At 39.5% G+C, this 265773-nt stretch overlaps 10 protein-coding genes and 2 long non-coding RNA genes across 17 annotated transcripts; 8 read left to right on the top strand and 4 right to left on the bottom strand.

The window, feature by feature from the left end:
- Window positions 1-6170: 6170 nt before the first annotated feature.
- Window positions 6171-22748, bottom strand: plcxd3 (phosphatidylinositol-specific phospholipase C, X domain containing 3). Its single transcript, XM_077522713.1, has 6 exons — window positions 22521-22748; window positions 12220-12476; window positions 10462-10635; window positions 8974-9149; window positions 8641-8742; window positions 6171-6855 (listed from the first exon to the last, which is right to left on the bottom strand). Exons 1-6 carry the CDS (start codon window positions 22624-22626, stop codon window positions 6696-6698), a joined length of 975 nt encoding a protein of 324 aa, XP_077378839.1. The 5' UTR covers window positions 22627-22748; the 3' UTR covers window positions 6171-6695.
- Window positions 22749-25806: 3058 nt separating this feature from the next.
- On the bottom strand, window positions 25807-62145 carry oxct1a (3-oxoacid CoA transferase 1a). The gene is made up of 17 exons (XM_077522681.1): window positions 61892-62145; window positions 60908-61016; window positions 59582-59672; window positions 58328-58463; window positions 58005-58154; window positions 57552-57658; window positions 56683-56743; window positions 47808-47915; window positions 47486-47600; window positions 46944-47038; window positions 46389-46437; window positions 46149-46221; window positions 45258-45333; window positions 36815-36904; window positions 36022-36102; window positions 26796-26897; window positions 25807-26709 (listed from the first exon to the last, which is right to left on the bottom strand). The coding sequence occupies exons 1-17, from the start codon at window positions 61985-61987 to the stop codon at window positions 26674-26676; spliced, it is 1575 nt and encodes a 524-aa protein (XP_077378807.1). The 5' UTR covers window positions 61988-62145; the 3' UTR covers window positions 25807-26673.
- Window positions 62146-63766: 1621 nt separating this feature from the next.
- Window positions 63767-67717, top strand: rimoc1 (rab7a interacting mon1-ccz1 complex subunit 1). Its single transcript, XM_077522723.1, has 6 exons — window positions 63767-63933; window positions 64955-65064; window positions 65505-65651; window positions 65816-65947; window positions 66118-66232; window positions 66679-67717. The coding sequence occupies exons 1-6, from the start codon at window positions 63840-63842 to the stop codon at window positions 66912-66914; spliced, it is 834 nt and encodes a 277-aa protein (XP_077378849.1). The 5' UTR covers window positions 63767-63839; the 3' UTR covers window positions 66915-67717.
- A 16-nt stretch (window positions 67718-67733) lies between these two features.
- On the top strand, window positions 67734-75201 carry fbxo4 (F-box protein 4). 2 transcript variants are annotated; one of them, XM_077522722.1, is made up of 8 exons: window positions 67734-68019; window positions 69365-69624; window positions 69691-69911; window positions 70459-70543; window positions 70629-70801; window positions 70969-71162; window positions 71303-71406; window positions 75029-75201. In XM_077522722.1, exons 1-7 carry the CDS (start codon window positions 67879-67881, stop codon window positions 71393-71395), a joined length of 1167 nt encoding a protein of 388 aa, XP_077378848.1. In that variant the 5' UTR covers window positions 67734-67878; the 3' UTR covers window positions 71396-71406; window positions 75029-75201. The 2 variants fall into 2 exon arrangements, with proteins under 2 accessions (XP_077378848.1, XP_077378847.1); XM_077522721.1 differs by lacking the exon at window positions 75029-75201 and having other exon boundaries at window positions 71303-71648.
- A 2239-nt stretch (window positions 75202-77440) lies between these two features.
- On the top strand, window positions 77441-108153 carry ghra (growth hormone receptor a). The gene is made up of 10 exons (XM_077522482.1): window positions 77441-77738; window positions 88137-88261; window positions 98632-98767; window positions 98866-99038; window positions 100071-100249; window positions 101364-101523; window positions 101610-101700; window positions 101771-101840; window positions 103472-103701; window positions 105265-108153. Exons 2-10 carry the CDS (start codon window positions 88141-88143, stop codon window positions 105941-105943), a joined length of 1839 nt encoding a protein of 612 aa, XP_077378608.1. The 5' UTR covers window positions 77441-77738; window positions 88137-88140; the 3' UTR covers window positions 105944-108153.
- Window positions 108154-113571: 5418 nt separating this feature from the next.
- On the bottom strand, window positions 113572-119060 carry selenop (selenoprotein P). Of its 2 annotated transcripts, none has more exons than XM_077522400.1 (5): window positions 118914-119060; window positions 117751-117980; window positions 117410-117622; window positions 116820-116937; window positions 113572-115554 (listed from the first exon to the last, which is right to left on the bottom strand). In XM_077522400.1, the coding sequence occupies exons 2-5, from the start codon at window positions 117954-117956 to the stop codon at window positions 115264-115266; spliced, it is 828 nt and encodes a 275-aa protein (XP_077378526.1). In that variant the 5' UTR covers window positions 117957-117980; window positions 118914-119060; the 3' UTR covers window positions 113572-115263. The 2 variants fall into 2 exon arrangements, with proteins under 2 accessions (XP_077378526.1, XP_077378527.1); XM_077522401.1 differs by having other exon boundaries at window positions 117751-117977; window positions 118914-118996.
- A 2309-nt stretch (window positions 119061-121369) lies between these two features.
- Window positions 121370-128061, top strand: znf131 (zinc finger protein 131). Of its 2 annotated transcripts, none has more exons than XM_077522642.1 (9): window positions 121370-121501; window positions 123319-123454; window positions 123968-124069; window positions 124247-124391; window positions 124570-124678; window positions 124779-124964; window positions 125213-125588; window positions 125679-125809; window positions 127081-128061. In XM_077522642.1, the coding sequence occupies exons 2-9, from the start codon at window positions 123337-123339 to the stop codon at window positions 127606-127608; spliced, it is 1695 nt and encodes a 564-aa protein (XP_077378768.1). In that variant the 5' UTR covers window positions 121370-121501; window positions 123319-123336; the 3' UTR covers window positions 127609-128061. The 2 variants fall into 2 exon arrangements, with proteins under 2 accessions (XP_077378768.1, XP_077378769.1); XM_077522643.1 differs by lacking the exon at window positions 121370-121501 and adding an exon at window positions 121528-121723.
- Window positions 128062-128838: 777 nt separating this feature from the next.
- nim1ka (NIM1 serine/threonine protein kinase a) lies at window positions 128839-138661 on the top strand. 3 transcript variants are annotated; one of them, XM_077522021.1, is made up of 9 exons: window positions 128839-128921; window positions 129005-129093; window positions 130454-130573; window positions 133527-133755; window positions 135183-135523; window positions 135609-135721; window positions 136931-137052; window positions 137151-137297; window positions 137402-138661. In XM_077522021.1, the coding sequence occupies exons 5-9, from the start codon at window positions 135243-135245 to the stop codon at window positions 138155-138157; spliced, it is 1419 nt and encodes a 472-aa protein (XP_077378147.1). In that variant the 5' UTR covers window positions 128839-128921; window positions 129005-129093; window positions 130454-130573; window positions 133527-133755; window positions 135183-135242; the 3' UTR covers window positions 138158-138661. The 3 variants fall into 3 exon arrangements, with proteins under 3 accessions (XP_077378147.1, XP_077378146.1, XP_077378148.1); XM_077522022.1 differs by having other exon boundaries at window positions 128857-128921; window positions 129008-129093; XM_077522020.1 differs by lacking the exon at window positions 129005-129093 and having other exon boundaries at window positions 128839-128950.
- A 750-nt stretch (window positions 138662-139411) lies between these two features.
- creb3l3l (cAMP responsive element binding protein 3-like 3 like) lies at window positions 139412-147010 on the top strand. Its single transcript, XM_077522125.1, has 10 exons — window positions 139412-139557; window positions 140238-140381; window positions 141222-141591; window positions 141795-141916; window positions 141999-142091; window positions 142742-142848; window positions 143205-143273; window positions 143349-143433; window positions 143506-143599; window positions 145114-147010. The coding sequence occupies exons 2-10, from the start codon at window positions 140238-140240 to the stop codon at window positions 145527-145529; spliced, it is 1500 nt and encodes a 499-aa protein (XP_077378251.1). The 5' UTR covers window positions 139412-139557; the 3' UTR covers window positions 145530-147010.
- Window positions 147011-148976: 1966 nt separating this feature from the next.
- Window positions 148977-150745, top strand: gadd45ga (growth arrest and DNA-damage-inducible, gamma a). Its single transcript, XM_077522126.1, has 4 exons — window positions 148977-149150; window positions 149243-149344; window positions 149447-149657; window positions 149896-150745. Exons 1-4 carry the CDS (start codon window positions 149098-149100, stop codon window positions 150007-150009), a joined length of 480 nt encoding a protein of 159 aa, XP_077378252.1. The 5' UTR covers window positions 148977-149097; the 3' UTR covers window positions 150010-150745.
- A 53934-nt stretch (window positions 150746-204679) lies between these two features.
- On the bottom strand, window positions 204680-218099 carry LOC144018694 (uncharacterized). Its single transcript, XR_013283497.1, has 3 exons — window positions 217852-218099; window positions 205115-205181; window positions 204680-204824 (listed from the first exon to the last, which is right to left on the bottom strand). It is a non-coding gene; the product is annotated as an uncharacterized LOC144018694 (long non-coding RNA).
- Window positions 218100-240980: 22881 nt separating this feature from the next.
- LOC144018447 (uncharacterized) lies at window positions 240981-252903 on the top strand. The gene is made up of 3 exons (XR_013283435.1): window positions 240981-241072; window positions 245397-245493; window positions 252799-252903. It is a non-coding gene; the product is annotated as an uncharacterized LOC144018447 (long non-coding RNA).
- Window positions 252904-265773: the final 12870 nt, after the last annotated feature.

Raw genomic sequence — 265773 nt, 5'->3', positions numbered from 1 at the left:
TCATGAAATGATTATGTTTACTGTCATGACTAGGGTCATGCAAGGGTCATGCTTGGGTCATGCAAGGGTTATGTTTGGGTTATGACCGTGAGGTCAAGTGTCTGTTTTGAACTGATGTAACAAGCATCTAGTTTCAACTGGTAAGACGCTATCTGATGTCAGAAGCTATGTGATGTCAGGAATCTCTGCATCTGGTCAACAGCCAATCAAATAATTCCATGTCAGTCCTGTTACCCACATGTCGAGCCACAACAAATCAGATCGATTTGCTGTCTATATAAGCCTGTCTGAGAAGGGTGTGTTTTGGTCGGATTATACCTCTGTTCCTCTGTGCACCACCACAGCCCAAGTTAGCTTAGCATCTCGTGGTTCGCGATACATTCTCGTTGTTTCTCGTCTAGTTAAGTGTTTGTTCTACGCCTCTCGAAGTTATGCGAATAAAGAGTTAAAATCTTATTTGTGTCTGCGTTTTTGGGATCCAACTCCAGAACATAACAGCATTAGTAGTTTTAATATTACAGGATAGGCATAATACACCAACATCATAACATAATGACTCCATGACCCCACCCAAAAGCCAGTCACCTATAACCTAGTGACTCAACCTAAAACACAATCATAACACTTTTGACACAGATCTTGGATTGAATTTCACATAGCGGTGCCGAAGACGTACTGCACCTAAACGTTTGGCCACTATATGTGGAACATTCGAGTCAGGTAAATAGAGAGTGGGTCAAATTCAGTATCTGTAAAATCACCAGTCATGTCTCAGCGCCTCCACTATTGTACTGCGCCTCAGGCTACAATAACAGTGGGCTGAGACAATAGGCCAGCAGACCGTGGCCTCCATTAGTGCCGCCACACACTGGTCACATGTCCCCTTTCGACCGCCATCTGTTCACGAAGCTCCTCTTCTCCTCTCTCCCCGAAAGGAAACCATTTCCGCTTTTGTGGAGTCCGTGAAAGTGATGAGTCAGCTTGTGAAGCTGCGTCAAAAGGTCGAGAGCTCGCCACTTCCGTCTTTTGTTGTATCACATGGCAAATGACAATAGTGCATTGTGAGAGTGCAGTCGTTCAAGGTTAATGTTGTAAGATAAGTTTATAAAGATACGAAACAGATTTGCGATAATAGGCAATTAAAGCCAATGTTAGGGTGTGATTCAATTACTAGTATTCTTGCTATTTATGTCAGGACTCACAGAATAAGTGAAATTGTTTTCCAATGAGAACAAATGAACGTGACACCATTATGATGGCCCAATTTGAGCATATGCTCTTATCATGCCCGAGTGAACGTACGGATCCTAACAATTCCTCTCATGTCTCCCGTGTGTGTAGTAATGACTTCATCTTGCTCCATTTAGTCATTAAATATCTACCCAGAGTGCTTTTGTAGGCACCTGTACAAGTTTTACGGCTCCTCCCCTCTAGGAAAAGTGCACCTCAGTGTACTGTTAGCTGTTGCTGGTCCTTATAATGAGAGGAACAAGCGGCTCTCTACCCTTCTTCATCCTCACACTACAAACGTAACCATAACAAAGAGGCACATATAACAACCAATGTGTAACCGATATATGAAGCAATCAATTTTACAAAATATATATATATTATTACAAGAAAATGAAGTTGCAATATTAAGTTGTAGTTTCAGAATAGCCAGTCATAATTTCACTAGGAACTAGACAGAGAAAATTGTCACAATGTGATATTATCAGAACATATGCTCACACTCATAATATGAAATTAGAACTTTTTGTAATTCTCAAACTTTTTTTTTTTTTTTTTTAATTCTGTGTATTTATGGCTGCAATAGTCTCATATTATGTCATAGTAAAACTATTTCCAAATATTGTTACTCTTTTCTCCGGAATTTGCACATTTTTTTCTAATATGACTTTACTTTTGAAAATACAATTTTTAATATTGTGAATTTATTTCTAAAATTACAACTTTTTAGACGACAATGTTTGTATTAGCTTTTGTTGTTTCTATGTTTTGTCAAATGAACATTTTTTTTCACATAAAATTATGATTCTCATAATATTGCCACTACAGTCTAAATAAAATATTACCTATTTTTCTTTCTAATATGTTTGGACATGTGTATTGTTTTCCACACATGTGGAAAACGAACAAGTGTTCCAGGTCTGTTCTCAGCTCACACGTGAACGACATTGTGAATTACATGAATTATACAACACAGTCTGCGCAAGGTCACCGCATGTGCCACCGCTCGCCCACTTCCCATCTCATCACCGTGGTAACTAGGATGATTTTTGTTTCATATTTATAAAAAAAAAATTTTAGGACGCTCCTGGACTCCCAAAAAGCTTGAAGTCCAATTTATGCCAGGTGCATTGTCACATGATGGAATGGATGGAATTGACTTGGGAAAAAAAAATGCTCAAACAGCTTTCGGCGGTACTCGAGGCTTTTATTTGTCTGACACTCTTGGAACGAAGGTTTCAGTTTTACAACAGCAAAGGACGCTTTTATTGTATTCTTCACTTTTTTTTTATACACCAGAACATAAAAGCAATGACAACAGCTTTGACCAGGGAAGACAATAATGACCTCACAACACAATTTGTACGCCCTTATCAAGTCTCAAGTCATCTGTGCACTTCCAGCATTTCGACTGCAATCAGGAAGAAAAAAAAAAACATGTCTTATTGTCATGCAACTCTAAGAATATAAATAATAAAATGGATGCACGGAATTGAGGCATCCACATGGTGCTTCCATAAACTTTTTCCGCTCATGCACATCACTGCCAAATGTGTATTCAAAAAAGAAGAATGATAGTAAAGTGGTAAAGTCCGTCACTGCTTTACAATTTCTTGTCAATATACTCTTGCAATTACAGTATGTACAAACACAATATAAAACATAAAAAGCACACTAATTCGAAGACACAGAAGCGTACAAACGGGACTTTTCATCGCAAGCACACGGCACAGTTGACTTTTAAGACGCATTCACTGACCTCTAATAGTTTTGTGGAACTGGTGGATGGCAGGGAATGAGACAACAATCTGACGGGATACATTCTCCGCATAAAGTGATGCTTTTTCTTTTGTCGAGAATGTGATAACACTTCCTTTTGAGGTGCTGTATAAGCCTAAAAATAATGTTTGCCTATTGCATACTGTATAGGCCAAAAGTTAGGACACAAACAGACCCCATTCAATGTGTTTGCTGTATTCTCATGACTGTACTGAACTCATCAAAACTATGAATGAACACATCTGGAGTTATGTCCTTGTAAAAAAAAAAAAAAATAAAAATAAAAAAAAAAATAAAAAAAATAAAAAGTGAAAATATGATTCTAGCTTCTTCAAATTAACGACCCTTTGCTCTGATTTCTGCTTTGCACACTCTTGGCATTCTCATCTCTGGGAACTCCTTCAATACTCTCAGAAAACTATTTCAGGTGACTATTCTTGAAGCTCATTGAGGGAATGCCAAGAGTGTGCAAAAAATAAATAAAAAATCATCAGAGCAAAGAGTAATTATTTTGAAAAAACTAGAACATAAAAGTTGTTTTCAATTATTTTACCTTTTTTTAAGTACACAACTCCACGTGATTATTCATAGTTTTGATACTTTCAGTGAGAATCTACAATGTAAATAGTCATAAAAACAAAGAAAATGCATTGCATGAGGTATGTCCAAACGTTTGGCCTGTACTGTATACAAAAATTCTCGCACTCAAGAATACATTAAAAAAAATTACATAGACAAAAAAATGTGCATTTAACATTTATCTAAAAATAGCCCCACTCACATAAAAAAAAAAAAAAAAAAAACTCACTTGCGGATTTTTTATTTTTTTTAACCACAAAATACTGTATGCCACAGACACACCTAAAAACTGTCATTGACACAATATGTCTCACTCACCAAAAATCAAACTTCTTTTAAATTGTGGTTCAACATATTTATTTATTTACTTATTTAATTTAATTTATTTATGTTAATGACCTTTGAATGAGTTTTCTGAAACTTGGCAGCACATTTCCCTCTAGAACACATTGATTGTGTTAACATTTCATCCCTATTCAAGACAACTATTTTGTCAGATGGAGTAAAGCAGCCCCAGACCAAAATAGAGCCTACTCCATATGTCACAGTTGGGACAGTATTCTTTTTTTTTTTTTTTGGTATGTTTCATTTTGCTGATGTGCCTTGTCAAACAGTTCCCGTTTTGTTTTGTCTTTGCCAACATAAAGTGAGGCAAATTTCAGTCTCCCTTTTTTTTAATGATTTATTTTCAACTGTGGTTTCCTCTTTGGTGGGTTTGGATTCGACGGATGGTGCGACGTGATAATGTACCTTGACCTTGGAGTTAACCTTTCATTTCTGTTCCCATTCATATTAGTCATCTCTCTTCAATTGTTCTCCTACAGTCACATCCGGGAAGGTTGACGATAGTCTTGTGTATCTTACATTTTTGAGTAATGTGTTCAACTGTAGTCAGAGGAAAATAGAGAAAATATAAATAGGTCAGATGGCTGGTTACAAGTTTGAAGACACGTGTGGTGCTAAATTAGAGAGTACACTTCTTTTCTAGGGGAACCATCATTTTTGTCCAGGTCTGTTTCACGAGTTTATTTATTTATTTATTTATTTATTTATTTATTTTTTAAATAATTTTGTTGAACCACAATTCCAAAACACTGTTAAATTTTCATAGGTAAATGTCCAACATTTTTTTCATTTATTTTTTTTTCATTCTTTTAATACAGCACCTCATACTTCTGTCAACGCATCTGTCCTTAATTTGCTTCTCTATCTCGCAAGGTCGTTAATGAACAGATAATGGAACAACAATGCCGGATATTGTGAAATTCAGAGCTCTGGAGACATTCAAAGACACCCGATAAAGACACCAACCGCTATCTAAACAGTGCTGCAAATAAAATAACAAAAAAAAACAAAAAAAAAGCTGACTTGAAATAAAGTTCACCTCTAAAATTGCGTGTCAGCAGAAAGACTAGAAAACCATGACGGTGACTCATAGACGCTGCACCACAGCAGTCGATACAGACGTACAAGGAGGAGATTGAAAGCATAAACAGACGCTGGATAGACTCTTGTGAGCAATATTTTTATACATCACGACTCAGCACCCACCACCAATTCATTTGAAGCCAGCGAAACCTTTACAATCCTTTACAGCAACACCTTCAATAGCAGTCAAATCTTATTTGCTTTCCCCACCCACACAAACTGTCAATGGTTTAAGATTTAGGACAAATAGATTGTTTTAAATGTGTGAGGGATGTGAAATGTTTTTTTAGATTCTGGAGATTATTTGGTACAAGATAGGTTCAAATGATAAATAGATCATGAATAATCTACAGTATAAGAATTTTGTGGCAAGCTGTGTAATCTTTTTTTGTTTTGTTTTTAAACAGATGCTCCCAATGGTATTATCAATAAATATATATTTTAAAGAAAATGATTTAAAAAATATATAAATTTATACATTAAGAAATAAGTAAAACATTTGTAAAAAAAAAAAAAAATTGAAAACTCGCTTTATTTGCTAATTTGGTGATTTTCCCATATTCTATCAATGAGATGGGTTTCAAGTAATTAATAACGAAATTAAGAAAAAAAAACAACATTAAAAATGTATAACAAATGTTATACAAGCTGTGCAATCTTATTTTTTTGGTGCCTCTCGCCACCCACACCTCTCACTTTCTCTCAGTGGCATGATGCTAATAAATACACCCACAATTTTTTTTTATAAATAAATAAATAAATAATCAAATTAACAAAGAAATGTAAACATTAAAAAAAAAAAAGTGATTTTTAAATTAAGTCCAATTTTGTTTTATTTGCTATTTGTTTTTTCCCCCCTGTGGACATTTTAAAAAGTGAATGCTTGCTGTTTAATTGACTATTGAGATTTTGCCACATACTGTTTATTCAATGGGAAGTGATGGGTTAAAATTAATAAATACCACGTCCACAACTAAATAAAAATATTGAAAATGATAAACAGTCTGGGTATTTAATTGTTTTTCCCACATACTCCAAATGGTACGCCATTGGAGCTATGTGTGAAAAACACAATTAAGTTAAGTTCAGCCCCTCACCCCCATCCAAATACAAATAAATAACAAATGCTACAAAAAGAGAAAAGAAAAAAAATGTTAAAATAAATAAATACATTTAAAAAAATATTGAAATTACTATTAGTAAAGTGAATTGACCGATTAAGGCGTGCAAAGATCAGTTGGATTGGCTGCTATTTGTCACTGTCTTACATTTAAACTATTTCACATTTGACCTTTGTGATCATAATCACAGAAGAGTGCGTTGAGCAGAAATGCCTTATGAGGAACATATATCAAAACGCTTTACAATTGTATATTGAAAGTGGGCCATTTTTACAGGTTTGGGTGGTAGGCCTACATCTCACCAAAAAGAGAACACGTTTTTGTCCTTAGCAGGCTGACACTGACATCGCACACCAATCTAACTCACCATCGCAACGGTTCTTCTCTCAGCCTCGTCTCCGTGTCATTCACCATTTCACTATAGCCCTAAATAAAGTGAAAGGAGCAGCACATCTCCTCTGAAACAAACGCCAAGGAGAAAAGAGGCAGAGCACAGACCAAGAACCCCCCCGGGCAGCAGGGGGCGACCGTGCTCACTGGCGACCCCGCCGACGGCTCTCAGGTGGCGTCGTCGTCGTCTTCGTCGTCCATGTGGTAGTTGAGGGTGATGACGGCGCTGATGAACTCGCCCAGCTCAACAAAGTCGGCGGTGATGATGTTGATGCCGCTCTCGCCGGGCCTCTGAGACCGGATCCACTGCATCATTCCCGGCAAAGCCCTGCGGGGCACATTGTTTGCAATTCGCATTATAGCTCATTATAATATCATTGTGATTTTTTTTTTATTCTGTTTAATTACTTTTTAGAAAGTATTAAAAACACACAAGGAATGTGGCATCTCAGTCACAACCTGTCCACGAAACACGAAAACGACAATGACCAGCAGGAGGACACAGAAAGGGAAGCCCGTTTTTTTTTGTGTGTGTGTGTTATTATTTATTTATTTATTTATTTATTTATTATGATTTGGGGGGGGGCAAACTAGTTTGTTAGTTTTTCTTTTTTCAAAAATGCTTTGAATTTGTTTTGTATCAGTTTTAGTTTTTTTAAATATATAAAAAGTAACTAAATATTGTGTAATAAAATACAGTAGACTGCAATTCTTAACTCAACAACTGACCTTCCTTCTTCTGTAGTTACAAATACAGAAAATACTGAAATAAATACTTTTAATATGAACCCAAAAGTTCATATATGATATTAATTGACGACGACGAAACATTTACCATAATTGTAGTTAATCTTGATTAGTGTTACAATCATAAGATTTCGTTCAATTAGTTTTCTTTTTTTTTCTTAAGCATTTTTGTTTTTATTTCATGGACAAAAATATTTTCAATTTTAGTGTTTGTTATTTCACTCATTTTTGTTAACCAAATAAGAATTCTGAAAGTTCAACTACGGAGAGTAAATTTACTCAACAGGAGACTCTAGGGACCAAAATGATGGCGTGCTGCAGACAAGTAGAGACTGTGGAGTATGAAGGCCTTTTCACACTACACTCAGTCTTCTTCGTGTTTATCTTGGGCAATCTGCACTTTTACTTGTGTTTTTACTAGGGATGTAAAAATTAGTGCGTTAATATCAAGTTCACTTAAAGTTCCTTTAATACAACTAATATTTTTTTAATGCTCAATCAACGCCTGCCCCTTGCACTGTGCTGTCATCAATGTCCAACATTAAACGCTCATGCCATCTACTGGCAGAAAAATTACATCAACACAAATTAATATCTCACGTTATTTTTTTACAGCACAGTACATCATTCTTGAAATTAATTTATGAATTACTGTACTATAAAATTACTGTATTAATGTACTAAAAGACAACCATATTTGTATTGGGTTAAAATATTGTTTCCACTTTATGTTAGCAAGAGGGGATTATTGAACATTTTATTTTATTTTATTGTACATTTAGACCAGATATATAAAATGTGTGATTAATCATGAGTTAATTACTGAAGTCAAGCAATTCATTAAGATTAAAAAATGTAATCGAATGACAGCTCTCGTTTTACCAAATTTCACGGGTTTTTCCTAGGCCCTTTACCCATAACCATTTACTGGTACACAATTTAGTGCAAATAATGTGGAACTGATTTGAAAAAAACTAAACAATGTTTACTTCACTGCTCACTCAGCTGAAAGCAGAACCTCCACCAAGGCTGAGCCATCTTAATTGATATTTTGGACACCTTCAAGATGCACTTGAGAGGTTCATGCATTATAGAATGAGAAAGAAACCAAAGTTAAAAAAAAAAAAATCCAGACTTTTATCTGTTCCACATCAATATTGTATGTGTCCTCCACAAGGGCGATGTTGATCTTTTATTATTCTGTTTCAATAAAATACTCTGTACAATCCAAGGAGAAGTCTGCCAAACTGCTGGCAGATATTGTGAAGCTAAATGTCATCAACAACCACTTTAGTAAACTAAACCGATTTACTTTGCATTACTTTTCATACACAGTTTTACAAATTTCTCTACAGAACATGATTACCTTTCTGTGATTGTCTCTCTGAGTCCACTGGCCACGCCTTTCATCACTGTGCTGGCCTTCGGTGTGAGGACCACCTGAGAAACAAAGAAGGTCCCCTTCCTCCTGCAGGAGACAATTTTTATAATAAAATAATAATGTGCATAAATACTACATGATAGAGAAATGAATGTGAACCACAGCAAGAATAATCAACACAGCGTCGTAGTAGCACAATAACTTTACAATATTTTGATTTTTAGGAATTTTAGAATGGCGGTCAGCTTGACCCACAACATAAGAAGCACATTGAGGTAAATCTTCCAGAAAATGACAGTGACGCTATTAATTGCGCACCTGCGGTCAGTGACAGAGGCTTGGAGGAACTGAACCAGCTTCTCCGGGTCGGTGGTGTTGGCCCAGGGGGAGGGCATCATCTGGCCGGGCCACAGGAAGGGCACATCCAGGGCCATGGGGTGGTGGTAGAAGACCAGCACCTGGTACTCCTTCTCCCACAGATACTGCAGACTCACCTGAGGACACGGGGACGGACGAATGAATGTAAAAATACTGCAGAACATCGATGCTTTTACCATAGATGCTAGCTCAACTGTTTTGTAAACATTTGAAATACTTCAAACAACATGTTCTTAAAAAAAATAGATAGTAGTAGACTACGGAAGCGTATTGCATTCACTTGGAAAAAAAAATCCTGTTTTTCTGACTAATTTTTTTGGGGAGCTTTGTTTTTTTTGAGTAATATAATATTTTTTTCTGTTTTTCTGAATATTTTTTTTCTGTTTTACTGAATATTTCTTTCTGTCATAAAAAAACAAAAATTCCAAAAAACAGAAAAAAAACACAGGGGGGAAAAATTATTAAAAAAAAACAAAAAAAACCATAAAAAAATATTCCAAAAAACAGAGCACCAACTTCTGTTTTTCAGAGTAATTTTTTTTTTGGACCTCTGAACTCCAAATGACTTGGTGCAGACCTGTTTAACTCATTGACTGCCATTGACGGAAAAATACGTCAAATAATGCATTTTTGCTGGGCTGGCAGTGAATGTGTTAAACACAATGTGCCAATATATTTTGTGATTATATTGCAGCATCATTTTTTCCTTTTTTCTTTTTTTAAGGCAAATTTTGCTTAAAAATCCGTCAATTTTGGTTACATCTCATCTTAACTCATTGACTGCCATTGACGGAAAAAGACGTCAAATAATGCATTTTTGCTGGGCTGGCAGTGAATGTGTTATATGACTGGATAACCGGTAGCCCATACACACCAGTGCAAGCCGTTGAAGTCACAGGGCGGCCATCTTGTTACGCCCACGTCACAAGCAGACTGCTGTATAAACTATACGGTATACGTACAGATGAGACATATGCAGCTCGAGGCGGGGTGGGGTGTTTCTGCCGGCGTGGTCACTAAGATGGCCGCCCCGTGACTTCAAATGCTTGCACTGGCGTGTATGGGCTTTCGGCTATCCAATCATAAATACAGGTCAGTGGTCTGAAACAAGTCACTTGGAGTTCAGAGGTCCAAAAAACAAATTACTTATTTATTTTTTTTCTGTTTTTTGGAATAATGTTTTTTCCCGTTTTTCGGAGTAATTTTTCCCCCCCCTGTTTTTCGGAGTAATATTTTTTTTCCGTTTTTTTTAATTATATTCAGAAAAAAAAAAAAAAAAACTCAATAAAACAAAGCTCCCAAAAACATTAGTCAGAAAAACAGGAGATTTTTTTTTTTTTTTTCAAGTGAATGCAATACGCTTCCGTAGTAGACAGATACACTTTTAGTTTTTAAAGGGTTCATCAAGCGAGGCGTTCACAGGCTTACCTCCTGCGCAAAGACGACCGGGCAGAGCTTGTCCCCAAAAACATCCTTCAACATGGTCACCAGCTTCTCGTGGTGCAAGTTCTGCACGCCATAGAAGTGGTTGAAGTCCAGGAACACGACTTCTCTGGCGTGTGCCGACAGGAAGCTGCTGATCTGCTCCAGACCTTCTCTCACCTACAGAAAACGCACGTAGGAGGGATTCTTTTAGAACTAGAGCAAACCGCTAATCATAATTTGAATCAGCAGCAAATTACACACCTTCGGAGCAATCCGCCTCCTGCAGGTGCTTGAATTTTGATATTAAGAATCATGCATTATTCATGGAGAAAATCAGGAAAATGTGCCCTTCTCTCAATTGTAACATTTAATGGGCATTCATTGAAATATTCAGAAATGCAATAAATACTGGTGTAGATTACACTGCTAATGTTTTGTTTTGGAGAAGAAAAAAAAATACAATATGCACAAAGTAATGGGTTATAAAATATTTCCATCCCTCCATCCACCCATCCGTCCATCCGTCCATCCATCCATCCATCCATCTTGCTAGCTAGCTTGCTACCTATCCACCTTATGATACATTTTTCAAAATGTCACATAATTCAAGCCTGACATTAATTGACACCTCTGCCAAGGAGTTTGTGGCTAAGTGAGAAGGATTACGCAAAATCTACCGCAACAACAACCTTGACATTTTATCTTATTTCGCAGTAATGAAAGCTTGACTCCTAATGAAGACGTTCAATTTGCTGCTGATTCCAATTAAGACAAATGGTCGCCCGTGCTCTGCTGTTTGTGCCGTTCGAGTTAAATGAGCAGTTGGTATTCTTCCACAGGAAATGTTACTTCATTTTCAGTGAGTAAAGCAGAAACCTTAATGGGGAAATGTGGACACTTGTGCAATTTGGTGCTGATCCAACTTTAGATTCTTAAGCTTTGACAGATGTATGCGCACTACTGAGTGTCATTAGTTTGTGTGTTTATGAGCAGGATGATCCTACTAATTTCTCTGAAAATTAATAGACACTGGGCCAAGGAAGTGCATGTTACATTTTACAAGCTGTAAGATCAGGTCCTAATTTTTCACCCTGAAAATGACAAAATGGAGCCCACACTCAGATCACATTTAAATGTAAAATTATTTTTTATAAAAAGAAAATACATTGTAGGCTACTAATAATATACACAGATTTAATTACAGTAACTTGATTATTATTATATTTCATTCAATTATCAGTTATTTTTTATTATATACGGAAATATTTAATATATAAGTGATCATTAAATGATGTCTTGTTTTCCTGTGTCCCATGTTCATGTGTTTGCCTAACTTTGATTTTGTCTACCTTGTCACCTGTCTACCAATCAGCCTCGTTGTCTCATCACTTTGTTTGTATTAAATTCCTGCGACTCTTTCAGCCTGTGTTGGTTCATTGTTGTCACGCGTCCTTGTCACATTATGTCATTTTTGTCTTTTGGAGTGAGTCATTCCTTGTGTTTTGTTGTTACTTTGTATCTTGCTTTTTGGATTGATAATTAGTTTTTTTTGTTGTTTTTTTTGTTTTTTTTTTAAATCTGTTGCAGTATTTTTTTTTCACTTATTGGACTTTTTTTTTTTTTTTTTATGTTTTTCCTCTGCCTAGCCAATCCTTCTGCATTTGAGTCAACTACTCTACCACTACAATGAAAACCTTCATCCTTACATTGACAGAAAGACAGAGACAGACATCTAGACGGATGTTGCGAAAGTGTACTGACCGTGGCACTGAAGAGACCATGGGCAAAGAAGAGCTCGTTTTCTGGGTCTCGGGGTTTGGTGGAGATGCGCAGGTCAAAGAAGCGGACGCCGGCCTCCAGCTGGCTGTTGAAGTTCATGGTCTGCGTGGCTAACCACTTCCTCATCAGCTTCTTGGCCACTGTGCCGAAAACCGACACAAAGTTCTGCACCGTCTCGGGCTGCTCGGGGCCCACGGGGGACGCCTCGTCGATGTAGAAGCTGAAAGAGTCATGGGAACCTGGAGGTGACGCACACAAACAAAGACAGCCTTCAGGAATCGTCGTACTGTATCCGTGTGGCCTGCAAGGGATGAAAGCGCGGGGTTAGAATTAGCCCGGCGCCATGGCAACAACTTGTCTGAATAACAACATCAGGGTTGTTAAGTCATGAACCTAAACAACTTGAAAGCATTTCCAGCACACCATCATCCACAACAGAAGATAAAAACAACTCAGCATTGCTATCAATGATGAGTTGTTGTTTTTTTTCCTTACTTTGATTTCTTACATCTTTTATAATAGTTCTCTAGTACAGAAGGAGAATATAGAAATTTTCAATATGTTTGTAAACAAGCCGCAGATACAATGAAAACAACAGAATTGAGTCCCAGAATTTAACCCTATGGAACACCATTTGTTCCGTTATACACTTGAATTCATATTGTGCATATTCTTGCTTTCTTTTGCTCGACATATACTCAACAAAAATATAAACGCAGCACTTTTGTTTATTCTTATGAGATTAACGCCAAGATCACATACACTTATCATAATTTCTCTCAAATATTGTTCACAAACCAGTCTAAATCTGATAGTGAGCACTTCTCCTTTGCCTAGATAATGCACTCCACCTCACAGGTGTGCCATATCAAGATTGGGGGGGGGTTACCCCAGAAAACAGTCAGTACTGACTAGTTTTCTGAGTCCCCAGACCACCCCACGATAAAAAAAATAAAATAAAATAAACTGCACCTTTCTGATTGGTCTTTTATTGTGGGCAGTCTAAGGCACACCTGTGCACTAATCATGGTGTCGAATCAGCATCTTGATATGGCACACCTGTGAGGTGGGATGGATTACCTCGGCAACACAGATTTAGACTGGTTTGTGAACAATATTTAAGAGAAATGGTGATTTTGTGTATGTGGAAGAAGTTTTAGATCTTTGAGTTCATCACATAAAAATGGGAGCAAAAACAAACGTGTGGTATTTATACTTTTAAGTGTAGTATAAAGGGATTACAATAATAAATAAATCACAAGACGTACCATCACAACAGCCACACATCGACTACTGAGCGCACCAAAAAATGCAGCGTGCTGCCCAAACGGGGCGTATCATCACAAATTATTCGAGTCGGGTGCATTATGAGCTCTGCCAAACTCCTGAGACTGACTCGCCCAACCCCTGCGCGTTCAATCGAACCCGGGTTAAGAACCACTGCTCTCGCGATAGGTGAAGCTATATGATCCCCAATGGGAAAGATGCCGGCTGAATTCCTGATCATGAAAATCATCCCTCTTGTGTTATGGTCTGAAGGTTTCGTGTCCTGATACGACCTACTGCAGTGTGTGTGTATGTCACGTTACACAAACCAGACAAATTGTTTGATCATTCGCCTGCTTGTTCTCATTTCTGCAATCGATTCCCCATCCTCTGTTTTTATTTTTTTCTCATCACAGGCCTGTTCAGTCTCACACAGTAACAACACGTACGCACACACTTAAAACAAACAGACAGATACACAGAGACAGAACGAAGCCTCCAGTCCAACGTCGGTTCCGTGGCAAGCTTTTTGGAGACGTTTCGGGACAAATGAGAATTGACAGCTGGGGCGGGTGGGCACCGCAGCCAGGGTCACGTCGGGAAGCGGAGCATGACCCCAACGAGCTCGAACAGCTGGAGCTAAAGTTACCGCCGGGAAAGATTTATCTTCACTATTTAAGGGTTGGCCAACTGAACAGACAAACAAACAAGCAGCAAATCAACATTTTCACTGTCGTCTAAAACGACCTATCAAATGTCTGGATATTTGAACTGCATGCATAAGTGAAAGGTTGTTAATCAATTGTCTAGTTTTTTCCAAAATATTCATTCACTACAAATCTGTTCTATATCTTTTTGTAACATTTTTATTCAATGGTGTGCCGTGAGATTGTTGATTCGGCAGTCTTACCAATTCAACATCTAATCATCATTGATCTCTCTCTTTTTGTTAAAATATATTTTGTGCATACGTGTGCGTGCGTGCGTGTGCATGCGTGCGTGTGCGCGTATGTTCGTGCGTGTAAATTTATACTCATTAATTCACCTAAAATCTAATAAAAATCCCATTACCCTTCACCTTAACCGGATACTTCAGAGTCTCGCCAGAGTCGTGAAGTTCAGAAGGTCAGGAGACCAGAGGAAAGGTCAAAGAAAAGAAAGATAAATCAAAGTGAAATCCAGCACCGACTAAATACCTCCTGCCATCCACATGGTTACAAAATCAAAGTCTTACACCAACCCCAGAAGCCTCTAAATTCCAACAAATTAAGGAGATCTCAAGAGACCAGAGGAAAAAACTAAGATTGGTTTTTTTTCTAATGAAAAGTATGTGCATTGGCACAGTAAAGATTGGCACAAAAAAATGTTCTACCTGTCACTGTACGTCACTAGCATAGATAGATGAACAAAGATACTTTATATTTATTTGTATTTGGACAAGTTTACTAAATTTGGATATGTATATTCAGTAACAACACACTTACAACACATCATGCTTATCAAAACAGATTGTAATGGATTCAAAAGTCCCCAAGGCAAGGAAATAAAGCTGCATTACAAATTAAGAATGCTCTTAAAAGTGTATGTCATGAAGCTTGTGCATTATGTTGCCATGCAGGAAAACACACACACACACACACCATCACAGTGGAACATTTTTAAGCCCTGAGGGTTTGACTATCCTGCCAAACTGTCCACAAGAGCCGAGAGAGACGCAAGCTGTAGTCGAGTAAATGCTTGTGAGGATGAACAGAAATGAGGGGAGAAGATGAGATGAGGAGATAAAGAGGATGTGAGAGGAGGAAACGTGGGGAGGATTTAAGGAGATGATGACATAAAATAAGGAAGTGGGATTTAAGAAGATGGAGAGAATATGGGGGAGCTAATAAGGAGATGAGAAACAGATGGCTAATGTGTGACAGGAAATAAGTGTAGTGGTAAAAGATGAGGAGATTAGAGGAAATCGGAAATGACGAGAGAATTTTAAGAAATATGTAAAAGAAAATAAGGGGATGACTGTAGGTTTGGAGAGGGCAAACAAGATAAAAAATAAGTGCAAGGAAAAGGATAATAAAAGTATTTGAGCAGATGAGAGGAGTGAAATGAGAGTAAAAAGATCAAATATGAGGAGATAATTTGGTGAGGATTCAGTTTGAGGAGATGAGGATGCAAGATGAGAGATGAAGAGAGTGAATGACAATTTCAAGTATTTAAGAAAAAGAGAGAAGATGCGGGAGGAAATGAAATGATCATTTAAGGTGAGGAGATAAGCGGAGAAATAAGGAGAGGACTGAAGATAAATGAAATTGGTGATGAGGCATTGCGGAGGTGGAGAAGAAAATACATGACAGATCATATGAGATCAGAAGAGGGACTTTATTATGAGATGAAGTAAGGAAATTAAGACAAATGTGGAACTGAGATAAGATGAGAAAAGAAATGAGCGAGGTTTGAAGAGATGTGGAAGAGCAACCAGAATTGATGATCAAGCGACGAAATTGGAGCAGATGAGAAGATGAGGATAGAATTCAGTGAGGCGAGATGAGAAAATGAGGATATTTCGAGAAATGATTTGAGGAGATGGGAAATAGCAAATGAAGAGGGGATGAGAGGAAATGAGGGAAGAAATAAAGAGACAACTTGAGAAGATGAGGAAGGAGGAGAATGAGTTGATGATTGATGGAAATAAAATAGAAGAATGAAGATGCAAGGACAATAAGAGATAATGAGGAGAGATGAGAAAAAAGATGTGGAAAGGGATTTTTATGACGACATGAGGAATGAAATGAAGAGACAATGTGAGGAAATGAGGAGAATGAGTTGAAGATAAGGAAATCCGACAAGATGATGGGAGGAAACAAGGGAAGGAAATGAGAAGATAATGAGGAAAGGAATGAAATTGGGGAATTGAGATGAAGAGAGAAAAAATGACGGTAGGAAATTAGGAGACGAAATGAGAAGATGAGGACATGAAATAACACAAAAAGATAATGGGAGCAAATGAGGACAGGAAGAGATGAGGATTCAAAAAAAAAAAAAAATCAGGAGAGAATGACCAGAATGAGATGAGGAGACATAAAGAAAATACAAAGTTACCAGTTCTCATACAAATAGAAAACAAGTGACACGCATTTGAACAGAGTGAGTCTCATTGTCAAACATTGCTTCCTCGTCCCTGAAGCACACCCATGGAGCAGCATTGAAATCCAGCATGTGGACATCCATTCCCTTCAATCCCCCGTACACTTTTATCCCGCTCCCAGTCTAAAAATAGCTTTGGATGTGCACACGGCTACCTGGCTCAACTGCCTTTTATCGGTTTTTCCTCCCAAAACCACACACACACAAACACATGCTGCCCGTGTACCTACTGGACTTTTAGAATGAAGACAAATGCCCTCCTGTGGGGAAACTCAATTAGCCGGCAGCACCGCGACCGAGGCCGCCTGTGTAGAAAATCCATACGAAATCATTTTCTGACGGCTTGTAAGACATCTGGATACAGGATTTCAGCAGGAATGTTTGCAGGATTGCCAAAAAAAAAAACCCCACCAAGAATCTATTTTCAGTCTCCCCAAACATTTGAGTGCACTGGCAACTGATAGGCATCATCGGCATCATCCTCCTTGTTTGGGGATTAGGAGGCAAGCGCGCCATCCAGTCAAGGGATTAAAGTCTCCTCTTTCACAGGAAGCCGGAAAGACACAAAATACTTCTTCTGCTTCTGCCTCTTCTTCTTTTATTGCCTCTGTTTGTCGATATGTACCCCACAATTGACACTTTCCCAAGTCAGATGGGATAGACTCCAGCTCACCCCTGACCTCAGCAAGGACAAGAAACTGTTGCCTGTACTGTTTATTTCTTCTATCTTAAGCATGTTAGCTCACTGGATTTGGTCTCAATACTAATAACAATGTCATGTCCGGGAAAATAGCCCTTGGTTTAAAAATGACTAATTTAAATGCAAATGTGGGCCTAATAGAAAATTGCCAATCCAAATGGAGCGAACATCGCTTTCTGCTCGTTCCACAGTCACGTCCAAAACAAATGCAGTCCAGTGTAATGACGCCAGATTGGTTTCATGGTGAGTGGTGGCATAACCAAATGTGAATTCACACAGTATCTGGCAGCATACTGTACCTCTGTTGGCCACCACACTGCGAAACAAGCTGCAGTCATCTTCTAGTAACTGCAGAAAATAGCCCACTGGGATGTGGGGGGTGGGGTCATATGGGGACTGGAACAAGAAATTGCTCTAATATAGGCGAGGGGAAAACAGTTACTGTAGCAATTGACTTGTATTTAAAATGTTCATCTGCAATATGTTTTCACATGACTTTAGTAGAAAACTACAAAAAAAAAGAACAAAAAATATGAAACATAATTAGACAGGGTGGGGGAAAATCAATTGTTGAATTATGATGCTGCGATTGGCTGGCAACCAGTCCAGGGTGTCCCCCGCCTACTGCCCAGAGCCAGCTGAGATAGGCTCCAGCACCCCCCGCGACCCTTGTGAGGAATAAACGGTCAAGAAAATGGATGGATGGATGGATGGATGGATGGATGGATGGATGGATGGATGGATGGATGGATGGATGGATGGATGGATGGATTATGATGAGCACTCAACTTGAATTTCTTATCTCCAATTGCAAAAATGAATAAAACTAATTTAGTCAAAATATAGTATAGACTATAGTTAGATTTTTAAGTTTCTTTTTGCTTTTTCTTTCAGTTGTCCAGTTGTATTTATTTATTTATTTATTTATTTATTTTAATAATACTTTTGTTTTGTTTTTTAAATTAATTGCAGGCTAACAGTTTTCTCGCTCGGCGTTCCTCAGGGTTATGTGTTGGGGACCCCTTTTTTTCTTAAAAAAAGAAAGAAAAAAAAAGAAAAAAGAAAAGAAAAAAAAGTTCTTATTCACAAAACACATTCCAACGCCCCATTACTGGAAATCAGATTTATCACCCTACAATAAAATACAGTACGATACAAAACAACGTCCAATGTCTTGTTGAGCACAACTATTGTAGATCAGATTCGATAACCCTCTCACACTACTCTGAAATTGACATTGTACCTCAACAACAACAACAACAACAACAACAACAGGTGCTTTCTCTGCTCCAAATTTAGCAACTTGCAGACTGTCACACATAATGGTAGCAAGGCAATTGCAACCCTGAAGGTCACGTTAACGTGAAAGACAATAAACAATATTCATATTTATTTATGTACCTTCCCTAGAAATTAACTCGTCTGAATTTACTTCATTTTACCACAACAAGTGCATTGTATTTATCTCCTATTCAACGCGAACATTAAGCTTGTAGCTTTTCGATATATGACAAAGAATTATCATCCAAGGGAAATCAGGGGACAATAAAGCAACAAATCCATAATGATCCTTACTAATTTCCTGTCATACAGAAGGACGACAAGCGCAGCTGTGCTACCCTGGCAGCATGCAAACCAGGGACTGTTTGGCAACAGAGTCGCGTCATCGCACTCCTCGCTCGGCTCACGCTGTCGAGTACTCCAAATTGATAAAACACTCGAGTCGGGATTAGTCAGTCTGTGTCGTCTGGGGACATTTCCCCGCCTCGCAAAAATAAATAAATAACACGAGCCAGGCATCTGTTATCGGATGCCGAGGGACATCTATTGAGAAATCTGTCAAACTTTTTACACCGGGTCCCACCTCATTTTTTTTTTTTCATTTTCCAAGTACCACCACCATGACAACTTTAAAATACAGGAGGTGTCTTCATCAAAAACGAGTTTTTAGCCCTAATAAGCACATATATTATTGTTAGTCATTGTAACATTACTATTTTGAAATAATAATAAAATAAAAATGTATATTAAAATAAATACTTGACGGTTATACTGCACATAAAAGTTAAATGAAAATTGGACCCGGCACTGTAAATGAGGCGTTTCCTTCAAAGATATATCTCTCCAATAAACGACAATTCGATACGTATTTCAACTTTTTCATTTGGTTCGTTTTGATGCATTCACATCTTCCGATTTTCCAATTCAAATCGTTTACACCCCTACCACTAGAGAGAGCTCACATACCACTGTGGTACCACACTGCACCAACTTCATAAACATAACATCCTTCCATCAAAAATCAGGAATAATGGAGCTTTCTGAGGCAAAACAGCCTTGTTCAGTTGTTTCTTTGTTTTCGTCCCAGTTTGGGTCTCGCCTGAATAGAAGCTGGACACAATAAGTTTTCCCTGTGAGAAGAATTAGACATCAACTATCCAATAGCAACAAGGCGGTGGCCGCTAAAATAGAACTCTCCTCGGATTTGGAAATCTTGACAAACAAACTCTGCCAAACATGCAAACACAAAAAGCAAGAAGAGTAATCATCACGATGTGTTTATACAGAACATGGATCCAAACGGAGGAGCTGGGTAGGAGGAGAGCATCTGAGCTGCACCCCACCTCCCACCGCCGACACCCCCAGACACCCCAGTGGCAATGAGCAAGTAATGATAGCTAATTAAATGGGACAGAGCATGCTCCCATGCTGCTCGCTGTGTCGCAACTGGGCCACAATGAGGCGTGTGATTCAGCAAATTACAGCATGACTTATGACATGTCAATGCTGGTGTGTGGCTTCTGTCTTATAAGCAGTGGCGGGTCGTGCATTTGGTACCTGGGCCTTCAATGGGGGACTTAATTACCCAACTTAATCCACCTTGTAACACCACCACTATCACATTGCTCTGATAGAAGCCATCAGTACTATACAAAAAATGCCATAAACAACACATAGTGCTACGTATTAGGGCCCGACCGGCTGATTATTGGCCTTCAAACATCAGCCAAAACAATCGGCCAATTGGGCCAAACGGCCGATTATATTCCCCTTACAACGTTATCGAAGAAAACCAAATTTTTCGACGCTGTGAGAGCACCCTGAATGCACCATTTTGCTTGCATAGCATTAGCTACCGGCAAATGTATAGCGTATGTTATTCTGGTTATTCTGTTGTCCCCCAAGCATTCTCTAAGCTGTTTAATTACACCGCAGTTGGAGTTAACTGGGACACTAAACACACAATGTTAAGTATTACATCCCCTGTATATTTAAATACAAAACATGCTTTGTTTTTAAAACATCGCTAGCCTGGCGCTAATGCTAAAAGCGAAGATTGAATCCCATTCAAATCCTAACAGGAAGTTAGCATCGACGTCGGGAGTATTTAAGGTTGATGCTTTACAGCAGTTGATGTTTTACAGCATTTGTAAACAAGTAGGAATGGTTTTAATATTGATACATAAATCTATACAAATAACCTTCGATACTTCATAAAAAGTTTTGATAAGTTTATACTATGGACTTGTCATTCAAAGCAGAGAATCTTAATAGCGGAAATTTGTGCGCAAGTGAAAAGGAATTGGTGATGAGCGGTAATTTTATGCATTACATATATTTTTAAATAACTGGCAGATTAATCGGTAATCTGTTTATTTTCTGCCAAAAATCATATTGGCATAAGTTAGTGATTGTGTATACTGTTTTAAAACAAGCATCACTGGTCACTGTAAAATCAGATGTATTTTTGGACATGCAGGTAAAACAGCCATTTTAATACAATGACATTGTAGGAATTGGGACGTCAAGGACAAATGTTGATAAAAGCAAGGAATGGATGACTGTAAGGCTTTGATGGTTTACCATTAAAAAAAAAAAAATGCCCCCTAGTGGTTTGGAGCTGGATGGTGAAACCCTAACCCCACCCAAGCAATTAGGATTGCAATATTGTGGGAATTTATGGAAATTTGCAAGGATTCATAGAGGAATAGATTTATAGGTAGTTGCATACACCAACCACGCGTAGGCCTGCAGTATTAAAACAATTTGAGGGATAGGGATTAGGTGCAGCCACACATAGCAAAAATCCACAAATGACTCACAACCCCTAAAATTGACAATAGCTGCCTGAAGATGGTAGCAAAGCATGTTTTCTATCAAACAAAACTAATTCAAGCTTTTCCACTCCCGTAATAATAGTTCCTTGGTCACAAGATGCCACAAGATGGCGCCAAAGCAATAGTTTTATTTTGGCTTTGGCCCGATCACAAAAACAGCAAATAGGTGCATTTTCCTACAAATAACAGAGGGTATATGTTCACAAACAAACAAAACAACTACTTAACAAGCTTTTTTGAGAATGTGGGAGAAAGTCAGAGCTCCCAGATAGGCAAGCAAGCACAGGGATTCAAACTAGGATCTGCTGACTGAGTCCTACATGCCAAACAATACACAACTCTGCTGCCCTCACTCGAGAATAATAATAATAATTAAAAAAAAATCAATGGTGTGCAGCAGCATGAACGACAAATGATTGATAAGTCACCATTGCCATTATGGCTTCAGATTATTAATTGACTTGTAATAAGGTGTTGCATAAGGGGGGGTTGGGGTGGGGGGGGGGGGGGGTGTAAGGAGACCTGCCACCGATTGGTTGGCAACATCTAACACCTATTTCAATCGGTTTAATTATTTTATTCAAATGTGTGTGGCTACCACGCCTGTACAAAGTCTATTATGTGAATCTTTATATTTACACACTTTTTTTTACACCAATATTATTCGGATGCAGAGTACAGCTTATATCTATCTATGCCATGGAGTGTAAAATAATCAGTTAGTCACGTTGCGCAACAGGTCTTGTACATCCAAAAAGAGACTTCAATTGCGGTCTCGTTTTACAATGTTAGCGTCATACGACATTTCGAGGTTACGAACGGTGTTCGAGGAAGAATACACGTGCTACAAGTAGGCTACTGTTGTCATTTGATTGTTTTATATTCACGGACAAGTGCTTTTACATTCCAATATGTAATGTTTGACCTCACTACCGCGTTAGCGTAGGTTAGTGATTCAGACCTACGTACAGATTCATCGTAAAAGACCGCCTGTTAGAATGTGTCGGGATTTTCAAGCCACACAAACGGCAGCCGATGAAGCACATGGATTCACTTACCGGGGATGGCCAAGTTGGTGAGAGGGATGTTGTGCATGCTCTGCGGGAGACTCGACATCCAGTCGGCGAAGCGCAGGTCACTACTTCTCCCGTGAGACGAAGCCATGCCGCCGCCGCTGAAGCCGCCACCGCCGTTTCTCCAGGACCAAGCTTGCTTCGATGCCCACCTTTCTGCTTGCCTGGATGGAAGGATGGATGGAAGGATGGATGGAAGGATGGATGCCTATAGTGCGCGCTCCTCCTCCACCACCTCCTCCTCCTCCGCCCTTTCTGGACGCACACGCGCTCCACGCGCAAGTTAAGCGACAGTCCACATTGCACACACCCCTGGGCGGTGCACGTCTGCGGGGAGCACAATTATGATGATGAGATCGCCGCTTCTTCCTAACTGTATGTGCAGGCATTATCACAGTTACAGGCACATGGAGTAATACGTAAAAAGTACAATATTTTGTATTAAATGTTAATTCAAATGCTTCAATTTGAGTTTTTTTTTTTTTTTTTATCGCATTTGAATTTCCTATACGTATTAAAAAACACAACGAAAATTTGAAAATATGTTTAAGTTTGTTTGGGAAACAAATACTCCCGTGTTTCTGATTATTTTGGGGGGGATTTTTAGTGTTTGTATTATGTTTTATGAAATTTTTAGAATATTTTTTTCGCTGTTTTTGGAATATTTTCTGTCATAAAGAATACATTTCGAAAAATAAAAAATATTTGGAAAAACAATAAATAAAACAAACAAAAATTGATTCCAAAAATTCTAAAACAAATCCCCCACCATGTTAAACATGGCCACTAAATTACTAAACAAAAAACAAACAAACAAAAATCACTACAGACATAACATTGGTCTGTTATTTATTTAACAAATTATTGACCAATCTTCAGTGTTGAAAATGGCTTTATGTTCTATGGGAATCCCAGATTTCCTCAGCCCTGAGTGTCACTGGCGCATGTATTCTAGATTATACATTTCATATAGTCAGTATGTAAAATTTCCCCTTGAGCGACGAAAAGGAGTGAAGTGACTGAAGTCACATTCAAGTGATTCATGGAGATGTACAATTAAAGGTCACATTTAAACCCCATTAAATAAGAAGACAAACATGATCCCGACAAAGTTCAACGGCAGCATTGACAAGAATAAAAAATGATGTGCCCCATAAAACTTGAAACATTCAGAACCCGAGTTGTGACATATACTGCAATAATGTGTTGAGTGCCGCTTCAGGCGGGTCTATTGCAGGGTGACTCCAAAATGTGTTCTGGCAGCGCATGGTAGACTCAACACCTGGGGAAGACACCTATTCATCAGGGGACAGGTGTGGGGCATTCATTTGCATGGCAAATGTGGCTCAAATTGGAGGTATTAATTTGATAAGGACAGTGTCTTCATGTCTATTGTAATATCCATCCATCCATATCATATAGAGCTTGGTTTTCTCCATGGAATAAGGACAGCACAAGTGCAACATGACATTTGAAGTGATGGTGTTGGAAGTGCTACTGGAAGAAGCAAAAATAATAATTACTACTGAGTTACATGAAAGAAATCTATCGCTTCAATAAACTTTGGGGAAGACAGCAACCGCATTAAGCTTTATGGACGTATCTGCCCCTTATGTGCAACACTGTTTTTAAAATTTGAGACAGTTCGCCAAAAAAGATCCTCACTGCTTTGAAGTCACAAGAATATGCTCCATGTTTGTTTGATTTTTCCTGTCACTTTAGAAGCCATAAGTTGTCCACTCACTTTAGTCATTTCATACTCAACATCCACGACACAGATGTACATACGTACCATTGTTGTACATCACAAAGTTCTATTTCTGGTTCTATAGTCATCATCACCTTTTTTTCCACTTTGTCAGCACTGGTTCCACTAAAGACGCTGTGCTGAATTTTCAAAAAATTTGCTGGAGTCTCAAAAGATATGGCAAGACTCCTGCGACCTATTTTTCCCTTTGTTATCACTGGTTTCATTTTGTGGTGGCAGAACAAGAAAAAAAAAGAAAGGAGTTGAATCTTTAAATGCTCGTTGTAGAGAAGTATCGGACTTTTGTTGGCCAAAAGATAGAAATTCCGCTGTAAATGCTGACAAAGGGTAATGAAATGTTTTTGGATGAGACATGCGTAGTAATTATTTACAAAGTGATGATATTGGCCTGGAATGCATATTACACCGTTGAGTTCTTTGTGCAGGTCAATGTGTATACAGAGCAAGGTTATTTTAGTGAATTAAAACTAAAAACTTAAAAAAACAACAACAACAAAAAACTAAAATTAAAAAAATAATTTTGTTAAAGAAATAAAATGAAAACAAAAATGCTTTTTAAACAACAAAAACTAACAAACTACAAAACTAATTAAAACTAACTAGAATTATAGCAAAAATGTCAGTTTTCGTCTTTGGTATATTTAATGCATGAGCCTTTGGGGATGATTTTAAATGTTATTTTAAGTAGATTTATATGAATATTAACCGGAATGAGGGTGTTTGAAAGTGTGTCACACAGAAGTGATGTCATCTAGCAGCAGCCAATAGAAAAGCACCTTCAGATGACGTCACTCGCATGGTGTTTTTTGACTATTGCGCACAAGTAATACACATTAAAAAAAACTAAACTAAACTAAAACTAATACTCAAATTAACTAAAACTAAGCATTTATTAAATAACTACAACTAATATTCAAATTCAAATTAACTAAATTAAAATAAAAACGAAAAAAAAAAAGAACTAAAATGAAAAATTCCAAAACTATAATAACCCTGATTACTAAGCAGCCAAAAAAAGACATCTAAATCAGGTGAACATGCTCGCCACGATGACCTACATGCTTATGAAAACTCATTAACAACACAACGCTTTCCAGGTCGTTTTCGTTTAACCCTTCAAATGTGTCACTGTTTTCCAGCACCATTGCGCTAACTCGGTTCCAATATGCAGGCTTAGAGGACTGATTTATGAAGGGGCGTGCTGTATTAACATCAACAGCCGGCCGCCACAGGCCCTGTCACTTTTCCTCTGGATTTTCTGCTTGATGGACGAACCCAGCTGATCTCCCTTAACCCAAAAAACGCCCGTGGGGCAGAATTCTTACATAACGGCCCTCAGGTAATGCTACCGCCACCTTATTCGAGTGAGGGAATCGCATGGAGAACGTCGACCCGAGCCCACCGTTCCATTTATAGAAGAAAACGACCTGCAGCTCTTTGCTTTCCAATTAGAATCAATTAGAAACACCTTGAAATCAGATCATTCAAATAAAGAAGCGACACTTTTGTTCCACAAAACGTTGCATTTTATTGCTTGTACAAAAGCAAGGGAAGAGCAGATTCATGTGTGAAAAAAAAGTCTAGTGTTTTCTCTTGTCAAAAAAGTAACAAAAAGCTGTTTTATGTCGACATGGTCCAGTTTGAGTTTAGATCAATGTTTCATTGTATCCTGGCTGAGGATCTGACATAATTTGCTTTAAAACTCCTTTTCTCAGTAACAAGTTGATTTTACAGTTAAACAGGACTCCAAAAATTTAAGTTATTGCACTGTAAGCACGATATGAGTTGCTTTTGACGAAAGAGAACATAAAAAGCATATTGTACTTCTAAATGGTGGCCGTGGGGGTTTATTCACAATGTCAACAATCCACTACATTGACGTCGAGTAAAACCGGAGTTTAAATTAAAATCAAAATAGCTGTTTATTAGGCAGAAAGGCAGAGAAATGGCAAAAAAATAAACTGTCTGCAACATGGATGTACAATACCTTGCGGAGCCATCACATGTTTGTCTATTGTGCAAGAAATCCACAACGCTGCTGTTTAAGTTAGCAACAGAATTCTACCAGTTAACTTTTCAACGTTCGTGTATGAATAATAAAGGAACTGAGATAATCTTTCTCCTGAGAAGCTTATTGGAGGGACGTGTGTTTTTTGTTGTTTTTTTGTTTTTAGAATGACGCAACAGTATCTACTATGGAGGGACGGCCACTACTGGGGTAATTATGATTTGAAGCCACTCTTAAATTAATAACTTACAGCAACGGGCTTCTTCTTTGATGAGTACTTGATTGCTCAAATGAGCTTACCAAGAATCACTTAAACGTCACTTTGGCCTGTTTTAAGGATATTAGAAGGCAGAAATTCATTTCTAGACTTGCTGCATGGGCCTCAAGTTCGGCGACACCTAGAAGTCAAATTTAAAAAAAAAAGAAAAAAAAAAGTTGGTCAAATTGTACATATTACTATTTAATCATGTTTCCAAGGACTGACCTCAAAGTCTGTACCGGTGCATCGCTTGATATCGTCTGGAGTGATCCCCTCCCACACTTCTATGAGAGTCAGCCCTTTGGCCTTATCCACATCAAACACAGCCTAAGTGAAGAGAAGACGGCGTTATGAAGAAAAGAAAATAACATGGCAGGGGGGAATGACAAATGGGAGTGTTTTATTTCATCAATGTGCTTGAAGATGCAGTGGGGTCAAAGAACAGGAAACTGGGGACTGCAATTACCCAGGTGACCTTCAAGCTCTTGAAAAAGAATTTAACCACGAGACGATGCAGACGAGCCCTTCAACGTCAACCATGCGGAGAAACCCTGACTTGTGTGTGTTTGTGTGTAACACTGTGTGACGCAGTAGGTAAGCAATTAACTGCTGACAACATAAAACATTAACTTAAATGGACGCATTTTTAATTAAGAGAAAGCGACAAGTTGCTTACAATCATCACCAAAGCCGCTGGCTCACACACACACACAAATCTCTCATTGCCATCAAGTCCACTAAAAATAGCGTGAGGCAGCAAAATCCATCCTGTCATGTGTCACGTTTACAGATCAGCACAAAGGTTTCCCAACCCTCAACCTTTTCCCCTGCACAAACATCCAACAAACTCATTTCTGTGCACCTCAGACTTTGTCTTCACTATCGTAAATTAACAAAAAAACATTTTGCTTTTAACTCTGACTGCCAAAAATGTTTAAAAACGATTAGTAAAATCACGATGTATGCTGTCATAAACGTGAAATGACGTCATCTAGGTGTGTTTTGTTTTTTTTGTGTTTTTTCTTTTCTTAAATGGACGGAGCAACGACTAAGTGCAGCGCTGCCTGGTCAGTGGGTTGTGGAATCAAAAACACCACCTAACCATGGCCAGCAGATGGCAGCATTGTGTCTCTTTTCAATAAGCTGTTGGTGTATGGAATTACAATGAAATGTGACAGAATCTGATGAATGCTCGTAATCAGCGAAATGGCACTGTGGGTTTTTTTTTTGTGTTTGTTTGTTTGTTTTTTTTCCTAACGTGTGGCAGTAAAAGAGTTAACATAGCCTACTGTAAAGGGAAACTTGACTCATTGAACCATATAAAGCAGTAAAAAGTGAATGTTTGTCCAGAATTCATTTGTTAACTTCATTATTTTTCATGTACAATTAATACTAATAAATACTAATATTTCCAGTTGCCACAGTTTTCTGACCAAGCCCAGAAAACAGGTGAGCCGTGATTGGTCGTTACGTACTACCTCAACACAGGCGATGTCATCTTCAGTTGACAGCAAGTGCAAAATAAATGTTTTTAAAGGTATTAATATTAATCATCAAACATCAAATGCATCAAATATAATGAAGTTATCATATTCATTCTGGACAAAATAACTTTTTACAACTGAAAATGGCTCAATGAGTCAAGTATCCCTTTAAAGCCTTTTCACACTGCACTTGGGCCGCACAAAAGTGGCCCAGTGCAAGCTTGCCCATATTTGGAAGTGTTTATGTTGCAATCTACCAGGAATTAAACAGGGAGGTTGCTCAGGCCTCAGGTAACGACCAGTCACGGCTCACCTATTTTCTGGAGCTGAGCCATGATTGGTTGTTACCCGAGCAACTGCGATGTCATCTTTAGTCGACAGCACACGGCAAAATGGCCTCCCCAAGACAGCTAGAAACGGGTGGATTTTACTGCTGAACTCATATTCCACAAAGACGATATTAATCAGAATGCAATGTTTAGACTAGCGGGGGCACGTAGAGAAAATTTTGGGGGTCAACCCAAAAATGCTCTTTCTTTACAAGACAGTTATGAACAGGATATATTCATTGCAATACAGCTCAATAAGAATATAAAAAACAACAACATTGCAGTAGCTCTCACGGAGTGAAATATTGCTTTTTTTTTTTTTTTTTTTTTTTTTTTTTTAAGTAGTTTAAAGCTAACGTAAACTCAAAATTTACCAGCTCAAGAAAGTAGAATTGTCCATAAAGCATGAAAATCATTTTTAATATACAATTATGTAGGAATTTGCGTTCTGTAAAAGTATTTTACTTTGCATAACATTCACTTTTTGAATTGAGTGACTGAAAATAATGAACTTTTCTACCATGTTCTAATGCAAGACTGCTGAATGACAGTAAGAGGCTCCATCTCAAACACATTCAACACAGAGGATGTATTGCAGGGCTGCATGAGAGGAGCACAGAAGACAAAGTGACCTGAGTCCTGTTGCTTCTCCCAGCGGGGAGTGACAGGCCGAGGCCTCTTCCACACAAAGCCTGTCACGGATCAGCTCATTAGATCCACGCACACACGCGCGTGGCAGGAGGCTGACATCTCACTCCAAAATAGCAAGACAGATGGAACGGCATAGGGAGTAGGAGGATACGCAGACACAAGCGCCGACACGAGTCTCTTCATGTGACGCAAGCGTTCTCACTCGTTATGGAACATTAAATATCGGTCGTCGAAAAAGGAGCTTTCACACGTGACGGGCATCAAAAATGCATTAATCATGAATTAAGTTCAACATTTTACTCAATCTTACAAAGTTTGGATTAAGATCCCAAACATCGGGCGCAAAAACACTTCATTAAAGTAAAAGTTATTGAAAAATGCTGTTGGCAGTTATAGCTAATAATATTACAAGAATGTAAAAACTTTTCAAGCTGTATTGTTTAAGAGTAATTTACTGTCGAACACAAGTAGAATTTCAATTTGGTTGCTGGAGTGATAATTGCTGTCACTGCTGAAAAGGCCAGGGGTAATACTTTTGTGTGAATAATTCATTGGCAAATGAATTACTATTTGTTCTTTATTTATTTATTTTACTTCTTTTCAAAAGAGAACCAAATAACCGAGAGGTCAGCACACAGAGATTTAGTGCGTCATTCAAGCAGCACACAATGACCAAATCAGGTGATTATGATGATGGTTATTTCATGCCAGATTCTTTCAACTGAAGTTGGATGAGCACTGCAAGTCCAAGGACGCAATAACGATTTAATGCCAACGTATATCCGATTTTCCCTCCATTCCCATGTGCATTTCAAGTGCCACATATTATCTGGAATGGCTGCACTGTTTTACCCAGATGGAACACATGAAACAAGCACACATATTGCATGGAAGAGAATCCACAAGAAATATCAGCCAGCAGCTAAATGAACAAAAATACATTAATAATGTTAATATCAAACATTACAGATGCATGGACTGACTTGAATCCAGCCTAAATCAACTCCAAAAACAAATACAGTAGCAAACCGTAAACACAAACGATAATAGGTTGTGTTGGGTTTCATTTTAGGACAGCATCTCTATATACATTACATTAAAGTGTGACAAAGTGCAAGGGAGGACAACGTTAATTACGTTTAGAAGGAGTTATCTCTCCTGTGCTACGCTGGAGCGGAGATGGACCCAAGCAAAACTACAGACAGACAATAAAAGCAGGCCAAGCATTATGATGCTCATTAAAGACATCATTTTCGATGTTTATAGCCTTTCATTTCCTACACCTGATAGGGGTCAGGCCGTTTCCTCTGGTAATTATCTCCAAAACTGTAACTCTGTTATTTGACTTTTTTTTTTTTCTCAGATTACTTCTCTGTATCAAACCAAGAACCCTATTGAGTTCGAAATGATGTCCTCCGCAAGCTAACAATGGCAAAAGGTCAACTCCTGCAAGCACACCGTCCTCGTCAGCACTGTCACAGCAAGAACTCGACTTAATTTGATTGAGAGACACAGGTCGGCTGAGGTAGTTGAGGTCAAAAGCCAAAACCATTACAATCTTTTCATTGTCTGCCCTGAGCCAAGCATGATTTAAACCATTCAACTTCCACGATTTTGGAGATATGAAATTACAGTTGGAAGATGAGAGACTTTTGGTCAATTTTCAACCCAACTTCATAACGATTCTGCAAAACTCGCCCGATGATGTTGTATTTCGTCCCCTTGCGCTACATGGGGCCCCCCATGAATGAGGGGGGGGGGGGGCTATGCACAGTGCGTGTTCTCTGTTTAGAGAGAGGCGGCCCTGGTTGGGACTGAACTGGATCTATTCATGTCCTCTTAACATTGCTGCCAATAAAGAAGTACTATCAGCATTCAAGAGCCAAACAAGCTGACAACCATGTGTCAGTAATTGTGACTCTTACTCTCTTGCTTTTGCTTTTCCTCCAGATAAAAATGGCGAAATGCACCTAAGATTGGACAGTCTGGAATTCAACCAAAAATTCCTGGGGGGAAAAAAAACAACAACGCATTTATAGTCACAATTGATTGACGTCATTTGAGCACACTCCATAAATATGCATTATCACCAGCTTTATCGAGTATTTTTTATTTTTTTAAATCATTCATTTGGCCTGTATTGTATGATGAAACCACGAGGACAAGTAAACTGAACTTATTGTGCTATGGAAGAGCTGTCACAACAGTAACATGCTCCCAAAGACGTATTTATACGTTTTCTAAGCGCTTTGTGACAGCTCAGGCTGTTTGAAAGCGCTATATAAATAAACTTGAGTTGAGTTTTTTTTTGTTTTTTTTTTGTTTTTTAAATGCTAGAGCATACAGAAGGCTTTGATGTCGCCTCTGAACTGAAGAGAATGCTTGAAACAAAGGTAGTTATTACAAATGGCTAGCAGGTGGCAGCAGAGTATAAGAGATCAACAAGTGCCATGTTGCAACAACCTCGTTTCCCCACTGTTTTAAACAGATTTGTGAATAATGATGAAGCTCAGCTATATTCTAATGCTAATTTCTGCAAAACTGATAGAAATATACCTTTTTTTCTGATGAAAGAAGAGACTCTAATCTTTCTTTTGGTAGGTTCCATGTTTTTATAGGAATAGAACACAATATTCTGTGGGCCTTGCAAAATCAGTCAAAATTAAGTAAAACAGCCGGTAGCGAAGGGGGTTGCTTCAGTGAAAATGGCTTGGAGTGAATGAGGTAATAGTGTGTGAGGTTATTATTATTATTATTATTATTATTATTATTATTATTATTATTATTATTAACAGTGGCTAACTTTTTTTTTTTTACTCTTGCATGGCTGTTAATTGTGAAAGATGAATAATTATGTAAATTTCCATGATATCAAATAGGCGAAACAGATTAAATTAAAGTGGAATTGATAATGTTTGACCTTGGAGAGTCATTCCACTGTGGTAAAAGACACACTTAAGAGAATTTCTGACAGGTGGTTCGACAGCTCGAGAAAAAGCAGCAGGAGATGAAATAAGGAAGTTACGGCAGGGAGGAGGCGGCACCATGCTGGCAGGGGCAGTAGAAAGAGATTTAACCTTTATGGACAGAAAACGTCTTGCTGGGAAATCTTGTGCAATTATAGATCTCATCAGTCGAGCAGAAAGAACGAAAGGGATGGAACGCTGTAGCACTTTGCCCAGTGTCTGGACAGTTTATCAATGTATAACTTCCAAAGGGGCAAAAAAAAAAAAAAAAAACGCCACAGTAACACGATTTGGGAAAGAGAACAGAAAGATTCAAAAATTGCAGCAGCAGCGGCTTTGAGCTCACTCGGCTTTCTCTATTTCTCTTCTCGTTGCTCTATTAAAAAATTAAGCTTTTTACATAGTTGCATTTTCTGCTGCTGATTCTCCAACATTGCTTACTGAAGTTTCACCCTCCGACGACTGGATTCTGCAGAATCAGGCTTCTTCTGTAATTGGGAGAAGATGGTATGGAGTCGACTTGCCTCTCGAATGAGAGTGGATGATGAAAAATATGCATGCACTTCCATAACTTCACTCTGTTGGGGGACCTTTGGCTCTCTTTAACGAATGTCAGAGATTGATCTTGCCTGGATTGTAAGATCTACAGAGTCCAATTATGGATGTTATATTTTCGTTGTGAAATCAGTTTCACTGCTCTGTTCAGCAAATTGACTTGAATTGGTCGCCGACTCTCATAAAGAAGATGATAAATAGCATTTTTCCTCAAGTAGCGGCCTTCCCTCAAGAAGAAAAGATTTTCAGTTGCTGGCTAAGCTCAAATCGACACTTGGCGCCATTAGTTGACTGTAATTACATTTACTATATAGTACACATTATACAACAAATAATTCCGTTGGGTTTAGTAGATACCACTGTGCCATGAGGGATCAGGTGTGCCTCAAGAAATTACCCAAAAATGTAATTTCAATAATATTTCTTTTTTCATCCATCGATGTCAGGCAGAAGAACTAAATGCTCTTACATTAGATTGCAGAAGGTACGATTAATCTGTCTCCACCTGTTGTCATTAACTCATTTACTCCCAATAACGTATAAATATGTTTTTTTAATGTTGTAAGTGTCCCAAAGACGTATTTATACGTTTTTGTTTATTTTTTATGCTAGCTAGAGCATACAGAAGGCTTTGATGCAGCCTCTCAACTGCAGAGAACGGTTGCAGAAATGGTAGTTATTACACAAACGGCCAGCAGGTGGCAGCAGAGCAAAGGAGATCAACCAGGGCCATCTAGAAAAAAAGCTCAATTACTTACAATTTTAAATACATTTGTGAAAACTGATTAAACTTAGGTCTCTTCTAATGCTAATTGCTGCAAAAACGGAAACAGATAGAAAACATACTTTTTTTTTCCTGATGAAAGAAGAGACTTTAATCTTTCTTTTGATAGGTTCAATGCTTTTATAGCAATTGAACACAATATATTGGGGGCCTTGCAAAATCAGTCAAAATCCAGTAAAACCGCCGGGAGCGAACGGGATTGCTTCTGTGAAAATGGCTGGGAGTGAATGAGTTAATAAAACAGAATAATAGCTTTCTGTACATCTACACACACCTGTGAGTAAATTAAGACATTATTTAATTACACTACTTTGTGTGACTTATTTGTTTGTCTGTGTGCTGTGAGGTTTTTCTAATTTCAAAGATGTGCCTTGGCTCAATACAGGTTGAGAAACATTGCACTTCACCCTGATTTGGTGTGGAGGAGGCACAGCGACTGCTGAGCTCTGCAGAAAGTGTGACTTCATAACAGCAGGAAAGCATCTGGCTCTCGAGTAAATTCAACAAACAAAAATACTGACACTTTTAGTTTCCAGCATGGGCAGTGCAGCAAGCGCAAACTTGAACAGACGTGATTGGGCCGGAACACTATCACTTATGTCCCTTAAATGATGCAGGAAACAATAGGTTGTCTCCAACTGCACTATTTTTAGGTTAAAAAATGCCCTTGACAACAATTTAAGGAAATTCTGTTCTAATTCTAATTAAAGACACTATAGGGAAAAAATGATTTCAGGATGTTGGGGGTTTGAAAATTTCTCAGACCTTCACATCACATTTGGGTTTAAAGCCTGTGTGTCTGACATGTTCAGCTCAGTGACACTAAATACGACTATAATATGCAAGCATCTGACTTTTAACTCAGTCATATTCTAGCAGGAGCAACGACATGCCAGGCGTGGATCTCAAGGCAGGAATAAGAACTTCAATAAATGACATCATGAGACAAGCCATGCCCCAGTGTGAAAATGAAAACACTAAAACAAAATCAATAACCAGCCTCCAAAGAGACTAATTGGCACTAATTGAATCAAAGTCATATCCGTCCACCCCTAGTGCATCACAGCAATCATTGAACTTGGTTTTATATGAGTGTGTGTTTGTGTGCGTGCATAATCATATGTGTCCTAAATCGCTTATTACCAATGGGAAATGATGTTATGATGTTATACACCAGAGAATTCTCTAATCTATAAGTGTTAACGGCTTTGTTGCATGGTTAATACATTTACAGATACAAATTTGTATGATAGAGTTCAAAACATTTCAGAAAAAAGTCTGCACTAAAATGTCTAGCATGCAGAGGTCATACTACGGCTTATTACCTTCACAAATCTAGTAAGATTTCAGCTCATTCAGCATCCAAAGGATACATTTCACTATGCCTCTCTCACATGAAACAATAAGTCATTTTATTTTATTTAGGCGTGTCAAAATCAGTGCATTTATTTTGAGTTATTCTAAAGTTCCTTTCGCGCCACTTTTTTAACACGCCACTTTTTAATGATCGCCACTTACTCGGAAAGCTTGTCGGGGAATTCCAGTCACAGTGCACCAATAATGCAACTAGGGGTGTGAATTGCCTAGTACCTGACGATTCGATTCGTATCACGATTCACAGGTCACGATTCGATTCGATACCGATTAATCCCGATACGAATTTATAAGTCGATTGTTGCGATTTTTTTTCATTCATATTTAGAAAATACTAATCAGTAAGCTTGTAGAGTGTAAGATTTATATGAAAATGTATTATTTATTTATCTGAAATTTCAGTCTTATAGAGGTTGTAATCTGTTTCATGTTTGAACAGCATTAAAATAAAAATATTAAGGCTTAATGTGCCGTTCATATAATATTCTTCCATGCTCAAGGTGTGAATCCTAAAAAAAAAAAAAAAAAAAAAAAAAAAAAAAAAAAAAAAAAAAATCGATTCTGCCGATTATTGAATCGATTCGAGAATCGCGCGATGTAGTATCGCGATATATCGCCGAATCGATTTTTTTTTAACACCCCTAAATGCAACAGTAATACATGTAATAATAATGCATATATTTATGGAGACTGGGTTCAAGTTGTATTTTACAAGTTTAAAAATGTGCAGAATTTCTCAAGTTACTTCATGCTAAAGATTAGAAAGCTCTCAATATGAAAAGAAAAATGCACTGAGCTGTCAACGTCGTACAAATGCAATTATGCTATCTAGTGGCATAAAATGACCTCAACACAAATCAATATCACACTCGTTTACAGACGTCAGCAATAGATGCTTAATTTTAACTCAATTTTATGAATCATGAAAATACTGTATGAATGACTAAAAGATGCAGCCATATTTCTATTAGTTTAACATTTTTCCACTTTTATGTTAATTAGAGCATGAAAACTTGTTAAATGTATTGTACATTTTATTGTACATTTAGAACAAACATTTTTTATTGCCATGCGATTAATAATAATTTAAAAAATGTAATCACCTGACACCCCTACTTTTATGACAAACCCGGTAGTAAGCTGGAGCCTAGCCCAGCTAGCATTTATTTATTTATTTTTTTAACCAGGAATAACTTTTGATCAAAAGTTTTGCCAAATATTACTAAGTCCAAAAACAATTTTGGATCTTAATTATAGCGCTCAACTTCTTTTGTCAGCAGTGTGCATATTAACTAAACAGATTCAAACCTTCTCGGTGATGATCCGGTCCACACACTGCTTCCCTGTCAGAGGCAGAAGGCACTTGTCCAATATCTTGTGTTTACCTCCCTAAAAGAAAGAAGCTCACATAAGTAATCGAGCCTCAGCCTAAGGTTAGGACTCTAAGTCAACCATTAAGACCGCTCAGTCCATTCAACGATTAATCACTTCATAGATGAAGTATCGACTGCAATATTTCAAGGTTTGGAGCCAGACACGCTTTAATCCCCAGATACAGGTACTTACGACACATTTGAATGTCAAGCTCAGTCTACCCACCATTAAATCTTTAAGTGTGAGCAGGTCACATGTCAGTTCACAACACACACAGACGCATGCTCCATCATGAATGACAACACCCTTCAGGGCAGCGAGTTGGTGTTCACCTGCTGCACCATCTGGACCGTAGCTGGGCGCCAGACAGGCTCTGATTATCCCGGCTCAGCGTGTTTGTGCAGCATGTTTGCGCTGCCATTGTTTTACATTTGACATGAATTCAAAGTCGAAAGTGTGCTCGGAGTCGCCCGTCGCGGCGGTACCACTCTGACTAATCAGCTCTTGACTCCAATTCTACGCTAGTATTTGAATTAGCTAAAGACAAATGAGCAGCGAGTTGGTATGCATGCTGACCCTTTTTCTGCTTAAGAGCCATTAAGCAAACCATTAGGTGAATTACCATTAATCAGTCAGAATGCTCACAGTCATTAGTGCAGGAAGTAGACATAGGGCACAAAGATAAATGAGGGACTGCACACATACAGTACACTCAAATGATACCAACCTTTGCTGAGTGCTCCATGGTGACCACCACCTTGGTTCCGGCACTGGCCACCAAATCCATGGCGCCACCCATTCCCTTCACCATCTTACCCTGACATCACAAGATAAATATTGATGATATACATACCAAACAATTGTAAAAAATAAGAACTTGGGATATTTTGTAGAACATTGGCATAAAAACACGGGTAGAGCAATTTGTTTACTTGTCATTGTCAGTGAAACCGTTAAAACACACCCTAACGCACTAAATAACGACAACCTCACATCTGGAGCTGCTTGTAGGAAGAATTCATTATTACATTTTGCGGAGCTGCTATTTTCACATTTTACAGTTTTACTACATGGCCTGAAAGTCCGTCGAGTTCCTTTTAAACTCTACATTGAGCACTAAGACCGTGACATGCAACAAACTTCATAATTTCAGTTGAGATTTGGAAAAGTACCATATCATTTTCCATAGTGATGACACTTAAAACCATCATTTTAAATCAGAATCTTTGGTGCTGATATACTGAGCACAATCAAATGTTCACTTTGAGCGATACTGAGTGCCTTAGGTAATTTGTCATACTTTTGCCAGTATTTGATTAAAACAGTTTTTTTTCTAATGAAAATGTTTATGACAATATTTTACAATGCAAAACAGTTCAAGAAACATGCAGCAAAAAAATGGGAAACAAATTTCTTCTTCAGAAGTGAAGTGTCAATTATGATAAAGCACTATGTTCCAAAACTCAATATAACTTTAAATATGAGGACTTGCCAGTAACAAAACAGTTGTTGTGTTCCTTACACATTATCTTAAGTGGCGAGACGGCAGCTGAAAAGACATTTACTGTTAGTAATGACATTTCTCTCCAATGTGAAATTACATTTTTGTATTTAGGCACAAATATCTGCTAAAGCCATGTCACCGCCTGACAAAATGAGAACAAAGGTATCTGAGAGGGACAGCAGTGAATGGTAGAGGGGAAAAATGGACGAAAAGTACCAGTTATATAGTGGCTGTAGAAAGATAAAACACCATATCTTTGGTGTTCTGACCTGACAATACTTCCCCAAGCACTCCAAATGCTTCTACTGGAAACCTGAAGCTGAAGTGTGCTATCACCATTTCAGCATGGCAATGTCAATCAGCACACATCCAAACCAACAAACAAATGATCGGAACATTTGGGTAATAACGTTTGCAAAGGCACAGCCAGAGCACAGAACTAAATCCAGTTAAAAATCTGTGAGGTGAGGGCTGTGCACAGGAGACATCCCGGCAATCTGATACATTTGGAGAGCTTTTGCCAGGAAGAGTGGGCAAGTATTGCCAAGTCAAGATGAGCCATGCTGATAAGACTCCTACACAAACTTGAAGGCTGTCATTAAATCAAAAGGTGCTTCAGAAGTATTAGTTTGAGGGTGTGCACCCTTATGCAACCAACTCAGTGTGTAACTTTTTATCTTCCCAGATGTACTGTATTTCCTTTACCGTATTTTCCGCACTATAAGGCGCACCTTCAATGAATGACATATTTTAAAACTTTTTCCATATATAAGGTGCACTGCATTATAAGGCGCACCTTCAATGAATGACATATTTTAAAACTTTTTCCATATATAAGGCGCTACAGTAGAGGCTGGGGTTATGTTATTCATCCATTAGATGGTGCTGCGCTAAAGGGAATGTCAACAAAACAGTCAGATAGGACAATCAAACTTTATTAAGAGATTACAAACCAGCTTTCTGACAACTCCATTCACTCCCAAAATTAATAAACAGCTGTCTTATTATTTTCTCTCAGGTAAAGTATTAGTATTAGCTAGCGATCCAAGATGGCGGGATCTTCTGCGCATGCGCGTCGTGCAGGGTCAACGATAGCGTCTTGACAGCGAGACCTGTTGCAGCTCAATATTGATCCATATATAAGCCGCACTGGATTATAAGGCGCATGGTCAGCTTTTGAAAAAATTGAAGGCTTTTAGGTGCACCTTTTAGTGCGGAAAATACGGTACCAATTAATTCCAAATTATTGTTTTGTGGTCTCATTCTTTTAAATCAGAAGTGTGTTTACAAAAGGGGCACATTTACTTTGTATATCTCATGTTGCAAAGCAAACTGATGGAAGGATAAAAGTTTTGGAGGAGGGCGTGAAAGCATTTGAAGCAGGATTTGAAGGCATCATAAGCCACTTAGGCAGCTTCAATGCACTTCCCTCCAGTCAATAAGGAGGTCCCAATGTTTCTCAAGTATCAGATCAACAAATGAAAATCACAGTAAGTCAGAGCAGAGAACGTGACTTTCAAAACGGAATAAATCTAAAACGTTCTTTTTTTTTTACTCACTTTTTTTTTTTTTACTCGAAGTGCTTCAGTGTCCCCAGTGAAAGAAAGCTTCAAAAAAATAAAATAAAAAAAGAGGAGACTGACATGCAGATCTTGCCACAGGGTGACTGAATTAAAATCCCATTTGCTCATCAATCATGTGAAGAGGCTGCTTTGCTTTGCTCTCTCCTCGATAACCAGGGGATATATATATGCCAAGTGCTGTGCATCATCATAAGGATCCAGACTGCCTCCAGGGAGGCCAGCTGGGTAGGAAAGATATCAACCCAAAGCAGTGCGAGGGCGGCGAGAGGAAAGCAGGGGTAAGTTTGAGTTAATTGAATATACTGTCACGCATAATTTTAGGAAGCACCCTTGTAACAAGCTGTCATGAGCCCCAAAATTAGTTCATTTAAAAAAAAAAAAACAGAGAGAGATCCTCACCCTCTAACACAGCAATAAAGGTCTCCACCTTTAGTCAAGTTCACATCTCTGCTTTTTATTTAATGTGCAGCATCTTTTAATAGATCAGCAGGAAACTGTGTCCTTTTTCATGCGATCGATGCTAATGCACTTTCTGACATTCAAAGAGCTCGCTAGTGTGTACACAGGCCCTCGGGGACGACCGCGTTCGACCTGACACAAGCGAGACTGACTTGTGTGATGATGAGTGTGAGCCAGACACCTGTGAGCACACCCTCCTTTCCTTCACAGTGACCTGAGCTGCTGTTTAACTGCATGTATGAACAAACGTCTGTTTAAATGTGCCTGATACTGTCGTCATCCACATGTTGCTGGGACAACTGACATTTGGCTGCCTCTGATCTGGAGCTTTGCATCTGCTTATCTGCAGACAGAGTCCAATTTTATCTTGATCCGTATGCATTCTTGTGCGTCATCAAAGGCCCGATTATTGGATGTCTTTGAAAGATTATCCTGAAAGGCTATTCTGTAGTGCGGCATGTGTTAAGAAAATGTTGCTTCCTAATCTGCTTGGAAACGAGCAATGAAGTCCTAAACCTTTCAATATTTACAATCACAAATCATTATGCATGTGAATTTGGCTGAACCACGGACTCCATAATTTTGAGGTTGATTTTATGGTTCAGCTGTTTCAAGACATAACGTGTATGTATTGCGTACAAATTAAAATGACGAGGTTTCAGAGTTTCCAAAAGTAATGTAGCAGCTACCAGCTCAGTGTTCTAGCGGTAGAGTGTCTGCCCTGAGACTGGGAGATTCCTGACCGGGTCATACCAAAGAACTACAAAAATGGGAGCCATTGCCTCCCTTCTTGTCACTCAACATTAAGGGTTGGAATTGGATCACCAAATGATTCTTGAGCGTGGCATCCTGCTGCTCACCGCTCCCCTCAGGGGTTGGGTCAAATGCGAAGAACAAATTTCATCTCACTTAGGTGGGTGTGGCGACCATGGTACTTTAATATTAGCCAACAGTTAGCCTCAGATATTAAATGGTTGCCTTGGATGTTTGTACAGTATCAAAACAAGAACATATAAGTGGACAACTATGAGTATTCGATAGCTTATGGAAATTGCCGAGATGTACAAGCCTCTGCCTCAAACCTCGTTTACACTCTACTGTGTACATTTCACCGGCGGAGAAGGTACTTAACGGGACGCTGCATTTCATATTTACAACTTCTTGGAGAAAAGTAGCATCTAAGAATGCTACTTTGCTATCATTATGTGATTACAAAAGTAGCTTAACCAATGAAAAAATATTTGATGATGGAACTAGCGACACTATAGAAATACGGTTAAACCAGTACTATTGCTACCTCCCAACACTGCTCTTGTTGGTGGTTGTAGATGTAGACATAACGTTAAGGTAAGAGGTGATAACTGTACGGCCTCACACAATCAATATAGCCTCGCAAAAGCCAGTCCACAATTTTACAAAACGATCTTATGAACGGATTCCTGGTGGATTTCCTATCTACTGAGGAATCAGCTACTGATGCCGTCATACAACTCATCTTTATAAACGGATATCAAGTCTATTTGGTTTATCATTCCAAACACTACTGACAAAACCACGTTTGCAAGTTATTTATCCAACTTGTTCAAATGTGCAAATAATGATTTTCTCTTACATATTTTTCATATATTAATAGGCTAGCATACTTGCCTGCTCTTACAATTAATCCTTGCTAAAGGCAGCTACGCTTGTGCTAGTTAAATAGGCGTTAAGGGAAAAGGTTAGCAGCTTAATGGATTTTTTGAGAAAATGTGTGTGCGTGTGTGTGTGTGTGTGTGTGTGCGTGTGTGTGTGTGTGTGCGTGTGTGTGTGTGTGTTGGGGGGTAGGCCGGATCTGTGGCGTCCAACCCAGATTACAAGAGACATCTTATGTTGAAGCACTGCTGGGATGGCGCCGATCGGGACAAGTAAGAGAGAGGAGATGACATCGATGTCAGACGCCGCTCACTCGACAAGGATTTTTCTTTTTAAAAAGCCACTGCTAATGCTTTTTCCTTTTAATCTGTTTTAAAGACAAGTCAAAAGAACAGATAATAGCATCGGCTGTGAGATGCTTTCACTTTGCGATTTAAACACAGTTTGTTTGTAAAGAGAATATGGGTCAAGGAGGCTTGGCACAAAAATAAATAAATAAAATCATAATAACAATAATAATAATAATAATAATAATACATGAATCTGTTTATCAATGATCCCCTTCATATTCCAGACCCATCACGATAAGTAAAACCTAGAGAGCATTTTAAAAATAGTCATTCATTTTTTTCTTTTTAAAGACAATAAGGACACCCCTTCAACACAAATTTAACATTTAAACATAATAAAACAAACGTAATGTAAATCCTTTTGAACAGACACAACACATGTATATAAAATATGTAATCATAATGGGATAAACATTTGTTTTAGTCTAAGCCTTAAAAACACTCCACACACTTTTTGTTTTCCCATAGTTTGGCCAGTTATGCGACTTGTACTCAGGTGTGACTTTTATTAATTAAAATTAGAGCTCGGACTAGCAACAAAAATCCTTGTTCCCTAGGGTGCGTTTGGAAATATGCTCAGAGCACACTGCTTTACTCCGACCGTTCGAAACGCAGAGCGTTTAGTTATTGAGAGAGTCCAAAAAAGCGGAGTACTTGAGCCCATTACGTCAGGCAGTACAAGGAAAGGAAACAGTTCATGCACGGAACGCTTTATAACATTAACTGCATTCAAAAATTATACGAGCAGTGCATGCTTTGCCTTTCCGAACACACACACTTGAGAACGAAGCATCACCAACTGTTAAACTGATTTTTTTTTTTCTAAACATGGAGCATTTAATATTTGCATTGCCATGACAACTTGTTTGTACACTGTGGCAGAAACACCACGCAAAAATGGCCCCCTTTCTGATCCAATAGCTGCCACTTGCCCAGCCGCTACCTTTCTCTTCCGTTCAACGTGTCTGGCAATCTCCGGCGTCTGACACAAAAGACTCCATTTAATCACATAGCGACAGACTGCAGCCCGCCTTGGTTACGAGCGATGGATGAAAAGAGAGGAATTAGAATTATAAGCAATTTGTTACAAACCGAAGACAATCCCGACTAACAATGCATACAAGTACTCAACTGTCTCAACTACTCAACAAGAACTCAACAAGCTTTGCGTTTTGTTTGGTTTCTTATCTAATGTGAGTGCGTTTGTTCGTTACCAGATACCACTTCCAATGATTCCTGCCTTCAAATGAGTTATGCAATAGCTTTTGATTAGGAGCCAATCAGAGCTGTGTCAGTGTAAATAAACAATTTTGCTTCAAGATGGGCCATTGTTAATTCTGCTGCCATTCTCATGGAACACAGCACACACGATTAAGAAAACCATTTAAAATGCACCTAAACTGACAGGTAATCTTTTAAGCAGCTCCATCACTAAAGCTGACATTTTTTAATTCTTTTTCCACTCATATTTTAACAATAACAATAACTAATGTGACATACTACTAACCAACATGACAAAGCTCTCTTCTCTTATGGATCAGTGGTAGGTGCAAAAATGTAAATAGGAAGATTGTTTGCTGTGCAAAGTAGTGAGACAGCACAAATAAATTTATATTTTACAAATCAATACTGTAATTCATAATATACTTGCCAAATCTAGCCACCAGGTCAGTTGTACAGAGGTCACCAACCACGTTTCATTTAAATGACTATTGTCAACTAAAATGTCAACATTTGCCACAGATTTCAAGAAATATTTGATATTCAAAAACACAGCGTGTGAAAGTCCAGTGTGGGGGAGGGCATGACACAAAATCTTTATTTTGTGTGAACAGCTGGGTGCATGTCTGCCACATTTAGGAAAGTTTGGCCCGCCCGCAAAAGCTCAATAATGATGAAACAGTGTCGAAAATCCTTTACTGTTTTCTACTCTAGTGCTCTGATTCAATCCATTGTTGATCCAGATGTTTCAGCCCGAGTGGAGATGTAAAAGCATTTCAAAGCCCTCAACTGGAAAATGTTTATCTGCATTTGCATATTGAAAGCGTTCAAAATCAAAATCGCGCAGAGTGCGCCACATCCCCGACTCCTACGTTAAAACATTTCCAATTTCACGCTATGCACCCATCTTTAGATGGTGAATAATTTTCATTATCAGAGACGGAGGGGATTGTAATTCTCTTCATCCATTCAAAAGGGGGGGAAATGAGGATTAAGGTGTAGGTGAGGATGTGTGATTGTGCAGTCCATAACCGGTATGGCCAAAGATAAGTGCAATGTAAATCCTTCACTGAAAATCCAGCATTTTCAAGTACCATGCTAATTAACCATGGCTATAAACAAACAACAGAAGCAGAGAGGTTCATAGAAAATAAATTAACCCACTGAAAATCCTGTCCACATCTTGGCCAATTAGGACAGCGGTATCTTGAAATTAATGCAGTGCATGACGCAACATGTCCACTTCAGTCAAGCGAAAAACTGCAATGTGCCGCGGGCATTTGTTTTTCTGTACAGGCTTTTAAAGGTTCTTGACCTTCATAATCACTGAGGAGGGCTGTGACCGATCTGATCAAACATCTTGCTAGAATCCCATCCCCAACCATTACACTGTAAGCACCTGCGAGCTCACCTCCACAGAAGAACAATCGGATGCACTTTTGTGAAATTGATTGTCCATAAAATAGACACAATGGTAAAGAATAATCAAATCTACAGTATGTATACTCTGGTACAACAACAACAACAACAACAACAACAAAAAACTTATCAGATTTGAGATACCAAAGAAATGTTTTCTTTTAAGTCTTTGCAGCAGCGAGGCCCTGCCAGGAACATGTAATTCTTCTTCAAATAGATCTGTCATTTTGGAAGTGAACCACTTGATTCGGTAACGTCAGACTGCTGACGCTCGCCTTCGGCTGAATGCATATGACACATAGAAGGGATGTGAGATTTGTCTCTTGAAACATTCAAATTCTTGCTTGAAATTGGACATTTCAGAATGACTATAAGTGAACACATGACGCCAAAGAAAATAAATAAATAAATTAAAAGACTTGGTGTGGCCAAAAACTCACCATTGTCATCATTAGATTTCCATATACAACGACATTATGTGTGAGTAGAGTGCAAACTTCCACTAAGGATAAACTGGGCAGAGGGAGTAATTCATCAAGTCCCAGGAATTTGTTAGGACTGGGGGCTACTTCCTGGTTCATGGAGTCCAATCAACAGACTGGCAGCACCATTATGATTCTGAGGAGTAGACGTTAAATTGATGCCACAGCGTCTTGGAAAAAAATTCTATTCGTGTGCAGATTCTCATCCAAATTAAATGTCTTCCTCCCTGGTCAATTTTGTTTTGTGGAATGGGTGTTATATTTTCAGGGGGTAATTATGCCGAAAAAAAAAAAAATACATTGTGGTAAAGATACAGTTAATCTTTACCACAATGTATTTTTTTTTTTTACCCAAGGCAGTCATAAAAATGTGAGCTCTTCTCTAACGTCTATACTGCATTGGTGTCATTCTATCGAATGAAATCCAATAAGGTTGCCAGAGAAGTGCCATAGCTCAAACTGACTGACGGCATTTGAACCTCTGCCAACTGAGTAAGATGGAAGATGAACACAAACTTACTGGGATCATCCAGTTGGCTAGGTCTCCATACTTTGACACTTGCATGGCTCCAAGCATTGTCAGGTTGATGTGGCCCCTGAAAAGAAAAGTCACGTTCAACAGAAGACAGTTGTCAACGTTTGAGTCAGGGCTCTTGAGTAAGATGATTATTTTTACATCTGTTACTGTCATCCATGGTGAAAGTTTAAAATTTCGTAGAAATGTGGACAAATCCAAGTGGGCTTTGAATGTAATGGTGTTTTAAGAAATGCAGGTTCTTGCCAGAATCTTTATAATGAACCGTTACAGTACAATCTTACTGTACATACTCTGTTAAACATTTGCCATTGTTTTGAGTACGCATTTAATTCTTGAATGTGTCACAATTTTTATTTTGGAGTCTGGTTAAATCTGTGTTGGACCGTGTGTGAGTAATACTGACTACACTACAACACTTCGGCAGTTGGGCAATAAAAAAAAATAGCTTAGTTACTCCTTCTAAGCATCTATAAATCTTGCACAAAGGCCAAGACCAAGGTTTAATGTGTGGCTGTTGCCTGTGTGACTGGAAAGTGCTATTTATGGGCATTATTGGATTTCCACGGGGTGTACACGTGCGCGCACAATTGCACACGCACTGATCCGAGTGCAGGTGGGCATTACCAGACAGCTGACAAATCAATACAAACCAAGGTGTTTGGGAATATGGGCTATTGTGTAGTTGCATTTGCTACAGATGCTGTTTGTAAATACGCTGGCTGGATTTGCAATTGAGTTTGAAGCTTGCCTTGGTTTATATTAAATGGGCTCTGGTTCAAAGAGAAAAATACTGAAATTATTTGCAAATATAACTAAGCAGTAAAGTTCCCATATGCCATGCATATCAGATTCTCAGAACTTTTTGAGTGTTACCCTCGGATCATGGCAAATGAGTCATCGCTGGAGAAATAGGCAGCTCCAGGAAGCACTGTGACAGTCTCCTTTCCTGCAGAACATTGAAACAACTCCTCAAATCAAGTACAATAGTTAACCAAATGAATATCTGTTGAATGATAATATGCAGAAAAAAAATCAATGAAGTCAATTTATATTCATGTTATTTGGCTTGTGTAAGGCTTCAATTTAGCATGGGCACATATCGATTGGCCTCACCTGCATTAATCAGGTCTGCATCTACTTCAGCATCAGTGGGATATGGGCCCTGCAAAAATTAAAAAAACAAACAAACTGGGATTTGATTAACGTGCGCACACACACAAACACACACTGACTCAGTCAGACTGGTTGGACACAATCACATTTCTCTGACTCGACAGGACTTTTGATTTTTGAGGGGGAGAGAGTAGTGCATCACTTGTTCAAAACTGGCACTCATAATTAAGACATTTTGACAAATCAGGCATTGCCATGGACGCCTACACACTCCTGTCAAAAAGTGATTGGAGAGTCATTCCATCTTAGAGGCAGCATTCTTTTCTCTGGACTCAGACAGCCAATTTTCAAAATGAAAATGAAAAAAAAAAAATTGTCTAGCCACCACATTGTGTTCCATAACAAATTGAAAACATTTTTATTGAGGACCCCAATTAAGATAGGCCGCTTTTGACTGTTATTCCTGATATGCACAGCGCAGTAAAGAGAGAAAAACAAATTTCAAAAAAAAGAAAAAAGAAAAAAAAAATGGGAAAAAAAAAGAGAAAAACTTACCAGTCCTAAAATTCCATTTTCGCTTTGCAGATGCACTTTGATGTCTGGATTAATGAAATTGCTGGCCAACATTGGGATGCCAATACCAAGGTTAGCTGGTCAACATTTTGTTAAGGCTCACACTGATGAGATATGAGATTGCTATTAAGAAATATGGAGGTTAGATTCAATTTTCGCTCTATATTCCCCAACATGAACTGGCATGGGATTTAACCATTTCAAAAATAAAAATAAAAAAATACACCCAAGATAATAAACTACACACTCCATACATTATATAGGCAAAGCTATGCATACTGCATATGTAGTCAAATTGTTTCCAGGGAATAAGAAGCATAATTGCGACTCTTGATTGATTAGTCAATCAGCTGGTTTCTAAACAGTACAGTTGGGCGACAGCTAAATAATTCATCACATAAGTGGGAAAGGGATGGAAACTGCGTACAGCTTCCCATGGCTTCCATTTGAATGTGATGGAGTAACACCAACAACAATGGATTGTAAAACTAGTTGAATACCTGTCATGTCAGAAAAAAGGATACCATACATCCCATCTTCAAACTCCAAAGCTGCACGACGAATGATCCTTTCCCGGACAATATCGGAATCCTTCTTTGGCTTGGGCTTCTCTTCTTGAGGTTTCTTTACTGTACGTTTCTGGAAAGAGTTAAAGGTTGACTAACTAATGTGTCTGGATATGAAATGACATTTAACCCTTGAACTTCAAGCACCTGTAATGGTGTGTTGGAAAATGTTCCATCTCACACACACAATTGATATCGTCCAAATGTACTTCTTACACGAGTTACGCCATTTTTGTTGTATTCTGGTTAACCAGAGTTTCTTCAAATTCATACTTTTTACCTCAATCCTTTTTTCGTAGGTGCCTCCCTGGACAACTCTGTGGACATAGATGCTGGGGATGTGGATGTCTTCTGCGGCAAAAGTGCCGACATCTACCACCTCTTCTACCTACAAACAAGCAAAGAGGGACACTGCCATATCATTCACATATTTTGGAACCCTTTCTAAGTATTTTAATAATATAAAGGATATTGTCTTTTTATATTTTTTTTAATCCCATTCCATCGCTCAGGCAACAACCAATCACGGCTCACCTGTTTTCTGAAGCTGAGCCGTGATTGGTCATTTCCTAACTTTGAGCAACTACACTGTAGTTGCTCAAAGTTAGTTACAGTGTCATTTTCGGTCGACAGCAATTGAAAAAGCGGCCAACCTCCTGAGATGGATTAAAAAAAAATAAAAAATTAAAAATAAAAAAAAATTAAAAAAAACACAAACAACACGTAGCTTCAGATAATCAGAAAACAGCACCAGATTTAGACTAGTAGCGCTGAATAGAACATAAACGTAAAGACTATGAAGGGACACTTTAAGAACACCAGGTATTGAGTTCTCCAGCAGAGGTGCTGCATCAAAGGCTTTTCTCTGTTCATAAATATGTTGTTCATGCAAACAGAAAACATCCGTGAAAACAAGGTTTGAACTACGGAAGCTGACAAAAAATATTATTTAAAATGAATAAAAGTAAGAAATCATCCAGAGCAAAAATATTCCCATCTGTAATAGAAACCTGGAAATGTGGTGTAATGTGCCCAACTGAACTGAAATGGGTCTTGGGATATGATACCAGATCAGATGAAAAATATAGCATTATAGAGTTGATTATGTCAGCAAAAAAAGTTTAGGTAAATATAAGCAACTATAAGTAGAATTTGCTCATGATTTTGGGGAGAAGGAATTCAGATTGCTTTTTTTTTTTTTAACAAAGTCCACTGTGCCCAGAAAGGGGCCTGTGTATCTCAAGCAAGTTTGTCCACGACCAACTTTACAACTGCATCACTCCACATTGTTATCATCTTGATACATGGACCGCAAGTGGCAGAAGTGAGTTGTTCAAGGTGACAGCAAAGGGAGGGCTGTACATTAAAGGTCTTTTCTATACAACGAACAAGACCCAGCAAGGAGACAATGATTTGAAGCGAGGTGGGTCAACACGATAGGGGTCCAGGCACGAATGCACCTGCTCCTTTCTCCTCAGATAACAAACAATGTCCAAAAAGGAGTCTCCACAAATACACTAGCAAGGGTGGGGGGCTTCTTGCTGTTGGCATTTAATCTGCTCCAGCATCAAAAAAGTTGTGTTGACATTCACAGCAGGCCATGTGTTCAACATGGCTTTTGGCTTTTAAGTCAATATGCAAAGAGGGAGAAACGCCGCAGGTAGCTATTTTTCTTCTCCCCCTCCACCTTTTTGGAGAGAGCAGATTTTCCGTTAACAAATACATTGAAAGTCCACCGAGAACAAGAACGATTTTCTCCTTCCTGACGATTAGTTAGTGAGCACACTTCTAGCAGCGGATAGCAACTGATCACAAAAGAGCAAATGGGGTCTTGCGCATGACAACGTAATTTTCTTAACCCCCCCAAGACCAGGACAATATACTTGCCTGTGTTACGCGGGTGTAACCTACTTATTCCATTTACATGAGGGGCAAGCAGCCGTTAGAGCAAATTGAATTTAATCGCTTCTTATCTCCACTTCCTCCCCCAGCACTCAGCGCTGACTGAGAGGAGTCAGTGGTTAAGAGTGGATCTTGGCGTTGTCATGGATACGCAGACTTTAGTCGGCGGTGAGGAAGCCGCCGCTCAGGACCGTCAATTCTTTTTCCTTTCTCTTATGATGGGGATATGGTAAATGTGACGCTCCACCGTGAAAACCGGGTCGGGCAAGATGAGATTGGTAGTGGTAGAGAACCGATAACACGGTCCCACACGTCCTCCTACGTCTTTCCGACGAGCTCAATCCTTTTGTGAGACTGATGATTTGCATAGAAGCCTTCATCAAGCAAGAGTGAGATCATCACTTAATCAACTTTGACATGTTTAATGACTATTTAGTCAGCGCTGCGAAAACAACTCGACTACGGTGTTTTTTTCCTTCACTTGCACAAACCCAACATTTTCCTGGGCTCCATTTTCAATTAATCAACTAAGGCTAGGACACACACAATACAAAGCTTATCCAATTTAAATAAGAATGTACATAAAAACAAAAAAACCTTTCATCTGTGTGATGTGTCTCAGCTTGAATACTGTGCTCAGATGTGGTTCAGACAGCAGCCTTAAAACACATGGAATGGTAATAAAAAATGGAATGATAAACACACAAGATGCACAACAACATAGACACACAAAAAGAAAAAAAAAACACAAAGGCAAATGAGCAGGTGTGGAGGGAGCCAAACCAAGGCACACAACACATTAATATTCTTGTATGTGTATGTCGATTTTCACATCAATGAGAGCAGAACAAGGCGAGCTAGCAGGGACACTGTGGGAATCAAAGCATACTCCTGAGACGCTTTTCTAGAGTGTCTGTGTGTGTTTTTTGTTTGGGTTTTTTTGTTTGTTTGTTTTGGGGGTGGGGGACGTATAATGTTGCTAGGCTACTTGCACATACGTAAAAAACATGCTAATGTGGAATACTATGTATGCCCTTGGAAAGAGTTGTTGGCTTTTACAGGATGACTACAAAACTACAATACAAGTGTTTAACTATAAGTTAAGAGTTCTATGAGAGGTGTTCCAATTTGCGAGCGTTTGGTGTTTCTAACTTATTATTTCGTATACAGTGTTGAAAAACAGTTTCAAATCTGAGGTCGGGCTGCGCCCCAGAACGAATAGCGCTTTTAAATTTTAACCATCAGTTTGGATAGTTGTCATTTAGGGTACAAAAAACTATATGCACGATGAACAATCATGAATAAGGAGAGTTCTTGATGAAGGTAATAATGTGATGCTTCTAATTCTTTATAGATTATTCTAAGTTTTGTGAGCAAACTTTTCCTAACATGAATAATGATTCAGTTCTATTACTTGGCACATTCCAATGATAAAATCTGAGTCTAACAAATAAATAAATAAATAAATAAAGATTATCTCACTAAGTATACTGTGTCTTTATACAAAACTGTCAAGAAAAATGTCTTCACTGCACAAATTGCCTAAAAATATTGCGGGGGGGTTACATACATAGATGGCTAATTCAAGGATGTGCATTTAAATGTAATGCATACAAATGACTATAAGCTTTTCCACACACGGTGATAAAATGGTAAACTTGCAGAGTGATGACATGACAAGAGTCGTGTTCCAACTTCACTCAAGTGAGAAGAGAACACCACAGACAGACAAACGTGTTCCATCTTGACATCCAGGCCGTGATGCTGACACCCCTTCACGTGTGATCTCATTACATGCACACCGCACTTCCCAAAAAAAAAAAAAAAGTCTCGTATTTACTTTTGAGCCATGTAAGAATCACATATTGTACTGCTCTAATTTTACCCTAAGTTTAATGTACATTAATTGCAGTTTCTCTGTTGGTATGAATCGATAGATTTATGGCCAGCCTTACTGAGATGCAACATGTAGAGAGGTGGCAAAGAGACGGTGTGGCCAGAGGCGACAAGCGGATGAGGGGGACTGTGACACCACACTCTCATTATCCCCATGTATTTATAGACCTTCTATCTTCCTTCCGTATGTGTGTCTATGTGCGGGCAATTGGCCACGGCTTTGCTGTCACTTTTAGGGGGGCTCGCCTCCAACAATCTCTCGCAGCCCAGAACGCTGACAAAATCGGTTAACAATCAACGGATGGTTTACGATACTCAAATGAATTTGAGAAAATAATGCAGAAAGTAAAGCTATTGTTCACCCTTCTAATCACACTCACTGCTAATTAAAAAGCTAATAATAAAATAAATACAGTGCAACTTACAGGGTCAAACACAACCCACTAGGACATGCTGGTCAACCTCTGATTTGGTAAGACTTCAAAATAAAATTTCCCCATTATAAAATTGCTATCAAGTGTATGACCACATTTTACAATCGGAACTATGAAACAAGTCTACGATGTCACAAATCATTTCACTAGAACTGTACTCTCTACTCTACCTTTGACAGCAGTTAGCCAATCATTGGCTAGCTAGTTAGCAATTACGGTAACTCTTGCAATTAGAGTTGGAAGGTGAACCCATCATTGCCTAGACTTCTTCAACCTCACAATCTTCACCGCCGCAGTCAACTCAACATTGCTTTATCCCTGGTTTGTATGGCACTGAAATATTCAGTAATGCTAGCATGCCCTTAGGCTTTAAATGCGATTCAGCTTATTTAGTTTTATTTATTTAACTTTCAGGGCATATTCTTCTTCGCACTCTTAGTTGAAGCTGGTGTAGCTTTAGGAATATGTGTTGTGCTTAAAAAAAAAAAAAAAAAAAAAAAAAAAAAAAAAAAAAAATCATACGCACATAAGCAAAATTTGGATGAATTCCAATTCCTACCAACTTTTGGTGACATGTAAATTCTGCGCTATCACCACTTTAGAGTACGCTATTTCCATGTTGACACCCGTGCCGGTATACCATTTGCTTCACTTCCAGATGATAGGACGCAATGGACCTTTGAATAGTCACAATGTGTGATGTGCAAATATGCCACTTCAAACTATCAGTTGGTGCATACTGTATGTTAAGAAAAAAAAAAAAAGTGTCTTTTGGGGGGGGCTCCTGTCATCTCGCTATTCTCATTGAACTTTTTCATCATTTAAAACCACAGGTAATTTCTGCAACAATCCACAGGGGGGAAAAAACAACAAGATTAGCCCAGGAGAAGTACTCCACCGGACCACTTTGCTCATGCTTAACTAAACACAAACAGGGTAAGAATTTGCATAACGTACCAACGGCATTCATTCCACATCTTGATCACACAAAGGCTCATTCAGAAACCTCTTTAGGTGGGAAATGATGTGGAAAACGAGCATATTTTCTAGCAATGCGAGACCACTTAACAATAGTGAGTGCTGTACAATTTGCTGAAAATGCTCCTTATGATGAATAGCTAGTTGAAATTCCACTAAATTATTTTAGCGATAATGAGAATGTGTTTCTGAATGTCTGAATGTCTTTTAAGATGTTCATGTAATATTGTGTAGAATGGTGCAGCCCCAGTAGTTAGTTACCAAAGCAGAGGTCTGCATGGATGTAGTTCAACTTCCTATAGCTGACATCCTGTTATACCTCTTTAGACAGTGAACTAGTGAAGATAATAAACTAGTTAAGACACAATTAATAAACATCCATCCACCCACCCATTTTCTACAGTGCTTGTCCTCATTAGGTTTGCAAATTAGCTAACCTTGGGCAGGAGGTGGTTTCCACCGGGACTGGTTGACTGCCAATCATAGGGCACATTTCAACAACACATTTCACATCCAAGAAACGAAACACTGAACAGTGGAACTGTCACACAAAAATGCTTATCACAATACTGCAAAACGGACAGAAACTATTCATCCAAATTGTACAAATGTAATCTCAGAATTGATGTTCGGCAAAGGTAGCAAACATTGTCAAATGGGTGTCCTTTACAGCTGAGTTAGAACTGAGCATTTTACTCACTGCAAATAGATTTTGTAAACACAACTGTTACATTGGATTTCATTAGAATGTACATGCTTAGCTGATGTATCATCAATTCAGAAACACAAAACAACATCTTGTTGAACTAAAGCTTTTGTTAAAAGGTAAAGCATGCATACCTACGGTATATAGTCACATAATGAATGGTTGCTGTTCGGTTGTGAACACAAATACCTCGCTTTGCCATGACAGATGTGTGTGCAACAGCGAAGAGCCCTGTTTTGATGCGGTTTCTGGTATACAATGTCCAACCAAGCACCAGGGCCTTTCAGTGTACCTGTGATAAGGAAATAACTGGACCAGCTGGATACCGTGGAACATTCAACAATTGAATGGCAGCCTTTGGTTGCCAAGCAACATAGAGAGAGCTGGTTGGAATTTGGTAATTTTCAAATTGCTTTGTTTTATCTTCTTAAGTGATCCTTTTCATTGAATTGTCATTTATTATGTAGTTATGTCGTTTGGACATGGACGAAAAACATGGTGGTAAAAATGAATTAATGACTGCAAAACTCCTGCAGCGTTGACAAGAAATTTGCATCTAGTGATAAACAACATTTACAGTAGGTCATCTATGGACGACGTGCATACAGAATGATAGCAGAAAACACATGCTCAATCCACAAAAACAACACTAGCTATTGTTGGCTTCCGCGCCTTCAACTAGCATGATGGTGTCAATACAGACAGCCAATTTATGGCTACATTTATTTTCAGCCAGGTGGTAATTGCCCCACTATCTGACAGGTGCTTCTTATAATGTATTGCAAAACAGGATTATCACTTTATTGTCACCAATTAGCTGGTCAGACATAGATAATGTTCATATCTTAACGACACATAACAAGATAAGAGTAAACCTTGTGCACAGTGACTGAAAGACAGTTGATTGCACAAAATCCTTAGCATTTCTCAGCTTCTACATTACGCGCAGGGAACGTAAAATGGGAAATGTGTATATTGTGTAGATTCTACTTGTAGCATTAGCCTCTCTAAAAAGTAATGTTACACATTTCTTGTATTCATTCCTGCTTTGAGTCAGTCCTTGTAAATATCAGTGTGGCAGGTGCATCCTGGCTGTGGGATTTAAATCTCACCCACAAGATGTCACATCCTTCTCCTCAGTGTTTTTTATTTTTTATTGGAGGTGCCTCATCAGCATTGAATATGTCCTCATTATGACAGCACCATTTCCAAGCTACTGTTGATCAGTCTTTTCTCTTCATAAAATGCTTCCCACCACTCTTTTTCAAATCTGCGGTTCCATTTGTGCAGTCGGCACTCATTACTCCTCTTGGGTTTCTCCTGGAGCCCAGATGTTTATTCCTGTGTGTCGTTGAAATGTGGAAGGAAGCCGGAGTACCACATAAGCATGGGGAGAACATGCAACAGCCACAAGGGAGGCAAGAGCAGACATTCAAATGCTGACTCTCAGAAATGTGAGGCACACGTGTCGTGCATCCACCAACATTGTGGCCTGGCCATCAGTGTATTAAAGTTAAATGTCGTAAATTATTTTGTGGTTTTGGTGCATTTTACTCATAATAATTCAGACAGCAATAATACAGTCAATCAATTTAAAGCCAACAATTCTCTTTCTGCCTCTCTCGCTTTGTCTTTCTCACTGAGAGATGCATTGTCATTCATGTCACTAGCATCGCCATCACAACTTCAGCAGACATTAACACATTTGCTGGCCCATTGCTTATGCCCTCTTGTTATTTCACCGTGGAAAAACAGCACTGGGCTGTTTCTTTTTGGCAAGTGTAGCACCGACTTCCCAAATTCCACTCATACTCACCCTTGGCTGACATCAAGGTCACAGAGTTCTGTGATGCCGCTGTCTTACAACTAATTAGCGACAACATTATTTCATACTGCGGCCTTATCGACAGCTGTGTAGTGTTGAAACAAACATATTAGTTGCATTGAAACTTCAAATCAGCATCAAAGGAAGGAAATTTATTTTGTCTATACTGTATTCACAAAAGCCATTGATTCATTGTCAGCTTGGGATTTAGATTTTTCACACACACAAGAGACTCAACGGGTGCCTACAGTATATGGGAGGTGTGAAGCTGAGAAAGCACATAAAAAAGACACAGAAATAGAACTTGGCTTTCTCGTTTCTTCACTGTCAAATGGCAGATAAGTAGATAACCAGACGCAGAGATTGAACGGAATGTGACAAGGAGCCGAGCGACCTGACACCTTAAATGAGCCGAGGCGGCAGGTCACTTGAGATATTAAAACTTCCAATGTTTCTGCAATATCTGAGAGTTACACAACTACAGAAAAAGAAAGAAAGGACCCTTTGTCCTCTGTAGGTGGTTAAATGTGATGACTGTGCTGTACAGGTCTGCCACTTTGTGTTGCTTCACTTTCCATCTCAGAGGATATAGGAAGGCATTTTCAACTCTAATTTTTAAGAGAAGGTGCTCTTAATAGTGTTGTCTGCATATACAAAACTATCAGTGTATATGAATGCGGTCTGAGTGAACAACATACATAAATGCATTGATGTGTAAATTTAGATCCCCGATGTGATTTGACTGTCTACTTGTATTTTCAAACAAAACTGGCCTGGGATCGAACACACACTCTCAGGGTCGGGAGATGACCATTCTACCACTGTTCCACACTGCTACAACCACAGCAACAACAACAACAGCATGTATCACGATTGAAATGCCGGCAGCACGCTGGAAATTTGTAGTTTGTCCTTCATTGGAAATGAGGGTGTGCTCAATTTAACACTCAAGGTAGGGCTGATTAGGTTACACTTAGCTTTCGCTCCAACACTTTGACAGAGTAATTTTTTATCCTCCTAACAGTGTCAGAATAACAGTGTTTACACCAGATTTCATCGAATACTGGAAATACAGATTTGCTGTGTAGAGTGTCATATTGTACTTAATTGCTTCAAATTCTGTCAGATTGTGTTGTATTTTATGAGGGGTTTGCATGTGTTGCGTATCATCTCATATCACTGGCAGTGCATCACGTGCATGGCATTGGTATCAATTATGGGGACGTAGGCTCCAAGTGGAGTCAATATATAATACCATAATATGAGCAACTATACTGTAAATCTACACAGTGCATTACGAGTCAAATAAGTTTAATACAGCTGTGGGATTTTAAAAAGGGAACGTTAGAAGATGGGCCACTGCAAGCTCTGTGAGGATATTTGAACGTGACATATGCAATAAAACACAACCTACCTCAACTATTGTGGTTTTGGCTGCCTTGCACATGGGCTGGTTGAAGTTTCTAGCAGTTTTCCTATGGCAAATAAAATGCAAAATAGAATTATTTCATACTAGAATAGAATCCACAAAAGAAACCGTTTTTCATATAGTATGCTGCTAAACATTGCGCTCTTGTGGTTGAAAATGGCACCACAGACCTTTGTTATAACAGTGTTGTGTGGTCAAACAAGTCATTTGCAATCAGATGGAGCAGAAGGATCTCAGTAAGGCTGTACAAAGCAATCAAATGGTATAGAAGTAAAGGCTATGGTGTAATTGGTGATTCTGAATGCAGCTTTGCTGCAATTTCACTTTAAAAGTTGCTTAATTGAAAGGCTAAATCATTCCCCAACCTTATCTTTGCTGCGTAAATGGTTCAGCATGTCAACCATGATTACATATTATAGCTATTGCAGACCTAAATTATACTGATTCAATTCAGCCACAGAAGCCGCTCTAGTCAAGGTCTAAATAAACTTAGTTTGCAAGGACATAAATAAATAAATGCACTCAAAGAACACAGACCTGCATTCACCTATGAAAACGATGAGGGGATTACTAAACAATTGCTGGGTCTGAAAGAATAAATGGAAGAGCTGCCTGTTTCGTAAACAGTGATGTCTTGACATACAAGTTTAATCTGTTCTGTGACCAAGCTCATAACTCAATGTACTCATACATAAAGAAAATGCTCCCTATTTGCGTTTTAAAAATAAATAAAAATGACAAGCAATTGCTAGTTACTTGAAAATTTTGAGAAAGTCGGGACACCAGTTAAGTCAAGATGCCAACGTACACTGTAACACAATCTTCTGTTTTCTTTGTTCCATGGTAATGGTTACCTGAACACAACGTTTCCAGCCCTGTCAGCTTTCCATGCCTTGACCAGAGCAAAGTCACCAGTGATGGCCTTTTCCATGATGTAGTGTCTGCCATTAAACTCCTGCACCTGTATGAAAATAGACACAGTTGAAGATGAACATGTTGTATGTGCCTGAGCTAAGTATTAACAACTAAATTGGAGTTCCAAATATTGCACAATGACTGAGACAAATACATTAGTAGTTGTTTGCTTGCTTTCATTTTTTTAAAGACAACCAGCTTGCAACAATAAAGAGAGTAAAAAGGAAACCACGACACGTATAACTAAACTAAACTACGGCTCAGAGCCATTCAGGCTTTTCTTGTATTATTGTTTTGGGACTTCCCATCAGCAAAACAAATCCAAAAGTCATTATTTGTATACCACAATTCTCCCACACAAAACTTCAAATGAGTGAAATCAACAATTTTACCTCTCTTTTTTCACTAGCAATGGCAATACTGCCATCCTTGTTGTACTTTATAGGAGAGCCTCCCTGCTGGATCAGCGTGCCGTAGCCAGTAGCGGTGAAAAAGGCGGGAATTCCTGCCCCGCCGGCTCGGATTCTCTCCGCTAAGGTGCCCTGTGGTGGAAATATAACAAAATAGAAGTGCTGCATTAAACATATTTCCAGAGAACAAAACTGAGATTTCTGGTGTCATAACATTAGCAGTAGCTGTTCAGAGAATTGCTGGCAACCGACAAAGTTCTCAGAATGATCAAAACATCAACTAAAAGTATGCTTTCCTGACCAACCTGTGGAGTGAGTTCCACTTCCAACTCCCCAGACAAATATTGTCGTTCAAACTCTGCATTCTCCCCGACGTAGGAGGAGATCATCCTTTTGATCTGCTTGGTCTGAAGAAGCAGGCCGAGTCCAAAGTTATCCACACTGAGGGGGGAAAATAGATTCAACTTTTACATTGGATTCTACTCTAAACACTTGGAGTCACATTATGGTACACTAAAGAAAATTAAAGTAGCAGAATGATGATCTGAGATTATTACTCAATAAATCTAGATGATCTAGTAAGTACAACTGAAATGTAAATAAGTGCAAGAGTCAATGCTTCTGAAAAATAGAATTCATGCTGGATTAACGCCTTAAAGAATTGAATCAGGTTCAATTCTACATAATACTAGATACAGGCATTTTTCTCAGGCTTCTTATAGCATATCTGTATATTTGTATGTAACTATTTGTTGATGTATCCTGTTTGTCCAGGCCTGGACCACAGTCTGTTAATAAAACTGATTAAATTCTGGTAATATGCTGCCATCTACTGGTTTGGAATGTAATGCACCAGCAACTATTCACATTGTGAATGTGTTGTGTTTAAGATGATTGTTGTACACTTGAGTAGGAGATGGTGGTTTTGGCTCAACATTTCATCATGACGTGAAGTGAATTTATATTTAACCAAAGCAGAAGCCTTTTCTATGATACGTGGTATGTGACATTCAGTACTTCAGCATACAGATATGAGATGCAGTGGATGGATGATATTACAAAAATCCAGTATTGGTCATAACTGTGGACATAAACATCAGCTCGCTGATCCAGTTTTGCTATACAAAACAAAAAAAATCCTTGAGACACACACAACAATAGAATAAATGAATGCTATTTATTTAGATATATTAGTCGTGAATTCTTTAAAACACAATTTTCGATACATGGTATGATTCAATCCCAGGGCTCTTTTCGCCAGGTGGGAGTGGGAGAGTTTCATTCTTTAACTTTTCCTTTAATGGACCACACCATCATGCATCATGCACAATAATGAGGGCATTTGTATGTAGAAAACAGCAGCTCAGCTGACTGGCCGCAAACCAGCTGACCTTGTGGAAAAACCACTGTACTGCTCTCATTATAGGTAACCCCCCCCCCACCCCACCCCCACCCCCACCCCACCCCCACCCCCCCCTACACATTCATCGCAACCAGTTGATTCATACTGAAAAAGCTTACCAATACGCACATGTGTGTTAATGTTCAGTATTACCTACCCTGCATTGTTACTAACTGCAGTAAGACCTTTCACGCCAGTCTTCAGTAAACTGTTGATGAGATTCTCCGGGATGCCACATAAACCAAAGCCTGTGTTGAAGCAAAAACACAAACATACAGGTATATAGTCATGCGCCTTCAAGGTCAAATTCCAGCACTTTTCCTTACCCTGAACACACACAAAAAAAAATATTACAATGATAATGGGCAGTACAATTGTAGATATTCGCAGATAAACAATAAGATGATTTATCCTTTTTCCCCAGTTATTTATCTTCCAAATACTAAACTGTATAATACTGATTTTTCTCTGTGTGGTCATCCTTGAATGCAGGTGAGGACAATGGAAATGTTTTAGAGTTGTCTCAGCTGACTTGCTATAAATACAAGCTGTGGAATGTGCGTGCGTCTGTTGAGCAAACACCATTCAAGTGCAGAACGAATTAACTAAGTCAACAAAATGACGCATAATAGTAGATGTTTGCTGATGTTACACTACCATGTAAAAGGGAATTTCAGATCAGCTTAAAAATACTCATGAGTCTGTCACTAGCTGTTTGTCAATCATGGGAGAGAAAGTGGTCGGATTTATTTTGACTGTGACCTTGTCAGAGATTAAACCAAGTGTAGCAAGTTATACATGTACTTCAAGGGGAATAATAGCCACAAATATGAAAGTCCACTTGAGAAATTTATAACTTGGCAGCAAGGGAATGAAAGTGAGAACGCCGTAGCCTGTATTTAAGTAATGTCAACCTAGATGCAAGGACTTTTTTTATACAAGGATGGACAGAAGACTCTGTAAGTTAAACATAAACAAACAGAGCACACCATGTGTCTCTTGTATGGTTTTACAGTGGGCCCTGTGTTGTGATACAAACCTTACCAAACCCTTGAAGTGGTATTTTTGCGCTGCACGTATTACACTTCAAGTTCTGAGGACTGCTATACAGAACTTGTATGATTTGTGGATGGTTGCTCATCTGTTAGTTGATAGCTAATAGACTTTTTCACTTGTATCTTTGTTGCGATTTTATTGCACAATACACAATACTTATATATTACACAAAACCTAAATTAAAACTAAGCATTAAAAAAAACTAATAAAAACTAAAAACCCTGCTCTTAAAACTAAATTTGAAAACCAAAGTTCAAAAATAAAAACTGAAGATAATAACCATGTCACAGTCGCATCTAAATGACAACCTAGTCTTCAATAAACCTAGCATGTGTGTTTTTGTATTGTGGAAGAAAGCCAGAGTGTCAGGAGATAATTCACACAAGCATAGGGATAAGATGTAAACTCCAAAATTATTAGCATTTACCTCCGACCAGTACGGTTGCCCCATCTGGGATGTCCTTTACTGCCTCTGTAGGATCAGAGTAGAACTTTGAACTTCTCTGGCTGGAGGTCGAAAAGTAGCAGCTACATGTCTGTAAACACCAGAGAAAGAAGCGAGATTTGAACCAATTTAAAATACAACTTCAGATATAAGTGTGTATCTTGGGGGGAGAAAAAAACTTTTTAGAATATACTGTAGGATGAGAAGTGGACATAACCAGTCATGGTGGTGAAAACTAATTATGCTTGTCCATTACAAAGAGCTGTTTGCATAACGGCACAAGTGGAAGATAAGCAAAGCTACTGAACAAATCCTGCAATAAAGCGAACCTAGCTTTACTGGTGACAAGAGTCACAAGTTACCAAAATTCTCAAACTTTTATCATGTCTCTTGTAAGAAATAACGTATTAGTAAGTAGAGAATATGTGATAATACTGTACTGCAATTGTGAATGAAGATATACCACACACATATTTCACATTGAACATTATTGTTTATTTGTTTAAATTAAATAACAGCGATTGATCTATTTTTTTCTTCTTTTTTTTTTTTTTAAGTTAGTACTAAGCGCGGTCCTGAAGTTTGTTATATCAGACATGACACTAGTTGATATAAATAGCATTCAAACGTCGCACATGGAAAGATGATGGAAAACATTGCTTAAAAGTTAATTTGTGTCAGATGCGATTATGCAAGCACTTGTAACCTACAATAGCCCATATTTTTGTGGTGTGTCACTACATTGTACTGATGTTATTGCTTATTCTTTTGCAGAAAAAAAATATCAACATAAGCATAGTGTAGCTAACTAGAAGCCAAAGTTAGTCTGCACGTTTTTTAGTGGATTATTAAAAACAAAACGACAAACACCAAAAAAAAAAATACAAATGTTTGTTGTGACCTTCTCCACGTAGTCCTAACCACATTGTGCAGTAAATTCAAAAGACAGACAAATAGGCTACCAACCTTGCTCAATGGACGCTTTACGAAGTTTAACGTGGTTCTGCATGGACCATTGAGGTATTTAAAAGTGTCCGCTCGATACAAGGCTTTGAATGTCATGTTAAAACACAGGCACCCGGACGGCAGGGGACAGGAGGAGAGGCGTACACACAATAGACTCTAGCTGTTAGCATGCAGCTACTGGCTAATAGCTTTAGCTCAATAAAGTCAACGCTGCAGTCACATTGGCTGGCGTCTCGATCTCGATGCGCTGGTAATATGGTGCATTCGCGGTCATCGTAATGTTGCCATGTGTCATGTTCAACCAGTATCGTTTGATTTGAATTTGATTGGTGGTACGTATATTGTAATATTCAAATTTGACAACTATGCTTTTGTAGAATAATTTCATAAAATGTACAGGTGTTAATTTTTTTATGTAGGCTAATGGGTGACTAAAAGATATTGACAAACCCACAACATTCTTCACTTTCAGGTAACCTATAAACAAAGAAAGCACACAAATTCTATTAACTTGTCAAGCACTGCACAACACTGTTTGATGCTGCAGAATGAAAATATTTGTTTCTTACCGTATACTCGGCTACAGTCACATATTACTCAATAAAAATCTGAACAAAGTAGTAGTTTTTATTACCATTAAATGGAGACAAATACAAATTTGTAGACAAAAATTACTGTAAGAACTATTTTCAATTAGTATTATTATTATTATTATTATTATTATTATTATTATTATTATTTGTAACAGTTTTTTACACTGAGATGAAAATGTTCACACAATTAACGGATAAAGATTGTGAGGGTGTGATGCAATAGGTTTCTTGTTGTTCCATAAATAAGAAATGTGGCATTGCCGTCATCTCGGTCTATCTGATTCTTGATATATTTGAAAGTGGTACGACTCTGTTCTTTTTTTTTTTTTTTTTTTTTTTTGAAGAGCTCAGAATTGTTCATTCGGTAGTCTTACCGATTCAACGTCTTGTCATCATTGCTCTTTTCTTTTTTTTTTTTTTAAAAAAAAAAAGGTACGACTCTGTTCGATTACAAATCAACTTCTATTAGACCGATGCACACCCCTAATAATGATGACTGGATAACTTGAGGAATTGAGAGTTTGTGTAATGCAAAACCAAATGACAACAGTCACAACACTAATCAATTTAAAAATCTAATCAAATACAATTAACAGCGCTTTTTTTTTTAATTGAAACTTTGCATTTAATAGCATAGCATAGCATTGCAACAAACAGGTCAAAGTTCCCATCTTGTTTACATCCACAGTATTGAAAACAAATCAATCAACAATTCTACATTTAAAAAAACAACAAAAATAAACTAAACAACGAAGATAAAGAAAATAACATAAGGCACAAATAAATTCAATTAAGGGCAACAAAAGACACTTGACCAACAATTTTCAGTGTATACGTACACCAGAAATATATGAAACTTAGGAAGGGATTTGGAAATTATTGTTTTATGCAAATAAAATTTGCCAAATGGGAGCATAAGATTGATCCCAAAGGCTAGATATTTGTTATCATTCATGAAATTTGTAATTACAGCTTTTGAATCAACTGTAGTGATGTGTCCAATTTTCTCACATTAATACTTTTCAAAAATCTCTCCAACATTTTGAATTAACAGCACTGTGTAACAAAGGAAGGTCCCTCTGACAGTAAACAGTAAACACACACATGCACCTCACACGTAGCGTGATGTCACACGACATAATCGTGTGAGGCTCAATTTATCGATCGTGCTTGTATTCTTCTTTCGAGCTCTATAATTTTCTACCAATGCATTTTTTATGTGTGTCTTATTTCCCGATTGGAAATAATATTATATTATAGTTCTAAAAAAAAAGTAATATAAAAAATAAAACGTGTTTCCCATATTGGCGTTGCTTGGACACGTGACTACCTTCACGTGACTAGTAGTTTTAGTCATGGCCGACGACTACAGGCGACAAGGCCTCGACTTGGAGAGAAGGATATTCGAGTTTGACGCCAAGTGTTCCGCTCTCAAAGCCGAGAAACAAGGTAACCTTTCAAAATATATGTCTGTTATCCGATTCGTGTTGTCTGTCGGCGTCGCCTGGTTGTCGTGCTTCGTTTTTAGCCGGCTAACGAGTTAGCTGTTGTTAGCGTCATCGTGCGATGCAACCACAGCAGCTGCACCGATGTAACGTTTTTAACTTCTGATAAGCCTTCTAACAGATAGCGCCATATCTATGCATACCGGGATATAATATCAAACTACGCTTTTTGGTTATGTTTGCTTCGTTGATGGTTTCTCAATTTCAACATTCAGAAGCAAACATTTGGCTAGCGTCCTACTTACCCTAAAGTGTTAAAATGTGACAATTTACGTTTGTAATTTTATGACTGCGATGCCTCCATGTTCCCAGTAAAGTTTTCCACTGCTGATCTGTTTGCTTCTGTTTGTAGTCATTTTCGATAGTTTTCTTTTTTTCCCCCCCTTACTACGGAAACCTTGACCAAGTGGTGCGCCTCGCGATTCTTGGATTCCGAGTCCGAATCTTGTCTCAGATCACCATTTTTCTCCAAAATTCCAACAAACATGTCAGTTGACAGGTTGCAAAAACCATGTTACGTTTATTGAGACTAAATTAGCTGTAGGAGTGAATTTATTTGTGCCTGGTTGTCAGCATGTTTTGGTCGACTTTTTTAATGACAATATGATTTACTATTGTATGTTATTCCATAGTTAAAGAAAAATATACATACATGAACTTTAGTCATAAATCTGCTTCAAAGTTGAGAGGTCAAAAGTTACAATGTTGTCTCGGGTCCTCGACCCTTCCCTGATTCATAAAACATGCACGTTAGGTTATTTGAAGACTCAAATTGTCCACAAATTTGAATAATGCCTTTATGTGCCCTGCAAATTAGCTGGTAAGCAGTGTAGGTAACACTCCAGTCCACCCCTCACCGAAGATCAGCTGAGATCACCATCCCACCCTCAACCCTTATTATGATGACTGGATGTTTTTTCACTACTGGAGTGAAGCATCCGCAATAATTCCGTGTTCTTTCACAGATGATGACTATTTACAAAATGCGGCTGTCATACTGGACAAGTTGAAAAGCTATTACAGACAAGGAGGGGAGAGCAGCAGCCTTTCCAAGTTGCTTCAGGATTACACACAGGTACTTTATTGTGTCAAACGTTCATGTTGTACAGAGAGTCATCTGGTTACAGTCTGATTGAAGGGCTCTCTTCAGCTGTAATTTAAAGGGCTTTAGCATTTTGTAATTGTCAGTTTTGTGCCGTTACTTCATTGCTTCACTTGTCGAGACGGGACACAAGCCTCATTGTTAGTCCATTCATATATAAATCTATGATCTTGACACACGTCTTCTATCATAGCCAATTAGTCGACTTCAATTTCTAACGGTCATTGCTGTTTGGTAAATTTGACACATCGACTTGTCCGTTTAGCCTATAATCGGCACGGCAGTAACCTTCTTGTTCAAACTACTTCATTGTGTCATGTTCATATCTTCAAACCGCGGACCCCCTGCATGGTGAAGTACAGTAGTAGTAACAAATACAAGTGTAAACATTACATTTTGTTTGTGTATGGCAGGTGATCCTAGATATCACATTTTACGAAGAGAACAAACTGGTGGATCAAGCGTTTCCGGAGGACTGTTCACCGTTTAAAATCCAGCAGCTCCTGCAAGATCTGACTGAGCCGGAAGTTCTGGTGGGGAGACTAGCGCCATCTCAAGAGGTGTGGTTGGTTCCTCTGTGTGAAATCCATCTTTATTTTTTTCATTCTCGTGAGTTTTAATCAGACAGTGACAAAGTCAAACAATGATATCAGTTTTGAATAGCGTGATACAAGTGAATTGTATGACCTTGACAGTGACAATGTGAAATTATTTGGATTATTAGGTGCAGGCTGTTTTGGGCTTGGAGCTGTTAGAATGCCTCTATTGGAGACGTGGTGCGCTGCTCTACATGTACTGCCACACCCTTCATCAACGGAAGCAATGGATCAAGGAAAACAAGGAGACATTCATGAAGGTACCGTATGGTCAAAATGATAGAAAAGTACAGAAATATTTAAACATTTTCTCAAAGGGTGGCATTAATTTGCTCATAGTAATCAATGTTTCAGTTTGGGGTTTTGTTTTTGGCCTTTTATGGCATTCTCTTGATTGGTTTTGTTGGTGCTATTGATCATGTTCATGCAGTGCATTCAAGAAGGGGTGCGCTACCTAATGCGGATGCTGCAGGTGAGGAACTCGGTGAAGCTCAATGATGGGGTGGTGCTCCATGACACTGCAACAGCAGGCTTCCTATCTGAAGGTACTTGTTTTTTTTTGGGGGGGGGGGGGGGGGTTCCCCATCCATATTTTGAAGAGGTGGAAAACGTACTTGTAGAAGTATAAATGCTTCTGCAAAAATACTCTTGTGAAAGTAGAAGTACTGATTCGAATCATTAAAGCCTGTATCCCACTGAGGGGTGAATGTTTGCAAAGTTTATCGTCAAGATTTATTCAAGGTTGTAAATGTTTGCCAGGCATTGGCGAACAGTTTGAATATATTTTTCTTGTTGCAATGAAATTTTGAACAAGGGCTTATGAGGAAAAACTCCTAAGTTGTGGCACCACTACAGGTACCTGAATTATGTACTATAGTGCAGTTACCACTCGTACTGTTACTTGTTGCATGTACTCAGTTGCTTCAAACCACTGGATTTTGTATGGCACAAATATTTGATCGTGACTTAGCCCTTGACGTGTTCTCCCAAGGTATTTTCTCAGACACACACCTGCTGACCATGATGTACATTGGAGAAATGTGCTTCTGGGCGGTGAAGTACGAAGACTACAGCGGTGACACAGTGGATTGTAAAGAAGACCACCTCCAGTTTAGGGACATTGGCACACAAATCCTCAACAAGTACGTGCTCGCTTGTGAGGGCCCGCTGCAGGGCCAGGGCTGGAACACGGAGAATGCCAAGGAGATCCTCAGTGTTTTACAGTGAAGCTCAGCCGCCTCCACGCGCGGGTCGTCCTCGGACACAGATCTGACGTCAGTATTCAGTGTTTTTTTTTTTTGTTTTATTTTATTTTTTTTCCCTCCCAATCCCTGAATTAAAAAAAAAAAACACACCAGGTTGGGTACATTGTACGGAAGGCTAAAAGGAAGTGAGGGGAGCAAATGTATTTGGGCAAAGGCCAAAGGTCAGCTGGACCTCACTCCACACCACATGGTCCAGGTCAGTGGCATTATAAGACAGGTGGTGTAAAACTGACATGAGATTTTTTTTATTTTTATTTTTTTAACTCATTCTGCTGGAGAAAGAAAAAGCAGTTCTCTTCATTCTAGACTGTTGTCTAGAGCACTTGTTTTGCTCTAAGAATGTGTTATAATAACATTAATATTAATATAAAAGATTCTTAGTAAAAAATGTTTACTTTTTTTTTCTTTTTTTTTTTTAAGAATTGTTTATTGACAACAGCCTAAAATGAAACATTGCACAGTAACATTTTTATTTATTCTTAAGTTGCCATTTTGGTATGCTTTTAATATTTGACATCTGTTTATACTCTATACACAAGTTTGTAAATGTGTATAAAATACACACAAAGCAAAGGAGTTTTTCCAGAAAGTGTGAAAGTGTATGTCTAGATTTATTCATAATCCACTTGTAATCCCCCTTTTATTGCAAAAAAATTCAACATTAAATTAATTTTATTTGTTTAGCATTTAATAGAGAACGTGCTGTTTTGGATTAAATTTTCTGTTTTTTATGTCCCTGGTGACAATAAAGCCCGTGTTGTTTTACCAAGTGTGTGTTGTGAATGTCGCCGTATGATTGAGGGACTACAATACCCACAATGCACTCCTGCTGTCAATGAGGAAGTGAGTCAGAAGGGGCACGTCATATTAAACGGCGTGATTGCAACAACACCATGTAAACTCACTAAGTTGCGTGTCAATACGGCATGGCAGGAAATACTAATAGTCATAGCGAATCAGTTGTTATTCGAAGCCTTAGGCGCTTGAAAGAGTTTTATTGGCCTTCCGGCGTGAGAAACGTCGTTTTGGATCATGGAGAGGAACCGGGCTTCTTGGACTGTTTACCTGTGAGTTTTGATTGGTTGACCAAGCGGTTTCTAAGTGTTTTCGTTTACAATTTTCATAGTCCATTAAAAAGAAACCCGTAATTTGGGGGGAAAACTTTGTTAGTGCTGTATTGACAATTCTGAACATCCAGGTTTGCATATTCTGATTTCCGCAATGCAAATGCTTCCTGTACATGGCGTAAACAAACTATATTGTTTTGCTTTTGCCTGTGACTAGCATACAAACCAGGCAGATTGTTATAGTAGTCAACCGACATTTAATTAAATTTTGAAATCATGATAATCCTCACAAATCAAATTACAACGATCCAAAGTCCAATGCCCTTTCAACGTTATTTCACCGAGTAAGTCACCTATTGTGACGTAAACTCGGAATTGTCAAATTGGGGGAAAAAGACGTCACAGTTGGGCAAACTCCCTTACACTCTTAAAAAGATAATTTTTCAATCAATTTAAGATTACAAATTGACCAATTAAAAAATGCTTCAATTGGTACACGACTGAATAAAATTAATGCAAAGTGAATCTATTAATCCAAAGGGAATATATTAAGGTTAACTGATAATTAAACTTAATATATTCATTTTGGATTAACTTAATTCAGTCGGCTGTAACAATTGAAGTGATATTTTTTTAAGTCAATTACATTTTTAATCTTAAATCAGTTCAACAATTCTCTTTTTAGAGTCCAAGTTTGGTCAATTTCAAGATAGTCATTAAACAAATTGATGCGAAAATGGCAAAGTAAATGGGCTAATGAGAGATTGTTCTACAAAAGAGGAAATTTGAGGCAAATGAGATGGACAGAAAGAGACAGAAACAACTGTCATCCCTATGCTTTGGCTTCACATTCCCTACGCATCTGCCCGAATGAAACCTGGAAGAAAAAAAAAAAGTGTGCCAGTAAAAACTGGTGGCCTGGAGTACAAAACAAAAAAATATGATAAATCCAAAAATTCAAAAGCGAATATCCGAGCAAACTAAACACAACAGCAAATCAAAAGACACAAAATATATGAAGCAACAAAAAATTAAACACAACAGCAGCTAAAAAAAAAAAAAAAACTACCTTAATTAAACAACTAAAAACTAAACGCAACAGAAAATTAAAAAAACAACAAAAAACTAAATGTAAAAATACAAATAATTAAACGGAATAACCCCACGACCCTTTTAAAGAATAAGTGGTTACAAAAATGGATGGATAAACAGAATAACAAAGAGTAAACAGCCAATCAAAAAACATACAAATGACAAACCAAACAAAACTAAACAACTGCAAATGATAAAACGCAATATCAAAGATGATGATGGTGAAGATACTTACAGTAGTTCCATTCTAAAGGTGGACGTGCAGTTCCAAATCATGACCTTGCTGTCCTCTGTGGACATCTGTCGCCTGGGAGCTACCAGCCGTTACTGGAGGGCCTTGGTCCGAGATCCATTGCTGTGGAAATTCTTCCTTCTCAGGGACATGCCTGACTGGCCCTCCATCGATCACTTAACGATGCCGCAACTCGAGGCGCCAGAAGCACCGGTCATCAATGACGATGCAGAACAGGATGATTACGAAAGGACAGAATCCAAAATCGACTACATGGCAGAGTGTGTGACTTTTAAATAGACTTACCTTCATTTTAAGAGAATTCAATGACTATTGTGTTCCTGCAGGTATCTGAAAGGATGTCCGTCATGCAGACAGAAATGGCTTCCTTTGTGGCCACCGTACCGAGTATTGACGTCCTTCCTCCAGTCTTTGGTGCCCTCAGCTGAACCGCGCTACGCCATGTTCGGGCCCGGCATGGAGCAACTGGATGTCTCTCTAGTCACCAAGCTCATGCACGCCTCGGATATTCTACCCATGTCAGTCATTCCGAACAGTCACACCAACGGTAAGGCGCTAGAATTATTTCTTTAAATAGTTTGTGGCAGTATGAACTCTCAAATATTCATGATTTGACTTTCACAAATTCGACTCTTCAGGTCAAAACTAAATATTGGTTTTGGTTCCATCTAGTGGCCAATGAATGTGAAATGAGAGGCGCTTCATTTAGTTTGTTCGGAGCCTGGTCTAATAGAAAAAGTACTACAAAAAATGTTATGGGTGGATGTCAACAGGCCCTTTGCATAGTATTCAGTGTTGCAGAAATACCGCTCAAACTTTGCTGTTTTGAAATCGTGTTTTATTCAGACCTTGCCCAAACTTTTCATCACAGATGTATATTATCTTTATAAGTCCTACTCCAAAGAACCGAGCAGCAAATTACAGAAATATGCCTCTGTTTACCTTTCCAAGGATATGAAAATACAAAACAGTGTTCTTAGTCACGTTGTGGTTGTGCACTGTGCTTTGTCCACCAATAGGTGGCAGTCTTGGCTTTTTTAAGTGTCATCTCACTTTGTCCAACTTAAAGCTAACCCATTTTTTTAATCCTTCAGGACCTTCAGTGATCGGCTCTGGCATCAGTTACATGTTCAACAACCAGCACAAGTTCAACATCTTTACACTTTATTCGACTAACAAGTAAGTGTTGTTAAACCATGAAAACTATGTATAGTATGATCGATTGTTTGTCTGGAGGTTGTGTCATTGCGCTGTTTGTGCGCAGGGCAGAGAGGGACCGCGCCAAACTGCAGAAGCAGTATATGAGTGGTAAACTCTTCACTTTAGTCGGAAGCAATGACTCGGGTCAGCCAGTCTACAGGCCGGCCCCTCAGGTGCAGCAGGTGTGCCAGGTCGTGGAAGGGGTCATCTATGTGGCGAATGCTGAACTGGGGAGAGGTGAGAGACCAATAACTGGATTTAGGGAAATTAGTCCATATCATCATTTATTCACCACAAATAAAAATAAAATAAAATTTCCGTTCAGCATTGGCATGCAAATTTTTCCTGAAATCACTAATTTGACTTCCTTTTATGCAAAGTGACAATTTAAATGTATTAAACAGGTGAAGGAGAATCTGAGGGGGCTCAGATCAGGGCTGTGCTGTGCTCCACAACCATCCCCCTGCTGGTGCTCTCGTGCATCTCCAGACAGGAAAGTGAAGCGGTCGGGACCACCCGAATGAAAACCAGGCGTCGAACACCCTGTGTTGACATAGCAAAGAGGCTCGGACTGCCTCAGCTCCCTAATCCTTGGATGGTAATTATCATTTCATAAATGAGTAAATGGTGGGGCAATAATAGCTCATCTGAAAGAACAAGTGGATGAAATATTAAGTCTGCTTCTTGGTTACTTTTGATGTGCCCTTGAGCAACCCGTCCTTCTCTGTTTTGAACCAGGTGCAGGATACAGTTGCAGAATCTCTGTCCGGTCTTCTGGATGGTATTTCTTGGCTGCTGAGGTCCTCGGGTGTTAAAGTGTATGATAGCTAGCATAACCCAATGTAAGGAAAAATATTCTATTTTTATTATATAAAGAGATTTTCCAGTTGAAAAGTCAGTGTAGTTATTTTCATTGCCATTTCTTTCCTAAACTCCATTTGCCGGTAATTGGTAATCTTGTCTGAATAATATTGATTTTCCTGTAGAATATAACTGTTATGAAGTGTTCCCTAAAATAAGAACAGAATGAGTAGAGGGTATTTTATTTTGTTTTCAATTCAGAATAAACACAACACGTCATGCATGTTTTTAATGTGCACTGTTTGTGAGCTGATGCTTCATAAGTGAGCCATTGCAGTGTTTACAGTTCACAATCATTTTGCCAGTCCTGACAAGATAATGTGCCTCCTTGATGCTCTTTTGTTCTGGTTACCTAGGTGACAGCAAATAATCTGTTACAAGTACCAACCTACCTATCAAAATGTTCCCTAGCCTCCATAATCATTTTTATAGACACACAGGTTTGGTCATAGTGCACCGATTGATGCAATTTAGGGACGTTAAGGCACACGGACTTGTGCTTTGTTTTTCCCCTGATGAATTTTAAAGGGATGTGGTGAGGCAACCCATTTGTGCCTGCGTGCAGTGGCGCTACCTTTACCAAATAAACCTGTGGCAAAGCTGCAGTGGAACCTCTGAAGTTGAACGGAAGTTACAGTTTGGAGTTAAGCTACAACATTTCTGACAAAAGAAAATGTGCTATCCAAGCTTGTTTAAACCGTAATTAAGCATTAGACACCGGCTCAGTGTGAATCTGAATAATTAGCTCCTCAAATGTGATTTGCTTTTTTTTTTTTTTTTTTTTGCAGATTTTTTTTTTCTTTTTTGGTAATCCTGCAGTAGTGAGCATCGAGGAAAAATTTAACAATAATTGGCAAATGGAAATTACTACAACGCAGGAAACCAAAGTCTAAGATGAGCAATACAATTAAGTGAATATAATTTACATTTTATTAAACAGATGATATAGTAAACAGCCTTCAACAGAAGCATAATAGTGACTTGCATTGATTTGTATAAGAGGCCTACCAACAAAAAAAAAGTTTTTGTTTTTTTTTTCTCCTTAAAGGGATACTTTACTTATTTAGTTATTTTTGGCAGTCAAACATTAATATTTTGCCTATAATAAATTTTATATTTTCATTACTTTTCATGCGCAATTAGTACCTTTAAAAGCACATTTTGCAAATTGCTGTCGACTGACAATGACATCACAAGGGCTCAGGTAACTAATCACAGCTCACCTGTTTTCTTAGTTTGTTTATGTGACATTTACAAGCTGAGCTATGATTGGTTTACCTGAGCCCTTGTGATGTCATTGTCAGTGTAATCTGCCTGTATTTTCAACCAGTATAGTTAACCATGCAACTTTTACTGCACTTACTATTCTGAGGGTAACTTACATTGCAGTATTGTCTGTAATCATGTTGGATGGTCGAACGAACAACAGACCTGCAGCTGTCTCTTTTCTTCTCCAAACAAAACGGAGGCCTCTGGGGTATGATGTCATGACAATGGAACCACAGTTTAACTCGGCCTAGGCCGCTTTACAGACGCATACCACGCATGGTCGATGCATTTAGAGACTCCCTCTTGGAAATAATTGTGTTGAGAATGTTAGGTGGAATCCTGCAGCGCTTTTTTTTGTTTTGTTTTTTACCTTCATGGCACCGAGAAGTGGGCGCACATGAGCGAAGAGGTTTTGCAGGCCTGTTTGTTTAAATCTCTGCAGTATTCGTTGTGAAACTTGAGGCCATAACTGTCACAAAGTAGGAAAAATTTGGAAAATGTTGCACAGCCGGTTGGCTCGCATAACATGTGTAACCTGTTGTATAAAAATAGAGAGCCAAAGCTGCCCATACAAAAACAAAGAGGCACATAAGTCGTTTAATATCTAGTTCTCTACTGCGTCATTTCTTCCTCCAGTCACCTGCTATATCACATCATCACTCGTGGCTTTTCATCCACTTTAAGTCCCTGTTTTGTATTCTGTGATGGCAACTGACATTAAGGTGGTCACTGGCAGGGGAAAAAGAGGAAAAAAAAAAACATCATTTGCATAATGCTTCCACTGATTATGATTAAGCCTCCCACTTAATTGTGTTGTTTTGCACATGGCGAGGCTCTCATGCTGATACTCTGCGCTTCTTACTCGCCTGGCGCCATCTCGCCAATTGGCATCAATTTCCTCGCTACTTGCCCTCGCTGCCCTCCTGCTGTCACCTTTATGCAGGCCAATGTTTTGTAATAGTGGGTTAATGGTTCAAGTGGCATATTCTTAAAACATGCTGTGAACCATCCATCCATCCATTTTCTTGACCGCTTATTCCTCACAAGGGTCGCGGGGGTGCTGGAGCCTATCCCAGCTGGCTTTGGGCAGTAGGCAGGGTACACCCTGAACTGTTTGCCAGCCAATCGCAGGGCACGTGGAGACGAACAAGCACTCACACTCACAAGCATACTTAGGGACAATTCGGAGTGCCCAATTAACCTGCCATGCATGTCTTTGTGTGGAGGAGACCGGAGTACCCGGAGAAGACCCACGCAGGCACGGGGAGAACATGCAAACTCCACCCAGGAAGGTCGGAGCCTGGACTCGAACTCGAGTCCTCAGTACTGGGAGGCGGACGTGCTAACTCAAATCACTGTGCCGCCCATGCTGTGAACCATCAATTTTAATTTAAGTCGGCTACATTAGACAGTTTGAATTTTAAATTTTGCATGAAGCCAGATCTTATAGTCGGACACTTATTCGAAGTAGCCACTGCATTACATGTTTCTGATCCATACTTTTCCTAATTAGGATCTAAACCAGCACTGTCCAAGCTCAGACCCTGGGGCCGTTTGTGGCCATTTTCTAACGGCCCTCCACATATCGCTGCCATTGGGCCAAAACCTTGTACCTCCAAAATCCTCACTTTTCAGGAAACTCCAATAATAGTATGTTAGTTTAACTATTAACATTGCATCATCAAGAGAGCAAGACCATTTGAACACTTTAGATTGGTCACTAATTCGTAGTTTTAGGATTAGGAGGAGGGTTGCGATACTGGCATCTCCATGGATGAGACACACCTGAGAACTACTAATAGTAATAAATTTGATTCTAGAGCTTTTCTAGACATGCAAATAAAGTATTTGGACTAAAATAGTAAAACATTGCTCTTTATATTGCCTCATGAATGAAGGTATTTCAATTTCGGAAGCAAAACTGTTCCTCTACTTTCTGCTGTCTGTGTCAAAGTCTGATTCTCAAGTAAACACTGCTTTAAAAATTGTCATCATATTATGCATTATTCTTGCTTTGGTTCTGAATGTGAGAAATTGCTTTGGCTAGGGGCGGATCTATTCTAGTGGGACAGAGCACATATAGACCATTCAATTCACACTTACAATCATACCTATGGAAAATTTTACAGTTTTCAACCTAACATGCATGTTTTTGAAATGGAGGCGGAAGCGGGAGTACCAGAAGAAAAACAACTGCGATTGCAGAGCACTGGCTGTTTACCAGCCATGGTCATAACTGGGGTAAAGGGGCCAGAGAATGTTTTATAACAATGAATGTTCACAAATAGACGAAAGAACATGCATTTGTGCACTTGTGTGTTTCCCCCCCTGCAGGCATCCTCTTCACCTGGCTCTAATCCAATAGGCAGTACAGCCGCCGACATCGCTGGGAAGTGTCACCCTTGTGATGTGAAACCACCCTAAATACATTACAGGGGACTTGAAGGGGGGTGACACAAAGGCCACTCACCCATTATGCTGGGAACACAAACACACAAAGGAGCAAGCATTGTTCCTGTTTTTTTTTTTTTGGGGGGGGGGTACAATTTGCTGGAATATGGCCCAAAGAAACATACTGTATAGCATCTACATGTATTTTTGTTTGCTAGTTTTAGATAGCATATGATGGAATTTTTGAAATAAACAAAATGGCTTTAAATTGCTCTTCACGTTAATTTCTATATTTTGGCATGAAATCTTAAAACTGTAGTTCCGATTACTTGCATGCTTTCTATGAAGTAGTCTCCAGACAAATAACTAATGTGAAATTCAAGGGTTTTTATATAGATTTACTTGCTCTCGTTGCCATTTTTGAAATTGTTGTGTTGTATCCACAAGTATGTACAAGTCCACTGGGCCAGATGCATTGTTCCCCCTGTTGTATTTAATACAACATGAGACCACATGATCACTTGAAAAACACAATCACAGGAATGACGGTAGGAATGAGGTATGTTCTATAACAAAGGAACTAATTGATCACATGCCCCGCCTACCATTGTACTAAAAGATGTAAAATTGACACCGAAAATGTTTTGGCACGAAAAAATGTTGTTTTTTTCTACATATAAGTTTCTTTGTTAGACAGGCAAAGATGCATGAAGGGGGTGTGGGGGGTGATGTGCAATTCAGTACAAACAGCGACTGGGCTGCCTACTTTCCCTCTCATCTCTCCAGACATGCCTTTCCAGTGTTTCCACTCCAAATGATGGCTTTTGCCCTGCTATTGGCTGGCAACCAGTCCAGGGTGTACCCTCCCTGCCTCCTGCCCAGAGCCAGTTGAGATAGGCTCCAGCACCCCCCACGACCCTTGTGAGGAATAAGCGGTCAAGACAATGGATGGATGGATGATGGCTTTTGGGTCGACGGGGAGAGGTGGGCTGGATTTGGGGGGGACTTGTTCTTCCTTTGACAGCCTCAGAGGCCGTCATTGGAGTTGTGGAAATTCCACGTGAGCCACAAAAGTGGCCAAATGTCTTATTATATTTCATTAAGCTAGTAAGACAGCTACAGTATTTTGTCCAAATTAATATGTCCATATAATAATGTATACGTTGGAATACTATCTGCTTGAAATAAATATCTACGTTGTCATATCAGATGTGAAAATGGTTTAATACTATCAAAATTCAGATTCATTAAGCTAGCAAAATATCTACTTACTAGCATTGATTATTGATATTTTCAATATCTGCCATGGCAATAATTCTACCATATCATATATACTTTTTATATATTATATTTGATCTGAATTTATGCCCTAGCCTCTAAACAAGAAAAATCTGTTCTATCTAGCTAACAAGACACCTTTTTAGCATTAGTACCAATTTTTTTTTTTTTTTTTTTTTTTTTTTTTTTAAGAGCTCAGAATTGTTCATTCGGTAGTCTTACCGATTCAACGTCTTGTCATCATTGCTCTTTTTTTTTTTTTTTTTTGTGTATGTTGTAAAAAAAAAAATAAAAAAAAAAAAAAAGCATTAGCACCAATTTATTTACCATAGTTGTAATTGGTGGTCTCTCAAAGCACCGTAGTGCATGTGCTTCAAAATGCACACGCTTCAAAATTAGTTCAGTGCATTCTATTAGTTCACCACTTGATGGCAAAATTTCTACACACTGTCGCTTTAAATATTACATGAAAGAACAAGCACGTAGTAAAAAAACAAAACAATATACAGTAGGATATTACAATAATCCATCCATCCATCCATTTTCTTGACAGCTTATTCCTCACAAGGGTCGCGGGGGGTTATTACAATAATAGACATTTAAAATATATAGGCCTACTGTATCTATACTGGCTGTTTCTGCTGTTTGAGCCTTGGCCTCTCAGGGGCAGTGTGGTGCCATGTGTGGCATACACACTTATATTACGATAAATAGAGTAGAAGAAGAAAGTTGTACTTGCGCTTTAATATAACTCGTTTTATTTATTTATTTTTATTTATTTATTTTACAGCTTAGGGAGAATATAGACCTTGCGTATTAATATATTACCTGAAGTCCAAATAGAAATAATAATCTATAATCTTATATTTTTGGTTCATATTTTTATATTCAACTGCAGAGGATTCAGTGCCTCACCTGTCATAAACCTTACTGCATGTCACTCGCAAAGAAGCTAACAGACGGTGCGTATTTATGTGTGCGGCTCTTTAAGAGGCGGATATATTTTGGCGAGGGTGGCCTCCGGCTCCAGTTAGCTGCTAGTCTTGTGAAGGAGGTTGGGATTTTTTTTTCTTTTTTTTTCTTTTTTTTTTTCCAGGCGAATGGGGGCGCCTCACCGCCATGTGAGGCTTTACCGATCATCGTGGACGTGTAACGTGTGTCTGTGTGTGCGTGCACTTTCCAGATAAGAATTGAAGAAGCAAAAGTAGCCTCCTGCAAGGAAACACGAGAGTTGAAGTCAAAGAAACTCCTGCTTGAATCAAGTGACGAAGACTTGAAGTGAATTGCGTGTGTGTAGATGAGTAAGTTGTGCTGTCGTGGAAAAAAAAAAGTCCATCTGCTCCTTGCAGGAATCCAGCGTGACGCTTCGTGCAAAGTAAGCACTTTGTTGTTTTGTGTTTGTTTTGTCACTGTGGTTGTCAAGTTCTTTTCGTATAGTTGCTACGTGGGAAACTTTGCCGAACCTAAAAAAAAAAAAAAAAAAAAAAGAGCAGGCTGCAACACTCAATCACTCGCACATTCACCAGTTAGAACTTGAATTTTACACGATTGGCTGACAAAATACACGAAACTGTTAACTACTATTGCTTATCTGTGTAGATCGAATATTATTGGAAGGCTTGATTGAATTTATAGGACACAATAAGATAATATTGCGTAGACATTTCATGCTGTTTATGTGGAGATGCAAAGCAACATGTGTTTCATTTTTATTTTATCCCCCCGGCCTCAACAATGCCTACTTCTATTCGTGTACTGTCCCAACTGAGGATCGAGGGCCCAAATTGGGTCCCTTGTCAGTTTTGATTGGGCCCAGGAATGTGGATCATAAAGCTTTTTATATAGTGTGGCTGATGATGTTACGATAAAATGTGAGACAAGATGATTGCAAATTCCAATGCTTTGTATCCAGTGGTTCATTTATTTAACTACATCATACTTTCAAATGGTGACATAAAGTTGTTTTATCCTCATACATTTATCATTGCAAAACAAAGACAGGCTATACACTCGCTCACACTCAAATTCACCATTTCATACTTGAATTTTGCATGACAGTTCATGCACAAAATGCATTACGAATTATAAATAATTGCACATTGCATAACCAATGTGTGTTTTCCTTTTATTTTTTGAAGCTTGCTTCTGTTAGTGTACAACAGAGTTGTTTAAACCAAGGGTCAGGGGGCTGAAAATGGGGTTAATCAGTTTTTATTGTGTCCATGGAGGTTAATCATCAAGCAGCCACAGGGTTGAGTTATGTTATCAGTAAATGAATGTCTTTTAGGTCCTTAATTGTTATTAGTTTAAGTGTGGTATACAGAATGTTGATGTTATGGCAATCATGGCAACCCATGATGCGTTTTTGGATCCAGTAGTGGTAGGATAGGAGTGATGATGTTAAGGTGGAACACTCAAACAAAGGACATTCTTTTAATATGGTCAAAAAATTGAGCATTTTTATCGGGTGCCCCAAATGTGGATCATCAAGCAGACACGTTAGTTTATTCATGTGAGTAATTAAATTAAAACGTTAAATTCGTGTTGTTTCGGCAATACCATGCCTATTTTTCTAAGTTTGGGTTCTATAGAACATCTAGATTGGTTTACAAACAAACAAACAAAAAAGCTATCATGCTGATGTTAAGATGCAAAAAAAGATGATTACTGTAAAACATATCCAACGGTTACCATCCCAATAGAAAAGCTGGTTATGTGGGGCAAAATCATTATGATTAAATATTTCTGAGACTCATTCAGAATTTGAATATGACAAACTGAAAACTGATTAATATAATAAAGGTTTTCCAGTTCATTAAAAAATTATTTGGCGTTATTATATCACTTAAATGTTCTTTATGTTTTTGACTCGTTGAAAATCTAACGATGACACATAAAGTGGCGTTATTTATGTGTATCTACCTAGTTCAAATGTTGCTAATCTAGCTAGCTTGATAGCTAGCCTTTTAGCTAGCCTTTTTGAATATTATTTGTCATATCATTTAGCACAATTTTCTACAATTAATTATTTTTACTTTTTCTTGTCTGTCAGTGTCCATTATATTAAAAGAGGTGAAATTAAGCTACACAATAACTAAATTCTGTTTCCTTTAGCTAGTGAGTTAGCTGCTACTAAGATAGCATAATTGATATTGTTGTTCTTTGTTGTTCCTTATAATGATTCATTCATTGTGTCATTGTGCTGGTTGCTGGTATTTAAATAAGGTGAGGATTGGAAGGGAATTCTAATAATGGCTTGGTATTTACTGCCATTTGTCAGCTGGGATATTCTCCGGCTCATCCGTGACCCTAATGAGGATAAAAGTATTATAAAAGATGGATGGTTGTTATTGTTGTTGTTGTTGTTGTTATTGTCACATGGCAAAAATGTGGCAGTGTTTTCTGTGGCTGCCCTTTGTCAACAACAATTAGGTGAGAAATGAGAAGATTCAAGGCAAGAACAAGTTCTTTCAGGATGTTTTGTCATATTTTATTAGTGACAAATTTGTCTCAATCATTAGGTGTAAAATAGTGAGCGCTACCGGTCTGGAGTTTATACAGGAACATTTCAAATGTTTGGACAGCCCAGCTACGGTATATTATTAAAAATCAAATATAGAATATGTTTGTCTCAGACTCATGTTTTGGACAGTCCAGTTATCTTAAAATGATTTTTTTTTCTGTTCTCAAAATTGGCTGACATTTTGTTAGTTGAAGTGATAGTGGATTATTTTATTTTATTTTTTATTTTTTATTTTTTTATTTTTTTGGTGTAATAAAGGGCCGGGTTCCAAAAGTGAGAACTTACATAATGACTGCTGTAGCGTTACCTCATTCGACTCTTTATAGAGTATACACAAAATATCTACACTTTGTTGCGTGCAGCATCCACATCAAACTTGACTGCTAAATTGAAATTCAGATGGATCAGAGTTGATGTGTTAAGCCTCCTTAATTCTGGCTGTCTGTGAAATGGCAGACTGTGTCAATCAGTTACTTGGAGAAATGCCAGGCGGGAGAGCCGGAGGAATTATCATTATCATTTTTTAATTTTCCTTGTCGTTTGCTGGTTCGAAATGCGACTTATTGCAAGTTTGCGCAGGCCAAGTTGACTTTTCACATCTGAAGAGTGCACTCTTGCTCTCATGGTCTTGTTCCTGCTCTGATACGCACACTTGATTTTGCACACAGACGCCCACTCTAGGGTGCTCTGCAGATGTGTGTGCTGATCTTCTTCCAGCCGTGGCTGCTCTCATGCCAACGTGCTGACTCTGACTTTTCCACTCTCTCTTTCGAAACGGGAGAAGGAGACATCGGAGCCGTCCGGTATCCGAATGCAAGCGGGTTAAAAAAGCTCTTCCCGTGTTGACATTCATGTGCGACACATATAAACACGTGTGTAAATGCTCTGCACAGGTTTTATGTGTGTGTGAAGGCGGTGGTGAAGAAGCTGGAATCAGGTAGAGCTGCAGGCTGCTTCTCTTCCAGGCTCCTCCTTTTCCCCAAAGCCTCCATGCTGCAACTTGTAGGCTCATGTTCACTGTCGGTGGTGTCTGTATGCTATTTAGGTGGCTCACGTATAGTTTCCATACAGAGGTCCTAATCAGTTTTTTTAAGCAAGCAGAAGTCAGATGATGATCTTCATCATATGAAGACATTTTGGAAAATTTGTTTTCAGCAACAATTTTGGGAAGGGTCTTTTCGGTTAAGTCCGTAAAGGCAGGCTTGGATGAATTTTGATGGGGAAAGAGTTGACATTATCCTTATCAAACAACTTTACAAAGGTTAACTTGATTTAAAAAGTTAAAATTGGATTGAATTAAGTTGCACACCTGCCAAATGAGGGAACCTGTACTAATGTAAGCCTAATTACCAAACAAAAAATAAAAAAATATCGAATGATCGCCAAGTACAGGCCTGGCATGAAGGCATGTGTGAACAGGGATTGTTTTGACTTCTTTGCTTTTGTTGTTATTGTTAAGTCATGTCAAGTCAACTTTATTTATGTAGCCCTTAATCAGAAAATAAATCTGAAAGTGCTTTACATGCCCCCAGTTCATAAATATTTACGACAGGCAAGTAAAAACTTGGAGAAATCACATTTAACTGGAAGAACTTTGACAATGGATCACAGATGGAGGATTCCCTCTTCCAGTACCAACATCAAGGCTTAGTGGGCAACATTTATCACTGTAAAGTGTTCATTTAAACAGCATGAGAGTTCATTCAATGAAATGAAGCTCTACAGGTAGACGATGCAGAATCTTTATAGCAACAGCGTCACTTCGCAAATCTCACCCACTCTTTGAGCAGGAGAAGTGGCAGTAAAACAGACCAAAATGTAGATGTCAAGGGGTGATGCAGGTCAACAGACTATGTTGCATAATAGTTGTGGTTTAACTAAATGCTTAGTGTGTAGAAAATAGAAATAACTCCACAGTTGAGATTTAAACATTTCTACTAGGGGTGTGAATTGCCTAGTATCTGACGATTCGATTCGTATCACGATTCACAGGTCACGATTCGATTCGATACCGATTAATCCCGATACGAATGTATAAGTCGATTGTTGCGATTTCTTTTCATTCAAATTTAGAAAATACTAATCAGTAAGCTTGTAGAGTGTAAGATTTCTATGAAAATGTATTATTTATTTATCTGAAAATTCAGTCTTATAGAGGTTGTAATTTGTTTCATGTTTGAGCATTGAAATAAAATATTAAGGCTTAATGTTCTGTTCATATAACATTCTTCCATGCTTAAGGTGTGAATCCTAAAAAAAAAAAAAAATCGATTTTGCCGATTATTGAATCGATTCGAGAATCACGCGATGTAGTATCGCGATATATCGCCGAATCGATTTTTTTTTAACACCCCTAATTTCTACTGAGAGAGTCTGTGTTTAGCCGCACTAATTTCAATGGCTTGGATTAGAGAATGCTGTAGTCAGAAAGAATTATCTTATGTCTTTTTAGCTTTACAGGTAACAGAAACACATATCAACTTTTAACATAACACATTTAACAACACATACTGACAAAAAAAAAGTCAAGTGGGTTCTTAATGCTCTCATAGTGTGTGGTATACTTAATATGATTAACACAGCACACCAAACAGACAATGGTAAGTAAGGATTTCTGCATAGTACATGGTACACGATTTGTGAGAGGAAGCATGGTGCCACAAAGCATCCAAATTGAATAAGAAAGACAGAAGGAGGACGAGAAGAAATGCTGGAAGCTAGGCTAACTATTAGCTTCTATGATAAAGGCGTAGTAGTTGTAAAATCTTGTCCTTGTTGTGTATGACTTGGGAGACGCCTTAGACAAACACTTAGCCAACTGCTCCTCTATTTGTGACACCAACAGCACGAGCTTCAAGGCTATGTCACAATCTCAGAGTCCGTGATTCGTTGTAAATGTTGAACATTAACATATATGATCGTTGGCCCTGACTTTTTTCGAACAGATAGGGAAGGGGGGAAAAAAATCACTCTTGACACAACCGACAACACAGGATAATTGCTCTAGATAATCTTTTAAAGTCGTCCTTTGATAACTTCAAACGAAAGCGATGAAAATTATTGAATTCGACCCCATTATCGGTACCCATTTTAATGCTATTCACTCAATTCTGTTTGGCCCAAAATGCATTGATTTTGCTTGAATACACTGGGGCGGGGGGTCTTGGATTGGTGTTGTGTTCTCCTTCATCCTTGGTAATGGTGTGTTTATGGCGAAATTGCAATTAACAACACGGAGAGAATTTGTGACACTGCTGTCATTTCGCCCGAACCTTGCCCAGCTTTGTCATGTGCATGCACATAACTTATTAGTTGTGTGATATAGATTAATGAAAGGTGACGTACGTTTAAACACCTTGCTTGTAATAGTTGCACAATCAGATGGTTTCTTTCTTCAACATATTGCTAATGTCAGTTTGCCTTCAAGAGGTGTTCTGGGTAATGTGTAAAGATATTTAAAATGATCCACTAGCCTGCAGCCTCTACTGCCACATTGTTAAACTTTTTCACACATTAGCGATGACTTCACAGACATAGTGTTAAGATGGTGACTTGACTGTTGATCACCTCGCAGTGTATGTGTGTAACTGTGTACTTTACAGAACACTACTACTCGGTAGGCATGAATACTAACTAGATGACCACAATGTTCACTGAATCCATTCTTTATGATACAATACTGCATGTATGTAGTAGGACCAAAGGATTGATTGTTTTATGATCAAAATTACGATTCCAGAGAATGCGGTCATGTAATTGCTTTGTTTTGTTTTTTTCAGCATTGCTGACTGACTGAGAATATGTTGTAGCAACTATAATCACACATAAACGCTGTGTTCCTTCTCTACCAATTGGAAGTGGCATGCTACTTAGGACAGGTGGCTAACGTGCAAGGCTGAGGCATGTTTATTGGAAACAAGCTGCCACTGAGGGGCGAACATTTGTGAGTGTTTGCGAAGGTAACAAATTTTGATTTCTCGTCAGAGTTCGTGAGGGATCGTCAGTGTTCATTCAAGGTTGCAAACATTCGCAAGACGTTCTTTCGCCAGCAGTTTTGACAGTTTGTTGAAAATTGGCTCCTTGCACAGCTTGACTACTTCCTGAACTTAATACCACTTCTTTGTTTCATGATTAATCAAGATGTGTCTGGCCATTGTCGTCGTGGTTACTGAGGTCAGGCACTGCTGAAAGAAAGACGGAAATGAAGGAGTGGTATTAAGTTCAAGAAGTAGTGGATTTGTGCAACGAGCCCATTCCCTTGCAACAGGAAAAACTGTCTGTGACCATTAAAACTGTTTAGCGAATGTCTTTGTGAACTTGAATTAACCCCGATGAAAAATCAATATCAGCTACCCTCGTAAACGTTTGCCGCTCAGTGGGATATGGGCTTTAAGTAACTAATCTAAATACTAAAAATATCACTAACAGTGAGCAAGAGAGAACAGAAGAGCTTTATGCACATTGATCACAGCATGCTCTTTAAACATATTCCTTCATCTGTGACCGGCCGTGGACGTGCCCCAAAACATTCGACGGGGGTGTGGATGTATGTTGTGACACATCTGGTCTACCAATGAGGGATTAGGAAGGAATTGTTTGTCACTTGACACAAACCTCTAAACGGCATTGCTAAACTTTATACTGCAATCATTTTTCTTTGCACACTGCACTGATTCTGTGCAGGGACCTCTCATTTGGCAACATTGGCCTTTTTGTGTGGGACTGTGTGCACGTTTCCAACACACAGATGATGTGACTTCTTCCCTTCATAACCTTCTATCTATCTTTTCACTCTTACTCCATCTTACATCCCATTGGTAGCCTCCCCCTCTGTCGTGTCAGCTCGCATTTAGCAATCACAGACGATTAATTAAGCTGAGTTGTGTGTGCGCGCGCACACGTATGTGGTCGAAGTAGTGTAAAATTGACCGTACAGTCCTTCTGTTTACAGAGAGACCCTATGAGACCCGTGCAGAGCCTCCCTCTTTTCTGATTGGCTCCGGGAGACTCTTTTTGGGAGTTGGGGTTTGTCGCTGGCTGAGGTCTGCATGCAAAAAACAATTCTGCCAGTTTGTGTGAAAGCTGCAGATTCACAGTTACTTCGTTAGCATCACATTTCAGTTCCTCTCAATGATTAGTGATTTGGAACATTAAATAAGACAACTTGATGGTATTTTTTGACCAAGTGTTGCTGAATGTGTAATTTACTAGCTTCACCAAAGGCAACTACCACATTTCTTTGTACAGTGTACTGTATTTACTTTAATTGGGACTTTACTACGTTAGCAAAAGTTATAGTGATGGACTATGGTGGGTTATGACGTACAAATTGAGGCTTTGTTGCCGCCAAAGGCAAACATTGAGAATCTAGTCTCCTTGTATAGCGATCCGTGATTTACTACAGATAGGATAGGGAGAGCAGACGTCCCGATTTAACTGAGATCATCCCGGTTTTAAGCCTTATATACCGAATCCCGGCAGATATATCGCCAGCCCCATTGTTTTGTCCCGTTTTACGAAGATCCCGTCCCGGCATGCGACTAATCTAACTACATCTAATTGCTAACAGGCGTGTTTTTTTTCATACCACAACTAGAACTACTTACCGCTTCCGTGTCGAAGGATCATGGGAAATATATACTTCTTCTAAATAAACTTGAGTAGAGTAGAGTAGAGTAGAGTAGAGTAGCGTAGCGTAGCGTAGCCTCATGCTGCCGCCGCCGGTCAGACCCAACACAAGCTGAGCGATTCTGGCGGCATATTTTCAATGTTACAATGTGGGACCGGCGCGTAACGTTACAGCCAGCTTCAAATAGCTGCTGGAAATGAACTAAAACGGTTGGATAATGGTGAATGCATTGTATTGTTTAGCGTTGTTGAACTGTCAACCAAAATAGCATTTAGCATTAGCTAAAGCAACAACCAAGAACACAACTACAGTCACCAGATTGACTAGCTCGTAGGGGTGTGAATTGCCTAGTTCCTGACGATTCGATCAGTATCACGATTCATAGGTCGCGATTCGATTCGATACCGATTAATCCCAATATGAATTTACAAGTCAATTGTTGCGATTTTTTTTTACTCAAATTTAGAAAATACCATTCAGTGAACTTGTACATGTACAATGTAAGATTTGTATGAATATTTATTATTTATTCATCTGAAACTTCAATTTGATAACTTTGAGCCACTGTATTTAACAAACAGGTTGTAACCTTTTTCATGTTAGAACAGCATTGAAATAAAATATTAAGGCTTAATGTTCCATTAATATAACATTCTTCCATGCTTAAGGTGTGAAAGTTAGACGTTTTGGTGAATATTTTTCCATCAAAAATAGATGTTAAAAAATCGATTCAACTGCCTATTGAATCGATTCAAGAATCGCGTGCTGTAGTATCGCGATATATTGCCGAATCGATTTTTTTTTAACACCCCTACTAGCTAGATTACTTTTGGACATTGGAAAGCTAAACCAATGCACGCACCTCATTTAGCCAGTTTTTCCAAAACTTTACTGAGCCAAGGCAAATATTTTACATTGGAAAACAATCCTTAGTTCTGCCATCTTGTGAAAGAGAAGTAAATTCCTCTGGCTCTCACTCAGGTGCATGTCAAGGTGGGTGATCGCCCAGGGCATCCACCTTAGGGTACATGGATGAATATTGACATCGACTGGTAAAATCTTCCGTCCGGTCTTTGCCCAACTGAAAGTTGTTTTAGTAGCCTATTTTTCTATACAGTTCTTTTATGCATCAGTTGACTTGGCAGCTTTCTTTTGTTAATCATATTGATAAGACAGTGAGAGACAGTTGAACCCTGAAATGGGCCTGAAGGACAAAAAGAGCTGCTGACTAATTTGGAAAATAATTGTTCTTAAATGGAGCTTCTCCGTCAGGGCAGATGAGTACATGACTGGACAGCTTTCTGGCTTGAATTCTTGCATTGTATGACTTGGCCTTGCGCGGCCGCTGGAATCCTTCCACACTCACCCTTCCACCACCTCTCGTCTCCCACCCCTCGCACATACACACACATTCAATGATTTATTGCTTTGTTTCTTTCATGCAGTAGTGACTAATTTATTGTGCTTTCAATGATTTACCACCATCAAGTTACATTTGTTTTTTGTTTTTTTCTGGAATCATATTTGCCTGTGCTAATCCAATGTAAATTTGGAAATTTGCTCATGTATTTGACTGTTTTTTGGGCTCCTTGTTTGGAAAATGAGTCTTTCACTCACAATGCAATACAATGTACTGTATTTTTGCTCACAAACAGTGTTTGTCTATGGTGATAATTATTTGAGGTTCTCTGAGAATTAATAAACAGTGGCAACATAAGAGCCTCTTGTGCCTCTTCCTTGTTTTTGAAAAGCCTCCCAGAAACAAGTCGCGGGGACACGTCTGTAAATAGCCGTGGGTGTGGACAGAATTTGCCCTATATTTGGACTTGACTTATTGAACTCGCAATCTGTAAGCAGACCCTTATTTACTTGGACCAGGGACTGTGTGTCTATGTTGATGACTGGTGCTATAAAATTATTGAAATTCATTGTTTATCATTAATCAAGGTCCACGATTACCAATCATCTCTGAGGGAATTGGTGAAACTGGGTCTAAATGTTTAAATAGAGCAATCGAAGTATGACATAAGCCTTTAATCGTCACATGACTGGAAATTCTCTCTTTATGCAGTAGCAAAGTGATGAATAATGCCGGACAAAAAAAAGACATTATTAAAATTGAGTCGGGTGTGTGTCTTAACCTCTGACGGACCCCTGAGATTGACTCACCAAACCCCTGAGATTCGATTGAACCCATGTTAAGAACCACTGCTAATGTTAAACATACAGTGAGTGTACATGCATATAGAATGTGTTATTTTCTTTAATTTCACCCTTCATATCAGACAGCACTGTTTGTGTATAACGTTTTAAAATGGTTTTGACGACATACTGTGCATAAGGAAATATGTAACACGGTTCTAAGTTGCTGTGCCTGAAATGTTTGAAATGTGCTTTTTTATGTGGCATATCCACGAAAAATACAGTTTTAGTTGCAGCAGCAAATAAAAGGTTAAAGTTTGAAAAGTTTCTGAGATGGGAGCAGTGAGGGAGGGATAAAAGCACAAGTGGAAGTTTTCGTTTTTGTTTTTTCCCCACATTGACATGTCATATTGGAGTCCACTTGGTAATTATAACCCCTGTGGCACTCACTCACTCTTCTCTCTGTTGCTCTTCACCAGCATCATGGCCGTGGCGTCCTCACCCTCCTCCGGATTCCTGTTCTTCCTCCTAACGTCCTCCCCGGCATGGCTCTCGTCTCCGGGCACGGCCTTTGTCACCGACTGGCACCACATGACGTCATCAGGTAGGGGAGACGCGCCACTTTCTGGTAAATCTGTAACTCAAATTTGCACTCAAAGTGTGCAGACCTGAGGTCAAGGCTAATAGATTAATCTCATGTTGCTGGCTACATTGTAGGAGAGGCCAAGTTATTCAGTTTCATCTGGATCCAAGCGCATGAAATGTAACAAGATCACAAATAAACACGATAAATTACAATTTGATCTGATGGGATTTGTTAGATTTAAAATGGTGCCCAGTCTGCAGCCTGTTTAAAACCTGATTTGACATTTAAGCTTTTTAACTGCACACACATGGCACAATTTGTTGTAATTGGATCTTTTATTTTTATTTATGCTCACATTTTGTAATCATTTTTGTGATTATTATTTATTTTTTTTATATATTTTTTTATTTTTTTATATTGTTTTTTTTCTCATTTTATTTTATTTTATTTCTAAGGCGGGACGTGGATGAGTGGTTAGCACGTCCGCCTCCCAGCTCTGAGGACTCCGGTTCGAGTCCAGGCTCCGGCCTTCCTGGGTGGAGTTTGCATGTTCTCCCCGTGCCTGCGTGGGTCTTCTCCGGGTACTCCGGTCTCCTCCCACATACCAAAGACATGCATGGCAGGTTAATTGGGCGCTCCGAATTGTCCCTAGGTGTGCTTGTGCGTGTGGATGGTTGTTCGTCTCTGTGTGCCCTGTGATTGGCTGGCAACCAGTCCAGGGTGTCCCCCGCCTACTGCCCATAGCCAGCTTAGATAGGCGCCAGCAACTCTTGTGAGGAATAAGCGGTCAAGAAAATGGATGGATGTTCTATATGTCATCAGTATGGATATATTTTAACATTTTGATTTTTAGATGGGGTGGGAGGGGCTTCAAATGATCCATTTGATATTGACCCATTGTTGGGCATTTATTGAACAACTTGATTTTTTGTTTTCTTTTTGTACCTTTTTCAAAGTGTAGGTACAGCCATTCTCCTAATGTCATACCAATATACAGTAATATAATTTGTTGTCTCACATGTAACGATTACAATTGAATTCTACTGACTTATTAGTGAGGCATGCGGCGTTCATTTTCACTTTAGCGACAAAATGGTCTTGCTGAAACTATAAAGGTCTACCAGTGTGACAAACAAGCACATGTAGGTGAAACAGAATCTTCCCGGTAGAGGTGATAAGTTTGCGTCAGCTCCTAAATAAACAGTCGGTGTGTCAGACTGTCTGCACGTGACTTATCAAACATTAACTACTCGATTAAGGGCAACGCTTTATCACGTCTTATGTCAGACGTGAGTTGCAGAATGCTGTGTTTGCGCAGATGCATGTGGAAAGGTTCACCGTTGAGCAAACGCAGCGATTTCCTGATCAATAACAGCGCCGGGGGTAAACGCACGGGCGGCCCGGGCCACTCTGTCAAAGTCCAGGGACTGCTCGATTCGGGGACACGGGGAGGTGGGAACAGCTGTCATTGAGCCAGTTGAAATATTTAGGTGAAAGAATGATGGCATTCTGCAAGTGGGGGAAAAGCCTTGTAGTGATTTGGTGTTGCCTTGACAACATTGGCCCCTGATGCTGACGTTTAGTGGAAGAGCAGAATAGCTGCCTTACTGATTCATTTTTGTTTCTGTAATTCCATGAATGTGGTTTCTATATTACATTATATGTACCGTTTGTGAGTATATATTTCATGTCTGAAGCAAAATTTTAAGCAAAGTGTTGTGAAAATCTTAGTATTGCACGGAGAATGGTTCTTTTTTTTTCTGCACATTTTGTGTTTGTGGCTTGTTCTGGTGAAAACCAACTAGGATTTGACTCACCACTAAAAACCGTGGCGCTTCCTACGGTTGTTTAAAAAAGTCATTCGAATGTTTTTACAAGATAAAGATGTGCTCTTTTTTTGAGCAGATTTCCCAGTGTTACACAGTATGTTTATATTACATATACTGTAACTGCAACGGTGTATTTCACCACAAAAAAAATCATTTTTTGTTCTTATATGAAGATATTTTTTCATCCTCTATTTGTCAAGCAATTTTTTTATTGTTTTATTTTTTTGTTTTTATACGTATGTTCCTTTTAATATAAGAAAAATATTAATTGAAGTAGTGCTATCATTAATCAATTAATGGACAACTAATCACTTATCAAATACTCATTTTTAATTTAATTTTAATTTATTTTAAAATTGAGTTTTATTTAAAATTGTCCAAATCCTCTGAATTTTAGTCTCTCAATACTAGATATTCTCCGATTTCTGTAATCTTTTATGAAAGTAGACTTGTCTTTGCGTTGAACCAAAAAAAGCTTTAGGTTTGAAAGAAAAATTTGAACATTTTTGCCTTTTTTTTTTTTTTTTTTCAGTCAACATCCCCAAAACATCTGTACAATATGCTCTATGAAGCCCCACTTAGTCTAAGCATGGTATGGTGTCTTTGTGCGATATGAATGAAACAAAATCCTCTTATTTCAATCCACCCATTTTTATGGGTGGATTTTGCTGCTTAACTCATATTCCACAAAGGCAATACTAACCAGAATACCGTGTTTAGACTAGAGGAGGTGCATACAACATATTATTGTCAAGAAAAGGTTTGACTTGACTTCCGTTCTAAATAGGTTGGTTTGGTGGATGACAAATAATCCCTTCAAGTACAACTGCAAAGAATATAGATTTAGAGTCCTTATCTGATTGTAGAAAATCAATCCAAGTGATGACTACTTGCCACAGAGGTTATGTTGGTTTAGCTGTCTGTGTGTCTGTCTGTCTGCTGGACTCGCAGTATGATTACACAAACTTCACCAGGGCATTTTTCATGGAATTTGTTGGACTCGTTTAGCACAAGGGATTGGGACAATAAAAGAAGGCAAAGCCGTTCATTTTAGTGGTTTGGCTGTTCTTTTATTTTTTGTTCCTTCTGTTGGGTTTGTCTCGCTCGCGTCCAGTTGAAAGTTAAAAGTGTTTTACACCATCACACGCTAAGAAACACAGATTGGCACAACTCTATATTTATAGAGCACTTCAAAACAACCAATCTTAAGATGGAACCCAGGGCTGAGCTGATACAAAGAAAACAGCTGAGCTCCCAGAATTGAACTTTGTGGAACACCGTACTCTCCATTAAACATGGGAATTCATATTCCACACATTTGCCCGACCAATTTTTTTGTTCATTTAACATAGTATGAAGGGATTACAATAATAAAGAAATCACACGACATAACATCATAACAGCCACAAGTCGACTATTAAAGGCACCAAATCTCCTGCAGCTCAGATAATGTCATGCAATGTAGCGCGATCAGCAGCAGCCGACTTGACTTGACTTGACTTGACTTGACTTGACCTCCACAGAACCCCTGACACTGACTCGATAAACACCCTGGGGTTCAATCTAACCCAGGTTCAGAACCACTGATCTATTGCATGTCAAAGAGCGTACAAACAAGTGTTTTTTTGTTGTTGTTGTTTTAAATACTCACATTTAATTTTGGACTAATTTGAATGTGCGAAGTTGTGTGCATGGTTATGCAAAAGTATTAAATGTTTATTTCAAAATCATGTTCAAACCCATACAAGTTTTCTAGGTGTTTAGCATGCAAATTCAGTGACTTGACTAATTCTGACAATGTCTTTATTGCTTTACAAGTACACATTTGCACCTTTTGTAACTGTCGGGAAACCCTACAGCAAAACTGTCAAATAGCTGCTTCAAATGCAGGTTTTTCTGGATTGGGCGTTGCACCGTGGAGGTATGAATTCAGCGCTCAGGAGTGTACGTTCTTAAGACGCACCTGCGCCTGAAAGCTTTTTATAGGGCGGTGTAAACGTGCAAGGATTCGTCACTCAATCAAGTCCGACGATTAATCCATGTCGTCAGAGAACCTGGCTGGCAAATTGCAAAGCGTCAGCTGCCAAGTTCGACAGACTCCCAGCCAAACATGTTTTATTGTTAAGGACAAACTGGTTTAAAATCAAATCTATTACTCTTGTAGTCTTGAGGGAATATAGCCAGAGCTATTACTTTTGCGTTATGAAATATGGCCAAGCCTTTGGGCTGATATGGTGCTGAGCTTTTGGAAGAATGTGCTGGTGATGTGCTGCTTTTTTAGTTTGTTCTTGGTCAGAACTGCCAAAATAAAATAGTCCTGGCTACTGTGGCTTTTACTGCATGTGGCGCGCACAAAATATTCCGGTTGCGGATAAATCATTTTGACAATAGTCAAGATGTGAGCTGAACTTGGATGTGTTTGTCAGGCCGCATTATGAGAATATGCAAATGAACAGAATAATTAAGGAGAAAACTCAAAAGGTAAATGTTGTGTTTGACATTTACAAATTCTGGAATATTCCAAACTCTTGACAACAGCAAATAGAAAAACAGTTTTCCCATTTATAGATGGGGTGTTTTTTATTTACTCAGCTGCAGACAGGACCAAAATGGATCTACCCAGATAAAAGAAATGTTATACAGTCTTTTTAGAAGAACACATTATGTTTTCATCCACTTGTGTATTAAAATGTATGAGAAAACGGCATACGTTGTGTATCTAACTCTTGTTGGGTGTTGCAGGCGCATGTGTAAAAGTGATGGAAATGTATCTTCACCCAATTGTACCTTTTCCTTAAACTGCACTTATCCTTATCTCCAGCTTGCGTTACCTCTCCGATAAGCCCTCAGACAACCGATGATAACGTTTGGACGAATCCGTCGTCGTTGATTAAAATGGTCTACTCTCCATCGATCTTTGTACTGTGCTGGTGTTCCAAAACAAGTGTTAAAGCATCTGTAAACACAACGTCGACACTGATAGGCCGAGCAAACAAAAGCACAGCTTGTTCTTTTCCCAACCTTGCACCTGTGTCGCATGCAGTCCACACGTGCTTTTTCTTTTAATAGCCATTTAAATAGTGGTTCTTAACCTTGGCGGAGGTAACGAAACCCCACCAGTTTCCTGTGCGCATTCCCTGAACCCTTCTTTACTGAAAATTGTGGGGGGGCATTACTTAAAACAGTCCTAAAGCATTGCTTAAAAAAAAACAGCAGAGGCCCCAGAATTGAACCCTGGGGAACACCGTCTGTTCCAATATACATGTGAATTCATATTGCACAGATTCATCCGACCGCTTTCTTTTTTTGCTCGACATAGTATGTGAAGGGATTACAATAATAATGAAAAGTAAGGACAAAACATGTTAAGTAGTAGTGTAGTAAGTAAACATCCAAAGAAAAATTGGGGATTATAATGTTGTTAATAGCATTTTTTTGCTTCTAACACCTCGAAGCATGTAGTCAAATTCCAAGTTGTGGCGTGGCTTGCACATCACAAAATAATTGTACCTTTTTTTTTTTTTCTTTTTATATGGGAAACTTTTCCAAATTTCTAATAAAAAAGCCTTCTTGATCTGACTAGGTTGTTGTCATATAAACATTATGTTGGTGTCAGTGTTTGTGCTTCATAATGAGCTGCAGGACATTTGGAGAGACATTTTATTTCATAAGTGTCCATTTAGTGTTTACTTTTTTTTTTGTTAACCCCCACCCTCTGTTTGTCAGACCTAATGATTGATGCTGTTGCATGACACTGTGTTCCACACCACAGAGGTGGTAACCAGTGGCAACCACAGACACGGTCACTCCACCCGCCCTGTGCACACATTTCCGCAGAGATGAGTTCTGGGTGTGTGTGGACAACAATTGCTAAGTTAAAAAAAAAAAAAAAACTACCCAGAAGGGTGCAAAAGTAGAGTAAGTGCCTAATCAAACAGTACTGGAAGACAGAGAACACTAAAAATGTTTGACAGAAATGACACTTAAAACTTGCACACACCAAATAATGTTTATTTTGAAACACAATAATGAGTCCTGGTAACGTTTTCTAATGTTTACCATGTCATATTTGCTTAACAAATGCATATTTACCATTTCACAACTGCTGGGAGAGCCCTGCAGCACAAAATAAATAATCCATACTGTTTCCAGTTTACATTTTCATCTGAAAGTCCTTCTTTGGTCATCTCGGTCAAGTCTGAAGAAAGTAAACATTTTTTTTGTTTAAAAAATATGCGGATTTATACAGAATTACATACTTATATATGACACTAACGACAACCGCTCAAACTGATGTGGTACTTATTGCTTTCTTTAACCAATTTAAAGCCTACAAAGGACTGTTTTTTTTTTTTTTTTACAGTCGTCTGTGAAGGGCCAGTTTAGGTGTTCTTATTTTAGCCTTCTCAGTTAGTGGAAAAATGAAAGGACTACAATCCTGACATAGTGGTCGTCAAGGCCCTAGTTTGTTCTTGATGTGCCACCTGAGGAAGAAAATGATCCAATGTGCGCACCTGCAAACCGGTTGAGAGAGGAGACGCTTATGTTTTGCCTTGATTCAGACTTGCAAATGAAATGTTCCGTTCATGTCCCTCAGAAACAATCATAAGAGCTCCATGGTTCAGAAAAGTTTGTAAAATCCATCCATCCATCCATCCATCCATCCATCCATCCATTTTCTTGACCGCTTATTCCTCACGAGGGTCGCGGGGGGTGCTGGAGCTTATTCCAGCTGGCTTCAGGCAGTAAGCGGGGTACACCCTGAACTGGTTGCCAGCCAATCGCAGGGCACACAGAGACGAACAACCATCCACACTCACAACCACACTTAGGGACAATTCGGAGCACCCAATTAACCTGCCATGCATGTCTTTGGAAGACCCACGCAGGCACGGGGAGAACATGCAAACTCCACCTAGGAAGGCCGGAGCCTGGACTCGAACCCAAGTCCTCAGTTTGTAAAATAACCTTCCTAAATGGCCGCAGTTTAGTTGAATGTGACTGGCATCTTATAAAATCTCATATTTAATGTGCTTCAACAAAACTACTTAATCTGAATAGACTTTATTGTTGTTCTTTGGGAGCTAGTTAATGATGGATTAAAAATAAACACAAAAGCTAATTCCTCTACCTGTGAAAGGTAATTCAATGCAATCTACTATCAACTGTTTGACGACAGTGATGCCGCACTCTTGCTTGAAATGGCTGACACGTAATCTTCAAAGTAGAGAAACCGGCTCGTTTATGAATCAGTCTGTTATTGAAAGCGAAAGAGTCTCGGATTCAAGGATTTATGACCTTTAAAACGTTTCCTTGTCTCGTGTGTTGATGTCACACATTCTGCAGTGCAATGCCAAGAGGAATGTCTTCAGTGTGTGTGCAATGGCAGCCGGTATGATCAAAATGTTCTCGTTGATGAAATGAAAGTAAATGTATGCCATGAACTTTAAAGGAAGTAGAGGTGATGAACAAACCTGATTTTCCTCAAATAAGGGCCGGCTCGCGAATAGAGGCCCTGCCCAATTACCGTAATCACTGGATATGTCCTCAATTAAGACAAATCAACACCTTCCTCAAATAGATACCTCCTTCCCCTTTCTTAACTTGAATTATAACTGTAAAGTTCTTAGTTAAGAACTTCAGATGCAGACATGGCATATTTAACTCCCATGTCTGACATGGCTTCTTGGGTTGCCCCTCGAACCCCCCCAATCTTCTTTAATTATTGGCTTTTGTTTTGAAGGTGGAGCCTCTTCTCAACCCCTTCAGGACCCTTGAAGTGCCTTTATGGCTCTGCTTATCTCTTTGTTTGTCCTTGTAATTCCTACTTGTTAAAATCTCTACTCGTCCATTCCATTCACAAATCGCTCCTAAATGTCCCAGAAGAAACTTCAAGGGGAGTCTTTCATTAGACTTTGCTCTACTAGTAAGCTAGTAGATCTGTTACCCAACTTTGTACTGTGCAGGCGAATTATAACATTTTGTTTTGTGCTTCATAAATGCTACAATGTCAAAATAAATAAATAAATGCCATGGCCACAATTGTTAAAATTTTATTTCAAGTGTTTTCTCCAATTCCACTGACCTGTGTCGTCTTCAGGTTTTTTTTTTGTTTTGTTTTTTTTTTCTACGATTTGCCATTCACCTCATGTTTACCTTGAATGTGCAAAATGAGCTGGAAGGAGAATATTTACGGCAGCGGCACCTCATTCGCCACCACGGATCATTTCACAATTTGGTGACTGATGTCGTCTGTGGCGAGGGAATTGCCTCATTTGGGTCTTTCAAAGTGTGGCACTTAATAGGTAAAAGGCGACATCGAGGGTGAGAAGTGCTTTCCTGGCTCATCTACCGGATGAAGCAATGCATAAATGGACTACATGTACATTAAACTAGTGATGAGAATTTTAACGTTTTCATGCAGAGAGTGTGCGACTTCTGAAGTTGTAAATTATGAATTCTATCTAATTTTGCAAAGGGCTGGGAAATTTCCGTTTTCAGTCAATTTCAATGGGGAGGCAATGTCTCTGAGGTTTAGAATTAGGACCTAAACGCAGACACTCAGTCACTCAGTAACTCCCACTAATGCAAGCTACAATTTTATATGACAGAATAAAGGCCTGTATGATAAAATAAATATATGATAAAATAAGAGTGACTAGACAAGCTAAGAGAGACTAATATAGGGACATAGCAATTGCATAGCAACTGACCACATTATCACATTATTATCATAAGGCATATAATAACCGCATAAAACTAAACTAAGAGCGTCTAATACATCATCATCATACATATCATCATAATGGACATAGTAACTGCCTGAGCAACTGACAACATCAACCGATGACCCCCTGACCCCAACCCAAAACAGTCATAACAGTGATACTGGGTGAATTATGGATTTTTAATTGAACATTTTCCATGGAGATATTTTCACATGATGTGTTATCTCTACTTATTGTCTCCTCATTTTAACACTTGCAATGAAGTAAATACAGACAGAAGATGCTCGTTCTCCTCCGTTGTTTTGGTGTGTCTTATTCTGATTGATTTTCTCAATGCAATCAACCTCCTGAACGAGTTACTTTTGTATGAGCTTCTGCTAAATTCTTATGAAAACAGGTTCTACAAGCTTGGAACGTGTTGACTGCAACTGCCCTTCCCACGGGTTACCCCGTTTAAACTCGAGCGAACATTAAAGTCACGTTGTCACTTTGTGACAAGTAGAGTTTGTGAGAAGACTTTGTAAGAAAAAGTCAGAAAAAGTCAGTCAGTTTAAAGCGCCTCCAGAAGTCATAGTGCAACTTTTTACCTAGTCTGACATACAATCTTCTTAATATGCAACTTGCGGGGGGTTGCACTCAACTACAGCAGTTAGAGGATATCGATGTAAATACTATTTTTGTGTAATTCATTGCAAATGTAGCAAAGATTATTCAGCTATTTTGCACACTGTTTTTGTAGTCTGCAGGATCTTTGGCGTTGGCAGCTGGAATTTGTTGGATGAGGGAAAGAGGGGATCGCAAAGCTTTGTGAACCACAACTTGCAGAAGATGAAGAGGGTGGTCCGGCAGTGGGAAGGTGGGGATGACGGAGGGTGCATGGCGTAGCGGACAGGAATGTGGTGATTTATGAGATTAACCGGCCAGGCATCGAACTGAGCATAAGCAGTTGAATAAAATTACAAGTGTGGAAAAACAGATAGATAGATATGACTTAAGAGCATACAATCATTCAACTTTAATTTGTTCCATGACCATGACCATGCTTGGAACATATTTCCCCATTGAAATTAAAATAAATGCCATTAATTTCAGCATCCCCAAGCAAAGCAAACAAGGCGCTGTGAATTCTGCCTAGCAACAAGTGATTTCATAAAAATGTGACATGGCCAGGGAATATCTGATTTGTTGTGTTATGTTCCTATATTTTGGTTATCTAAAACAAATATTTTCTAACTATTCACATACTCTGGTCTGTATTTTTTTTATACATACAAAAACAAAAAATGTACATCAGGCATTAAGAGACTAGTACTGTCCTGGTACATAGTCTAATGCCATTTGTTTCGTTATAACATGCTATTTAATCTTCTTTAAGTTGCATTTCAGAAGCATTAGGCAATGTTTTTGAGTTTTCTATGTCATGTTTGTGTTCCTGCCCGTGTATAATTCATGCAAGTTGCAGCCACCAAGAAGAAAGCGGCCGCAGTAGAAATCAGTTATGCCTTTTCTTGCTTATTAATGGGTGCAACAAAGCCCAGTGCTTTCCACTTGATGAGAAACTGGGCGGTGGTGGTGGTAAAGCAGTGGTCTGAGGGCCAACTTAGTCATATAGTGTGTGCGTGTGAGGGTGTGTGCGCATTTGCTTGAATAAATCCGTGTGTCATAAAAGGCCTATTGAGTGAAATACTCTCCAATGTAAATCTTTTGACAAGGTATAAGACTTAAAATTAGAGTCGGCTACATCCTGAAATTTGTGAATAACTTTGGAGGTCGAACACTAGCCAAGTTGACCTCCATTTTGTATTTTTTCCTTTGTCATTGTGTGCCCCAGCTCCTGTTGATCCTCACTTCACCAAGTGCACATCCCGTGACCAGGTGACATTCAGCTGCTGGTGGAGTCCCGGCAGTTTCCACAACCTGTCGGACCCCGGAGCACTGAGGGTCTTCTATCAGAAGCGAGTCATAGAGTGAGAGTAGTGACCCCCACCCCAACCCAAAAATATGCAATTAAGCGGACATCATTTCTGTGGCTGACAACGCTACTTTTGTTTATTCCTGCCTTCAGCTCCTCCACCAAGAACGAATGGAAAGAGTGTCCAGAGTATTTCTACTCGAGGCGGGAGTGCTTCTTTGATAGAAACCACACGGCCATTTGGACCACCTACTGCTTGCAACTGCGCAGCCGAGACAACGTCACCTATTTCAACACGGACGACTGCTTCACTGTGGAAAACATTGGTTTGTTCACAGCAAACGTACATTTTCTTACTATAATTTCCTCTTCAGTGCGACATCGTGAGCAGCCTTAATATTCCTTTTAAGGTAGAAACCTGTTTATTAGCAGTACCCCCGTGTATTTCTGATTCAGCACCCACGGTTTGGCATATCCAAAGTATTTTTTAAATTATTATTATTATTATTATTATTATTATATTTAGAGGGTGTTCCTTTTTTCATGATTTCCTTTTTCCCCCATTTTAACAATACAATTAAAAAATGTGAATAAATTAGTATTTTATTATTAAAATGAGCTAGTTTACATAATTTACCATAAGTAGTGGTTTCTGACATGTATAATACGTGTGGTGGCATAAATTTGCACGCATTTGCTTTGATGAGCTAACTGATGAAATTAGGAGTGCCAAAATTTGTGCATTAATTTTGAGTTAATTCAAAGTTCCTTTAACGGCACTATTTTTTATTTTTAATGTGCAATTAATGACCGCCCCTAAAACTGTACTGGGGGAATTCCAGTCTCAACGCAACAGAAATGTCCATGTCAAAAATTAGCAGTAATTAATTTAATAATATAGTTGTGGGGACGGGGGTCAAGATGTATTTTACAATTTTAAAAATGTGAAGAATTTCACTAGTTACTTCATGTTAAACATTAGATTCTTAATATGAAAAGAAACTGAGCTGCAATTATGCAATTATGCCATCTAGTGGCAGAAAAATGGCCTCAACACATATCAATCTCACACTCATTTTTACTGTACAGTACATCTTTTTAATTTTAACAAAATTTTGTGAATTATCATGAAATTACTCTATCAAAGACTAAAAGATGCAGCGATATTTTACTTTTTTCCCACTTTTATGCTAACAAGATTACGAAAAATTATTGTACATTTTATTATACATTTAATACAAATATAAAATTTGTGATTAATCGTGAGTTAAGTATTAAAGTCATGCAATTAATTAGGATTTTAAAAAATATATATATGTAATCGCTTTAGATGAAATCTATTGTAATTTTTCTGGCAGTACGTCCTGACCCTCCAGTGTCTCTCAACTGGACCTGCCTGAATGTGAGTCCCTCCGGGCTCTCTTACGACGTCTTGGTGACGTGGGAGCCGCCCCTGTCTGCAGACGTCTCAGTGGGCTGGATGAACATCATCTACGAGGTCCAGTATCGAGAGAAGAACAGCACTACCTGGGAAACAGTGAGTTGGTTGTCTTTCTCTTTTGTAAATTCCATAATACTTCTTTCAAACTTTTTATACAGTCGGTACAACAAGCGCAACATGTGTCCGCACTCCAACCTTAGAGTGGAAGATCAAATCAGGACAAGTACTTGCATGTTTCCTTCCCCTAAAGCCACTGGAAGCCTGAGCAAGGCCTCCTGGGAAAACACAGGCTTAGTGGAGGAAGTCAAGGGAGGGAGGTCTTGGTTAGAGGTCATGACAGTCCTGCCTAGTTTGCTAATCTCATCATATAAATATTTCTGCAGATGTTTGCCTGTAAATCTGAAACCTCTGAAAATGTAGCAAGTATCCACTCATGGGCATACCTACTTAGATTAATTAAGACAGTACAGCCATGAAAACGGCATCAATTTTCAGACGAATATCAAAAATTTGAGTATTGTAGAAAGTTATTTGATTTCAGTAGTTCAATTTAAAATAGTGCTGTCAAAGTTAAAGCGTTAACTAATTAATTAATCACAAAAAATAATCGCATTAATCGTTGTATTACCGCAGATTAATCACACTATTCATTTTTAAAAAAGCTGACGGCGGATGGTTACGTTAAAGGTGGCTGTTGGAGTTTTGAGCAATTAAAATAATTACATGCATTAAAGTAAAGCATTTAATAAATGTTTACATATGCCATAGGAAATTTTTCCCCATTTTAAATTGTGCAAATAATTAATTGATTAGAAAAAGCAGGATGAGCGTGTGCAGTGTGCAGAAAAAAATTAACACATAACAGGTGCGCTTCAAATTTAGCGGGCAAAATATGTTGGGGGGAAAAAGTCAGTGATTAATCATGATTAATCAAAATTTTAAGATGTGATTAATCTGATTAAAAAATGTAATCGTTTGACAGCTCTAATTTAAAAACACAGGCAATTCTAAAACTGTATTAAAACTAATTTTGATTGTTTCTATTGTCATCTAATTTCTTGAGATTGAATGTTTTGTTTGCTGTTAACTAGAATCATATTCTAAACATTATGACAAACATAACATATTCTATACTATTTTTGTGCATCATTACTTTGTGCAAGGTGACCCAATGTTGTGGTTCTGTGTTCCAATGTTGTGTGTTCTTCAGCTGGAGGTTCAGCTCCAGCCTCAAACCCAGCAGACAATATACGGACTCCATGTCGAAAAAGTATACGAGGTGCACATCCGCTGCAGGATGAATGCCTTCACCAAGTTCGGAGATTTCAGTGAATCGGTCTTCATTCAAGTCTCCGAGATTCCCAGCAAAGGTAACGTGTTGCACAAATTTCTCTACATTTGTAGTTTTGTGTCCTTGTGTAGGACGTAATGCAATTATTTCCGTTCATCTTTGTAGATTCATTTTCCTTGCTCACGTTGGTTATTGTTTTGGGGGTTGTGGCCGCCATCATACTCATCATGTGGATTGTTGTCTCACAGCAGCACAGGTAGGAATTTAAATGCGCACATAGAGAAGATATTTCTGGTTTAAAAAAAATTGAATTGCTGTCTTGACAGATTAATGGTCATTCTGTTGCCACCGGTTCCAGCGCCCAAAATTAAAGGCTTGGATCCAGAGCTATTAAAGGTACATATGATGCTATTTTTTATTTTATTTTTTTTTTGTGCGTGTACATTATAGCACCCTTCTTGTGTCATGTGAAACAGTATTAAGATTAGTGTTGTTCCGATGCCGTTTTTTGGCTGCGGATACCGATACCGATACCGATACCCAGCTTTGCAGTATCGGCCGATACCGATACCATGCCGATACTTGTTTTTTTTTTTCCTCAACATGAAAATGCTGTCCTGCCATTGGTTCAGAGCTTTCAAGGGCCAATAGGATATCTTAGATCAGCATGCAGTGAACATGTCACATACCAGTGAATGTCGTGCACCAGCAAGACACAAGATGCTGCATCCAAAATCCTATATTAGCGTTGGAATTAATGGTATCGGCATGTTACTTGTGAGTAGTCACCGATACCGATACCACTGTTTTAATGCAGTATCGGCACCTCTGCCGATACCAGTATCGGTATCGGAACAACACTAATTAAGATCCATGTAATGTGAAAGTAAATGTCTTCGAAATTTGATATACTACAGAGGAGTGTTGTTTATAGTTCTGCTGAATTTTAATGATTAAAAAAATTGCCAAGTGTATAAAAATGAGGCTTCAAAACCATGAAAAATCAAGTCATTCTAACCCCTCTCCACTAAATATGGTGAAGCCACACCCAACTCGACTGTCAATCAAGCACCACTGCTCAGAAAATGCAAAATGGATGCTTTTTGGGGTGTAGCTAGTGGTATTAATTTTGAACAAAATTTCATTCCAACATTCCAGACTCACAAATGAATCATCCAGCACAGTTTGTTTTGGTTTCCTTCGGAGTGCCACTATGACTGTGAACCCAATTAATTTCCTCATTACATGTACACAACAATTTGTTAAATACCTAGTTTTGAAATTAGAAGCCAGTAAAAGCTGTCAAATATTTTTTCAAACATGTATTTTAAAGGGTGAATTGGTAACAAAAATGCTTGCAATATCGCAAATTTTTAAAAAGTGAATTTCAGTATTTTAGCAAGAATTCGGTGCACATAATTTTCTTTCATGGACCACATGAAATGATGTGGGGGACCAGATCTAGCCCCCAGGCCATGAGTTTGACACCTGTGCTATAGCAACACCACTGAGGACTACCGGTTACATACTGTAGTTCTCAGTCTTTGCACATTTCCCGCGAACAAATCTTTGAATTTGTTTTGCATGGACTTTGCCATCTCCAACTCCTCATCACAGTTAACATGAAACATAAAAATAAATAAATTGTTGTATAACCAATGTTTTTTTTTTAATAGCATTTCTATTGACATGCTGGGATCATTGTTTATCACAACGCCCACTTCCCCTCACCACATCACTCGCTGTTTATTGTTTGAGTGTGCTATTACAGCAAAAAAAAAAAAAAGAATAGAAACCAAAATTAATTATAATGCAAGCAAGTGCTTTTGGAGAGCTCTGTTTTTAATTTTGAGGCATGAAAAACACATCGTCTAAGTTCAGCAATCACTCTAAAACTATGATAATAAACACTTTGTAAAATATCTCAAGATGTGTCAATTGAGCGGTATTTTGTTTGTGAAGAACAAATCTTGGATCTCGTTACATTTTGCATGTGTACCTTATGTTGTCATTTTGTTTCCGTGAAGAAAGGGAAGCTGGATGAACTGAACTTCATGCTGAGCAGTGGCGGTCTGGTTGGCGGCCCCATGTACTCACCAGACTTTTACCAAGATGAGCCGTGGGTGGAATTCATCGAGGTGGACGTGAAGGATCCGGACACTGGGGAGAAGGAAGACAATCAGGCCTCGGACACCGAGAGGCTCCTGGGGGGCTCTCAGCCTGGCAGGCATCGAGCGGGGTGCTCCAACGCCCTCGGGTACTTCTTGAATTTCTACCGACAGTCAAATCTCTGTCAAAGTTGTAGAATTTGGGGAATAATTGGGCCTCGAAAGCAGTGGTTCAACCCTCTCAAATATACTCCAAGTATCACTATAATAAACAACATTAAAATACAGTAGCATACAGCAAATGTTTAATAGTATTGTAAACCATTTTAATGGAAAAAAAACTGCTTAAATAATAATTAAATTAAAGGTTTTGCATAAAAGTGAAATTAAAAATGGTACCTAAATTAATGTTTGAAAACAAGCAGTGATAATTGATTTGTTGCAAATGTTTTGAGCTTAAAAGTTGAATACAACTGAACTTTACTTTACTTTACAAGTGCACTGTAATGGATTTAAAAAAAAAAAAAAGAAAAGAAACAAAAAAGACAATGGAACATTGGTAACACTTTGAACATGTTTCCATGATCCTTTTGCATACCACTAGAGGGAGCCCATTGTAACATACGATGCACCAAGAAATTGTATAAATATAAAATATAAAAAAACAAAAAGAAAACAACCACCATCCAACAACTCGTTAAGTTCAAATCGCCATCACAATGTAGAATGCAGTTTTCAAATTGCAAAGGCAGCAATTTGTAGAATAAAATAATAATAAAATTAAATAAATTAATTGATTAGTTAAAAACATTGGTTTGTCAATAACCTTTATTTATTTTTCTTATATAATATGTACAATGTATTATATGTTACTATGTATTTATATAGTCTATAAGTTCAGTGCTATGCTATGGAAGTGCAATCCACATGTTCGCATACCATTGTTTAATGAAATATGAAAATTGAAGCGATAAAGGAGGTACAGATTTGTTTGCAATATTGTTGTAATCTGACTGATTTATTTGTAAAACTATTTGTAGTTAACACTTAAAAGACTATACAGGACTGTCTCAGAAAATTAGAATATTGTGATAAAGTCCATCATTTTCTGTCATGCAATTAAAAAAACAAAAATGTCATACATTCTATTTTAATATTGCTGATTATGGTTTACAGCTTAAAAGAAACACAAATATCCTTTCAAAATATTACAATATTTCCTCAGACCAAGTAAAAAAAATGCCATAATCAGCAATATTAAAACAATAAAAGGCTTGCAATATTTCAGTTGATTTGTAATGAATCCAGAATGTATTGCATTTTTGCTTATTTAATTGCATTACAGAAAATAATGGACTTTATCACAATATTCTAATTTTCTGATACAGTCCTGTAAGTCAAAGTGGGTAGTAAGTTATCAACTCTTATTGAAGTGATTAAATAAAATTATTTCATGTTAATTCATGTTTAATTTGTCTTTACTTTAGCGTAAGCCTCAAAGTAACATTTTTACTATATGTGTCATAGATGTGATATTGTTTATTGTACACAGATTAATTGAATGCTTGTGTTGATTAAAATAAAATACATGGGAAGAAGAGCTTGAAAATAAATTTGCATATTAAATTGCTATCACAATATTACAATTAGAAAAAAATGACAGATTGTTTAGCCCTAATTGTTAACCTGCCCCTCTACTCCTGTCCCATCAGCTTTCCTGATGACGACGTCACCAGTGAGCGCCCTTACGACCCGAACGGTCCCGACGAAGACGGCGGCGCGCTCGCGTCCACGCTGCTGCCCGGCCAACCCGACGACAGAGAAACTTCCGTCTGCGTGGACTCGGAGCCCCCGGCGCCCTCTCAAAGCGGAGGCTCTCAGACTTGGGTCAACACGGATTTCTACGCCCAGGTCAGCGACGTCATGCCCTTCGGGGGTGTGGTGCTGTCCCCCGGCCAGCAGCTCCGGACCCAGGAGGGCGGCCCGGCCTCGAGCGAAGACGCAAAGAAGGCGAAGAAGGACTGCGAGGAGGAGAAGACGCAAAAGGATCTTCAGTTTCAGCTCCTGGTTCTAGAACCGGACGCCGAGAGCAGCGCCCGACAGATGATCCCCCCGCCTTACTGCTCCATGCCCAACGAGAACCACCAGCCGGCCGAAGCCTACCAGTCGCCTTACGTCTCTCCCGACTCCCCCCAGGCGCAGCTCTTTTCCCCCGTGGCGGACTACACGGTGATACAGGAGCTCGACAATCAGCGCAGCGTCCTGCTCGACCCGCCTCCCGTCCAGTCGGCGCCGTCGGGCCTCTCGCAGCAGCGCCCGCTCAAAGCCCTCCCCGCCATGCCCGTGGGATACGTCACCCCAGACCTGCAGGGGGCGCCACTCTTGCCTTGAACGCAACATGTTTACACCAGGAAGTGAGCTGAATCCTGCCGGAGGCTGATTGAGTCGCGGCGAGCCGGGAGGGGACTTTGAACGTGTTTTCGCGTCTCACGTGCGCTCTGCCAAAATGTATTTCACGCGCTTCGTGTTCTGATTCCTAGCAAACGACGGAGGAGAAACGTTTTTTTTTTTTTTTAAAGAAACAATCAGTTTGACGCGCTTTAGGGAATTGCTGAAGTCTTAACATTGCAGAGAAAAGAAGCAACGTTTCTCTGCCTCGACGGCAGAAGAAGAAGCATCCACCATTGTTTACTCTAAGTAGTGTAAATAATTGACACAACTTTACAAGTGTGCTTACAGGAGCTGTAGAACTATTAATATTCTCCTCATACAGAGCAACAAGCTATCTCATTTTGCTGCAAAACTGCATTACGCTGTTTTTGTAATCGTGCATTATTCATATGTTGGCCAAATTTTAAGCTAGACTTTTTGTTTGTGACTTTTTAGGTGGAAATTATACATAGAAACGAACAATACGGCAAAAAAATAATCCAGTCAAAAAGCTTGTATGATTTCGAGTATGTTCGAGCGAGTACCGATACCAGGTATTTCATGGTAGTGGTTCAGACCATACCAGCATATGCCCCTTCTTGTGGCTAGAAATTGAAATCAGGAGGAAATATAATAGCCTTTAATTTCATGTAATTATAAGGAAAAATGCTATATTGGGATATGTAGGTCATTATTTAATATTATTTGTCTTTTTTTTGTGGGGGGGGGGGAATTTGATGTATCTAAAGTATCGGTACTTGGCATCCGTGACTACTCAAGTGTTAAGTACTCATACTGGTATCAAACATCCCTAATTTCCAGCTAAAGGATACTCACCCAGTCAACTATTTTCTCTCACACCTGTTCACATACCCATCCTATCAGCCTTTAGTCGAAAGGTGTCGTTCACCTTGGGCCAGTCGCTGCTGAAACCTTTCAAATGTGGACAAGGTGTGAATAACATTAGGTTGAGATACACAACCAATGTCTTCAAAATAACTGTGATTAAACCAGCGGGCTTACAGGAGGTCGCTGTGAGGCGTTCAGTGACACTAAGGAAATGGCCATTGAGGCTGACAAAGGGAAATGGAAGATACCCCCCCTTGATCCCAGCCTCATTGAATTTCAATTTACACACAGGAATCTTATAAGCTGTACTTTAAAAGGGAAGGATTGCTTTCTAAACCGTTACGAATGCTTTTGAAAGCTGCTGTTCATGTCGCAGATGGACTCAAACACACTAACAACCGATACCAGCTCAACTACTACACACTTAGAACGTTATTCGAAATGTTTTCATGTATGTTTATGTCAAATAATTCAGGGATGGCGAATGGATTGAGTCAAAAAAAAAAATGTGAAGGTGTGTCTTTGGGTGTAACGAAACAGTGTTAACAAACGCTTTTTCCACACTTGTGCTAAACGCTCGTCGTGCCTGTGTTGATGTATGTTTCGCTATTAGTCATAATGATGATCATAATAATAATAATAGGATTTAGGCTCGGCTAGAAATTAATTGTAAAAGTGGCGGTGTGTTTAGGTGAAGCATGTCTGCATACACGTTTATTATAATACATAAAAACTATAATTACATATGGATTTAAATGTAACAGAAGTTGCAAAAGGGAATTGTATTATAATCCACTTGGTTGTAAAAAAAAAATAATAATAATAAAATTAAGATGTCTTTGAGTGACAAATGGAAAAGCTATGAAAATGTTACACAAAAGTGCCCGTTACAAAACAAATCAAACTCACTCATCATTTGAATATGATGCTTAACCAACAAAAATACTTACTATTTTATTGCGAACACAAGGAAATGATGTTAGACTTCTTTTTATTTAGTGATACTAATTCCAAATATATTGCCGCTTGGTACAAGTGCACCAACGAAGGTTCATTTATAGCATTACAATTGGGTCTGTTCTTTAAAGGAAGTCAAGTCAAACGTTTTCTTTACAATATGTTACACGTGCCCCCACTAGTCTAAAACAAGGTTATTTTAGTTAATGAAAACTAACGAAAAAACTGTTAACGAAATAAAATAAAAACAAAAATGCTTTTCAAAAAAACAAGAACTAAAAAACTCCATTTTATTTTTACAAATCTACACACAGAATATTGTGTTCTATTGCTATAAATTTTGAACATGGAACCTAACAAAAGAAAGATAAGTCTCTTTTTTTTTTTTTTTTTTTTTTTTTTTTTTTTTGAAATCTGGAAAAAAAGTATATTTCTATCTATTTCTGTTTTGCCTCAATTAGCATTAGAATATAGCTTAGTTTCATCATTATTCAAAAATCTATTTAGAATTGTGAGTAATTGAGCTTTTTTGTCAACATGGCCCTGATTGATCTCTTATACTCTGCTGACCGTTTTTGGAATTACAAATTTTCACCCGTTATCTGTAGTTAAGAGGCTACAAACATAAAAACAAAACAAAAAACAAAACAAAAAAAACATAGAAATACGTCTTTGGGACAGAATATATTTAAAATAGAACGTATTTATAAGTTTTTGGGAGCAAAGGAGTTACAACTAAGTATTTTTTAAATAACTAGAACCACCCTGAAAACTAATTGTACTAATACGAACTGAATTTTAAAAACAAAACTCAAAACCAAACTCGTTTAACTCTCATCTAAACATGGCATTCTGATTAATATTGCATTTGTACAGTATGAGTTAATCAGCCAAATCCACCATTTTTTTTTTGTTTTTTGTTTTTTTAAATCCATCTCAGGTGGCAGCCATTTTGCTACTTGCTTGACTGAAAATGACATCACAGTTGCCAAGGCTCCGGTAACAACCAATCATGGCTCAGCTTCAGAAAACAGATGAGCTGTGATTGGCCTGAGCAACCGCGATGTCATTTTCAGTCGCCAGCAAGTGACAAAATGGCCGCCACCTGAGATGGAAAAAAACAAGTGGCTTTTGCTGCTTAACTCATATTCCACAAATGTTTTTAGGGTAGTGGGGGCACATACAACACACCATTGTAAAGATATTTTTTTTTGCATTGACTTCCTGTAACTCATTCACTGCCAGCCCAGTTCAACTGGATTTTTCAATGAACAGCAACACAAGGACACATTTTCCGTTGTCTGGGGAATATTCCCCTCAAATGAAGGAAGTTCCCAGCAGGGAAAGCCCCTGTTTGCCGGAGCTTCTGTTCAGTGTAGTGTCTGTGAATGCGTGCAAACTGGAATATATGCAACGCAGCCGAGAGAGGTCATGTCTTCAAACTTTCCGTGCAGCATGTCAATGTAAAGTGTTGTGTGTGTTTGTGTGTGTCATTGCCAGCTCACAATCAGTTCATTCTCGTGCATATTTTAATTGCAACTTTTTTTTCTAAATGTTACCGACACTTTGGACTAAGCACTTTGTACACGTTTGTCAGACAGTGCGTTCTCGTGAGAATTTAATAGAATTTTATACAAAAAGTAACATTCACTTGTCTGATTTTTAATTAAATATTTCCCCGAATGAGAGATTATGGGAAATTGTGGTGGTTTTGTTTAGTTTTTAGTGGCATCCTTCTCAACTGGTAGGTTGCAGACAGCTAGTTAAACAAGTTGCATGTGTTCCTATTCTGATTTTTGTTTTTTCGGTACAGTACAGAGTTGGAGCAACCAAGTTCCCACATGGATTAATAAGGGAAAAGAAATGTTTCTACCTTGTGCCCTAGCAACGAGTTTGCGCTAGTAATATGCTTTTGGTTGTACATTAAGAATGTTTCAGGCTACAATAGGAAACTGCAGGTTCCATGGTGACAACATTGAGCATTTGTTGGGATTTCATTAAGAATTTTAAAGCTGACAAATGATTTATTTTAGTTTATTTTATTTTTTATTTTTTTTAAACATTTGCTGAAATACTAAATTCTGCCAAATGTAGTCATTCAGTGTCTAAAATAAAATTTTCCACTGTCATTGGAATTTATTTGGTTTGAGTACGTCATTTTTTCAAAATGTTAACTTGGTTTATAAAATGTAATGAACATTTGTATGTTTGTATGTTGCACAATTGAGTTTATTATAAAATAGTCAGAGTTGTATTAATAATGTACTAGCAGTAAAAACATTACCAGATTTACGTTGAATTTTGTTTTAAAAAGTTTAAAATATAAAACGTTTCAAATACTTTTTTTTTTTTAATGAAAGAACTTTATGAGAATTGTTTTACCAAATTGCCAGCTCATTTTAGTTTAAATTGTGTTATTGATTGATTGATTGATTGATTGATATATGTAAAATTAATAGGCTAGCTTCAATTTTGTGAGGGTGTGTTAGTATACTGTTCAGATAAATTCTCACAAGAATGTAGTAGGATTATATATTAAATGGTAATGAGTATTCAATAAAGAATTTTACAGTAATTTCCTCAACACGCTACGTGAATTTTATTTTTGAATTTGTTTATGTGGGGATGTGCTTTTTGTTCGATAAATTTTGTGGCTTTTCCGTTTTCCTACTATTCTCATTCGAACATCATAAGATGCTTAATATTTAGACTGACTATAGTCTTTTTTTTTTTCTTCTTTTTTTTTATAAACTGTGAGGATCCTTTATTCTCAATAAGCCTCAGTTTCAAGCTACAGTTTGCATTTATACAAGGAATTTTACACTAACAGATTGATGAATAATATATTGGGATGTATGTACTTAATTTGCATGCATGATTTATGGATTATGCTTGGAAGGTAATCCTTGGGGAAGGGGTTGTAAAATTTAACACCTGGAACTCACTTCTACCAGAGAGTATTTTGTGTCACAATTTATCTGGTTGTGTCAATATTGCACTTTTCGACGACGTCGCCATCCAGGTTCATGCTCAGCAACGTTCATCCAAGTTCAGTGGTATCTTGATTTACAAGTTTAATTGTTGTGTAGCCAAGATTGTAACTCAAATCACTCAACTTTCAAATCAACTGTCCCCTTTGACATGAATGGGGAGGGGGCACAGTAGGTTGTTTGCACCATTTGTGTTTAGCGGTTGCTTTAAAGGTTACCGCAATATCAATGCTAATAATGTTAGCCTGTCTGTAGGTGTTTAGCATTATGTTTTAGCATCACGCTAGCATGCTTTTGTGAGAAATTTTGTGGGGTTTTATTTTGTTACATAAATACACCATGTGTAATTGTCATTGTGTTACGTTTAGTTTTACAGTAAACTTCAATTGGGAGTGGCAATAAACAGCCTAAAGCAAGCACACCTCTTTTTGAAACAAGTGTAGGCTACACCAGCTGCCAAACTGCACACAGTGTGCTCAGGGAAGACAGAATAGACATCATGGTTATGAAAAAACTCACTTGCAAGGCCAATTTTACCATATTGTAAGTTGAGACACTCATAAGTCAAGGCACCAACGTAGCTTGTTTCAAGTTGCTGTTTAATTGAAAGCGAAGAACATTGTTGGCCTTCAACAACGTGATATTCTATTCTTAGCAGTTTAGTCTTGTCGATGTTGTATCTGTGATTGATTATCTTGCGACACAATAAACGTAAATATGCCACATTTAGCTGTACTGGTCCTTTTTGTTTGTGTCGGAGTTAGTTCCGAATGCAGATGTCCAGCTGTATAAATTTGCCGGGACTCGGGACTGTCCCTGGAAATGCAGAACGTCTGGTTGCACTAAAATAATTTGGACACAATTTTCAGTTACCGTAATCTGACTGCCAAGTACAAGTTGTAAGTAAAACTGGTACGCTGCGCACTTAAAAATAAATAAATAAAAAATAGTTGATTTTTTATTTATTTTTTATTTATTTATTTATTTATTTATTTATTTATTATTTTTTTACTTAATACCACTTTTTTTTTTTTTTTAAGTCGGAGAGTGACTGGATTTTTATTTTTTTCTTAAATTGCAATTTACTATAGAACTATGGGGCTATTTTAGAACGACCCTGTTGCCCAATAAAATAATCCGTGTGACGTGTGTGGTGTGCATGCATTGTTTGAGTGCACAAAATGTCAGGATGACCTCCTTTAACCCCAGGCGTGTGTTTTTGTGTACAAATTGCTGGACTCTTTCGTTCACCAATACATGTGTGTGTTCTTGTATTTGTATTGTTTGTGTAGAAAAATGGCAGGATAACCTCTTTCCCCCTGTGTGTGTATGTGATTCTGTTATGTTATTTTGCACTAATTGCAGGATGAGGACCTTTCACCCTGTGTGTCGTGCGTGCGCGAGTTGAGAATACAGGCTTGTTTGTGATCCACATAGAGGCACACTGTGTGAATGGGTTCGCATGTTGTGTGTGCGCTTCACTCGCTTCCAGGCCCAAGCGGTGATGGAGAAGATGGAGGAGGGGAGCCGCAGACCCCTGGAGAAAGCTTATTGGCCAATTAAGACGGAGGCTGTGTACCGCTGCTCTGTATGGGGGCTGATTGAATCACACTGACCGCCACTCACAGGACATTGCGGGTAATTAGCCATAAGTCACTCTCCCCCTTGTATTGGATCTTCAGTTCAATTACGCCCACGTAGACAAAGCACCTCGGCCTTACTCATCGCCTCCGCTTGCTTGTTGACCTTTTAGGAGATACAGTCTGAGAGGAGATTCAGACGCATGGCTCCAAGCTGCAGGATGCTTGAAAGCAACATCACGACTGAAATGACTGAAACCATAAAATATAAAGCTATAAATGTGGCAACACAAACAACTGCAGTAATTTTTTGTTATTTTTCTCAGAGTATAAATGCTTGAGTAGTTTTGCGTACGGCATCTCTCATTTTAAAGATAATAAAAGGGTATGAGTGTGACCTGCCTTAGCAGCTCAAACCATATAACAGCAAAATAATTAATAAATATACAAGACTACACAATGCAGTTTAAACAGTACAATACGTAGCCTAATAAATGTCAACAACAGTGCTATTTGGTTGATATGTATTGTACGGTATGTTGTGGTGGCAGGAAAAGGAGTACCAAGAGTGGGAATCATCACAAATTTAGATATTCTTTGCTTCATGAGTAAAAAAAATGATCACTTAATACCAAGGCATTACGTACTAACCACTCGATGGATGAATGATGTGTTAAATCAGCACATCTTCCACTGTTAAGTAATAATCATATTAATTTGTATGGCGACTCAGTCAAAAGCAACGTATGTAGTTAACTTGCACAATTTCATGAACTCCAATAAAAGATTTTTCGGCAATGTATTTGTGCTTTTAATTGTGTTTAGTTTGTCATGGTGTAGATTTGTAGAACTACACTGTATTGTGTGTGTATGGCGCAAACATGTACAGAACAATAATTAGAGTAACAATCTAATTAAATAGTGCTTAAGTGTAACTAATTAATTGCTTTAGTAAAAGCAAATAATTTAGAGATCCTTAGACATTTAATTTCAGCAGATTATATGCTCGTGTCTCCTTTATGGAGCTTTGTCGTCATCTGCTGGACACATCTGGCATGTCATTGGATGATTTTCATCACAGGTCAACATACTTGGACCAAAAATAATTCGCTTAAATGTTATATTTGTTTTCATGACAGTTTGTGATCAATTATTTTAAACAAGATTAAAAATGCCGATGCTTTTCTTAATTCAAAAGATGCAAACACAAAAGAAGTGATCCAATCAAAGTTTATTCCACTGTCCTTTCGCACACTGTGCAATTCACAAAGTACTTTACAATACATTCCTCTGCGCGGGCATCAGATTTCCGGGTGACATTTAACCTTCCCGCAGAAACCATCATTAAGCGCAGTGTGTATTACAAAAGTCATTCATGCTACACTCCTCTCTTTGTGACAGTGGAGTTGTTTAACTTTGTTTAGATGTGTGAAATTTGCAAGTAAAAGTATTAAAAATGAAGTAAAATATATGTGCGTCAAAAATGTATTTATTGTGCTTAACTTCTAATTAATGTCCCTTAATAGGCCAGTGTATTCACGCTTTGTCATCCAAAGCTTCTCATGGCAAGCTCCCTTACATTCTGTAATGGCTGAAATATTAACTTCTACCTCCAAGATGGAAGTGCGGGCATTCAAAACTACTTTGAGAAAGGTTGTCCTGTTGTTAGAGAGTGCTTTGGCGCCATCTTGTGGCGTCTTGGTGCCAAGGAAGTATGTTAACGTGGCACTTTGAAATGCTAACTTTAGCCAAAGAGAGTTGTCGGTGGGAAAGGTGGGATCTATCCAACATTAATTATTGGAAGATTATGTGCTACGGCTCAATAAAGGTTGAGGAAAAACTGTTCTGACTTTTAACTCATTCACTGCCAATGACGACTATAGACGTCAAAAATCCAAGCAAACAGCCAGTGCAAATTTTGACAAGAAATTTTGAATTGAGTTTTAGTATTTCATTGTTTTCATTCATAGTTATTAATAACATGAATAACAATGATGACAACAATTTCATTGCTAAGTGCTACCATCATGCGTAGAACAGATTCCTGTTAACCTACAACACGGGCGTTGACGTTCTTGTGATCGGTCTTGGTCTTACTGAAACCACATACTGGGTCTCGGCCTCCAAAAGCCAATTTTAGTCGACTAAAATTCTCTTTATTTTTGTTGACTAAAATTGGATTAAAACTAAAATACAATCAGGTGACTGAGTTATGACTAAGGCTTTAAATTAAATTTAGTCAGAAGACTATAACTAAAACTAAATTGTTATTTTTTTAATTAAAATTTTAATTTTGAATTTTCTTTTTTTTTTTTTTTTTTTCAAAATTAACACTGGCGGTTTGCTTGGATTTTGACGTCTATAGTTGTCATTGGCAATGAATGAGTTAAGAAAAATTTTGTCCACCATGTTCCTGAACAACTCATCTCCCATCCCTGCCATCTTGACTTCACCCAGACGCCACTAGAGCGTAGTTTGTGCGCCTGGTTTCATAAAAGATGAAAGGGTCCAAAAAGGGGAAAGGGTCATTTAACAACATGGCGGCCTCTCTGCTGTGAGCTGGTGTGCCTATTTGAGAATGACATCACGGCCAGCTTTACAGATGGCCTCATTCTCAGCTCATGACCCCCGGGGGTCAGGCTCACAGTTCCGGCTGAAGCGGCTGTCAGTCGGCCCGCTGCGAGCGTCACTGTCAGGTCTCGCTGACGTGATTGGCCTCGCCGTGTCCGTGTCACTGTCATGTGGCGGGTAGCGCCTCCTGACAGCGTCACAGGCTCGGCTCGCCCGCCTCGCCCAACAGCCTCCGTCAGTGTCAGCATCAGCTGGCCGCGGTAGCGACGTCGCCGCCGGAACCGGCGGGCCAACGTCAGTCGTGCTTGGATTTTCACCTGGATGTCTCGGGCGCTCACGGCTGCTGCATCACCGGCGCCCCCTGCGCCTCCTGGGGCGCCACGTGGTGGTGCACCTGAATAGCCTGTTGCCCTAAAGTGTCGTGACTATGGCTATGCACCTCGTGGTTTCCGTGGTGATGACCCATACTGGGGTCATGACCGTGGTGCACGTGCTGCTGATGATGGTGGTGGTGGTGATGCCCGTGATGATGTTGACCATGATGTCCAGGTTCAGCGTCAACTGCCGGGGCAGCATCGGGACGCTCTTCTGTATTTACTTGACACTCTGGTGGGATTTCAGCACTCTGTGGAAGATTCATGTGAAACAAGTTAACATGTGAATCATCAGTGTAGTGTTTATTTTGTCCGCCATTTTTAAATTTAGTCTGTTTTCGTTCAGTTTCAGATTGTTAGTTTTTTTTTTTCATAATAAGTCGACATCATTCTGTTTTTATTTAGTCCATTTTTAGACAACCCTAAAGCTAGCATTTTTGTCTTTATTTTAGTCCAAGAAAACACAACTTTATTCGTCCAGTTTTAGCCAACGTTTTACTCTAGTTTTAGTTTTGTTTTTTGTTTTTTTGTTTTTTTGGTCAACAGATTATGTTGAACATTTTGGATCTACAACTATTTCACATAAAAACATTCTCTCATCTTTTTGATGAAAAACAACTTGACGCACAATAAAAGTGGCTACTATGAGCTAGTAAAGTTAGCCAGCATTAGTTTGCGGATGGATTAACATTATTGTTGGAATGTTATAGCCGTTGGATTAATGTTCTAACTATAATTTGCTTTTTTTTTTCTTTTTTTTTTAACCTTTCATAGTGAATCCACCTCCTGTCTGTCCCATGTGTTGAACTGTACTTCAACCGCACCATACCCCATGTATCGAGATATCACTGTGTTGCCATGCATGTGCTGTACGATTAGATGTAATGATAACGGTAATATCGTAATATCGTGATATGAAAACTGCCACAATATATCGTCGTTATCATGTCCCTTCTGTGAAAAAAGTCCGGTTGATTTCCATTTGTGCAGTTCTAGCACCCTCTGGTGGCTATTTTTTTTTTTTTTTTTTTTTTTTAATGCCGTTTAATTTTCACAAGGCATGTTTTGGCCCTTCTATGTTTAAAATCCGCGTTAATGGTCAGATGAAGGGGCACGTAATATGCTTATGAACAGAGTCAATATATATATTTGTTTTTCTATTGATTCACAAAAGCACAATATTGATTTATTAATTTATTTTATTATTATTTTTATTTATTTTTTATTGATTCACAAAAGCACAATACTGTTTTTTTATTATGATCCCAAAAAAATAAATAATAATAATAATAATAATAATAACAACAATAATAATAATAATAATAATAATAATAATAAGTATTATTATTATTATTATTATTATTATTATTATTATTATTATTATTATTATTATTATTATATTAATGTTTATTTATAAGTAATAATTATAATTATTAATAATAATAATTAGTGATGATGATGATGATGATGATGATGATGATGATGATGATGATGATGATGATGATAATGATAATACCTCATATGTGCAAATGCCACATAGGCGCTTGCAGTACGTATCCTTGATGGCACCCTCGATGTAGCCCTGGCCAACGATGGAATACGGATATGAAATCTTGTGAGCAAGGCGTCCACATCTGATGGTAAACAGATAACAAAATAAAAATAAAACGTGCACAGTTGTTAACCTATACAAGACAGTGTGTAGGCAACCCAAATTTGCCTGACCACGCCACAATTTATCAGGAAAATGAAATCCCATTAGACACCTCTAGGAATGTGTATGACGTCCTATGCTAACAGTACCACAATCTAAGATTACAAAACACTTTAAAAATCTTGCAAAAACACCCATAAAAATAAATGGCTTACAGACTGAGTTTGATAAAATGCACCTGAAATGTACATGTACATAACTCTCCATAACTTCTACTTAACGTCAAGACTAAAAATTGCTTCTCCCCAGTATAAAAAGATGTTCATTTCACAGTCAAGATATATCAATTAAACATATTGTACTTCCTTGTCACCAATTAATCACAAATTTCCGTAGGCTACTGAATTTTTTGTTTGTTTGTTTCTATTTCAGCGAGAATCGGCTCCACCAACCTGTCATAGATGAAAAAGTCGTCCTTGGCTCCGTTCAGCAGCTGCCACACGTCCGGCTGTTGCTCTTCTTGTTTGTAGAGCGCGATGTTCGCCGACAACTTCTGCTGGAGCAAGCCGTGCAGCTGTTGTGCTGGCGACCCCTGATGGTTGACCACCATGTAGGTCACATCTCTCAAACCTTGACTCGCCATCTGCTGGCGCAGGCTATCCATTCTATGGCAGGGTAAAAGAAAAAATAATAATAATAAATGAATGACACAAGTCTGACTTCTGAGACATTTTTATTTTGAAATATTTGGTTGAACGTCGGAGTATGTTTTGTAACACATTTGCATAATTACCTGGATGCCTGCACCAAACAGAAATGTCAGCTGGCCTGAAAAAGGGCCACCACCGTCACCCGACCCATAGCCGCCCTCATGGGATCCTCCGTCCCGATCCTCCAATCGGGCGGCGGCTGACAGCGCAGCCCGCCAGCCCCCTCGCTCTCCGCCCCGCCCCCCTGGAGCAGGCAGAGAGCGAGGAGCAGGCTGAGGCTCACCCACATGCCTCCTTCGCCTCCTCCTATCTGCTGGGGGAGAAACCGGACACCATTAGATAAAATGTCACTTAGCGTAAGATATAATTAGAGTATATTTATGGCATGGGGTGCAAATTTTGGTGCACACATAAATTCCACTTAGTAATACGTTGGGGACAGGAAAAAGTACATTTTACAAAAATAAATGCATAAAATTCAAATATTTGATTGAAACGCTTTGACGGATGGGTGAGTACCAAAACCAGGTTTTGGTATCCGGCCAATTCGTGACCTTATTTCAAGGTATTTGTACTTGCAAAGTATCGGCCAGCCTTTTGTGGCCATTTTACTATCAGGAACTATGAATTAGAAGAATAGAAAAGTGTCATTAATTTTATGCAACTTTAAGGAAAATTGCTTTATTGGGATATAGAGATCTTTCTTGAAAATTATACATTATTTAACATATCAGAAGTACTAGTAGTATCCATGGCTAAACAACATACTGTTATCAGTCTGAAAAAAAAGTGATATTGAACATATTTAAACGATTTATAGTGCGTTAGATTGATTGACATGGCAAGAATTTTAATTAGCACAAAAGAGCAAGGAAGTTGTTATAAAACATATTGGCTGAAACTGTAATTTTGTTACCTTTAAACTTTGAGTTCACCTTCTTCTTCGGTGGAGTTTGCATGTTTATGCATGCATGTTGAAATGTAGGCACAAGCCCGAATACACTGATAAAACCCACAACAACAAGGAAATAACATGCAAGCTCCACTCAAGAGATTCAAACACTGAAACTCAGTAATGTGATGCAAAAGTGCTGACCACTCGATCACCATTTGTGTAACTTCTATGCAAATGAGCACAAATGTAGACAATCCCGAAGTCTCCAAATGCCATCTGTCCAAAAAATTGATTTCACGCGTGGCAATAATACTGTCAACGCTCATAAATGTAATTTAAAATGTCATATACCTGTTTGTGGAAAGCTTTCCGCTGGACAGCGTTGAGTTGCAGCAACCGCTTGTACAAAAACAAGTATGCCCTTCACCCGCTCCCCCTCCTTTTATACTCTGCTTGTTTTTGTCTGACAAAAGCAGGACAAAGGTCAAGCTCTGCTTCTTCTTCTTCTTTTTTTGCTGATGGCGACACTTTTTTATTTACCTTATAAAGTCACATCCCTTAAGTGTGAACATTTTATTTTTTTATATTGAAAATAATTAGTGATCTCTGGCAGGCTGACAAATGTAAAGCCAAGATGTTGAGAGTGGAGACATTTGAGACAGAGCATGTATTTGCGTTGCAATTTCATAAGGAATACTTTAATTTTTTTTTTTTAATAGGCATGGAGGTATAAAAACAAGTTGTGCAACACTTTTGGAGAGAGAAGAGCTGGAAAAGAACAGAGGGTGGATCTCTGGTCGGTGGCCAGAATTTTTGTGCAAAGTCCATATAAAGACAAGCAGACTCAACTCTTCAACTTGTGGAATTATTGATGTCTTTCTTCAGACAATCTGATATTAAAGGCAAGATAAGGAGTGCAAAGAAAGTTTTTGTTTGCTCACTTTATTGCAAAAAAAAAAAAAAGTTTCATTTAAGGGGTTTTACAGCTCCAAATCCGAAGCCCATTTAACTCATTTGCTCCCAATAACGTGTAAATACGTTTTTTGTGTTTTTTGTTTTAAGTGTCCCAAAGACGTATTTATACGTTTTTTTTGTTTTTTGTTTTTTTATGCTAGAGCGTACAGAAGGCTTTGATGCAGCCTCAACTGCAAAGAACGGTTGCAGAAATGGCAGTTATTACACAAACGGCCAGCAGGTGGCCGAAGAGCAAAAGGAGATCAACCAGGGCCATCTAGGGAAAAAAAAAAAGCTAAATTACTTACAATTTTAAATATATCTGTGAAAACTGATGAAAATTAGCTCTCTTCTAATGCTAATTGCTGCAAAAGGGAAACAGAAACGTACTTTTTTTCCTGATGAAAGAAGAGACTAATCTTTTTTTTTTGATAGATTGCATGCTTTTATAGCAATTGAACATAATATTCTGTGGGCCTTGCAAAATCAGTCAAAATCCAGAAAAACAGCCGGGAGCGAACGGGATTGCTTCTGTGAAAATGGCTGGGAGCGAATAAGTTTTAAAAAAATGTCATAAAAAGGCTCAAAGTCTGAGCTGTCATGTTAAGCGCATCAGGTCATGCTGATGAACGGGGGGGTGCGCGCTCGACTGAGGTCAAAGATCAGAGTCGTGTTCTGGCCTTTTTTTTTTTTCCAGAAAAAGCAATAAAACAAATTGAAATCATCGTAACGCCTCATAAGATTTGCCCAAGTCTTGTGTAACATCACACAGGTTGACCCACTGTAACTGATTAAAAGATGAACTATATAGGACAATTGGAGTAAAACTGTGTTGCATAATTTTATTTGCATGCATGTTGTATTTGAGTTTATTTGAATCATAAAACAGATGTTACCAAGGAGAATAAAAAGATGCAGCAATGAAAGACGTGATCCAGCCAGAACTAGATGATTGCCGAAACTCAATGTAAGTCATTGACAGTTTGGCACCACGCAGGGCACATTGACCTGACAAGCATCAAATTCAGCACAACTGTTCGACACTAAACCTTCACTTCTATAGGTAACTGAAAGCTTTGATTTAAAAGGAAGAACGCCAGGGATCACCTAATTGTGTGAGGTTTAACTTTGATGTCCAAGCGCACGTCGAGTTTTGTTCTTAGCCACACTTTTTTTTAGGCATGCATTTTTCTTTATCCTTTGGGAAGACGCATGACCCGCAACTGCGACCAAGCTTTCTGACACATTGTTTTGTTAGTCTTGAGATTTCTTTGCACCCAGCACATGTTTAAGCACAGGTTCAAACCCCATGTCATAACAGAGCCACAGGGCACAGGTTAAATTATTAAATAACCTAACGTGCTTTTTTATTTTTATTTTTATTTTTTCAAATGAATGTGTAGCTGGAGCTACCCATGCATGGGGGAGAACATGTTTACTTCACATAGGGCGGGAGCTAGAACCAAATAAAGAATTGTAAAGCCGATGTACAAACCACTAATACAATTTGTTATCTATTCTTCTTTATTGTTAAAGACTTATTGCATTTCAATGGCGCAAATGACCCTTTGCTGTCCATGGAAAAAGATGCGTTTTAGTTGAAGGAGTAGCTCCCTCTGCTGGCCGAAGACTGACTCTGCTACCTGTTAGCAAAGCTTAAAAAAAAAGGAAAAATTATTTGCTATCTTTCACTGGTAATAAAAATAATTTGTTTTTTAATTTAAAAAATAATTTAAAAAAAAATACTAAAGTCACGGATGAAAGTATGGTAACGTCGAACAAGTCCTTCGGATTCGTGAAATAAACAAGTCTGTCGCCAAGCAACGAGGCATCCTTAAGACCGCAAAGGCTTCTGGGAATTTGAGGCCTTTGCGTCCAACGACCGCCCTTTTCGGAGCAAGCGAGACAAGCACTACCAGCGCGTTATGCGTCGAAGGAATGGTCACCGATAAAGAACTCTCCAAAGCACCATAAACGACCTCGAGGTATGCCAAGGGACGCTTTTCATCGCGTGTTGTGACCCGTGGAGGTCGGAATCGGAAAATGTGTCCGGGAAAAAGTGTATTTTAATGCGCGGTTTGATGACGTAATGTTGATTGTCAAACGCGAAATGGCGAGCATGCTAAGGGGCCCGTTAATGTTATCGGCAACACTCAGGTGGTGCCCTTTGGTTATTTTGACCATGTTCAATGACAGTGATGATACAGGTAAGTGAATTTGGGGCATTTTATTTTATTTTTTGGAGTGAGTACGTCACTTGGGTCCAGCTTGCAGTTTTGTGTCGGGGCGTGCTAACATGGAAGTAAACTAGCAGTAATGCTAGCATGCGGATATGAGATAAATATGCGGCATCATATCGTATTTGGCCCACAATGAATCCGTCTTGTCTTAATAGTCAAGGTGTATGTATTGAATAAGTTGATTTTAAACTTAGTCCGTTGTTTTTCGTCGTTAACTAAACAGCAACTTTCTTACCTTTATTACCTGTTAATGATGAAGGCCCTCATTTGGATATCTCCTATGTGCACTGCCTTCCACTTTTTTTTGTTTTTAAATGTAAATTGAGCTTGTAATTTCTGTAGATTAAGCAGAGGTAGCAAAGGTACTATTCACACCATTTAAAAATTAAATAAATAATCCACACAAAATGGGGTACGTAGTGCTCATGATACGACAAATGCACCTTAGCTGTTCTTAGATGGAAAGTTTTTGAACACTAGAAGTAGCTTGTTCTTAAGGTGACACAACACATTCTCCCTGAACCTAAATAAGACCATGGACGGGGAATATCCTGCTTCTCCGAATTTGTTGCATCATCTTCTTTAAGACTCCCTGGGTCTCCTCCATGTTGGAGCTGGTCCCTGATTTCCCATCTTACATATCTTCACAATCTCAATAAATAATTGGATCACCACCGTGATTGAATTTACCTCTCACAATTTGACAATCTGAAATATGTCATATCGTCATTCTCAGTTGAAAAGACGTGACAAGCCCGTTGTGACAAAGCAAGGAGTAGGAAGTTAAAAATCAGAATCATCTGTATGCCAGTGTATGTAAAAACAGACACGGAATTTGCTTCTGGCAGTATGAGCTACGTTACTGCAGTAACAAGCAACCATGACAAAGAAAGACATGACACGTAAGTACAGAGAGTCTTCACATAGTGTAATGGTACCATTAGTGCTGTTGTACTGACCAGTGACAGCTGTGCCAATGATGTGGATAGTCATCAAGAAAGAAAGTGATTAGTCAGTAATGGTGATACAACTTTGCACGATTCTGGTAATAATTCAGATATCCATGTCTTCAGAAAAATACTCAGTTGTGGATGATTCCATCGATGCCATAATCTTCCAAAAACGAAAATATCTTGTGTTTTCACACCTTTGTTTGGATTTCAGGAGACTCAGAGACTCTCTTCATAACAGGAGATGTAAACCTCTCTTTGTCCAGATGGCAAATGAAGACACCAGGGGTTAATCTAAGCATATGTGGCTCCCTCAAAGAAATATTTTCAGAATAAGTGGCTGGCAAAAGATTTATTTGGTGGTTTGGTTTCACGTTTTATGTTTGGGCAAGTACTGCAGAAAGCCAACTGTGTATAAGCAATTTAAAGGTCAATTTTTCATAATTATGTCCTATTGAACAGGAAGACTAGTGATGGTCCCCTAGACTAAATTTTGCACATTGCTGTACATTGAGGTCATGTGATGTTCATAGAGAGTCAAATGTATGTTACTTTTTCCTCACACATGAATGTGTGTGTTTTTTTGTTTGTTTTTGTTGTTTTTACTTATAGGACAGAATCAGGTGAATAATGGCAGCTGAAGTCATAGGAGGCAGTGAGTTCCCCGCTCACTACAAAGTCATGATGGACAAATTGAATGAACAGCGACAGTTGGACCAGTTCACAGATATCACTTTGATTGTAGACGGTAGGTGGGTTGTATATACACAACTTCCTTTTTGGCAGGAATTGCACTTAAGGACCAAGCGCCCATTTCTGAGATATTGCCTTAATCTGATTTATTATTTTATGTATTTTTACATTTATTTATGTTTCCAATTTTCATGTCCATACAGTACAGATAATATATGATAGTGTTTTTTTGTTTTGTTTTGTCCAATCTTGATCATTGTATTTATTTAATATTGGCAAAATTTGATTGTAGTCATGATTTTTACAGCCAGACAATTTTAAAGCCTAGTCTGTACTAATACCATCCATCCATCCATCCATCCATCCATTTTTCTTTACCGCGGGTGGTGCTGGAGCCTATCTCAGCTGGCTTTGGGCAGTAGGCGGGGTACATCCTGAACTGGTTGCCAGCCAGTACTTCAACATTTTATTTCTAAAAGCGGAATGCTCTTGAGAAAAAAACAAATAAACAAACAAAAAAACTTTTATTTTTGGTAATGTTCTAAAATATTATTATTTTGTTTCGTAGGGCACCAGTTCCGAGCGCATAAGGCAGTGCTGGCAGCCTGCAGTCAGTTTTTTCACAAATTCTTCCAGGATTTTACCCAGGAACCCATGGTGGAGATTGAAGGTACACTTTCTGGTAACTCACTGCAAATGTCTCTTGCGTCTGTAGTGAAGTGTTTAATTGGAGGCCATTGGAGAAAATAAGTTTATTACACTAGGCGAGGCTGTGAAAATAAAATTCTGACATTAAGTTATATTCCTAAACCTTAACCACTGCTGCTTCTTTGTCGTCGTCATTTAGGAGTGAGTAACATGGCGTTCCGGCAACTGATGGAGTTCACGTACACGGCCACATTAGCCGTTGTGGGAAAAGAAGAAGCCTTTGATGTCTGGAAGGCTGCCGAATACCTCCAGATGCAGGAAGCCATCAAGGCACTCACCAAAAAGTGAGATTTGCCTTTTGTTTGGCCATATGAATTACCATATTTCCTCATGTAGTTGCTAAAGCATGTTATTATAGTATTCAGTTTAATGAGTTAGGGTTGGATTAGGTTGCCTGCCTTGTTAAAATTTGACCGAAAACTGGCTAAGCTATTAGTCTATGCAATCCATGTCTTTTCGCAGGATAAATGACCCTCCTTCAGTGATGCCAAAGAGCAACAATAAAAAGAGAAAGATTGCTGAGACGTCTTGTGTCATCACAGAAGCCTTACCCACAGTGGAAGGAGCACCGGTTAGTATTTTGCAGTTGTCACCGATGACGCCACATCTTGTGAAAAATATCTTTAAAGGCGGAACTGATGTGAGATCTGTTTGCCTGGTTTTGTTCGTAGGTGGAGATCGAGGTGATGGCGGACGGTGCAATCGAGGTGGAGGACTCCGTGCTGGAGGAGGTGGTGGATGCCGCAAAGAACGCCCAATCAAACGACTCCGCGTTGGCGCTGCTTGCGGACATCACCAGCAAGTATCAGCAAGGGGAACCTTCACTAGAGATCATCAAGAAAGGAGACATCGAGGAGGTACGCTGAGCTTTCGGGAGGTCGAACCAGAAGATATGCGATGCAAGAATGCAGACATTCAATCCCAGGAATGTATTTTGTCTTTTACATATTTTTTCACGTGGAAGGGTAAAGGAGAGTCTGAAAATGGTGGGCATTGATTATGAGTTTGTCTTCTCTATTTTTCACCTGAGAGTTTATTAACGTGTCCAGCTGTATTTTTATTTAATTTTTTTAATTTATTATTTTTAATTATTATTTTGGAACAGGAAGTCCAATATCAGGAAGAAACAGTGACTGCCTCCAAGGTGATAGAGAACGTGGAGGTGGTGGAGGTCCAGATTTCTCAAATGGACAACGCGTTCCGCTGTACAAATTGTGACCGAACCTTCAAGTTGTTCTACCACCTCAAGCAGCACATGAAAACGCATATCAGTCTCCTGAAGAAGCCACACGTGTGCATCCACTGCGGCAAAGCTTACACGCGGGAGGGCGCCTTGATTCAGCACTTGGGCACCTTCCATTTCGATGCGGAGGAGCAAGCCCAGAATCAGAAAACTCCAAAGAGAGTTCACATTTGCGAGTACTGTAAGAAGCACTTCGACCATTTTGGGCACTTTAAGGAGCACTTGCGAAAGCATACTGGTACGACAGAAACAAGTTGTGTATATTTTGGTGTCTCATAAAATCATGCTAGATCGTACATCTTTTTCCCTGTCTGTGTCTAATCTGTAGGTGAGAAACCATACGAGTGTCCTGACTGTCATGAACGTTTTGCAAGGAACAGCACGCTGAAGTGCCATATGGCGGCCTGTCAGAACGGGGCTGGAGCCAAAAAAGGCCGCAAGAAACTCTATGAATGCCAGGTATAATCCAACATAGAAATACTATGAGTGGCTAAATAGTCCTCATGAGTGCAGCAAAAAAAAAAAAAAAAAAGGCAAATGGAGATATTCGTACATTTTAATTCTACAATTATTTCCGTTGAACCCATTAAGGACAAAAGCGCCTGCCAAAACATGCTTCTAAAACCTATGAGTGACTTTAGAATCACCCCAGAAAACCATTTTTCCTGGAAAGTAAACAATATTGTGAATGCTTACTAAAAAAAAAAAAAAAAGACATCTCGGCTCCTGAAGCAGATAATATAATCAATATATTAAAGCGCTGTTGTAATAACCACGGGGGATTGAGTGGTAATTATTTGTTGTCTATTCCGTTACAAAGCCATCAAAATTTTCAACATCCTCATGGTCTACAAACATATTTTTTAACAATGTGTCACTGTCGACTGGTTACACTGGTTCAATGTCCTCCCGCGCTGGCGTCAATTGCCGTCATTTATTTCATAACTCCCGCGAATCTCCGTTAGCCATAAATGCTCAAATAAAATTCCAGGACATGCTACAATGCTCACGTCGCACATGTGTATATTCTGGTGTATTTCATCAGTTAAGAGACCGAGAATTTTTCAAAACGACAAAAAGACGTATCCGCCTTCCCAAGTTTTCAAGTAGAAGAGCGCAGTGGTAGAAACGCGGTAATGTGTTCTTGGTCTAAAAGGCTTCAAAAGTTAGATACAGTCTCAAAATGTTATCAGGATATTTCCAGGACATTTCCAATACTGATATTTCTGATGACATTGGGGGAAAATGAGTGACCATTGCATTTTTATTGCACATATTTAAGATGCCGTTCTTCAAGTTTTCAATTACAATCTACGCAATTATCAGTACAGGGAGTCCACGAGTTACATTCCTATGCTGGCGATGTAACCTGAATTTTGACTTAAGTCGGATTTGACCGTTAAAGTCGATATTTACATCAAAATACTTTGTACAGTAATTTTGCACGACCCGGAGACGTTCATTGCTACAGACAGCAGAGCAGAGCTAATTCAAACTTAAACACGGAAATTTGACACGCCTGATGGTGGGCCGACCTGCTCGATGGACATCCGTTGCTGGAGGCAACAACAACACATGTTTAAATAACTTTTAAAATGGCGTGATTACAGTGGGAAATTATCGAAAAAGAAGGTGTATGGGCGGCATAAAGTTGAAACGACGTAGGTATGATGTAATTCTGACTCACTGTATATGTGTACCCTGTTGAAGATATTTTCCTTGATCTCTAGGTATGCAGCAGCGTGTTCAATAGCTGGGACCAGTTCAAAGACCATCTCGTGAGCCACACAGGAGACAAGCCCAACCACTGCACCATGTGCGACTTGTGGTTCACCAACCCGCAAGAGCTAAAGAGCCACCTCAAAGACATTCACTCCATCGATGATGAAAAGTCGAGCGAAGAACTGGTCCTCGCAGACACCGCCGCGACGGCGGCGCTCACCATCACCACGCAGAACATCGAGGCCACAGAAACGGTGATTCTGGAGGACGGCATCCAGGTGGCGAATGTCACCGTGAACCCGATCGAGGTGATCGAAATGGAAGAGACGACCACGGTCGTGGTGGAGGACGGAGGCGTGGCCGAAATGTGCGAGGAGGACGTGGAGAGACTGAAGCAGGCCGGCTTGCGGATCCAGATGGTGCACGTGTCCTCCGGCGACATGGACGAGCAGCAGGTGGCCCACCCTCAGGTGGAAGTGGAGCTGGAGGAAGAGATGATCAACGTAGAGGAAACGATACAAGCAGTGGTTGTATGAAAATATGAGAGACCCATGAGAACACTGCATGAACACCAGATATCCTGCTTTTTTTTGGTCATCATGCTCTACTTCCTGAATTTTGACAAATGGACAAAGTTGTTGGTTTGCCATGTATTTATTTAAAAGTTTGTATTGTGTTGCAAGTTGAGCCCTGAGTGATCAATTTGTGTGAGTGTGTTTTTAATTTAACTTTTTTTTCTTTTTTAAGTCAACTGGCAAAGGTTCATTCCACCTCAGTTCACACAATGAGTAAAACTTTCAGATTTTGCTGCAATATTTTGTGTGTAGCTATATCAGAGCATCTGGAAAGCCACATATCAGCTTGATCAGATCAACAGTTTCTGAGATATTGCAGGATTTTATTTCACTTTCACTGCAATTTTGTTCAAGCTTCAGAATTATAATTATTTTCTAGTCGTAAAAATAAACTGTGTTATTAGAAAACTTTAAGGAGTATTTATTTTATCCCAGAGCCGTATTTCCCAACAGTTTAGAATTGTTGCAATAAAAGTATATGCAGTTATACTGAAATAATAATGATCTGGTCTCAATTTAGTTATGTGAAATCCGGGCCTGTTTTATTGAACACGACGCTATCATTCTGTTGTATGAAGGGCAATAAATGAATACGCAGGTTTGTTTTAACCTTCTGCCATTTAATAGCGCAAGCGCACTTAATTGTTCTGCCTGTCACTATACAGCATAGGCATAGTGATACAGTAGATGAACAAGACAGATTGCTTGGAAATGGAAATGAGTGAAATTCAGTATTTTCCTGCAGCACAATAAATTGGTAGGGAATCGCTGTCTTGGCTTGTGCTCCTTTTTTTTTTTTTTTTTTTTTTTTTTAACATGAGCAACAATTTTAATGGCCTGGGTGGTGTGTTATTGGCCGTCAAAAAGAGATGTGTACATTTTATTTTATTTTTTTAACATGAGCAACAATTTTAATGGCCTGGTAGTAAGGGTTTCGAGTTAAGTAATACAAAATGATGACACTATAATTAGATGTGAGGCGTAAACAAGTTGGACGATTAAGTACTGTATGACTTATCTTTTTTATTTCCATTTTGAGATTTCAACTAAGGTTAGGGTGTTGTTTCGTTCACTTCACCAGCTAGTCCGCCTTGTGGCACTTCAAGCCTCTTCATTGGTCGAACGCCAAACGACACAACCCGGAAGCTACTTCTGGTTGGCTCACTCGGCAGCCACTCAAAACAATTTCCCCTTGACAACAGAATCAACCCGGGTAGCAGCTGCGGCGGTCAATGTCACCATCCGTCTGGCAAGATGATTATTCGAGAAATTTGGTGGAGTTTTCCCCAACAAATTCATTGAGGTAACAGCCGTTAGTGGAACTAACACCAATTGGTTTGCTTGTTTGTGTTTTGAGGAGAAGCGGGGTGGCTCACTGTGTGTGGGTGCTAACAACTGAGTGAACGCAATATTCACTTCTAGTCAGTCATCATACGCTTTAAGCTTGTAAGTACAATTAGATTTTTTTTTTTTTGTAATATTGCAGACGTTTAGGAAGCGTCTGTTGAGTTTTGTTGCTGTCCAGATCTGTGACTGACTTATATGCATCAGCACCTGGCACACGCACACACTAATCTAATTGAGGATCACTGTGATTTACTAGCTAGCTGGTTAACAGAGTTTGTCTCCGGCACCTGTTGCTTCCCAAAGGGATTTCCTTATCCATCCATCCATTTTCTTGACCGCTTATTCCTCACAAGGGTCGCGGGGGTTGCTGGCGCCTATCTCAGCTGGCTCTGAACAGTAGGTGGGGGACACCCTGGACTGGTCGCCAGCCAATCGCAGGGATTTCCTTATCTTTTTTTTTTTTTTTTTTTGTCAGGAAATACTGGAAATAATGGCAATCCATTAGTAGAATTATGTTTTAAAATTGTATTGGTTGATTGAAGAAACAGGTGTTGCAGCCAGGTGTAACACCTGTTTCTTTAATATCAAAATGGCTGCTACGCAGTCTGCTCTTTTGGAAGAAACCATTCAATAAAACTAGAGCTGTCAAAATTAATCAACAAGTAATAGATTAGAAATTTAATCAACAACTATTTTAATAATCAAGTAATGTTTTGGAGCCATTTTTAATTTAAAATTGTCCAAATCCTCTGATCACAGCATATCAACAGTAATTTTTCACTGATTTCTGTCGTCCTTCATGACAGAAGATTGATTATCTTCTGTGTTTAATCAAATAAGACATCCAAACATCTGTTTTTACTTTGGAAAACAATGACTGAATCGGTAACATAGTACAACATCAATCCACCTTTTTATTTTTCAATTTTTTTTAATTACTATACGAATACAAAATGTGAAATAACAGTTATCAGTGGATTTTTTTCTTATTAATACACTTCAATGTAAAATGAAAATGACTCTGATTCGTCAAGTAATCGATTGAATAATTGATATTTGCAGTCAAGATATTGCACTATGGATTCCTAGGGGGCCTGCCCCTCTGTTGATTCTCCATTGGTGTACGGTTGAGCTCTCAGTCCTTGTCAACCGTGCATCTCAATTAACACAGCAGGAAGCTTTGTGTGGAGGAGGCCCTGTTGCATGTGTGTGTTTGCAAGAGCACATTTGTGTCTATATTTATTCAAGTGCACTTATACAGCGTCTGAATGTGTGTGTGTGTGTGTTTCCTTTTGCGCCCAGATGCGTGCCTGTGGTGTGAAAATGGTGGAATGAGTGCAAACTTACACGGGCGGGAAGACAGACAGATTCAATTGAGGCAGGAAAAGTCAAACCAAAAAATGGTACAAATGGAACAGTATGCCTAAGATGGAAACTGTGACTCATTTCTTATCCACAGCTGCGCTGGATGGGCTCTAGTGTTTTCCATTGTTGAATTGTGTGAAGAGGCTGCTGATGCCCGCAGTGTGTTCACCAGCACCGCGCAAACCCCCTCCGGGATCTTCAGACAAATCACGTGGTGAGTAAGCACCCATTCTTGGCTGATGAAGGGCAAGTGCGCACTATTTGTGTGTACTATTACAAGTGGTCTTCAAGTCAGTCTCATCAGGGCTAAAGATATATTGCAGAATCTTTTGTAATGAAGTTCAACACAATCTGCCGAAAGCTGGATGCTGGTTGACCAACTCTTTGGGTTCAGAATACCGTATTTTCCGCACTATAAGGCGCACCTAAAAGCCTTCAATTTTTTCAAAAGCTGACCATGCGCCTTATAATCCAGTGTGCCTTATATATGGATCAATATTGAGCCGCAACAGGTCTCGTTGTCAAGACGCTATCGGTGACCCTGTACGATCGGTGACGCGCATGCGCACAAGATCCCGCCATCTTGGATCACGAGCTAATACTAATACTTTACCTCAGAGAAAATTATAAAACAGCTGTTTATTCATTTTGGGAGTGAATGGAGTTGTCAGAAAGCTGGTTTGTAATCTATTAATAAAGTTTGACTGGCCTATCTGACTTTTGTTGACGTTCCCTTTAGCGCAGCACCATCTAATGGATGCATAATGTAACCACAGCCTCTACTGTAGCGCCTTTTATATGGAAAAAGTTTTAAACCATGTAATTCATTGAAGATGCGCCTTTTAGTGCGGAAAATACGGTAAATCAATCAGATACGATTTTTATGATGATTGAAACTAAAACTGGCATGTCGAGTCCAAAATTGCCGTCAGTTTTTTTTCTGGGACTCAAATTTTTAAATAATAAATTCTGATGCCGGATTGTTCAGGTTTAGCAGAGGTTTGTGCTCTACTCAGGGCATGTTTCTCAAATCTTATTTCTGACTACTCCTCACCAAAACATTTTTATTATAGCAATAGTGAAAAGTTTCCATCAAAACTACTCCTATAAATAAATAGTGGACAGTGAAAACAGTGAATGCCCATTTACATGTGGTTGTAATTTTTAACATCTCCCCTGATGCTTTCTTTGTGTGCACTAATCCGCCCATCTGCTGTATTTAACATCAAAACGCCGAAGTTAAATGCAGCGTTGTAGAATGGCAAACATGGAGCTGTGTGCTCTCTTTCTTGACACACTCACTAATGGTGGGTGCTCGTTCCTCGGCCTGACATAAAGACAAACACCCTTGCCAAGCAACCTGTTGTCCAGGAGAGCTGAAGCGCTGGACAATCCGGAGAATACTGCTCATCTGCATTCACTGCATGGAGTGCTATTTCAAGCCATTATTGCAAAAGTGCATCTGTTTTTATTTTTTTTCCAGCCAGCGCGCATTAATAGTGTCAGTTCTCAAGAACATCTCATTTCCTGATAGAGCTAATGTGTGTTCATCCCTTTTAATTCTTTATATTTACACACATAAAAGGATGTTATTCTCTTTGCAGGTCCTTGTCTGTTGCCTGACATCAATGCTGAAATATTCATCCACGGTGTTTGATTGCTCAGAGATTGCACATCTAAAAAATAGACCCTTTGATTTGGTGGCGTAGTTGTAACGTGGGCTTGTTTTAATATGGAGATGAATGAGAGAATCTCTATTTATCTTGTTTTTTTACACTGCCATATAACAGACAATAGAAAAGGGCATGTCATTCTTTTTTTTTCCACACCAAATTGACGGCATTTTAAGTAGATTGTTACTACAGAATACATGGATTGGTGAAGTTAGCTTCTCATAAGATGTTGACAGTTTGATTTGTAATATTGAATGTGTATAGCCAAAACAAAGTGACGTCTTGAAGCAATGGAGGCCTCATGGATTTCTCCAATTAGTTGAAACCAGCAAAGGGCATAAATAAGTCATGCCCTACTAGTTTACTATCTAGACAGGCTGCCTAAAGGATTGAAATGGACAGTAAAATGAAACCGATGACATGGCCGCCATGCTAGCAGAAGGGGACGTTCCTTCTAAAGAACATCACGGCATGAGAAGTTGAGCTATATCAGAACTGAACAATCGGAGAGTGATTCTCCATTATCATTAAAATGTTTTGTTGTTAAATTATTAATGACCGGCGATTGGCTGGCAACCAGTTCAGGGTGTACCCTGCCTACTGGCCAAAGCCAGCTGAGATAGGCTCCAGCACCCCCCAGCGACCCTTGTGAGGAATAAGCGGTCAAGAAAATGGATGGATGGTTTATTAATGATCAACTACTTGATTAATCATCCTAAAAAAGGTCCAATTTATGAAGATCCCAAATGGTGCTAAATTGCGTGTTCGCTGTCTCTAAAAGATTGCCCACACTATTGGCCGCTTTTGTACAAGTGGAAGACGGCCATATTTCAATGACAGTTTTGCATTTTAGCTGCTTTTCATCACATTCAACTCAACGTATCCCTTTTCCGAACCACTTATGCTAAATTTATCATTCATTGATCAGACTGAGATGATGGAAAACTAAGTTTTATGAATTGACCAGAAATAGTCACTGGACTTTAAATGTTATCGTATGACGGATTTTCCCTAAAGGAGTATGTAAACAAGAAGCAGGTTAGTTGGGTCTTTTGTCTGGGTGCAAGAGAGTGATGAGGATGTGTGTCTTGTTTGTTCTGGCTCTCATAGCAACATTAGCCTGCAGTGAGCGTGCACGGGCATACAATTTAAGCACACTTTCACACAGGAGGTGATCCGGATCGGATCGCTTACTCATACCATAAAATGTCTAAATTAGAAATTGAAAAAATGACTTCTAAGTCTTGGATTGATTCCAGATTGTGGCAATAAATGTCTGCACCCCTGACACTATCATCTGTTCCACCTCTTTCCAACAACCCCACCCACCCACTCTGTCCCCCGCCCAGCCCCTCTCACCCTCCTCTTCAATCTGTGTTATATTTAAACCTCGGACACTCAAATGATCCCATTTTAAGCCACGCTGACCACTTGAGTAAACGCCTCTATTGTGGATGACTCTCATAACAATTACTCTCTCTCGCCTGTCTCCAGCTTCGTCGCCCACACGTTGACGGCTACGACTGACGGTCTTCCACAGACTCATCTTGAGATGCAACAAGATTATAAATGCTTTAAAATGGAAAGGCAAAAGTGCTGCTGACCCACTGGAGTGTTATCATTTTTGTTGATGAAACATGCACTGAGAAGATTTTTTTTTTTTACATGATATTTGGATAAAAAGACACTGACATGATTCAGCTGCTGGCTCAAATAACGGAAGGTAAGTGGTTTTGTTTTGTTGTATAGTGTGATGTTTGAGTGGAACCTCTAAAAATTAAGCTAGTTCAAACTGAATTTCCACTCAAATGATTCTTTAAAAAATCGTCAAACGTCAAACACAACTTTGAGGTCCGAGCTGCTCACGTGAATAGCTAATGAGTGATGAGCCTGCTAACATAACTGATTTTTAATGTTGGATACCTGCCAAAAGCTGAGTAGTTTTACCTTTTACAAACTGTAGTTTATAGTTTTCGTTTATTTCTATACTGCATGGCATATTACCCAAAACCTTGTCATTAAAGTAGGTTCAATACCACTTTTTTTTTTTTTCTTTTCTTCAAACCAAGTACGAGTACTCGGCTCTTTAGTCACCGATACCGACACAAAGTACTGATAACCACTAGTACTTTTGAGACATAAAATTTCCGTTAAACCAATAACAGCGAATTTTAAAGAAAGACTGACTGGCACATGAAATGGCAATATATATATATATTTTATAATCTTATTTCCATTTGTTCATCAAATACATTTTGTATCCAACACACAATATAATAAATATATATCAAATGAAACAAATACTCCGGTAGCCTGAAAATGTCCCAATCAAAATAATGTTCCCTCAGTATAACGTGGTTCACTTTTCACAACCTCACTGTTTCACGGATATTTTTGGGTGCACTTGTTTTTTTTAAAGTAGTGTTCCTATTTTATTTTATTTTATTTTATTTTATTTTATTTTATTTTATTTTATTTTATTTTATTTTATTTTATTTTATTTTATTTTATTTTATTTTATTTCAATGAAAGTTTGAACATTGAGAGTGTTTAAACAGGACAGAAATGTGAGAAAATGTAAATGCCTCTATGAGAAAAGCGTATTGTGTGTTGGTGAGCAGTTTTACAGCCTTTATAACATTTACATAACTATAAAAAATAAAAATAAAGCTAATTACTTTGTGGATTTCACTTCTTTTGGAACGTAACCCCACTAATAAATAAAGGAACACTGTATGTTGGTGTACAGCTTCCTTCAACTGAAATTGGTATCGGCCATCATCGTGAGTACTCATTTCCTTGAAATAAGGCCAGTATCAGCCCGATTCAAATACCTGGTGTCAGTACTCGCCCATCACTCTCTTTAGAGGTTTTTTTTTTTTCTTTTTTCAACCACCATCTTGAAATAGGTTCTGTTGAACTTTGGAGTGTCGACTATATTGCAACTAATGCACAATATATTATATTGTGGGTCTTTATACCTTTGAAATTGAGTGCCATTGCAAAGTATTTGCAGTCTAATCTTTGCATGAGCAGTATACAACACGCACAGAATACTCTTGAATTGAAATACAATGACTATGTTTGATTGACTTTACTGTTGGGAAGTGCACAATTAAAATGTAACAATGATTTGTTCTCCATCACCAGTTGCCATGAGGTAAGCCCTCCCCCCCAGCTCCCCCTCAACCCAGGGTGACCGCTGGCAGGATGACTGCTGTCTGCCCCTCAGAGAGCAGCCCAGAGGAGGCCAAAGCAGGGGCCGGGGGAGCCACGGGGTGCAGCTCCGTTTCCGGGCTCGACACCGGGGAGTCCGTTGAAGACTCTGCAGGAAGTTCAGTTGGAGACACAGCGGCCGCAGTCCACGGCCAGAAGTACATGCGCTGCAGCACCCAGGACAGCTCCGACATCAACACAGATGATGAAGGAGCGACCGTCCGCCGCCTTACCCCATTGGAGAGACTCAACCTGGATATGTGCCAGGATGAGAGGTGAGGCTCGGATTTATTATTTTATTTTTTTCCCTTCTTTCTACATTACATGTGTGTTCCGGTTGTTGTTTTGTGTTGACAACAGGGTGGTCCGTGAATTGACAGTGGGAAGAAGAATCAGCTTCTACAAAATTCGAGGCGAGATCGGTTGTGGAAATTTTTCACATGTCAAGATGGGAATTCATGCACTCACAAAAGGTAAAGCCAGCGTAACAGTAGATTAACACATTGGCTGAACAGACTAATCTGTGCAGTCAGTACTGGTGTTGTGAAAGATCTCATAGTCCAGTAAAACCTCAAACGGTTAATATAACACAATGAAAAGCCATTTGCAGAGTTTACCTTTACTGTTGGCTTAACTGAAATCTTGTCAGTTACACTGAAGTCACTGTGATGCTATTTAACTCAGACTTATTTTGCTTTTTAAGTTGAAGTTCTGTGTTACTTTATATTCTCACATACTACAGATTGCACGACCTCATGGCCGTATAAGTTCTAATTCTAAAATATGTAGCTATAATATAAAAAAGGTATCATTCTAAAAATATAACTACTGTACACATATGAGGTTGGCTCCCACAGACCTGCATTGAACAGCAAGATGTAGCGCTAAGTAAAGTGTCTTTAGTCAGTAATTGATGAAGTGATCGCGTCCAAGACAAGGGGATGATTGAGGTGCAAAACTGAATTGATTGTCTGGTGACCTTCAACAGAGTGATTTGAGATCTTGTTGCCTTAGTGACATAACTCATCCAAGCTAAAGAGGGAAGAAAGGAGGTTGTTTTCATTTCTTTCTTTTTTTTTTTTTTTTTTTTTTTTAAACTGTTTGTGCACGTGCTGGTTTAAGTAATCTCAATTTTTTTCCTGTAACCGGTGGGTTAAAATGGGTTTTAAGGTTTCATGTACTTGCTAGCTATGCACAAATTGTTTGGTTTTAACAATAGGATGCTTTTTCGGTTCTGTCACACTGAAAGGAGTCCAACCAGATGCACAATTGCGGTTTTTGTCACATGGGACGTTTAGTATATTCAATCACCTGATGTTTGTTTTACTTTTGTGTAAATAAGAATTTAAGAGTACAATACATTTAAAAGTCATTTTGGAGCCTGACTGTTGACCAATATTGAATAGACCGTAAGAATAAATACGGCTCTTCATAAATGTATTTTTATGTATTTTTTTTATATTTTTGTATGTATTTTTACAAAAGTTCGCTCTTAATATGGAACTTCAATATACTTTTTTTTTTAGAGGAAAATATTTTAAATATGTCTTATTTCCAAGCAAAATCTTTATGCTTATTATTTCCAAAATTTCCCTGCTTAACTTCCCTTCCAAATTTACTGGAAATGTTCCATCCCTTTATGACCGTATACATGTTTGATCCTGTTTTCTCTGCAACACCAGACAAAGTGGCCATCAAGATCCTTGATAAAACCAAGCTGGATCAAAAAACGCAGCGTCTGCTGTCCAGAGAAATCTCCAGCATGGAGAAGCTACATCACCCGAACATCATACGCCTCTATGAGGTTGGGCTCTTCTACACTATTGTTGATTGATGGGTTATTGTCTTGAAGTGTATCAAGACAATGTGATCACCCCTTTTTTCCTCTTCCTAAAACCTAAGGTGGTGGAGACGTTGTCACGGTTACACCTCGTGTTGGAGTACGCTGGCGGTGGGGAACTCTACAGCAAAATCACCACAGAGGGTAAACTTTCTGACGCCGACAGCAAAATTGTCTTTGCTCAGATCCTGTCTGCCGTTAAACACATGGTGGGTAGCGACATTTACTGAATACCTCCGCCAAGCATGAAGTAACGCGATTAAAATGTCATCTACTGGGTGTTTTTTTGTTTTTTGTTTTGTTGTTCCAACAGCATGAAAACAACATCATCCACCGCGACCTGAAGGCAGAAAACGTCTTCTACACCAGCAGCTCTTGCGTCAAGGTGGGCGACTTCGGCTTCAGCACGATGAGCCGCCGCGACGAAACGCTCAACACGTTCTGCGGCTCCCCGCCTTACGCTGCCCCTGAGCTCTTCCGGGACGAGAACTACGTGGGCGTCTTTGTGGACATTTGGGCCCTGGGAGTGATGCTTTTCTTCATGGTGACGGGCACCATGCCTTTCAGGGCGGATACTGTGGCAAAACTGAAGAGGTGCATCCTAGAAGGCGCCTTCACGCTGCCGTCCTGGCTGCCGGACGCGTGCCAGAAGCTGATCCGCGCCATCCTCCAACCCTTGCCGACTGACCGCTGCTCCGTAGAACAGGTGATCGGCAGCGACTGGTTGCATCATGTGGACTTCCCGCGGCCCATGGAGCCCTTCAAGCTGGAGCCATCGCACCTCGCGGAGAATGATCCATCCGAGCTGGGGGTGGAGGAGACGGAAGTAGCGACAGCACTCGGGACACTCGGCATCACCTCAGAACACATCCTGAACAACCAGGGAAAGGACTGCAGGAGTTCCATCACAGGAGTGTATCGAATCCTGCTGCACGGCGCTCACAAGAGACGCGCTATGGAGAGCGTAGCAACGGCCACGCAGGCAGCTGGACCAAAAGCGAGCAAAAAGGAACGTCTAAAGGTGTACCGCAGTTTACGGCACACGTCCAAGCTCTGTGTGATTCTGTGACACACTGCTCGATCTAATTTTATATTCAGTACTAGTGTACACATTAGGCAAAACTGAATGTTGGTTTGAAAAAAAGTGACATAATGTCCACCAGTAGGCCAGTCCAGTTAAATCATTTGGAAAATGAAATCTGGGATTTCTTTTTGTTTTTTTCCACATTATTCATTTAGTAAGTGAAATTAGTCTCTGTGAGAATGTTAAGATTTCTTGTCTTTGACAGAGACTTGATCTAATCCACAAGATTTTGAGTAATTTTGGATGGGTGAATGTAGCTGACACTTGACTTTTGGCATGATGTAGCACAATAAACCATAAAAATAATAATCAAAATCACTGTAGAATTTGCAAAGGCTTGCATGCATATCCATGTGTTATCTTCAGGATAATCTTTCAATTTGCAATGTTTGTAGAGACACTTTATTGCCATCTTGCCTGATGCATCTCTATGAGATGTTCTGCAAGTTATTGGCCTGTTTGGAAAAGCCAATAAATGACTTGCAATTAGTTTTGAGTCTAATTTTAGTGTTTGTTATATACTGACGACTTTTGGGTTTTAGATTAAATGATGAACATAAAACAAAGGTTCAGAATTAGCTTTTATTTCATGGTATTTATATCTGGATGTTGTTGAACAACTCGGACAGAGTACCTTTTGTTTGAAGCCACTTTTCATGTGAGCAAAAGTATTGGAACATATTAAAATGACTAACAATTAATACTTGGTGGCATAACCCTTACTTAACTGCATCAAGCCTAGCCTAACTTAGGGAAGAGAATGTTGGCCCTAAGCATTGTTTGACAAAGGATGAAGGGAAAAAAAAGAAAAAAGAAACTCATCAAAATAAAACACGGCTATTTTGTAGAGTGTCACTCAGATTGACTTGTTCTGTATATCGCCATACATTAATGGGAAAAACAATTTATGTGGAACCGCCAGACTAGCCAAGCCACATTTTTTTCAAAAGGGTACAAGCTGTACATATTTTTCAGGACAGGTGTTCCATTTGGATTTATAATATATAAAAAAAATAAAATAAAATTAACATGATAAACATCCACCAACACTTGACATAGAAGTCGTAAAATAATTTAAAGTTGTTGTAGTTTAATGTTGAGCAGAGAAAATACTAAGGATTTTTTTTCTATTGGAGTCGGAAATTCTTGCCGAAATATGCACATAAGACTTCATTTCCCACAATGCTTTGTGTAAGTATGCGTATGCGTACCACTTCCGCCTTCACGTGATGACGCAGATTTTGCCTTGTTGGAAGGAGCTTTCAACAGGAACAGGAAACGTTGTGACTGACAAACAGTTGACAGAGACACAGACGAGGGGGAAAAAAAACACAAAGACGGCGAGACCCAGATTCACTCATTCAAGTTGGATTTTGCCTTCTGTGGTAAGAAAACTGATTCCCATGCCAAGTCGGCGTCCTTAACAGTTTGCTGCTCTGCGTGTTTCAGTCCGACATTAAACCGTTATAATGGTACCATGCTAGTTAAGCTAATGCTAGCTCCAACAGCTTGAAGATCTTGGTCAAGCATGTCATTTTGTTCTTATAAAGGGACGCAACGAAATGCAAATGATTAAACGCACACAAAAATTGCGTATCACATTGATTGTGTCAAATGGGTCGTCAGCAAATAAACAAACGCAAGAGTGTATTTGTGTTTCGCGTGACACTAATCACATGCCCCTCACCACAGTCTCACAATGTAATGCTAACGTGAAAAGCATTCTGACTTTAAATCATAGCATTTTGCTGCATTTTATGCTGAATCGCTTTTGTGTTGACATTGCAAGCACATCCACGTGATCAAGGAGTGAGGGGGTGGGGCAACGGGGCTCACATGAAGATTAGGTCATGCTGAGTGATGCAACATGAAGTCCATATTTGTAAACGTGTGCTATAAATGTGTCGTCATCGTAGAGTGTGGAAAACTTTGATTACTGATGCAACATCCTATTGACAAAAAAAAACCCTATTTAATTCCACTCACATGAGGGATAAAGTGACAGTCTGTTATTTTATGTTACGTTACGTGGTGTTTAATATGATTTGGAATATGTCCACCGCAGATGTCACTCACAGAGGACCAAGCAAACATGGATGGAGCAGACCTTCTCGGTTTGCAGTTTGATGACGGCCTGGATGGATCTTCCGAAGATCAGCTCTTTGCTTACGTCAGTACGCTCATTGATTCGTGGCACTCCGAACAGAATGTAAGGCTTCCAAAATGTCTTGTTTTTAATACATGAACCGATATGAAAAAATGGAAATGGAGTATGCTGTTGTTCAAACTGTCATCATGTGCGATGTCTGCAGATCTCGTGAGATTTCAGCTTAGATCTAAATCATTGGGCAATTTTGTTTTTATATAAATTTTGTAGATTATTATTTTTTTTTTATTATTTGCTTTTACCCACCTCATGTTTTCATCTCGTGTACATTTTTGACAAATTTTTGTCTTATTTATCTTAGGTCATTTTTGTCTTTTCCGTGATGGCAAACCAGAAAGGGAACCCAAACCAGCACTTTCTGTGACACTGGAAATAAATTGCTTGGTGCAATATGAACAATAAGCTTAATTAAATATAAATTATAAATAAAAATAAATTTCACCAAGCTAAAAAACAATTTAAATACACTTATCCACTACTCACACATGAATTCCTGCAATACCCGTGAAGCGCCACTAGGTGGCAGTATCACTCTGTAAACAAATTCCAGTTCCTTTAAGTACATTTAATATTGCAAAGGAAATGTTTGACTTACCTCTTCGATTGCATCAATTAGAACCAGAAACAAATTAATCCACTAAGTTGTTTTTATTATATTAGATGTTTTTGTTTTTTTGTTTAAAAAAAAAAAGAAAAAGAAAAATCAACTCTGAAGCGAACCATTTTACTCCTTAGTAGAGTCCCTTGCATTTTACAGTAGCTGTACAGAATTAAATAATCGTGCTAGTTTGGATACAATTGACAGACTTAAATATAGAAATAGTGAGATAAGCTGCGAAGATGAACTCAAAGGTGTTATTTGTCCATCTTACCCCTGCACAGGTGCTCAGCTTGTTTCAGGAAGACGACAACATCGAGACCCTCTGTCCCTCCCATTCCCCACTGAGCAGCGACAGCGGCATCTCTGACTACAGCGGCAGCGGCGGCCGCGTCGGGAACGGCACCCCCGTGGGTTGCCCGAGCCCCGAGGGCGGCGACATCGACGTCTTGCACAGTCCCAGCTACTCCAACCCGAGCCCGCTGTGCTCCGAACCCGCCGTCGTCGCTGAGGAGCTGCAGACCGAGAACCCGGAGGCCTTGAGTGTCCGGGCGGATCATAGCTACTCTTTGCTCAGGGGCAAATGTGAAGACGCGGATGTCCTGCAGAGTGTGTGGGCAGAGAAGCCTGACACGGATGTCTTCATTGATCTGGGTATTTGTCAGCATTCATTTCATAATGCCCATAGACAAGTCAATTATTTATTTGTGTACAGAACTTTATTTTTGAAGTGTCCTATAAAATAAAATTATGTTGAGTTAATTTCTAAAAATGTAAATGACCCAAGTTTAGTCAAATGGGTAGTTCCTTGCCAGATGTTAAATGTTATATTAAATCTCTTCAAATAATGCCCACAGATAATCTGGTGACTGATGAAATGGAGGAAGACTTTGCCAGCGACTATGCCAGCGAGCTGCCTTGTACGCTGGCCATCGAGGAATCGATGCTGGAAACGATGCAGCACGACAACACGCCAGAGGTCAGTTCATGCACAAATCATTCAGAATCATGCCAAAATACAAGACTACGTGCAAAATCTTATATCGTGACTTTTTTTGCAGTTCCAGTTCAAGGAAATTGTGCTCTCCGAGGAGGAGAAACGACTTCTGGCAAAAGAGGGAGCAACCATTCCCACTAATATGCCTCTTACTAAGGTACGCTCAGCCATTGGATAAATATGATGGCGGTAAGTGTGTGAATATCGAGCAACCTCGCAATTTGATTTGATTATCACGTACAGATTTTTTTTTTCTAAGTGGAAATTATTTACAGAAAAATTTACATACCGTGTATTTATTTCCATGACATTTTATTAAAACAAAATCGGAGCATATTTTTAACCAAGCCTAGTGGCCATTTTGCCACTTGCTGTCCAGTGAAAATGACATCACAGTTGCTCATGCCCAATCACAGCTCAGCTTGATTGGCTGTGATTGGTCGATACCTGATCCTTGAGCCTGTGATGTCATTTACAGTCTACAACAAGTGGCAAAAATGGCCGCCCCTGAGATGTATTAAAAACAGGTGGATTTTACTGCTTATCTCATATTCCACAAATGCAATATGAATCCGAATGCCTGTTTAGACAATTGGAGGCACAATCAACATATTGTAATGAAAATATTTTGAGTTGACTTCGCCTTTGCATATGTATTGATTGTGTTTTCTGGCGCACCACAAGATGATGACATGTACAAATGATTTCAAGCATTTTTATTCCGCAAACGTTAATACAAGGGAAAGTCAGGCACATAGAAAGTCATGTTAGTTGTGACATTTCCTCATGCTGTTGTTGTGCACGCAGGTCGAGGAGAGGACCCTGAAGAGGGTTCGGAGGAAGATCCGCAACAAGCAGTCGGCTCAGGAGAGTCGCAAGAAGAAGAAGGTGTACGTAGACGGCTTAGAGAGCAGGTGAGATGAAATTCTTCTTATCTGTGTGTTTGTACATTAGAATGAGAAGGAGACAAGAGCCTGAAAGCCCACCAAAAAAAAAAAAAAAAAAAACTAAACAATGGCCACTCATGCGAGTGGGTCGTTAGTTGTTTCACAGCCAGCTGGCGCTTTAGTCTCCATTCAAAGGCAAAGAAAACGTCACGTTTCTCTCTAGTATTGCTCAGAATACTCTCTCACTGGAGAGGAGGCCATTAATGTGTAAATCACATCCTACTAATTAAAGACAATCAGGAGCTTTTAAAAGGGTGTCTGTGCTAATTAGCGACTTGATCATTATTGAGTGCGTGAAACTGGTCGATTTGCTTCCCCCCAAGGGTCGCCGTCTGCACCGCGCACAACGTGGAGCTGCAGAAGAAAGTCCAAATGCTCCAGAAACAGAACATGTAAGAACACTTGATGATGCCACACCTTGCATAAGTACAAAATAACACACTCGTCCTCCGTTATCCACCTGGCAGGTCTTTAATTGAGCAGCTGAGGAAACTGCAAGCCGTGGTCAAGATGTCCACCTTGAAGGCCAGCACGACAAGCACGTGTGTCATGGTGAGAGGACGTCCCGCATTTTTTTTTTTTGACTTTCTGTTTTCTTCATGCAGTGTGCTTTCCATACTGCAGGTGTTCCTGCTCTCCTTTTGTCTCATCGTCTTCCCGTCGATCAACCCGTTTCGCAGCCAGGCGGAGCAGAAGGAACTCTACCTTCCGTCTTCCAGTAAGCACGCTCCAGCTCCACCCGCCTTCTATTGTGCTTTTATTAGCCTCATAAAATAAACACAGCAGGAGGATGAAAAACACTTTTTGCAAATTGCAAATGGTGGCCATTTGATGAAAAGCTAGTTTTGATCGACTTCCTACGTTGAATTTTGAAATTACAGTTTTTTAGTTGGGCTTTTTAACGTGTTTCCAGAAGAGGTGATCAGACCGCGAAAAAGACATGCTTATTTATTACTTCTTTTTTTTTTTTTTAACCCTTGAATTGCATTTCCTGCTTTGTTTTGTTAATTTATTGATTTTTCTTTTCATAGAAATTAAAAACTTGATGGCAGATGAGTAAACATACAAGTTGACATATTTTAACGTTTAAAGATCAAAGAAGATATTTTAAGCTGTCTAATTTATGTTGTTTTCATTTGCTTATATAATTTGAATTTTCATTGTTGTTTTTTGGGGGATTGAGTAAAAATCCAAATTGACATGTTTAAAAATCAAAGGAAAATATAATTTGAAAGAAAACTGAACATTTTTGGTATACCAGCAACTCCCCCAAATTTTCTGGTCAAAGTGTAGTTGAACTAATCAAGATACTGATTGATTTTACAGGGCATATAATCAGGTGGATAGTAGCCTCTTAGTGTTTCAATCATGCAAATTTTCATTGAAAATATAATGCGTTAATTACAACAAGAATGATAAAGAAAACGAGATTTGCATCTCATGACTCCCAATTGTACATTGTAAGCTAACATGACACACACTTAACTCAAAACATTTGTCAAAATCCACATATATTTTTATTAATTAAGACGCTCTGAAATTAATAATTTGTTGTTCAGTATGACTATTTTAGGTTATTAGCTTTTATTAAAAGAAATGTTTTTAACATTACCGATTTGAAATGATATTTCCAATGATTACTGTCATCCATCATGAATTGGCTACTTATGACCTAATTAGCATTAGCGGCGGTTATTGATGGTGCATGGCAGCTTGCGTCTGTAGGATTGTAAACTGAGGACAACCTGAACGTTTTTGATGCCATTTGCCATATCTAACTCATTGATATCAACTTTGGGCAACTTCAACCCATTTTATGAAGTCATTTGTTCAGCCTTCTGCTCAAAAAGCCACATCAATAAATGAAAGGCGTGTTAAAAGTGATTTTCCCAACTCTGATCTGCTGGGAAAATGCATCACGGAAGACAATGGTAAATGTTTACAGCAAATTGGTTCACCACAACAGAATGAAAGTAGGTGAATTGGTGACTGCTGAACCACAAATATGTATTGGCTTACTGTCCTCATTTCATTGCCTTTCTTTTTCCTCTTGTTGACGTTGGCACCGCTTTTGCAGTGCACGTCATTTATACACAAATATAACTGATGTGAGAAAAAGATGACACATATTGTTATCTTAACAAAGAAAAAGAAAATCTTGAATTCAGCAGGCTGCACTCTTTTAGTCATTTATCAAAACCGTCCTCCGTTTTGTTTTGTTCACAATCGCAGTCATTTCCCGAACGTTACGCTCGCTGCCGTCAGAGAGCACCGACGCCGTGACCTCCCTGGAACCCGAAGACGACGAGCCGGACCTTCGCCTGCTGCCTCAAGCCGAGCTGGAGAACATCGACGTCATCTTTGCGGGCGGTAAGAAGAACCACACCCCCGACTACGAGCGCGTGGAGCAGCCCGACTCGGAGACGGCCGTCAACGGCAACTCTTCGGCCGACTACCCGGCATCCCCGCAGGCGGCGGAAGTGACGCCGGGAGCGGGCGGGGGGCCCGACGGGTTACAGCAAGGCTCCTTAGATTCCGTCGTGGTGGCCGCTGTGGCGTATGAGGTGGCCGGGTCCAAGGGGAACTGGATAGACCGGAACCCGCCGCCGTCTGTTATATTACAACAGCATCGTTCAGATGAGATGTAGCGTGGTTACGTATGCGGTGCATCTGGAAAGTATTAACAGCACTTGACTTTTTCCACATTGTTATTTTTTTCCTCAAAATTCTCCACGCAACAACCCAAAATGACATGAAAACCTTTTTATTTTATTTTATTGATTTATTTATTTAATTTTTTAGTTTTGTCAATTTATTAAAAAATAAAAGCCTAAGAAATTATTTTTAAAAAAAATAGGCGTGTAGAATTTTGAGGGAAAAATGAACTTAGTGCATTTTAGGGTGAGATTATATAACAAAATGTGGAGAACATGAACCACTTTTCGGAAGCACTGTAGCACCACCAGAGGGAGCCATATTTTGATTATTTGTACCAGAGGGAAGCTGAAGCAGCGAAAAACGGAAACTAACTGGGGAACCGTAATGAAACCCCACATTTGTTATGTTCTCAAGCATTCGCTGCCTATTGAGATACTTGAGAGACATTTGACCATGTGACATTATGGTAAAATATATCGCAAAGGGGGAATATGTTCAAATTTAGCTGGATTATGACCCAGCTCAACACAGCGGAGCAGCTACAGTTAGAACCCCCCAAATGTAGTACAATTTGTACTTCAATATTTTGTGGACTTAATCACCCACAGAAGCTGATGACAATAAATGGAAAATAGAACTTCCTGCTACATAGGAACACATCACCAAATTATTTTACTTTCCATTGTTTTCTGGAGTAAAAAAAAAAAAAAAAAAGTTAATGGTTGTTCCACTGTTTTCTTTAAAGATGGGAAACTTGTCATCCTTAACATTTTGATGTACTACTGTTACTTCATTAGCACTTTTCTATGTTGTAAAGGGCAAAAATGACTTGCTCAGTAATGAAAATACAAAAATACAAGCATGTATTTGAAAATGCCCCAAGCTCCAGGAAGGAAATAGTTATTTTATTGACAAATAAGCTTCCATCATCCATTGCTCGATAGAATGAAATAGGCTGCTTGATTTAATTAAAGTGATTTGGATCATTTGCACCATGAAGCCATTGCAGGACATTTGGCCTTGTAAATAGACGACATGTTAAGCGTTTCCCTTGTAACAAGGGTGTCGACTCTTTTGTGTGGACAGTCAAGTGATGACCGCCAGAGTCACTACGATACTCTTTTTGTTAACAAGGAGCCATTCTTGTGTTTTTATATACTTGTCCTGATTGCATTCTCGAGTTTGTGCAAACAATTATGATGCTCAGATGTTGTGCAGTTAACTATAGCCAAAAATGTAATGAGCTGTTATGTCAGTGATGCATTTTTAGTGTATTTTTATGTTACTTTTAATAATAATGGCATATAAAAGGGCACTGCTCTGTATTATGATCAGATGAGATTTTAAATGTGGGGAGGGGTAAGGCACTGATTCCAGAAGAATAAAATGTAAATAACTTGAAATGATTGTAGCTTTTCTGTACATTGGACCTCTGTACGTATATGGTAATAAAGTTTTTATGTACCAAGTATGGAACGGGTTTCTTGAGTTGATGTTCACAAGCTTTCCACATCATCTTTATTTATATAGCGCTTTCAAACAGCCACAGCTATCACAAAGCACTTACAGAACGCATAAAACATTAACTATTGTACAATTATAACAAATGTCCGCTCTCCATTCCTACATACGCTTTGATGTTTGAACCGGTTATAGATGAAAGAGATCCCTGCCAATAATCATGATTATTCCTTAACCAGCAATTGTAAGTTCCACTGTTTGCCCAAATGTTTTCTGAACAGACTTGGGTGGAAAAATAACACACCGCAGGATTAAGTCTTATGATAATCTTGTAGATACTCAACATTTGGGCATTTCCTCCAAATGATCCAAGTTTGCTCTGTCACATGCACGCTGCTGCACTGTCTCGTGCTAGGCAAACAATTTGTAATGCATTAGACATGACATCAGCCTTTTTTTTTTCTTTTTTTTTTGAAAGGGGGAAGTAGAGGCAGGTGACTCATCAGCAGTCATGACTCATGATTACGAAGCAACAAGCCCGGACTAGTTTTTGTGGAGGGAAGGTCGCGATTTGAATGGCCTGTAGGTGGCGATGTAAGGCTAGCTATTAGCTGCGCACAAAGTAACACAGCCCATGCAATAACAATGTATTCAAGGTGCGGGTGTTAAATTTGAATTTTAAAACAAATACACAGGCTAGAATAGATCATTTGCACATGGACTAAAATAAAGTTAAAATGTGTATGAAAAAAATCATTCATGTTCATTTTGTTTTGATTTACAAGTCATTTAATTGTAATTAATTATTAAGCAAGTAAATAAAATCACTTTTAAAGTAAAATGATTTATTAACTAATACAATAGTACATGCATTCCGGTGTGATTCATCATTATTATTATTATTATTATTATTATTATTATGATTATTATTATTATTATACTTTGAATGGTGTTATATTGTAAAACACACGGGGGGTTTGTAGTGTTAAAAAAAAGCCCCCGTGGATAAACGATACGCGTGGCGACAGACCGCTAATTAAGCTAATTCCATTTGCTATTTTAAGAAAAACCTGGCGAGTGGCTTTTTCGCCCTAAACAAACGTGTCGTCATACGGAAGTCGCGCCTCAACCCGGAAGTGAACGTCCTTTTCACTCACGCCACGATAGGTACAGCATAAATAGGCTGCTAGCCAAAGGTGCACGCATTCCCAATATACTTCCAAGCAAGCCAGCTTGTTTATTAGACGTCTGTTGGCTTCCAGGGAGAGTTTTTGAAAAATGTGCTATTTATAGTCTGTTAATTCCCCGAGCTGGGAAAGTCCTGCACTTTAGAGAAGGTTGCACGGAGCTCACCTCTGAACCTTTCCCTGCGTTATCCCATGCATTCGCAATCTCAACAACAGGTCTTGGGAAAAGATCACTCTGTGCATATAAGTTATATAACCCCCTTAAAGAAAATTGACTTTTTAGGCTTTTGTTTTGTTTTGTTTTTTAGGTTGTGTAAGTGGGCTGATTTAAAAAAAAAAAAAATCTAGGAGAATGCAGGAAAAACACGATGAAGACGTAAACATGTTTTGCAATGCACCCAGGTTTGACTTTCGAACAACACGACACTTTTGATCGATTTTACTGGGTAATCGGGCAAGTAGAGTTCAAATGTCACTTGCCCCTCCCTTTTTAACCGTGTTTTTTTGTACACTGTGGTTATGTTGACAAAGGCAAAAGGAGGTGGGGGTGATTTCTTGAAAGTTCGTAATCCTTCCCCGCGTGGGCTTGTCAACAAACCTTGAGCAGTAAATGCCGGTGGTGGAGGGCGGCGGGGGGGGGGGGGGGGGGGAGGGGGGGGGCAGGGGGACTTTTTCTTTCCTCCTGACCGGCTTGCTGTGCACCAATCAGGGCGAAGCGTGAGCGGAAAGGACCGCCCCTTGCCGAGAAACCACGCCGGTCTCCCTTATAAAACCTCCCACTGCTCGCTCTGAACTCAGAATCTTAACGGCTGAAATAGAGAAGAGAACAAACGACACCGCACTGGAATACACGAGCTACACTTGTCTTTTTTTGTTCTGCTTTTACTCGCATCACGCGTGGATTATAACTATGACTCTTGAGGAGATCCGCGGACAGGAAAGCACGATGGAACACAACGAGAGGTGAGTCTTGGTCGCACTCTGAACGGATGGACGTTATTTTGTGCACGCACACAGTATCTAATGTGTGTTTTTTTTTATGTCTTTTGGAAAAGGGTGCAAAGTGCAGGCACAGCACTGGAAGAGTTGCTGCTCGCCGCTAAGAAGCAAGACTATCTGACAGTCGGCGTGTACGAGTCGGCTAAAGTCATGAATGTGTGAGTATTTGGACGAATTTTACGCACGTTTGATTTTTTTATATTTTTTTTTTACGCACAAGTCATCATTCCGGTTCTAACTCGTAATTCTCTTCTTAACAGCGACCCGGACAGCGTTGCCTTTTGCGTGCTCGCCACCGACCAGGAGCACGCATGCGACATCGCCCTGCAGATCCACTTCACGCTCATCCAAGCGTTCTGTTTCGACAACGACATCAACGTGGTGCGCGTCACCGACATCGAGCGCCTCGCAGATCTGGTGGGCGCCGACGAGGGCGGCGAGCCCAAGGACGCCCACTGCATCCTAGTCACGGTAAGGGCTTGGCTAGCTACCAACGTTTTCGTGACTTATTAGTGCCAAAAATGGTCACATATAAAATTCGAGAACATGAAAGAGCTGACGTCACTCACTAGGACACGTCACTTAAAGGCACATACACTAATACTACATTAGTGACCAAATATGGTTTTGCACAATCATAATACTGTCTGATAATGATCATACTATATTTATTTACAATTCCTCTTATTTATTTATTTTTCAATTCCAGAGCCCCAGTGCCAATCCATGGAAGGATCCTGCTCTGGACAAGCTGAGTCTGTTCTGCGAGCAGAGCCGCAGCATGTGCGACTGGGTTCCCACCATCACCTTCCCAGAACGCTGAGTCAGCCATTCTCCCCCAATCCCTTGAAGATGCATCGATGATGATGATGATGATGATGATGATAAGAAAGAAAGTCAAGGCTTCACTTGAGGGTGTCCCGGGCCTTTCTGCCTCCCGTTTGTCTGGATTAGTCGGCTGCGTGGCCACAATGGAAGCTCGCCATCTCATTCCCTCCACCCGCCCCCGTGTCCGATCCCTGCTTCCACGTGCAGGAGAAAGCAGCCTTCCAGTCAGTGCATTCTGGGTCAGGATGTTATGGATTATACCCTGAGGGGAGAAGGACTCAGACGCTAGTAAAAAAAAAAAAAAAAAAGGGGGGGGGGGGGTTGGCTCAGTGGCGTGACACCACGATGGACACTCGGGGAGGCGTTGTGAGAGCGATGACGGCCCACTCGATGATTAGCGAGAAGACGTCAGCGCGTGGGCACGACTGCATCAGGCTGTGCAGAGGCGGATGTGAGAGAGTGCGGAGGCCGGACCGGAGCTCATCAGATGGGAGTGATGCTGATCCGGGACGAGAGTGGCTGAAAAAAAAAAAAAAGACTGGACCTTTTCTTCAAGTGCAGATATGAGAAGCAAAAGACTTGTGGAAAATCTTGATTTGAGCTGCACTTTAATGACATTTCCTGAACTTTGATGAGCTGTTACTTTCTTTGAAATTGTGCAAGCGACGCATTCATGTGAATTTGCACACATTTTGTTGATGATCTGTGAATAAATATTTGAAATCAAATGACTGCTTGATTCCGCCTTTTGCTTTAGCAGCTTCTGAAGAGTAACAAAGGCAAATTCAAAAGACAGTGTGCAAAAGTTCACCAGCAAGCAATATCACGTTGGTGGTTATTAGTCATGCAACATGAGTAATTGAAGGTGTGATGTGTTTTTGAGCAAAGAAACTGCAATCCACACCGAAGTGTATTCTATGCAGACGGTATGCAAAACCTCCCAGGAAGCAACACCAAGTTGGTCATTAGTAGCCTGGGAAAACATTAATTTAGGAGACACATCTATTAGGTTTTTAAATAACAAGCAATTATACAATTTGAGGTGTGGCGTCTGTCAGAGCAGAGGCCACCAGATAAAGCAAATAATTGCACAGCTGACAAAAGGGGATTCAAAAGATATCAATGTGGAAAGTTAGCAATAGTTGACAATCAGCCAATGTACTATTAATAGTAGCTAAATGACCAATTGAGGTGTGGTGTCTTATTAGAGCAGAGGCTGCTGTTGTAGTAATTTACACCAATAAAGGCTATCAAAAAACTGGTGTGCAAAAGTTCACCAGCACGCAATACCATCATTGTAACAAATTGTCCTGCAGAAAGAATAATTGAGGCGTGGTATCTGCAAAAATAATTTATTGGTGTCTCTGAGAATTGAAATACACAAAGTATTCCAAAGTGGATTCAAAAGAAAGGTGGTGTAGGTGGCTTGCAGAAGTTCACCATGCTGCAAGGCTAATTGGGGTGTGGCCTCTATTAGAGCAGAACCACGATTTAAGGAAACACCATGCATGTGACCGTATATACCAACAAGCGAAGTGAGCATTAAGTGTGCGCATGTGCGAGGGAAAAAACGAGGCTACCAACTTCCCTATCAAGTTGAATGGCGGAGATTAGAGTGGTGACAGTCTTTGCGTAACTACACTTTAAAGCTTGCAAGTCAACGTCCCTGATGTCAGTAAACCACATGCTATGCATGTTCATAAAAAACAGCAACTTTACAGCAGTTGAAACGTTTCTATCATTGTATCCAATTTCAATGAGCATTTGGTAGTTTCGCCTACCCACAATGCATCACACCGCTACCCATAATGCACCTTGAATTCGAGATGCGCACTTCGCTTATTAATACCATGTTGGTATTTATTAGTTTTACACAAAGAAAAACTGAAACATGGCATTTATGACAGTAATTATTATTATTATTATTATTATTATTATTTGAGGAAATACAGTATTATAGGGTATTCTTCTTAAAACTGTATGCGAAAGTTTATCAGCAAATTATGCTATTTAGGTAATTATTTGTCCTTAAAAAATACTACTTGAGGTGTGACCTCTATTAGAACAGATTTCACTATTTGAGGAAATATGATTTGAACGGATATAGCAGAGGACCTGATAGGTACACCACTTGTAGATTCACTAATTCACAGATTTTTTCAACGTTAAAAACACATTATATATAGAGTACTGTATACATTTTTTTTTGGGGTGGGGAGCAAGCAATACCATGTTGTTAGTTCTACAAAAAGACTTATTGCGGTGTGGCATCTATTATAGTTTAGGTGACTATTTGAGGAAATACAGTATATAGTAATCCACAAGCAATGCCTAAGTACATGTCCAGCAAACAGACGATACTCATAGGAGCGTGTTTTGGAAACAGAATGTCACCCAGCTCTGTATTTCCTTTTCACTTATCAAGTGACAGTTTTGAAGAAGCAGGAAATTGGTCTGGCGTCATTCTTCTTCCTCTGCCCCCTAGAAAAAAATAGAAAAGCCAAAATGTGATTGTAGCAGCGTGATGGATCATGAGTTACATCAACACTGGTTCTTGTGACATGTGCTCTTTCTAGGCACAGACACTTAAGTGCTGACTTAGCAGTTTCCAGAGTTGAAAAGTTGCAAGGCATGCTTGAGGGACAATTTGGGTTGTTTACTGCAAAATCTGATACAAGTGATTGTTTTTCTTTTTTTCTTGTTTCTCTCTGTGACGACTGTTTCGGAGACTGAAAATGCAAACCTTTACCAGTATCGCTGCGTTTGCTGTCATCATGTGAATACTACTCTTATTGATGTGGCTACTGTTGTGCCCATTGTTCTCACGCCCCTCCCCTTCGTTGTTCAACCTGTTTTTGCTCTCTGTCTTCCTTCTTCCTTCCTTACTCTGTCTCGCCTGCTCAACCCTCAACATTCCGCCACCAGGGGCTTGCTCATGTGGGACTCACTTGATTATCTTATACCATATTTCAAACTATGTCACAATTTTGTTCATAGAGCATGGACTGGCCCCCAAAATCCTAATTGTATTGATTTTTTGTACAATGCCGTCACCTTCTTTCCACCAGCAGTAATGCACCAAAAGCAAATACCCGCTTCCAAAAGACAATTTTGTTCGGCAGCACGGTTCTGTTTTGTGTGCTCAGTTTGAATTGGAAATTGCTTTTTGAATAATAAAGACCTGGATTGATTGGCTGGCAACCAGTTCAGGGTGTACCCCGCCTACTGCCCGAAGCCAGCTGGGATAGGCTCCAGCACCCCCGCGACCCTTGTGAGGAGAAGCAGCGAAGAAAACGGATGGATGGTTGAATTAATAAAGTAACCAAATACAATAGAAAAAGAAATGGAGGAAGTGGTAGTACATGAAGAAGAAGTAGTAGTAGTAGGAGTAGTCGTAGAAGAAGAAGAAGAAGTAATAGTAGTAGTAGTAGTAGTAGAAGAAGATGAAGTAGTAGTAGAAGAAGAAGTAGTAGTAGTAGTAGTAGTAGAAGAATAAGATGAAGTAGTAGTAGAAGAAGAAGAAGACAAAGAAGTAATAGTAGTAGAAGAAGAAGAAGAAGAAGAAAGAAGTAGAGGAAGAAGAAGAAGTAATAGTAGTAGTAGAAGAAGAAGACAAAGTATAGTAGTAGAAGAAGAAGAAGAAGACAAAGAAGTAGTAGTACAAAGACGTAGAAGACAAAGAAGTAGAGGTAGAAGAAGAAGAAGTAATAGTAGTAGAAGAAGAAGACGAAGTAGTAGTAGAAGAAGAAGAAGACAAAGAAGTAGTAGAAGAAGAAGAAGAAGGTTTTTTTTTTGGTAATAGTCATTATAGCACACTGAAGAAGGTGTTAATAATGCACCAAAAGTGCAAAATCAAATCAAATTCAGCAGCTTGTGTTTGAACTGTTTCCATCTGCATGCTGGGCTCTGGCACACTTTTTTTTTTTTTTTTTGGACACAGAGTATTCCAACGACATATGCACAATGCTTTGAGTTTTTGAACCGTCAGAGTGAAGCAATGTGTGCTCGGAGCGTATTTCCAAACACAAACCACGATTAGGCAACGGGGATTTTGGGCACAGGGACCAAGCGCTACTGCTCTTGGTCTCGTTTTTTTGTAAATTAAATTTGCCCCCTAAATGCGGTTTATACTCCGGAGTGAAAACACAGTATATAAGATAAAATGGGAGAGTGGTTCTTTACATATTCAAAGTGCCTTGCGATAACTTGTTGTGAATTGTCGCTATGTAAATAAAGTTGACTTGACCTTGAAAACAGTTCTCCAAACAATAATGTTGTAGTGTTTGCTGCTTGTGGCAAAGTGCACTTTTACTAGGTAGTTGCCATTTAAATGCACACTCCGATCAGGCACTCGAAGCCTCTTTGTGCGTAGCAGCTGACATCATGTGCACCCAAGTGGAAATGAGTGTCTGTACAGTCTTTATACGTAATCCTGCTTGCCTTTGCACAAGGCCTTCAGATGTCACACAGTTATTGGTGGGAAGAAACAAATTTCAAATACTTGTTTGTTTCTCTGCAACTTTCCACTTTTATTTCCTACATACTGTATATCTCCACTTATCTATAAGCTCATTACGTTTTTCAACCTTCACGGGTGGTATGATGTGAAAAAGATACTGTATAAATAGAGTTCTACTAGACGCCCGCTAGCTTCATGGTAACAAATCCGTAAAACAACTAATATTAACTGTTGCTTATTGAGTCACTTACAGTCGTCGTGAAACTCCTCTTCATTTGTGCCTACATTAACATCTTATACTGCCCTCAGGTGGCCAAGTCAAGTATACCACAAGTAGCTGCAATGAAGTGATCATGATGCGTAAATTGTTCGTATTCTTCATATTCTATGTAATAACGTTATTACTATGTTTTCATAAAGTACGATATAGTGTGTTTTTTGTTGTGATTTTTTTGGTGTAGCTGGAACAGATTAACTGCATTTCCATTCATTTCAATGTGGACAGATGATTTGAAAGATGAATGTTGTCACGGAACAAATTCAACTTGTATTATAAGCCACCGCTTTATGCAAATAAATATTCATTTCTACTTTTTACTAAAGGCAGAACATTTATTTTTTATTTTTATTAACTTAACACGGAAGCCTGTGCAATCACCCACTCGAGTATAAGTAAGTCGAGCTGAGTTTCATTGCGGAATATGGGTCAGATGAGATGATCACAGTCAGGTGAGGGAGGCGTAAGTGTGTGTGTGCGCGTGTGTGTGTGTGTTGCGGTCGTGGCTGACAGTAAAAAGCAAGCCCATCAAAGAGAAAAACACCCTTCACAGGAACTTGCTTCTCTTCTTGGCAGCACCTCACTCTCCAGCCAAATGCTTAGCCATGTGCTCTGTATGCACGCACACAAACACACGAACACACGAACACCTGTATGTGTGAGTTGCAACTAGCAAACTGAGCACTTTCGCCTCACTAGGATGAGGTCACATTCTAAGAACAAAAAAACTTTACTCAGGGGGGGTTTGAGCAAAAGTGCGTAGCCACGCAAAAAGGGGCTTTCCGTGGACATTCAGCAGGTTTTTAGGAATACTCACGCAGATTCCTGTAAATGCTGACAAAAGTCGCAATTTACCGACAAGCAAAAACATCTCAATGGACTGGATAGAATCTTGTGATAGACAGAAAAGTTTTCAATTATTAAGAAGAAAAATGATAAGAAACTCTACCAGAAGTCATTATGTCTAATGGAGCCGGATAGATGCTGGGCAGTTTTTCTCTTGAATCAACAATTACTTGCAGCAGTGCATCCGAGACTAGAATCAGTTTACAGAAGAAAGCAGTGCTAAGTATGAAGCAGCAAAAGCAAGGACAAGTCACAAATATGCTTGAACGTATTTAAAAATACGTTGAATACAAGAACACTTGCAAATATTTTCGAACGTACAAATACACACGAATATATTTAAATATGTTCAAATGTGAACGTACTTGCAAATACGTTTGAACGTACTTAAATACATTCTAACGTACTGTACTTCAATACATTGGAACGTACTTGCAAATACGTTTACGAACGTAGTTGCAAATATGCTTGAATGTATTTAAATTAGTGCTGTCAAATTTAAAGTGTTAATTCCTTGCTTAATCACAAAACAAAACAAAACATGTATTAATGTATATTAATCACACTTTTAATTTTGACCGCAGATGATCCTTTAGCTGACAGAGGATGGTTACTTTAAAGGTAGCACAGGTTGTGTTTGAGCAATAAACATAATATGTATATATTGTATGTCTATATATATCATATATAAATATTGATTTAAAAAAAAGCCTTTTAAGCGATTAATCGTGATTAATCCAAATTCTAAGATGTGATTAATCTGATTAAAAAAATGTAATTGTTTGACAGATCTAATTTAAATATGTTTAAACATATTTGCAAATAAGTTCCAATGTATTTGTCAGTCAAAAAAGTTTACTCCACATTGGCAGTTTCATGCATCCGTACAAATGAACGTTTGACAAAATAAAAAAACGATAAAAGTATTTCCCCTGTAGCCACACACCCTTTACACTAAGAAACATTTAAATTGTTTGTAGTTTCTATTTATCTTATTTATTACAAGTATTGGCTATTTTGTACTATATTAAATGATTGTATTATCTGTTGCTCTACTACTACTAAAATAAATGTATTGATCATGTATTAGCGGCCCATTTATTGATCTTAGGTTTTACACAATTTACACTTTTAGCTGATTTATGTTTGTCTAGATTATATATGAGTTTGTTTCTTGTTGCTTTTTTTTTGTTGTGCTCGTCAACCTGGTCCCTTGTGCCTTCCAATCAGCTCCACCAGCCTCTCGTGTCTTGTCCAGGTCTTCCTCGTAGTCTTGTTAGTTGGCTTGCATTAACTTCCTGGTTTGTTGTTGCTGTCACTTTTTCTTGTCATTCAGATTTTTGTTTCCTGTTGTTACTTTGAGTTTTGGTTTCTTGTTGATTTGGTTTTTAGTTTTGCCCAGTACCTTTGCTAGTGTTTTTGTGAATAGATTATTTTGTTCAGTACTTCCTTTGCTTCAAACTAATCCCCATTTATATTGTAGTTGTCATTAAAAAAAGAAAAACATATTTATCACAACTCTTCACTGTTATTTATGTTACAACTCAAGTTTGTCAGATCGCAGGCTGACAATTGCAGAAACTTGTGTTCCGTCAAACAAACATGATGATGGCAACATGTTTTATTTAACTGTTCAACTGTGCGCCACTCTCTGTTTGCCTTGTGTAGGAACAACTCAAGCATGACGCAAGACGAGCAAACGCCGCGTCTGTTTTTCTCCAGCCTTGTTCTTCTGGCTAGACGGGCAGAGAAGAAAAACAGGCGCCGCTATTTGTATAAATCCAACAACATCTTTTCTCCTCTCCCAAAGCCCGCAGCGAGACGAGCTCAGACGTCTGCGTGAGCGAGGCAGCAGACACGTGTCCTCTGGCTCCCCGTTTTCTCTCAAGTGGGACCAGAAAGACGGTAAACATCAGGCGGCAGAGTGCCTGCGCTCTTTTTCCACTGAGTTGGAGTCAACAAAACACACATTCATCTTGCCCCGATGAATGAAGCACACACAACAATTGGTGCTCTCACAAGCAGAAATAAGCAGAGAGAGTAAAAAAAAGAAAGCAAGCAAACAAGGCCAACTGGACATGTTTGGTGATGACTTCAACATGGAGCTAAAAATAGAAAAACGCAATCAGAGCATCTATTCTGAGGGTCTGAGTCATCTGGCAAACTGAGGGAAGACACATGGGAGATGATTGGGGCGGATGGATGTTGGATGAATGGATGGATGGATGGATGGATGGATGGATGGATGGATGGATATGAAATATATGGATGTTGGATGGAATGAAAGATGAAGGGATGGCTGGATAGATGGATGAAAGGAATGACGGATGGAAGGATGTTGGATAAATGGATAGTAGATAAATGCATGGATGATGGATGGATGAAATGAATGATGGATGGATGGATTAAATGAATGGGGTGGATGGATGAAATGAGTGAAGGATGGATGGATGACTGGATGGCTGGATTAAATGGATAAAATGATGGATTATGGATGGATGGAATGAAGTGGAATGAATGAATGAACAAATGAATGAATGAATGAATGAATGAATGAATGAATGAATGAATGAATGAATGAATGACGGCTGGTGGGAAAATAGATTAATGGCTGGGTAGATGGGATGGATGGATGGATGGACAGATGATGGGAGAATGGATAGATGGATGAAATGAATGAAGGATGGATGGATAATGGAATGATGGATAATTGATCAGAGAATAGATGGATGGATGGGAGAATATATTATGGATGTTGGATGGATGGATGGAATGAAGGTGAATGAATGAATGAATGAATGAATGAATGAATGAATGAATGAATGAATGAATGAATGAATGAATGAATGAATGATGGGAGAATAGATGAATGGGTGGGTAGATGACCCACCCATGGATGGATGGATGGATGAGTGGGTGGATGGATGATGGAAGAATGGATGGATGGATGGATGGATGAATGGAAGAATGGATGGATGGATGGATGGATGGATGGATGGATGGATGGATGAAATGAATGAAGGATGGATGGATAATGGAATGATAGTTAGATGATCAGAGAATGGATGGAAGGATGGATGGATGGAAGGATGGATGGATGGATGGATGGATGGAAGAAGAAGAGACGGATGGAATGATTAAAGGATGGATAAATGGATGGGTAGACAGAATGAATGGCTGGATGGATGGAATGATGATGGAAGAAGTGATGAATGGGTGACTGAATCCCAATTTTTGCAGGTGTGTTCCACTGTATGGTGTCATCTTTAGAAACATTTTTATAGTTATCACCGTTTTTGTACTTTGTATTGTTATGCTTAATGACCTCCAACTTTTAGTTCATTCACAGTAGCGCCTAACGCGTGCTATTTTTACGCTGCTTCTGTATTGGGAAACCCTCAGATTCCCAGACGTTGGGCTTGGACTGTAAATGCGGCGCACTTCTGTGGCGAGTTGCTATGGCGATACACGGCCCTTCCCCGACTCCTCGTTCTCCTGCGGTCCCCGCGACCCCTTTCCCACTTCTGCAGATCACTTACAGTTACCGCAAGGGGGATGAGATTACAGGATAGGCAGAGCCGCCTCCCGGACCCACGCCCTTGCCCCTCAACCCAAATCCCCCGACCCCGCTCTAACCCGCCCTTGCTCACATGGCCGCGACGGTACCATGAGCTCAGCCGGCAGCCTCGTGAACGGAGGGAGGGAGGGTGTTGGGTATCTGGTGGCGAAGTATGTGTCAGTCATTGGAGAATTACACTTTGGAGTCCGGTGGGCTTTAAAATGTCTTCATGTATGCATCTTTAAAAAGATGTGCTTTATTTATCCTGATATGCATCCAACAATCTATTTTCCATACATAGAAAAACAACAATGGGAACACTCAAATTCACTTTTGGAGAATAAAAACACTGTATCATAAATATGTCGTGTTATGACGTTAAAGTCAAAGTTTAATGAGGGAATGCAGCAAAAGTGCTGTACACACATTTGTCAGCATGACGTATTATTCTTTCTTTTTATTTTTTTTCAATCGCAGTTGCGGTTATAGTGGGCGGGAGCGTGGTAACCTCACCACACCTGGTATGACTGCAACACACCGTGTGGGGTGAGGTCACATGACGTTCACCTCCATTCAAAACCAATGATGGCGCTCGTGTTTTTGCACAACCAACAATCACTGCAAAACAGCTGCGAGGGGAGGGTGACCTGGTTTAAAAACACACACGCACACACACACCTGACCGTGTACCCTGCAGGGGTGTCATGTGACATACACGCATCAGGTCATTGCAGATGAGGGCATGCTCGATATGCTCGTTGTCGATTGATGATGAGATAAAGTCATCGTCAGACAAATCAATCACGCGAAATGTTATTCTACCAGATTCGATACAACTGACAAACGCACGTCTGTATTATGTCATGGAATTCACAAGGAAAAATAAAATAAAATTCTGTTTCAATAAAACTGAGCTGGAGTTTGGATGACAAGCAACTTTTCACACTCACATTGACTCCAATGGCCAATTTGGAGTCTTCAGTGAATTTTACATGTTTTTCCAAATATATAAACAAGTTGGAATACCCCCGTTTAAAAAAAAAACAGCAAGGGGAAAACAGGGAAACTCCACACAGTAAAGCCCGAGCTGAGATTCAAACCCACAACCTTTGAACTAAGGTAAACATGAGCAGTGCCTGGAGGAGTTGTGCCTTCGCACAGATGTTGCTCCACTTCCCACAGCTGACGTCATGTTGTTGCTCGTTCGACAACAAACTAGTGAGACTACATCAGCAGATAAGTAGAAGTTCCGCACAATACATTTCTTAACGAATGCATATTTTGCCTAACCCTAAAATAAAGACTAAAGTATAGTAAAGTAATACAATGTAATTGTACATCCACTCCAGTAGGTGGCAGTGGTGCTCTCGTTGTCACAGAGTGTGCAAGTCATATTACATTTCTTACAATACATTTCTTAACGAATGAATAGTTTGCCTAACGCTAAAATAAAGACTAAAGTATAGTAAATAATAATAAAATGAAATAATAAAAATAATAATAAAATGTAATTGTACATCCACTCCAGTAGGTGGCAGTGGTGCTCTCCTTGTCAGCCGTTCTTTGCAGTTGAGAGGCTGCATCAAAGCCTTCTGTATGCACTAGCATAAAAAAAACAAAAAAACGTATAAATACGTCTTTGGGACACTTAGAACATTTAAAAAACGTATTTACACGTTATTGGGAGCAAATGAGTTAATTGGAAAACTGTGCGAGTTTTGTTTTCATTGATTGTCAAACATTTCTAATGGGTGATAATATACATACTTAAAAAAAACTAGAGTGTGTTTTAATGAATTAAAATGAGCTTCAGGGATGTTGGAGGGGCAAAACTCTACATATATATTTTATGTATGGGCTCTTGGGGGTTGACTGTAGCACCAATTCGTACGTCTTGTTTTTTTTAGTCTGTCTCCTTAATTCAGACATATGTGGAAGGTGTTTTTGTTTGATGTTATCCGGCAAACGTTATGTCTCGGGATTGCATCAGGTTTGTTTGTTCACTGGCATCTGGACGGATTCGCTGATTGTAACATGTGACGACTCCGTGCAATAGCTCTTCTGTGGAAATGGAGACTGTTAGTGTGCGTGCGCGCACACAAAATATCACGTGAGTCCGGTTTAACACTAACAGTTCAAATTTCCGCCCCTCCCGTCCGCGTTTAGCGTGAAACGGAGGAACATTACAGGAAATGAGCTACGAATCCCAACCGAGGTGTGTAAACACGTCGCATCCTTGAACAAATCAAATTGCGTGCAACATGAGGAGCGACATGAGACGGATGAGTCCAGCAGAAAACCGTTTGAACGTTTCCAGTCATTAAGCGCAAACTATTTCAGGAATGCATGTTCTTTCCCGTGCATGCATTCCGGCCCGGGCTGACATTCCTTTCATATTTTTGCGTTTAGTGCGCAGACCCGGCTGAGGTGGAGCGGCGGCAAGTGATTTGCCAAATATGGGGAGTAGCCTGCTCACATTACTGGCATAGCTGAGTTTATCCTTCCACAGGCACATGGACTCTGAGCCATGCGAGGAATCCCCGGGACACAAGGTACTCACTTGGAGTAGGGGACGTGGACGAACTCTGCTCCGCCGTGTTGCATACAGACACAAACAAAAAGTACTTTGCTGGCCTGGCACGCAGACAGTTATTGTGACTTGATTTAATTCAAGGATGGACAGAAAGTGTTTCGAATAATTGCTAGGACACTTTGCATGGTTGTAGTAAATTCCAAATGCAATCACGCCAGTTATTTGCAGCCTTGCAAAAAGTGGGAGCTGGAACAGTAGCACTCAATCTTTCCTCCCGAGATTTATCCAAGAACATGCATGAGGGCCAGTTTAAAAGCTGCATTAAAAAAGTAAATAAATCAGCGTATGATGATAAAAATGCTCGCTTTTGATAGGTATTCATTGAACGCAGTGGTCTGCAACTTGCGGCTCTGGAGTCACATGTGGCTCTTTAGTTCCTCTCCTGTGGCTTCCTTGTGGATCTCTAAAAAATTAGTAGAAATAAATACATTTTTTTATTTTTTAGGTAAAAAATTATTTGAATTAATTGACAATTTATATTTAAAAAATGAATAATTAAATACCGGTACTTTAAAAAAAAAAAAAAAAAAAAAAAAAGTCAAAATTTATAAATTGATGGAAAAAGAGACAAAAGGTAGATGAAAAAGTTTTTAAAAATACCAGAAAATGTCAAAAAGTGACCATAAAATGACCAAAAAGGAAGAAGAAAAACACAAAATTACCATATACAGTAATGTACACAAAATTGCAAAAAAAATCTTTTAAAATGTCAGGAAAAACATTTAAAAAGTATCTGTAAAATGTCCAAAAACAAAAGAAGCCCCCAAAATGACCATAAAATGTCCACAAAATGACCAAAAATGTCAGAAAATTTAGAGCAAAAAATAAAAATAAAAAAATACCATAATTTATCCATAAATTTGCCAGGAAGGCAGGAAAGTCTAAAAATGCATGAAAGCCAAAGTCTGATAAATGACCTAAAAAAAAAAAAAAAAACACAAAAAGATGATGAATGGTTGAAGCAAATGAATCGTTTTGTTTCATTTATCTCAATCTTTAAAGGCTTCGTGGCTCCAGACAGATTTTATTTTTTTATTTGGTCTAAAATAGCTCTTTTGACAGTAAAGGTTGCTGACCCCTGTACCCGATGATGCCATTTTATTTGTCGTTGCTTTGCTTTCTATCTCATAACATATGCTAGCTAATAGCCAATCAGAACCAAGACTGTTTTGCATACTGTGATTAATGGCCCATTCATTCAAAGCAATCAATATCGACTTGTGGAAAAGTAAACATTGCCACTTGAAATGTAAATGAAAATAGACAGTAAAAATTTTATATAGGCATTAAATTGGAATTGCACACTTGGCCGTGCAATTTAAATCCAGTCTATGGCCAATCAAAATGCATCAAGGCAACGCGATTCGTTTTCTTCGAGAGCGAGTCTAGCGAGGGGGAGGAGGAGGAGGGAGCCGCTGAGTAAACATGTGACTCCCACACTGCACTTCTCTGCTTACGGCGCTCTTGCAGGCGAAACCTCGAAAGAGGTCATGCGACCTGAGACGCAGAGCAGACGGGGACTGATAGCAAAGAGCGAGCGAGCGAGCGAGCGAGACCGTGAAAAGGGACTCAAAAGTGAACGAAAAAGAAATAAGGGGAGGGCGTGTGAAGGTTGCGTTTGCTCACGTCACTCGCGCACAGGTCAGGGTTACGATGGCAAGTCGTCACGCAGTACTGACTCGTGCACAAACAACCAAAAGCCTTTTTTCATGCAGCACAAACAGTCCGCTGTAGAACAGTCAACCAAGATAGCATTTAGCATTAGCCGTTGACGTGCATGTCGGCCGTTTTACTGACGTTAATTCTGACAATTCGTGCCTTTTGTTGCATGTGACAACTTCACAGCGCTAAGCTCAACACACAAAAGCAGCAGATAACCCTCAGTGAAAGGAGTTAAAGATTACATTGAACACACACAGCTTGTTTTCAGGTACCTTTTCCAAAACACCCTCCTTGAAGCAAGCTCAGGTGTTGCGTAACAGAAACTTGATCCGGACTGAGTGTCCAGCCTCGCCGTGACGTATCTTTTATCTCAGCGTGCCTCTACTCTACTAACAACAACGCTGCATCAACAAAAGCAGCAGTTTCTTCCTGATATGTGAATAAAATGAAATCAAAATTGCATATGTTTACATTTGAATCAAGCTTCATTCACATTTGGCAAATATGTGTTGACGTGTAATTTAGGGATCTGTGCATGTTTTTTTCTTGTGTTGCATGATTGTAAACATGCCATAATGGATGTGCGCCACTGTTGTTTTTGAAATAGTGTTGCAGGACTTTGAACACATCTGGAATCGCCACTCAAAAGTCGGAATTGGGCAGCTGCTGTGACGTCTCTGCTTTTTACACAGAAACCAGCGGAGCAGGATCTTGCCACCACCACCAAGTGATACGCGGCATCCCACGATATAATTCGCTTTCAGACAATTACTTGCAACACAATGGGACGGGAGAGGTGAGTATCGGCCGGTAGAAGTCACACCCAGCGGAATTCCTTCGCACACCCGGCGCCATCCCTCCCCTGTCGCGTCTCTGATACTACCGCTCGAGGTGGATTAGCGCCGAGTCATTCCAGTCGGTGTTGGTGATGTTATGTTGAAAAAATGGCAAAGGTTGGAAGATTTGCAGTTTTGCTCCTGTGGTGGTGACATGATACAAATTTGTTTTGGGTACATTTGGTTTCACCAAACTATAGGTAGCACAGTAGCAAAGTCTTACTTACAATTTTCCAATAAAAGACGATTTGATACGCATCTCGATTATGTTTTCAAGTGGAATGATTCTATTCCATTCAATGCCTTTGCACGTTTTGAATCAGAAAACGATTTTCTGATTCAAACCATTTTTTTTTGCACTCCTATTAAACACCATGATGGTGTCATGAAGGGGTGAACGTTGGAGTGATGTTTTTGTTTTGATATGTTTTTGTTGCATCATCAAGTTTCAACTGAAGTGACGTTTGAGTTTATGTCCTGTTAGTTTGGGTTCATGACCTTGAGGTCAAGTGTCAGTGTTACTGATGTAACAAGTGTCTGGTTACAAAACGTGATGTTCGTGATGTCAACCTTTAATCCTTTAGGTGATGTCTGGACCTATGTGATGTCGTTCGTTAGTCCTTTACGATTCACTGTCTGTAGGTGCAGTGTGAGAATTGTGTGTGGTTTGCCGGATTATTGTCCAACTCTGGTGTACAGCGTCTTGGAGTTTCTGCCTCTCGATGTGAATAAATAGAGAAAATCTTATTTGTGTCTGCATTTGGGATCCATCAATCTACCAAATGAAAGAATAGATTCTCTCATTTCAGCAGGAAAACATGTTTGTGTCTGACCTTTTTCTGTTCCTTTACAATCAGCAGTAGAGAAAAGGCAGAAGGTTATTTCTCCCTTTTGACTCACATTCTCATGTTGAAAATGAGGCATCGATGCCACCTACTGGTTGGTGTGCATAAGTTAAGTTCTTTCCTAGTTTGAAATTTACAGTGTGATAGAATCAAAACAAGGGATACATGACTCATTGAGCTATTCTCAACGGTAAGAAAATATTTAGTCTATAATTAATGTGATAACGTCATTATTTGTCATGAACAATTAATACCTTTAAAAACTAATTTTGCCACTTGTTGTCGACTGAAGATGACATCCCCTGTGCTGAGGAAGTGACCAATCACATCTTCTTTGGAACTTGGACACCTTGTTTGTCAAAGAACTTGTTGTCATGCATGAGAACATTTCTTCTTCATGCTGAAATTCCACAAGTTGAAAGTGAAGACATTTGCATAGCGCAAGATGTGTTTTTCAAGGACTTTGCAAGGAGGGGCTGATGCAACTGCCCCTCTTTCTTGCACGTGCTTTTTTTTCTTAGCAACACACCATGCTTAACCTAGTAACACACTGAGGGTGCATGGCAACAGGCGTGCAAGTTACCCCCTCCCTCCCTCCCTCCCTGCTCTCCCATCCTCTTTCACTTGGTGCAACCGTCTCCATTTCGGCAAATACGTTTGGATGTGAATAAGCCCCCGTTTTTGCGCGGCTTCACCGTATGTGATGAAAAACAAAAATAAGCCCTTTTTGTTTTGGCCGTGGCGTTACTTAGTCTGTAGCTATGGAAAAGCAGGCAGAGAGTGGAAGGGGGAGGCAGCGCTCGCAGGCCCCCGCCGGCAGCCAATCGGATCGCCGGATTAGGCCCAGGCAGGAATAAACAGGAGCTGTTGCTGCTGGTAACAGAATTGTGATTGGCTCGCTGGCGTGCTTGCTCAATGGGGTAGGGGGCACTCCGCTGATGTTTTCCATGTGTTGATTTGATGTTATGATCTTTAATAACCTTGTTACCACCCCCCCAACCAACCCCCACTTACCTCCATTCCTTTTGTTGTGATCCACCTGAGAGGATTACCTACGTACATTTGTGAACTTTTGTTACACCAAAGTGGAGAACGAATGCTGCAGTGCCAGAGTGAAAACACGCACACACACGCAAGAGTTGCGATGTGACGCCAGAGCAAAGGTCACTGTCACCGCCGCACAGTCCATGACGCACCTGCGTCAGCCTAACATGACACCTTTGACATCACTCCTGAAACTTTACTTTCTTTTTAAATTCTTGTAACATATAATTGTTTTGTGTTCCTGATTTTTTTGTTTTTTCTGATAATTTTTTCTTGTAGCTTTTTTTTTTTTTTTTTTTTTTTTTTTTTTACTTGTCCATGTAGTATTGTAATGTTTTTTTCTCTCTAATAAATATGAAAATATTCTGGTAACAGTTTATTACCAGAATTACAATTGCACAATTTCAGTCTATTTTATGTTTGCAACATTGCAATTTTATTCTTGTAACTTCATATTTTGTGTGTGCTAAAGAGACTGCTTTTTATATAACTTTACAAATGTTTTCCACAAATATGACACTCATAATACTCTGCCTTTAATCATCATCATCATCATCATCATCATTATTATTTATTATTATTATTATTATTTTATACTAATTTTATTGTATTTTTATTTTCAATCATGTTATTTATTCTTTACTTTATTACCGTGACACTTTGGCTTTACTGTTGGACTTTGCGCTGTTCTCATACAATTATGAGTTAATTGTTAGAACTTTATTTTTTTTTTATACTTTTTCTACAGTAACAACACACATTTTCTTTCATATACAGTCTATTTCCAATTTGTTGTTTAGATAATGCCTTATTCGGTTAATTTATCTCAATATTACAAGATTTTAATTTTCACATCATCACAGCTTTATTCGCCCAACTTATATCTATCTATCTATCTATCTATCTATCTCTCTCTCTCTCTCTCTCTCTCTCTCTCTCTCTCTCTCTCTCTCTCTATATATATATATATATATATATATATATATATATATATATATATATATATATATATATATGTACTAAAAAAAAATTCAAAAACACTGATGAACATGGATTATAACATGCAATGTCTTATTTTGTGGCGCTGCTCAATGGCATCATTGATCGAACGGATAAAACAGCTGGTTACCGATTTTGCATAAAATGCAAAATATTGTCCGATCCTAATCCTGCCAGATGGATGTAAAGACTACTTGCAATATTGTGACTTTATTCTCTTCACATTATAGCTTTCACTTTCTGGCATTTTTATTTATTTTTTTACTCTTTTATTATTTTTACATTCCTTCTTGTAACATTACGTTTGCTATTCTAGTAAGCTATAACTTTACAATTTACATTCATAATATTACTTTTTATTCCTCATAACATTTCAAAACGTTTTTTTTTTTCAATAGCATAATTATTACGCATCCATAAATTACATATACCGTATCACTTTAAGACCGGTTTTCTTGTGATTGTTTTGCTGATATTCCCTTGCACATTTAAATGGCTGATACATAAATAAAATATTATAAGATGAGGTCACAATTGAGTGTACATTACATGTTTCCTACTCTTGTTTTGGCCAAACAAGATGAGGTCAACAATGTGATGTCCTTCAAGGCACCACAACAACACGTTGCGTAGTAGCGGCTGGTGTCAGATGGAGCTCAGCATGCTGCACACGCTGCTTTTGTTGACACGCGACTGCTTCCTGAAAGAGGCGGAGCTACACACGCCAGGGATTCCAGTTTTGCTTTGGAGACAGTGCCAAGGCGGTGGCCAATGAGAGGGCGGAGATTATGACGCGTGTGTTTTTGAATTAATCAAACAAGTGCTATCTCTCTGTCCATGTGTTGACGGGCGGAGATTTTTAATCAGCTCACTCAAGGAAGAAAACACACTGTTCTATAATACCGGGATCAAACAAGCACACGCTGCTAAGCCAATTAAAAAAACAACAGTGTAATCTCTCTTATGAAAAGTGTGAATCGTTTTCTTGATCTTTAGACCAGTTGGAGTTCTGCTGAAATTTTGTTTATGCACTTTGCGGTAATAGTTGCACAGCACATGTTCTGTGGTGTTATGAACATACAGCTGTTATTGTTATCGGGGCAGACTCTCGTCTCGTGGCTGCTTGTCACACCTGCCTGTGGTTGTTGTTGTTTTACTACCACCCGTTGTAAAATCATTCATAAGAACACAGCGGCTGCACCGTTTTGTCCTGTGTTGTTTTGACTGGAACAGAACATTGTGCGCATAATGTCCACTCACTTCATTATCTACAATATATTGCAAAATTCTTGGAAGGGTCAAACAAACTTTCCATGGGTAGTTTACAGGACAGGAATAACCTGTACGCTTGCATGTTAGATTAGATAATAATGGGGAGGTTAAATAAAAGGGAAAAAAAATGACAAAAATAAAAACATTGTGGAGTAAACTTTTTGTGACAGGCAAATACATTTTAACGTATTTGCACAAACGTCCGAAATTACTTAAGCTAAATGCTAGTGGCGAGCGGTGACTTTTTTGAGTGGGCATGCTGAAGTGAAACACATGCGAGCGCCCGGAAGGTGGCGAGCTGAAAAATTGAAAAACTGACTGCTAGCCAAGTAAGCCAATTATACATATGCACATTGTTGACAGATACGCTGCTTGACTGCCAGCTTTTTTTTTTTTTTTTTTTACCATTCCAAAGGCTCATGTTTTAGAAACCTCTCGGAACTAACACAACTTTTTTTTTTTCATTGCGCATGCGCGAAATCTGTCGACTTTTCCATAAAGCTTTCCCATAATCACAATGACCTACATGCCTTTGTGTCTTATTTTACTGATTTGATTTATTTTTTATTTTAAATTACTTCTCTCCTTGTAGCACTTTGAGATGCAGATGCATGTAAGGTGCACTAAAAATTAAATCCATTATTATTGTATAACTATAATTATTTCAATGATTTTATTGAAGGGCTTGGGCATGCACCGCATTAAAAGCTTATTATGACCGCCCGCCACTGCTAAATGCTAAAAACAGAGCATTTTTTTCACATAATGCCATGGGGCATTCATTCTGGTTAATTCCCAAAGATATGTGGAAGCATAAAATAATATATGATATTATAACGGTCCTAAACATTGAATTAAATGTTTTCTAAAAGTTTCCAGACAATCAATAGATTTTTGTTCCAGCCCTTTGCGACCCTGTGTACAATCCACCAAGATCGAGTACTGTCAACAAACCTTAGGCTGCTATCATTGGCAAAGTTAAATACAAATGCGCTCAGTAGAGCACAGCTGATTAAACCGTTAACAGAAGTGATAACAAGTTGTTGAAACGACATATTTGTGGTTGCTGGTTAGGTAACAAGCTACTTCCTGGTTCAAGTAGGGTTACATAAAATATGACGTTTGGCTGATTGGTGCCATTTTGATTCTAGGGTGGAGTCTACCATTCACACGCCTGTCACTAAGGACAAAATGAACCAAACAAGATGTTACAAAGCATTAACTGCAAAGGGTGAATTATTAATAAAGCATAATGACGTGACTTTGTGCACGTGTCCCTAATGTCGTAGCCGGTAAACATATTATTAAGCAAATGTGTAAAGACCGCAAAGTTTTGTGATTTCCATCCACTTTGCATGCATGAGTGCGCCTCATAAGACGCAGCTGCACCGAGTCAGTGTGTTTCCACGCCGACGTGCGCTCCATTGTTGGAGATTTTGTCATCAGATTTCACGATCCGATTCGCTTTACGTCTAAAACCGCTAAACAGCAGGAGAGAGCTAATCTAATCAGTTTTCTTTTTTCTTCTTTACCATCTCTACTGAGCATGCGAGGACAATCCAATTAGCTTAATCACTGGAGTCACACCTCAGACAACATTTTTAACAAAAAACAATGAAAAGTATGTAAAATTTTGGGGGGGGGCAACACTAATTTTGGTTGTTGTTTCTGGGGGAAAAAAACAACACATGCTTTCATATTTCCTTCATCGAGTCATATCTTACAACACAAATTTTGCATTTGCACAAAATAGCTGCAATATATCAATGTAAACATAGGAGTGCAACGTAGACATTTAAGTGTTCATTTGAAGAGACTCACCTCCCAGATTATCCGGCACATTTGTGACATGCAGTGACCTACTTAGCTACTCATGTACTCCGAAAATGGACCTTTACTTCACAAAGTGGGCTTTAGAGTGCCTCGTTGTTGGCCATGAGTACATGTATGACACAGGGAGGAAGGCACAAGAACGGTGAGGGAGTAAAAAATAATTATGAAAAAGTCCGACCAGACAATCATCTGAAGGATAGCGGATGGATGCGTTAGAGTGCCTTGTTGTTGCAGAGTGGAGAAACATGCAGTTACAGTGTAGGTGTAAAGATGTCCAATGAAGTAGCATCCATTTTACCAGGCATTTGAGATGTATTCCTTTTCACCTTACAGAGACAGAGATTTAACCATGACACTGACAAAATGATATTGGATAATTCAATATTTTTTTTAAAAATTATTTCGAATAGGGGAAAAAACAAACAAAAAACAAAAACAAAACAAAAGAAATTGTAGGTCAACCAGCATCTGGGTCCGGATGGTTTGACCATTAATGTTCCCCTGTAATCAAATCTCTTGTGTAAGATCTAATAGTGAATGTGGGGTAAACAAAGAAGAGTTGCGCCAACCACAACATCCCCGAGAGATTCTTCAGCTCTACCCGGCAACTGCAGCCCGTGTGCGCTCAGAAATCAAAACATGAGAATCTTTGTCATGTGCATGAATGAGCCGATGGTCTTTGTTTGCACTATTATTAAATAATCCTTCCCAGTACAGTAGCTTACACTGTGCGCACAGAGTTGTGTGGGAGGTCACTTGAACGCTGACGGCCTCACAGTGGATGACTTTTGTATGCCTAACCTAGCGGCAACACTCGCTGACGTCCGACTATGAACAAGAAAGGACGACAAAGACGCACTTTGTTGCCTTTGTGGGCGTTGGAGTGTCGCTCTGTGGCTGAGTGCGTGCGTGTGTGCGTTGGTGGGTAGCTGTTAGCATGCCGTGATGACAGCTCGCTTAGTTTCTTGCTTTTCCCCCCCCCACTCCCTCCCTCTCGCCTCCTCTACACCACCTCGCCATTAGAGTCGGTGTACATGAGTCTATTTGCGGGTTGTATTGGTGCGTGTGCCGCAACCCCGCAAACTCTTTCTACTACGTCCTTTCAACTCCCTGCACGACAGACATGAGTCGCCTCTCGCTCAAATGCAATCCTCTTTGTTGGCAAAGAGTACGTGAATGCCTCTTCAAACACACATAAAAACACACATACGTCCCTGAGGGCTTGTTTCCTTTTGATGTGGGTCTTACTCAGCCGTACACTAGCACAGCAGGTGTGTGGCGGCCGTCAGGTGTGCGTGGATGTGTCATCAGCCATATGGTGCCTTTAGTTGCTAACTGCACACCGAGCCCACCTCACACGCGCCCACTCAAAGTAGCCTCCGCACACACACACACGCACACTTTCACCCAAGCAGCTGCACTATTTGGATAACACACGGCGCTCGGCGAATGGCAGCGTTTGTCTTGACACGACACCAATGGCGGCGCAGGCTGAAAGCAGCTCAGCCAATCGGGGAGCAGAAAGGCGGTTGAGCCAGTAGCAGCACGGACCGGGAAGCGAAGCGGTCGGAGATAAGAGATAAACCAATCAAAACATGGTGATAGGATGGATTGTTTTTCTGAGAGTTGATAAAGAGTTTAAAGACCTTGTTTGTTCTTGTTGGAGCAGCTGGGGAAGAGTGGTTAAGAATGAGGCTTGTGACAAAAGGTGCCTGGTTTGATTCCCTTGTATGGGCAAGGCATTAACAGAAGGACACTTGTATACCAGTATATACGGTCACTAGTCATGGTACTTTCTGTATTGCCGATCTTCTCTTTGGAGGTAGCGACAGACTTTGCATAAAGTTTCCAGGTTTTCAAGTGTCTTGTCATCCACCTTTATAGCTTTGACAGCTGTCTCTTGCATCTGAGTCCATTTTGTCTTGAAGTCTTCAGGTTTTTGGTCACTTTTGCAAGAATCTTGACAGGCATTTCCACATTACATTTGGATGTACCTCAGTGACTTTTTTCCCTTAAATCTTTTTTTTTTTTTAGTTGCCCTACATTTAAAAACTTGAAACGTTGCCACTTTGTTTCTCTGCTGAGAAATTGTTGACATCACAAATACGATTGGCGTACAGTAGTAAATTGCTTTCCAGGAAGATATCTTGGTAGTCCTCGAGTTACGACGCACGCAACCAACATCACTCCGACTTTACGACGCCTGTGCCTCGTCCGTAGCACCTTCTTTTTCGTTAATTTCCCACAGTAATACCACCATTGTAAAGTTATTCAAAGTTGTGCTGTTGCTACCTCCAGCAACGGGCGTGGCCATCGAGCAGGTTGGCTCGCTATCAGGCGCGTTAGCTCCGCTCTGCCATCCGTCATCAATGAATGTTCGCGCGGAAACACGCAATATTGGATCTGGCCCAAATTTGTTTTTTAAAATTGCTGTACAACGTATTTTGACGTAAATTTCAACTTTAGCGGTGAAAAACGACTTACGCGGAAATTCGGGGTACGTCGCCGGCGTAGGAACGGAACTCATTTGCAACTCGAGGACTCCCTGAATCTACATTACTGTATCCCGTATCACAGACTTACTCCAGTCAATATTGCACAATCTAAACCACAACACACAGATCTCATTATGCAAAGAGACGTTATTTCCCCTATTAACGTTCTATGGTTAATGGTGTGCTTGTGTGACTTACTCCACGTTTACTTTTGCTTGTGTATTTCTGGTGGGGGGCTACCAGACCCATGGATTTATATACTTGTATATATATACACACTGTGGTATTTTCACCGTAGGGACCAAAAATAACGTGAAAACGCCACAGAGAAATCAATGTATTCAAGTTATGCTCGTTTCGTGAGTGGCAACGTAAGATGGTCTCCATGCATAAGAGTAGTTCCCGTACTAAGAAGTCTAAGATTCTTTGCGAATAGAGCATACACTGACCACAAACCAAGGTTCCGTTCAAAGGAGATACACCGATACGGTAGAACCCCAAGGGTCTTATTTGCCTCCAGCCCATCCTGCCTCACCATCTCTGGGGTTTAGCCTCAAGGCTAAGCATCCCACTTGTGACATCACATTTATCAATAAACTCTGTTAAGGAGCACCTTCAGTCCGTGCCCAAATCTAGATGTGCCCTTACCACACCCACCAAAAGTCTTTCTGTGGTCTGTTGTAACCAAATGTGTTTTAACTACTACCTGATATTGTCACAGTCCGTGCATGCAACCTTTTTGAGTTATGCGCCAAGCTAGCTTTACTAAATTGGTCCATGGATCATCCCAAAGCCCCATACCAAATTGCACTGGAATCTGCTCACTGCCATGTGAGTTATGACCATGACACAAAAATGATCCAGATTTTGTCGTAGTCATTAATAAAATTTATCAGTTTGTCCTTGTCAGTTTGTCAACAGTTGAACGCTGAATTTCATCCAAAGCTAAGATGCAAAAAGAAACATCCGCCTTTGAGCTTCTTGTGTGTTTTGCAAGTCTCTTTAGGTTCCTGTAAACCTGTCAGTACGTCGCTGCCAGGTCACCCGGCTGAACCCTCGGCCCGCACGGACAATAAAGCAGAGAGGCGTGTCATCGGCACACGTGCTGCCAACTGTTGCCGGGACACAAAGCGAACATAAAAAACCACTTTAGTGACTGTGAAGCCCTGCCAAACCACAGACCACCGCCGCCAACCCCCCATACTGTGTCAACCACCCCCCTGCCGCCTCCCTTTGACTGCGGCACACTCCGAAATCATCAGCCCCACACACGCCCATAACCCGGACTCCATTGTCCCAAATGAATGGGTAGAGGGGCGTGAGTGTGTGCGCGAGGAGGGCTCGAGTGTGCGAGGACAGCTGGCTCTGTGGCTCCATCAGTAGCAGCTGCCCCGGCCTCAAGCCCTCGGGGTGGAACCGTGCAGATTAGAGGGTGGCAAGGGTGGGGTGCAATGAGTTTTTTTTTTTTACGCAAGTGTCATGCACTTAATGCACGACAGAATGCTAAAGAAGTCTTCTTTGTCCTCATCCTCTTGGTTTCTTGTTTGCAGAACCTCATTTGCACCAAGGGTCTAATTTCTTTAAACAGTCACAAAGGAGACAACGGAGATGGGACGGGAGACAGCAGGATGAAGGTAGTGACAGACATGAAGAGTTGTGGGTCTCTGTTGGGAGCTGAGTGGAGGCTAGCCATGGTGGCTTAGCGGCAGCTGTTCTGCCTGCCTATAGGATATCGGAGCCAAACAGGAGCGCAATGAAGACTTACAGGGCGGTTCACTGGTCCAGTGTGCATGCAGAGGCGAAGATGGCTTTATCCTTGCAACTGTACAGTCTAATGAGATCCAGTAAAACTAGCGAACAACAACACCATTTGTGCCCCTTTTCCATTACATGAAACTGGTTTTCAATTGGCAGAACAATGAAATACCAGGGACCAGTTTTGGCAAATTCAGATCCTGGAAGTAAAAACCCTGTCACAGGTAAACAAGGTCCAGTTGGGTAGAAGCACCTCTGCCAGATGCTATTTCTAGTGTCTGGTCTGCCGTGGTTTAGGCAAGCTTTTGTGCTTCATCGGATGTGGCGAATCAAGGTTCAGAATGTGAAAAAAGTTTGGCTTTTAGCCACAGGTGCTTCACTGTGGAAGGGTTTTTGCATTCTGGACTTGAATTTGCCACATATGGTCTATGTTCTATTTTTAGATTAAAAAACAAAACAAAATATAAATAAAGCTGCAATGATGAAAAGGCCCTCCCACCCATTTTCATGGCCTATAAATGAAATGATCATCAATGCTCCGCCCACATTAGATGGTGTCAGCAGAAATCATCTCCCATCTGTCAAGGATACCTGCGTCCAATTGGGGCTCACTTTGTAGGTCTTTGACGAAGTGCAAGGACTGGCAATCTGCCAAAATGGCTGCTTCAAACAAAAATGGCCGACGTCCTATTCAAACGAATGGTGTCAATGGTGTCAGTGGCAGATTGTTGTAAAAACAGGAGACCCACATTAGTATTTTGAAGCAGAAAACCAAAGCATGTCATGCAGGGTAATACTACACCACTCCGGTCCTGTAGCTGCCACACATGCCAAGCTAGCTAACTAGCTGCTCCTCTCACCCACTTGCCTTCTGATTTTCTAATAATATACAAGACTGTAACTCTTTAATGCTCATACAGTTCTTGTATGAGGTCTGATTTCCTTGTGCAGAGACAAAAGTGCCTTCTCAGTGAAGGGATAAGTCGACTTTCACTGTCAAGTGTCGTTTACAGGCCTGTTTTTATGCAAGCTGCACTTGTGCCTACAGCCTGTTGACACAGACAAGCCATTCTGAGGAGCGCAACACAATTTATAAGTGACACTATTCGAGCCATTATATATCAAGATGCAGTTTCCCTTGAACTAGCGTGACAAATGCGCTGAGCTGAAGATAAACAGCCTTAAATGACTCGTCATATGAAAGCCAAACCAGTTAAACAAATCAGGAGTTATCTACAGCGAGAGGATAAATGAAGTGAACGTTCACGAATACTGATTCTCAGGACAAGTGTGTCTTGTTTAGAGTTTTTTTTTTTTAAACACCAAACACAAGTGACTTAGGATGACTCTTCTTACACCATCCACACTTCTATCCTCATCTACCCCCTCCACCGTAAACCCGCTGACCCTTGTTGCCAAGGCAACACGTCTGTCTGATCCAGAGTGACGGCTCTATTCAAGTTGACATTGTCTCCCGTGACGAGCAACGAGCAACATTTAATTGGGTCGGGGGGGGGATGCTCCAGTAATTACATTAAATTGACGGTTGACGGGATTAAAGAGCCCTGGACAGCGCTTTGTCTTAAACACTTTAAAAAAAATTGTTTGTTTACGTAACGAGACAAAAGACCTCTTTTGGGGACCACGTGTTGGAAAATGTCACTCACATGGTGGCCTTGAATGAGCGCTTCCGAAACTGATCACGTTCATTCACTCAACTGAACGACAAAAAAGTATTGGAGCAGCAAGGTCAATGCTTTTCCAGGTCTCTACTGCAGCCTCTTTCAGTTCACAATTAACTGATTCAATGGCAATTGTAACATGAGGAGTTGAAAGTATGAAAGGCCAATGTAAAACTATCCATGGCTATGTTTTTTTCATTTTACTAATTGTTTACAAATTAAGATTTTCATGCACCAATTAACTCATCCTGGCCTAATGTACAAAATTAGCCAAAGTGCTGTCAAACAGCCTCTCAAGTAGGTCAAATGCAGCATTAACCATGCAAATCTACACATACTGTTGCTTGTTCATTCTGGAAATTCTTAACTGTAACTGTCACCACGCCTGAACTGTAAACCCAGGATTCACTTTGAGACGTAATTAGCCAATTTCAGATGTCAATTCTCCCCCGAAAGCTAAGGCGTGTCCCAAGGTGCAAACACAACTTTATGTCCCGATAAAGTTTGTTTTATAGCAAATGTGCACATAGAGGCACACCTGTTGACATCAAATAGCACACAGACTTTTGCGTCTGCAAACACTCGCACATATGGATTCTTGCATGTGCATAAACAAAGACCATACTTTCTGCTACACGACTTGACTCGAACTGTTTGCACTCACAACATCACATTCTGCCGCAACGCTGATAACAATCTGTCACCCGCCGCTATCTAGACAACATTGTCTACCAGTCGAAACCTGGCTCGCCGCCTCCCATCATTACCGTCGAGGCAATCTAACCGCAAATAGCCTTGATTTAACCAGATGACTTCACGAGGAGCGTATCCGCAAACAGTATTTACACCGGGACTGCGCTTAATTGCAGCTAATGGAGGTAGAACTTGTCTTTCCTGTGAGACATTTTATCTGTCGCCATCCATCTCACACTTGCGCCTCATTTAACCCGAATGATTCAACCGACTGTCTCCTAGCATGGTATTCGTCACAACAACATGGGTGGAGGCGCAGCTTTCAAAATGCTATAGGGCAGGGCTTGTGTGCAAAATACAAAAATATGTAAACAAGGGGTCATGCTACACTTGTTATCTGAATGTTTGGACCTTTGACCAAATTTCCTTGATCGGCAGCACGGTGGAAAAGTGGTTAGCATGGTTTCGGTTTGAAACTTGCCTCTGGCTTTCCTTTGTGGAGTTTGCATGTCTCCCCATGCCTGCGTAGGTTTTCGTCAGGTACTTAAAGCAACACAAGCCATATTAGTAATTATCCAGTATTGGACTGGCATTGCGTACAAAGAATAAAAGTACAAATATCTTTGGTATCTTATTCCCTGAATTTTAGTTAAAACCGATTAAGTGTCCGTGTTAAATGACACTTTGGTAGTTAAAAGTAACTCCCACAAATTTACCTCTGAAAATTAACACCCCAATTTTTGCTGTAATCAAGATGACTGGGATGACGGAGCTGCAGAAGATCCTGGAAGAATCTGTACAGAAGCATCAGACTATGGCAGAGAAGGTTGGGAAAGTTAATTACAGTCAAGGGTGGTGAAAACCACTATTTTGGTTTTGAACACTGCCAAAAAAAAAAAGATCCCTAGACAAATGCGGTACTAATGACCTTTTTTTTTTTTTTTTTTTTAATGTTAATTCAATTTTTTAAAATTATTTATAATATAAAAAAAAAAAATCTGTGTAAATACTGTACATTCACTGAGGATCATTCAGCCGATCAATTCATCCGATCAATCCATTGATTTTTAGCACATCTTAATAACTTGTTAAATCCACCCTTGGTGGTCCTCCTAACACTTTATTCAATCTTGTTTCTGTCATTTAGCGAGACGGTATCAAGATGAGGTCGACAACTTTAATGAAATCCAACCTTTTATCAGTTTTATCTGTAAAGCAAGCTGCAGACGAACAGCCCGCAGCTGCATGTGCACATAAAGACGCACAGTTGACACACCGGCAAGTTAGCATGAGCTCCAGGCAGCATGAGTGTCGTCATAAAACTGCTCTGGCAAAGACAGGTGCATGTGAGTGCGCGTGTCTGTGTGTGTGTCTTGGGCGCAAACACTGAGCAGCAGGCCCAGATGTGCATGTCATGAATGTTTTACGATCAAAACAGAGCTGCATTTTATCTCCACTGTGCAAACAAACGGTGAGGTGGTATCTCGCCGATTGTCAGTGCTGGGAATACACTGGACTGGAGCTTCTAAGGAATTATTAAATTAAACGTCATCACTGAACCTTTGCCCATTGAAGTAAAATAGTAAAACTACCACACTTTTGGTATGTTTGCAAGCTTCTTTGCTAGTCTTTCTCCTTTGTGAACTTCTGAGCGACCATGCATGTTTTGAGAGGCACTTACTGACTGTGCCAGAAGAGCTGTTAGTATGGATTTGTCTATGAAATGTTTAAAAAAAAAAAAAAACACTTTTCCACCACTCGCACTTCATTCCAGATGACCTTGTGGAAACTATTCAAGTAATGGAATGGTGACGAGATGGAGCAGAAAACAGACACTTACCGAAGGCCTAACTTGTTGGCTTGTGTACAGTTTATTATTATAAAAATTGGGAGGCAAAGTTTATTTTATTTATTTATTTTTTCCCAATAGCAGTATCTTCTCTTCTGGTAATACTTTTACTGAAAGATTAAGGTTTTGAAGTATGACTGGGATTTTTTTGTTTTAAAATCTTACAGTAGCTCGCCACAAATGCGCTACTTTATTCGCAGACCACAAGCACATGCAACAGTTTCACAGCATTCAACACCATCTGCCTAACCTCAAGAAGCCATCGCTCACAGCTGACTCGGGGTCGGCGGTCCGTTTGTTCTTGCCGTATCTAAGGAACTGTCGGTATTTCTCAGGTGGGCTTCACGCCAACGTGCCAAAGCAACGGCACACTCTGGCACCTAAGTAACAGTACACTCAACCTATTCCAGACTGTCTTGGTGTCAAGCCTCACACTTGCATGTGACATGAGGCTGTCACTGATTCATAAGCCAGCGGGAGCATTCCAGGGCTCGTTTGTCTTTACACAGGTCAACAAGCAAACACTTCAGGGAAGAGGGCGAGTGTTCTCCAAGAAAAAGGCAAAGTATGCTCGCTTCAAGGTAAGTGCCACTCCCACTTGAAGTTTACTGTAAAACTATCACATGTAACAAAACAGAATTGAACATTACAGATTTAAGGACCATCAGTCAGTCAGCTTCACTGAGACAAAAATTCTGTTCGGTCACCATCTTGTCCATGGGTGTCCAAACTTTTTCCTCTGAGGGCCACATACAGAAAAATAGAAAGCTGCAAGGGCCACTTTGATTTTATTTTTTTTTGTAGTTATTTATTAACACTAGGGGTGTTAAAAAAAAATCGATTTGGCGATATATCGCGATACTACATCGCGCGATTCTCGAATCGATTCAATAAAAAAAAATAGATTTTTTTTATTTTTGTATTTTTTTTTTTTTTTTTCAGAATTGTTCATTCGGTAGTCTTACCGATTCAATGTCTTATCATCATTGCCTTTTTTTTTTTTTTTTTTGTGTGTGAATCGATTTTTAAACTTATTTAAAAATATTTATTTTAAAAATATTCAACAAAACGAGCATGGAAGAATGTTATATGAACGGAACATTAAGCCCTAATATTTTATTTTAATGCTGTTCAAACATGAAACAGATTACAACCTCTATAAGACTGAAATTTCAGATAAATAAATAATAAATTTTCATATAAATCTTACACTCTACAAGAGTACTGATTAGTATTTTCTAAATTTGAATGAAAAAAAATCGCAACAATCGACTTATAAATTCGTATCGGGATTAATCGGTATCGAATCGAATCGTGACCTGTGAATCGTGATACGAATCGAATCGTCAGGTACGAGGCAATTCACACCCCTAATTAACACATTCATTGCCAGACCAGCAAAAAATGCATCATTTGACGTCTTTTTCCGTCAATGGCAGTGAATGAGTTAAACATGGTAAAAATCAATGAAGCAATTATAAATTGTTGATATAATGTACAGTTACTTATTGAAAACTGCTAATAGTGACCCCTGTGTGCCACTATAATAGATTTGCCACTCCACTGAGCAGCAGCTGATCCCAACTTGACATTCTGAACCACAAGAACAATCGGTCGTCAACTGACCACACTTAACCATTAATGTGATGTTTTAACATTTTTTCATTAATAATTAACCATTAATTATTGTGATGTTTTCACAAATTGGACGTTGACACTAAGAAACAAGTGGATGAAATTATTTTTATTTCTGGAACTGAATTATTAGCTGCAAGTTTGTGTCTTTGCCTAGCTAGAAATGTTTAATCAACCCTCTTTTTTTTTTTTTTTTTTTTTTTTTTAAACAGCATTGAAAAATTATTTTTAGTATTTGCCGCAGGCCACCAAAAAAATGTATGGCGGGCGGCAAATGGCCCCCGGGCCGTAGTTTGGACACCCCTGATCTTGTCTATGGCTGGTAGACGGGGTATATACCCTGAACCGGTTGCTCGTCAATCGCAGATCATCTTGTAGCATCGATCGCAATTAAAAACATTTTCGGCAGTGTCAATTACTTGTGGATTTTTGCTATCCACGACGGCTCGGCCACTATTTCCCAGAGGTGGGCATTCCGTCAATATTAATCTGTCACTGACAGATGTCCATTTTCTTGGTGACTGACAGTAACTTTAAGAATTGATTAACTAAAATTGACAGAAGGGAATTTCATCCATCAATATAATCGTCACTCCGTCAATAAATTCCGCAAGCCTTCAATGATGGACGTCTCAAAATTGATGGATGCCCACGTCGAATGATAAAAACATTGACGGATGCTCATTTTGCTGAGCAATCGATGAATTACGGTTTGACGGGTTGTCTTGAAATATTGATGGATTGACGATGACAGAATTCGGAAGGGTGTCCCGACTGTTCATGATTTATGAGAGATGCTCAAACTTCATTGACGTGCCCACCTCAGCTATTTTCTGTGAATAACATGAGAATACTGTAAATTCATCCAATAAGAGTCCACTTATATAATTAGCTTAATGCTAATACAGAATGTGAACTATTAATCTGGCAATAGCAATAGATATGTAATATCCATCTGGTACCTCTCCACAGTAATTTCGTTGGGAAAGGCGGGACATTCTGTACAATAATTCAAGCTGATTGGACGATGCGACAATCTACACGTTTGTTGTAACCAATCACGGCCACGGGTGAAAATTTCGTGTTTGTCCTTGTCGAAGGGGGGGGGGGGGGGGGGGGGGAAGCAGCTTACCAGCTAGAAATGCATGAAGCGCCCCTCGCTGTTCAACATTTAACAAGGCAACGGTGAGCAATTCTGCGAGAACAGAATTAATTGCAGCGTCCATTCGTCCATGTTAGGTTTGTTTGTTAGCCCCTGCCTCGGCGCTGGCTTCCTGGTTTCGTCACAGTCGCATATCCCGCCCCCAAACACAATGTCGCTCTGTGACTGGTCCGAACCACGTACAAGAATTCATCTTGCGAGAGCAAGGTTAGTGACATATCACTTGATGGAAGAAATTAGCATAAATGCTACGTTATTATGAACGTTTAAATAACTGCTATTTTGGAACACAGGAAGCAGCAACACAAATAGCAACAATCAAAGGCATACATTTTCTAGTAGACCTTAGGCACACAGAAGTGGTACAATTCTCAATTCAGACTTGTGGATGTATTAAAAAAAAAAAAGTTCATATGTCTGAAATGTGAGTGCTAGTAAGTAGGGGAGTGTCTGTATACAGTAAAAACTCAAAATATGTAATAACTTGAGTGGAGGTGGGAACGATGAACTGCAATGTAGGGTCGGGAGTATTCTGTTAACTAGGAGGAAGGTAGAATGTTAATAAATACTTCTAGGAGAAAAAACCCGAAGCATCCCGTGTGTTTGCATTTGCCAGGAAAGCCTTTGTGAGTTCCAGCGAGAGTCTGGAAAGTCCGGGCTGACTCAACGCGCCGTCACCCTCACAGAATGCAGCGAGCCAGCAGAGACGACGGCGAGCGAGAAAGACAGACAGGCAGACAGCGAGGCAGCAGGCACGCTGTCTGAAAACGCAGCTGAGGTATTATTAGACGCGTTCATGTTTTCTGGCTGCTTTCACCTTGCAGGCAGCTGCACCCTCAGCAGGCGCTCCCCCCCCCATCCAACCCGTCCTTTGTGAGACGTTTGAAGGCTTTTGAAGCCTAAAAGACGGCGAGAAGAGATCTGAAGATTCTTTTGATCATGAGCTTGAGCTTTGTTCCAGAGATGAGTGAGTTAAAATACCCATCAGTGATTTGGCGGCAGAATACAGTGCTTTTTGTGTGCAACGCGACTTTGTCACTGAGTCGTGTTTGGACACAGATTAACTCATTCACTCCCAACCATTTTCACTGAAGTGTTTTCCTGGATTTTGACTGATTTTGCAAGGCCCGCGAAATATTATGTTCTATTGCTATAAAAATATGGAACCTACCAAAAGAGAGATTAGAGTCTCTTCTTTTATCAGGAAAAAAAGTATATTCCTATCTGTTTCTGCTGTGCAGCAATTAGCAATAGAACATAGCTAAGTTTCATCATTATTCATAATTCTGCTTAGAACTGTGGGGAAATCAGCTTGTTTTAACATGGCCTGGTTGATCTCTTATACTCTGCTGCCACTCAACCATTTTCTGCAGTAGATAGACTGCATCAAAGCCTTCTCTATACTCTATTAAAAAAACAACAACAAAAAAAAACATATAAATACGTCTTTGGGACACTTAAAACATTTAAAATATGACGTATTTATACGTTTTTGGGAGCTAATGAGTTAAGTGAGCGATCTGAGATTTGGAAGATCTCAGAATGAAGATACAACAAAGAGATAAGAGAGTAATCCTTGATCAAGTGATGCATTTAGAGGATTCATCATATTAGAAGATAAGACAGTTTCACGTAGATTGCAGCATTGTCAAAACGTTCTCCGTTTACACAGACTTACAAAAAGAACTTTAAATCTTAATGAAAACCATCTTTTGAATATGTGCATGCAGTATAGGGAGTTGCAACGCTGCATTATCAGGCTCCAAAATGCAAAAAAAAAAAAAAGAAGTCCAAAATGACAAAATTTTTACTGTTCGGAACTCTCAGAACAAATGACGTGGTTTGCATGAGACAGGTTTCCTGTTAAATTTCTTAGCCCAAACACTTAACTGGAGATCAAATTCCATCCCTTCGCTCATCACAGAAAACTTCAGACGGAAACAATAACGGTATCGTTTTCAAAAATTTCCACTAAGAAGCCAAGTTTTTCTGCTGTTGCACATTTCTTCCCCCTTGTTCCTGCACTTGTACTTATGCAATGCATTTTCCGTTGAATTCAAATTCAGTGGGAAAAAAAATGAGAAGCGTGTTTTTACACCGACTCACTACAGTTCAAATCCATCTACCGGCAAATTTTCCCCTTTGGCATCTTAGCTCACTTAATTTCTTCAGGAAATGCAATTTGTAGTCCGTTTCCGTACTTTAGCCGGAAAGTCGCATCACATCAAGGCCTACTACTCGACGTTCACGACTATTTTGTCAGCTTTGTCACGTCATCTACCTCGAGGCAGACGTCGCCTCCTGTCAACACAACAAAATGTACCTTCACCTTGTTTTCATCTTACGGGTCAGTTCAGTGAACACAAGGACAGCAACACAGTATGTCACTAATAGAGGTGAGATCAGGATAAAAGCGTTTTGTCTGTCTGGCTTCTCATAAATGATCATTATTAACAAAATAATGCGCATCCGGTCTTGGGAACAAAAAGCGCCTCTCTCGTTGGCAGTGTGTGCTGCTGAAGCAAAAGAAGAAGAAGAAAAAAAATGTTCCATCCTCTATTTCTATATCGCTTTGTCCCCATTGGGGTTAGCTGGAGCTTTGACTCAGCTGACTTTTGGGCGAGCAATCTCATTGCAGAGCACACAAACAATCATTCACACTCACATTCACACCTACCCTGTTTGAATTCATGGCATTTATTTAATTAATTAATTTATTTTTATTTAGATGTGCCCCTTTTCCTGGAAACCTCACACTTTTCAAGTGAGCAAAAGTATTGGAACAAACATTATTAAAGGAACTTAAAGTGAATAACATTCCGCGGCTTAACCCTTACTTGCAATCACTTCTCCAGATTGTTGCGTTCTTCATCTGAAATACTTTTCCAGGCCTTTACTGCAGCCTCTTTTAGTTCTTGTTTGTGTCTGGGTGTTTCTCCCTTCAGTCTCTTCTTCAGGCGGTGAAAATGCATGCGCTATTGGGTTAAGGTTGATTGATTGACCTGGCCAGTTTAATTAAACTTTTTCATCTGAGGGCCACATACAGAAAATCAGAAGGACGCAAGGGCCACATAATGTTATGAAGAGAAATTGTGTTTAGTCCTGAAAATTGTACAAATAATTTATTTGTGCTTTTGCACATTTAGAAAAATGCTACAGTATATAAACCAATTGATTTGTAATATGGCAATAGGGTTATTATAGTTCTGGAATTTTTCATTTTAGTTTTTTTTTTTTTTTTTTTTTAATTTAGTTAGTTTTTATTAATTTTCAGGGTGGTTCTGTTAGTTTGTGTATTAGTTTTAGTTCTTTAATAAATGCTTAGTTTTAGTTTAGTTTGTTTCAGTATTAGTTTTAGTTTTTTTCTTCTTCTGTGTATTACTTGTGCACACTATTTAAAAAACACCATGGGCGTGACGTCATTATTCCGGTTGATATCAAAATAAATCTACTAAAAATCACGTTTAAAATCATCCCCAAAGGCTCATGCATTAAATTAATTACCAAAGACTAAAATGAAGGACATTTTTGCTATAATTATAGTTAGTTTTATTTTAGTTAGTTTTGTAAACATAAAATGTAGTTTCAGTTAGTTTTCTTTTTTTAAAAAGCATCTTCGTTTTTATTTTATTTCGTTAACGAAATTGTTTTTTGAATTTTAGTTTTTTCGTGAGTTTTAGTAAACTAAAACAACCTTTAATAGCACCTGTGTTTTTCAACCCCCTCCCTTCTTACTTTGGCCATCTCCAAACATTTTTGTTTTTATTTTATTTGAACTGAGTCAAATGCCATTTTTAGCACATGTGGCGGGCCACTAAAAAATGGACAGCGGGCCGCAAATGGCCCCCGGGCCGTAGTTTGGACAGACAAAACGGTTTTGTAGACTTCAGAATTTATTCTGTTGCCTGCTACCATCATGACTTACATCTGTAATTATCATCAGTAAAGACGAAATGAATCCGTTCCAGAAGCAGCCATGCAAGTCCAAGCCATGACATTAGCTTCACCTGAGTACGACGATTCAAGTTCCGATGTGGAGAAAATGTAAAAACCACAACGACCTGTTGCAGAGATACTAGTCTGCTTCTGTTTGTGCCCTTGAGCAAGGCATCCTTGCCACTCCTTGCCCACCTCTTACACTTGGACTCTGTCCTTGCATATCTGCATGTGTAGGACTTTGGTTCTTTGTGCATGGTGTGCAACAAAATAGAATTTCCCTTTGAGGGATTATAATCAGTTAAAAAAAAAAAAATGTTCCATGAAATCATGCAACTGAAACTTTGCCTGAATGTACTTTTTTTCCACTAGAAGGCTATCAGGAAACATTTTTATGACATTAGATATCATTCAAATGTAATCATACAGTCTTGGTGATCCAATCAAACAACCCATAATTCTATGTGTGGGAGATGAGGAAAACTTCTCAGTATTGCACTGTTGATCATGAGCTGCAGAGGTGAAATTGTCATCCCAGGAATGAGGCTACGGAAACGGTGCCTGTGGAGTTGTTGTGCTGTGCAGAGCCCATGCTGATACAGTTACTTTCTTAGAAGTACATTCTGTGCCTCGTTTTCCAAGTAGGACACCGTGTTTCGCTCCCTCCCCACCAATGCTAAATCATTGTTTTCCCATACTTTTTTTCTGTTTACGGACACACCTAACAAAGCTATACAAGGCAATGGGCAAGGCAACTCTGGAGACTTTCTGCGATGAAAATAGTTTGTTACACAATTAAGAGTTCCCACAAACAGACAAAGTGTTCGCCAGAGCTGTGAATCATAATGGCAGCAACGCCCCTGCTGCCTGTCTGGCACCTCCTTACAGGGGTGAAAGAGCAGCCAAAAACGAGCTTCTTCTGCTAATTAACATGTGCATGCGTAAAACAGTCGTAACTTTTGTGCATCAAGTACAAATAACCACCGCAATGACGGAACAGTGTCCTCCCTGATTGCTTGCAGCTCCCTGGGTCCACTTTTGCAGCGTCTCTGGAGGACATAATGTGCAGCAGCAGGCAGTGCTTAGGTTTCATAAACACAGACACACTTCAGGGGACAGATTTACTAATTCTCTCTCTCTCTTGACTTATCCGCACACTTGTGAGCAATTACCCGAAAAGGGAAGCGTGCATGCGCGGAGGGATGACCCCGTGTAAGAATGCTTAAGACCCCCAAACTGAGGCAGCTGCCCCCAAGAGCGTAAAATGGTCCTCTCCACACTGGACAGGTAGCGCCACATGTGTGGAATTAAAAGCCTTGTCGGTGGGGGGGCAGGTCTCGAGTTACCAGCTGCACGCGACAGCTGCCCGACAAGGGATCTGGTTTCTGGTGGTTTTTGTACAGTTGGTGATGGATGCCCAGTAAAAAGTCGGAATTGTTAACCCCCTCGGCCGCCGACTCATAAGGACAGTTTGACTGTCGGGAACAGAAGGAGCATTATCTTAACCTCTGTGAACTCACTAACACTCTGTAGAGGAGAAAACGTAATTAATTACTGTAATGGATTTTGAATGGTTGTTAAACTTAAAAGTACCATCAAATTAACTTAAAATTTAGCTGCAACCTAAAACAACCACTTATTCAGAACAGTGAGATTCCCATTGGAAATAATCAAGTAACAGTAAGTAACATTTTAAGGATGGCCATTAGACTTATCTGATCGGCTGGATCGGGATCGGACGAAGCTGTATTTAGCATTTGATACAAAATCATTGATCAGCTGTAAGGTCTTTCTTTGCACGATTGTTCAATGACTTAACTGAAGTTAGCAGAGGTGGGCATTCCATCAACCCGTCAATGATGGGCGCCCATTTTGTTGACGATTAAAAACTTCTCAAAATTGAATAATTTACCATTGACGGAAGTGGGAACATTGACGGACTCTCACTTTGCAATCGACGAATGACAGATTGACAGTTTTGCTTGAAATATTGACGGATTGACGATGATGGAAGTGTGTCCCTACTCTTGACGACTGCCAAATGAGAGATGTTCAAATTTCATTAACTCGCCCACCTCTGGAAATTAGACGTGTTTTCATGTAAAACCTAATGGCCATATTACACACATACGTCAACCACCTTTTAAACACATCACTCTTTAACGAGGGAGAGGAGTGAATGATAAAAGTTATGCCACAGATGTGCCTAATTTTCCAACATTTATGACTTTTCCACAAATGAACTCATTTAAAATGTTGCAACCATCTATTCAATTATTATTGCTAGCAGCTAACAACAGGGGTCGACTCCAGTGGAACATTACTTCATGTAATTTCTGGTTCATATTATCCACCATCTTCTCGTCACACATTGTTCTCTAATAGTTGTTTTTTTTTTTTTTCTCTCCAGTCACCTTTGGTACATTTCTCAAATCATTCTTGAAAATTGCAAAACAGCATTTCTCAAATCAATTCATTCAAACATATATGGATTACCTGCAAGAGCCAGTCTCTTGCTCAGAATCCATAGTTGATCTCATACAAGTCAATATCTGTGCCACTGAAAAATTCGAGGTTCCACAGTTGACATTTCCATTTGTGAGACTTTTCTCGTAGAAAATAAGTGCCATGGATAACTAAAGGCTGGAAAACATTGGATTAAATTGACTGCGTTACTTATTTCTTTTACCTTCCCTCAACTTTACGGAATGTTTCAACCACCCTGGGGTCACTTTATTGTTTCGGGTCATTCTCGTCTTTTTTTTTTATTGTGTTGTTTTTGTCCACAGCAGCTGTTGTAAATGAGAGTGACAGCTAATCACGTATTAAGTTGAAGGTCAGCTTTTTCCCGCCACGGGTCCAATTTAACAACAGACGTTTGTAAATAATGGCTGACAAAATAATTGTTTATATCAGCAAGGGATTTCTTGCAGTGTTGTATGAAATATTTGCCTCACCGGTTATACCTATTACATGGAACGCAGGGAATGTATGTAAACAAACAGCTTAATCTTGTTTCAGGCTCAATACGCTGTAAATGGCCTCCAAGACGTGTGGAAAATAGGCTCTTGTCTGTCTGGGAGATAGTGGCTGATTACCAAACGTAGTTGACAGGTTGGGAGGGTTCGTGTAAGGATGTCCCTGATGTGCCATAGCACGACCTGGCAGGACCCGTTGTTTGTGGAGATTACATACTGTCATAACAGAATGATGTCATGTTACACCATTAATCTCCATTTCCATTTTTTCACTTTCTTAAAGGGCCGTTTCACATCTTCACTTCACATTCTCGTACTAGCGGCTAGCTAGTGTTAAGCTAACTCAGGTATTTTCACATTTCATCTCCCTTGGTTGGACGGCTTTGGTTGGGTGGACAAATAGTTTGATGGATGATTTTGTCGGTGTTATATTAACCTTTCATTAATTTTAAAAGATATGCTACAGGAAATACACATACTGTCAACAGTAATGTGTCATGACAAAAAGAATTCAGACTTCTTTGACATATTACATTAAATTTCAAATAGGCAAGCTTTCTAGTTATTAATAATAAAGGATAGGTTCTCTCCCAAGTCATTCCACGATTAGGTGACTTGAAAACAATTTGCCCACATACACACATGTATATAAGCAAATTAGGCGGACTCACAAAAAACGAAAGCTTAAATAATTATCTGGACAATCGAGCAGTCACATACCAGCAACTGAATACACTTTAAAAATGCATGACTCATGCGCCTTATCCACCTTTGTGCGGTGAAAAAGATGTGCCGCTATCAGACGTCTAAACAAAAACAAGGCAGCAAATGTGCAGGTGCTAACGGCAAACATGCTGAACAACCGACGTGTCTTTTAAGTCAGCTCATTTGTTTACCTTTAGTTAGTCACCATAAGGATTTTCAAGAGGAAATCAATCACATCTCGTTTCATCCTTTGAGCCGCCGATGTTATCGCGGTTGTTATTGCACTACTGCGCACACAGAATACAAAGAGGAGCCTGAAGACTCGGTCGGTTGTAGCAGACTGAGGTCAGATGGCTTTGTTCAACTAAGATGAGTTAAACATATTTTAAAAGATGCGAGAGTGAAAGTCCCCTTGGGCATTTAGTTTTTCTAATAAGGAGATACACTGAATTTTAACAGATAAAGTAGACTCACAAGTTTGAGTGAAGAGATCCGGATGCTAATTTTATGCTCGGCATGTGCCTCATGGGTGATGAATGTCCAATTCAGCAGTAAGAATTTAGGTTGAGTGCTTTCCCTTATTTCACCCAGATGATATGTTAGTTTCGACAAAGGTCTTAAACTTTCTATAGCGCTGCAAGAATCGGTTGTGGTCGTCCATGCGAAGCTATCTGCTAGCTTTTTATTTGGCAATAACACATCACAAAAAGTCAGCACTAACATATACTTCCAGTGTTCAAAGTGCGGTATACTTTAAAGTGGTTTAATTTTAAGTTCTTCTCTTTACACGGGTTGTTCACAACTCTTTTGGTGTTTGTCCATACATTGATAGAATTGGTTTTAAAGATGTAGTGTGGTCCATTGCATAACTTGAAAAATGGCTCCCTGCTATCAAATCATGTTGCGATGGTCACTTGCATTATCAGGCGCATGCTGTTAGCTGACCATACAATGAAAGTCATGTGGCAGGAGTAGCAGCGTAACAGCAAAGCACATGTGCTCCTGCTTGACAATGTGATCCAGCATTGTGTAACTTAATGGAAGCACCGGGGACATATGCTGTTTGTTTGGCAGGGTGCTGGGCATCTGTGTGTCTGTGCACGCTCGCCTATATAGAGCCGTACACAGGAAAAGTGAACTGTCACATGGCGTCTGCAGTGGGCAACACTGCTTACATTGTTGCAGCATCCTCACATGAACTGGCGCGACGAAAAGACTAACAAAAGGGACAGTAAAGTTTATGTGTGTACTTGTGTAGTTTGCCTTTGTCTTGAAGTATGAATTGGTTGGTTTGTTTGGTAGCTCAATGTTATGAGATCCAGTACAAGACTAACATCTGTTTGACTATCAGTGACCAGACGTCCTGTTTTAACTGGGACCGTCACATTTTTGAGTCTTAAGGTCCCACATCCCAGCGGATTTCGCCAACCACATTGTTCTGTCCTGATATTACGCCGTTCCCACTCTGGCATCCTTTTTTTTTTTTTTTTTGACCTGTATGACAATCACGCAGTTGTCATAGCGATTCATTCCAATTTATTTCCAAAATCGCGTTTACATTCTCATCTCCGCATCTAATCAGTAGCGTTTTTGTCATACTAGACCTAGAACTACTAGAATCATGGGAAATGTAGTCCCCCTGCTGCGGTTGCTGGTGAGAACCAACACAAGCTTAGCTTTATATTTATTTATTTATAGAGCCAGCATCCAATAGCTTCCGGGACCGAGCAAAGAAGGTAGGTGATGAGTGCATTGACTTCTTTAGCGCTGTTGAACTGTCAACCAAGATAGCATTTAACATTGTTCTTGACAAACGGATTTCTGAAAGAAACACATGACGTAGTATCATATAGGAAGTGTGTTTTTATAGTTGAGGTTGGATCTGTAACATCTGACACCCTTACCCTTGTTGGTCAGGTTATTGCTGTGCACGTAGCCAAAGTCACTGACAGTGTATCATAACCAAAACTGTTGCTGCTGACCTTCCTGCCTGGAACATGTGCAGAAAAATCCCCTGCTGATCAACACCTGCATCGGCAGTCTACTGACAGGTGTTTTCATTTGAAGCCTCGCTACTGCCTTCCCTTGTGCTCTCCAAAATTTCCTTTCCTAAGTGTTTCACTTGCACATGCTTTACGTCATAATGAGTCACTTATTTTGTTTGCTGTTTGATGTACAAGATTCTCATACATTGGCAATGTTCCATAGAGTACATTTGCTCTCCAAAGTCCATTTGACTGTTCTCTAACATGATGATGATGTAATAACCTTTTAAAACAGCCAAATGAAATTGTCTTTCATAATAGCTAGCTTGCTAACTAGCTAGCTGAGTAACAAACAGCAAATAAATGATTACATCTAACCAACATTTTCATTTTACTGAATCAGGAGTTGTTAGCTACAGTTGATAAATGGATGAAGTAACTAATAAATAGGCAACATTTCAATAAACTAATATGCGCTTTTCTACTTAAGGTTGTCTTTTTAGATTACAGTGCTTGTTAATGTAGGGGCAGCTTATGGGCTTTGCGCATGATCGTGTAAATAGTGTAATAGTGTAAACATGTTTTAAAAAATGTGCCAGGCTTTGTATTTCAACAAGTATGTCATCTGGTTGGATTTATTTGTATTTGCTAAAGTGTTATCTGCAGCGGGCACCAGAACAAAATATGGGTCAAAATGATCCATCTTTGTGAAAGCAGTTGTACAAAATCCAGGGCAGCAATTGTCCCCATCCTGTCATAAACACAGAGCGAGCGCTGAGAAACCATGTGACCATGCGCTCATGCACAAGTGACGACTCTGCTTCCAGTCAGTAACTTGTAGTTTCTTCTTGAATTTGAAAGTCTTACTTCCTGAATTACTGGACACAATGATTAATAGATTTATGACTTGCACACGACTCTGATTTCATTGTCCATAAGCAAATATCTGTAGATGGATTTTTTTTTTTCTTTCAGAGGAAAAATGTGGAATTTTTACTGTACATGAAAGTGCATTGCCAGTAATAGAGTGAGTCATGCGCAGCTTTTTTTATGCTGGTTTGGGGGAAATAGCATTAAAGTCAAATGGACTATACAATAAACTAATAGTAGGTTCTGGGTTCACAGCCCATGTATCTCACCCACTTATAAATAAAGGTGACACCTTTTTTTCTCGACATTGACATGGTAAGGCAAGGCAAGTTTATTTGTATAGCACATTTCATACACAAGGCAACTCAATGTGCTTGTACACAAGGAAAGACAACACATAAGCATCAAGAAACAATAGTTAACATTCAGAGGAAGAAAAAAAATGAAAATAGGTTACAAAATTTACTAAAAAAAAAAAAAAAAAAAAGGCACTGTATCATCGTCATTATTGTTGTGTTGTGTACACATTGTTGCATTGTTTGTACAATATTTTTTTGTGTTTTTCATGGATCATACGCTCTCTTGATCTATAGTTCAAATGTGTTTGCATTATTTTAAAAAATGTGTTTAAAGACCTTAAAAAAAAACTAAAAAAAAACAAGTGCCATAAATGATATAATAACATGCCCAAAGGTGTTCTGCAACATCACCCCCGCAATGGATTTACTGTAATGTTGACTCAATACAAATGTTTTTCTTGTTCTGCAGTCTTGGGATGTTACATGTGGAATTAAAACATTTGCCACATCAACATAAAACGGAAACCATTTTGTGAATGGATTTGTTCCTATGGGGAGCCAAATAGCAGCACACAGGTACATGTGAAGTTCCAGTGACTCATCAACTCCAGATATACTGCAGCTATTTATGATCTTGTGTCTATGAATAAAGCCAGTGTGTTACTTCTGGATAGTTCCTGTGAATCCTCCTCAATGGAAAAAATGTGTGAACCATATCGGTCACTTTATTTTGGTATTTGACGTTTACTATTCGCTCATTTAGGGGAAATGTGTATTTTATTCAAGGAAGGTGTTGTTGTGACTTGGAAAATGTACCAAGGCCTCACCAATATTTTTGCCTCCATTTTGTAAAGAATAGCAGATTGCAAAGACATTACCGTTGATTTTCTTGGTATCAGACTGGAACTAATGTTGCCATTGAAAGAAGAAATAACAAAGGATATCACCGAAGACGTCCGTGATGGAAATGATTGTCTTCTACGGTCTTGCTCGTATTGAATATCTACTCTCATTTGTATACGATCAGATTGGATTTGTTGCCTCAACACATCAATGCTGTGATTTATCTACATGGGTTGCTGTGGTAACTTCGGCGTCAGTCCGTGCGCTGGTGACGCAGGGTTGCGACGTATGAACCACATCGAAACCAACCTGCTTATGTCAACCGGCTGCCGAAATGGATGAGAATGATAGAAATAGCCATGTTTCTAGCTGAATTTGTTTTTTTTGTTTTTTTTGTGGATGATCATCTTCATTCAGGTTCCTTTTGCTTCTTTATTTCCTACCACTGGCTCATATTTGTGTCTGACAAATATTTATTTTATTTATTTATTTATTTTTTAGTCCTGGACTGCTTTCAAAAATCCTGATTGTTGTCTCAATTCATGTAAAAGTCAAAAGGCTTACTTAGCATGTCACTTCGCAGTTAGCCATAGTTTCAGAACTGTCAACTTTGTTCGTCACATTAATCAAGTCATATTATGTTTCCTGTAGTTTTGGGTTTATTGCCTGATTTTATTTGTTTGAACATTGTTGACTGCTAATTTCATACTTTGGTAATTCCAATTGTTGATTTATTTTGTGAGTAATTGCTTTGTTTTGGAATACTCCTAAGTCTCTATATTTAGGTCCTGAACTTTAGTCGCCATATCACAAAGACCTTGACACCTTCCTGTCAAATTGAGGCGTAATGGTAGTGCAGGAATTCATCAAGCTGTGTGACAAAATTCATTCTTGTTGCCTCTTCACATATTTAGATCATAAGATGTGTAGCAACGTCAGTGCTTGAGACTGGGCCAGCAAACATTGCCTCCAACAAAAATGGGCATGGACAGTAAGTCTCTGGTTTTAAACTTCATATTATAGTCCAGGCTTCCCACTAGCCACTTCATTCGGGCTCTGATGCTACACAGCAAATTTGCAGTTTGATTTTAGTAACAACCAACTTAAATGACCAATTCGAAAGTGGCTAATGAAAGGAGATGCTGATGACCTCAAGCTCCCATGCAACTAAGAACCATGGCCAGGATTGGAGTCGTCAAAAATCAAGATTACATGGTTTGGGCAATTATGGGTTCATAAATCAAAGTTGGATGTGACAAAAATCTCATTTGTGGTGGGCAGTGTGAAAAAATTCCAAATAAATGTAACTTTTTTCTTCTTCTCCTTCTTCTAGCATCCCAGTTGGGGCCAAGGAAAAACAATTTGTTGACTTGATGTATGATTATTCTCACAATAAATGTACTTGGATGCTATTGACAAAATGGGGTCGATTTGGTATGTAGGAGTCTATAACGGTGCACATGATGGTGCATGATCCAAATTGCTATTGTTTGGCCTTGGCAAATGCCTGTTCTCTATTGTGTGCTCGTTGAAAACACTGCAAACATTCTACTTGGGTTCAGTATCAACCTGCTGTTTTATACATACACAGAGAAATTGTAGGCACACACTGTCCTCCCACTATCACTATCCTCCCACTACACCTCCTCTCGTGCTTTCCAGTGACCGCTGCCCACTTCACGCTGCCTCATCTCGCAGTCATGCCACTCAACCACACGCTCATTATGGCAGGACAGCTCAGCCTCCTGTGACTGCCTATCAATAGCCGGCAATGTGAATAACATGACTCGCATATGCTGTCATTAGTCTTGTGGCCGGTCTCACATGACAGCGCCTCTGGAGGAGCAACTGGAGGTCCACTGTGTGGCAGAAAATGTACTGATTGTGTTAGCATGGCATGATAAGATATGTCATTCTTTAATCATCTCCTCTGACCGGCCTTTTGCTGAGTGTGGAGGTTTACAAGTGAATCGCGGATGGGAGGAGGAGGACGAAAAGAAGTGGCAGAATTGTGAGAGCCTTGAAAGCAAACGACTGTTTGTGTGGACTATGAATTCTCCATCAAGGGGGTGGTGGGGTTGCTCTTATCCCCGTTTGCTACAAGTCTTTGTCTGCCCAAGGGTATTTATTCTGTGACGTGCAAAGATCCATCGCAGGACAGCTGAAGCTGAATAACGTTTACAATGTTCCCGAGCTAATCAAGGACTACAGCGTCTGATTATCCAGGGAGCACAGCCAGCCCCTCTGTGGGACTCGCATCGGGACTCGGAGTCCAGCGCTGCGGGCGTGATACAATCACACACGACCCAATGTGTGATTTGGCTGCCGTGCACGAAAGCATACATGAGAACATGCACGCAGACGGGTGCGAGTTGCCTCTGGCTGGGTTCTTCTTAACACATGTCTTTGATGTTCTCTGTTGCCTTTTGTTGCATCAGCACAGGGCTGTCTTTGTTGCGCTTGCTTGCTGCACTTCTTAGCGCAGTGTGGTTAAGTCTGGATGACTCTCTGACCATTGACCTTAGAGGGGGCAGCTTAAACTGGGTCACATGCAGTCATTTGCATGCTTTCACAACATGGCCATTGAACTTGGAGCAATTTCATCAGCTGAGGCAACGTTATTAAAAGAAGTGGGCAGAGCATGGAGCATTGTCAACACATGGCAATACGGACCAGTTTCGTGAAAAACAATATTTTGACTGAAATGATTTTTTTTTTTAAACAATTGACTGAAAGAAACAAATCGAAATACAACTCACCATCTTGCTGAATGTATTTGCTTTAAGTAATGGAGCCCTGAATTTCTTTCTCTTCTACAGTCTAATCTTGTGGTCATGGGTGACTTGTGTCCAATTCTTTAACTTTGTTATGGTAGCAATCACTGCAGAAAATCACAAAGACAGGCTGTTGGAAATGGAAGTCATTGTATTCCATGCTTGTTTGGGAGTTTTGAAGCCTTCGTGTTGTGTGCTGAGGGGAAGGATCCCAAACGCAGACACAAATAAGTCTTTATTTATTCACATTGAGAGGCAGAAACTAAGAGAGCGGTACACAGGAACAGTTGCGCAATAATCCGGCAAAACATACACACTTCTCATACCCTTAAATAGACAGTCAATCAATCTCTGGTTGTGGCTAGACATGTGAGTACTAGTACTGACATGGAATTCTCTGATTGGCTGTTGACTCCGTAATTACTGATAGTTCCTGACATCAACAAACATCATATAACATAAAAGATCCCTAAAGGATCAAAGATTGACATCACATAGCCTAAAACTAGTTGAAACTAGAAGATATGTTATATCAGTACAAAACAGACACTTCACCTCAAACCTAACCCCAGCTAGACCCCAGACATGTGACAAGACCCAAACATTACTCCTGCATGACCCGAGTCATGACACTTCGTTGTCTCTTTTGTGTCTATGTTGCTACAGATTATGCACATTATTATTATTTTGCTACCATATTACATGACCGAGACCAGTGCAGTTACTCACCACTAAATTCACTAAAAACAAAGAATGCATGCAAATTGTGGAGATTTTTTGCTCTGGCACCTCCTATTTCCAGTATATAAGAGCAGCAGAAAAAAAACAAAAAAACAGTTGGTTTCCCCCTTGCAAATACGAATGGCACATAAATTAATATTGATATTTTTGTGGCTGTGCTTGACAAGTCATGAATGAACCCATAGTGACACGTAATACAGCCGAGTGTTTTAATCACAACGGACACGCTTACGAGGCAACCGCTGCATAAACATCGGACGTTGCATAGTCAAGCTGTCCCTTAACTCATTCGTCCTTGCCAGATTTGTCACGTGGAATGTCAACACCACCTTTGAATACGTTATATCTCAGAAAACAAAACAAAAAACACAACAGTTCATCCACGTGTTTACATATTGACACATAGGCAATCTCACAGGATCAGTGCTCTGTAAACCCACCCCCCGGGGTGTTTGTCACTGCGAGGGTCGGTGGTTCACAGGCCCCCTGGAGATTTATGGGTGTGCTTATGAGGTTATGTATAACAACATAACAAAAGAGAAGTGAGTGTGGAGTTAGAATGGCCAAATATGGCTGAGGGGATCAACTTCTTTTACTTAAGGATCTCCTTAATATTTTGCTATTTGTTCCACAATTTTTATTGACATGTGCAATTGTGCATCATTTCCCTCTTTATCCCTAATTCTGTCTTTACATATTTGAACCAGGAATATGGAAGTCCTATTGAGAATCTTTACAATAAGAGAGGGTGGGTGGATGAGCATCAATCATTTTATAAATAACATTATTGAAGCGAATTATGGTGTTAGGATAAAGACCAAAAGGATTGACTATGTTTATACACATAAAGAAAGCATTTAAGGAAATCACTTAAGGTGGATCATCTCTCCAGAGGAGATGTTATTGTAATTTGTAACCCTCTGCTTTTTTTCCTTTGTCTCCCTAAATCGCCCAGCTTGCAAACAAGGTTGGCTTCTACAACCCCATTGTTTTCCAAGTTGTAATCTCGTGCTCAAGCAAAGAGAATGAGATAATGAATGTATGGAGATTAACATGCAGATTAAAGCAAACTGTAACCTGCCCACTGGAAACTCCCTACTCCATTTATGTATTTATTTATGTTTTAATTAATTAATTAATTAATTAAATAATTAATTAATTAATTAATTAATTTTAGAAAAGCTTCTGAGACATTTTCATCCGATTATAAATAAATAAATAAATAAATAAATAAATAAATGTAAGTATGGTGTATTTTTTCAGTTGCTCTCATCAGCATTGATTGAACACTGTTAAAAAACCAAAAAAAAACAATGTGCGACATAGCATTACTTTTCCCCCCCTTCTCAGTAAGTTTATACAGTAGGAGGGTACTATTTTTTTGCAAAGTTTTTTTGTACATGTATTTTATGTAATTGACAGTAAAAGTTAATTTATCTTCACGTTTTTTTTTTTTTTTTTTTTTTTTTTTTTTACATTTTAGAGGCTTACTTTGTTCATGTTACGTTCGTAAGCTATGCTGTGATTGGTCGTTACCTGAGCCCTGATTAGCTGTGATGTCATTTTCAGTCGACAGCAGGTGGCAAAATGGCCGCCCACTAGTTGGATAAAAAAACAGGTGGATTTTGCTGTTTTATTCATATTCCACAAATACAATATTAGTCAGAATGACGTGTTTAGAATAGTGGTACTGTATTCATACTTCTTTTACTGTTTGTTTGTTTGTTTTTTAACACAAGTATCCATACTTGTACTTTTGCCACCTTGCCTCCTCTTCTACAAATCTTCTATTGGGCTTAAAATGCAAACGTGTGTTCAAGTTCATGGAGCTCCGCGTCGGCTAAACGCTGATCTAATGGGTCTGTTTGCTCGACTTGATGTTCAGCAGCAGGTTTCTCCCAATCTCAACAATTGTGCCTGCAGCTGCTTCTGTGAGCATTTAGTGAAGATATAGCCTCGTGGGGCATTCCCTCACCACCCCGGGGGCATGTGCGCAGTCTAAAATGACTGGAATCAGTGGTATGCGACCTCAGCCTCGAAAGCCCTCTGTGTGCAGCACACATAGCTGAAGCATGACATTCCTGTGGAGACACCTCCCGAACTGAAAGGGTTGAGCTCGTGTGGCTGAAAATGCAGCATGCCAATTACTCCTTCCACAAGTAAAATGATTACGAATGCAGATTAAATGCTCCAATCATGTATTCTTTTTTTTGGTTTTACACTAAAATGCATAAAAGCTAGGGACAAGATAAATGCTTCGCCCATTGGTGAAATATTTCATGAAAGTGCAACTTCAGCGCTCATGAAAATAAAAGTCAGAACTGAAGTGAAAATTTTCATTCGGAAGTGTACAAGTTCAACAAGCTTTTAACTCATTCACTCCCAGCCATTTTCACAGAAGCAATTCCGTTCGCTCCCGGCTGTTTTACTGGATTTTGACTGATTTTGCAAGGCCCAGAGAATATTGTGTTCAATTGCTATAAAAGCATGGATCCTACCCAACGAAAGATTAAAGTATCTTCTTTCATCAGGAAAAAAAATATGTTTCTATCTGTTTCCGTTTTGCAGCAATTAGCATTAGAAGAGAGCTAAGTTTCATCAGTTTTCACAAATCTATTTAAAATTCTAAGTAATTTAGCTTTTTTTCCTAGATGGCCCTGGTTGATCTCCTTTGTTCTGCTGCCACCTGCTGGCCGTTTGTGTAATAATTACCATTTCTGCAACCGTTCTTTGCAGCTGAGAGGCTGCATCAAAGCCTTCTGTATGCTCTAGCATAAAAAAACAAAAAAATGTATAAATACGTCTTTGGGGCACTTACAACATTAAAAAAACGTATTTACACGTTATTGGAAGCAAATGAGTTAAGGATGTGTGTTTCTTTTTCTTTGGCTATATGACGTGTGACATCACATGACATATAAAGTTAAAAACAAACAGCCCGTTTGAGAGTGCTGGTTGTTGACGTTAACTGCCAAAAACAAGGGAATGGGTTGTTTTCCTCACAACTCAGTAGTCAGGGTGGGGGAATGCACATTATGATCAAAAATCTAAAAAAAAATTAGCAATTTTCATTTCAGGTCTCCTTGAAGCTACTATGACTTTAACAGAGTGGCAACACATACAAACACAAGCAGAAATAAAATTGTCATTGAATTGTCTGCTGAAATTCAAACAGAATTCGCCTCTCCCTCCCACTGCTCGTTGAATCAGTGGGTGCTGGTGTCTGTGGATCTCACTTTGCTTCCCTCCTTCCTCTCTTTAGTTTTTCCTCTTGTCACTTGAGATCTCCTCAATTTGTTGGAATTTAGAGGCTTCTGGGGTTGGCGTAAGACTTTGATTTTGTAACCATGGGGAAGGAAGGAAGTGTTTGGTCAGTGCTGGATTTCACTTTGATTTATCTTTCTTTTATTTTTATCTTTTCTGACCTTTTCTCTGGTCTCCTGACCGTTTGAACTTCACGACTCTGGCGAGACTCTGAAGTATCTGGTTAAGGCGAAGGCAACATTATTATTCTTTTGTTTTGAAAACTTGACACCAGACAATGTGCTGTCGCAGATTAGCAGCCAGTAAAATCACTGACAATTGTAACCGGCATGTCCTGGAATGACCTTTGAGCTCAGCTATGTCAAGCATCTTGGACTGGATGCCATTCCAAATGAAGAGGGTTTGTCTACTGACACAGAACAAGAATGAAAGAAGATGAGTTGGATTGTGACTGGCGGAGAGGTGGCTAGCCAACCTACTTGTGTCAGATGTCATTAAAAATCAATAGGGCTTTACCTGTAACATAAAGAGTCTATCGTATCCTATGGATGCAATGCATGTGACAGACTGCAGTGCTAGGTCCTACGGCTACAAATGTTCCTATGAGATGACTGCACTTGGCTGCAGTTTTTAAGGACAGTGAGCGAGCGAGTCATTAATAATGCAGGAGAGGCCAGGCTGCATTTACTACTCACAGCAGGTCGCGTTTACGGTCAATCCTCTCCTTCAAGTACATTTTTACGCTCTGCAAAGAATCGCCTTTTACGGTAAATCTGCTCAACTGTGAAGGTTGGAAAGCGGCGGCTCAGTTTAAAGTCACATACATGGTGTGTGTGTGTGTGTGTGTGTGTGTGTGTGTGTGTGTGTGTGTCCACATCCAGTCACGATAACGAGCTTCACGACAGCTCACCATGCAACACAGACGAGCAGCCCGTGCGGCCCGGCAGGGTGTCTTCAGGGTGCCGTGTTCGAATAACACTGACCAAGCAATTAATCCCGCAACCAACCATCTGATAAGTAGCTCATTATGTTAGATAAGTAGCTCATTATCTTTGTTAGCACGCACCACCGGAGGATTAGCACCAGCGTACATAGGAGCATAGACGTACGCTTGTAAATTTCACAACAGATGCTCAGGAAATTCCCCTGAACATGCAGATTTTTCTGCTGGCTGGCAAGACATTGTAATTTTAAACTATAGACAAAAGTATTTGGACACTTTGACATAACACCAAGTCCCTAAGGCAGTAAAGAAGTCATAATTATTGTATTTATTAAACAAAAAGCAATCAAATAAAAAAAAAAAAAACACAAGTAAATAACTGTGCAAACTACCTAACTGTGCGTTGTTTGTTATCTCACTACCCCATTTGTCTGTACCGTCGTAAACTGAGGACCCCCTCTAACAGCTCCCACTCTGCTGAGAAGACTCTACAAGATGTTGGATTGTGTCTGTGGGAATTGTTGTTCACTCAGCCAGAAAAGCATTTATGAGGTTAGAAGTCAGCAGTCGCCATCAGAGGCAGCTTTTTCCACAGATTTTCCTCAGAATAAGTTCTCGAGTTACGGACGAGTTCCGTTCCTATGCTGGCGATGTAACTCGACGTAGGTCTGATACTTTGTACAGTAATTTCAAAAAACATAGTTGCGCTACCCGGAAGATGCCGGAACCAATATTTCGTGTTTCCGCACGGACATTCATTGCTGACGGACGGCAAAGCGAAGCTAATGGAAACTTAAACACGGAAATGTGATGCGCCTGGTGGCGAGCCCACCTACTCCATGGACGCCCGTTGCTGGAGGTAACAACAACACAACTTTAAATATCTTTAAAATGGTGTGATTACTGTGGGAAGAAAGAAGGTGCTAAGGATGAGAAACGGGCGTCGTAAAGTCAAAAACGTCGTAACTCGAGGATTCCCTGTAGGCTATGAAATTTTGTAGTCAACTATCAGGTGATGAGAGCTGAGTCAAAGATGATGAATTTATGATAGTTGAGCCACTGGTTTCACATAAAAACGTAGCAGGCGTAAAAATTAGGCATTAAAAATACAACTCGCTATTCTGCTAACTGTAGTTGTTGCTATGTATGTATGAAGACTGTGTCGTTCTCTTAAAATTGGCTGATTGGAAGACGAGATGTCAAGTACACGTGATTAGCAATTCAACTTCAAGCATTTGTTATGTCGACTGGTTGAGTAATTGGTTCAAACCTGAATCTACAATAGATATAGGAACCGGCAAACCGCCCAAATGTAAGCCAATTACTCCTCCCTACCTTTAGCTTCAGGCTAGTTAAAAGCTGTGATATAATTGTGACATGTATCATAAATCTAACATCCACAGTAAAAGTGTTGATGGATAAATATTTAATTCAATTAACGGGAATGTTGCCAGTTTGTAAGAGAGCAAGTATTTAATCAAATGAAAGTGTGAAGCAGCAACAGCTGCGTGAATGCGTATTATAGATACTCGAAGGTCAGGCTTCGACACGTATCTGAAAGGCACGGGTGAATAAATGCTGACTCGAAAGTTACACCTCTGATGGGCAAATTTGCCACGAAGGCAGTGCGAAAGGGCCAACTGATGTTGGAGCGCTGCTGTTTGACGTATTTGACAGAAAAGGATCTTCGGGACGGGAATACGCTGACACAGATAACAGCTCACGTGTCACTTGTGTGAAAACAACCTGCGTGTAAACGACCTGTGCTCTACATAACCGTCAGCTTGAGGCAGCGCTTGACAAAATGGATCAACGTTCATTCCAGTAGAAAAAAGCGAGTCAAACGCAGTTCAGTTATGTTCGTTCTTGCAAGAAGTTCGACAGCTCCACGAAAGCAGATTAGCTGTTTTGCATTGAAGCCGTTTGCATGAACAAACGTCCGGGCGTTCCTCTTTTGTTGTTTCACCCCAGGGGTTCCTCAGAAGCACTCCCACAATCCTCCGTCTTCTTCGTTAAACAGACTTCCTGCATTTATCTGGGTGGTTGTTTTAAGATGACTGTTCAAAGGCGGATGCCGTGCAGGGACCGGTGGGGCTGACAAAGATAAAGGCCGATATTAATAAAAGACGAGTAGCGCAGCGACGGCAGCTGTCAAGGCTTTCCCTTATTGAAAATCATACATTGACAAGATAATGGTGGCTAAGCACTTTGCAAACTTGTTAAAGGAGGGGCTAATTACTGCATGTGTTGTGTTTAGCACAACCCTTAATTATCTGCATCAGACTGGCACCTTTTGTTTACTCCACCTAGCACAAAGCTTGTTAGCTGGTAAGCAAATACACTTAACAATTTTTTTTTTTTTTAAGCAAAAGACATGCTAAGATGTGGTACAATCCACATAAAGATCAATCAATTGCCGTCTGTCCTCTTCTAATGTTTTAATTTAAACAAGTCGTTATCGGCAGGAAACAATTAGGTCAGTTCGGTATAATAATTAGGAAATATCCGATCAAAATATTCTCATTTTTTAGGTAAAAATACTATCATTGGATCTATTTACACTTAAAGAAAAACACACAATTTGGTTATAAAATAAAAGCGGTTGGTAATAAAATAAAAACAAAATGTGGAAATATTACCATTCATTCATCAATAGCGGAAAATAATTGTGTGTATGTCGCTTAAGATTAGGCTTTACACAATCAGGATTTTGGAGCCAATCACGGTCGATCCGAAGATGGATCAATCAATATCTAATCATTAAAAAAACAAAAACAAAAAAAACAAACATGTACCTTTGCTCCCACGAGTAGCCAAAATTCACATATACAGTAATTGAAATGAATCGGGGGGCAAAAAATTACAATTAAAGCCTAAAAATTCACCCATTAACTAGGGATGTCACGATGTCAGGTTGATTTCCATTTGTGCAGTTCTAGCACCCTCTAGTGGCTAGTTCATTAGTGCAATTTAATTTTCATTAGGGATGTTTTGGCCTTCTATGTTTAAAATCTATGCTAATTGTTAGATGAAGGGGAAACTGATTTGCTTGTGAAGCGATAAATGTGTGCTTGCATTAGCAAATAAGTGCCTCAATATTGTTATTAGAGATTGTAGGTGGTTTATATGCATTGCTGTTATGTACAAAAACACAATATTGTGTTTTGTTTTGTTTTTTAGTATCACTCACTTTTTTACAATATTGTGCTTTTTAAAATATCGCCCACAATATCGTGATAATTATCGTATCGTGACCTTCGTATCGTAATAATATCGTATCGTGATGTTTGGATATCGTTACATCCCTACCATTAACGTTTATTTTGCAAATCTGAATACTGTGCATCAGATCCAGCCATCATGCCATTGGTGAAAATGCAACTCTCCTTAGCATTCAGGAAAGTGAATTGACTCAGGTACGACTTGGTGGAAACATGGCTTTCGGTCACCAGGTAACATAAATTAGCCTAATGATTGACAAAGAGACAAAAAAGAGGAAATTTAATATCTCATTTTATTAAGATTTCGAATCTAGGCGGAAGTCTGCGCTCTTCCGAGCTCTTGACATACTTCACCTCTTGTCATTTGTCAGATGTCTTTCTCATGATTGTTTTCAGGCACCGACTGATAATCATGCTGAAGTCAAACATCTGTTGGCTTGTTTTACTGCTCCAGGAGAAAGGCGACCTTCACTGATTTTCTTTGAGCGTACCTCCCAAATGTCCACACGCTCACGCGGACGTAAGCAGCCCCCGCCAAAGTCTTTACCCCCACTATGCAAAGCACAAGATATATCAGGGCCTCCAGACTGCTCTAGCAGGTGGTTATCTCACTCATTCTGACCCATGACCCATTCGCCCAGCTGTGGTTGGACTGAGGCCCGATAGGACGCCATTTGTCAAGGTCAAGGAGGAAGTGGTACGACTAAATCTCATTTATCAGCCGGGCCATGGTGGACACTGGAGGAAAACAGTCGCTTGGAAGAAAAAGAGAAGTAAAGCATGAGGCGTTTCGGTTACCAGACAAGGAACCAAACGCAGAACAAAAAGTCAAGCATTTTATCAGTTGAGGTGGGATATTTCTCAGAGTCGCTCATCTTAGTGCAATTGGAAGAAACATGCTCCAGAGAATCGGCAAATCCTTGTACATGGTATCACGTCCTCGTTTGGGAATTAAAATAAAGGCACTGAGCTCTTCTGCAAATTAAGGCATTCGATGAGGATGCATTTTCGCCATATAGCATAACTAGCTAGCTAGAAAACTCACCATTGTGCCAGATAACCAGTGATTTGAATAAAGGTGCTGAAGTAGTTGGCCACCATTTTAGCCACACCTGGAAAAAAAAGAGAGAAAAACAGTACAATGCTATATCTTAAGTTCTAACATGTACAAGTATATTGAAACAAATCTATGATCTTACTTTATTGGGTCTTTAAAGAAAACAACTTCATTCATAGAAGTTTTGTATTGATACCAACTTCTTTTTCCCCTCTAAACTTTTTTTTCTTTGTCAGTGTAGCCTTAATCCTTGTTTGTAATCTTCTGACGTGAGTCATGTTGAATGCAATTTTTCGAATTTGCAACATAAATCAGCTAGGGGCCAAAAACAGCCCCTGACCCAGACTTTGAATACCATAATTTAAGACCATATTTTTAAAATGATGTTTTAAGTAGTTTTAAGTAACCCTTCCCCAAAATAAACGCTGATCACGCTGGGATCTGCATCTTCCTATTGTTACAAATTTGCAACATGTTTAATAGAAATGAAAAATGTAACATACTTTGGATGTATTTTTAGGGAATATTTTTGAACAACAAAAAAAATGTTTTATTTTTATTAAATGTGGTTTCAAATTAAATTTGACGTACCGCCAAAGCTAGCTATGATGTCCAAAGGCCAAAGGCTGAGCCGCACTGTATTTGTTTACAGAGCGACTACTAGAACACGAGTAATATTTCCTGATGTTTATCACAGTGACTCATCATTTGCATCTAATTTCCTTAAGTTCTTCTGTGCCAATTTGCTATTTATGTGTACAAATTGGTTTTGCTTTTTTTTTTTTTTTTTTTGCATAATCTTGTCTGTCCAAATATTTGCTTTTTCTTCTATGTCAATATGACAAATGTGAAAAGGGTTATTAAAACAAAGTTAGTGATGCCCCAAGACTTTTGCACACCATTGTATAATCGAGTTTGTTGTTTTTAGAAATGGGGGGGGGGGCACCCGGCCCCCTTCCACTTACTCTCATATTTCAATTGCGAATACTGTAATAGTGTAACAGAGCTAATCATTTGGAGGTCATGAATGTTGACTGAGCCCGCGGGGCTGTATGTACATTTGTCTCAAGTCTCATGATTCATCTACAGCTGATGTGTGTTTATGAAGCCAGTTGCTACAGACCACTCTTGCTAGCCTCACCTCTGACAGATTCTTGCAGCTGCGCTCTCACCTGTCGGCTGGGAGTTAATGAGACATGAGATGTCACCGGGCTGCCGGTTGAAAGGAGGCCTTTCAGTGCGACCACAATAATCCGAGTGGCTGCGTTGCACGAAGCGTGTGATACATGAAATACACTGACCTCATTTCTGCCGCCTATATGAATATGTTCACCTTAACACATTCACTGCCATTGACGGAAGAAGACGTCAAATGATGCTTTTTTTTTTTTTTTGCTGGGCTGGCAGTGGATGTGTTAAGGAATATGACGACTCATTGGCCTTTGGATGATGTTTGCAACAGACTTTTTTGATGGCCACACATAGTTACAAAGAAAAACAAATGATTAAAAAAAATACATACAGTCCTGGTTATTTCATATCAGCACATCTACTATGTGCTGTAGGCTATACAGTTCCGTCATTAGCTTTGACTACCAGTTAGAGGTGGCTGACCCGTGCAGAAAAATATCATAGTCGCTGTGTATTGAACGATCACTCATCTCAACTGAAAACAGCATGCTGCATGCAGCACAGCTGCTAAAGGTTCTCCGTTACAAAGCGGCCAACGACAACCTTTGTTCCTCTAGTGCACCTCACTCAATTCTCTTCTCTGCATTCTGTGCTGGCAGTGCAGACATGCTCTTGGCCTCGGGCGAGTTTGGCTCGAGGGAGGAGCAGGCCGGCAATGAAAGGAGATATGTAAATGTGCCGCAGGTATTTTAGATGGGACAAACCTACAGAGGAAAATAAAAGGCGGGAGAGGAAACGCTTAATGTGCACAAAGATGAAAAGAGAGACATGAGGAAGTGTCTGATGCGGTTGGAACGGTGAGGCGCTCTGTGCACCGCACCCAATGAACTGGCAAGAGCTGGAGACATGTTTAGGACTCAGGCTCATCACAGAAACTTTCATCATGAGTCCAATGAGATTCTAATGCACAACTACTGGAAGGAAGCAAAACGTCAATGCTGGAATCAAGAAATTGATTTAAAACATTGCTGTACCTCTTCAGAATAGTCATCATTGCGTTGCTCAAGGGTAACTTAATAGTTGTCAGAAAGCAGGCTAGCATCTTGTGAACATCTTGTTGGCTTTACTTATTTTCGTCCACATGATAATAATGCTCAATAATTGACATTTCTGAGCTTCACAAGTTCACAGAACCGCTGTCACAAGTAGCGATAGCAATATTAAGCTAGCATTAGCACTGTAAACAAACCACAGCCAACCACCACCAACCTGGTACTGGTAGCATAACTTATTTGTATAGTGTAACTATAACATGACACTTATCAGTTTGAAGTTGTATTTTTTTCTGATGTACAGTCCATAAAAAAAAAATGTTAAAAAAAATACAAAAAACAAAAAAAACACAGGTAATAAGCCATCCTGTTGAGAAGAAATGTTGATAACTATGTGTTGCTAATGAAGCTCAAGCTAACACCTTCTGTCTCTGGTTAAAAAAAAAAAAAAAAAAAAAAAACTGTAATAATACTAAACTAGCATTAGCACTGTAAACATGAAGTTGTAGTTTTTTTTCTGATGGAGCCTACAGTCCATTAAAAAACAACAACAACACAGGTAATAAACCATCCTGTTGAGAAGAAATGTTGCTAATTATGTGTTGCTAATGAAGCTCAAGCTAAAATAAATACTTTTATTTTATTTTTAAACCGGTAAACTCACCCTTTCATTTAAATTTTAAAAAGTTATCTGTTCCGGGGTCAAACCGCTGTCAATTAGAAACTAGACAATTAGAAAATTGACTAGAGTTGATTAAATCTCATTTCTAACTTGTCATCTCACTTTAAAGTAAACCGTAAACCTCAAATCTCGCTCGCCTCAGATGTCAGTGTGCTCAAGCATTTCAACACCAACCATCTCGTTATGCAAACGTAAGTAATTAATAACAATTATACAAAGTACCAACAATTAGTCATAAATTCCAATTTGGTAGTAGTCCAATGTGCTTAATTTGCGTGCCAACTGTATAATAAGCGATTGTTTTGCTGCAGAAAATACATTAGAGGGAACATCTGGATAGCGCTAATCGCTATGTGTATGTCACATCTGCAAATACCGTCCGCCCCATCATCAGATTTATAATGATTAATAAAGCCACCGCGGTTTCACCTTTAATCCTGGTTTGTGTGCATTCATGTGTGCACACCCTTATCTGATAGGCTACCCATATGCCTTTTAAGGCATTAATCAAGGATTGGATTGTTGGGAGGGTTGGAGAAAAACAAATAAAATGCAGGATTGAGCAGGATTATGCGAGCGAGTGTGTTAAAACATTATTTATTTAGCGCCTCTTCCTGTTTGTGTAAAGGTCAGCGGGGGCCAGAGGGGATCAAGCTGGGAGGAGGAAGCACAAAGATTTGGAAGCACGACACCGAATCCAAGCGGAAGGAGCGTCTGGAACACATCCAGCACGTTTGGAAAAGAAGAAAGGGGAAATTCTTCCGAAAGCAATAACTCAGGGCCATAAGGGTGCATATAAAAAGCTTACAACAGATGGGGGTTTCAACTTTTTTTCCCCCCAAAATACCCTCAATCTATAAATAACAAGAACTTTGGTGTGGGTTCGTATTAAAGCAGGGCAAAAAAATAAATAAATAAAAATGTGTTGTTTCTCCTGTTGCATGAATGGACTTCCCTGCACAAGCAAAAAAGTCTCAGGGTTAGTTTGTGCACAGTCATTGTGACCACAAGTGTCACGTCAGCAACAACAACAACGCCTCTGTGTCTCCCCTGGCGACTCATAATCCCAGCAACTACTGAGCTACTTAATAACGCCAATCCTAACCTATTGTTTGTGGTCTATTTTTAGAGCCGCGGGTCTTTTTTTGGACCGCCGTGACATGAATGCGACGAGCGAATCACAAAGTCCGTATTGTATTTTTAGCCAGGCAAGGCCTGTGATGTCATCAGTGCGGTAACGTGGCTGTGAGTAAGAGTGCAGACTTGTTTTGCAGCCAGCTGAGGGTGGGATCCAGTCATCCGGTGTTTTTTATCTCACGACACTAAAAGGCTTTTTGTTTAAAGAGAGACAAAGGAACAAAACATGTTGTGAGATGTGCGCTTCTAGCTTTAACTGGAAACCTGTTGCAGATGACAGCGTGTCTGATCAGCAAAGAGAAAAATCAGTTGCAGGTTGTAGAAACATTAACAGAATACATTTACTGCTATCTCTATTAGCCCGAAGGCTACCAAGTGACTTTTTGAGACTATTTTACAAATCCATTGAAGTATAATTGACTACTGAAGCACATGCTAGTAATGACACACAGGAACAGTGAGTAGTTTCTCCATGTCCAGGAAGCAAATGGGGGAGTTTGAGGAATCAAACATGGGGCCCTTTACTCACAGACAACTTTTTTTTTTTTTAGCAACTCGCCCACAGCTTTCCAGCTCCCGTATAAAGCTCCTGGAAACTTTAAAGGCTTGTAAGTTATGAGTGGAGCACTCTGAAAGGAATATGTAGTGGAACGTCTGAGGTTCAACACGGTCTGTTCCAGGCGCAGTGGAGCGTGTGGTTTGCACGTCTACCTCACAGTCAAAGGTTCCGGAATCCCGTCTGGGGCCTTTCCGTGTTTCGTTTGCCAAATTCTCCCTCTGCTTTCTCCGGGCATTCCCGTTTCCTCCCGTGCAAAAGTGTGCATGTTAGACTTGTTAGGTGATTTGAAGAATATAAATGTGTGAATCTGAATGTGGCTGTCTGAGGGTGAGTGACCAGCAGTCAAGGTTGAAGAAAATTGATGGATGGATGTCCCGTTAGGTCAGTCCTCAATTCTATTGTTTTTAGTCTGGCAATATGGTGCCGTTCTTAGACCGCTGTAAACGACAAGTAACAAACACATTGACACATTAAACTGAGCATTGTTTTCTTTATTGAGTCAGACTTTTTGATGCAGCTTGTGTTGGATGATGATCCCATTACAATGTGCAGGTGTACGTTCTGTTGTGGCCTGCTGTGGTGGGTAATCCCCGTGCTATGAGTGAGTCATCAGTGAATGTCACGTTCATGCAATCTGATGCAATCTTGTCTGTTTATCTGCTTCCCAAAGTTTATGTGAGGGAGGGCAACCTGTCGAGGTTTTGAGCAATAGTATGTCAGTCTATTCCCACCCCACTTCTTACTCCACCCATCTGCACTATCGCTGTCAGTCCAAGAATTCAGACTGACTTATTTTTTTTTGGGGGGGACGCTTCAAAGAAGCCTCCAAAGCCTTGTGCAACGTGGTGTTCACATGAAGAAATTACTTTATTTCTCTAATTCACGGGCCAACATCCTTGAGTATCAAAAGAACCATTTTAGACCAAATAAATAACAACAAATATGTCTGGAGCTTCAAAAAACGTGAAGATTGTGATGAAGGAAACAATGTGTTAGTGTTAGTCTAATGTACTAAATAGATTTGCACCATAACATAAAAATGTGCAGAATCCAATACTTTGACATTTATTTTCTTCTATCTTTTATCTTCTGTTTTGGGATTTTTTTCCCCTCAAACTTTTCATACTTCATTACATTTTTGCACAATTCTGCCCTTCTGTCAAATTTCTGACATTTTTGGCAATTTTATGGGAATTATTGTAACCATTTACCGTCTACCTTTCCTCTTACTTTTTTGAACATTTTATGGCTATTTTTTGACATGTTTTTATGGCTTTTTTTTAAACTAACAATTTTCTGACATTTTTGGCAACTTTGTCGTCATTTTAAGATAATTTTTTGACATTTTATAGTTCTTTTTTGAATTTTTTTTCTGCCTTTTTTATTTATTTTTTATTTTTTATTTTATTTTTTATTTTTCTGACTTTTTGGACAATTCCAAAGACATTTTATGGTCATGTTCTACCTTTCTTCTTTTGTTTTTGGATATTTTATGGTTACTTTTTGAATGTTTTGTTCTTTTTTTAATTTATTCTCTGACATTTTTGACAAGTCTATGGACATTGTGTGGTAAATTTCTGGTTTTCTCTTCCCTTTTGGACATTTTTTGGTCACTTTCTGGACATTTCTAGGTAATTTAAAAAAAAACTTTTCATCTACCTTCCAACTTAAAATTGGAACTCTGACATTTTTTAAATATTTAATTATTCATTTTTTTGGCAACCAGTTTAGGCTGTACCCTGCCTACTGCCCAAAGCCAGCTGGGATAGGTTCCAGCGCCCTCGCGACCCTAGTGAGGAAAAGCAGTTAAGAAAATGGATGGATGGATTTTTAATCTAAATTATTAATTCATTTGAATTAATAATGGACTATTTCATCTAAAGAAAATAAATGTATATGTAAAAACCCCCAACTTAATTTCTACTCTTTTTTTTTGTTTGTTTGTTTGTTTTAGAGATCCAGAGTGGGCCACACGTGGCCCCAGAACCGCAGGTTGCAGACCCCTGCTCTAATTCCTCAATTACTTGAATATAGACACTGTACTTTATACAGGATTTTTCTGACTGTAAGTCACATTTTTTCATAGTTTGGATGGGGAACGTGGTTAGCATGTCTGTCTCGCAGTTCTAATGTTTGTATGGTTTTTGTGTCTGTTTTCTTGAGGTTTTCCAAATTTCTCCAACATTACAAACCGTATTGGAATACCCTTAAAATATCCGTAAATCTGAATGTGAATAGTCGCTTGTCTTTTGGTGACCAGTCCAGGGTGTACTCACATCAGATATCAGCTGGGATATGCTTCAGCTCACTCGCCATTTTGAATAATGCATGCAGGCTGGGTTACTTCTCACTGTGGCCTTGTTAACTTTAACCTCGAAACCTCCAAGAGAGAAAAAAAACCGCACAAGTTCCACAACAACAGAACTCGTTTTTGTCCTGCCCACCTCCTTCTTTTTAGTGTGTACACATCTATCAATGAACCAATCGGGAATGACACAAAACTCTTATTGCAACTTTCTTTGTGAAAAAGTCTAGCAAGCAACTAACGCAAAAAGTCATTGGCAATCATCACATTTCCCACGTGCGCTTGCTTATTTGCCATTAAGTCCATCATCATATTGATTATTCCTCATTACTCAGAATGCTGTGGGACGTTGCAGTAGGTCCGGGAGGAGAGTTTGATGTAAAGGAATGAATGAGTCAAGAGTCTTGCAACATAGGGAATTAATGCAAGAATGTTGTTGAAGCAGCTATCATCGTTTCTTGAGTATCATGGGCTGCAACAGGAAACTGTGATACAATTTTTTACTGTCAAGCGTGCGTTTCACTGAAATTGAATGATACATGGTTTTATGCTGAACTGAGGATTTAATCAGCAATTTCTTCGAGGTCTCTCTCTTTCGTCCAGATGCTGCACTATCGAGTCAAAATGTAACCCATCACGTTCCCAAACATCACCTCAAACGCTTGGCGCGTCTCGCAGCCGCTCATCTTTGAACTTCCTCAAGAGACAATTTGACATCTCGAAGGGTTCCTCTTCTCTATAATTACAGTTTCCTTCTATTACAGGGCAGTCACGGGACTCCTGCTGTTGTACTCTGCCAGGCCTTTGTACATGCACGCATCAAAAGACGACGAAACAGGAGCTCCCCCTGAAGCGGCTATCCGACGCTCTTTTATGCTAATTAAACGAGAGCGGCGCTATCAGACTGCAGCTATGTGCAAAACACTTAAAGGCAGAGCTGTGCTGGAAGAAAAAAATTATACTTCTTTGTGACTGCTCCTCTTATAACATTAAATAGGCAACATCAACATTTTACAAAATTTATTATCAAATCTCAGTGAAAACATTTGGATTATAATTGATGGATATTAATCTTGAGTTAATACCTGCTTAGGGCATCAAAGTGTGTCAAATTGATTAATACGTCTGCCTCATAGTTCTGAGCTTGTGGGTTTGATTGGGATGGATAATAACTGATTAGCATGTAGCAACTGTGCAATCACACTTTTAACAAATTTGTTAAATTGGCCTGACAAGTGTAAAAAAAAAACAACAACAAAAAAAAACAAGTTAACCCCTGCGGTATTATTGTCACATTAAACCAATAAAACACACTCTTACTTTAAAAAATGAAATCATATGGTGGCTCCCATCTCATTAAAATATTAATAATTAATCACACAAGCATAGAAAGAATAAGATAATCAATGTATAACTTAAAACAATAAAACCACATTTTAATAACTGACAATGTATGACTTTACTATGGGATGTTGAAAAATTGAGTTTATGACACGGGTTTCAGTATTGATTACATTGCCCATCTTTCTTGCAAGTCCATCCATCCATCCATCCATCCATCCATCCATCCATCCATCCATCCATCCATCCATCCATCCATCCATTTTCTTAACCCCTTCTTCCTTACAAGCGTTGTTGGGGTGCTGGAGCCTATCCCAGCTGGCTTCAAGCAGCAGGTGGGGTACACCCTGGACTGGTTGCCAGCCAATCGCAGGGCACACAGAGACGAACAACCACTCACACTCACAAGCACACCTAGGGACAATTTGGCGCGCCCAATTAACCTGCCATGCATGTCTTTGGAATGTGGGAGGAGACCGGGGTACCCGGAGAAGACCCACGCAGGCACGGGGAGAACATGAAAACTCCACCCAGGAAGGCCGGAGCCTGGACTCGATCTTGTGTCCTCAGTACTGGGTGGCGGACGTGCTAACCAGTCAACCATCGTGCCACGGCTGGAGAACAATAATCCATCAAATGTTGCTTGAAAAGTGTGCACAACAATGTTCCATTCCAACAGTGGCAACATTTCTCAAATTTGTACAGTCAAGTCATTTTTAATTATCTGGCCCCTCATTCGTTTTAAATTCAGTAGAGTCACAGTTACATGGCGGAAGTATAACGGACTCCAAGCAGGAGAACGGCACATGCAAAGTACATTTAACTCATTCACTGCCATTGACGGAAAAAGACGTCAAATGATGCTTTTTTTTTTTTTTGCTGGTCTGGCAATGAATGTGTTAAAAGGAACTGCAAGATCTCCACTTGAGGATGATGTAAAGTTGGCTGCAACTCCCGCTAACAAGTCTCGGCTGGTTAGGCTGAGATGCAGAGACAGAGCAGATAAAATATGACAATGCCACAAGCTTTGTTTACTGTCTTTAGGCTGACAGTAAAGAAATGACAAACAAGGCTCTGGTAACGTTGCTGCAGAACCATTTTTTCAAGTGGAAAATCACATTCTCCAATCCATCCTGACACTCAATAGTCCTGCACGGTGCATTCTGGCCGTGACACCTCGGGGTTTCAAAAGAGCGGGACAAAACCTTTTGTGACATTTTCCCACCCTTTGACACAATGGAGCGAATATAGGTTAAGATATCTGGGCCAATGCATAACGGTTCATCTGACCTGCTTCCGAGTTCTACATTTGATACAGGCTCGTGATTTGACCCACATCCTGCCAATACAAAGGTGCGCAATGTGTGTCACCGAAAAACGATGCCACGGACGAGAGCAATCGCCTTGAAAGATGGAGTTTTTTTTACAGTGCGCGAGCATCGAAACCACCGAGGGAGCAAGATTGTGAGATGTTATTTATACCAGAGGTTATGTTATTAGTCATCGAGTATTTGCTGACAAGGTAGGAGGAGATGAGTGGGGAAAGATGAAGAGTGATCGTTGCTCGTGCGTTTGCACTGGCAGCACTTGATGCACACATATATGGACACAGAGGAACGAGTGGATTTAGCAGCAGGATGTGACAGAGACGCTCCAAACACGCCTGACCGAGGCCGAACAACACGCAAGCCTGGCAGCGAGAGGCTGATACAGAAAAAAGAAGCAGAGGAAGGAAGTGAGCCTCCCTCCCATCCCAAATTCATTTTCTGAGCCGTGAAGCTTTTGCTTGAGCTCAGTTCAACAGTGATGTTTAAAACAAATTGTTGTTTAGACAGGACACAGTTGGGAAAACTCCCATCTTCCTTAGAGGCATGACAGTCACCAATATTTAATGATAGCACATCACGTGTAAACAAAGGGTCCGCTTAAGCCAAGATCTAATATACTAATACTAGCAAGCCACAACCTGTACAATTAAATGAGATCATTGGGTAGGACCTGAACTCACACGCCTGGAAGAAAGTCAGGCAAGTAAACCACTACACTGCCAGTGACAAAGATAGTAACGCTTAGGTCATAATTTGCCAATATATTTATTATTGTGGTTATAATTTGCACTGACTGCAGTTACGTCATACTTAGTGCTGTTTGTAATACTGTGGAATTTCTAAAGCAGGCGTCAGCAACCTTTTTGAAAGTGAGTACTTCATTCGGGACTAAGTAATGGCAAAGGATGAAATAACACATTTGCTAACATAACTTTGAATTATGCGGTAATAAAAAGGGATGGGCAAGTATCAATAGCAGGTAGGCTACAGTTACTGGGCCAATACCATTCTAATTTTAGATTTTACAGTATATATCAAAACTAGAAGTGAGTATTCGTACTGGTATCAGTATTAAAAAATCGGTATCAAATGGGTATTTACTAAAAAATGAGTGATATGTGAAGACATTGATCATGCTTATGATATTTGCCAATAATTATCAACAATGATTTAGGAAACCTGCGATTGGCTGGCAACCAGTCCAGGGTGTACCCCCCCCACTGCCGAAAGCCAGCTGAGATAGGCTCCAGCACCCCCCGCGACCCTTGTGAGGAATAAGCGGTCAAGAGGATGGATGGATGGATGGATGGATGGATGGATGGATGGATGGATGGATGGATGGATGGATGGATGGATGATGGATGGAAGGAATAAATGGATGGATGGATGGAAGGAATAAATGGATGGATGGATGGAATAAATGGATGGATGGATGGATGGATGGATGGATGGATGGATGGATGGATGGATGGATGGATGGATGGAATAAATAGATGGATGGAATAGATAGATGGATGGATGGATGGATGGATGGATGGATGGATGGATGGATGGAATAAATAGTGGATGGATGATGGATGGAAGGAATAAATGGATGGATGGATGGATGGATGGATGGATGGATGGATGGATGATGGATGGAAGGAATAAATGGATGGATGGATGGAAGGAATAAATGGATGGATGGATGGAATAAATGGATGGATGGATGGATGGATGGATGGATGGATGGATGGAATAAATAGATGGATGGAATAGATAGATGGATGGATGGATGGATGGATGGATGGATGGATGGATGGTTGGATGGATGGAATAAATAGATGGATGGATGGATGGATGGATGGATGGATGATGGATGGAAGGAATAAATGGATGGATGGATGATGGATGGAAGGAATAAATGGATGGATGGATGGATTAAATAGATGGATGGATGGATGGATGGATGGATGGATGATGGATGGAAGGAATAAATGGATGGATGGATGGATGGATGGATGGAAGGAATAAATGGATGGATGGATGGAATAAATGGATGGATGGATGGATGGATGGAATAAATAGATGGATGGATGGATGGATGGTTGGATGGATGGAATAAATAGATGGATGGATGATGGATGGAAGGAATAAATGGATGGATGGATGGATGGATGGATGGATGGATGGATGGATGGATGGATGGATGGATGGATTTAGGAAACAGATGCAACACTTCATTTCTATAAATCTCTGCAAATGATCACTTCACTGGTAAGCTATTTTTAGACAAGACACATGGGCTACACATGAAGTCACAGTCGCACCTACGGGCAATTTAGAGTCTCCAATCAACCCACCAGGAATGTTATTGAAAATGTTAGTTCAGGAATGATATATGTCCATTATTTCCTACAACATTCCGCATTTTGATTACCCCATTTAGCAACATGTAATTCTATGACTGTCAATCAAAAGTGAGCCTTATTTTATACATCTTTTGTATTTGAGTTTGCATGTGTACGTAATGTGTCTGATGTTGAAAATATGTTCTGCGCATATTCACAGCTGAAAACACGACTGTCAAACGGTTACATGGCGTTTGCACAGTTTGGTCCACCTCTCACCTGGATACTGTGGGTAATCTGTCTGCTCTACAAAGCTGGCCCAAGATAGAGATCTTGAAAGTAGGGCAGCCTGAGAGGGAATCCGTGCTTCTTTTAGTGGATGAGGGCAGTAATTACCCGCCCTTAAGATAGACTTCCCTCGCCCTCTGCGCACCTTCCCTCACAGGCTTGAGCCTGGAAACGTCTATTTTGGGTCTTGTGGTTACTTTAAAAAGAATCTTTTCCTTCTATTTTCAGCAGACGGCATCACGTGGTTTCCTTCTTTGTCTGTCAGTGTTTCCTAATCGGGCATCTAAACTTGTCAGGGCAAAAAAAAAAAAAACGACTCCCATCTGGAATAAGGTCATACGTCGGTGTTATGCAGCGGGAGTCGTGCAGCGAGGCACGAGTGACACCGTGCCACAAACACTGACGAACATTGAATAATATCCGTTCTCCGTCCGATCTGCTTTGCTTTGCAGACGGTAATAGAAACGGGCTGTCACGGCAGCAGACTGTTAGTCAGGCTCTTAATTGTTGGGTAAACACCCCCAATGCAGTTTTCCAAATAACAGGCTTCCCATCGGGTCGCTATCACCTACTTGGCTGCATGAGTGTGCGTCTGAAGCTCTTCCTATTTCCAGCTTTCGTTATGTCTAGCAGGGCTCTCCTCGTTCCGTGTGTCATTTAATGACTCCCAGTGTCTGGGAGGAGACCAGTTTGAGGGGGGAAAAAAAAAAGCTCTGTTAAAACGCCAGCCACTGACATTTCAGACGAAGGAAAAACAAGAGAATTTTGGCGGGAAAAGCCTTCCATAAATCATCTCCCTCGTGACTTTGCGGCGAAGACATCAAAAGAAGTTATCTGTTCAACATGCTGTCTGGCTGGAGCGCGGCTACTTGGTGCATGTGTGTGTGTGTGTGCGTGTGCTTGCGAACCATCTGTCTGAGGGTGTGGGCTTGTGTCTGTGTCCCCCCGGTCTGTATTTGTGAACAGTCTGTTTGCGGGTGTGTGTGAAGCATTAATAGTCAGTTTCAAGGGTGGGACACTGTGTGCCAGACATCTCTCCTCTCCACAAGTTATTGAATCATAATCACGCAAAGTCGACCTTCACTGCCCATCCATCCTTTTTGAACCGATTGTCTTCATTTGTCTTTCCCAGCTGACTTTGACCAAGGGACGGTATACGGGGGTACATATAGAGTCTATAGACCAACAAATATTCAAACTTCAAATGTCACCAAAACTCAAGGATAAAAGCAAAACAAAGGAGGTCATGTGAGGAGTGCTGACTTTAAATGATTATCCAATCCAATCCACTTTACTTCGTTAGCACATTTTAGAAACAAGCGTTTTCGAAGTGCTGCACATTGAGATCCGCATATTATCATAAACATAAAATCTAGTAAAACCAACTGTAAAAATTAGGGATGGGCGAGTACCGATACCAGGTATCGGTATCGGGCCGATACCAGCCTTTTTTCAAGTACTCGAGTACTCGTGACGCAGACGCCTGTAACTGGCGCTAGCTTGCAGCAATTTTTCACCAAATTTCACCGGTTTGGAAATACTTCAAAATTGTGAATCTTAAACTAAAAGAGCATTTTTGTGTTTTATTTTGAGCGTGAAGACTATTGAAGAGTGACTGTGCTTTTTTGTTGTTGTTGTTGTCAAAATTAAAGGAATTATATTTGTTTAAAAATATCTTTTAGTGATTTTTTTTATTTGTCAAAATGTACTACTGGTATCGGCAGTTGGTATCGGTATCGGTGAGTACTGAGGGTCTGAGTATCGGTCTGCAAAAAAGAATTGAACATCCCTAGTAAAAAAAAAAAAAAAAAAAAAAAACAGTCAATAAAATACTAATATACAGTACAATAAGCAAAATAAAATTATAATACATTAAAAACAGTCAATAAAATACTAAACTACAATAAGCAAAATAAAATAATAAATAATATGCTAAACAACCTAAAAGTGACTTTGGATGATCCACTGTCTAAATTAGTTTGTTTACGTATGTTTTGAAGTACAATAGATGCATTGAAGAAGCCATGTTGTGTGGACAACAATAAACGCACATATCCATGAAGGCTAATGACAAAATTCAGGCACATATAAGAGGTAAATATCTCCAGTACAGGCCCAAATTTTGGACATGCGCACACACACATCTCATTCATTGTGTTTGCTGTTTGTCATTACTATTTACATTGTAGATTCTCACTGAAAGCATCAAAACTAAGAAAGAACACGTATTACACGAGTTATGTGCATAACAAAAAAGGTGAAATAACCGAAAACATGTTTTATATTCTAGTTTCTTTGCTCTGATTACTGCTTTGCACACTCTTGGCATCCTCACCTCTGGGAACTCCTTCAATACTGTTGGAAAATCATTTCAGGTGATGACTCTTGAAGCTCATCGAGGGAATGCCTAGAGTGTGCAAAAGAATCATCAGAGCGGAGAGTGACTACCGTATTTTCCGCACTATATGGTCAGCTTTTGAAAAGTCTTTTTCAAAAGCTGACCATACGCCTTATAATCCAGTGCGCCTTATATATGGATCAATATTGAGCCGCAACAGGTCTCGCTGTCAAGACGCTATCGGTGACCCTGCACGATCGGTGACACGCATGCGCAGAAGATCCCGCCATCTTGGATCGCTAGCTAACAATACTAATACTTTACATCAGAGAAAATAATAAAACAGCTGTTTATTCATTTTGGGAGTGAATGGAGTTGTCAGAAAGCTGGTTTATAATCTATTAATAAATTTTGACTGACCTATCTGACTGTTTTGTTGACATTCCCTTTAGCGCAGCACCATCTAATGGATGCATAACGTAACCCCAGCCTCTACTGTAGCGCCTTATATATGAAAAAAGTTTAAAAATATGTCATTCATTGAAGGCGCGCCTTATAATGCGATGCGCCTTATAGTGCGGTGCGCCTTATATATGGAAAAGTTTTGAACATATGTCATACTTTGAATGTGCGCCTTATAATGAGGTGCGCCTTATAGTGCGGAAAATACGGTATTTTACCGAAACTAGAATAGAAAACTTGTTTTCAATTATTTCCCCTTTTTTAAGTACATAACTCCACGTGTTCATTCATAGTTGTGATAGCTTCAGTGAGAATCTACAATGTAAATAGTCATGAAAATAAAGACAATGCATTGCATGAGAAGGTATGTCCAAACTTTTAGCCTGTACTGTATGTCTTTTGAAAGTTTACAACCTCTGATTCAAGTGGTTGTCTTGACAAGTCCTCTACTGTATTCTATTGTCGTTATGACATGCAAAGCAGGAAAAGAAAAAAAGCCTTTGTTGCCAAAAACGACACAACATGCAAGCAGAAATGCCGCGTCAGCGGTGCAAAGCTCAGCTGCAGCATGCAAAAAAGTCTTAAACAAGCTGGTTTCATGTGGAGTTCCTCAAACCCAACCCCTGCACGCAAACAAGATGAGAGCCCACCACATAGGCTGGCTGAGGAGATCTAAAGCTAAGAACGGAGTTCGCCACACAGCCAAGGCCTTTATAAGCTCAAGGTGATGTCCTGCAATCTGCAAGCCTTTTAATAGACTGAAAGAGCTCTTACACAATCCTCTCTGGAAGTTTCCCGAATGAAACGGTGCATAAATGTAAGCATGGATGAAGAAGAAGAAACTGTACAAAAAAAAAAAAAAAAACTGTCTTGGCTTCCCAATGCAATATGGCAATAGTGACGATTAAAAATAAATAAATAAATAAATAAATATATAAATAAATAAGACTGCAGCCGAGTCCTGGAATGACTTTAGAACAGGGGTGTCCAAACTTTGTCATTTGAGGGCCACATACAGAAAATCAGAAGGGCGCAAGGGCCACATAATGTTATGAAGAGAAATTGTGTTTTGTCCTAAAAATTGTACAAATAATTTATTTGTGCTTTTGCATATTTAGAAAAATGCTCCAGTATATAAACCAATTTATTTGTAATATGGCAATAGGGTTTTTAAAGTTTTGGAATTTTTCATTTTAGTTAATTTTTATTAGTTTTCAGGGTGGTTCTGTTAGTTTTTATTAGTTTCGTTCTTTAAAAAATGCTTAGGTTTAGTTTAGTTTGTTAGGTTCAGTATTAGTATTAGCTTTTTTTTTTTTTTTTTTTTTAAAGAAATGTGTATTACTTGTACGCAATATTTAACATGGGAACAATGTCATCTGAAGGAGCTTTTCTATTGGCTGCTGCTAGATGATGTCACCTCTGTGTGACATACTTTCAAATGTCATTATTCCGGTTTATATCAAAATAAATGACTAAAAATCACATTTAAAATCATCCCCAAAGGCTCATGCATTAAATTAATTACCAAAGACTAAAACGAGGGACATGTTTGCTACAATTATAGTTAGTTTTAGTTAGTTTTGTAAACATAAAATGTAGTTTCAGTTAGTTTTTGTTTTTATTTTATTTCGGTAACAATATTGTTTTTTGCTGCGATTGGCTGGCAATCAGTCCAGGATGTACCCCGCCTCCTGCCCAAAGCCAGCTGAGATAGGCTCCAGCACTCACCCGACCCTTGTGAGGAATAAGCAGTCAAGAAAATGGATGGATATTGTTTTTTGAATTTTAGTTTTAGTTTTTTCATTAGTTTTAGTTAACTAAAATAACCTTTAATGGCACCTGTTTTTCAAAACCCTCCTTTCTTATTTTGACCATCTCCAAACATTTTTGTTTTTGTTAATTTATTTTAACTGAGTCAAAATGCCATTCTTAGCATGTGCCGCGGGCCACTGAAAAATGGTCGGCGGACCGCAAATGGCCCCCGGGCCGTAGTTTGGACACCCCTGCCTTAGAGGTTCTAATACGTTGCAAAATATTTTTCATCAGCATAAAGAAAGACCAAGTCGGTTTGGACATGGCAAGAAAGACCTTAATCAACAGTGTGAGTAGTAAGACGCCCTGCTGCTCAAAAATATTATGTGGCCAAGAAAGTTCTGCTTATATGTATGTTACATGTCTGTGGTCAACATCAGGCCCGCAAACTAGTATGGCGCAAGACAGCCTTGTAAAAACCAGTGCCAGACGAAGGCTATAATCCCGACTCGTACCCGACATACAGATCCACGAGGGCCTCTCCCTCCTCCCGAGCCGCAAATACATACATTTAGATTGGCTGGGTGAGGCTCATTGTCCTGTATGCATGCAAACGGATGAGCCGCAGCGGCCACTTGAAACGTGTCAAATGACGGGTGTGCGAGAGCATCGTAAACTCCCGCCACCAGCAAAGAGACACCTGCACAAACAAGCGGCTTCTCTGCTGTTTCGCACTGCAGCTGATGGGCCCTCAAAGCCTCGTTTGCTCCAGCCAACAAAAGTCACACGAAGTTCATCTTCAAAGAATTATTTGTGTATGTCAAATACGACTAGTTCATATGCCCCATTGTTAATCAATCATAATAGTCACAAGGCCACCGCAAAAGCAAGAACCTTATCCGTTTTAAATAGGGATGGGAGAGTACCGATACCAGGTATCGGTTTGGGTCGATACCCCGCCTTATTTGAAGGTATCGGCACTCGCGATGGCGGCCAATATTCCTGTGGACATTAGACAATAGGGATGTAACGATATCCAAATGTCACGATACGATATTATCGCGATCTGAAGCTCACGATACGATAATTATCACGATATTGTGGGTAGGTTGCCGATATTTAAAAAAGGTCGCAATATTGTAAAAAAAAGTGCTCATACTAAAAAAAAAGCACAATATTCTGCTTTTGTACATAACAGCAATGTTATTATTATTATTATTATTATTAGGTTTTATTATTATTATGTTATTATTATTATTATTATGTTATATTGTTAATGCACGCACACATTGAGCTCCTCCACATATTGACGCTTCACAAGCATATTACGTTCCACTTCATCTCACAATTAGTGCAGATTTTAAACATAGAAGGGCCAAAACATCCTTAATGAAAATTAATTTGCCCTAAAAAAGTAGCCACCAGAGGGTGCTAGAACTGCACAAATGCAAATCAACCTGAATTTTCTTCTTTTTTTTTTAATTATTTTTTTTAACACATTTGCATTTAAATACTGTGAACGTGACGACAACGATATTGTGGAAATTTTAATATCACCATATCACGATATTGCGCTTATCGTTACATCCCTATTAGAGAACAAGACAGAATGGGAAATTTTCATTCATTTCATGCAGTTTTCAGAAAAAAATTCTATATTGGGATATATAGTTTTTTTTGTTTTTGTTTTTTATTTTAGGAAATCTTATTTATCAAACCGTACGAGTGGTATGAGTATTTGGTATCAGTATCGGTGTGCCACTCAAGAGTTGAGTATTGGTTCTGTATCAGTCCGAAAAAAAATAAAAAAAAGTGTTATTGAACATCCCTAGTTTTCAATGATAGTCTAACTACTTGATAATGTAGCTCATAATGTGCAGGTGTACCTAATGAAGTGTCCATTGAGTTTACATTCAATGAAAACTGTATTGACCTGACATTCTGTGTTGTGCGTGCGTGTTTTGTCAGCGACAGGCACACACGCGAAAGGTAAACAGAGAGTGCCGAGAGCTCACGCGAGACCACCATGGAGGCGCCCACTCACACTGTGGGGTCCCCATAACTCAGAATTCCTGTGAAATTTAAAGTGCACCAAAAAAAGAAGACTCGGCAGGGACAAGCATTACAATGAGGACTGACAGGGAGATGTAAAAAAAAAAAAAAAACTACTGGAGGAGTAGATGGAAGAAAGGAATGAAGGGAATGTTTGTGCTAGCATCCAGTCACACGAGACAGACACACTGTTGGTAGCTAATGGAATTTTAATACAACTATGTGCTAATCAGACGCACAAAATCACAATGACGTTACGATCAAGCAGAACATTTCAGTTCAGCCCGCCACAATACAGTTTGGTTTGGGAAACATTTTGGTCTTGTGGCTAGTGTGTCGGCCTCACTGTTAATCAGAGAGGTCATGGGTTCAAATGTGGCTCTTCCTGTGTAGTGTTTGCATGTTCTCTTTGAATTTATGAATTCTTCTCCTCCCACATTCTGAAAAAACATATTGGGTTCACTGGAGATGGTTCATTGTCGATATGCGTCCTGCCATTGCCTGACAACCAATCTTGGACGTACATGCAAACGTCACACAGGAAGGCTGGAGTCGAAATTCAAACCATAAAATGTCGAGCTATGAGGCATAAGTGCTAATAACCGCACTTACAGTAACTCAGTTCCTTAACTCATTTACTCCCAATAACGTATACATACGTTTGTTTGTTTTTTAATGCTCTAAGTGTCCCAAAGATGTATTTATACGTTTTTTGTTGTTGTTTTTTTATGCTAGAGCATACAGAAGGCTTTGATGCAGCCTCTCAACTGCAAAGAACGGTTGCAGAAATGGTAGTTATTACACAAACGGCCAGCAGGGGCAGAAGAGCAAAGGAGATCAACCAGGGCCATGTAGAAAAAAAGCTCGATTACTTACAATTTTAAATAGATTTGCGAAAACTGATGAAACTTCTAGCTCTCTTCTAATGCGGAAACAGATAGAAACATACTTTTTTTTTCCTGATGAAAGAAGAGACTTTAATATTTCTTTTGATAGGTTCCATGCTTTTATAGCAATAGAACACAATATTCTGTGGGCCTTGCAAAATCAGTCAAAATCCAGTAAAACAGCCGGGAGCGAACGGGACTGCTTCTGTGAAAATGGCTGGGAGTGAATGAGTTAATTATGTCTTCATGTGTTTTAAAATACACTTTGCACATGTAATTATGCGCACAAGTTGACATATGTGTGTTTTCCAAGACTTTCACTGCAAATGGGCCTATCAGTTCACAGTGCACTCACGTCATCCCCTCCGCGCGCAGCCAGATAACCCCACAGACAAAAGAACTTCCTGCCAGCCAGATAACAATCACACACTGCACTCACTTCCTCCGGCAGCGGATGCCACGCCCACCGCAGCGCCGACACGGCCACGATCCGGGTTCAGCTTCCCCTTCTTCAGTCAGGGTGCTGACTCTCGGTCAATACGGACTGCGGTCCGGCGTGGGGGTCAGAGGTCATCGTAGTCCATTAGAGGGGTCAATCCGATAATGACCTCTTGTTTTTATGACCCTCTGCCACCACGTGGATGCTGCAGTCGAGCGGAAAAGGATGTTAGTTGAGCCTGTTTAACGCATTTTAACAACATGGTATGCAACTGAAGAACGGATTGGTTGAGATTTAAAGCCACCATCATCAGTTTATTGGGAGAAACAGTGAATTACACCCAAGTTAAATTTTTAGGTACCAATAAGGTTCTACATTTTTTGCAGCAAAAAGACACTTTTTTAATGTGTTTTTTGATAAATGGACACTTTCATCCATCCATTCCCTACCGCTTGTTTTCGTGAGGTGACTTGTGGATTCGCTGGAGCTTTTTCCCATCTGACTTTGCGCGAGCAGTCAATCCATGCTTAATCCAACTGTTAGGTTCATGTAACAATTGGATTGAGTATAAATCAATTAATCATGCCTCTGCGATTGGCTGCAGGGTTGTAAACACTGTCTTCCCGTGATATTGATATTGTTTGTGTTGAGGTCATTTTTCTGCCACTAGATGGCATAATTGTATTTTTAAGGCAGTGCATTTTTCATATTAAGAGCTAGCTAATCTTTAATATGAAGTAACTTGTGAAATTCTGCACATTTTTGAAACTGTAAAATACAACTTGACCCCAATCTTCACAAATATATGCATCATGATTAAATTGATTTCTGCGAAATTTTGACATGGACATGTCTGCTGCGTTGCGACTGGAATTCCCCCAGTGCAGGCTTTCCAAGTAAGGGGTGATCATTAATGGCACATAAAAAATAAAATAAAAATTGTGGCGTGAAAGGAGCTTTCAATTCACTCAAAATAAACACATTAATTAGTTATTGTACTGGGAACTGCTTCTCAAAAAGATCACATCCCTACCCGCAACTCTAATGAGGATAAGCGCAATAGAAAATCGATGCATTGAGTTGTTGATACAACTCTTGCATTGGATCTCATCACGATATGAAAGTGTAACTAATGTTGTGGCTGCTGAGTGTATTTGTGGGTGCGTGCAGGTGGGGGAATCCTCCACTCAGGGGAAACTCCACTCTGCTAGCAGGGCATCATGGTTGCTGCAGCTGATGTCATTTGCATATGCATTAAAGGAAACTTCCTTGATCGCTGTCGCACAGTTCGCCCGATTTCTCACGGGACATGATCGTGTTTATGACATTAGACAATGCGTTTCACACCGACGGCTCACCACGCTGCCACACACCCACTGGGCCCACACACGCGCACCAGCCTACCACCCTCGAGTGCTGACAGGGAGAAAGAGAGTCATGAGTCATTTTCTTAGCTGTTAGACACTCTCCCTCCTCTTCTCCCCCAGCATGCGGCCGGGCCATGTTTTAAGGTGCTCTGACTCATTCCACTTTGGTTTGAAAAAGGTCACGGTGGCAGTTCATAAGAGCACCAATTAGGATCATAGTTTTTGCAAAGTGGGCTCTCTTGCACCTTCATTGACTTTATGATTCACAATGTAGAAGTAGCAGTGACAGGTTGTGCATTTGGTAGCTGGGTGGTCTCGGGGTCTCACTATTACTTATTAGTTATAGAAACTAGGAATGTTTGATAGAACTTTATTTCAGACCAATACCAATACTTAAAAGTACCAGTACCATACTCAACTCTTGAGTAGTCACCAATACCCAGTACTGCTAGTACTTTTGATACTTAAAATTTCCCCCAAAACAATGACAGATCATTTTAAAGAAACAGTACTCACCCACCCCTAATAGAAACCACTAATATGGGTTCTGTACAAAAATGCCATATTCGATATAGCACACAATGGTGCCACTTCGGTCATCCGGAGCAGTTCAATATTTATTAGAGCTGTCAAATGATTACATTTTTTAATGAAATCAATCACATCTTAGAATTTTGATTAATCATGATTAATTACTGACTTAAAAAAGCTTTCCCCCCCCCAACATATTTTGCCCACTAAATTTGAAGCACACCTGTTATGTGTTAATTTTTTCGACATTTAATGTTATGAGGACATCTTCAAAAATTTATATTCACTGCACACGCTCATCCTGCTTTTTCTCAACAAGTAATTAAGTAAATATAGTAATAAAGTAATTCACAATTTAAAATGGGGGGAAAAAAATGACCTACGGCATATGTAAACATATTAAATGCTTTACTTTAATGCATGTAGTTATGTTTATTGCTCAAACTCCAACAGCTACCTTTAACGTAACCATCCGCTGTCGGCTAAAAAGGATCATCTGCAGTCAAAATTAATAGTGTGATTAATCTGTGGTAATACAATGATTAATACAATATTTTTTTTGTGATTAATGAATTAGTTAACGCTTTAACTTTGACAGCACTAATATTTATCTAATAAATTGACAAAAACATAAAAAAAATGTCATCATGTGAAATTTGTTTTGCTAGTTAAAGATGGCTGTACACATTATGATCTTGATCAGCCAATCACAGGCCAGAAAATTGCAGACATCATCTGGCCCCTGTGAGGGTGAATTTTTGAAATCTAATTGGTTAAAGAAAGAGTTCCACATTGTTAATCATTTACATTACATGGGCCAGCACTACTCATTCTGATTAGATAAGATATCATCTGAAATCTGTTTGGGCAAAACTCATCCACATTTAGATACTTGAAGCAGTGCAGACAAGAGAAATAGACTTTTGGGAAAAACAAACAATTCCATGGCACAAATGTAAAATTTTGCTTTAGTTCTGTTTACTCCAGCAGAGAATGCAAAGCTGGTCTCGTCCTTCTCATCAGCCACGAATGCTGACAAACGGCACTTGCAGAAAGCAGAGACACAATGTGTCTCAGTGAAGTGCCACACAACAGTTGTCGTGGTGACTCAGGCGCCGCTCTCGAGCTGCCTGCTTTTTGCACGGCCCCCTCTGAGCCCTGAAGGCCAAACTGCTCATCGCTCCGCCACTCGACGGCACTGCTGGTTCAACGTGTTCTTGCCACCATTATGTTCTGTCCCGCTCCTTCTTCTCCTCCTCCTCCTCTCACCCTGAGTCACTCTTGCTCCCCGGGGAGAAATGAGGGGTTAAGGATGAATCATCGCGGGGAAGCGTGCGTCTGCTTTTTTTTTTTTTTTTTTAAATGGGTACTGATGTGATTCAGGCGTGTGGGCTATGAAAACCGAGAAAGATAGGAGAGGGGTGAGGGGCAGTACGATAGGGCTCAGATACCCTCTCCTCTTCTTGCCCTTGGGGGAGTATGACAGCTGCAGCAGAAAGGAAGACAAGCCCATTTAGCACACACTCAAAGCACGACATTAAGCATATGTCTATTTGCAAAAGAGCAAAGGGACTATTTAATCATGTTTTACACTCATCGGCCACTTCATTAGGTACACCTGTGATACAAGAGCTGGAAATAAAATGTTTTACTTTTTGTAAACAACCACATTGATTTTTTTATTTTAATTAGTGGATATTTAAAAAAAAAAAAAAAAAAAACTTGTTAAGAATGCATTCTAGTTCCATATTAGGGGTGGGAGAAAAAATCGATATCGCAATATATTGTTGCGCTCTCTGTTGCAATAAATTATCGATACACTGACGGTAGATATCGATGTAATGTGTCCAGTTGTGCAGTGTTATGTTATAAATGTTTATGCACTTTAATTTGTCTCACTTTACAATGTTTACAGATAAAAGACTAAGAGACAGTGAGGCACTATGCAGAACTTTGTACATTGTACAAAGTTTTGGCATTGAATTAATGCATAATTAGACATTTTCCTTTTTATGGGCATGTGTTGGCTTTTTCAGTCACATATCGTGATATATTGCTAAATTTATTTTTGACAATATATCAAAAATCATAGATATCGTGTATCATGATATTATCGATATTGTGAGCCAAATATCGTCACAGTATCGAATCGTGGTTTGCCCGTATCGTGCCACCCCTATTCCATAATATATGCTGACATTGTTTTCCTCTCTTGTATTTTTTATGTTTTATGTCATATTTTTAATCCCTTTGTGACCTGTGTCTATGAAAAAGTGTTATACAAATAATAGTAAATTCTGTAGAGTAAATTAGAATCTAAACAGAGTCTAGTTTGATTCCATTCTAAACAGAGTAATATTTACACCTGGGAGAGAGTAAACTATTCAGAGTAAATTTTATTCAAAGTATTTTTAGTGTGTACGAGAGAATTTGCCTAGCCCATGAAGAAAACTATTCAAGATTTTTCACTCTAAAATGACATTTTACAAGGAGAGAGTTTGACGAAATTGTAGTAGTTTAATAACTCATTCAATCCCAAAAACATGTAAAAACGTTTTTTAATACTGTGTCCTTCTCTCCCAAAAACGTGTTTACACGTTTTTATTAATTAATTTATTTATTTTATGCAAGAGCATATGGAAGGCTTTGATGTAGCTTCTGATGTGAAGAGGCCGCTTAAAGCAAAGGTAGTAATTTAAAAAAAAAAATAGCCAGCAGGTGGCAGCAGAGTGTAAGAGATCAGCCAGGTCCATGTTGCAACAAGCTCTTTTTGTCAGTGTTGGAAATTGATGAAATTTAGCTATATTCTAATGCTAATTGCTGCAAAACGGAAACACATACAAATATACTTTTTATTCTTGATGAAAGAAGAGATTCTAATCTTTCTTCTGGTAGGTTTTTATAGAAATAGAACACAATAATCTGTGGGCCTTGCAAATCCAGTAAAACAGGCGGGAGCGAAGAGGGTTGATAAGTGAAAATGGCTGCTGGGAGTGTCTACTGTAGGTCTGTTTATGGAAGCATATGTGCAATTGTTGTAATTTTTAATGCATTCAATTGTAAATATCCTTTCTCATTCCTTGTTTCTATCACCATCATCCCACTTCTGCTCCAACCATTAGGAGTCATCCACAGGTCCAATTTGCACTTATCTGCTGATGTAACTTTACTGGGGAAGGACAGCTGCCTAGAACCTTTTTACACAACCCAGGGGATGGCATAATTACAACACAGACCCCGAACGCTGACCTCCTGACTTCTTGGCCGGCTACTGGTTAACCTTTCACCTCTTACTGACAGTCCAGCGTGTGTCTTTACAATGGGAGGGAGGGCGTGGGGTAGGAGGGGTGAGCCCGGGGCTTTCTGCACACTCTGTTCACTGCTGTTCCAACAGTCTGTTAAGCAACAATGGGACAAATTCCACTGTGTTTAAAGAACGGTGCCAAATAGGGCTGCCAAGGTCGTCATCTTGCGGTCAGTCTACCAAACATTGTCCCAATATCACAAATCTGACTCAGCATGTTTCTTTTTCACACTTATTTGCAAGCGTGTGCCTTACAACCGAGACGTCCTGTTCTAGGTGGGGGGCTATTTTGAGTGTTCCCCCCACAGTCTGTAAATCAATTCTAAAAGAAAGTCATGTGTTTCTGGAGCCTCTTCAACCACAAGATCACTGTGCTCCTTTATTTATAAATGCTACTCTATGTACTGACCAGCCACAGCATTATGACCACTTGCGCAATCTAATGAGAAACAAGGCAAGACAACTTTCCCATGGTAAAGGAAGAAAAATATAATAAATCTGTTCGGGGGCTCAAACCATGGTTGCCCTAGACTCACATTTATTAACTGAATATACAGATCTTAACGCAATATTTAAAATAGCATGAGTATTAACACATTTGGATCACTTTTAATGTCAAGTTTGAAAAAAATAAAATAAAAACACCCAGGGCCCTGTTTACGTAGACAGATGCCTGTATGCTTGGTGGGGAAAAAAAACGGGCAAACATAGGGGTGGTGGTGTCAAAGGGACTCACAATCAGGGGTGCAAGGCGGTCTCCAATTGCCCATGTCACATGCGTGGCCGACTACATCATCTGCAAGTGCAGATCTTCTTGCAGTTCATGTAACTCTAACTGTCCTTTTGTGCACGACGATCTTGTGCATGGACCCCAGCGAGTCCTTCCACATATAGTCTGAGTCCTCGCTTTACAACAAGCGCCTCTCTCTACTGAATTTAAATGGTTTAATCAGGGGAGCCGCTTTAATTGGCCCTGGAGTTGACTGCATTCCCTCTAACAATGGTGCATGTGCCTTCGTCTTCACGTATGCAAATTGGGCCCTCAGTCTTATCACTGAATAGGGCAATGACTGATTCATGTTGCAGATTCACAGAAGTCACACAAGTGTAAAAATGTACAATCAACAAAACATTTGATAAAATGGAAGTTTGGTTGCTTTCAACACCAGCATTCTTATTTCACCTAACCTACCATCTATATTCTTTTGTTAATAGCTCCTTTCTGCGGCCGGTCCTTTCAGGATAAATGTTAATCCTTTGATGCTGTCTGAACTGAAAACTCATTTGAAATTGTGCGAAACTTGTCAGCTGTATTATTTCCCAAATTCTGCATTTCACCACCTCTATACTGGCTAATATATGCATGATTTTAACAATGCTGCATATTAATTATAGGCAAGCAAGTAGTTATGTAATGTATGGGTACCAAATACTGTAAATATATCGTTGAAGCTGTGCTGCTGGTAATACTTGTTACAGTAACAGAGTGTCCATCTAAAAAGAAACGGCTGTGAGCATTTACTGACACAAATCATAGCGTGCGCACATTAGAGGGAAGAGTAACACAACCCCGTAGTGCATTCTAATAGCTATTGATCTGCTCTCTTAAGAGCATGTCCGTGTGTGCACAAGTGCCTTGACTGTACAGTATGTGCAGAGTCACAATTTCAAGTATCTGTGCATCCACCCTTGTCCCGCTGAACTTTTGACAGCCTTGGCAGTACAGGGGAGATGACGTTGGCTGAAAAGCTTGGAGACACACACAGGCACACTCGTTTAGTGTTTGTTCCATTCTCGCCATACTGGGTCAGAATGTCCTGCACCATTCTTTGTTCCATTTATTTACCTGCTCCCCTGCTTGCAACTACATACTCCCCCACGCTCAGTTCTCTTTGCTCCTCATGCACAAGTAGACCATCTGTGTCCAATATCGAAATGTAGTAAGGCACTGACTTGGCAGTACACATTGCCACATGCGCGTTTGTAAATCAACATCGCTGCGAGGGAAAAGCCCGCTAATGTCAACCCTTTGTCGGTAAATACCTCCCACTGTCTGTGAAGAGGAGGTGGAAAGACGTTGTACGTGCTTTGTACATTGGAGTCACACTGACACAGTGCACAGGTTGTCTTCATGGAAAGGGACATTGAGGTGTGAGGGCAATCTCAGAGAAGCGTGTATTTGCTTAGCAGCCGAAGTTGAAGAACTGCTCAGACTGTTCCTGAAGGATAACAAGCAAGACATGCTGTAGCCTATGCAGGGGGTTGTGATGGCACGCTTTTCCTACTTGGTGGATGTTTTTACGCACAGTAGTCTATCACAAACCTACATTAATGCAGTAGCAACGTATAGATATTTGTATGAAGGCCTTGAATAGAAAGATGGCCGACATACGCCGACAGCTAATGCTATCTTTGTTTACAGTTTAAAAAAATAGCGCTTAACAAGTCCCTGCACTCAGCATTAGCCAACCTTTTCGCTCTGTTCTGACAGCAAATGGAAGCTGACTGTGCCGTTTATCTTGTGACCGTCTCCCATTGTAGCATTGGAACTACACCACCAGTAAACTCAACTTGCATTCTCTGATGAGTGGCGACTGCAGTGGATAGTAGGACTAGATTCTTTGAAAGCAGGTAGTAGTTCTACCTCTGTTCAACACCTGCTACCAATTACTGTAGATGTGGATTGAATTTGGAAGTAAATAGAAAATAATTTAACAGTCAAATTCTTTTTTAATGGGCATATCATATGAATCGTTATTATTTGACAATGAGTCTATTTGAATGTTGGGGACTCTCTTTATTTACTGATATCAAAACAGATCTGTGGGCCAGAAAGAATTAGTGGGTTGGCTGGAGTAGTGGCTCGAGTATTGTATAGTGCAGTCAAGCCTCGCTTGAATTCTCCAGAATATCCAGATTACTCAGTCCGGGCCTGGCGGTTGTGCACGTGCATGTTTTTGCAATGTGGGTGGAAGCCAGAGTGCCTGCAGAAAACCTATACAAGCACATGGACAACAGACAAACTCCATGCAAAAAGGCTGGAGCTGAGATTAAAACTCAGAGACTGTCAGACTTACGAACCCCAGTTGTACGCAATAGAAAATGTTTAACTCTATTTTGGCCTGTTGAGGGTGAAAAACAATATTTTGGTCCCAAGTCAAGTCCTCAAAGGCCGACTCAGGCCTTCCAAATAAGATCATTTCACAACAAGCTGACTGAGTGTTTTCTCGCTAGCCTTGGCGATTGCTTTTGCCTCAAAGTCGTGCGTCACCAGTGCAAGACAGCGCAACTGAGGTGAAAAGAGTGGGAGAGCATGCAACACAAATCCAAACTGATATTTCTGCAGGCAAAAGTAAGCACGAAGTTGCAGCAAATAATGACAAATAATCCTTCCCAGGAATGAGAGGTTGTAACATTTGCTTACGGAATGAGAGCATGTGATTTTCCCCACAAGCCACCTACTATCATTTAATATTGTTGTGTGACGCAATGGTATAATTTATTTACGCACAAATCTTCTCAATCTTTGACCCACGCTATGTGTGCTCCTGGCCTTGTCACAATCAATCATGCTACGCCTAATACAACTAGTGGACTGTACCATGAATGAACATTGGCAAGCTGTGGAGCACATACTGTACCTGTTGAAGTGTGCTGTCAGATATTAGTGATCACAACGCAGTGTTTATCCACCTATACCAATTTTACATACAGTACATACAAAAATGTCACCAAAGTATACTGTACACTGAAATAATCTTGATCTACAGTGGAGACTCAAAAATATATCTATAAATAAATAAATAATAAATGTTTAATTAAATTAAGTCACTGGTGTCCAAACAACAACCCTGGGATCATTTGCAGCACGGCATCCTTTTTTTTTTTTTTTTTTTTTTTTTTTTTTTAATTAGTCCACGGCATAGAAATTAACTTTTGAGACAGCCCACAATGCCATTAAAAATAAAAGTTGGGGGCATCATTAGAATGTAGCTGTCAAAAAAGTGGGGGGGACGTGACTAATGGGGGCTCCCACTACTAACTTACAAACTTTTCTAACTATGCAAGGACAAGATAAATTAAAACAGTAATATATTTTCATTGGAGAATAAATGTAATTCAGTTTCAGAAACCAAAATAAGTTTCATCCACTTTAGCGACGTCCAATTTGTGAACATGGCCCTCTAGTATGATCAGCTTACTACATTTTTCTATCCAATGGCGTCGTTAGGCCTAATTTAGGGAGGCTCAAGCCTACCTCGCGGCACACTAATGTGCCACAGCTCAGGGTACGGAAATCACTGTTCTGTTCTGTGCACCATCAAGCATCATACCAAATTTAGCTTGGAGATATCAATGGAACAATGAACTCTATTTGACGCATTACACTTGTCTTGAGAGTGAAGCATGTAAAATGTGCACCCTAACGCCCTCCCCTCTCGAGTGTTGAATGTGCGCGTGAGCTGAAAGGGCCTTTTTGACCCTACGCCTGCTGTTCCGAGCTCAATTTCACAATGTTAGCTTTTTCTTCTCTTTGAGCAGCATTGGATTTTTCATGCTGCTGGCCAGGGCTATTCCCAAATGTGTAAAGCCAAAAAATAACTCACTGTGCTTTAGTTAGCTATTTGTCTTATGTAAAACAAAGTAGGCATTGGCCAATTCTCACCCACTAACAGTACCTGCGGGCATGCACAAAGAGGAGAATGTTTTGTTTTGCTCACAAGGAGAATGCTTGCAGAAGATTGTGTACAAGCCAGCCCTTCACGTACTGTACTGTCATTGGATACAACCTATTACATAATATCCCCGCCACCACCCATCTTCAACTGTTCTTTGATGTTGCATGTAGAAACTCTCCTGAAGAGGCCCTGTGTTTACTTGCCCCGGAGATATCAGACATTTGTGGCTTTTTACAGGCAACTAACGCCATCAGTTCCAAACATGGGCCGCAAGCCCGCAACAGTGACGCCGCTCAAAACGCATGCCTTCCCTCTCCAGTTGGAGGGCGCCGATGTTCCACTGCATGCCGACACCTAATAACACTCATCATAAGGCCTCCTTCCTGCTCTCAAGTATGCAGCCACAGAACACATGAGTGCATCAGCAGCCTGTGTTCTTCTTGCATGTGACGGCATGTGACAAGATAAACTCGTCTGGTCTCATGTTCGCCTCTGACCTGGTTATGCAGAGTGTTTTTATTTTTTCGAAAAGGCCTGCGGTCACTTGTGCAACATGAGATCATTTATTGACCGGTGCATGACTCACTTTATTTCATATTAAGGTAAACATCAACAATGAACAATGTTGGCTGGAGCGGCAGAGTGGGATAATGTATAGAGAGCGCAAAAAGCTTCTTGTTGATCCCTGTCGGTATCAATTAACAGTGAAGATTATTCTCTTTGTAAACAGTGAATTTGTTATTCAGCTCTTGTATTGCATCTTGTTCCATCACCAGTCGTTAAGCAGAGTATATAGCAACTTTTAATATTTTAAAATGTGAGCGACCCCACGCAAACAGAAAAAAAATTCAAAGAAGTATCTATCTATCTATCTATCTATCTATCTATCTATCTATCTATCTATCTATCTATCTATCTATCTATCTATCTATCTATCTATCTATCTATCTATCTATCTATCTATCTATCTATCTATCTATCTATCTATCTATCTATCATTAGCATTAAGCTAGCAGGGCTTCTATCTATCCATCTATCTATCATTAGCATTAAGCTAGCAGGGCTTCTATCTATCCATCTATCTATCATTAGCATTAAGCTAGCAGGGCTTCTATCTATCTATCTATCTATCTATCTATCTATCTATCTATCTATCTATCTATCTATCTATCTATCTATCTATCTATCTATCTATCTATCTATCTATCTATCTATCTATCTATCTATCTATCTATCTATCAATCAACCAATCACATTCGCGTTGGATTGCACGTACTGACGTAATAGAAACGGTCACTGTAACAAGCGTCCCAGTTCAATGGCGTGATGTTGAGTCATGTTCGAGAAAGCTCGACTTGTGATTTATTATTATCCTCTCTCGCCCCCTGTTGGCCGAAGTACAGCAGCTCTCTCTTTCCTTCACGTGTCGTGAGTCAGCCGCAGGCAATTCCGTTTTCCAGTAAACGCAAGTGCTTCCCTATTAGAGCAGGTTTAAAAGCCTGTTGGATGAGAGTTCAGCTGAAACATACTAGAAAATAATAATTGCCAGCAAAATGGGTCGACTGCAGTTTTGACATTTTATTACGAGTATTTAAAAATGCACAATCAAGTCACTTTGCTAAAAATAGAATGTCAGCGTAGTGATGCAGTGATTGATTTAATGGGAAAGTGATCTCAGAGCATCCAGAGATGGTGCTGCTGCTCTGCACGCTTCCAGGAATTCAGCGCGATTATGCAGCTGGCTGTGATTGGTCCGGACACATCGGACCAGCCTATTCTAGTAAAGATGTCCACAGTTACACCACCGGCGATTATCCAAGATGTTTTGCCGTTGTCACACATTTTCCCAGAACACCCCCCCCCCCCCCCCCCCTCCTTAAAGACGCAGTGTCGATTTATGGTCGGCTGCCAAACCGTGGGCGAGGCCAACCATGGGTCTTCCTGTGCATCAGCTGACATTTCCTGCATCTTGCAATATTGCAGAGATAGTGCAGATTTAATCAGGAGACCGAGCCTTTGCTGAGAAGTAAAGCTGCAGAGAAATGCAAAAGGCTTCTCGTTTACTTGTGAGTGCAATGAACACTATCTTATTAGATCCAAGCTGTATCCAATCTTTTATTTAAAAAAAGATAAGGGATCCAAAATTCTGCTTAACAAAAGATAAGACGGTTTTGAATGAGATAAATTGACTTCTCAATATCATTATTATGACTGATTGACCTGAACGCCGCTCCACAGATAGCTGTTTTCTAAGCAAGGGGCTACGTAAGAGAGTCAAATAACTATCAGTATACAATGTAGCATTTCATGAGCCATTTTAACATATCGTCACCCTAATAGCCCAAGTCAGCCCCCACCCCCACTCTCATTTTTTCCCCAGAAAACACAAAAAGCTGAACAAAATACAGATTTTATTACTATACAGGTATCAAGAATTTCATTTCATACAAAACAACTTACAAATGACACTTGACACTGTACACGAGGTTTGCACAGTATTTGACTTAATAGAATAAATAATAATTGAAATCAGAAAATTTTGTTACATAGGTAATACAGGACAGCTTTCCTAAAAAAGTTCTTAGTATGGTGACATATTTCTTGGAAAGTAACATACACATGTTGTACAGTGCATCACCTGAAGAAAATGATCACATGCAGATGAACACTTTATGACTCCCCCAGGGTAAATATTGTACAGTAAAGTAACATCAAAAGCTTACTAAATAATTAATACTGCACATTTAATTGCATTGTACGGTGTAGTGTATATGTAAGCTGTACGGTGTAGTGTATATGTAAGCACTTGTTAGCTGCAGGCAACCCACTGTAGTCTAATGCAATACTGGAATCCTGCATTTATTTGTAGAAGAATTATACATTTATTGCAGGAATGAGAATGCTGACTCAATGGAGGGATTGTTTGCTGGTGTATTACCCTCACATATACACTACCACTACTACTGTTACTACTACTACTACATGAATGCATGGATGGTGGTGAGGAGCATTTAACACTCCAAGACGCGATAAAATGTGCGCGGGAAGTCTGTGGGTAACTAAATCTGATAAAGGTTATATTCAAATGATAAGCCACAGTACAAGAGTAAATAATTATTTGTAATCGTAAAATCAACACACATTGTAATCATACTTTCTGGAGGAGGCCAACTTATTTTGGGTACAGCAGCTGCATGCTTCTCGGGTATAGCAGCCCCTTACAATGAGGACACAATTATCACTTTTCTTGAAAGACAATCTCTACCTGTTCTCCTCGTCATTAGAGAATTTGAGCAAATAGTAAATCATATAGTTAACATTGACCCAGCAATATAAAAATAAAAATGTATTAAACATGGTAACCCACAAAAACACTTTGCTCTAAAGTTAGGAGGGGGAAAGTAGGTTGTTTTAAAACTCTAAATATATATTTACTGTTTATCATGGATTGTAATTTCCTTCAAACAAAAATCAATGGCCTCTAGTCCCCTCTGCTGTTTAGAAAGTTTCGATTTAAACGCATCTGCCGCTTTAAGGCACAGCAAAGCATGACGGGTAGGCACACCATTAGCCAATCAAATGGCCGGGTTTTCGCGTTGCTATGGCGATGGTGACGGGGCGGTGGTTTGAAGAGCAGGCACAAGAAAAAGAATGGCGTCACTTCTAAACGCGGAGGAATATTACAGGCGATTTGGATGTCGTAATTGTACAAAAAAAGTGATACCATTAGAATGAAACGACGTTTGTTTTGATAACGTAATTTAAATTAATCGACCAATTATTTTGACTTCAAAATGTAATGAACTGTTGTTTGTGTCTGGTTTGTATTATGCTAGTAGTCACATGTAAAAGCAATCCAATGCGTTATTGGTGGTCGAAGCATTTGAATTGGGTTACATTGTCGAAATATCAGAAATGCCCGGATGTTTGGAATTGTCATTTGCCTGTGAAAAATACCCTTTTGCCTTCTTGACAACTGTCAGTCTTATTCATTCTCAGGCCCTTGGTCTGTTTGGTTACTAATTGGTCTATTTATTTATCAACACAGGCTCGAACCCGAGTCCTCAGAACTGGGAGGCGGATGTGCTGCATGAAGCTATTATTAGGTAAATTATGAGCTATATTTTGTAAGTTTTTTTGTTTTTGTTTTTGTTTTTACACCTCTATACGGTATTTTATTTGCACAAAAGTGCCCCCCACCACCCCACCCTCAGAGCACTTGCCTCCCAAAGAGTCTGTGCACACCACTGCTTTTCCTAACTGAAAATCACTGGAGGAAAATCACCGTTATGAGCTCACTCAATTAAGATTTGCATTACTACCATCTAGTGGAGAAATTAGCAGTTACAGTTACAATATATCCCCAGTCTTAACTTTTGCAGAAACGCTTTTCCACTTTATATCTTATATCTCACTTTATACTTTATATATGCATCACAGGATTTAGGTTGAAATGTATCTGTCCCCTAACACCCCACCGCCCCCACATGTATGACAGATAATTTATTAGCTGAAACAGCAAAGTGCTGGCAGTCAGGTCATTAGCATCTCAGGGGGAAAGCACTGCCTGCCTGCCTGCCAAAGCCAAGGTGGGAAACTCATTTGGAGAGTTGCACACTTGATAAAACAGCTTGCCTTCCAAAATAATCCAAATGAGACGGGCCTGCAAAAGGGTCGGACATGACAAATAACAGAAGAGCGAGAACATATGTGCTGGCGGCGTGTGCCAGCAGACATGGCGGCTCAGAGTTCTGCATGCGCCGTGTAGACGTTGGCCCGGCCTTTGCTTTTCACAACTAATCAATTGTGTCCCCACTTGACATCCAGCTTCTGGTCAGCAATACTCCACCTTATAAAGGAACATTGTAATCAGCCACACAGCCTGGAAGGCTTCCTGTGTTGTGCGGCGTATTTATTTGACATGAAACAACAGGTGTGAAGCAGCAGGTTGCACCGGGCCGTGACCGCCCTCGTGGAAACATGTTAACAGCACATCAGTAACAGACGCGCTCCGTCACCACGCTGTCGGCTCCGCACGCAGGAAGCTGTCATACCTCATGCTTCCCCTTCCCTCATGTAACTCGAACCAGACCACCCAGCCGGGGTGCACTCAGGTGTGCAACTTTACAAATGCGTGTGCACATTGTAGCCTATGTAGGATTTAGTGCCATCTAGTGGTGAACTCATAATTCATTTATTTATAAATTTCAATAATATACAAAAAAAAAGTTCTATCACATCAATTTTTTAGGACTAGTAATAGCTTGCTTGATCTCAAGCGCAAAAATAAGACGTTTGAATGTATTCTGTAATTCTTTATCCCTGAGGTAGGCCTACAGTATATTGACCAGAGCGTATCACATCACAGATATTCATTTTTAGCAACAATAAATATCACTAATGTCTCAGAACAGTATGTAAATTCGGGGATCAAATGGTTAGATTCAATTCTATTACAATATAGTTTAGTCTAAATTCAGTGTTGTATACCCCACAACTGGAAGTGATATTTATGTCACCCTTGGAGCAGGTGTATAGGACCACCCTCATCAGCACTTTCACCACATTGGAAAAGAAATGTATCGTTGGAGTTCACTCATCAATCTAGGAACAAAAAGAAGTGCAGGCCAATTTCCATTTGCTCTTATTATACATTCAGTTTGTTACATGTTTCACCTATGGCTTCTTTTATAGCTTCTTGCATGGTATAATTGATGAATGTTAGGTTCAATATTTTATGGCTGTTGTTCACACGCCAAGAAGACTCTCATTGTTGAAGCTAATGAGGTTGCTGATGCCGAGAATACAGAATGGGGGATTTGACGAATGACTTTTCTACGCTCTTGTTGTTCCCATCTGAGCCACATGGGGGCAGTAACTGTCAAGTAACACGAGTGCCATGACGAGTACCTGTCCTGTACCGTCAGAACAAAGACGAAGCAAAAAGAGAAGCGTGGCAAAAATGACAGAAGCTTTAAGCAGGTGGGTAATGTGAGAGAATCAAGATGTTTAATCTTTGGGAATTGACTTAACTGATGTGCTGAGCAGGCATTTTGTTTTTCTCTCTAATGTTGCTCCTTTTGTTTTTTTCTACAATGAGTCTGTTTGTAATGTGATGATTCAAAAATAGTGCGTCAAACAGCCAGGTGATGTTGAAGTATTTTGGAATGCAGCTGCGATAATTTATGCATGAGTAACGGCTGTGATAGTTTGAGGGTGGTGTGTTCTTGACTGAAGCAAGTTAGAGATACATGAATGTACAACAGTACTATCAGTGCAGCATATGATACAGGCCCGCCAGACATCACCTGATAGGCTGTTTAATTCTGTCTGCCTTTGAACAAGGGAGGCAGGCCCACCTGACAGCCTGATTCTTGAGCTGTCACCCCACGGGGTTGTGTAATCTGCGCGGGCCTGACCGCCCGCTTTCACAGAGCGCACACACTCGGCAGCAAACACGCATGCATGCTCACAAACAGGATGTTGCCGGCCTATAGTAATGCGAGGGGATGGTTTTGTAATGCCCCAGTGGCTCGGTGACAGCCTGTCAATCAATCAAATCCGTCCGCCTTCCCACAGCACACCTGTAAATGAGCGTCTGTCCATCTGCCGGGGCCACGATAGGCTGATTGGCTCCGTCAGTCATAGTGTTCGGAGCATGTGAATCAATTTGGGGGCGAGGGGGGCATTTTTGTGCACTGGTCTGCACATTGAGTCATTTTTCTCCACAGTCATGCATGATGGCAGATGCCACGGAGGATGGACCGGTCCTCACTGAACTGATGAGTAACGTCCACACACACACTTGAAGTTGACAGGGATAAATGCGTGTTTGATAGATATTGAATATAGAGGTTCTCAACTTTTTACACCAAGAACACACTTGAAAAATGCTTCTCCAAGTACCACCACCATGGCTAAACATTAAAATATGGTGGGCATTCACATTTGTCATACATTTGCAGAGATATGTTGTTCTGTGGGCGGCACGGTGGAGACTGGTTAACACGTCCGCCTCCCAGTTCTGAGGACTCGGGTTCGAGTCCAGGCTCCGGCCTTACTAGGTGGAGTTTGCATGTTCTCCCCATGTTTGTGTGGGTCTTCTCCCGTCTCCTCTGACGTTCCAAAGACATGCATGGCAGGTTAATTGGGCGCTCCGAATTGTCTCTAGGTGTGTTTGTGAGTGTGGATGGTTGTTCGTCTCTGTGTGCCCTGCGATTGGCTGGCAACCAGTCCAGGGTGTCCCCTGCCGACTGCCCAAAGCCAGCTGAGATAGGCTCCAGTACCCCCCGCGACCCTAGTGAGGAATAAGCGGTCAAGAAAATGGATGGATGGATGTTCTGTAACAAAGTGTATGACTGAATTTATTTTTGCACTCCTAGATGAGCGATATTTACTTTTCCATCTCATTAAATCTAATTAGCGGTTATGTTGCAGTCCTAACACACAAATATTGACACATTTCCAAATGCAATTTGTTCTGCTTTTATCATTTATGTAAATTAAATAATGGATGTGGGTTATGTAACTTCACTATTGGAGGTCTACAAATGTAACAGTACAATTATAGATCGTAAACATGCATGCTGTGATACGAAAAGAAATTAGTTATTTAACAACAGAGCCATTACAAAATAATTATCTGCAACAGTTGGTAAACATCATCATGATCATCATCATCATCATCTTATTATTATTATTATTATTATTATTATTATTATTATTGCAATTTTACAAATTATGCCAAACTCACTTTATGCATTTTTTAAAGACCTGTTTCTGCTTCTTGCTTGTGTTAATTAATAGTGTAAAACAAAAGTGTGTTCACAGTGGGATTTACATGATGTTTGTCATCATTCATAACCCTGTGAAAGTGTTTGTACGTACAAAGAAGACTTTTAAAAAATACGGACTGGAAGGCGAGGTATATCAACTGATGGTGAACCACTTCATCTTCTCTTGTGAGTTCAGTTGATGGATTCATGTGCGGCTTTTTTTGTTTTTTTTGGCCAAATTGCAGGTTTTTGACCACTGAGCGGTTGAGTTCTGAAGAGCCGCTGTACTTTTCTCGACTGACAAGCGATCTTGTCCTTCGACGACAGCTAAAAGAATCATTTGGACTTGCTAATAAATTCAACAGAGCGCAAAAATGAAAGGCAATAAAATTACTTAAAAATTCATCAAGATAGGTGTAAAACCAAAAAAGTTGATCAGTTTTATGAGTATGTCAGCTGTGGATGGTTTCGACTCAAGACCTAAATCGCCATCATTCATCTGGATAAGTTGCCCTACTTATCCTAATGCTAAAACCACAAATGAATATTAAACAATGTCATTCTTTTTTTCTTTTTTTTGCCTCAATTGAGCAACGGCATTTTCTTCAACACACCTTTTATGGTAGCATCCACTCAACACTTTGCCCTTCTTGTCTTTCGGATGCTTTCCTCTTCTTCTTCCCTTTACTTTCTCCTTGTTTTGAAGAGAGGCTAACTGCCACTTCAGAGACCAAAGGCATGAGGTAATCCATGCAGGATTTGTAGGCCTCTTTTGTCCGTCTTCTTAAGACTTCCCACAGCATCATGTGGGAAAGTCGGACCACCAGTCAGCATTCAATTGAAAACATTGGGCTGCGTATTCACACTGGCAGGTGAAGAGGCGCCTCTTTGTATTTCGTGAGGAAAACTTGGTCTAAAAATATTTTGTTGTCGAGTACCCTTGAAGGAATTGGTGCTCGCCATTGGTGCCAGCAACGAGCGAGTGAGCGATGAGAACTCACTTGGGCATCTTTTTTAGCTTGGCTGGGACAATAAAAGACCAACGCAAAAGGAACAATCTTTAATGAGGACTAGTAAATGTTGCCTGGCAGCGTTACTGCTTGTGAACGCTGTCACACGAAAACAAATTGTGCTCATTGTATGCAGGAAAAGACGTCTCCGCCTGAATGTAGTATTCTTTCCACATTTCAAAAATACAAGTGTGTTTTGAATACGTAATTGTACATTTGCTTATAGATTTGCCCAGGGACTTTGCTCTTTGTTTCCCAGCGCTGTAGTTTATTGATGTGCGGTGATGCTAAAGCTGCACAAAGCACTTTATATTGCTGCTTTTTCATTCCCATACCCCTAAGTCATTATGTGCGCACAAAAATTACATTTGCTCAATTCCCATTGGCTCTGTGTGGAGAAAGCTTGTTGTTCTCCCTGTGTGTTTGCTAATCACTGCAACATCTCACATCTCGCTGACAGCTTGTAGCTGAGTCTCATATCTGTTGCATCACTTGTAAGGGGCGCTATTCATCTTCATCAGACGTGAATAAAAAAAGAACTAGCATCTGGTCAGCAGGTCCGGCTGAGACAATCATTTTGTTGAGGCAACAGCTGCAACTTGCTTGCTGAGTCCAGAGCAGGACAGATATGTTTGTAAAATTGATAATGACGAAGTCGAAAACTTTTGCAGACGACAATTTGTTGTCACCTTCTAAGATGTTAACAGATGGGAAAGGAGGCAGAAAATCACAAGGCGGGTCTTGAGTTGCATTATAGGGAAGTCAACTTTTAACATTTCTTCACAATAATATGTTATATGTGATCTCACATTCTGATTAATATTACATGTGGTGTGGAATAAGAGTTATATGACAAAATCCAGTCGTTATTATCCATCTCAAGGAGCGGCCATTTTGCCACTTGCTGTCGACTGAAGATGACATCACAGTTGCTCAGGCAACGGCCAATCACAGTCCACCTGTTTTCTGAAGCTGAGCTGTTATTGGCTGTTACCTGAGCTGAGCAACTGTGATGTCATTTTCACTCGCGACAGTGTGGCAAAATGGCCACCTTCTGATATTGATTAAAAAAAAAAAAAAAGCAGGATTTTGCTGCTTAACTCCAATTCCAATAACACAATATTAACCAGAATACCGTAGATAGACTAGTGGGGCTGCATAGCCTTTTATTGTTTTAATATTGCTGATTATGGCTTACATCTTAAAAACTCAAATATCCTATATCCTAATATACTTACAGGCATAGAGGAACATAGCAGTTGGGTTGTGACAGTATCGTCATGTTTGCCTTGTGATCATGTAAAAAAATAATGTAAACAGTATGTTTGCCATATGAGATCACCCACCACCCACTTTTAATCTTTACTCCATCTCTGGCCCCAATTTAGAGATGAGATTTAGCTGTACCATCAGTGACACCACAGTTAGATTATTGCCTTACAGGACATCATGTTTTCCATAAAGTGTAATCATGCTATTGACTGCACAACTCTTTTTTTTTGCTCGTTTTATATTTTCAAGGCCGCCTGTGTTCTTCTGTACTCCTGTAAGTCCTGTTCGATTGGTGTCACATCTCACAGACAGGATTGGAGCCGCTGGGCCGAGTCACACCAAGTAGGTAAGTTAAAGAGACCAAAACTCTGGGTCTATTGAGCGTCACAGAGGATGAAAAGGCACAAAGGACATGAGAGAAAGCACAGAATAGTGCGGCTTCCCTGGATGATGTTACAATGTCTGGCATCGGTCCAAGCTTTTAGTGTACAGTTAGTGTTATTTTTCTCTCTCCATTTTTTCTTATTAAAGCATCATGTGTAGAACAAAACTTTACTGTTAGATGTTTCTCTTTGGGGCGGCACGGTGGTTGAGTGGTTAGCACAGCACGTCTGCCTCCCAGTTATGAGGACTCAGGTTCGAGTCCAGGCTCCGGCCTTCCTGGGTGGAGTTTGCATGTTCTCCCCGTGCCTGTGTGGGTCTTCTCCGGGTACTCCGGTCTCCTCCCACATTCCAAAGACATGCATGGCAGGTTAATTGGGTGCTCCGAATTGTCCATAGGTGCGCTTTTGTGAGTGTGGATGGTTGTTTGTCTCTGTGTGCCTTTCGATTGGCTGGGCTCACATTCAACCATTCACACATCCGGGCGTTGCCGGTCCATTGGGAGCAAATTTGGGTTCAGTGTCTTGCTCAAGGACACTTCGACATGGTCACCAGTAGAGATAGACCGATATGTTTTTTCAGGGCCGATACAGATGCCGATTATTCCTAGTCAAGGAGACCGATAACAGATATTTGAAGCTGATATTCATTTTCAGTAAAAAGGGGGGAAAATAATGTAATTTGTTTTTTATCTAACTGAAATCCTTTTAAATTTATAACAAAACATTCAGGGAGCTCCCAAGGTTATCAGTACGTCTTAAAAAGTTAAATGGAAACTTCAGCAAGTAAATACTATAGCTCTCTATAGTTTTCCACAACAAATGTTTTTTCCCAAAAAAATTTAAAACACCTGAAACCTTAAACGTTCGCATTTCTTTGTTTTAATGTCAAAACAAAAACAAATGGTTCAGAAGTTTCCTAGAATCAGTAGTATCTCTTATAAAGATAACTCAAAAGTGAAATAAATCGCTCCGATTAAAATGAGAAGTGTGTTTTTGTCGGATGATTACCTCTGTTCCTCTGTGCAGCTCTCATTGTTTCTCGTCTAGTCAAGTTTGTTCCACGCCTCTCGATGTGAATAAATAGCTAAGGTCTTATTTGTGTCTGTGTTTTTGGGATCCAACCCCAGCACATAACACTTTTTAGAAACATATTTATCGGTCTGTCTGGATTTACTCTTATACTCTTAGAATTAAACACTGTTAAAAGAGTGAAACACAAACACAATGAGCACACTCATAAGGCGCTTCTGTGGGCCAGAACTCATGCCTAGAACCTCGCATAAAAACTCACCAACGTCACTCACCAGTCCTGCCTCTTCAACGCATTCAACATGAATGCGAATGAGAGCTCGTGCCTTCGATTATTCCCCGTATCTCCAACGGAGATGCTGTTATCCTCGGCTGTCGCATCAGTTAATCTGGAGCCTTATCATCTTGTTCCAGCAAGAGCTCTGTCACACTAAGTCCCCTTTCAAGGTCACTTAAATGTCACTTGGAGGTCACTCAACTCGCTGCGGTGCCTCGGAGCGTCTGTTTGCTCAGTAGGGGCCCGGCGTCGCTCTCCTCAATCACAGTCGAATTTATGATCTGCGGAGGAACCGTCTCTCATATGCTACTGAGCGCCTCCCTATGTTTAGCCAGCTAATCCCCGCAGGAGATGGGGGGCAGTGGACCATAGTAATATGGATGGAGAGAAGCTGCAGATGGCGGGAATAAGAAGTTGCGAGAAGGTGGCCCTAACGAATCAGCGACAGTCGGGATGAAAAACTCATAGTTGCAGCACTTTCCCTAAAGTGTCTGCTATCAGATAAGCTGAGAGATTTAGTTAAGACTTCATATTTAGAGCACGGCTTAAGCTGTGAGACGACGTCTTAACTGCGCGGATGCCAATGTCACATTGTGCCTGCCACGCTCCATTTGTCAAATCGGATATTATCGGAGTTTTTAAAGCTGTAATTCTGCATGCCTTCGCCGAATTATCCGCGACCACACGCGGCGAAAACACTAATTCGACCCGTCGTCTCCATGTAGTTGATGCATGTCATATCAGACGTCCCCTCCATGACATCGCTATAATTATCATCAATATTCTATTGGAGGAAAATGGCATTAGCCGCAATGTTTCTCCACGCAACACCCACACACCCACAACGATGTGTCACATTGCTCGATTGCCAAGCGGCCTGAGCACATTCAAGTTGAGCCAAAATGTCCTTGTGAGAATTCCGATTCCACTTTTCTCCCATTACGCTCCTCATGATCATTAACAACAATGGATGTCGTCTGTCATAAAGAGGCTTCAGAGAGACACATCAAGCGCAGATCTGATCGTCCTCCACATGTCACTTAGAAATAATGCTGGCCGCCCACAGGCACATTATCATCATCATCATCATCATCATCATCATCATCATCATCCCGGTGAATATAGCTTTTTTGCAGGCTCTGGATTATGAACAATTTTGTGATTCATCTCGTTCTGCGGTACAACAAGCAGATGTACAGTTAACCCTCCGGAAATGAACGAAAGAGCAACTATGGCAGAAGAGTTAGTTGCAGAAGTGACGAAGCAACACATTAATCCAAGATTTAAAAAAAAAAAAAAATCTGATATTATGATACAGACTCACTCTTGAGCCACCTAAAAAGTCATGAATGTCATAAAAAAAAACAAAAAAAAAAACCAAAAACAAAAAAAACGCTATCTCTATAATGTAATAGACTAGAATACCTTCCAGTTCACATAATAGTAGTAATGATAATGGTAATAATAACAATGATAATGACAATCATGATCATCATCATCATCATCATCATCCATTTTATGTACAATCCAATTAGACTAATTTTTTTTACTTCATTTATTATTGCCCCCAAACCCTGTAGCTGTACCTCGATCGCTTCCATCAGCCCAAGATTTAGCAACTTTAAACTTTAATCTTGTTCACTTTCAATGCAGAACTGAGACAAAATTAAATTGTCATATCGTCACCCTTTTAAAGTAATGGCCCAAGTTACAGTATATTGTTTTTAACTCATGTAAAGCACTTTAAGTTGCACAATTTGCATGCAAAGTGCTATATAAATAAAGTTTGATTGACTTCAAGGTGCCCATTGCAGCTCTGAAATTATTTTATTATTTTTATATTTAGAAGAATCTTCTTGACAAGAACACCCACTTTTATTAGGCAACCTCCAACATGGTTGTGAGCAGGGTTATTATAGTTTGGGATTTTTCCATTTTAGTTAGCTTTGATTTCGTTTGATTATTTTTTAAATTTAGTCAGTTTTAATTCGTTTTCAGGGTGGTTCTGTTAGTTTTTATTAGTTGTAGTTATTTAATAAATGTTTCGTTCTAGTTTAGGTTTAGTTAGTTTCAGTATTAGTTTTAGTTTTTTTTTTTTTTTTTTTTTAAAGGTTTATTACTTAAATTAATTAGCAAAGACTAAAACAAAGGCAATTTTTGCTATAATTACAGTTAGTTTTAGTTTTGTTAACATAAAATGTAGTTTCAGTTTTTTTTATTTCATTAACGATTTTTTTTAAATTTTAGTTTTAATTTTTTCGTTACTTTTTAGTTAACTGCAATAACCTTGGTTATGAGTGGCTGTCAAGTTTAAAGTTCCAGAAAAAGGTGTTTTTATGAAATTAGCCTTGAATGATTTACGTTGTGTGACAGGAGCGCATGATGGAGCCGGTGCAGGAGATTGGTGCACATAAGCATATGGACCTTTTTTGTGTTCCTGTGCCTTCTGGATAACGTGTAATTTATCACTGCTTTAAAAAAAAAAAAAAAAAAAAAAAAAAAAAAAAAGGATCAGAACAAGTCCAAATGTGGTCAGCAGAACATAACTAATACATCATATTTACAGGCTTTTGCCATATGGCATCGAGGCGTTGCAATGCATCATGTCGTCACACTAACAACACTCCAGTGCCCGGGCCATGCGAGAGACCTCCATAGTGGTTAGGCGGAACATGGAATAAAAGTCAAGGGTTTGCTGGGAGCTTCCAGAATGAATTTGTCTGCAGACCTTGGCCAAGGGGAGCGCTCGCAGGAAATAATGTTGTGTCTCACTTTCCAATAAAACAAAACAGTAAATTATTTACAACGGGCCACTGAGTGCGCATCCACCTCATTTGCATTCTTGTCGCCATGGGGATGGATGTGACATTGTGCTGATGAATGAAGGCGTGGGGATTTTAAAAAGAGCTTCTTCTGAAAGGAAGGACAGATGGTTATTTTTATTTTTTTATGGGAGCTGCAGGATAATTAAACGCAATGAATGGGACTGTTTTGGTTGACAAGAAGCTGCTCGTGTAAATTGTAAAGCGGTAGCAAAGATGAGTTCCTGCAAAGTTGGCATCCTCATTTCTTTCCTAATCCTACATGTATCATCACATTAGAAAATATAACATGTAACATAGTTGACTAAATCTTTTATGGTTTTCCTTGCTGTAAAATGATTGTTCCCCAACAAGACTAAAATCTGAATATTTTGTACAGTGTTGTATTTATAATACAGTATTGTGTTTTTAGGCACAATACAAATATACAGAGTATGAGTTGAATTTCTCCTAGAGAACAAAATTCTGTGCTACTGCTAATGTTAGCTCTGGTAGAGTGGTTACTATGTCGCTATTTTTGCCATTACTAATGTCAGCCACTCATGCTAGCCCCAGGGCGACTAACTAGCATGTGAGGGATATTTTTGTGCCATTGCTAATATAAGCCAATTTACGTTAGCCGCAGTTGACAGGCTCACACATTGTTCACTGTGATGAAGTTTTTCAGTGCCATTGCTAATCTATGCCGCTGCCGCTATCTCAAGGTTGACCGGCTAGCACAAGTTTCACTGTGACTGTATTTCAGTACCATTTCTAATGTTAACCAATTACTTTTTCCGTGTTATTTTACAAACATGGATATTATACTAATTGAAAGTGGTCAGTTCTGTTTTTGTCCAGTAATTAAATAAAACCAGCCCATGTGTTTTAGTATCGAAACACATATAAAAAAAAATTTAAAAGGGAAAACAAACAAACAAACAAACAAACAAACAATATAAGCCTACCTCAGACATACCCAGGCGCAGTCACAAGACTACAAATGTGTTGTGTCACAATCAAGGTCAACACGGGCCTTAAAAAATAAATTGCCCCTGTAAAGCTTTTCCAGCAGATGGCGACCATCTTGGCTTATCTGTGTGTGGTGTTGTTTTTCCAGTCAACTTGCGCTGCTCACTGCCTCACTGACTGAACACAGGTGGAACGGCCGAATTACAGTCTGAGCGTTGGACATTAACCCGCTCTATCTGGGCTGAAATTGTCATTACTGATGACACCCAATGTAATTGCTAATTTTACGCTCTGGCAGACACATTTTCCACACGTCTTCTCCTCATTCAACTCTTCTTTTTGTGTATAGCAGGCCAGGCTTAAGTTATTCAGCCCTCTTTTCTATCTTTCTTAAGAGGCGGCAGTGAAAACATAAAATTTTCAAGAACACTCTCGTGCGCTTTGATCCGCTTTCCAACAGCAACCCACTGCTACATGCACAAACAACAAGTACAGTTAAAGAATCAAATTAAAAGTTTACAATCGGAACATGTAGACTAGCTAGAGGTATACCGTGCATGGACTGCTGAACCACGCTTGTGACAGTTTCTGTTTACAATTCTGAAGTGTTTTCTGTACAATGAGCAAAAGTGCAGCACATTAACTCATTCACTCCCAACCATTTTCACTGAAGTGTTTTCCTGGATTTTGACTGATTTTGCAAGGCCCGTGAAATATTGTATGTTCTATTGCTATAAAAATATGGAACCTACCAAAAGAGAGATTAGAGTCTCTTCTTTTATCAGGAAAAAATTATATTCCTATCTGTTTCCGCTGTGCAGCAATGTGCAATAGAACATAGCTAAGTTTCATCATTATTCACAATTCTGCTTAGAACTGTGGGGAAATCAGCTATTTTTTAACATGGCCTGGTTGATCTCTTATACTCCGCTGCCACTCAACCATTTTCTGCAGTAGAGCGACTGCATGAAAGCCTTCTCTATGCTCTGGCATAAAAAAAACCCCAACAACAACAACAACAACAACAATAACAAAACGTATAAATACGTCTTTGGGACACTTAAAACATTTAAAATATGACGTATTTATACATTTTTGGGAGATAATGAGTTAAATCACCTGAGATGTCAGTCAATCTGTTCCATCCATTATTCTTGTCAGAATCACAGGGAGATGTTGCCTTTATTGCAGGGGTTCTTAACCTTTTTTTTTTTTTAACCTTGGGGCCCAACTTTTCCTGTAAAAAGTGTCCCTAGGGCTCATTCAGAAATTATGATTTTGTTGACTGTTTGTATTTAATAATTAAATTAAACCTAGTTAAGTTTATAAAATCATTATCAAATAACATGATACAATGTGGTCATCAGTGACATTTATTTATGTGTAAACACTGACATCAAATAAGAAGCCCAACAAGCCGGAATCAACTTCTCCGTTTTTTGTGTGCGTTTGTGGATTGTTTAAAAAATAAATACAAAAATAAATAAATAAAAAAGACTCAAACAGTAATTGTGTTGCTAACTGACTCACGTGACAACATATTTGTACTGTATTTGTACAAAACATTCCTCGCTCCCATCACTTGAAGCCCTTAATCAAACATGAGCGAGTGACACTCTCAAATAAGATGGATATGGATTTTGTCATTGTGGTGTCACTCATAATTGTACAAGGCGTAATTATTTCACCTAATCTTGTATCCGATTCCCGGCGGATTGCCCTATCGGCCCTCAGTGTACGACACCATGACATTAAACTCATCATTATCACATTGCCACTGTGAAAGGTTAGTGTGTTCTGGAAAATTAAAGGAGAACGTGCGTATCAGTTTAGAGTACAAGTGGGCGGATGGAAGGCAGGAACATGGAGGAAAGAAAAAAAAAAGGGAATAAATTTTTCTGTGTTTAACTCAATGAGTTAAAGCTACTTTGACAGCTCTACTATCATTATTTTACATTTTATGACAATTGAAATGTTACTTAAATCATGGTCTTTACTTTCCATAAGGTTTTGTATGATGACTTTTACCAAAGTTATTAGGACGTGTGAAGTACTGTATCCAAGTGGTGATGGACAGGTCGCTGAAACAAGATGAATGAGATACAAAAACTCATATAAATGTATCTTGATGAAAGAAGGGGAGATGAGGAAATAACATGAAAAAATAATCTCTTATGCTGTTGAACCAGTGGGAGCAAAGGTCGCGATCTGGACTTGGCATCGGCCGCACGCTCATCTGCATTCTCACTGAGGGTCGGCGGCGCCCACCAAGGGGAAGCTCCGTGATCAAGGATAAGGTGAGTGAACTGCCCTTGACCGAGACGCCATGTGTCCATGCAGAAGCGTTAACTGGGTGGTGCTTCTCCAAAGTGGGGTGTTTACGTGGGCAGATTAAAAAAAACAAACAAAAAAACGGCTTACATGTTTGATTAAGAGAGCAAATTCAATTTAGATACGGGAACAGAGCCCATCGTCCATTTTTTATAGATGGAAAACAAGGTTAAAGGAAAGGCTTTTTAGATGATGTTGTTTGTTTGTGGGGATACCACTTTATACCAATGTACTTTGCATTAGCCCTGTGTTGGGGGGGGGGGGGGGGGGGGGGGGGTCGTGAGCAGGTTCATTTGACTCAAAACAATTTCACCAAGGCTAGAAAACAAGCATGAAGAGTATACTGTATTATATATTTTTTGCAGTATGCAGTATTTTATTTATTATTACAGTAGTAGTGAGTCTGAAATATTTAGACAGCATGTCATGGTGTAACTAACCCCGGGTTTTCACTGGATGCGGTTGCGGTGCGGTTGCGGTGCGGTGCGTCTTGACTGCGTGCTCCGGACGGGTCAATTTTTTTGTCAATCCACACCGGCTCCGCACAGCTGCGGTCCGGCAGCTCCGTCGCCGCCCACTTCCCAACGTGTCTCGCGGGACCGCGCGCGCGCGATCATGTGGCATTTCACAACGAGAGGTGGACTTCTTTTTATTTAACATTTTCTTCTTCTTCTGCTATGAGATTCCATGCAGCATCCTTTTTTTGGTTGTCCTTGTAAAGTATATTAATAACGAGAGTCGGGTCAGTGCGGGTCCACTCTTTATTTCTGTCTTCCGCGTCCGGCTGCCGCTCAGTACGGCAAGCGAGACGGGCACAACAAGCAATCGCGAACATCAAACTCACAATACATTACAGTCCTTATAAAAAGGATGTGCCGTGTCATATATTATTTTGTGGTTTTCCACCTCCAATATAAACCTCTCCTCGTCCATGTTCGCTGGTGTCTAAACCGTGAATGAGCACATGGCCCGGCGACGCCCACGTCACGTTTTGCTGAAAAACTTGAGAAATAGGAGCTGGCGAGTGTTTTATTCTGAAAGGTAAACGGAAATTTATTTTGAAACTGCCTCGGTCTTCCTGTCCCGCTCGATGTGTTTTGTGCTAGCTTGCCATTTGCCGGAGGCCTACCGCTGCGGCGTCCGGCAAAAATAGAAAATAGGCTATCCTTGCGGAAGGCTTGCGGCACGCCGCAGGCCTTCCGCAGTCGACACGCAACGCACCCGCAAGCGGTGTAAACTGCACCATTCGAATGAATGGGATCTAATTGCTTGCGTCGCCGGACCGCACCGCAACCGCACCGCAACCGCAACCGGTGAAAACCCGGGGTGATGCTACCTTTTTGCCTTATGGTCATAACTATTTTTCAGATAATTCTCATAACTTTGTGCACTAAACCTGCCAAAAAACACCACATTGTGCAATTTGCATATTTTTTTTAACACTTGAACAAGACTTTTAGGTGTCTAAGATTTCAGTAAAAACTCCCGTAAGCTCTTAAAACGCAACATTTTTGCCCCACTTGCTGCCCTCCATTGACACACCTGACTAAATGCCCGCACGTGCAAGTGCTCGGAAGATGCATCTTTTCGCTTTTAATCACCAACGTGCTACTGATTGGACAGAGGTGATCGACTGAGGTGATTAACAAGAGGAGAAGAGCTGAAATGGCAACAGCTAATGAGGCACTCTGGGACTTAAAAGGTTCAGTGCTTGCGACTTCATTGAGCAACACAGAACAACTGAGAGACATGGACAGTCAGGGGCATTTTTATATATGGAATAAAAAACACTTAGGTAGGCTATATGGCAGGAATACAGTACAGTACCTTCTTACTGTCTGGGTTGATTGAAAAAACTAAAGTTTCGGGAAAAAGTATGCTTCAAAAGTCAGATAAAACCATCATAATTTGTGATGATCCTGATCTAAAACCTGATCAAACACCTGCAGGACTCCAGACCTCAAGGACCGGAATTGGTGAACCCTGGTCTATAGAGGATTAGCTTCACAAGTGTGTGTTGCTTTTGTGAGGGTTCTGGAACTCCAGAATTGGCATTGGAACTGGACATAGGAAAGGGTGTGGCTGCTCAGAATAATATAAGCAATGTTGACATGCAATTATGCTTAATGTAAAATGAGTTTGTTTTGCTTTCATATAAGTGTTTTGGTAATTTGTGGTATATTTACAGTTTATTGGCATATGTAATAAGGAACATTTTTAGTGGTGGTGTCAATCACTTGTGGTTTTTAGCTATTTGCAGGTTTTACTGTATAGGCCAGGAATGAGCAACTGGAGGTCACACTCTGAGTGGCCCCTTGATTGATTTTAAAAACAATTATTTATTTATTTATGTATTTAATTATTTGTTTGTTTGTTTATTTTTTTGGCGGGGAGATTCACTTATCTCTGGAGTTGTTTTCAATTTTTTGTTTTTTTCATTTTTATTTTTTATTTTTGGGGCATTGGGGGCAAAATCCCATTTTGAATGGAAAATATATATTGGATGTTGATCAGCGTTATTTATGGAATTATTGAGGTTTACAAAATGTCAATTATTTTTTCCCAGTTCGTTTCAAATGTAATCAATTATAGGCTACATTGATTTTCGCTATTCACAGCCCTGGGTGCCACAAATAGCACGTATAGTTTTAAGTTGTAATATCACTGTTCACCACCAGATGTGAGACATAGCCAAGTTGTGTTCACGTAGGGTTTTATACTGTCCTATATGAGCATGAGGAAAACCTTATTCATGTTTTGTGGAGTTGGAATTACATGCAGGACAAACAGTACCTCAGTAATAGGCCTACTAAATTTTAAGTGAGTTGATTGGTGTAAAAAAAAACAAAAAAAAAACAAAATGTGTTCCTGTACTTCTGTTTATTTGCTCATCACACAGCACAAACTTGAGGTGTGACAGGTAGAGACTTGGATGTAGCACTCATGAAGATATTTGACTTTTTTTTTTTTCTAAAGTTCCTTTTTCCCCTCAACCATACTCCCCTTTTACTCCCCAAGGATAGGCAGGAGGGGGGTCCAGTTGAATAGTGCTGACACATAGCCTTGAGGGAGGCTGAGGCACTTAATGACTCCAACAGATGTATTCACCCTTTTTGTGTGCAAAAACCAAAGCGGCAAACATTTAGAGTCACAGAAAAAGGATGGGAAATGTATATTTTTTATTTTACGCATCAACTCACATTTGTTGATGAACACCTGAAGTCATCAAAAACAAGTTACTGCTCTGCACATAGGTGCTGCTAACAGATTTATACACTGAATTCCCGATGTAAACACTGTGTTGGGTAAGGATGGAGACTGACGCCTTCGTCATAAATAGTCTCTGTTCGATAACTCAATAAAGTATTTGAGACAGCAGCTGCTGAGGGAGGAACTTCAGAGTGAGATGTGGAGAAGTCACACTTTATTGTATTTACGTCAGCAGGACAGATGGGGAGGAAGAGGAAAATTAGATGGCAGCAGGTGAGACATTACTTCATGCAAAAGTCTAGTTTTTCTGTGTATAAATAGTGCTTTATATCCATCATACAATTAATAGTATTTCTTATTTTTACCCCAGACCATTGTGGCTATTACTTAAGCCTACATCTGCTTAATAATGTCCCACATTTCAGTTTCAGTTCTAATTCAGTAACACTGTTAATGATGGGAGTCGAGGCTTTGTTTGTCATTGTCCAATTACGGTCTGCTTGTTCCTCATAACTGTGTGCTTCATTGATCTGCAACAAACTATTACAGTTCTCGTTGACACACTTATATATCAAACTTGTTTGCTTTTAAGTACTTCATGCACCGTTTGCCAAATCTACCACATTGAGGTTTTGTTGGGCTTGAACATCGCAATGTAATTAATTAATTAGAAAAAAAAAATGGCACAGAAATACATCCTGGACTATAAATTCATAATTTTCCCTCACAATTTTATGAGAAAATTATTGAAGGCATAACATTATAGAGAGACTAATGTTCGAGTATAACGCAAAATGCACTTTGCTGGCACATTCACGTTTCCTTCCTGTTTCCTTGGGTGTCAGGAGCGTTCCGTGAACTATGGAAGAATTTCCACATCTGTAAAATACAATAATACCCATCCCTCGTTTGCCAATAGATGGGCATCAATCTACCAAACAGAAGCAGAGCGAAAGAACTTGAGGCAGGTAAGAGGCTTCAACAGTGACATTTCTTAGGAACATTTATTTTTCATTTTTAATCAAATATACATCCCAAAACCGAAATCAATAACATTTTGTGGTATTGTAACACTCTATTACGAATAACTCTTACTGTCAACGTAGCAGCAGTGTCGAACGTCGGCTTTTTTACAGTGCTAATGCGAGCTGATGCTACATTCAAATGCTAGCAGCTTTAACACAGCTGTTGTGTTGCTGTTTGATTTCTAGCGTGTGCTAAGACCACATGGAACTTGTACACAAGAAAAAGTACTTGTGCATGATCAGACAAGTTAGCGTCTGGTGTAATTGTTACCAGAGGGATTAGCCATACAGTATAGCATAGTACTGTATATAGCTAGGTTTAATAGCCCACCTCACATATGAGTGCTCTAATCTCTCACAGGAGACATAGAGTGAGACATATCAGGTATTAATGTACTGACAGCCAAGCAGTTCTGACTCTCTCATCCTCGTGAATATGGATGAGCGAGCCCACCGGGGGCCTTTGCGCAGCTGGCTTTATCACTTTAATGCGCATTATGGCAATAATGAGCAAAAAGCTACTTAGATCCCATAATTCTCCCGAGTCTCATCATAAATAACAGCTTACATGTAGCTTACTTACAGCAGATAAATAGTGGGACGGGAGGGGGGCCTACTCAAAGCACCTGTGTTAACTCACACTTACAGGCAGCTTTTTTACTATCCCAATTTGAGAGAAATTGAAAATTTGAAGGTGGTGTGTGTGACAATAGGGTAGACTTAAATCTGAGGAAAATGTCCCATTCCACCCACAAAACTCGGTGCCATTACGCCACAGGGTCCATTATTCAATATGAAGATGAATGGGTCTACAAAAACACAATAACTCACCCCTCAGCATGTAAAATTCCCTGTGAATTATTAACAGAGCTACTCATCATTGATGATGTGGAAGAAAAAACTCTCATGTGGTCTATTTCTCAGTAGGGAGAAAAAAAGGCCAATTCTTACATTCTTTTATGTACAAAAGCAATAAAGTGGAAACACGCTGACACACAAACGCATACGCAGATACAGCGATTGCAATCAAACACAACATATTATTTATCTAACTGTCTAATCACCCGTTTGATCACAGTGGATCAATTAAACAATCTCATAAGGAAGAGAATGCTGTGTTGCAATGGATTCGTTTTTATGAATCTATTGCAAACCGGCTGCAAATCAAAATAGAAAGTCAATAATAACAAAGGCATTGTGTGGGTTGTTTTTAAACTCAAAGCTTTGATTATTTTTTTCTTTATTAAAAAAACAAAAAAACAAAAACAAATGGTGCATGGTTTTGGGGGTCTGGAATGGATTGGAACAGCGATTCAACAACAAATTATCCAATTTCATTTCATTGGTCTAAAAATTATTCTGTACGTCAAATAATGTGCCATTAATGTAGACAGAACAATTAACATTCTGATTTGCTGGATGGCAGGAGGTACAATTAACTTGTGTAACTACCTGTTGCCATACATAATAACGGGTCATGAATCACACACTCAGTAAGTAGATCATCATTATTTAAGTTAAAAAAAATAAATAAATGTCTGTTTGGTGGTCTGCTGAGAGATTTTTCTCGTGTGAAATATGTGCCTTGGCACAATAAAGATTGGGAAACTGGTTTGTAAATAACGCATTTGGTGTGCACATTGAAAGGATTTGTCCAATTGTACCTTGGTTTGTTAGGTTTCTATTGTGTACTTTATTGTAACTTGGAATAGGAAATGCAGAACGTACCCTTGAGTAGGAGAAATGCATAATGTTTTGCTTGGATTTATGGATTTTTTTTGGACAATTTGTACTTGGAACGGACATGGATGCACAGAGGAATGTTACGTTCTATTGCCGATTGATTTAATACCCTGCAAGCTGGAGAAAACACCAGTTGCTCTGTGTCTTCATTACTGCTGTGTTGTTCCTGAGAGGAAACCTTTTTTGTTATGAGCTCTATATATTTTTTTTTTTACAGAAGTGTTCCGGTGGAATGATTCATATTTTGGGTTCAACTTGAGGTTGAACACAGTCCAACAGGTTTGATTATGTGGTAGAACACAGACAGTTTGGGGAAACAACATATTTTACAGTATATAACAAATAGCTCAGTCTTTTTTCAATAAAGCATTTTCAACTGTTAACTTCATGTATTTTTAAATGGCCAAATATGTAAAGGCGACCCACTGTGTATTGACCACATGTATGCAGATGATGCGGGAGAGCTGGGTGAGAGGTTCGTGGTCCTGGTCATTTGTGTGCACAGAGCATATCAAGTTTACGCGAGATTAGCTGTGCCTATAGCATGACTTCCTCTGCTTTGACAATGAACGATGCGTGCATAATGAGGTGTCGACGGACATGCCGCGTAATGCAAACTGCGAGACTAACTATTCACCCCGGCAGGACACGTATGACCCGACTCTGTTCACGGTAATTAGGATTTTTCTGTCGGTGAGGTCCTGTCTTCGTAGCGAACACTACCTGGCCTCCCTGTAGGTGCAGCGTCATGCATACAAATAGAACTCCAAGAATAGCTTTAACTCATGTAGGTCAGGTCACAGCATTATTGGGATTCTCGGAGAAGAAATGCGAGTTTATGTGGAGCACTGTGTGGCACAACTTATTTGCGTACTGTCTATTAAATAAACTGAGGTCGTTTCTTCTAGATTAGAAGAAGACGGACTGGATGTTAAAAGCCTGTTTGCCTACTTGTCTATCAGTTTCAAACAGATATAGCACGAAGGTGAAATAGTTGAGTTAGTGTCAGTCGGTTTTCTAGTTACAGTTTTACATTAATTTTGTGTGATTTGATTTTACGATATTTAGTCAGGCATCCTGAGGAGTGCCATGAGAGTTTCTTGTGGGGCCCAAGAGCCACTGATGGTTTAGCACTGTTGGTGTTTGATAATAAAATAAAAATTATAAAACTTGGTCTGTCTTTCCATCCATCCATTCGTCTGACCATCCTCCCTCGCTTCCCTACATTTAATGTTAACTGCTAACGTGATATTAAACCAAAGATTTTTGTTTAAGCGGACAGCTGAGTGTTACTTATTGTTAGAATGGTGTCTTTTGGAAATGTAGAAACACATAACAATAAAGTTAACAAACTAAGGAACAAATATTAAATAATATTGATATAAACAAATATTAGCAGGCAAAGCTAATGCTAGTTATTAAGCAACATGTCTACTCTACATTTTTTCCTTTACAATGAAGCTTTTAGAGCATTGTTGTGGCTTAGTTGAATGTCACTGACTTTAACAATTGAGTCTTTTGAACTTGATTTATTTATTGTATTCAGTCAGAGAACCACCTCTATTTGGTGGTGGGCCTTTGAGCCATTAGCGGTTTAGCATAGTCAGTGTTGTCATGAACAATGAAGCTTTGTGTTTTTTTGTGACACTAACCCCGGGTTTACACCGGTTGCGTGTGCGGTGCGGCTGCGGTGCGGTGCGTCTTGACTGCGTGCTCCGGACGCGTCAATTTTTTGTCCAATCCACACCGGCTCCGCACAGCTGCCGTCCGGCAGCTCCGTCGCCGACCACTTCCCGCCGTGTCTCGCGTGACCGCGCGCGATCATGTGGTATTAAAAACAACAACAAACACACAGAAAGTCTGTGCTCAACAGAGAAGCAGAAAGAGAGGTGGACTTTTATTATTTTATGGTTTTCTACCTCCAATATAAACCTCTCCTCGTCCATGTTCGCTGGTGTCTAAACCGTGAATGAGCACCTCGCACGTTAACTCCAAGCCCGTCTACGCCCACATCACGTTTTGCTAGCATGCTTGCAAAATAGGAGCTGGCGAGTGTTTTATCTTGAAAGATAACCGGAAATTTATTTTGAAACTGCGTCGGTCTTCCTGTCCCGCTCGATGTGTTTTGTGCTAGCTTGCCATTTGCCGGAGGCCTACCGCTGCGGCGTCCGGCAAAAATAGAAAATAGGTCTATCCTTGTGGAAGGGCTGCGGCACGCCGCAGCTGAGACGCAGTCGACACGCAACGCACCCGCAAGCGGTGTAAACTGCACCATTCAAATTAATGGAATCTAATTGCTTGCGTCGCCGGAACGCACCGCAACCGCACCGCAACCGGTGTAAACCCGGGGTAACACTGTTTAAAATGATCAACTATGTGATCATTTTTTGAAACTATGAAATAATTTAAATCATTTTAACCATAGACTGGCAATAACATCAACAAAAAGAATTTAAAAAAATTAGCACAATAAATACTTCAAAACAACAACAAAAAAAGATCTACATGGAAGGAGAAACATCCACCTAATTTCTACACCACTTCCCTAATTAAGGTCATGCTGAAGTCTATCTGAGCTGACTTCAATTAAAAGGCATGTACAAGACAATCATTCACACCAATTGACTATGGACTGGAGTCTATAACGAACCCAACATGCATGTTTTGGATTGGGAATGTGGGAAGAAGCCTGAGTAGCTGAAGAAAACCCATGCAAACAATGGGCAAACAAGAGACTTCCAAATTTGAACACCAAACCTCAAAATGTGAGGCAGACCTGCTAACCAGTTTACTACTGTGCTACCTAGATGGATAAACAAATATTTATAAACATGTACTGTATTTCAGCTTAGACGTATGGATCTTGAAACTATTTGAACTGGAGCTTTGAAATGGTCTAAATAATCATGAAAGCCTTGTGCTAAATGTTTGTCCACATCAGTCATTTAATTCCGTCAGCAAACAAACAGATAAAAAACTTTTTTAACGTCTTTCATTTTGAGACTTCCAAGTGTCAGCAATAAACCGCCGGCCACTAAAAGTTTTGCAAGTGTTCGGAAACCCTCAAGATACTTGTTAAACTGGATCACTGCAGAGCTCCATGTCTGCCAAGCCACCCCACAAGACCTTCACTTCTTCAACTCAACTGTATTTATAGAGCCAAAAAAGTAAAAAAAAAAAAAAAAAAAAAAATGCTGCTGAAACAAAATGCTGTTGCTACCTACATGAATAAAATTGGAAAATTAAATAATAATAAAAAAAAAAAAACAGGTTATGAGTCTCATGTGGAGTTAAAAAAAAGAAATAAATAAAATTATGATCAATGAAATAAAATATTCATTTTCAACAACAACAACAAACCTCTTTGGAAAAAAATGGTTACAGTTGGTGACATCTTTAGGTCTTTTGACTAAACTGCCATAGTATTTATTTATGTTGTCTTCCTGCTGTTCCTCCAGTGACCTGTTGATGACCTTAAGCTATATGAGGTTGTAGTCAAATTTCCTGAGAGGACGGAGACGAAAAGAGCCATATGCTCCCTAAACATCAGTTTTATAACAGCCTTTATGTTGATGAGTAATATCATATTCCCCATAATGATCAATTGAATTAATAGTTCAAATCTCCTGTCCCATTCTGACTTCTCTCTCTCACTCCAACTACTACTACTCTCTACCAACAAATATATCGTAGCAGACCAGTGGGGGCTACAGAATCATCTTGACAAGATGGTGTCACAATCAGGGGCGCTTTGTGATAATACCCATTAGGGCTGTGCAGCTATACTCAAAACAATGTCTTACGTTGATTTAACATGATCTACTCTCATTGTTTATGCTTGTGTCAACAATTCAGCACTTTCTCCAAAGAATAAGGTAATTATCATAGACAGTGTGAATAATTTTCCCATTGTTTAACCCCCCCTTACACTTCCTGTCACCATGCCTGGCCAAATTGCTCCATTTAATGCAGCCTTTGTCGGATTAGCTCGATCCCTCCCCCCTCTCTCGCCGGTTTACAAATAATTATAAACACCAGCACAGATGGAGGAATCATTCTTGTCCACAAAGTTAGCTGCTCAGCCTCATCTTGGTGGTCTTCACAGCTCCGAGCTTCTGGGCGAGCATTTTCATGCTTGGCCTCATTGTGGTCGACTCCACTTTTTACAGCCCAGCGGAAGGAAATGATGTTGAAACACGCATTGGCGCTTTAATTAGGCTGACTGGAATTCTGAAGCAACAATACAAATTGACAATTAAATTTGGGAGTGAGCCAAAATATGATTTACGAGTGTGCGGGGTTCTTCCACAAGTTTTCACGAGTGGGCAAGTGAGAAAAATGTTTTTGCAGTAAACTGATTCAATTGCCAATTGTATAAACTCAGGGGCAGTCCACTTAAGAGGTTCCACTTTATTCTCTTTCTTTATCTAACTCAACAAGCACATGTTTATCCCAAGCACATTTCCTCAGTGAGAACTCTTCTTTTTGATCTATTTATCCAAGCCTGCATGATTTACCAGCTTTTATCTAGTTTTACGAGCAGTGCTTTTCCTCCGATATGTCCCAAAATCACATTGAAGTACAGCCACGATCCTTTTTTTTTTTTTTTTTTTTTTTTGACAGATGGCGCATACTCGCTTCTAAACTGGCCGATATTGGCTAGTGGCAGCAACTGGACAGTCGTCGTAAAAAACGGCCATATGTTGCAATATGCCGCACAGATTGAGGTGGGGACCGCCAGGCTCAAAGTGTGTATTTAAGGGCACTGAGTGGGAAGTGGGAACATCCATGGAGGGCCTGAGCATATGTTTGTGTCATATCTTCTCTGCTTTATTTTATTAACTCATAAGAGCGCTCATAAAGCTGCCAAAGGCATTTTTTAGCGTAAAGGAGAAACTTCACAAGACTGTGTTGAAAGTATATCACGTATGCACATCTGATTTATTTATTGTGGATTGGACTGTTGCCAAATTATGCTGTCTGCATTCCAGCACAATCTTATGAGAATCAATAGAAGCGCTAGCAACAATTCAGCCCTTACAAAACTGTTGCAGAGGTATTGAATGAACACTATGGGGCCTATTCACAAAAAGTTTGCGTCGCCTTTGCACGGCGCTAACCGGTAAAAATCGAGCAATCCGGGAGCGCCTAATTGACTAAATACGTGCAGATGAGGAAATCCGTCACTAAGTGCACTGCCAACCAGATTGTGCCACGGTTCGCCGGTGTTATTTGCGCGTATGTAGATTAGGTAATTTGCATACATTTGACGCAAAATATGCCCACCCCAATGCAAATGAGACTCATTGATATACAGCATCTAATCCACTAACGGCAGTGCAAATAGCGTTTGCAAATAACGTTCATGGAAAGCATGTATAAACCTGCCGCAACCTCGATCCCGGGATTATGACAGCAGTGCATGCCATTTGCGGCACATGCACGGCAGAGAGGAGAGAGAGAGGGGGAAATATTTCCGTGTTAGTTTAGGACACATATAACGTATTTAACCCGGGCTGATCGGCAATGACGGGAAGGCATTTTACGATCATTCTTACGTGTCAGATGCATACTGTACGCCCACGCCAACCTCTGAAAATATATTTTTAAAAAACGATCTCACCAATAATTTGTACTTTATGAATGAATAACGTCATTGTCGTCCTCTCTGCTCTGTACAGCTTAATGGCGCTCTAAACGCTTACTCTCGGTCCAACCTTTCTAATTATGTCATCGCAACTGTTACTATAACAACCATGTTCTTGGCGCAAATCCATTGGCATGTGTGGTAAATAGGTGCAAATTTGCTCCAAGCTGTCAGTTTTGTGGGCGTGTTTGCACCGGTATATGATTAGAGCAATATCCTTAGCGAACAGGTGGGTAACTGGGCGCAGACTGCGTGTGCAGTTGTGGTGCAATATTTCGCGCTATTATCGGACGCAACGCATTCTTAGTGAATATACTCCTATGTTCATTATGATGCTCAGACTTTGGTGAACTTATTTAACTACCATATTTATTTATTTATAAAACTAAATATTATCTTTGTTCATCTGTGGCTATGTTGTACAGAATAATACCTTAGTGTTCAATGAAAAGATTTGTCACTCCTTAGTGCAATTGTCAGCGAGACAAGATCATCATTATTTCAGTGTCCTTAAGAGTTTGCGATGTGTCATTTTTGTTTAGTGGTGCATTGTGAGAATTTCATTATGTAAATATGTACCATGGTTCATTGGAAGGCCTTAGCGAATATCAAATGATTGAAGTCGTTCTGTACTAATATGAATATCCTCTACATTCGAGCACTCCTGTTTTGAAAAGCGGCAGCCAATTCATCACTATGATCAGACGTGATCTTCATTTCAGTCTTGCAAATGGTAATTTCAAGCCCTTTTATTTTTGTTTTCAGTCATTTCACAGGCAGGAGCATGCAAAAGTAGCACACAGAGTAGCAGCCTTACCTACCAGTGTGTGTTGGTGGATGCACCTGACCACAGTTGTGATTCATTGTGAGCATTTCTTGAGAGGACACGCACACACCTGACCACATGGAGTAAGTCGTAACATGAGAACAGCCTCTTAATGCGCAATGGAGGCCGCTTGCAGGCTTGCAAACGCTCTCCCTTAAGTGACATGTGCCGGCTCAAAGTTAAAGTGACATTTAGGTTTGATGTGGAACACGGCGCCGGGACAAGGATGGATCAGCGCCTTCAAGTCGACCAGATGGACAATCCTTCACAAAAGCGGGTACGAAATGGAGACGTGGCCGCTTGTTTCAGCCACAAAGCCACAATGTCATCCATCAAAACTGTGCTTCCCTCCCAAGACTGTTTAGTGTTTAAGGACGCACAC

Source organism: Festucalex cinctus, chromosome 5, assembly GCF_051991245.1.
Source record: "Festucalex cinctus isolate MCC-2025b chromosome 5, RoL_Fcin_1.0, whole genome shotgun sequence".
In the NCBI taxonomy this organism is placed as follows: Eukaryota; Metazoa; Chordata; class Actinopteri; order Syngnathiformes; family Syngnathidae; genus Festucalex; species Festucalex cinctus.
Note: the sequence above shows the minus strand (reverse complement) of the source record. Positions and strands in the feature narration are given on the sequence as shown.

Bases quoted from the DNA above. Each gene is read 5' to 3' on its own strand.
- nim1ka (XM_077522021.1), top strand. From the start codon at position 135,243: ATGACTGCTGTCTGCCCCTCAGAGAGCAGCCCAGAGGAGGCCAAAGCA. The intron at 135,524-135,608 runs GTGAGGCTCGGA...TGTTGACAACAG, and splicing joins GATATGTGCCAGGATGAGAG to GGTGGTCCGTGAATTGACAG. The intron at 137,053-137,150 runs GTTGGGCTCTTC...CTAAAACCTAAG, and splicing joins ACATCATACGCCTCTATGAG to GTGGTGGAGACGTTGTCACG.
- gadd45ga (XM_077522126.1), top strand. From the start codon at position 149,098: ATGACTCTTGAGGAGATCCGCGGACAGGAAAGCACGATGGAACACAAC. The intron at 149,151-149,242 runs GTGAGTCTTGGT...CTTTTGGAAAAG, and splicing joins ACGATGGAACACAACGAGAG to GGTGCAAAGTGCAGGCACAG. The intron at 149,658-149,895 runs GTAAGGGCTTGG...TTTCAATTCCAG, and splicing joins CCCACTGCATCCTAGTCACG to AGCCCCAGTGCCAATCCATG.
- creb3l3l (XM_077522125.1), top strand. From the start codon at position 140,238: ATGTCACTCACAGAGGACCAAGCAAACATGGATGGAGCAGACCTTCTC. The intron at 142,092-142,741 runs GTACGCTCAGCC...TTGTGCACGCAG, and splicing joins CTAATATGCCTCTTACTAAG to GTCGAGGAGAGGACCCTGAA. The intron at 142,849-143,204 runs GTGAGATGAAAT...CTTCCCCCCAAG, and splicing joins GTAGACGGCTTAGAGAGCAG to GGTCGCCGTCTGCACCGCGC.
- znf131 (XM_077522642.1), top strand. From the start codon at position 123,337: ATGGCAGCTGAAGTCATAGGAGGCAGTGAGTTCCCCGCTCACTACAAA. The intron at 124,392-124,569 runs GTGAGATTTGCC...GTCTTTTCGCAG, and splicing joins ATCAAGGCACTCACCAAAAA to GATAAATGACCCTCCTTCAG. The intron at 124,965-125,212 runs GTACGCTGAGCT...ATTTTGGAACAG, and splicing joins AGAAAGGAGACATCGAGGAG to GAAGTCCAATATCAGGAAGA.
- fbxo4 (XM_077522722.1), top strand. From the start codon at position 67,879: ATGGCAGGAAATACTAATAGTCATAGCGAATCAGTTGTTATTCGAAGC. The intron at 69,625-69,690 runs GTGTGTGACTTT...GTGTTCCTGCAG, and splicing joins AAAATCGACTACATGGCAGA to GTATCTGAAAGGATGTCCGT. The intron at 70,802-70,968 runs GTGAGAGACCAA...TGTATTAAACAG, and splicing joins GAATGCTGAACTGGGGAGAG to GTGAAGGAGAATCTGAGGGG.
- rimoc1 (XM_077522723.1), top strand. From the start codon at position 63,840: ATGGCCGACGACTACAGGCGACAAGGCCTCGACTTGGAGAGAAGGATA. The intron at 65,065-65,504 runs GTACTTTATTGT...TGTGTATGGCAG, and splicing joins TGCTTCAGGATTACACACAG to GTGATCCTAGATATCACATT. The intron at 66,233-66,678 runs GTACTTGTTTTT...TGTTCTCCCAAG, and splicing joins AGCAGGCTTCCTATCTGAAG to GTATTTTCTCAGACACACAC.
- plcxd3 (XM_077522713.1), bottom strand. From the start codon at position 22,626: ATGGCTTCGTCTCACGGGAGAAGTAGTGACCTGCGCTTCGCCGACTGG. The intron at 10,636-12,219 runs GTCAGTACACTT...CGTTTTCTGTAG, and splicing joins ATGGTCTCTTCAGTGCCACG to GTGAGAGAAGGTCTGGAGCA. The intron at 8,743-8,973 runs GTGCGCAATTAA...TGTCTCCTGCAG, and splicing joins GCCTCTGTCACTGACCGCAG to GAGGAAGGGGACCTTCTTTG.
- oxct1a (XM_077522681.1), bottom strand. From the start codon at position 61,987: ATGACATTCAAAGCCTTGTATCGAGCGGACACTTTTAAATACCTCAAT. The intron at 58,155-58,327 runs GTTGGTCAGGAA...TTTCCACCACAG, and splicing joins AAGTGGAACTCACTCCACAG to GGCACCTTAGCGGAGAGAAT. The intron at 47,601-47,807 runs GTAAAAAGTATG...AACTCTTTCCAG, and splicing joins CCTACGAAAAAAGGATTGAG to AAACGTACAGTAAAGAAACC.
- ghra (XM_077522482.1), top strand. From the start codon at position 88,141: ATGGCCGTGGCGTCCTCACCCTCCTCCGGATTCCTGTTCTTCCTCCTA. The intron at 98,768-98,865 runs GTGAGAGTAGTG...TCCTGCCTTCAG, and splicing joins TATCAGAAGCGAGTCATAGA to CTCCTCCACCAAGAACGAAT. The intron at 100,250-101,363 runs GTGAGTTGGTTG...TGTGTTCTTCAG, and splicing joins ACAGCACTACCTGGGAAACA to CTGGAGGTTCAGCTCCAGCC.